At 39.2% G+C, this 284,664-nt stretch overlaps 7 protein-coding genes, 3 long non-coding RNA genes and 1 other non-coding gene across 21 annotated transcripts; 2 read left to right on the top strand and 9 right to left on the bottom strand.

Annotated features, from left to right (window-relative positions):
• Positions 1 to 3,550: 3,550 nt before the first annotated feature.
• Positions 3,551 to 14,482, bottom strand: LOC137038058 (uncharacterized). 2 transcript variants are annotated; one of them, XR_010897363.1, is made up of 4 exons: positions 14,222 to 14,482; positions 9,713 to 9,822; positions 9,217 to 9,374; positions 3,551 to 4,400 (listed from the first exon to the last, which is right to left on the bottom strand). It is a non-coding gene; the product is annotated as an uncharacterized lncRNA (long non-coding RNA). The 2 variants fall into 2 exon arrangements; XR_010897364.1 differs by lacking the exon at positions 14,222 to 14,482 and adding an exon at positions 13,105 to 13,312.
• Positions 14,483 to 15,722: 1,240 nt separating this feature from the next.
• LOC137038475 (uncharacterized) lies at positions 15,723 to 27,966 on the bottom strand. Its single transcript, XM_067413052.1, has 13 exons — positions 27,361 to 27,966; positions 26,811 to 27,089; positions 26,570 to 26,725; positions 26,027 to 26,128; positions 25,665 to 25,934; positions 22,128 to 22,229; positions 21,767 to 22,036; positions 20,826 to 21,008; positions 20,589 to 20,683; positions 18,199 to 18,249; positions 17,564 to 17,945; positions 17,290 to 17,469; positions 15,723 to 16,154 (listed from the first exon to the last, which is right to left on the bottom strand). The coding sequence occupies exons 1-13, from the start codon at positions 27,392 to 27,394 to the stop codon at positions 16,105 to 16,107; spliced, it is 2,154 nt and encodes a 717-aa protein (XP_067269153.1). The 5' UTR covers positions 27,395 to 27,966; the 3' UTR covers positions 15,723 to 16,104.
• Positions 27,967 to 29,699: 1,733 nt separating this feature from the next.
• LOC137038056 (uncharacterized) lies at positions 29,700 to 40,353 on the bottom strand. 2 transcript variants are annotated; one of them, XR_010897361.1, is made up of 3 exons: positions 39,838 to 40,349; positions 35,401 to 35,510; positions 29,700 to 30,089 (listed from the first exon to the last, which is right to left on the bottom strand). It is a non-coding gene; the product is annotated as an uncharacterized lncRNA (long non-coding RNA). The 2 variants fall into 2 exon arrangements; XR_010897362.1 differs by lacking the exon at positions 29,700 to 30,089 and adding an exon at positions 34,700 to 35,062 and having other exon boundaries at positions 39,838 to 40,353.
• Positions 40,354 to 41,762: 1,409 nt separating this feature from the next.
• On the bottom strand, positions 41,763 to 44,379 carry LOC137038055 (serine/threonine-protein kinase pim-3-like). Its single transcript, XM_067412493.1, has 4 exons — positions 44,255 to 44,379; positions 43,620 to 44,001; positions 43,346 to 43,525; positions 41,763 to 42,219 (listed from the first exon to the last, which is right to left on the bottom strand). The coding sequence occupies exons 2-4, from the start codon at positions 43,954 to 43,956 to the stop codon at positions 42,170 to 42,172; spliced, it is 567 nt and encodes a 188-aa protein (XP_067268594.1). The 5' UTR covers positions 43,957 to 44,001; positions 44,255 to 44,379; the 3' UTR covers positions 41,763 to 42,169.
• Positions 44,380 to 52,914: 8,535 nt separating this feature from the next.
• Positions 52,915 to 67,500, bottom strand: LOC137038054 (uncharacterized). Its single transcript, XR_010897360.1, has 4 exons — positions 67,306 to 67,500; positions 62,628 to 62,737; positions 62,132 to 62,289; positions 52,915 to 53,304 (listed from the first exon to the last, which is right to left on the bottom strand). It is a non-coding gene; the product is annotated as an uncharacterized lncRNA (long non-coding RNA).
• Positions 67,501 to 70,345: 2,845 nt separating this feature from the next.
• On the bottom strand, positions 70,346 to 83,638 carry LOC137038474 (serine/threonine-protein kinase pim-2-like). The gene is made up of 6 exons (XM_067413051.1): positions 83,521 to 83,638; positions 83,276 to 83,370; positions 83,149 to 83,199; positions 72,005 to 72,386; positions 71,731 to 71,910; positions 70,346 to 70,580 (listed from the first exon to the last, which is right to left on the bottom strand). The coding sequence occupies exons 1-6, from the start codon at positions 83,636 to 83,638 to the stop codon at positions 70,531 to 70,533; spliced, it is 876 nt and encodes a 291-aa protein (XP_067269152.1). The 3' UTR covers positions 70,346 to 70,530.
• A 13,076-nt stretch (positions 83,639 to 96,714) lies between these two features.
• Positions 96,715 to 134,800, bottom strand: ddx51 (DEAD (Asp-Glu-Ala-Asp) box polypeptide 51). Of its 3 annotated transcripts, XR_010897494.1 has the most exons (17): positions 134,592 to 134,799; positions 133,830 to 134,152; positions 130,387 to 130,577; positions 130,150 to 130,300; positions 129,673 to 129,818; positions 125,804 to 125,875; positions 125,588 to 125,694; positions 124,949 to 125,057; positions 123,150 to 123,292; positions 122,681 to 122,858; positions 122,464 to 122,579; positions 107,039 to 107,155; positions 104,048 to 104,149; positions 103,875 to 103,938; positions 103,570 to 103,704; positions 100,669 to 100,780; positions 96,715 to 97,535 (listed from the first exon to the last, which is right to left on the bottom strand). XR_010897494.1 is itself a non-coding variant. In XM_067413095.1 (16 exons), the coding sequence occupies exons 1-16, from the start codon at positions 134,612 to 134,614 to the stop codon at positions 100,754 to 100,756; spliced, it is 2,004 nt and encodes a 667-aa protein (XP_067269196.1). In that variant the 5' UTR covers positions 134,615 to 134,799; the 3' UTR covers positions 100,625 to 100,753. The 3 variants fall into 3 exon arrangements, 2 of the variants coding, with proteins under 2 accessions (XP_067269196.1, XP_067269198.1); XM_067413095.1 differs by lacking the exon at positions 96,715 to 97,535 and having other exon boundaries at positions 100,625 to 100,780; XM_067413097.1 differs by lacking the exons at positions 96,715 to 97,535; positions 107,039 to 107,155 and having other exon boundaries at positions 100,625 to 100,780; positions 134,592 to 134,800.
• A 2,225-nt stretch (positions 134,801 to 137,025) lies between these two features.
• aak1a (AP2 associated kinase 1a) lies at positions 137,026 to 249,584 on the bottom strand. 4 transcript variants are annotated; one of them, XM_067413091.1, is made up of 20 exons: positions 248,672 to 249,584; positions 208,571 to 208,689; positions 203,853 to 203,961; positions 200,636 to 200,778; positions 198,079 to 198,200; positions 197,921 to 198,002; positions 197,626 to 197,758; positions 196,662 to 196,765; positions 194,739 to 194,818; positions 186,114 to 186,271; positions 179,943 to 180,103; positions 179,297 to 179,650; positions 177,098 to 177,291; positions 175,132 to 175,310; positions 173,648 to 173,725; positions 164,178 to 164,279; positions 163,720 to 163,788; positions 160,147 to 160,302; positions 158,184 to 158,285; positions 137,026 to 139,655 (listed from the first exon to the last, which is right to left on the bottom strand). In XM_067413091.1, exons 1-20 carry the CDS (start codon positions 248,823 to 248,825, stop codon positions 138,886 to 138,888), a joined length of 3,369 nt encoding a protein of 1,122 aa, XP_067269192.1. In that variant the 5' UTR covers positions 248,826 to 249,584; the 3' UTR covers positions 137,026 to 138,885. The 4 variants fall into 4 exon arrangements, with proteins under 4 accessions (XP_067269192.1, XP_067269193.1, XP_067269194.1 ...); XM_067413092.1 differs by lacking the exon at positions 164,178 to 164,279; XM_067413093.1 differs by lacking the exon at positions 179,297 to 179,650 and having other exon boundaries at positions 248,672 to 249,582.
• Positions 173,015 to 173,089, top strand: trnaa-agc (transfer RNA alanine (anticodon AGC)). The gene has a single exon. It is a non-coding gene; the product is annotated as a tRNA-Ala (tRNA).
• A 2,920-nt stretch (positions 249,585 to 252,504) lies between the features above and the next one.
• Positions 252,505 to 275,266, bottom strand: rer1 (retention in endoplasmic reticulum sorting receptor 1). Of its 4 annotated transcripts, none has more exons than XM_067413090.1 (8): positions 275,127 to 275,266; positions 264,683 to 264,768; positions 258,845 to 258,949; positions 258,554 to 258,653; positions 258,380 to 258,458; positions 254,242 to 254,377; positions 254,054 to 254,108; positions 252,505 to 252,992 (listed from the first exon to the last, which is right to left on the bottom strand). In XM_067413090.1, the coding sequence occupies exons 2-8, from the start codon at positions 264,761 to 264,763 to the stop codon at positions 252,982 to 252,984; spliced, it is 567 nt and encodes a 188-aa protein (XP_067269191.1). In that variant the 5' UTR covers positions 264,764 to 264,768; positions 275,127 to 275,266; the 3' UTR covers positions 252,505 to 252,981. The 4 variants fall into 4 exon arrangements, with proteins under 4 accessions (XP_067269191.1, XP_067269190.1, XP_067269189.1 ...); XM_067413089.1 differs by lacking the exons at positions 252,505 to 252,992; positions 275,127 to 275,266 and adding exons at positions 274,348 to 274,470; positions 274,576 to 274,673 and having other exon boundaries at positions 253,002 to 254,108; XM_067413088.1 differs by lacking the exons at positions 252,505 to 252,992; positions 275,127 to 275,266 and adding an exon at positions 274,576 to 274,706 and having other exon boundaries at positions 253,002 to 254,108.
• Positions 275,267 to 275,414: 148 nt separating this feature from the next.
• On the top strand, positions 275,415 to 283,496 carry LOC137038496 (uncharacterized). Its single transcript, XM_067413086.1, has 11 exons — positions 275,415 to 276,189; positions 278,437 to 278,629; positions 280,007 to 280,229; positions 280,335 to 280,608; positions 280,697 to 280,874; positions 281,043 to 281,119; positions 281,216 to 281,396; positions 281,546 to 281,794; positions 281,886 to 282,057; positions 282,836 to 282,981; positions 283,157 to 283,496. The coding sequence occupies exons 1-11, from the start codon at positions 275,917 to 275,919 to the stop codon at positions 283,375 to 283,377; spliced, it is 2,187 nt and encodes a 728-aa protein (XP_067269187.1). The 5' UTR covers positions 275,415 to 275,916; the 3' UTR covers positions 283,378 to 283,496.
• The last annotated feature ends 1,168 nt before the right edge of the window (positions 283,497 to 284,664 follow it).

Below are 284,664 nucleotides of genomic sequence, written 5' to 3'. Positions count from 1 at the left end.
ATTCAGTGTAAAAAAATTCAACGTCTCAAAAGATTCAGTGTAAAATAATTCAACGTCTCAAATTGAGTGTAAAATAATTCAACGTCTCAAAAAATTCAGTGTAAAAATATTCAGAGTCAACATCCGGGTAACCAAGGAGAAGCAATCGATCCCTGTATCAAATCATCCAACATCCAGCCAATCATTTACGCTCCATTGGTCATGTGATGCTGAAACAGGAAGGCGGGGAACAGGGCCGTTTCTAGCCTTTCTGGCACCCTAGGCGAGATTCATATGTTGCACCCCCCCCCCCCCCCCCTTTTTTTTTTTTTTTTTACTTCAACTTATTAAGTAAATATGACTTCCTTATTTCATGGGCATATTGTACATGCATTAATCGAATAATGTAGCTAGGTTTATTATCTCTGAGATCACAGATGTTGGGGGGTTCGGGGGCATGCTCCCCCGAGAAAAAATTGATTTCTATGATCTACATATGTGTATTTTAAGATGTTCTGAAGGCCAAAAAATTAGATAACAATAGCTTGAAAACCATGTCACTCGGCACCGCTGCGGATTGAAGAACACAGTGACACAAAGACTAAAAGACGGGACGAAGCAGTAGCCGAAGCCTTGCGCCAGTTTCATGTTTTAAAGGTTAATCACATATTTTTTTAGGGGGGGCTGATGCATAAGTTCATAAAAAAGGGCCTAGTGACGCCCATGGTTATGACAGTATTAGCCTACTTGATCAATTTACACTAAACAGCTATCTCTGATGTAAAAAAAAAATTATTCAAATTAACTGCTATAATGTTCTGCACCTGAAATGAGCATGGCGTGTGGTCCGTCCAGTACTAATATTCAGTGTAATGTTTTGCTCAACATTATGATAGAGGGACCAGCTTAGTAGAGAACAAGTAACCAATAAGTAGGCTATACCTGTATATTTCGCTTTCTTTTTACGATACTGAGCCCCTGATGGCTTTGACCTTTTCATGATGATGAAACTAAAGCACGCTGTAACGAGTAGAAATATAGTGTGGCCCCTTTAAGAGTTGCGCGCGCTCCCTGCAACGAAGTCTGCATTTTGTGAATGTGCGCACTGAGTCTTGAGCTCCCATGTGTGGGGATTATTTTCTGTTTTCTGTTGCTAACAGTTATTTTGTTTTATTAAGTAATGCTGTGGATGGAAAGGGAGTTTGTGATGAGAGTTCAGCGGGGAATAAAGTGCGATCTGTTTGATGTTAATCGCCTCCGTGTTTGCATCCACTACAGTTACATTAAGTGAGCTATCCGCATTTTTCACTCGGACACAAGCGTTACAATGCCACGGATGACGACGTTCCCTGCCGCCCTCTACATGATCTCATTTCATTACAGCAGCTCCACTATCACCATGGCGACTTCACTCCAATAATCGCAACTAATCATAATGCCTTGAAATAGAAAAAGTACGAAATATTAATAATAAAATATATATGAAATAACTAAAAAATCTTGTTGGGGCGGGGGCTCATTGACGCCCCCCAGCTGTTGGCGCCCTAGGCGACCGCCTAGTTTGCCTATGACCAGAAACGGCACTGGCGGGGAAGTTCACTTCAGGTGAGCTCCAGAGCTCAGCAGCATGGCTCAGAACACACACGATGGCGCTTCAGTGAGTTTACTCATGACCAATGGAGCGTAAATGATTGGCTGGATGTTGGATGATTTGATACAGGGATCGATTGCTTCTCCTTGGTTACCCGGATGTTGACTCTGAATATTTTTACACTGAATTTTTTGAGACATTGAATTATTTTACACTGAATTTTTTGAGACGTTGAATTATTTTACACTGAATCTTTTGAGACGTTGAATTTCTTTTTACACTGAATTTTTTTAAAACATTGAAAAAATGTCATAGTCAAAAAAAAACAGAGCTAGAAATTCGATGGCTTTTAAAATTCAAAGTCTGATTTAGATGCAAAATAAAATTCAGTGTTAAAAATTCGATGTAAAAAAATTCAGTGCTAAAAATTAGAATTCAAAATCCAGTGGCACAGTTTTACTTCCATACCGAATCAAACCAACAGATAGAGATCGGTTCGCGTGTGTATATATTCATTCAGAATTCATAACACGCGTCGCTATAGCAACTAAAATGCACATGCATGTCTATGGTATATATTCATTCAGAATTCATAACACGCATCGCTATAGTAACTAAAATGCACGCAAGCACATCTATCGTACATATGCATTCAGAATTCATAACGCGTCGTTATAGCAACTAAAATGCACGTGCATGGGTAGAGCACGTGATCACACATCCAATCTGAATACTTTATTAAATAGCTACAGATTTAATTTTGACGTTTTTTAAATGAGATTTATGGTTTCTGAACAGTCATTATTATTATTATTATTAGACAATTATTTTCGGTGGAATTATTTTTCCACCGAAAATAATACAAAAATGAGAAATTGCACAAACGCGTCCACTAGGCCTACAGTCTGGATTGAGTCGTTGCTTCTGTCCAAAATGCGCAAAACGGCACAAGGGAGGAAACATGTGGACATAATCTTATTATGGAGTCTATTAATTTAATTCGCCCTTTACTTTGGCAAGCCAGTTTATCTTAAATTGTTCCCAGCGCTATAGTAATTGCATTTTTACGGGTAAGAACAAGAACGGATTCAGAGAGCTCTACAATTGAATTATCACTAGTAAAAATACAATTACGACTAACACTGGGAACAATTTAAGATTGCTAATTTGATATGACAAAAAAGTTGTTTAATACACCAGCTTCCATGACTCATAGCTTTAAAGTTTGAAATTTTAAAAATCACATCAAAGCAAAAAATAAAAGGTTCTTAAAAATCAAACTAATAATCCAGAAACAAACGGAATTCCCCATTAAACTTTTTCAACCAATTTATTTAAAAAAACAAACATTAAACATTTAAACCTCCAGTAGAGAAGACTATGACTGTATTGCAGATTTCCTGCTGATGTGTTCCAATTCTTTTTTCCATATAAATTTAAAATGAAGAGAGTCAATAGATTTAGACTCTTCTATACCTGTGGTTCTTTATAGCTAGCATCCTACATTATGAAAGTAACCCCATTTGGAGCACTGCAAATCCGGATTAGCAGTGCTCCAGCACAAAAATAAGAAAGATTACCTGATTCTGGATAGCAAAACACGGGTTTTCCAAATCTAGACCAAACTTTTGAACAACTGGGTCCTGGACCGGCTTGAGAAGGATTGTTCTCGGGTACTGTGCTCTGTCAAAAGCTTTTCTTGGTGCATTCAGTTCATTTTTCCTCATTGAAATGCAAGTTTTATACTTTTTAAAGTATACTTTATACTTTAAACATGTAAAATCATCATGTGCAGTACATGAGGTAAAATATAATGCCTAATATCTATCTAAAATATAAGTCACTTACTACCGGTATTCACTTTTTTATTGAACTGAAACTCAACATTACATTTTCAATCATGCAGATGTTCAGAAAAAGAGTTTGAACAAGGACATAAATAATATAAAATGTATTTGAATTTTTTTTTCACTGCTAAAATATACCATGTTTAAGTGCCATTTTTTGTTTCTGTTTTGCAATATTTTTACAATAACACGACAGTGGGACAGGTATCTCACTGTAACTCATACAATGGTGAACAATCTGAAGGTATAATGAGTGACAGGACCAGAATGAACAGAAATCAAGAGATTAAAGGCATTCAACATACATTCCTAAGTTCTAGGAGAACATTTATGCAAGAAAGCATTAGACTTTAGGTGAAAATCATAACGCAGAGAAAACGCAGCTTTACAGTTCAAAAGATACTCAGAGAAAGGGCAAAAGATTTACCAATAATCTTCTGAATCTCCATCCAGTAAACTCTGATCATATCACAATCCCAGAATACTTGCATTTGTGCGCCCTTAGATAATGTAAATGGAACATTTTTATTGTTTTTATTGATAAAATGACAAAATAATGAAATCTAATTTAAGACAAATTGACACACTTAAAACACATATTACCATGTCTTTATTTAACAATTTTAAACATTTAACCAATAAACTTTAAAATGATCTGAGAATATAATACAATAAAAGACTTTCACAATAGAAAACACTTCATGGTTTGTGTACAAATGTTTCCAAACATCAGTGAAACCTGAACCAAAAACTGAAAATTCATGATGGAATTTAATAATGGTGCAAAGAGTGATTAATGGTAAAAACCTAAACAACCACGACAAAACCAACACTGTATTAATGGTCTGATTGTCATAAAGAAAATGAACCATTTCTGTTCACTGTGTGAAATGCCAAATACATTACATGAATAAAATGACAAAAAGCTGAACTCCTCCTGCACTCTAATTGAAGGGTTTGACGATTTTCATGGAGATGAAGTTCTGAAAATAAATAAATACAAAATAATTAGCATTGTACATCTTAAGTCTAAACATCACCTTTGTGAAAGGATTGATGAAGTGTGTCTTTACTGGTAATGAATACAACAAGATCCCAATGAATAATAGCACTAAAGGTGCCTTTACACAGCCGAGTTAAGGCGGCTCTAAAGCGGGTCTGTGTCTGCTCAAAATTCTGTGTAAAGACGCAAAGCAGACTTAAAATATGCCGGGTCTGACCCACCTCGGTCCAAAGGCGATGTAGAAACGGTTTTGATTCAGAGTAAATGAACGCGAACTTGTGCCGCCTTAAACTACATCATTGTCGTGACAACCGCCAGTCAGCCAGGGCTGCGTTTCCCAAAAGCATCGTAACTTAAGTAGCACTTGAAAACAGTGTTGCCAACTATTTTCCAAGGAAAGTAGCTAAAGCCTGCCCAAAAAAATCGCTAAATGTCGCTAGATGACGTCATGCGTTAATTAGCACATTAGTGACGTCATCACGCCGTCCTTGCGTTCAGCCTGCCTAACGTTTTTTCATTTAGCCTACTATATTTTACAATAATATAATACAGCCGACTGTCCAATAAATGTTTTCATTTCCTATACCTTTTTGTCATACAATATATGATATCGTGAATTACAAAAAAAAAGATGTGTAAAATCTGAATTGAGAAACTGGATGAACTAAAGCTCTGTGAGAGAGTAATATAAGTGATAAGCACAAGAGATGGAACTCATCATAACTAATTTATTTAAATATAAAACAAAAGAAGCAGATAACATTAAGTGAGAAATCGATGGCAACCTTGTGTGCTCATGTGTACTGTGTCTGTGTGCGCGTGCAGCTCCCCTCAGCCATTCACTGAAGGGCAGACGCAGAGAGAGGTGTGTGTGACGGCAGCATAGGACGGCAGAGGGGAAAAAAGACCTCGCGCTCGCAGGACAGTACTGGCGACATTTGTAAACTAAAGTAGCTGAAGTTTGTCCAAAAAAAACGCTAGATTTGTCGCTAGTCGCTTTTTTGAAAATAAGTCGCTAGAGGGGTCTGAAAAGCCGCTAAATATAGCGACAAAGTCGCCAAGTTGGCAACACTGCTTGAAAATGATCGTAGATCTACGAGTGCTCTGGAGTAATTGTAAAGCTCTAAGAAGAGAGAGTTATGAGGTCACCTACAGCACAACCGGCAGATTACACCTTTAACTTTACTCAAGTGCATTGTGATAATGCTGCAGTGCCCTTTTCCTTTTTGTCAGGCTTGCAAACTCCTGCCATTTCTTGCAGACCTCTTTACCCGATCTTTGAACTAATAATTTAACTTTTAACTTTTAATTTGGTAGCAATGTCCTCCCAGATGTTTTGTTTCTCTTTGTTTGTACGATGCCCTTTAAATCTGTTGAAAATAATATCTTTTCCCGCTCCACCTCCTCTAGTAGGATATTGATTTCGTCTTTTTGAAAGGTATCATTTTTGTTTCAGCCATTTTGTCAGCGCCTCAGCCTGTAGGTAGTTGCTTTATAGACGTGTTTTGATTGCTAATCCACATCAGATGACAATTATTAGGTGAACCGTTCAGAGGAAACGATTCCATAAGGTTACATTACAGCACTTCGCAAATGGACAGCGACTCTTGAGTAGCACTTACGCCTAGTTCACACTGCCCGATTTTTGCCCCGATTTTGAGTCGCCGACAGGTTTTGCGAAATCGCCGACAAATGCCCGAGATCACAGGCAAATCGGTGCTCTAGCACGCGAGTGACAATCACACAGTGACAACGTTTACATGGACAGCAGTAATCTAATTATTGACCTTATTCTAAATAAGACAATATTCTGATTAAGGTGTTTACATGAGTTGCTTTTAGAGTACTCCGTTCATGTTCCCGTTTTACATGTGATAGAACATAGATCGATTATGGCACGTCATTACGTCCCCAATGCCACGCTATGTTCTCCAACATCCAATCATAGCGTGACTTTGGCAGGTGTGTTAATTTTATGGACTCAGGAAACCCGCTGTAAGTTCACCTGCGGGTGTCGCTGTTGGACAGTGTTACTTTACATTAAGAAGTATAACAAAACATGCGTTTTTATAATGTTTTATATCTACATTTACGTTTATTTATTTTTGTAATATTATGTATTGCCTCTTTCTGGTTTTTTTTGAAGAGACACTGCCCCTCTTTCCTCCTTATTGACAGCCAACATTTATAATAATAGCTTTGATTAATGATGAAAAAGGTTTAAAAATCATGACTCTTTGGATTGTTTTTCCTGCCGTCGAGCCACAGGCGTTCATTGAATGACCCATCTGGTTTGCGATTACAGACACAAACTTATTGTATTTTACTTTTACAATGAGCATAATAATTACAACAAAAATAAAAATAGAGAGAGAGGACGCAGTGTTCACAATGAACAGTCAAGTAAAACACACACCGCCCATAGCAACGCGTTATGGCAACGACATTTCAGACAGATACATAAAAGATAAACGCGACTTTTCCGCCATTTGTTACTGTTTTGCACACGTTGTTATATTAATTATAATTCCAATTCTGTTTTATTGCCCACAATATTATCGATGATTGTTGAAAGGGGCACTTTTGATTAATTTTCAAAAAGGGCAGAGGCTCCAACCCCCAAAGCCTCCCCTCTACACTCCCCCATTGTGCGTAACGTTATGTGCCCTGTCACAAAATGCGGTGAAATCTCCGACATGACATTAATAGTTAGATTAAGGTGTGTACATGTCTCCGATAATGCGACTAAAATAGGCATACTCCACATGTCTTAATCCGATTTATGTGTAGTTAGATTATGACTTTAATCAGATTAAGGTAATTAGAAATCGCTGTCTACATGGTAGCCTCTTAATCAGAGTATTGTCTTAATCAGATTAATATCGGAGTATTGTTGTCCATGTAAACGTAGTCAGTGTGCAGAACACAATCCTGGCTCCCTCTGTCTCTTCAACAATTTCTTCCGTCATAATCTTTTTTCTTTTTCTCCACAAATCAGCGCACATAAAATTTGAAGCAAACTTTTTGCAGTTTATCGTTTTTAATAACAATTTTAATAAAAGTTTAATAAAAAAAATAAAAAAATGAATTAAGACAGCGTTTGTAACTTTTGAAGTGCATAAACAATATGTTCCCAGAATCCACGGCCTTTGTTGTTATTGTGACATAAAAGTAGAAAGTTTATAGTCTATAATTAGGTTATGTATTGCACCTAGGCTATCTGTAGCCTATGGCAGAAAATTACAGAGCGAGTTGTTCCCACTGTCCTAAAGGAACAAAATGCGCCGGCGCTTAATTTCGTTGGACAAAGGCTTAAAGAAAACGTAGCCAACAATGTCATAGTTAGGCTATGTTTAAATATTAGCCTATAACATTATTTTTTAATTAAATAGCCTAACTGTCTGTAGGCTATATAGGCCTATTTAATAAATAAGAAGCGAACCAAAATCGTCGGTATGGATTGACGTGTGTAACGTTTTTCTGTTCACAATTAAACAGAATTGTCCAATATTCGGGCTCATGTTATAGGAGCTGAGAACTAAACTTTGTTTTGGGGAAATATTACATTCCTGACCACTTTTACAGTCTATGGGCTCAGAGAGATAGGCTGTGCAGCCTGATGCTATAATGGAGAGTCCGCGCTCTTCTTTGGTCAGAACCACGGAGAACGACCACGGACAGGTCCGTCCTATGCACCGAGACTTTTCACAATGCAACAACATATTTAAAGAGCATTAAGCTATAATCTATATATCTATTATGTAAAGGGAGGGGAAGCAGCCGCAGCGAGCGCAGACACAGAGCGGCCAGAGAAACGGAGGAGCGACTGCAGTATGGCGTTTGTGGAAAACTGCGGAAAAACTGCAGAAAAAGAGCAGGTGTTGAAACCTGTCACCGGAAAGTGTGTGGGTGTATCCCCCACGGAATGCGACACCCCTGAACGTTTGTTGTGACTGCTCTAAAGTGACTTTCTTTAAAAGTCCACTTTTAATCCTGCGGTAATCTACCCGTAATAATGTTAAAAATACTTTATTTATAGCATTGTCAATCAAGCACAATTTTATTAAGAAATATAAAATAACTATAGAATACCGTAGCCTACAATAGAAGAATTGCAGAATTACAGTAGGCTAGGCCTACAGAATTATGACAAACATCAAAAGCGCTATATAGCAAGCAGAACAAAATAATTTAAAACTCTGTATTTTTATTTTAGGCCTATTTTTAGACATTATTTCATTATTTGTTTTAAATTAATTTCTAAAACTTTGTTAAAACTGTAGTTTTAAATAATGTTCAATGCATTGTTACCCGCGATTTTAATTCCTGTGTAAATGCATTTATGCCGCTTCAGAGAAGGATTAAACGGTCTGTGTAAATGCAAATTTTTGTGATTTTATGCCGGTGCAGAATCGGTTTCTGTGCCGCGTTTGCTGTGTAAAGATGCCTTAACTGTCCAATACCCACAACGTATTGTAACGTTAACGTTAGTTCATTTTCCACAGCTGCTTAACGTTGTTACAAAAGTTAATGTTATGCCTAGCTTGGAACAATACTACATAAAGTTTAAACGACACCAACAACAAATATAAGTTGATAATTCAATAAATAAAAAAGGGACAGTAACAAATACATAGAGCATCTTCACAAATATCAGCTAAATTTGAGAACATACAAGACGGTTAACGCGACGGGTCTGACAGACGAGTCAGATAGCACCTAAAATACAATACCAAATTAACGCTCTAAAACAGGTTATGTGACAAAAGAAACAAAATACAATTCTTAATGTTTACCTCAGAAGCGGGAGGTTTATCCTACTCCGAAATCTGACTGAAAGTGATGATGATCCATGCATGTAATGGCGATTAGTGTGTGTAAAGAAATTTGTTTGCCCCGCTGACTGAGGTTCTTGCTCCCACAATGCAACGCAACTAAAAATATGGAAAAAGACCTGTAAAACACAAATACGGAAAATTCCTTCAATGCCGTAAATGCATTTATGCCGCTTCAGAGAAGGATTAAACGGTCTGTGTAAATGCAAATTGTTGTGATTTTATGCTCCTGCAGAATCGGTTTCTGTGTAAAGATGCCTTAAGACTAGCACAACCAGGCCGATGAACAGCCACTTAAATTTGCGCCACACTATGAATTTGCACGTCTTGCATGGACTTGTGAACCAAAAGAACGAGGTTTCAGGTCGCCTGAGAGGTTTAAAAGAGAAACAAATCTTGTAATCATCTTCTGTTAACACACAGAACAATAAACTTATTTAAGTGAGAGTTCGATTACTTGGGAGGATGGAGTTTTGGATTCATATTGGGCTCATCTCTGCCTTTTCCAGCAGGTCTCTCATCCGCTTCCTTCTCATTCACAATTTCCAAAGTCAGCTCCACCTTTCCCTGAAAAAAAAAAAACGATAAAAAAGGCCCAATTAAATCAAGCTCAACATGAAATGACATCCACAACCCATTTGATCAAACCAAGTGAAGCGTATTCAAAGGGGTAATTCACTGCTGGCAAAATGGGATTTAAATAAAAGTTGGCTACATATGCAGTAGAAAGGCTTTTAGGCAAACAAGTCAGAAAACTTCAACACCCATAATGCACTGGGCATGTTGCCGTCCAAAGCCACTCCCGATCTGCTCCTACTAAGTCAAATTCTGCCTTGCTTGAGAAGGAAATACTTTTGAGCAAACTTTTAGTAGCCTCTCGAGGAGAAATCACAACACATGAACACAGCTCATACAAAGAAACTCAGTGACATACACGGTTAAAATTTGTTACAAATTGAAGAGTTTTTATATTTATAATATATATATTTATGAATCTATTAATCTGTACAGTGTATTTTATATTTGATAACTTTATTAGATGTATTTTGTAGGCCATTACCTGAACAGTAATGTTAGACCTTCCTGAGATTTAAGCACTGTATTTCATTTGTTTGTTTTATTGTCTATTTATTGTATGTATTTTACCATTTGTTTGTACTTTGTTCTTCTTCTTATTGTATACATATGAAACACAAAAAAATTGATGTTTTATATTAGTATAGTTCAAACATTGTTGTTTATTTTGCTATAGCCTAGATAGTTTACATTTTCAGATTAACTGTTCTTAATGGTTAACTATGTTCTTAATTTTTCTGTTTATTATAAAAAAGTATAACAAATATAACCGATAAGAATACCGCTAAAGTACCGGATCGATGAGCAGTATTGGTAAGGGTAGTAATACTGTTAAAACCTTAACGATACGCATCCCTACTTACAGGCAAGAAAGCTGTTGCCATAGTATTCCATTTGATCATAATGCTGTATGAAAAGTATTTGAAAAGTGCACATATATGAAAAGTATGATAACATTTTTCAGGGATAAACCTATAGAGTGCTGCAGGTATGACATCACCTCGTAGGCCAAAATAGAAGCGAGTTAGCATTTTAGCACTTCTGGTCCCCTCGTCCCAAATTCAATAGGTTTTTTGAACGGGATTGTGTTTAAATGGCTGAAATAAGGTCTGTGGTGAACAAGCTGTGAAAGACACTTTCAATTTTTACTCTACAACATAAAACACATCAGTATTACCCCGCTCGTGATTTTTTTAAGCTGTTCCGTGTCTGGCGGCTGCTAACAGGTGGCTAAATGGGACTACAGAGGCTGTCGAGGAGATTAAACGTCATCACGCCCAAAAGGTAAAATCAGTTTACAGCCTCATTATGCTCATAATTGTGCTCTAATAAACTATTCTAACTCAAACATTCTGGGAAAATGTTTTTGAATAAAACCTGAAAGAGATGTCAGAAGCTTAGTGATGATGAAGTTGAGCGACCGTGGTGTAGTCCGTTTATAGCCTACTTTTAGCTTTTTACTTCTTCTTTTTTAAACTGTATTTAGGCTTCAAAATTTATAAAAATTGTGTTGATCTGTAATAATTAGCTTGATGGAAAAAAAACCTGTAAGTATCAGACCAAAAGCCTATAGGATAATCCTATTTGGATTGTATAGAGTTTTACAAGTGTAATGCTAGTTCCCTGCAAAGTGACGTCATACCTGCATCACTCTATTCTTACAATAATTTTCTTAAAAAACCTCTGTCAATTCGTCGGTCCGTGGGCGGGGATAAAAAACCCTACAAATTAAGGGTTTCACAAAAGCCCTGGAGCTGTCAAAATTTTAAAGGAACTGTATGTAATAAATGTATTTCAATTAATCATAAAATGGCTCTGATATGTCACTAGACATTAAATTCAAATACTTATATCACTGACAACAGTAGTCCGGCCAGGATATTGTCATTTAAAAGTTGTTGTTGCAGCCCTCAACTGATGTTGATGTCGACATGTTGTGTTTTGGCCTGAAGCTCCGCCCTCCACCTATCTACCAATCACGAAGTCAGTGGTGTTTCGGCATCTGGGTTGCCAGATCTGCTCTAGTTTCCACATCTGCAGCTACAAACGTTCCTGCTGGATCCTGCAGCTTATCTGACAACCTCGAGTCAGGGGGAGGGGGAGAGGGGATACACCGCTCTACAGTCCATTGAAAGTCATTACAGTACCAATTTTGGCTAGCCAAGAAATCTAGACGCACCCTAGCTAGTGGCAGCAAATCTAATCTGCCCGCGAGTGTCGTCTAGCAACTCTCAATACACTTCTGAGCTGTAAACGCCAAACTCTGGTCGGGCCAATCACATTGTGTATAGAGTCGGTGGGCGGGGCTTAACATAGTGACGACGGCCGAGTTGTGCTTGCGTGCTTCTAGTAAACACAGAAACTGCCGAACGGCGGTCTTTCGAATCATCTTTGACCGCGACTCTGGAAGACTTGGATTTAAACTTTTCTCTGAGAAAAGAATAAAGAACAGCACTGAAGTCATTCTTAAAAAGGGAAGATGTGTTCGGAGTTTGGCCGACTGGATATGGTGAATGTTTAATCTATCAACAAGCTCTGTTTCACCTTCGTTGCTCTGGTTGGTTTTAACGCTATCCTATCGCGTGCAGAGGGAGTTTGAAAAACAAGTTGTTTGGATCAAATAAATGCAGCCTAGGTGAGCAGAAGAGCCTTCTTTAAAAACATTTAAAAATGCTACTGGTCTGAAACTTTTGACCGGTAGTGTAGCCTATGTATGTATTTCCTTCACATTCATGTTAAAAATAATACTAGGACATAGTATGACGAGACATAGTATGAGGAGATTTAATGTTAATGGACACAAAAACTGTAGTTTACTATTACTTCAACTATAAAACGTTTTATTATTTAAAAAATATATTAATGAATGTGTAACATGTTGTTAAGTGTTTCCCATTTGACTGTATATTCAGTCATATTATTTCTTTCACGTTCATGTTGTTACACATAATACTTAGACACAAAGAATGTGACATTTAAAATGTTCATTTATTATAAGGTCTTGAACAAGTGAAACATGTTTTTCTGCACGAAAACATATAGGGAAAATAATAGGTTTAAAACATATTTAAATGATGGCTGAACTTGTGACTCTTATGCCCATATCATGGCATTTCTGCAGAAAGACTTGATAGGATTAGTCTTGTCATCCATGAAAACGAAATTAATACGTTTTATTAATTAATAATTGTTTAATATTACGACAAATAATATATTTTGACAAATGCAAAAAAGGTATGTTTAGCTTTCATGATAAAACGTGAATTCACTCACCACATTAGGACAGAAATTGTCTTATTGGCTTAAATGCATGTTTCAAGGATATGAAAAGAAAAGTATGGGGACTTTATTAAAAAGTATTGTTGTTAAATATTGTAGACATCGTTCCGATTAATATCCATGTGAAAACTGCCGTAAAAAGCTTATATTTAACGAAAGAAAATCACGTGTATGGGTAGCGCTGCTCACTTCCGGTTATGTGGACGACGTGGTTCTGAAACTGTTGCGTGCTGGAGCGCGTTCTTCATCGCGTCACTCAGCTCGCTCTAATCCGGTGTCATGACTAATCCTGTCTGCCTATGAAATTGTGTCCGCTGGTAGAGGTTTTAAATCGCTGATCAAAAGTTGTTATACATGGTTCTGGACAAGCGATTGTTTAAAAATAAACTATGAATTCATTGCCATTCTACACACATACACACGCAAAACATTTATTTGAAATATGTAATTGATTGCTAATTATTTTGACTGATAAACTACGTTAGCAGTACAAAATCATGACATAGTAATGTACCTATAATGTAAATAATAAAGAATAAAAAAAAAAAAAACCCAGCAACAGAACAGGTGCACAAAGTAAATAGATTATATACGAGATATGCTTATATATCTTATCATTAAAGACTATTTTAACTCAATTTAAACAGCAAAAATCAAAACGCGATTTTTTTTAAGAATTGTAATCAGGCTCTGAACAGATTACCTATTAAAATTTCTTTCAGCCAATAGAATCGCTCTGCGGGTCCCGTATGTGTAATTTAACCTCTTAAAGGTGAACTATGTAGTATTTTTGCAGTAAAATATCCAAAAACCACTAGGCCGGTGTTATATATTTTGTTCAGTTGAGTACCTACAATATCCCAGATGTTTCCAACTATTTGTAAATTGTGAGAAAATTGCTATTTTAACTAAGGACAGGGACGTTGCAGCATTGCATTTGAGAGAGTCGCCTGTCAATTGCGTCATATCTGCGTTACCCTCGGTTTCGGCTTTTATTTGGCAGGAGCGCTTTATTCTTAGCAGTGTGAACAAGTGAACGCACGGAGTAACGTCATAACATCGTTTTAAACACACTTAAATGTATCTAATATGATAAACAGAGCTCCATTACCTCAAAATCATAACCGGAAGAGCGGATCAGTGCAGGCGCCCGGCAAATGAGTCCCGTCCCGTCATAATAAAAGTCCCGGTATTCGCAAGGCGGGTATTTGTTTAACAATCGCTCCAGCAGCTTTGCTCAGGTCCATAACACTCGGTCCTGCTCTGCTTTAGACTACAGTAACGTTAATAACCGCATGCATGAACGTGATTTCTGCCCGAGTCCTATTTTTCACCGGCTGTGATGAGAAGACCACATCTCCCAAGATGCTACGCTCACACTTTGCGTGATCAAACTACGCATTTGTTTTGCATAGGCTCCCTCTAGTGGACAAAAGCTGCATAGTGCACCTTTAAACTCCGTGGACTATGTACAGGGACGGGAATGACATATATGCTTTCCATTTTAAATGTCTGTGGAAGAGCTATGATGTCAAGATGATTTGAAAGCTTAGAGTCTCTACTTTCTGGAGATATGCATCACTTTGACATTTGTTTTACACAAAGTAATGTACACTAAATTACTCTGGTACCATTTCCGGCTGGATTTGCCCTACCCAAATTGAAAAGCCTCCCATACACACATACAGTGGTCAAGGTTCAAAATGTTGGTGTCATTTTACAGGAAACCCTTTAAAGTTACATAAAACACTGCTAAAAGTCATAAACATGTAAGTATATGTTGAAAGCTGTTATAACCCCCCCCCCCCCCCCCCCCCCAAATTATGTGCTTTTAGAATTTTTTATATAAATACATTTTTGAAAGTGTGTAACTCAAGCCCTGTGTGCTCTAGGACCCTGCAGACAGTTTGGGCTGCTTCCAGCATATATAATTAATTTAATGGCACTGGGATATTGCATTTATATAACTATAGGGTCGGGGGAGGGCGGAAAAGGGGGGTCATCCCTTCAGATCTATTTGAATAAATCTTGCATACAACATGACACAGACAAACTTCTTTTTTCCTCTATTTTCTGGAATTTAGTGGAAATTGCCCAAACTGTCTGCAGGTTCCTAGAGCACACAGGGCCTGAGTTACACACTTTCAAAAATGAATTTATGGGGGAAAAAATCAAAAAGCGCCTACTTTTGGGGGGGGGGGCTTAGACAACATATACTTCCATGTTTATGACTTTTAGCAGTGTTTTATGTAACTTTAAAGGGTTTCCTGTAAAATAACACCAACATTTTGAACCTAGACCACTGTATGTGTGTATGGGAAGCTTTTCAATTTGGGTAGGGCAAATCCAGCCGGAAATCCCAAAAGATGTCCCTGGGTGTAATTTAAACTACAGTGATAAAACACCACTCTGCCTCTTTTAATTTTCATTTCATTTTCATTTAAAACAATCTTAAACATATTAATAGCCACACAAATGTGGTTCAGGTAAAGTGTACCTTTATTATCTTCACTGCATGTATATTTATAACAAAACAAAATATAAAAAACAACGCTGCCGCTTTTTGTTTACTTTTTTTTATTAAAAAATATTTGAAATATTAATATGTGGTTCAGACAATAAGTGTGCATATATCAATGCAATAAATTAAATATGACATAAAAAAGCAACAACTGAGTCTTAAATGTCAGTTTATGTAAGATCAAATAGCCATTATAAAGGTATATGGAGCTATACAAGAAATAAAGCAAACAATCCAGTCAAACGACAAGGTAAAATGACAAGTTTAAATATTCCAGCTGCTGTGAGTAAAGATCGGTCGTATATAAGGCGCTATATAAATAAAGATGACTTGTCTTGACGTTTAAAATCAAAGCAAATGTGGCTGTGATGACGGATGACTTCTTCCCAGTCTTGCAGTCTCTCGTGTTCTTGCTCAGACGTGGACAGGCTCTGAGTTCCCAGTCAGGTTGGGGTTGGACATCAGGCTTCGGCTCAAGTCTCGAGCTCAAGCCCTCCACCAAGGACAGCAAGTATGTTGTTTCCTATTCAATACAAAGATTATATGAACAAATCAACTCATGAATGATTTTTAGAGTTTATTACACTGTATATTTTCCTGTTTATTACAGTAAAGCCGCTTTGAAATGATCTGTATTGTATAAAGCACTTTATAAATGAAGGTGACTTGACTATAACAAGAACGCAACTGTGAAATAAGACAACTTATAATAATCCTACTCTGTCTGTTACACTTCCTCACACCTGCTGAAATCACTGATCGAGTGAATCTCCTGAACTTCTCCAATCTACAGTAGGTCATCTCATCCATTTATGTTGTGACATCTGCTCTAACGTCGGCCGTTTAGTTGGATCCCGGGCTAGGCACTGGCTAATCAGATCCCTGTATTCTGTACACATTTTAATAAGGAGTTAGTCATGCATCTCTGAAAACAGCATCTAAAACATGATTATTATACTGTAAAATGTTCTTTAGCTTTACTTTAAAAGTGAAGTATGTAGTTTCTGTGACACTACAAAATAAATTACAAAATAAATCATATTTTCGTCAAATCATTACGTCTTCCCCAACATCACAAACACAGCTCTTGTTTAAGGTTCAACATATTAGGAATACTTTTAGCTGTGTTGCATTTGTCTTTATTAAAATGTATCTTTCTGAACGGGAGCATGACTATGATATATCATCAGCTCTGTTTTCTGTTCAGTTTTCTGTGTTGGTTGATTGTTTGTATTATTTTATATTTTTACTTGTTATTCGTTTTTTTGTTATTTTTTCCCTTTGTTGCACTTTGAGATTCTTCGGAATGAAAAGTGCATTATAAATAAAATCTATTATTTTTATTATTATTGAAGCGTGCTTTGTATCACAATGCTTTGTTCACTTTGACATGTTCATGACCTGTTTAAGGTATAAATGCAGCGAATTTTGGCTTTCACTTCTTTAGCTAAATTTCTTTTCCCATGGCTCCGCCTGCTACATTAGCCACGCCCCAAACTCTCGCTATACGTTGAGCTATATATAAAAAATCTTACATACTTCATCTTTAACTGTTTCTGTTCAGAGCCTTTGCTTGTGTGTGTGTGTGTGTGTGTGTGTGTGTGTGTGTGTGTGTGTGTGTGTGTGTGTTATCAATGTTGTCAATATGATTCACTCACTTTTGGATAAGTTGTAGTACATAAATGGAATTTTGGCTCGTCTGATATCTTTCGAATTGGCAAAAGGATGAGATACGTGCACCATAGTGTACAACAGCACTCCTAGAGCCCAGACATTTGCTGGTATGGCGTGGAAACGAGGTTCTGTTAAGACTTCAGGTGGATAGTAATACGGCAGTCCTGTAAAGAAGAAATTTGCACATTGATGAGCTTTTTTTTAAGTATTAAATAATAAGTCACTACATTCAGGTTTTCACACTCTCAAAATGCTCACCAATGTATGTTTTGCTCTCGTAGCCATCATTACTAAATAGCTGACCGCAGCCAAAGTCGATCAGCTTGAGCTCCAATGTCCTTTCATTTACGAGGAAATTCTGCGCATGAATGTCATTATGAAAAACACCATGCTCGATGCAGACCTGTACTGCCAGCAGAGCCTGTCGCATGATGAACCGTGCTGTGGGTTCATACAGGACGGGTTTACGAACGATGTAGTCCCGCAAGCTCATGCAAGGCTCGGGGAACTCCATAACAAGAGTGAATTTTCCAGGATGTTCAAACCACTCGTATAGCTGTATGATGAGCGGGCTTATGGGTTTTCGCCTCATCATCAGCAGCAGCGCCACTTCTGTAACCAGAGGTTTGGGATGCCCAGGCTAGAGAAAAATAGTAATCAGAAGGTTAGCTGAGTAAAAATCTGAAGAAAACATATCAAAGTATCTTTGAAAGTCCTTTTTTTAAAAGTATATTTTAAGATCCGTTCAAAAGAGCCTTTTCAGCTCAAAGTTATTTGGTGCCTCTAGGCTTATTTGTCAATCACATTTACACTTAATGCTTTCTACGGGTGTATTAACTACAGTAATCTGCACTGAAACGACTAAATACATATTCAGGTTTTGGCCAACTTACAATATAAAGATAACGATTGTTTTCAATCTTGCTTAACTGCTTGATGGCAACCTGCAACAAAAAAGAAAGTTAGTTTTAAATGTATTGATGCATTCAAGAGCAAAATTATGGAAGTAAAACTGTGCCACTGGATTTTGAATTCTAATTTTTAGCACTGAATTTTTTTACATCGAATTTTTAACACTGAATTTTATTTTGCATCTAAATCAGACTTTGAATTTTAAAAGCCATCGAATTTCTAGCTCTGTTTTTTTTTGACTATGACATTTTTTCAATGTTTTAAAAAAATTCAGTGTAAAAAGAAATTCAACGTCTCAAAAAATTCAGTGTAAAAAAATTCAACGTCTCAAAAGATTCAGTGTAAAATAATTCAACGTCTCAAATTGAGTGTAAAATAATTCAACGTCTCAAAAAATTCAGTGTAAAAATATTCAGAGTCAACATCCGGGTAACCAAGGAGAAGCAATCGATCCCTGTATCAAATCATCCAACATCCAGCCAATCATTTACGCTCCATTGGTCATGTGATGCTGAAACAGGAAGGCGGGGAACAGGGCCGTTTCTAGCCTTTCTGGCACCCTAGGCGAGATTCATATGTTGCACCCCCCCCCCCCCCCCCCTTTTTTTTTTTTTTTTTACTTCAACTTATTAAGTAAATATGACTTCCTTATTTCATGGGCATATTGTACATGCATTAATCGAATAATGTAGCTAGGTTTATTATCTCTGAGATCACAGATGTTGGGGGGTTCGGGGGCATGCTCCCCCGAGAAAAAATTGATTTCTATGATCTACATATGTGTATTTTAAGATGTTCTGAAGGCCAAAAAATTAGATAACAATAGCTTGAAAACCATGTCACTCGGCACCGCTGCGGATTGAAGAACACAGTGACACAAAGACTAAAAGACGGGACGAAGCAGTAGCCGAAGCCTTGCGCCAGTTTCATGTTTTAAAGGTTAATCACATATTTTTTTAGGGGGGGCTGATGCATAAGTTCATAAAAAAGGGCCTAGTGACGCCCATGGTTATGACAGTATTAGCCTACTTGATCAATTTACACTAAACAGCTATCTCTGATGTAAAAAAAAAATTATTCAAATTAACTGCTATAATGTTCTGCACCTGAAATGAGCATGGCGTGTGGTCCGTCCAGTACTAATATTCAGTGTAATGTTTTGCTCAACATTATGATAGAGGGACCAGCTTAGTAGAGAACAAGTAACCAATAAGTAGGCTATACCTGTATATTTCGCTTTCTTTTTACGATACTGAGCCCCTGATGGCTTTGACCTTTTCATGATGATGAAACTAAAGCACGCTGTAACGAGTAGAAATATAGTGTGGCCCCTTTAAGAGTTGCGCGCGCTCCCTGCAACGAAGTCTGCATTTTGTGAATGTGCGCACTGAGTCTTGAGCTCCCATGTGTGGGGATTATTTTCTGTTTTCTGTTGCTAACAGTTATTTTGTTTTATTAAGTAATGCTGTGGATGGAAAGGGAGTTTGTGATGAGAGTTCAGCGGGGAATAAAGTGCGATCTGTTTGATGTTAATCGCCTCCGTGTTTGCATCCACTACAGTTACATTAAGTGAGCTATCCGCATTTTTCACTCGGACACAAGCGTTACAATGCCACGGATGACGACGTTCCCTGCCGCCCTCTACATGATCTCATTTCATTACAGCAGCTCCACTATCACCATGGCGACTTCACTCCAATAATCGCAACTAATCATAATGCCTTGAAATAGAAAAAGTACGAAATATTAATAATAAAATATATATGAAATAACTAAAAAATCTTGTTGGGGCGGGGGCTCATTGACGCCCCCCAGCTGTTGGCGCCCTAGGCGACCGCCTAGTTTGCCTATGACCAGAAACGGCACTGGCGGGGAAGTTCACTTCAGGTGAGCTCCAGAGCTCAGCAGCATGGCTCAGAACACACACGATGGCGCTTCAGTGAGTTTACTCATGACCAATGGAGCGTAAATGATTGGCTGGATGTTGGATGATTTGATACAGGGATCGATTGCTTCTCCTTGGTTACCCGGATGTTGACTCTGAATATTTTTACACTGAATTTTTTGAGACATTGAATTATTTTACACTGAATTTTTTGAGACGTTGAATTATTTTACACTGAATCTTTTGAGACGTTGAATTTCTTTTTACACTGAATTTTTTTAAAACATTGAAAAAATGTCATAGTCAAAAAAAAACAGAGCTAGAAATTCGATGGCTTTTAAAATTCAAAGTCTGATTTAGATGCAAAATAAAATTCAGTGTTAAAAATTCGATGTAAAAAAATTCAGTGCTAAAAATTAGAATTCAAAATCCAGTGGCACAGTTTTACTTCCATACAAAATGTTTGAACAATTCAGTCAGATTTACCTTTTTGCCATCAGATTTGCGTGTTCCCTTGTACACGCTGCCAAATCCTCCGGATCCAAGCATCTCTCCCACATTATAGAGAGACTCAAAAGACTCTGAAAAACAAACAGAAAAATATGAAATTTATGACCTAAAATTTTAATATTTCCTCAAAAGCCATGAGCATTATTTTCAGTGAAAAACAAGATGACAATACTGTTTAAAATGATGTTGGAGAAATAATGATCAGCGATTTACCATCATTTGGCTTGACGGCGGAGTGATCTGACGCAGATGATGATGGCTCAGGATCAGGGGAAAAAGGCTCCACAACATCCACAGCACTACTGAGACAGCAGCAGACAGGACTCTTCATAGCCTTCCAAACCCTCGTGAAGAAAGAACGAATTCTTTTCCATTTCCCACATCCTGGAGGATTTTCTGAAATTAAGATTTTCATTTGAATGACGTCAAATTAAGCAACGATATAATGACATGACTTACATTTTACTTTTAAATTCTCATCTGTAATGTTATAAATCCAAAGTAATGGAAATACTTCCAAGCTATCCTCCTGACTTCTAGATAATGCCTGCATAAATGTCCCAAAATCTTATTTTACAAATATTAGTGGTCACAATATAGTTATTTTTCTTGCTTTATCTCATCTTTTTGGATTCATTTGACCAAATCAGTTCTGGTAATGGCAAATATAATATATTTATGTTATATTAAATACAATATATTTAAATAAACGTTAATTTTTAAATGCATAGCTGTGTGTTATTTATGCCATAACCGACTCTGTAATATGACAGCCAGTTTGACAATGTTCTGTGTATTTGACAATTCAAAAGCAAAAAGTCTTGAAATAGAATTCTACTCTGGATTGTTTGCCGTCTGAGAAGCGGCTTTCTGTGCGCATGTTTCGGGTGTGTGTCAGACAGCACAAGTACCACTGAGTTCATGGCTTATTGAGAATTAGATTTTGAATGTTCTCTGAATTTTCTGAAAATGTTAGACGAATGTCCAATTAAAATATTTCTAAAAAAAATTTTTTTTTAATTTCAGCGAAGTTGTGCTGAGCAACAGTAAATGTGAACGGACATTACCATGATAAAAACTTGAAGCAGTTATGCATGAACTATCAAAATCTCTGTCTGTACACTTTACACTGGCCAGCCTTATTTCAGTCTCACCTGTTGAGGTCTTGTTCAGGGGAGAAGCCTCCATGGCACCCTGAACATTTCGGGCATTAGAAGTCCCCGTTGGCTCGACAGGAACTTGACCTGGCAGCGGAGGGCACGACCAATCAAAGCTGTCAGACCTGCCCTGTTCGCTTCGGCTGTCCAATCCATCGCCACTCCACCTCCAAATGACGTTGAATGAGCCTCTGCTGCTCAGGGACAAGGATGACATGATGCCCAGCGAAGAATCTGTGGAAGCAGTTCTTCTGGATCCGAAATGGCCTGAGTCGGGAAAATTTCAGATATCAAATCAGCCATCGGAAACAGAAATAGAAACTGAGCCATAACGTCTTTATTAAAAGCCTATTCTTACCAATGCAGGAGCATTTAGATGAAGATGAAGATGAGGAGAATGGATGTTCATCATCATCTGAGCTCTGTGTGCTGCCGCTCTGCAGCGTCCTGTCAGCCTGACCTGTGGACACAGAAACAGAAAACTCAGACAGAGACAGAGGTGCTAAATGTCTACAACTGAATTCTCACTGGTAAAAAGGCCATTATGACTAGTAACACTGGGAACAATTTAAGATCGCTAATATTAAAATTGCTAATTTAATCTTAAATACTATCTTTCTTAAAAAAACGTTTAACAGATTGTGGTGTGGCAAGCAGCGGGGCGAGGGACCGCGAGAGCGGGCCGGTGATTAATGTTAACGAGTGCCAGCTGCGTGGCACACCGGTCTCGTCTCGCGGCCATGTGACGGGAGCATAAAAGGAGGAACATGGCAGCGGAAGACGAGAGAGGACCAGGCCTGGAATTTTATGTTATGTTTTGTTTATGTGTTTGTGGGCAGTCGTCCGTGAGGGGCTGCCCACGCTTTATTTTGTGTGTTCGCGGGCAGTCGTCCGTGAGGGGCTGTCCGCGGTTTTACTTTCGTTTTGTTTATTTATTTTGAGTTAATAAATGTTGTTAAACGTTCGCCGGTTCCCGCCTCCTTCCTTCCCATCTACGAACTGTATTACATTGGTGCCAAAACCCGGGAGGAAGGAGGGACGCGCTGTCGGAGAGCCCTCGCTGCTGAGGGGGATCGCGGTGCTGAGGAGTTCGGGCAGCGCGGATGAGGAAAGACCGCGAGGGCTGCCCGAGGCGATGGTGCTGGAGCGGTAAAGGTGGGACAGAGACCTCGCTGCCGTGCCCCTGGGTCGAGGTGGGGTGGCGGCCGTCCGAGAGGGAGCGGAGGAGTCGCCGCGCTTGCCGGGGGCCGGAGCCTGCTGCCATCCGCCTGACAGGGGAGGAGCAGGGAGCGCGGGGCTCGCTGCCGGGTCCCTCGAAAGGAGGAGTCACCGCCGGCCGCCAGGGGGCGGAGGAGGATCGAGCGGCCCACCAGGCGTCCAGTGCCATCGCACAGCATCGCGAGGAAGAGCCTCTCGGCGGGCGGAGGGCCGAACGGCAGTGTGTCTGGGAACCGGACCAGAATTTTTTTTTTTTCCTCTTTCTTTCTTTTTTCCCTCTCTCCCCTCTCTCGTCCGCGGGCTCCTCGTGCTCCCGTCTACATTTCTCTCGCCTCTCTGTCCTTACCCCCAGGTGCCGCGGCCGCCGTGATCGCCCCCCCCGGGAGAGGGGGGGGGGGGAGTAGAGCGCAGTCTCGGGAGTGCCCCCCGGCCTGCGAGGGGCGATGGGGGTATGTGGTGTGACAGGCAGCGGGGCGAGGGACCGCGAGAGCGGGCCGGTGATTAACGTTCACGAGTGCCAGCTGCGTGGCACACCGGTCTCGTCTCGCGGCCATGTGACGGGAGCATATAAGGAGGAGCAGGAGCTGCGGTAGACGAGAGAGGACCAGGCCTGGATTTTAAGTTTAGTTTTGTTTATGTGTTTGTGGGCAGTCGTCCGTGAGGGGCTGCCCACGTTTTATTTTGTGTGTGTTTGCGGGCAGTCGTCCGTGAGGGGCTGTCCGCGGTTTTACTTTCGTTTTGTTTATTTATTTTGAGTTAATAAATGTTTGAAACGTTCGCCGGTTCCCGCCTCCTTCCTTCCCATCTACAAACGGTATTACATTGGTGCCGAAGCCCGGAAGGAAGGAGGGACGCGCTGTCGGAGAGCCCTCGCTGCTGAGGGGGATCGCGGTGCTGAGGAGTTCGGGCAGCGCGGATGATGAAAGACCGCGAGGGCTGCCCGAGGCGATGGTGCTGGAGCGAGGAAGGTGGGACAGAGACCTCGCTGCCGTGCCTCTGGGTCGAGGTGGGGTGGCTGCCGTCCGAGAGGGAGCGGAGGAGTCGCCGCGCTTGCCGTGAGCCGGAGCCTGCTGCCATCCGCCTGAGAGGGGAGGAGCAGGGAGCGCGGGGCTCGCTGCCGGGTCCCTCAGAAGGAGGAGTCACCGCCGGCCGCAAGGGGGCGGAGGTGGACCGAGCTGCCCACCAGGCGTCCAGTGCCATCGCACAGCACCGCGAGGAAGAGCCTCTCGGCGGGCGGAGGGCCGAACGGCAGTGTGTCTGGGAACCGGACCAGAATTTTTTTTTTTTCTCTTTCTTTCTTTTTTTTCCCTCTCTCCCCTCTCTCGTCCGCGGGCTCCGCGGGCTCCTCGTGCTCCCGTCTACATTTCTCTCGCCTCTCTGTCCTTACCCCCAGGTGCCGCGGCCGCCGTGATCTCCCCCCCCGGGCGCAGTAGAGCGCAGTAGAGCGCAGTCTCGGGAGTGCCCCCCGGCCTGCGAGGGGCGATGGGGGTATGTGGTGTGGCAAGCAGCGGGGCGAGGGACCGCGAGAGCGGGCCGGTGATTAATGTTAACGAGTGCCAGCTGCGTGGCACACCGGTCTCGTCTCGCGGCCATGTGACGGGAGCATAAAAGGAGGAACATGGCAGCGGAAGACGAGAGAGGACCAGGCCTGGAATTTTATGTTATGTTTTGTTTATGTGTTTGTGGGCAGTCGTCCGTGAGGGGCTGCCCACGCTTTATTTTGTGTGTTCGCGGGCAGTCGTCCGTGAGGGGCTGTCGGCGGTTTTACTTTCGTTTTGTTTATTTATTTTGAGTTAATAAATGTTGTTAAACGTTCGCCGGTTCCCGCCTCCTTCCTTCCCATCTACGAACTGTATTACACAGATTATTTAAGTTAACAGTTTAACTAATCTGTCATGTGCCGATCCGGACTGAAATATTACGGAGGTAGAAGTGTTAGGAATATTGTATGGTAATAAAACAAAATTATCCAAATAAAATTATCTTTAGGCTATATGAATAAAATAAAACTTCAAAACTTTGCCTTCACTTTTCCGATGGATTCTTTAAAATCAAATCAAAGAAATACATCTGAATTAAACCTTTCTGGATTACAATCCGCCATCAAAATGACAAGTTTAATTATTCCAGCCGCTGTGAGTAAAGGCTATAAATGATCCGTCACCTGCAGCATCCTCACACGCGATACTACTACTAGCCGGACTCCTTCTTTATACAGATGTGACGTAATGACGCAACGACATGCTCGAATTTCCAGCGGAAACCCACCAGTACCACTCAAATTATAAAACATTATTACAAGCTTACCGCTGTGAATCGGACTACGGTAATATTACCATTAAATTAGGAAAGCGTTATTTCTAAATGTTCCCTGAATGTTCAAAACGTCCAGTTTTTTTCAATGTTTCAAAAATGCTTTTCTCTTGGTTAAAGGAACATTCTATTTTATACTTTTGCATTATGGGAACGTTACTTTTGAATTTTTTATCTGAATGTTCTGACGAATGTCCAATAAAAATATTTCTAAAAAAAAAAGAAAATTTCAGCGAAATTGTGCTGAGCAACAGTAAATATGAACGGACATTATTACCATGATAAAAACTTGAAGCAGTTATGCATGAATTATCAAAATCTCTGTCTGTACACTTTACACTGGCCAGCCTTATTTCAGTCTCACCTGTTGAGGTCTTGTTCAGGGGAGAAGCCTCCATGGCACCCTGAACATTTCGGCCATTAGAAGTCCCCGTTGGCTCGACAGGAACTTGACCTGGCAGCGGAGGGCACGACCAATCAAAGCTGTCAGACCTGCCCTGTTCGCTTCGGCTGTCCAATCCATCGCCACTCCACCTCCAAATGACGTTGAATGAGCCTCTGCTGCTCAGGGACAAGGATGACATGATGCCCAGCGAAGAATCTGTGGAAGCAGTTCTTCTGGATCCGAAATGGCCTGAGTCGGGAAAATTTCAAACATCAAATCAGCCATTGAAAGCAGAAAATAGAAACGGAGCCTTAACTTCTTTATTAAAAGCCTATTCTTACCAATGCAAGAGCATTTAGATGAAGATGAAGATGAGGAGAATGGATGTTCATCATCATCTGAGCTCTGTGTGCTGCCGCTCTGCAGCGTCCTGTCAGCCTGACCTGTGGACACAGAAACAGAAAACTCAGACAGAGACAGAGGTGCTAAATGTCTACAACTGAATTCTCACTGGTAAAAAGGCCATTATGACTAGTAACACTGGGAACAATTTAAGATTGGTAATATTAAAATTAAATGTTCCCTGAATGTTTAAAACGTCAATTTTCAAAAATATTTTTTTTCTTGGTTAAAGGAACATTCTAGTTTATACTTTTTCATTATGGGAACTTTACTTTTGAATGTTCTCTAGATGTTTTGAAAATGTTAGACAAATGTCCAATTCAAATCTTTTCTAAAAAAAACTAAGAAAATCAGCAAAATTGTGCTGAGCAACAGTAAATGTGAACGGACATTACCATGATAAAAACTTGAAGCAGTTATGCATGAATTATCAAAATCTCTGTCTGTACACTTTACACTGGCCAGCCTTATTTCAGTCTCACCTGTTGAGGTCTTGTTCAGGGGAGAAGCCTCCATGGCACCCTGAACATTTCGGGCATTAGAAGTCCCCGTTGGCTCGACAGGAACTTGACCTGGCAGCGGAGGGCACGACCAATCAAAGCTGTCCGATCCACTCCTGGATCTGGAGTGACCTGAGTCTGGAAAATTTTAGACATCAAATCAGCCATTGAAATTAGAAATAGAAATGGAGCCATAACTTATTTATTAAAATACTATTCTGACCCATGCAAGAGCATTTAGATGAAGTTGAATTGAGGGGATGTTCATCATCATCTGAGCTCTGCTGGCCTCCGCTCTGCCACGCCATCTTCCTCCTGTCCGCCTGACCTGTGGACACAGAAACAGAAAATTCAGACAGAGACGGAGGTGCTAAATATCTGGAAAGCGCCAGGATCTGGGTCGGGTCTGGCAGCAGATCGCGGTCATCAGAACAGAGTCTCCAAATCTCCCGACCAGCCGTCTGAGAGAAGGCAGCTCTTCTGGATCTAGAGCGGCCTGAGTCTGGAATATTTCACACATCACATAACATTAGTTGGTAATGTTTTGATAATAATCAATAAACAATGTCAGTGATCAATTACAAATATTGTTACTATAGTTACGTTACTCAAATTGAAAAGTTGTATTTCATATGCAAGGAATCAAATACATGTGATCACTAAGCTGAGAACATTGGGGGATTTTTAACCTTACACAATTTTCTTCACATTAATGTAGTCAATCATTGTACAACTTCAAACCATAAACAAGTGAAAACCAAAAGCACACTCACCTCCTCTTTCACCCATCATGTGAGCCATCGACATCCTTTGAGTCCAAACTGCAATAAAAAACACAACGCAATACAAAATACAATACAATATACAATACAATAACCTACAACTCTCCTTAGAAATACTCCTCCCAAAATAAAATAATAATAAAATTAAACAAAAAAAATTAAATAAAACTCCAAACTCCTGCTAAAATAAGAAAAGAACAATAAATTAAAAGTATCCTCAAAGATAATATGAACAAAAAATATAACTTTATAAAGGATATTATCTTCCGATGTTCTTCAAGAATAAAAGTCTCTCTCAGAAATTTCCTTCAAGATCGCAAAATCAGCAGCACAGAAAATATTCTGCAAGTTTGTGAATTGGTGAATCAAACCAACAGATAGAGATCGGTTCGCGTGTGTATATATTCATTCAGAATTCATAACACGCGTCGCTATAGCAACTAAAATGCACATGCATGTCTATGGTATATATTCATTCAGAATTCATAACACGCATCGCTATAGTAACTAAAATGCACGCAAGCACATCTATCGTACATATGCATTCAGAATTCATAACGCGTCGTTATAGCAACTAAAATGCACGTGCATGGGTAGAGCACGTGATCACACCAAATCTGAATACTTTATTAAATAGCTACAGATTTAATTTTGACGTTTTTTAAATGAGATTTATGGTTTCTGAACAGTCATTATTATTATTATTATTATTAGACAATTATTTTCGGTGGAATTATTTTTCCACCGAAAATAATACAAAAATGAGAAATTGCACAAACGCGTCCACTAGGCCTACAGTCTGGATTGAGTCGTTGCTTCTGTCCAAAATGCGCAAAACGGCACAAGGGAGGAAACATGTGGACATAATCTTATTATGGAGTCTATTAATTTAATTCGCCCTTTACTTTGGCAAGCCAGTTTATCTTAAATTGTTCCCAGCGCTATAGTAATTGCATTTTTATGGGTAAGAACGGATTCAGAGAGCTCTACAATTGAATTATCACTAGTAAAAATACAATTACGACTAACACTGGGAACAATTTAAGATTGCTAATTTGATATGACAAAAAAGTTGTTTAATACACCAGCTTCCATGACTCATAGCTTTAAAGTTTGAAATTTTAAAAATCACATCAAAGCAAAAAATAAAAGGTTCTTAAAAATCAAACTAATAATCCAGAAACAAACGGAATTCCCCATTAAACTTTTTCAACCAATTTATTTAAAAAAACAAACATTAAACATTTAAACCTCCTGTAGAGAAGACTATGACTGTGTTGAAGATTTCCTGCTGATGTGTTCCAATTCTTTTTTCCATATAAATTTAAAATGAAGAGAGTCAATAGATTTAGACTCTTCTATACCTGTGGTTCTTTATAGCTAGCATCCTACATTATGAAAGTAACCCCATTTGGAGCACTGCAAATCCGGATTAGCAGTGCTCCAGCACAAAAATAAGAAAGATTACCTGATTCTGGATAGCAAAACACGGGTTTTCCAAATCTAGACCAAACTTTTGAACAACTGGGTCCTGGACCGGCTTGAGAAGGATTGTTCTCGGCTACTGTGCTCTGTCAAAAGCTTTTCTTGGTGCATTCAGTTCATTTTTCCTCATTGAAATGCAAGTTTTATACTTTTTAAAGTATACTTTATACTTTAAACATGTAAAATCATCATGTGCAGTACATGAGGTAAAATATAATGCCTAATATCTATCTAAAATATAAGTCACTTACTACCGGTATTCACTGTTTTATTGAACTGAAACTCAACATTACATTTTCAATCATGCAGATGTTCATAAAAAGAGCTTGAACAAGGACATAAATAATATAAAATGTATTTGAATTTTTTTTTTTCACTGCTAAAATATACCATGTTTAAGTGCCATTTTTTGTTTCTGTTTTGCAATATTTTTACAATAACACGACAGTGGGACAGGTATCTCACTGTAACTCATACAATGGTGAACAATCTGAAGGTATAATGAGCGACAGGACCAGAATGAACAGAAATCAAGAGATTAAAGGCATTCAACATACATTCCTAAGTTCTAGGAGAACATTTATGCAAGAAAGCATTAGACTTTAGGTGAAAATCATAACGCAGAGAAAACGCAGCTTTACAGTTCAAAAGATACTCAGAGAAAGGGCAAAAGATTTACCAATAATCTTCTGAATCTCCATCCAGTAAACTCTGATCATATCACAATCCCAGAATACTTGCATTTGTGTGCCATTAGATAATGTAAATGGAACATTTTTATTGTTTTTATTGATAAAATGACAAAATAATGAAATCTAATTTAAGACAAATTGACACACTTAAAACACATATTACCATGTCTTTATTTAACAATTTTAAACATTTAACCAATAAACTTTAAAATGATCTGAGAATATAATACAATAAAAGACTTTCACAATAGAAAACACTTCATGGTTTGTGTACAAATGTTTCCAAACATCAGTGAAACCTGAACCAAAAACTGAAAATTCATGATGGAATTTAATAATGGTGCAAAGAGTGATTAATGGTAAAAACCTAAACAACCACAACAAAACCAACACTGTATTAATGGTCTGATTGTCATAAAGAAAATGAACCATTTCTGTTCACTGTGTGAAATGCCAAATACATTACATGAATAAAATGACAAAAAGCTGAACTCCTCCTGCACTCTAATTGAAGGGTTTGACGATTTTCATGGAGATGAAGTTCTGAAAATAAATAAATACAAAATAATTAGCATTGTACATCTTAAGTCTAAACATCACCTTTGTGAAAGGATTGATGAAGTGTGTCTTTACTGGTAATGAATACAACAAGATCCCAATGAATAATAGCACTAAAGGTGCCTTTACACAGCCGAGTTAAGGCGGCTCTAAAGCGGGTCTGTGTCTGCTCAAAATTCTGTGTAAAGACGCAAAGCAGACTTAAAATATGCCGGGTCTGACCCACCTCGGTCCAAAGGCGATGTAGAAACGGTTTTGATTCAGAGTAAATGAACGCGAACTTGTGCCGCCTTAAACTACATCATTGTCGTGACAACCGCCAGTCAGCCAGGGCTGCGTTTCCCAAAAGCATCGTAACTTAAGTAGCACTTGAAAACAGTGTTGCCAACTATTTTCCAAGGAAAGTAGCTAAAGCCTGCCCAAAAAAATCGCTAAATGTCGCTAGATGACGTCATGCGTTAATTAGCACATTAGTGACGTCATCACGCCGTCCTTGCGTTCAGCCTGCCTAACGTTTTTTCATTTAGCCTACTATATTTTACAATAATATAATACAGCCGACTGTCCAATAAATGTTTTCATTTCCTATACCTTTTTGTCATACAATATATGATATCGTGAATTACAAAAAAAAAGATGTGTAAAATCTGAATTGAGAAACTGGATGAACTAAAGCTCTGTGAGAGAGTAATATAAGTGATAAGCACAAGAGATGGAACTCATCATAACTAATTTATTTAAATATAAAACAAAAGAAGCAGATAACATTAAGTGAGAAATCGATGGCAACCTTGTGTGCTCATGTGTACTGTGTCTGTGTGCGCGTGCAGCTCCCCTCAGCCATTCACTGAAGGGCAGACGCAGAGAGAGGTGTGTGTGACGGCAGCATAGGACGGCAGAGGGGAAAAAAGACCTCGCGCTCGCAGGACAGTACTGGCGACATTTGTAAACTAAAGTAGCTGAAGTTTGTCCAAAAAAAACGCTAGATTTGTCGCTAGTCGCTTTTTTGAAAATAAGTCGCTAGAGGGGTCTGAAAAGCCGCTAAATATAGCGACAAAGTCGCCAAGTTGGCAACACTGCTTGAAAATGATCGTAGATCTACGAGTGCTCTGGAGTAATTGTAAAGCTCTAAGAAGAGAGAGTTATGAGGTCACCTACAGCACAACCGGCAGATTACACCTTTAACTTTACTCAAGTGCATTGTGATAATGCTGCAGTGCCCTCTTCCTTTTTGTCAGGCTTGCAAACTCCTGCCATTTCTTGCAGACCTCTTTACCCGATCTTTGAACTAATAATTTAACTTTTAACTTTTAATTTGGTAGCAATGTCCTCCCAGATGTTTTGTTTCTCTTTGTTTGTACGATGCCCTTTAAATCTGTTGAAAATAATATCTTTTCCCGCTCCACCTCCTCTAGTAGGATATTGATTTCGTCTTTTTGAAAGGTATCATTTTTGTTTCAGCCATTTTGTCAGCGCCTCAGCCTGTAGGTAGTTGCTTTATAGACGTGTTTTGATTGCTAATCCACATCAGATGACAATTATTAGGTGAACCGTTCAGAGGAAACGATTCCATAAGGTTACATTACAGCACTTCGCAAATGGACAGCGACTCTTGAGTAGCACTTACGCCTAGTTCACACTGCCCGATTTTTGCCCCGATTTTGAGTCGCCGACAGGTTTTGCGAAATCGCCGACAAATGCCCGAGATCACAGGCAAATCGGTGCTCTAGCACGCGAGTGACAATCACACAGTGACTACGTTTACATGGACAGCAGTAATCTAATTATTGACCTTATTCTAAATAAGACAATATTCTGATTAAGGTGTTTACATGAGTTGCTTTTAGAGTACTCCGTTCATGTTCCCGTTTTACATGTGATAGAACATAGATCGATTATGGCACGTCATTACGTCCCCAATGCCACGCTATGTTCTCCAACATCCAATCATAGCGTGACTTTGGCAGGTGTGTTAATTTTATGGACTCAGGAAACCCGCTGTAAGTTCACCTGCGGGTGTCGCTGTTGGACAGTGTTACTTTACATTAAGAAGTATAACAAAACATGCGTTTTTATAATGTTTTATATCTACATTTACGTTTATTTATTTTTGTAATATTATGTATTGCCTCTTTCTGGGTTTTTTTGAAGAGACACTGCCCCTCTTTCCTCCTTATTGACAGCCAACATTTATAATAATAGCTTTGATTAATGATGAAAAAGGTTTAAAAATCATGACTCTTTGGATTGTTTTTCCTGCCGTCGAGCCACAGGCGTTCATTGAATGACCCACCTGGTTTGCGATTACAGACACAAACTTATTGTATTTTACTTTTACAATGAGCATAATAATTACAACAAAAATAAAAATAGAGAGAGAGGACGCAGTGTTCACAATGAACAGTCAAGTAAAACACACACCGCCCATAGCAACGCGTTATGGCAACGACATTTCAGACAGATACATAAAAGATAAACGCGACTTTTCCGCCATTTGTTACTGTTTTGCACACGTTGTTATATTAATTATAATTCCAATTCTGTTTTATTGCCCACAATATTATCGATGATTGTTGAAAGGGGCACTTTTGATTAATTTTCAAAAAGGGCAGAGGCTCCAACCCCCAAAGCCTCCCCTCTGCACTCCCCCATTGTGCGTAACGTTATGTGCCCTGTCACAAAATGCGGTGAAATCTCCGACATGACATTAATAGTTAGATTAAGGTGTGTACATGTCTCCGATAATGCGACTAAAATAGGCATACTCCACATGTCTTAATCCGATTTATGTGTAGTTAGATTATGACTTTAATCAGATTAAGGTAATTAGAAATCGCTGTCTACATGGTAGCCTCTTAATCAGAGTATTGTCTTAATCAGATTAATATCGGAGTATTGTTGTCCATGTAAACGTAGTCAGTGTGCAGAACACAATCCTGGCTCCCTCTGTCTCTTCAACAATTTCTTCCGTCATAATCTTTTTTCTTTTTCTCCACAAATCAGCGCACATAAAATTTGAAGCAAACTTTTTGCAGTTTATCGTTTTTAATAACAATTTTAATAAAAGTTTAATAAAAAAAATAAAAAAATGAATTAAGACAGCGTTTGTAACTTTTGAAGTGCATAAACAATATGTTCCCAGAATCCACGGCCTTTGTTGTTATTGTGACATAAAAGTAGAAAGTTTATAGTCTATAATTAGGTTATGTATTGCACCTAGGCTATCTGTAGCCTATGGCAAAAAATTACAGAGCGAGTTGTTCCCGCTGTCCTAAAGGAACAAAATGCGCCGGCGCTTAATTTCGTTGGACAAAGGCTTAAAGAAAACGTAGCCAACAATGTCATAGTTAGGCTATGTTTAAATATTAGCCTATAACATTATTTTTTAATTAAATAGCCTAACTGTCTGTAGGCTATATAGGCCTATTTAATAAATAAGAAGCGAACCAAAATCGTCGGTATGGATTGACGTGTGTAACGTTTTTCTGTTCACAATTAAACAGAATTGTCCAATATTCGGGCTCATGTTATAGGAGCTGAGAACTAAACTTTGTTTTGGGGAAATATTACATTCCTGACCACTTTTACAGTCTATGGGCTCAGAGAGATAGGCTGTGCAGCCTGATGCTATAATGGAGAGTCCGCGCTCTTCTTTGGTCAGAACCACGGAGAACGACCACGGACAGGTCCGTCCTATGCACCGAGACTTTTCACAATGCAACAACATATTTAAAGAGCATTAAGCTATAATCTATATATCTATTATGTAAAGGGAGGGGAAGCAGCCGCAGCGAGCGCAGACAAAGAGCGGCCAGAGAAACGGAGGAGCGACTGCAGTATGGCGTTTGTGGAAAACTGCGGAAAAACTGCAGAAAAAGAGCAGGTGTTGAAACCTGTCACCGGAAAGTGTGTGGGTGTATCCCCCACGGATGCGACACCCCTGAACGTTTGTTGTGACTGCTCTAAAGTGACTTTCTTTTAAAGTTCACTTTTAATCCTGCGGTAATCTACCCGTAATAATGTTAAAAATACTTTATTTATAGCATTGTCAATCAAGCACAATTTTATTAAGAAATATAAAATAACTATAGAATACCGTAGCCTACAATAGAAGAATTGCAGAATTACAGTAGGCTAGGCCTACAGAATTATGACAAACATCAAAAGCGCTATATAGCAAGCAGAACAAAATAATTTAAAACTCTGTATTTTTATTTTAGGCCTATTTTTAGACATTATTTCATTATTTGTTTTAAATTAATTTCTAAAACTTTGTTAAAACTGTAGTTTTAAATAATGTTCAATGCATTGTTACCCGCGATTTTAATTCCTGTGTAAATGCATTTATGCCGCTTCAGAGAAGGATTAAACGGTCTGTGTAAATGCAAATTTTTGTGATTTTATGCCGGTGCAGAATCGGTTTCTGTGCCGCGTTTGCTGTGTAAAGATGCCTTAACTGTCCAATACCCACAACGTATTGTAACGTTAACGTTAGTTCATTTTCCACAGCTGCTTAACGTTGTTACAAAAGTTAATGTTATGCCTAGCTTGGAACAATACTACATAAAGTTTAAACGACACCAACAACAAATATAAGTTGATAATTCAATAAATAAAAAAGGGACAGTAACAAATACATAGAGCATCTTCACAAATATCAGCTAAATTTGAGAACATACAAGACGGTTAACGCGACGGGTCTGACAGACGAGTCAGATAGCACCTAAAATACAATACCAAATTAACGCTCTAAAACAGGTTATGTGACAAAAGAAACAAAATACAATTCTTAATGTTTACCTCAGAAGCGGAAGGTTTATCCTACTCCGAAATCTGACTGAAAGTGATGATGATCCATGCATGTAATGGCGATTAGTGTGTGTAAAGAAATTTGTTTGCCCCGCTGACTGAGGTTCTTGCTCCCACAATGCAACGCAACTAAAAATATGGAAAAAGACCTGTAAAACACAAATACGGAAAATTCCTTCAATGCCGTAAATGCATTTATGCCGCTTCAGAGAAGGATTAAACGGTCTGTGTAAATGCAAATTGTTGTGATTTTATGCTCCTGCAGAATCGGTTTCTGTGTAAAGATGCCTTAAGACTAGCACAACCAGGCCGATGAACAGCCACTTAAATTTGCGCCACACTATGAATTTGCACGTCTTGCATGGACTTGTGAACCAAAAGAACGAGGTTTCAGGTCGCCTGAGAGGTTTAAAAGAGAAACAAATCTTGTAATCATCTTCTGTTAACACACAGAACAATAAACTTATTTAAGTGAGAGTTCGATTACTTGGGAGGATGGAGTTTTGGATTCATATTGGGCTCATCTCTGCCTTTTCCAGCAGGTCTCTCATCCGCTTCCTTCTCATTCACAATCTCCAAAGTCAGCTCCACCTTTCCCTGAAAAAAAAAAAACGATAAAAAAGGCCCAATTAAATCAAGCTCAACATGAAATGACATCCACAACCCATTTGATCAAACCAAGTGAAGCGTATTCAAAGGGGTAATTCACTGCTGGCAAAATGGGATTTAAATAAAAGTTGGCTGCCTATGCAGTAGAAAGGCTTTTAGGCAAACAAGTCAGAAAACTTCAACACCCATAATGCACTGGGCATGTTGCCGTCCAAAGCCACTCCCGATCTGCTCCTACTAAGTCAAATTCTGCCTTGCTTGAGAAGGAAATACTTTTTTGAGCAAACTTTTAGTAGCCTCTCGAGGAGAAATCACAACACATGAACACAGCTCATACAAAGAAACTCAGTGACATACACGGTTAAAATTTGTTACAAATTGAGGAGTTTTTATATTTATAATATATATATTTATGAATCTATTAATCTGTACAGTGTATTTTATATTTGATAACTTTATTAGATGTATTTTGTAGGCCATTACCTGAACAGTAATGTTAGACCTTCCTGAGATTTAAGCACTGTATTTCATTTGTTTGTTTTATTGTCTATTTATTGTATGTATTTTACCATTTGTTTGTACTTTGTTCTTCTTCTTATTGTATACATATGAAACACAAAAAAATTGATGTTTTATATTAGTATAGTTCAAACATTGTTGTTTATTTTGCTATAGCCTAGATATTTTACATTTTCAGATTAACTGTTCTTAATGGTTAACTATGTTCTTAATTTTTCTGTTTATTATAAAAAAGTATAACAAATATAACCGATAAGAATACCGCTAAAGTACCGGATCGATGAGCAGTATTGGTAAGGGTAGTAATACTGTTAAAACCTTAACGATACCCATCCCTACGTACAGGCAAGAAAGCTGTTGCCATAGTATTCCATTTGATCATAATGCTGTATGAAAAGTATTTGAAAAGTGCACATATATGAAAAGTATGATAACATTTTTCAGGGATAAACCTATAGAGTGCTGCAGGTATGACATCACCTCGTAGGCCAAAATAGAAGCGAGTTAGCATTTTAGCACTTCTGGTCCCCTCGTCCCAAATTCAATAGGTTTTTTGAACGGGATTGTGTTTAAATGGCTGAAATAAGGTCTGTGGTGAACAAGCTGTGAAAGACACTTTCAATTTTTACTCTACAACATAAAATACATCAGTATTACCCCGCTCGTGATTTTTTTAAGCTGTTCCGTGTCTGGCGGCTGCTAACAGGTGGCTAAATGGGACTACAGAGGCTGTCGAGGAGATTAAACGTCATCACGCCCAAAAGGTAAGATCAGTTTACAGCCTCATTATGCTCATAATTGTGCTCTAATAAACTATTCTAGCTCAAACATTCTGGGAAAATGTTTTTGAATAAAACCTGCAAGAGATGTCAGAAGCTTAGTGATGATGAAGTTGAGCGACCGTGGTGTAGTCCGTTTATAGCCTACTTTTAGCTTTTTACTTCTTCTTTTTTAAACTGTATTTAGGCTTCAAAATTTATAAAAATTGTGTTGATCTGTAATAATTAGCTTGATGGAAAAAAACCCTGTAAGTATCAGACCAAAAGCCTATAGGATAATCCTATTTGGATTGTATAGAGTTTTACAAGTGTAATGCTAGTTCCCTGCAAAGTGACGTCATACCTGCATCACTCTATTCTTACAATAATTTTCTTAAAAAAACCTCTGTCAATTTGTCGGTCCGTGGGCGGGGATAAAAAACCCTACAAATTAAGGGTTTCACAAAAGCCCTGGAGCTGTCAAAATTTTAAAGGAACTGTATGTAATAAATAGGGCCGGGACTCGATTAAAAAAATTAATCGAATTAATTAGAGGCTTTGTAATTAATTAATCGAAATTAATCGCATTTTAATTGCATATAAATATTTGACCTGGAACAATGAGAAGTAGCCCAATTTTTCACATGGATTTTTAGTATACCATTGAATAATGACTGAATACATAAGCTTAATCAACAAAATATTGTTTATTTATTTCAGTCCAGCAGACCAGTGCAATGTTTGCCATTAAGTGTAGCATATTTGTGATATTTGAGGCTCGATGTGCTGCGGTGATACGCTAATTCCTTGTTGTATAGCAGGGGTGTCCAATCCTGCTCCTGGAGGGCCACTGTTCTGCCGAGTTTAGCTCTAACCCCAATTAAACACACCTGTACCAGCTCATTAAATCTCTTCTTAAAACATTTTATTTTAGGATTGCTTTTACATGAACTTGATTTTATGTGCTTATTTGCTTGTACTTAAATCGTGTTTATTCATTTGCTGTTATGTTTTTATTTTTTATTTTTATGCTGTCTGTAAAGTGCTTTGAGAAACCTGCTTTTAAAGGCGCTATACAAAATAAATATATTATTATTATTATTAAGGTCTTATTAGGCATACTAGAAACTTTAGCAGTGTATTGAGGCAAGCTGGAGCTAAACTCTGCAGGACGTCAGTGGCCCTCCAGGACCGACTTTGGATACCCCTGTTGTATAGCTTGCACACAACCATGCTCTTGTCGGCGCTTCCATCATTTCGTTTTTTAAAACTAAATTTCCCATCCACGGGGCCAAGCAAAGCGGTCTCATCAGCTTCTTCGTTCATGTTCACTATGGTTTGTTGTTGTCATGGTTGTTGTCGTGACTCATGAGCGCTAGTTGGTGTTCCAGTATAATCGGTCCGTCAAAACTCATTCATTGAAAAACGTTCCGCGGGGCAAAAATAAGTGCGATTAATTTTATTTTATTTTTTTGCGTAATTAATTAACGCGTTAAAGTCCCGTAGTTAATTAATCTTAATTAACGCGTTAAAGTCCCGGCCCTAGTAATAAATGTATTTCAATTAATCATAAAATGGCTCTGATATGTCACTAGACATTAAATTCAAATACTTATATCACTGACAACAGTAGTCCGGCCAGGATATTGTCATTTAAAAGTTGTTGTTGCAGCCCTCAACTGATGTTGATGTCGACATGTTGTGTTTTGGCCTGAAGCTCCGCCCTCCACCTATCTACCAATCACGAAGTCAGTGGTGTTTCGGCATCTGGGTTGCCAGATCTGCTCTAGTTACCACATCTGCAGCTACAAACGTTCCTGCTGGATCCTGCAGCTTATCTGACAACCTCGAGTCAGGGGGAGGGGGAGAGGGGATACACCGCTCTACAGTCCATTGAAAGTCATTACAGTACCAATTTTGGCTAGCCAAGAAATCTAGACGCACCCTAGCTAGTGGCAGCAAATCTAATCTGCCCGCGAGTGTCGTCTAGCAACTCTCAATACACTTCTGAGCTGTAAACGCCAAACTCTGGTCGGGCCAATCACATTGTGTATAGAGTCGGTGGGCGGGGCTTAACATAGTGACGACGGCCGAGTTGTGCTTGCGTGCTTCTAGTAAACACAGAAACTGCCGAACGGCGGTCTTTCGAATCATCTTTGACCGCGACTCTGGAAGACTTGGATTTAAACTTTTCTCTGAGAAAAGAATAAAGAACAGCACTGAAGTCATTCTTAAAAAGGGAAGATGTGTTCGGAGTTTGGCCGACTGGATATGGTGAATGTTTAATCTATCAACAAGCTCTGTTTCACCTTCGTTGCTCTGGTTGGTTTTAACGCTATCCTATCGTGTGCAGAGGGAGTTTGAAAAACAAGTTGTTTGGATCAAATAAATGCAGCCTAGGTGAGCAGAAGAGCCTTCTTTAAAAACATTTAAAAATGCTACTGGTCTGAAACTTTTGACCGGTAGTGTAGCCTATGTATGTATTTCCTTCACATTCATGTTAAAAATAATACCAGGACATAGTATGACGAGACATAGTATGAGGAGATTTAATGTTAATGGACACAAAAACTGTAGTTTACTATTACTTCGACTATACAATTTTTTATTATTTTAAAAATATATTAATGAATGTGTAACATGTTGTTAAGTGTTTCCCATTTGACTGTATATTCAGTCATATTATTTCTTTCACGTTCATGTTGTTACACATAATACTTAGACACAAAGAATGTGACATTTAAAATGTTCATTTATTATAAGGCCTTGAACAAGGGAAACATGTTTTTCTGCACGGAAACATATAGGGAAAATAATAGGTTTAAAACATATTTAAATGATGGCTGAACTTGTGACTCTTATGCCCATATCATGGCATTTCTGCAGAAAGACTTGATAGGATTAGTCTTGTCATCCATGAAAACGAAATTAATACGTTTTATTAATTAATAATTGTTTAATATTACGACAAATAATATATTCTGACAAATGCAAAAAAAGTATGTTTAGCTTTCATGATAAAACGTGAATTCACTCACCACATCAGGACAGAAATTGTCTTATTGGCTTAAATGCATGTTTCAAGGATATGAAAAGAAAAGTATGGGGACTTTATTAAAAAGTATTGTTGTTAAATATTGTAGACATCGTTCCGATTAATATCCATGTGAAAACTGCCGTAAAAAGCTTATATTTAACGAAAGAAAATCCCGTGTATGGGTAGCGCTGCTCACTTCCGGTTATGTGGACGACGTGGTTCTGAAACTGTTGCGTGCTGGAGCGCGTTCTTCATCGCGTCACTCAGCTCGCTCTAATCCGGTGTCATGACTAATCCTGTCTGCCTATGAAATTGTGTCCGCTGGTAGAGGTTTTAAATCGCTGATCAAAAGTTGTTATACATGGTTCTGGACAAGCAATTGTTTAAAAATAAACTATGAATTCATTGCCATTCTACACACATACACACGCAAAACATGTATTTGAAATATGTAATTGATTGCTAATTATTTTGACTGATAAACTACGTTAGCAGTACAAAATCATGACATAGTAATGTACCTATAATGTAAATAATAAAGAATAAAAAAAAAAAAAAACCCAGCAACAGAACAGGTGCACAAAGTAAATAGATTATATACGAGATATGCTTATATATCTTATCATTAAAGACTATTTTAACTCAATTTAAACAGCAAAAATCAAAACGCGATTTTTTAAGAATTGTAATCAGGCTCTGAACAGATTACCTATTAAAATTTCTTTCAGCCAATAGAATCACTCTGCGGGTCCCGTATGTGTAATTTAACCTCTTAAACTCCGTGGACTATGTACAGGGAGGGACGGGAATGACATATATACTTTCCATTTTAAATGTCTGTGGAAGAGCTATGATGTCAAGATGATTTGAAAGCTTAGAGTCTCTACTTTCTGGAGATATGCATCACTTTGACATTTGTTTTACACAAAGTAATGTACACTAAATTACTCTGGTACCATTTCCGGCTGGATTTGCCCTACCCAAATTGAAAAGCCTCCCATACACACATACAGTGGTCAAGGTTCAAAATGTTGGTGTCATTTTACAGGAAACCCTTTAAAGTTACATAAAACACTGCTAAAAGTCATAAACATGTAAGTATATGTTGAAAGCTGTTATAACCCCCCCCCCCCCCCCCCCCCCCAATTATGTGCTTTTAGAATTTTTTATATAAATACATTTTTGAAAGTGTGTAACTCAAGCCCTGTGTGCTCTAGGACCCTGCAGACAGTTTGGGCTGCTTCCAGCATATATAATTAATTTAATGACACTGGGATATTGCATTTATATCACTATAGGGTCGGGGGAGGGCGGAAAAGGGGGGTCATCCCTTCAGATCTATTTGAATAAATCTTGCATACAACATGACACAGACAAACTTCTTTTTTCCTCTATTTTCTGGAATTTAGTGGAAATTGCCCAAACTGTCTGCAGGTTCCTAGAGCACACAGGGCCTGAGTTACACACTTTCAAAAATGAATTTATGGGGGAAAAAATCAAAAAGCGCCTACTTTTGGGGGGGGGGGGGGGGGGGGGGGGGCTTAGACAACATATACTTCCATGTTTATGACTTTTAGCAGTGTTTTATGTAACTTTAAAGGGTTTCCTGTAAAATAACACCAACATTTTGAACCTAGACCACTGTATGTGTGTATGGGAAGCTTTTCAATTTGGGTAGGGCAAATCCAGCCGGAAATCCCAAAAGATGTCCCTGGGTGTAATTTAAACTACAGTGATAAAACACCACTCTGCCTCTTTTAATTTTCATTTCATTTTCATTTAAAACAATCTTAAACATATTAATAGCCACACAAATGTGGTTCAGGTAAAGCGTACCTTTATTATCTTCACTGCATGTATATTTATAACAAAACAAAATATAAAAAACAACGCTGCCGCTTTTTGTTTACTTTTTTTTATTAAAAAATATTTGAAATATTAATATGTGGTTCAGACAATAAGTGTGCATATATCAATGCAATAAATTAAATATGACATAAAAAAGCAACAACTGAGTCTTAAATGTCAGTTTATGTAAGATCAAATAGCCATTATAAAGGTATATGGAGCTATACAAGAAATAAAGCAAACAATCCAGTCAAACGACAAGGTAAAATGACAAGTTCAAATATTCCAGCTGCTGTGAGTAAAGATCGGTCGTATATAAGGCGCTATATAAATAAAGATGACTTGTCTTGACGTTTAAAATCAAAGCAAATGTGGCTGTGATGACGGATGACTTCTCTCCAGTCTTGCAGTCTCTCGTGTTCTTGCTCAGACGTGGACAGGCTCTGAGTTCCCAGTCAGGTTGGGGTTGGACATCAGGCTTCGGCTCAAGTCTCGAGCTCAAGCCCTCCACCAAGGACAGCAAGTATGTTGTTTCCTATTCAATACAAAGATTATATGAACAAATCAACTCATGAATGATTTTTAGAGTTTATTACACTGTATATTTTCCTGTTTATTACAGTAAAGCCGCTTTGAAATGATCTGTATTGTATAAAGCACTTTATAAATGAAGGTGACTTGACTATAACAAGAACGGAACTGTGAAATAAGACAACTTATAATAATCCTACTCTGTCTGTTACACTTCCTCACACCTGCTGAAATCACTGATCGAGTGAATCTCCTGAACTTCTCCAATCTACAGTAGGTCATCTCATCCATTTATGTTGTGACATCTGCTCTAACGTCGGCCGTTTAGTTGGATCCCGGGCTAGGCACTGGCTAATCAGATCCCTGTATTCTGTACAAATTTTAATAAGGAGTTAGTCATGCATCTCTGAAAACAGCATCTAAAACATGATTATTATACTGTAAAATGTTCTTTAGCTTTACTTTAAAAGTGAAGTATGTAGTTTCTGTGACACTACAAAATAAATTACAAAATAAATCATATTTTCGTCAAATCATTACATCTTCCCCAACATCACAAACACAGCTCTCGTTTAAGGTTCAACATATTAGGAATACTTTTAGCTGTGTTGCATTTGTCTTTATTAAAATGTATCTTTCTGAACGGGAGCATGACTATGATATATCATCAGCTCTGTTTTCTGTTCAGTTTTCTGTGTTGGTTGATTGTTTGTATTATTTTATATTTTTACTTGTTATTCGTTTTTTTGTTATTTTTTTTTCCTTTGTTGCACTTTGAGATTCTTCGGAATGAAAAGTGCATTATAAATAAAATCTATTATTTTTATTATTATTGAAGCGTGCTTTGTATCACAATGCTTTGTTCACTTTGACATGTTCGTGACCTGTTTAATGTATAAATGCAGTGAATTTTGGCTTTCACTTCTTTAGCTAAATTTCTTTTCCCATGGCTCCGCCTGCTACATTAGCCACGCCCCAAACTCTCGCTATACGTTGAGCTATATATAAAAAATCTTACATACTTCATCTTTAACTGTTTCTGTTCAGAGCCTTTGCTTTGTGTGTGTGTGTGTGTGTGTGTGTGTGTGTGTGTGTGTGTGTTATCAATGTTGTCAATATGATTCACTCACTTTTGGATAAGTTGTAGTACATAAATGGAATTTTGGCTCGTCTGATATCTTTCGAATTGGCAAAAGGATGAGATACGTGCACCATAGTGTACAACAGCACTCCTAGAGCCCAGACATTTGCTGGTATGGCGTGGAAACGAGGTTCTGTTAAGACTTCAGGTGGATAGTAATACGGCAGTCCTGTAAAGAAGAAATTTGCACATTGATGAGCTTTTTTTTAAGCATTAAATAATAAGTCACTACATTCAGGTTTTCACACTCTCAAAATGCTCACCAATGTATGTTTTGCTCTCGTAGCCATCATTACTAAATAGCTGACCGCAGCCAAAGTCGATCAGCTTGAGCTCCAATGTCCTTTCATTTATGAGGAAATTCTGCGCATGAATGTCATTATGAAAAACACCATGCTCGATGCAGACCTGTACTGCCAGCAGAGCCTGTCTCATGATGAACCGTGCTGTGGGTTCATACAGGACGGGTTTACGAACAATGTAGTCCCGCAAGCTCATGCAAGGCTCGGGGAACTCCATAACAAGAGTGAATTTTCCAGGATGTTCAAACCACTCGTATAGCTGTATGATGAGCGGGCTTATGGGTTTTCGCCTCATCATCAGCAGCAGCGCCACTTCTGTAACCAGAGGTTTGGGATGCCCAGGCTAGAGAAAAAGAGTAATCAGAAGGTTAGCTGAGTAAAAATCTGAAGAAAACATATCAAAGTATCTTTGAAAGTCCTTTTTTTAAAAGTATATTTTAAGATCCGTTCAAAAGAGCCCTTTCAGCTCAAAGTTATTTGGTGCCTCTAGGCTTATTTGTCAATCACATTTACACTTAATGCTTTCTACGGGTTTATTAACTACAGTAATCTGCACTGAAACGACTAAATACATATTCAGGTTTTGGCCAACTTACAATATAAAGATAACGATTGTTTTCAATCTTGCTTAACTGCTTGATGGCAACCTGCAACAAAAAAGAAAGTTAGTTTTAAATGTTTTGATGCATTCAAGAGCAAAATGAACAATTCAGTCAGATTTACCTTTTTGCCATCAGATTTGCGTGTTCCCTTGTACACGCTGCCAAATCCTCCGGATCCAAGCATCTCTCCCACATTATAGAGAGACTCAAAAGACTCTGAAAAACAAACAGAAAAATATGAAATGTATGACCTAAAAATTTTTTTTTAAAATATTTCCTCAAAAGCCATGAGCATTATTTTCAGTGAAAAACAAGATGACAATACTGTTTAAAACGATGTTGGAGAAATAATGATCAGCGATTTACCATCATTTGGCTTGACGGCGGAGTGATCTGACGCAGATGATGATGGCTCAGGATCAGGGGAAAAAGGCTCCACAACATCCACAGCACTACTGAGACAGCAGCAGACAGGACTCTTCAGAGCCTTCCATACCCTCTTGAAGAAAGAACGAATTCTTTTCCATTTCCCACATCCTGGAGGATTTTCTGAAATTAAGATTTTCATTTGAATGACGTCAAATTAAGCAACGATATAATGACATGACTTACATTTTACTTTTAAATTCTCATCTGTAATGTTATAAATCCAAAGTAATGGAAATACTTCCAAGCTATCCTCCTGACTTCTAGATAATGCCTGCATAAATGTCCCAAAATCTTATTTTGCAAATATTAGTGGTCACAATATAGTTATTTTTCTTGCTTTATCTGATCTTTTTGGATTCATTTGACCAAATCAGTTCTGGTAATGGCAAATATAATATATTTATGTTATATTAAATACAATATATTTAAATAAACGTTAATTTTTAAATGCACAGCTGTGTGTTATTTATGCATTAACCGACTCTGTAATATGACAGCCAGTTTGACAATGTTCTGTGTATTTGACAATTCAAAAGCAAAAAGTCTTGAAATAGAATTCTACTCTGGATTGTTTGCCGTCTGAGAAGCGGCTTTCTGTGCGCATGTTTCGGGTGTGTGTCAGACAGCACAAGTACCACTGAGTTCATGGCTTACTGAGAATTCGATTTTGAATGTTCTCTGAATTTTCTGAAAATGTTAGACGAATGTCCAATTAAAATATTTCTAAAAAAAAATTTTTTTTAATTCAGCGAAGTTGTGCTGAGCAACAGTAAATGTGAACAGACATTACCATGATAAAAACTTGAAGCAGTTATGCATGAATTATCAAAATCTCTGTCTGTACACTTTACACTGGCCAGCCTTATTTTAGTCTCACCTGTTGAGGTCTTGTTCAGGGGAGAAGCCTCCATGGCACCCTGAACATTTCGGGCATTAGAAGTCCCCGTTGGCTCGACAGGAACTGGACTTGGCAGCGGAGGGCACGACCAATCAAAGCTGTCAGACCTGCCCTGTTCGCTTCGGCTGTCCAATCCATCGCCACTCCACCTCCAAATGACGTTGAATGAGCCTCTGCTGCTCAGGGACAAGGATGACATGATGCCCAGCGAAGAATCTGTGGAAGCAGTTCTTCTGGATCCGAAATGGCCTGAGTCGGGAAAATTTCAGACATCAAATCAGCCATTGAAAGCAGAAAATAGAAACAGAGCCATAACTTCTTTATTAAAAGCCTATTCTTACCAATGCAGGAGCATTTAGATGAAGATGAAGATGAGGAGAATGGATGTTCATCATCATCTGAGCTCTGTTGGCTGCCGCTCTGCAGCGTCCTGTCAGCCTGACCTGTGGACACAGAAACAGAAAACTCAGACAGAGACAGAGGTGCTAAATGTCTACAACTGAATTCTCACTGGTAAAAAGGCCATTATGACTAGTAACACTGAGAACAATTTAAGATTGCTAATATTAAAATTGCTAATTTAATCTTAAATACTATCTTTCTTAAAAAAACGTTTAACAGATTATTTAAATTATTAACAGTTTAACTAATCTGTCATGTGCCGATCCGGACTGAAATATTACGGAGGTAGAAGTGTTAGGAATATTGCATGGTAATAAAACAAAATTATCCAAATAAAATTATCTTTAGGCTATATGAATGAAATAAAACTTCAAAACTTTGCCTTCACTTTTCCGATGGATTCTTTAAAATCAAATCAAAGAAATACATCTGAATTAAACCTTTCTGGATTACAATCCGCCATCAAAATGACAAGTTGAATTATTCCAGCTGCTGTGAGTAAAGGCTATAAATGATCCGTCACCTGCAGCATCCTCACACGCGATACTACTACTAGCCGGACTCCTTCTTTATACAGATGTGACGTAATGACGCAACGACATGCTCGAATTTCCAGCGGAAACCCACCAGTACCACTCAAATTATAAAACATTATTACAAGCTTACCGCTGTGAATCGGACTACGGTAATATTACCATTAAATTAGGAAAGCGTTATTTCTAAATGTTCCCTGAATGTTCAAAACGTCCAGTATTTTTCAATGTTTTAAAAATGCTTTTCTCTTGGTTAAAGGAACATTCTATTTTATACTTTTGCATTATGGGAACGTTACTTTTGAATTTTTTATCTGAATGTTCTGACGAATGTCCAATAAAAATATTTCTAAAAAAAAAAGAAAATTTCAGCGAAATTGTGCTGAGCAACAGTAAATGTGAACGGACATTACCATGATAAAAACTTGAAGCAGTTATGCATGAATTATCAAAATCTCTGTCTGTACACTTTACACTGGCCAGCCTTATTTCAGTCTCACCTGTTGAGGTCTTGTTCAGGGGAGAAGCCTCCATGGCACCCTGAACATTCCGGCCATTAGAAGTCCCCGTTGGCTCGACAGGAACTTGACCTGGCAGCGGAGGGCACGACCAATCAAAGCTGTCAGACCTGCCCTGTTCGCTTCGGCTGTCCAATCCATCGCCACTCCACCTCCAAATGACGTTGAATGAGCCTCTGCTGCTCAGGGACAAGGATGACATGATGCCCGGCGAAGAATCTGTGGAAGCAGTTCTTCTGGATCCGAAATGGCCTGAGTCGGGAAAATTTCAGACATCAAAACAGCCATTGAAAGCAGAAAATAGAAACGGAGCCATAACTTTTTTATTAAAAGCCTATTCTTACCAATGCAGGAGCATTTAGATGAAGATGAAGATGAGGAGAATGGATGTTCATCATCATCTGAGCTCTGTTGGCTGCCGCTCTGCAGCATCCTGTCAGCCTGACCTGTGGACACAGAAACAGAAAACTCAGACAGAGACAGAGGTGCTAAATGTCTACAACTGAATTCTCACTGGTAAAAAGGCCATTATGACTAGTAACACTGAGAACAATTTAAGATCGCTAATATTAAAATTGCTAATTTAATCATAAGTACTATCTTTCTTAAAAAATGTTTAACAGATTATTTAAATTATTAACAGTTTAACTAATCTGTCATGTGCCGATCCGGACTGAAATATTACGGAGGTAGAAGTATTAGGAATATTTTATGGTAATAAAACAAAATTATCCAAATAAAATTATCTTTAGGCTATATGAATAAAATAAAACTTCAAAACTTTACCTTCACTTTTCCGATGGATTCTTTAAAATCAAATCAAAGAAATACATCTGAATTAAACGCCTATATTTTTGGACTGAAGGGGTGTCGATAAACTGAATGAATTGATTGTCGCTACTCAGTTAGCTTAGGGGCTATGATGAATAATTAAAGCTTTGCAAATTAACAATTCCACAAATTATAAAAACGTGAATTTAAAGGTGAAGTATCTAAAAACAATTCCATTAAATTTATGACAAAATAAATAAATTTCCCCCGCAAAACTTTGTTCTCAAATTGTTCATGCTAAAAACATCAGTATTGCGTGACTCCGTGTATTTAGCGTGTATTAGCGTTTCCTGCAGGTTTTAATTTCTGTACAGACGAATCTTTTACTTTAGACTACGGGTGAATCTCCAGTTGTCACTGATGATTGTCGTTTGGACCTTTCTGGATTACAATCTGCCATCAAAATGACAAGTTTAATTATTCCAGCCGCTGTTAGTAAAGGCTATAAATGATCCGCCACCTGCAGCATCCTCACACGCGATACTACTACTAGCCGGACTCCTTCTTTATACAGATGTGACGTAATGACGCAACGACATGCTCGAATTTCCAGCGGAAACCCACCAGTACCACTCAAATTATAAAACATTATTACAAGCTCACTGCTGTGAATCGGACTACGGTAAGAAGATCATTTTGAACACTGGCTGGTTATGAACTTGCTCAAAAAATTATTTTGTTCTATTGAGAAAATTTTGCTAACATTACCATTAAATTAGGAAAGCGTTATTTCTAAATGTTCCCTGAATGCTCAAAACGTCCAGTTTCAAAAAACAAATTTTGTTAAAGGAACATTCTATTTTATAATTTTGCCTTATGGAACATTATATTTGAATGTTCTGACAAATGTCCAATTAAAGTAATTCTAACAAAAATAATAATAATAATTTTAGCAAAAAATTTCTGAGCAACAGTAAATGTGAACGGACATTACCATGATAAAAACTTGAAGCAGTTATGCATGAATTATCAAAATCTCTGTCTGTATACTTTACACTGGCCAGCCTTATTTCAGTCTCACCTGTTGAGCTCTTGTTCAGGGGAGAAGCCTCCATGGCACCCTGAACATTTCGGGCATTAGAAGTCCTCGTTGGCTCGACAGGAACTTGACCTGGCAGCGGAGGGCACGACCAATCAAAGCTGTCAGACCTGCCCTGTTCGCTTCGGCTGTCCAATCCATCGCCACTCCACCTCCAAATGACGTTGAATGAGCCTCTGCTGCTCAGGGACAAGGATGACATGATGCCCGGCGAAGAATCTGTGGAAGCAGTTCTTCTGGATCCGAAATGGCCTGAGTCGGGAAAATTTCAGATATCAAATCAGCCATCGAAAACAGAAAATAGAAACGGAGCCATAACTTCTTTATTAAAAGCCTATTCTTACCAATGCAGGAGCATTTAGATGAAGATGAAGATGAGGAGAATGGATGTTCATCATCATCTGAGCTCTGTTGGCTGCCGCTCTGCAGCGTCCTGTCAGCCTGACCTGTGGACACAGAAACAGAAAACTCAGACAGAGACAGAGGTGCTAAATGTCTACAACTGAATTCTCACTGGTAAAAAGGCCATTATGACTAGTAACACTGGGAACAATTTAAGATTGCTAATATTAAAATTAAATGTTCCCTGAATGTTTAAAATGTCAATTTTCAAAAATATTTTTTTTCAAGGAACATTCTAGTTTATACTTTTTCATTATGGGAACTTTACTTTTGAATGTTCTCTAGATGTTTTGAAAATGTTAGACTAAGAAACTAAGACTAAAACTAGACTAAGACTAAAACTAAGAAAATCAGCAAAATTGTGCTGAGCAACAGTAAATGTGAACGGACATTACCATGATAAAAACTTGAAGCAGTTATGCATGAATTATCAAAATCTCTGTCTGTACACTTTACACTGGCCAGCCTTATTTCAGTCTCACCTGTTGAGCTCTTGTTCAGGGGAGAAGCCTCCATGGCACCCTGAACATTTCGGGCATTAGAAGTCCCCGTTGGCTCGACAGGAACTTGACCTGGCAGCGGAGGGCACGACCAATCAAAGCTGTCCGATCCACTCCTGGATCTGGAGTGACCTGAGTCTGGAAAATTTTAGACATCAAATCAGCCATTGAAATTAGAAATAGAAATGGAGCCATAACTTATTTATTAAAATACTATTCTGACCCATGCAAGAGCATTTAGATGAAGTTGAATTGAGGGGATGTTCATCATCATCTGAGCTCTGCTGGCCTCTGCTCTGCCACGCCATCTTCCTCCTGTCCGCCTGACCTGTGGACACAGAAACAGAAAATTCAGACAGAGACGGAGGTGCTAAATATCTGGAAAGCGCCAGGATCTGGGTCGGGTCTGGCAGCAGATCGCGGTCATCAGAACAGAGTCTCCAAATCTCCCGACCAGCCGTCTGAGAGAAAGCAGCTCTTCTGGATCTAGAGCGGCCTGAGTCTGGAATATTTCACACATCACATAACGTTAGCTGTTAATGTTTTGATAATAATCAATAAACAATGTCAGTGATCAATTACAAATATTGTTACTATAGTTACGTTACTCAAATTGAAAAGTTGTATTTCATATGCAAGGAATCAAATACATGTGATCACTAAGCTGAGAACATTGGGGGATTTTTAACCTTACACAATTTTCTTCACATTAATGTAGTCAATCATTGTACAACTTCAAACCATAAACAAGTGAAGACCAAAAGCACACTCACCTCCTCTTTCACCCATCATGTGAGCCATCGACATCCTTCGAGTCCAAACTGCAATAAAAAACACAACACAATACAAAATACAATACAATATACAATACAATAACCTACAACTCTCCTTAGAAATACTCCTCCCAAAATAAAATAATAATAAAATAAAACAAAAAAATTAAATAAAACTCCAAACTCCTTCTAAAATAAGAAAAGAACAATAAATTAAAAGTATCCTCAAAGATAATATGAACAAAAAATATAACTTTATAAAGGATATTATCTTCCGATGTTCTTCAAGAATAAAAGTCTCTCTCAGAAATTTCCTTCAAGATCGCAAAATCAGCAGCACAGAAAATATTCTGCAAGTTTGTGAATTGGTGAATCAAACCAACAGATAGAGATCGGTTCGCGTGTATATATTCATTCAGAATTCATAACACGCGTCGCTATAGCAACTAAAATGCACATGCATGTCTATGGTATATATTCATTCAGAATTCATAACACGCATCGCTATAGTAACTAAAATGCACGCAAGCACATCTATCGTACATATGCATTCAGAATTCATAACGCGTCGTTATAGCAACTAAAATGCACGTGCATGGGTAGAGCACGTGATCACACATCCAATCTGAATACTTTATTAAATAGCTACAGATTTAATTTTGACGTTTTTTAAATGAGATTTATGGTTTCTGAACAGTCATTATTATTATTATTATTAGACAATTATTTTCGGTGGAATTATTTTTCCACCGAAAATAATACAAAAATGAGAAATTGCACAAACGCGTCCACTAGGCCTACAGTCTGGATTGAGTCGTTGCTTCTGTCCAAAATGCGCAAAACGGCACAAGGGAGGAAACATGTGGACATAATCTTATTATGGAGTCTATTAATTTAATTCGCCCTTTACTTTGGCAAGCCAGTTTTAAATTGTTCCCAGCGCTATAGTAATTGCATTTTTACGGGTAAGAACGGATTCAGAGAGCTCTACAATTGAATTATCACTAGTAAAAATACAATTACGACTAACGCTGGAACAATTTAAGATTGCTAATTTGATATGACAAAAAAGTTGTTTAATACACCAGCTTCCATGACTCATAGCTTTAAAGTTTGAAATTTTAAAAATCACATCAAAGCAAAAAATAAAAGGTTCTTAAAAATCAAACTAATAATCCAGAAACAAACGGAATTCCCCATTAAACTTTTTCAACCAATTTATTTAAAAAAACAAACATTAAACATTTAAACCTCCTGTAGAGAAGACTATGACTGTATTGAAGATTTCCTGCTGATGTGTTCCAATTCTTTTTTCCATATAAATTTAAAATGAAGAGAGTCAATAGATTTAGACTCTTCTATACCTGTGGTTCTTTATAGCTAGCATCCTACATTATGAAGGTAATCCCATTTGGAGCACTGCAAATCCGGATTAGCAGTGCTCCAGCACAAAAATAAGAAAGATTACCTGATTCTGGATAGCAAAACACGGGTTTTCCAAATCTAGACCAAACTTTTGAACAACTGGGTCCTGGACCGGCTTGAGAAGGATTGTTCTCGGGTACTGTGCTCTGTCAAAAGCTTTTCTTGGTGCATTCAGTTCATTTTTCCTCATTGAAATGCAAGTTTTATACTTTTTAAAGTATACTTTATACTTTAAACATGTAAAATCATCATGTGCAGTACATGAGGTAAAATATAATGCCTAATATCTATCTAAAATATAAGTCACTTACTACCGGTATTCACTTTTTTATTGAACTGAAACTCAACATTACATTTTCAATCATGCAGATGTTCAGAAAAAGAGCTTGAACAAGGACATAAATAATATAAAATGTATTTGAATTTTTTTTTTCACTGCTAAAATATACCATGTTTAAGTGCCATTTTTTGTTTCTGTTTTGCAATAGTTTTACAATAACACGACAGTGGGACAGGTATCTTACTGTAACTCATACAATGGTGAACAATCTGAAGGTATAATGAGCGACAGGACCAGAATGAACAGAAATCAAGAGATTAAAGGCATTCAACATACATTCCTAAGTTCTAGGAGAACATTTATGCAAGAAAGCATTAGACTTTAGGTGAAAATCATAACGCAGAGAAAACGCAGCTTTACAGTTCAAAAGATACTCAGAGAAAGGGCAAAAGATTTACCAATAATCTTCTGAATCTCCATCCAGTAAACTCTGATCATATCACAATCCCAGAATACTTGCATTTGTGTGCCCTTAGATAATGTAAATGGAACATTTTTATTGTTTTTATTGATAAAATGACAAAATAATGAAATCTAATTTAAGACAAATTGACACACTTAAAACACATATTACCATGTCTTTATTTAACAATTTTAAACATTTAACCAATAAACTTTAAAATGATCTGAGAATATAATACAATAAAAGACTTTCACAATAGAAAACACTTCATGGTTTGTGTACAAATGTTTCCAAACATCAGTGAAACCTGAACCAAAAACTGAAAATTCATGATGGAATTTAATAATGGTGCAAAGAGTGATTAATGGTAAAAACCTAAACAACCACAACAAAACCAACACTGTATTAATGGTCTGATTGTCATAAAGAAAATGAACCATTTCTGTTCACTGTGTGAAATGCCAAATACATTACATGAATAAAATGACAAAAAGCTGAACTCCTCCTGCACTCTAATTGAAGGGTTTGACGATTTTCATGGAGATGAAGTTCTGAAAATAAATAAATACAAAATAATTAGCATTGTACATCTTAAGTCTAAACATCACCTTTGTGAAAGGATTGATGAAGTGTGTCTTTACTGGTAATGAATACAACAAGATCCCAATGAATAATAGCACTAAAGGTGCCTTTACACAGCCGAGTTAAGGCGGCTCTAAAGCGGGTCTGTGTCTGCTCAAAATTCTGTGTAAAGACGCAAAGCAGACTTAAAATATGCCGGGTCTGACCCACCTCGGCCCAAAGGCGATGTAGAAACGGTTTTGATTCAGAGTAAATGAACGCGAACTTGTGCCGCCTTAAACTACATCATTGTCGTGACAACCGCCAGTCAGCCAGGGCTGCGTTTCCCAAAAGCATCGTAAGCCTAAGTTGATCGTAAAAACAATCGTACGAGTGACCTTAATATTAAGGTCTGTTTCCCAAAAGCATCGTAACTTAAGTAGCACTTGAAAACAGTGTTGCCAACTATTTTCCAAGGAAAGTAGCTAAAGCCTGCCCAAAAAAATCGCTAAATGTCGCTAGATGACGTCATGCGTTAATTAGCATATTAGTGACGTCATCACGCCGTCCTTGCGTTCAGCCTGCCTAACGTTTTTTCATTTAGCCTACTATATTTTACAATAATATAATACAGCCGACTGTCCAATAAATGTTTTCATTTCCTATACCTTTTTGTCATACAATATATGATATAGTGAATTACAAAAAAAAAGATGTGTAAAATCTGAATTGAGAAACTGGATGAACTAAAGCTCTGCGAGAGAGTAATATAAGTGATAAGCACAAGAGATGGAACTCATCATAACTAATTTATTTAAATATAAAACAAAAGAAGCAGATAACATTAAGTGAGAAATCGATGGCAACCTTGTGTGCTCATGTGTACTGTGTCTGTGTGCGCGTGCAGCTCCCCTCAGCCATTCACTGAAGGGCAGACGCAGAGAGAGGTGTGTGTGACGGCAGCATAGGACGGCAGAGGGGAAAAAAGACCTCGCGCTCGCAGGACAGTACTGGCGACATTTGTAAACTAAAGTAGCTGAAGTTTGTCCAAAAAAATCGCTAGATTTGTCGCTAGTCGCTTTTTTGAAAATAAGTCGCTAGAGGGGTCTGAAAAGCCGCTAAATATAGCGACAAAGTCGCCAAGTTGGCAACACTGCTTGAAAATGATCGTAGATCTACGAGTGCTCTGGAGTAATTGTAAAGCTCTAAGAAGAGAGAGTTATGAGGTCACCTACAGCACAACCGGCAGATTACACCTTTAACTTTACTCAAGTGCATTGTGATAATGCTGCAGTGCCCTCTTCCTTTTTGTCAGGCTTGCAAACTCCTGCCATTTCTTGCAGACCTCTTTACCCGATCTTTGAACTAATAATTTGACTTTTAACTTTTAATTTGGTAGCAATGTCCTCCCAGATGTTTTGTTTCTCTTTGTTTGTACGATGCCCTTTAAATCTGTTGAAAATAATATCTTTTCCCGCTCCACCTCCTCTAGTAGGATATTGATTTCGTCTTTTTGAAAGGTATCATTTTTGTTTCAGCCATTTTGTCAGCGCCTCAGCCTGTAGGTAGTTGCTTTATAGACGTGTTTTGATTGCTAATCCACATCAGATGACAATTATTAGGTGAACCGTTCAGAGGAAACGATTCCATAAGGTTACATTACAGCACTTCGCAAATGGACAGCGACTCTTGAGTAGCACTTACGCCTAGTTCACACTGCCCGATTTTTGCCCCGATTTTGAGTCGCCGACAGGTTTTGCGAAATCGCCGACAAATGCCCGAGATCACAGGCAAATCGGTGCTCTAGCACGCGAGTGACAATCACACAGTGTGCAGAACACAATCCTGGCTCCCTCTGTCTCTTCAACAATTTCTTCCGTCATAATCTTTTTTCTTTTTCTCCACAAATCAGCGCACATAAAATTTGAAGCAAACTTTTTGCAGTTTATCGTTTTTAATAACAATTTTAATAAAAGTTTAATAAAAAAAATAAAAAAATGAATTAAGACAGCGTTTGTAACTTTTGAAGTGCATAAACAATATGTTCCCAGAATCCACGGCCTTTGTTGTTATTGTGACATAAAAGTAGAAAGTTTATAGTCTATAATTAGGTTATGTATTGCACCTAGGCTATCTGTAGCCTATGGCAAAAAATTACAGAGCGAGTTGTTCCCACTGTCCTAAAGGAACAAAATGCGCCGGCGATTAATTTCGTTGGACAAAGGCTTAAAGAAAACGTAGCCAACAATGTCATAGTTAGGCTATGTTTAAATATTAGCCTATAACATTATTTTTTAATTAAATAGCCTAACTGTCTGTAGGCTATATAGGCCTATTTAATAAATAAGAAGCGAACCAAAATCGTCGGTATGGATTGACGTGTGTAACGTTTTTCTGTTCACAATTAAACAGAATTGTCCAATATTCGGGCTCATGTTATAGGAGCTGAGAACTAAACTTTGTTTTGGGGAAATATTACATTCCTGACCACTTTTACAGTCTATGGGCTCAGAGAGAGGCTATGCAGCCTGATGCTATAATGGAGAGTCCGCGCTCTTCTTTGGTCAGAACCACGGAGAACGACCACGGACAGGTCCGTCCTATGCACCGAGACTTTTCACAATGCAACAACATATTTAAAGAGCATTAAGCTATAATCTATATATCTATTATGTAAAGGGAGGGGAAGCAGCCGCAGCGAGCACAGACACAGAGCGGCCAGAGAAACGGAGGAGCGACTGCAGTATGGCGTTTGTGGAAAACTGCGGAAAAACTGCAGAAAAAGAGCGGGTGTTGAAACCTGTCACCGGAAAAACTGTGGGTGTATCCCCCACGGATGCGACACCCCTGAAGGTTTGTTGTGACTGCTCTAAAGTGACTTTCTTTTAAAGTCCCCTTTTAATCCTGCGGTAATCTACCCGTAATAATGTTAAAAATACTTTATTTATAGCATTGTCAATCAAGCACAATTTTATTAAGAAATATAAAATAACTATAGAATACCGTAGCCTACAATAGAAGAATTGCAGAATTACAGTAGGCTAGGCCTACAGAATTATGACAAACATCAAAAGCGCTATATAGCAAGCAGAACAAAATTATTTAAAACTCTGTATTTTTATTTTAGGCCTATTTTTAGACATTATTTCATTATTTGTTTTAAATTAATTTCTAAAACTTTGTTAAAACTGTAGTTTTAAATAATGTTCAACGCATTGTTACCCGCGATTTTAATTCCTGTGTAAATGCATTTATGCCGCTTCAGAGAAGGATTAAACGGTCTGTGTAAATGCAAATTTTTGTGATTTTATGCCGCTGCAGAATCGGTTTCTGTGCCGCGTTTGCTGTGTAAAGATGCCTTAACTGTCCAATACCCACAACGTATTGTAACGTTAACGTTAGTTTATTTTCCACAGCTGCTTAACGTTGTTACAAAAGTTAATGTTATGCCTAGCTTGGAACAATACTACATAAAGTTTAAACGACACCAACAACAAATATAAGTTGATAATTCAATAAATAAAACAGGAACAGTAACAAATACATAGAGCATCTTCACAAATATCAGCTAAATTTGAGAACATACAAGACGGTTAACGCGACGGGTCTGACAGACGAGTCAGATAGCACCTAAAATACAATACCAAATTAACGCTCTAAAACAGGTTATGTGACTGTGGCAAGGGGGGCGTGGTTCAGCGAGGTCTGCAGCGGGAGAGAGAGCCGCGGGACAAGCGGTACGTGAGTGGGTTGGAAGCAGATTAATAACACCTGTCTCTTGTTCTAGTAATGAGCGCGGAGAGGGGATAAAACCTCGGTGGAACCGGAGATCAGAGAGAGAGAGAGATCGGACGGTTGATACGAACGCACAGAGACTGAGATACCGGAAGCCGGAAGTGCCGACCCGGAAGTGATTGAGTGTCTATGAGAATCCACACCGGAGTGTGTGTTGTTGAAGTTTATTACAAGTTTTGAGTTAAAATAAAGAAAGTATCAACCGTCCAGCCGACCCCCGTGTCCTCTTCCTTCCTACCATTATCGAACTTTGCTACAGTGGTGCCGAAACCCGGGAAGGAAGTAGGACCGCGCCGCCGCCATGACGACACCAACACCCTCCGCCACGCCGTTTGCGGACATCATCACCTCTCTCGCGGCCCTCCACCAGGAACAACATCAGTCCATGCTGGACCTGCGGGCGGACCAGGAGCGCCGCTTCGAGGCCATCGTCCGCGGCCAGCAAGAGGACCGCGAGAGGTTCCGGAGCTGGATAGACCGGGAGGTTCGCACCGAAGCCGCCGTGCTCGCCAGCGCACCGGTCCACGTGCCCCTACATAAGATGGGGCCACAGGACGATCCCGAGGCCTTCATCGAACTGTTCCAGAAGGCAGCGGAGGCCTGCGGGTGGCCCCGGGCACAGTGGCCGGTGCGCCTCATACCACTGCTCACGGGAGAAGCCCAGGCGGCCGCCCAACAACTGCCGGTGGCGAACCTCCTGGATTATGAAGACCTAAAGAGGGCCATCATCCAGCGGGTCGGCCGGACCCCCGAGCAGCATCGACAGCGGTTCCGCTCGCTGGAGTGGGGGGAGGCCGGGCGGCCCTTCGCGATGGCCCAACAGCTCCGGGACGCGTGCCGCAAATGGCTATTGGCCGGTGGAAGCGACGTGGACCACATCGTCGATCTGGTGGTACTGGAGCAGTTTATCGCTCGGCTCCCCAAGAAGACCGCCGAGTGGGTCCAGTGCCACCGGCCCACGTCGCTGACGACGGCCATCAACCTGGCGGAGGACCATCTGGTGGCGTGCCCGGGGGTCGGCGAGCCCCTACTAACCTCTCCCTCTCTCTCTCACCCCTCTGTCTCTCCTTCTCGCCCTGTCCCTCTCCCTAGGTCCCGCCCTCCAGGGCCCCCTCGTATTCCCCCCAGAGGCCGGGGTGGAATGGGCCCAGGGCAATACGGGAGTTTGAGGGCCCCGCCCAGGGGGGCGGGGCTGCTGGGGTCGGGCGGGGATAACGGCTCCGGTTCCACCCCCCTTCCGCGCTCATTTTCCAACCCACTCCCTGGGCTGGCCTGCTGGCGGTGCGGCGACCCGGACCATTTTGTGGACCGATGTCCGATGATGGACATCGGGACAATGATCCGGGTCCCGGACTTCCAGCGGACCACCCCTGATCAAGCAGGAGAGTACCAAATTCCTGTGAGTATCAAGGGGGGTACATATCAGGCCTTGGTGGATTCAGGCTGTAACCAAACCTCGATCCATCAAAGCCTGATGCAACCGGGGGCATTGGATACAAGCCGCATGGTTAAGGTGCGGTGTGTGCATGGGGATGTGGTGGAATATCCGGTTGTCCCAGTCACGATACAGTTTAGGGGAGAAAATCATAGTGTTGAGGTGGCGGTTAGTCCCCACCTCCGGCATCCGCTAATTCTGGGGACAAATTGGCCTGCCTTTCCGGCGTTATTGGGGTCGTTATGCGCGGATGCCGCTTGGGAGAACAAGGCTAGGAACGGGGCGGTGCGAGTGCAGGTTGGCGAGACTGATACGGGGCCCTTGGGAACCGCTTCAGAGGAACCGAGCGGGGTCGAGAGACTGATTCTCTCGGACCGCGATGACTTCCCTCTGGAGCAGTCCCAAGATGAGACTCTAAAACATGCTTTCCAACAGGTCCACACTATCGACGGTCAGTCCCTCCAACCCGCCTTGCCCGTCACGTATCCTTATTTTGCCATAATTAAGGATAGGTTGTATCGAGTGACCCAAGACGCTCAGACAAAAGTGGATACAACCCAGTTGTTAGTACCGAAGAGCCGCCGGGAAATGCTTTTCCAGGCGGCTCACTCTAACCCGATGGCGGGCCACCTGGGACAGGCGGCCACACTGAATCGTTTAATGACCCGATTTTTTTGGCCAGGCATTCATGACAATGTGCGCAGGTGGTGCGCGTCTTGTCCGGAATGTCAGTTGGTAAACCCACTGGCCGCTCCAAAAGCACCATTGTGCCCCCTACCATTAATGCAGGTCCCCTTCGAAAGAATTGCGATGGACCTCATCGGGCCATTAGAGCGATCCGCACGCGGACATCGTTTTGCGCTAGTTATCGTGGACTACGCAACACGATATCCGGAAGCAGTGGCTCTCCGCAACATCTCGGCGAAGAGTGTTGCGGACGCACTGTTTCGTTTAATCTCCCGAGTGGGGATTCCGAAGGAAATCCTCACTGATCAAGGCACGGCGTTTATGTCACGCACGTTAAGCGAATTGTACGGATTATTGGGCATTAAATCCATTCGAACAAGCGTCTATCACCCACAAACAGACGGCTTGGTCGAACGGTTTAATCGCACTCTTAAATCCATGATCCGTAAATTCGTACAGGAAGACGCCAAAAATTGGGATCGGTGGTTAGAACCCCTCTTATTCGCTGTGCGAGAGGTCCTGCAAGCCTCCACGGGGTTTTCCCCCTTCGAGCTTCTCTACGGACGACAGCCCCGGGGGGTGCTGGATGTCCTACGAGAAACTTGGGAGGAGGGACCTTCTTTGGCCAAGAACGAAATTCAATATGTGCTGGACTTGCGAACAAAACTCCACACCTTGGGGCGGCTATCTAGGGAGAATTTGTTGCAAGCCCAGGACCGCCAAAGCCGGTCGTATAACAGGGGTACGAGACTACGCAAATTCACACCGGGAGAGAAAGTGCTCGTATTACTCCCTACCTCGAGCTCTAAATTAATGTCGAAGTGGCAGGGGCCGTTTGAGGTCGCACGACAGGTTGGAGACCTCGATTATGAAGTGATACGATCCGATAGGAACGGAGCACGTCAAATATACCACCTCAATCTCTTTAAGAAATGGAATGAGGTGGAATCAGTGTTGTTGGCGACGGTGATCGGGGGAGAGGATGATCTCGGGCCAGAGGCGAGCATCAAAGCACAATCGGTCGCACTGGCCCCTGGGGGAGATCACCTCTCACCGTCCCAACTCACTGATCTCTCAAAATTACAGGCGGAGTTCGCCGACGTGTTTTCGCCCCTACCGGGACATACCAACTTAATTCAGCACCATATCGAGACTGAGCCGGGCGTGGTAGTTCCCAGCCGGCCGTATCGCTTACCTGAACACAAGAAAAAGGTAGTTCAGGAGGAATTAGGGGCAATGCTCGATATGGGAGTAATAGAGGAGTCCAACAGTGACTGGGCGAGCCCGATCGTTTTGGTCCCTAAAACCGACGGCTCGGTCAGGTTCTGTGTGGACTACCGCAAGGTGAACGCAGTGTCGAAGTTCGACGCGTATCCAATGCCGCGGGTTGACGAGTTGCTTGATCGGCTGGGCACGGCTCGATTTTATTCGACATTGGACTTAACGAAGGGCTATTGGCAGATCCCCTTGTCTCCATTGTCCAAAGAAAAGACAGCTTTCACCACGCCGTTTGGATTGCACCAATTCGTCACGCTTCCCTTCGGCTTGTTCGGGGCACCCGCTACCTTTCAGCGCCTCATGGACCGGATTCTGCGTCCCCATGCCGCATATGCTGCTGCCTACCTGGACGATATCGTGATTTACAGTCACGATTGGCAGCGGCATATGCAGCATGTCAGGGCGGTCCTGAGGTCGCTGAGGGGAGCGGGGCTCACGGCCAATCCGAAGAAGTGTGCAATTGGGCGGGTGGAGGTAAGGTATCTGGGCTTCCACTTGGGTCATGGGCAGGTGCGTCCCCAAATTGATAAGACCGCCGCAATTGCAACCTGTCCGAGGCCCAAGACCAAAAAGGAGGTAAGGCAGTTCTTGGGGCTGGCGGGATATTATAGACGGTTTATACCAAATTATTCGGACCTCACCAGCCCTCTGACTGACCTTACTAAAAAGGGGCTACCAGATACGGTCCAATGGACGGAGCCGTGCCAGCAGGCCTTCACCCGAGTTAAGGCTGCTCTATGTGGCGGGCCGCTTTTACACTCCCCTGACTTTTCTCTCCCTTTTCTGTTGCAGACTGACGCGTCGGACAGGGGGCTGGGCGCAGTCCTGGCCCAGGAGGTGGAGGGGGGAGAGCGGCCGGTGCTGTACATTAGCCGTAAGCTCTCGAAGAGAGAGGCTAAGTACAGCACCATCGAAAAGGAGTGCCTTGCCATCAGGTGGGCCGTTCTCACCCTCCGCTACTACCTTCTGGGGCGGGAGTTCACCCTCTGTTCGGACCACGCTCCTCTCCAATGGCTCCACCGCATGAAGGATACCAACGCGCGGATCACCCGTTGGTATCTAGCTCTTCAGCCTTTTAAGTTCCAGGTGGTCCACAGGCCGGGTGCTCAGATGGCTGTGGCCGATTTCCTCTCCAGAAATGGGGGGGGGGGGGGGGGGGGGCCTGCAGGCCGGACGGCTCCCCGGCCTGAGTCGGGCGGTGGGGGTATGTGGCAAGGGGGGCGTGGTTCAGCGAGGTCTGCAGCGGGAGAGAGAGCCGCGGGACAAGCGGTACGTGAGTGGGTTGGAAGCAGATTAATAACACCTGTCTCTTGTTCTAGTAATGAGCGCGGAGAGGGGATAAAACCTCGGTGGAACCGGAGATCAGAGAGAGAGAGAGATCGGACGGTTGATACGAACGCACAGAGACTGAGATACCGGAAGCCGGAAGTGCCGACCCGGAAGTGATTGAGTGTCTATGAGAATCCACACCGGAGTGTGTGTTGTTGAAGTTTATTACAAGTTTTGAGTTAAAATAAAGAAAGTATCAACCGTCCAGCCGACCCCCGTGTCCTCTTCCTTCCTACCATTATCGAACTTTGCTACAGTGACAAAAGAAACGAAATACAATTCTTAATGTTTACCTCAGAAGCGGGAGGTTTATCCTACTCCGAAATCTGACTGAAAGTGATGATGATCCATGCATGTAATGGCGATTAGTGTGTGTAAAGAAATTTGTTTGCCCCGCTGACTGAGGTTCTTGCTCCCACAATGCAACGCAACTAAAAATATGGAAAAAGACCTGTAAAACACAAATACGGAAAATTCCTTCAATGCCGTAAATGCATTTATGCCGCTTCAGAGAAGGATTAAACGGTCTGTGTAAATGCAAATTGTTGTGATTTTATGCTCCTGCAGAATCGGTTTCTGTGTAAAGATGCCTTAAGACTAGCACAACCAGGCCGATGAACAGCCACTTAAATTTGCGCCACACTATGAATTTGCACGTCTTGCATGGACTTGTGAACCAAAAGAACGAGGTTTCAGGTCGCCTGAGAGGTTTAAAAGAGAAACAAATCTTGTAATCATCTTCTGTTAACACACAGAACAATAAACTTATTTAAGTGAGAGTTCGATTACTTGGGAGGATGGAGTTTTGGATTCATATTGGGCTCATCTCTGCCTTTTCCAGCAGGTCTCTCATCCGCTTCCTTCTCATTCACAATCTCCAAAGTCAGCTCCACCTTTCCCTGAAAAAAAAAAAACGATAAAAAAGGCCCAATTAAATCAAGCTCAACATGAAATGACATCCACAACCCATTTGATCAAACCAAGTGAAGCGTATTCAAAGGGGTAATTCACTGCTGGCAAAATGGGATTTAAATAAAAGTTGGCTGCCTATGCAGTAGAAAGGCTTTTAGGCAAACAAGTCAGAAAACTTCAACACCCATAATGCACTGGGCATGTTGCCGTCCAAAGCCACTCCCGATCTGCTCCTACTAAGTCAAATTCTGCCTTGCTTGAGAAGGAAATACTTTTGAGCAAACTTTTAGTAGCCTCTCGAGGAGAAATCACAACACATGAACACAGCTCATACAAAGAAACTCAGTGACATACACGGTTAAAATTTGTTACAAATTGAGGAGTTTTTATATTTATAATATATATATATATATATATATATATATATTTATGAATCTATTAATCTGTACAGTGTATTTTATATTTGATAACTTTATTAGATGTATTTTGTAGGCCATTACCTGAACAGTAATGTTAGACCTTCCTGAGATTTAAGCACTGTATTTCATTTGTTTGTTTTATTGTCTATTTATTGTATGTATTTTACCATTTGTTTGTACTTTGTTCTTCTTCTTATTGTATACATATGAAACACAAAAAAATTGATGTTTTATATTAGTATAGTTCAAACATTGTTGTTTATTTTGCTATAGCCTAGATATTTTACATTTTCAGATTAACTGTTCTTAATGGTTAACTATGTTCTTAATTTTTCTGTTTATTATAAAAAAGTATAACAAATATAACCGATAAGAATACCGCTAAAGTACCGGATCGATGAGCAGTATTGGTAAGGGTAGTAATACTGTTAAAACCTTAACGATACCCATCCCTACGTACAGGCAAGAAAGCTGTTGCCATAGTATTCCATTTGATCATAATGCTGTATGAAAAGTATTTGAAAAGTGCACATATATGAAAAGTATGATAACATTTTTCAGGGATAAACCTATAGAGTGCTGCAGGTATGACATCACCTCGTAGACCAAAATAGAAGCGAGTTAGCATTTTAGCACTTCTGGTCCCCTCGTCCCAAATTCAATAGGTTTTTTGAACGGGATTGTGTTTAAATGGCTGAAATAAGGTCTGTGGTGAACAAGCTGTGAAAGACACTTTCAATTTTTACTCTACAACATAAAGTACATCAGTATTACCCCGCTCGTGATTTTTTTAAGCTGTTCCGTGTCTGGCGGCTGCTAACAGGTGGCTAAATGGGACTACAGAGGCTGTCGAGGAGATTAAACGTCATCACGCCCAAAAGGTAAAATCAGCTTACAGCCTCATTATGCTCATAATTTTCTAACTCAAACATTCTGGGAAAATGTTTTTGAATAAAACCTGAAAGAGATGTCAGAAGCTTAGTGATGATGATGCTGAAGTTGAGCGACCGTGGTGTAGTCCGTTTATAGCCTACTTTTAGCTTTTTACTTCTTCTTTTTTAAACTGTATTTAGGCTTCAAAATTTATAAAAATTGTGTTCATCTGTAATAATTAGCTTGATGGAAAAAAACCTGTAAGTATCAGACCAAAAGCCTATAGGATAATCCTATTTGGATTGTATAGAGTTTTACAAGTGTAATGCTAGTTCCCTGCAAAGTGACGTCATACCTGCATCACTCTATTCTTACAATAATTTTCTTAAAAAACCTCTGTCAATTCGTCGGTCCGTGGGCGGGGATAAAAAACCCTACAAATTAAGGGTTTCACAAAAGCCCTGGAGCTGTCAAAATTTTAAAGGAACTGTATGTAATAAATGTATTTCAATTAATCATAAAATGGCTCTGATATGTCACTAGACATTAAATTCAAATACTTATATCACTGACAACAGTAGTCCGGGCAGGATATTGTCATTTAAAAGTTGTTGTTGCAGCCCTCAACTGATGTTGATGTCGACATGTTGTGTTTTGGCCTGAAGCTCCGCCCTCCACCTATCTACCAATCACGAAGTCAGTGGTGTTTCGGCATCTGGGTTGCCAGATCTGCTCTAGTTACCACATCTGCAGCTACAAACGTTCCTGCTGGATCCTGCAGCTTATCTGACAACCTCGAGTCAGGGGGAGGGGGAGAGGGGATACACCGCTCTACAGTCCATTGAAAGTCATTACAGTACCAATTTTGGCTAGCCAAGAAATCTAGACGCACCCTAGTGGCAGCAAATCTAATCTGCCGCGAGTGTCGTCTAGCAACTCTCTATACACTTCTGAGCTGTAAACGCCAAACTCTGGTCGGGCCAATCACATTGTGTATAGAGTCGGTGGGCAGGGCTTAACATAGTGACGACGGCCGAGTTGTGCTTGCGTGCTTCTAGTAAACACAGAAACTGCCGAACGGCGGTCTTTCGAATCATCTTTGACCGCGACTCTGGAAGACTTGGATTTAAACTTTTCTCTGAGAAAAGAATAAAGAACAGCACTGAAGTCATTCTTAAAAAGGGAAGATTGTGTTCGGAGTTTGGCCGACTGGATATGGTGAATGTTTAATCTATCAACAAGCTCTGTTTCACCTTCGTTGCTCTGGTTGGTTTTAACGCTATCCTATCGCGTGCAGAGGGAGTTTGAAAAACAAGTTGTTTGGATCAAATAAATGCAGCCTAGGTGAGCAGAAGAGCCTTCTTTAAAAACATTTAAAAATGCTACTGGTCTGAAACTTTTGACCGGTAGTGTAGCCTATGTATGTATTTCCTTCACATTCATGTTAAAAATAATACTAGGACATAGTATGACGAGACATATTGGCCCTCATTTATCAATCTTGCGCAGAAACTGGTGTATATGTTGGCGTAAGATTATGCTTACACTCCTCTCACCGCCTGATTTATGAAGCTGTGCGCACCTCTGCAATCCAGGTGTACGCAATACTTGCCCTTGATAAATGCGGCGGCTGAAAACGATCGTCATTAGAATAACACGCCCCTATATATTCAAGTCTCCGCCTCCCGCACGCCCTCATTTTACGCCATGGACACACGGAAGACGGCAAAGAAGCGAAACTTCTCCGACGTGGAGATCGGGCGCGCTCAATCATCTCACTAGTCCACTAGTCAGGGCACTGATCAGGACATAAGTCAATGGGCTGACTCCCTGATCAGTGCTCTGACTACTGAACTAGTGAGATGATTGAGACGCGCCCATCGAGCCGATCACCAGGGAAGTGGGGAAAAAAAACGAAATTGTTTTATTTGGGAGTTTAAAGAGTGGAATTAAAGGCACCTACAAAAACAAAATATGGACCCAAATTACGAGTACTCTTAATAGTGTGGAGGTTGAGAAGCGCACTCCAGCAGTTTAAAGCTGTTTGGATGATAAATTACCATCACAATGCATTATTTTACAGCACGTTTTGAAACAATTAGCATTTAATTTCGTATCACGGCACATATATTGGGGTGTACAATAGTGATGATGATGTGATGTGGAGTAAGATTCATTCACATTAATAATTACATGACGATTTGTAAGATTCTTATTCTTATTATTATGATTATTATTCTTAATGACGCTTGTTATTCAGAAGAAGAGTGTCGTTTTTATTGATTTTATTATTATTTAAAAAAAGATGGTCATTTTTATTATTTTGTCAGTCTGAATTATTTTAGTCCCAGTCCGTCCGCAGTGCAGCAGCCGGGCCAGCGGGCCTGAAACGTCAGATAAAGCGCACAGGCTCGCGACTGGAGGATTACATATTCCTACAAATCAAACGCTTTGGTAAAGTCACACAAATTAAACATTGACGTTCATGTTGCACAAAAATAAACACTGATGGTTGTTGTTGTGGTTTTTAACAGTGGGTCATATAGCATATCTTGTCAGTGCGTTTTGTGGTGTTAGGAATTGTTTTTCTGCGCATTTTCACACTAACTCAAATGTGCGTACACCACCTCCTGAGCTGGTGGAGGATTTGAGCGTGCCGTACGCCAACGTCCATATTGATAAATCTCAAAGTCACCGTGGGTTTGGGTGTACGCAAGGTGTACGCTGGAAATTTGGTGTACGCACTTTTGATAAATGAGGGCCAGTATGAGGAGATTTAATGTTAATGGACACAAAAACTGTAGTTTACTATTACTTCGACTATACAATTTTTTATTATTTTAAAAATATATTAATGAATGTGTAACATGTTGTTAAGTGTTTCCCATTTGACTGTATATTCAGTCATATTATTTCTTTCACGTTCATGTTGTTACACATAATACTTAGACACAAAGAATGTGACATTTAAAATGTTCATTTATTATAAGGTCTTGAACAAGTGAAACATGTTTTTCTGCACGAAAACATATAGGGAAAATAATAGGTTTAAAACATATTTAAATGATGGCTGAACTTGTGACTCTTATGCCCATATCATGGCATTTCTGCAGAAAGACTTGATAGGATTAGTGTTGTCATCCATGAAAACGAAATTAATACGTTTTATTAATTAATAATTGTTTAATATTACGACAAATAATATATTTTGACAAATGCAAAAAGTATGTTTAGCTTTCATGATAAAACGTGAATTCACTCACCACATCAGGACAGAAATTGTCTTATTGGCTTAAATGCATGTTTCAAGGATATGAAAAGAAAAGTATGGGGACTTTATTAAAAAGTATTGTTGTTAAATATTGTAGACATCGTTCCGATTAATATCCATGTGGAAACTGCCGTAAAAAGCTTATATTTAACGAAAGAAAATCACGTGTATGGGTAGCGCTGCTCACTTCCGGTTATGTGGACGACGTGGTTCTGAAACTGTTGCGTGCTGGAGCGCGTTCTTCATCGCGTCACTCAGCTCGCTCTAATCCGGTGTCATGACTAATCCTGTCTGCCTATGAAATTGTGTCCGCTGGTAGAGGTTTTAAATCGCTGATCAAAAGTTGTTATACATGGTTCTGGACAAGCAATTGTTTAAAAATAAACTATGAATTCATTGCCATTCTACACACATACACACGCAAAACATGTATTTGAAATATGTAATTGATTGCTAATTATTTTGACTGATAAACTACGTTAGCAGTACAAAATCATGCCATAGTAATGTACCTATAATGTAAATAATAAAGAATATAAAAAAAACCCAGCAACAGAACAGGTGCACAAAATAAATAGATTATATACGAGATATGCTTATATATCTTATCATTAAAGACTATTTTAACTCAATTTAAACAGCAAAAATCAAAACGCGATTTTTTAAGAATTGTAATCAGGCTCTGAACAGATTACCTATTAAAATTTCTTTCAGCCAATAGAATCACTCTGCGGGTCCCGTATGTGTAATTTAACCTCTTAAACTCCGTGGACTATGTACAGGGACGGGAATGACATATATACTTTCCATTTTAAATGTCTGTGGAAGAGCTATGATGTCAAGATGATTTGAAAGCTTAGAGTCTCTACTTTCTGGAGATATGCATCACTTTGACATTTGTTTTACACAAAGTAATGTACACTAAATTACTCTGGTACCATTTCCGGCTGGATTTAGCCTACCCAAATTGAAAAGCCTCCCATACACACATACAGTGGTCAAGGTTCAAAATGTTGGTGTCATTTTACAGAAAACCCTTTAAAGTTACATAAAACACTGCTAAAAGTAATAATAATAATAATAATAGATTTTATTTATAATGCACTTTTCATTCCGAAGAATCTCAAAGTGCAACAAAGGGGGGGGGGGGGGGGGGGGGGGAATAACAACAAAAATGAATAACAAGTAAAAATATAGAATACTACAAACAATCAACCAACACAGAAAACAGAACAGAAACAGAGCTGATGGTGAACAGAAACAGAGCTGATGGTGGAAGTCTCTGTTAGCTCCGCAGCACACTGTGGTCCACTCCATGTTTCAGATTTCTCCCAGCGGCAGTGTCCCGATGACATCGCCGAGGCACGACAGCTGAAGACCAGATTATGGGTCTTCTTCATGATGATTCAAACGATGGGGATCGCTGCAGCACCATGCAGGAGGCAGAACATTCCTCCGGGCACTTCTGTGGACACACCGGGCCGGCGCAGATGTCCAAGCCGCTCCACGGTCGCAATGCAGGACGGAACAGCTGCAGAACATCCCAACATCATGCCGGACGCCGACGACGAGAGCCCGGATGACGCTAGCCCGGTGCAAACTTCAGCCACCATGCAGCCCAAGCCCAAGGGAGACCACCAGTGAGCAGCCGCGGCGAGAAACATCAAATGTCCTCCAAACCAGAACCAACCGCAGCAATTCAAACATAAACATTAGAGAAGCGGTGGAAAACGGCGAAACGACGAACAACGACCTCTCAGTGGCTGCCAGTAATCAGCAACAGTCCCAATTGTAGCTCTGACTGTTAGATTAGTCACAAACATAAGGAAATAAAATAAAATCTAAATCTAATAGTACATTAACATGATTTGTTGTGGGTGGAGAAGCGGCGAACAGACAACGCCAGCGTCCTATCCCCCACGTTGAAAAAAACAAAAAAAAAGTCATAAACATGTAAGTATATGTTGAAAGCTGTTATAACCCCCCCCCCCCCCCCCCAAATTATGTGCTTTTAGAATTTTTTATATAAATACATTTTTAAAAGTGTGTAACTCAAGCCCTGTGTGCTCTAGGACCCTGCAGACAGTTTGGGCTGCTTCCAGCATATATAATTAATTTAATGACACTGGGATATTGCATTTATATCACTATATATGGTGGTGGAGGGGGGTAGCAGGGTCGGGGGAGGGCGGAAAAGGGGGGTCATCCCTTCAGATCTATTTGAATAAATCTTGCATACAACATGACACAGACAAACTTATTTTTTCCTCTATTTTCTGGAATTTAGTGGAAATTGCCCAAACTGTCTGCAGGGTCCTAGAGCACACAGGGCCTGAGTTACACACTTTCAAAAATGAATTTATGGGGGAAAAAATCAAAAAGCGCCTACTTTTTTTTTTGGGGGGGGGGGGGGGGGGTATTACAGCTTAGACAACATATACTTCCATGTTTATGACTTTTAGCAGTGTTTTATGTAACTTTAAAGGGTTTCCTGTAAAATAACACCAACATTTTGAACCTAGACCACTGTATGTGTGTATGGGAAGCTTTTCAATTTGGGTAGGGCAAATCCAGCCGGAAATCCCAAAAGATGTCCCTGGGTGTAATTTAAACTACAGTGATAAAACACCACTCTGCCTCTTTTAATTTTCATTTCATTTTCATTTAAAACAATCTTAAACATATTAATAGCCACACAAATGTGGTTCAGGTAAAGCGTACCTTTATTATCTTCACTGCATGTATATTTATAACAAAACAAAATATAAAAAACAACGCTGCCGCTTTTTGTTTACTTTTTTTTATTAAAAAATATTTGAAATATTAATATGTGGTTCAGACAATAAGTGTGCATATATCAATGCAATAAATTAAATATGACATAAAAAAGCAACAACTGAGTCTTAAATGTCAGTTTATGTAAGATCAAATAGCCATTATAAAGGTATATGGAGCTATACAAGAAATAAAGCAAACAATCCAGTCAAACGACAAGTAAAATGACAAGTTCAAATATTCCAGCTGCTGTGAGTAAAGATCGGTCGTATATAAGGCGCTATATAAATAAAGATGACTTGTCTTGACGTTTAAAATCAAAGCAAATGTGGCTGTGATGACGGATGACTTCTTCCCAGTCTTGCAGTCTCTCGTGTTCTTGCTCAGACGTGGACAGGCTCTGAGTTCCCAGTCAGGTTGGGGTTGGACATCAGGCTTCGGCTCAAGTCTCGAGCTCAAGCCCTCCACCAAGGACAGCAAGTATGTTGTTTCCTATTCAATACAAAGATTATATGAACAAATCAACTCATGAATGATTTTTAGAGTTTATTACACTGTATATTTTCCTGTTTATTACAGTAAAGCCGCTTTGAAATGATCTGTATTGTATAAAGCACTTTATAAATGAAGGTGACTTGACTATAACAAGAACGCAACTGTGAAATAAGACAACTTATAATAATCCTACTCTGTCTGTTACACTTCCTCACACCTGCTGAAATCACTGATCGAGTGAATCTCCTGAACTTCTCCAATCTACAGTAGGTCATCTCATCCATTTATGTTGTGACATCTGCTCTAACGTCGGCCGTTTAGTTGGATCCCGGGCTAGGCACTGGCTAATCAGATCCCTGTATTCTGTACACATTTTAATAAGGAGTTAGTCATGCATCTCTGAAAACAGCATCTAAAACATGATTATTATACTGTAAAATGTTCTTTAGCTTTACTTTAAAAGTGAAGTATGTAGTTTCTGTGACACTACAAAATAAATTACAAAATAAATCATATTTTCGTCAAATCATTACATCTTCCCCAACATCACAAACACAGCTCTCGTTTAAGGTTCAACATATTAGGAATACTTTTAGCTGTGTTGCATTTGTCTTTATTAAAATGTATCTTTCTGAACGGGAGCATGACTATGATATATCATCAGCTCTGTTTTCTGTTCAGTTTTCTGTGTTGGTTGATTGTTTGTATTATTTTATATTTTTACTTGTTATTCGTTTTTTTGTTATTTTTTCCCTTTGTTGCACTTTGAGATTCTTCGGAATGAAAAGTGCATTATAAATAAAATCTATTATTTTTATTATTATTGAAGCGTGCTTTGTATCACAATGCTTTGTTCACTTTGACATGTTCGTGACCTGTTTAAGGTATAAATGCAGTGAATTTTGGCTTTCACTTCTTTAGCTAAATTTCTTTTCCCATGGCTCCGCCTGCTACATTAGCCACGCCCCAAACTCTCGCTATACGTTGAGCTATATATAAAAAATCTTACATACTTCATCTTTAACTGTTTCTGTTCAGAGCCTTTGCTTTGTGTGTGTGTGTGTGTGTGTGTGTGTGTGTGTGTGTGTGTGTGTGTGTGTGTGTGTGTGTGTGTGTGTTATCAATGTTGTCAATATGATTCACTCACTTTTGGATAAGTTGTAGTACATAAATGGAATTTTGGCTCGTCTGATATCTTTCGAATTGGCAAAAGGATGAGATACGTGCACCATAGTGTACAACAGCACTCCTAGAGCCCAGACATTTGCTGGTATGGCGTGGAAACGAGGTTCTGTTAAGACTTCAGGTGGATAGTAATACGGCAGTCCTGTAAAGAAGAAATTTGCACATTGATGAGCTTTTTTTTAAGCATTAAATAATAAGTCACTACATTCAGGTTTTCACACTCTCAAAATGCTCACCAATGTATGTTTTGCTCTCGTAGCCATCATTACTAAATAGCTGACCGCAGCCAAAGTCGATCAGCTTGAGCTCCAATGTCCTTTCATTTATGAGGAAATTCTGCGCATGAATGTCATTATGAAAAACACCATGCTCGATGCAGACCTGTACTGCCAGCAGAGCCTGTCTCATGATGAACCGTGCTGTGGGTTCATACAGGACGGGTTTACGAACAATGTAGTCCCGCAAGCTCATGCAAGGCTCGGGGAACTCCATAACAAGAGTGAATTTTCCAGGATGTTCAAACCACTCGTATAGCTGTATGATGAGCGGGCTTATGGGTTTTCGCCTCATCATCAGCAGCAGCGCCACTTCTGTAACCAGAGGTTTGGGATGCCCAGGCTAGAGAAAAATAGTAATCAGAAGGTTAGCTGAGTAAAAATCTGAAGAAAACATATCAAAGTGTAACAACAACGACTAATGAGTTTAATGTCTCGGGGAATAATTAACTCAAAAGGGATTTAATATTTAATATTCATGAATTTATGAATATGATTTGCCAGTTGTTCATTACGTATTAAAATTTTCCGATAGGGAAAATTGTTTAATTAAATACAAGTAACCCTTTATGGAATTGCTTGAAATTATCCTACTAAGTTTGTCCTGCAAATTAGTTAGACTTTTCAAATCAATTCTCAATAAGGGATTACTGCTTTACGAGCGCATAAGAAACATTAACTTTACTGATCAGGATAAGTTCAATATTTCAAATGGTCATACAGTTTACTTTACTAACATAGTAGCATAAGCAGTTAGGTAACGTTTAGATCGCAAGTTTCATTGACTTTGTGTATGTGGCAGAATAACAGATTCAACTCATTAAATGTCTTTTGAAGGTTTAATAAACACAGACTAAAAATAACATTACAATTCACACAGAAAGTACATACTAAATATGCATCAAGAGAGTAGAAGTATAGATATTAACGAAAGAATACATAAAAGAGAATAATGAATAGACTGAAGTTAGAGAGAGATAAAAGAGAGAGAGAGAGACAAAGAGAGAGGGCGAGAGAGAGACAAAGAGAGTGGGGGAGGGTAAGAAACAGCTTTCCTTCAGTTCAACCAAATACGACCTTCACGGAGTTAATTTATCCCAACGGGACAATAACACACCCTCTTTACAGCAGTAAGAAATAGAATACTTGCATTCTTTTTGGTTTCGTTTTGGCTTCTCGCTTGTGTGCATGTGTGTCTGCGTGTCCGGCGGTCCGGCGGTCCGGCGGTCCTTTCCGAGGTTGGGAGGGAAGCGGCTGTTTGCTTTAGCGATGCTTCGTGTTCTTGAAGATCGGATTGTAGAAGAGAAGATTTTTGGAAGAGATGAGGCCTGCTTGGAGGGCCTGCATTGGTGGCCTGGCTCAAGGGCCAGCCACAAAGACGTGTTGGTTCAGCCAGAGAGAGAAGAGAGAGAGGGGAGTGTAAGAGAGAAGGAGGGCATCCGAGGTCCTCCTTTTATGGTCTGGCCGTAGTCCCACCCTCCAGGGTTAGACTTAACCAATGAGAGTGTTGGGATTTCCCGGCGGGAAATTCCTCAGCAGACTTTATTGCTCTTTGTTTGAAGGTTCGACTCAGTGGGTCTCTGAGTCTTCATACTATAATTAATGCAACAAACACACACTGCATTTTCTGAATAAGTGATATACCTGGAAGTGTAAGTCGTGAAGTGAGCATTAATTTGATAGGAGACATGACATATATGAGGTTATCTGAACTAGTACTTTGTTAAGACACAGACAAAAAGATGCAAAATACCATACAGAAGAAACATTTTACAAAACAATTATGTGTTTACATATACTGTCCTGGGGTGCATGTTCATTTATAGATGGTTTGTCTATAATTTGAGGCAAAAGCTCTGTGTCTCTGTGTCAAAAGCTCTGTGGCCACATTCTTTCCGGCCATAAAAAGATCTTATCAGATGGTTTCCAGGGTGACTGAAGAATCTCCCTCTGTTGTGTTGGGGGGGAAGGTATGCTAGTGAGCACAACTTTCAAAACATATTTGTTAAATGTAACTGGCGATTGTGTGTTTGATTCGCCTGAGTCGCTACATAATCCCCCCTTTCGCTAGTTGTTGTCCCTCCTATGGACAACAACGAGCGATATCAAAGATTCAGGAAGATCAGACACACCATAGCCATGTTAGGCTCCAGTTGTTTGTGTCTCCGGAAGTTATGGTCGTTCCACGGCAGATAAGGCAGACAGTAGCCCAGTTCAGGTCTCTGTGCTTGTGCAGCAGGTGTCGAGGCAGCAGGTGCCCTGACGGTGCGTCACCTGTCATCCAGAAGTCTGTTTGTGTGGTGCAGGTGTGCTGTGGGCTTTCTGCAGCCCTGGGTGGAACCATGTTCCTCGCAATGGCCAGTCAGTCCTTTAGGTCTCCTGCCTAGGAAGATGGACTGCATCTTGACACTTTTATGTCCTATGCTGACTAGGAACTTTTCAGAGGGTGCCTCGCATTGTGGCCAGGCTGGGTGCCTTCTGGTGATCCACTTTGGTTTCTCTGTTTCAAAGTTCAAAGTCATTGGGGTTTTGAGAATCCCTTCAGAGGCGGCCTTGTGTTCGTTAAAGGCCTTCTTTCTCAAATCACATGCATGACATAGTGTGGGGCTTGGCAGTATTGCCTACAAGGTGACTAACTGGTGTTGGAGGAGAAGGTTCTTGAAGCTGGTGTAAGGTTAGGCAGAGGGCTTGGGCTCCTCCCCCCCTTTGCGTTTGTGTGCAGGGCTGGAGGAGCTTGCGCTGCTGATGTGAAGTTCAGGAGAGTACGTCTTTCTTTTGAGGTTTCATTTGCAGTTGGTGATCAGCAGTCCAGGTTGCTCTCTCAGTGCGATGCCCGAGGTTGGACCCGGTGTGATGATGTCTGGTGGTGGCTGGCCTCTGATTGTCTGGAGGCACAGGAGCATGATCACGGCCGCGTTTCTTAGGCATTTCCAGATCTGTTGCATGGCCTCAGTAGTGAAGTGGATGCCTCTGTCTGAGTTGATTCTCAGTGGCAATCTTGACAGGAAAAAGATGTGATTCATCAGGTGGTATGCCGTGGTCTGGGCGGTGTCGTTGGGTGCTGGTTGACACTCCACCCACTTGGTAAACTGGCACACCACTGTGAGAAAGTACTTTTTGCCTTTTGTGGACCTGGGCAGGGGTTCTACCCGGTCGATTTGTAGGTTTGACCATGGGAACGTGGTTCCTCTGTGTTGCAGTGGGGCTCTGTGGTTCGGGTTTGCTGGTTGGAACCGGCAGCGAACTAGCCATTCTCTAACATACTCTGCCGCATCTTGATGCATCCCAGGCCCATATGCCACCTGTTTCAGTGTGTCATACGTGGCTCTGGTGCCGTGGTGTCCAGCACATGGTGTGTTGTGGGCGTACATTAGCATCACCCCCCTTTGCGACCGTGGCACTACAAGCTGTGGCGCTGTGTTGCCATCGGGTGCACACCAGAGAATTTTGTCCATAATACGCATCATGTGTCTGGAGTTATGTAGATGCTTGTGGCTAGAGTCATCAATGAGCTCAGAGTCAGTGATAGGGTGGTTGGAGGGGTCTGAGAGGTGGTCAAGAATTGTCTTTATTGCAGTGTCAGAGGTTTGCATATCCGCAATATCGTTGTTGGAAATTTGCGGAGTTAGCGATAGCAGCTGCAAGGCCGGCATTGTAGCCGGTGTCGATCGCTTGCTGTGGGTTAGTACTGCAACAATGGGGCTGGATGTGGGGTTCGGGGGTGCCCACATGTCGCCGTGTGTTGTGTTTTTACTGATTGCATTGCACAGTGGTAGACTTTTGGTTGAGTTGTCTGCCCACAGTGCAGGGATACTGTTCGTTGTGATAATGTCATTCAGCTGTAGGTCATTCATGACCTGGGGGCAGACGGCATCAGAGTCTTTGGATAGCTGAAATGTGCAAAGTAGCGAACTTGAACTTGGCTTTGGGGCTGAGGCTGTGTTGTCACAGTGTGCTGCAGGGGGTCCCGTGGCCTTTGTGACCTGACAGTCTTGCTCAGACGGTGTGTGTGTCTGAAGGGGCAGAGGGTCACGCACCTGAGCCCAGACTTTCAGCTGTTTGAAGTCCAGTACGGGTTCGAAGCGGTCCAGCAGGTCTTTTCCGATGAGAAACGGATAAGTGTTCATAGGGGAGATATAGACTGGGTGTATCAGCCTCATAGGTCCAATTGTCAGGTGGATGGAAGCTACGTGTTTGAGCTGGATGTCGTTTTGGCTATACGACTGCACATTTAGCTTACAAGTGTGAAGGTTAAGGGTGCGATTTTTCCTCTGTGCTTCAAATCTGAGTCTTTCAAACAGTTGGGCGGATATAAGCGTGAGGTCGGAGCCAGTGTCCACTAGGGCTTCGAGCTTAAATGCCCTTTCCATAGTGATAGTCAGATAGAGTTTTCGAGCCATCCCCTTCTCGATTAGGTTTCCCAGGAGTCTTGGTGTGGGGACCTGTGTGTTGCTTGATAAGCCGTCTGGATATGTGTCAAGTGTCTCATTATGCGTGCAAACAATCAAAACAGCGCTTTTTGGTACATTGGGCTGCGCCATGATACTGTCTTGATTAGAGGCTGTTGCTGTCAGCTGTCGTGTGGGTGTGCTGCTGACATGTGGGGGTGCAACAGTTAGTACACTAGTCCGTGGTTGGGGAACAGTGTTCAGGATGGATGATTCAGTTGCAGGAAGGGCGGGAAGGTTGATTTCAGGTATCATGTCTAGTCGTGCTGTACCTGGTCCGTCCTTCTTGTCTTCCTTGTGAGGTTTCTGTCGGAGGAGCTCTTTTAGGATCTTTATGAGCTCTGTAACTTCAGAAGCAGCTACACTTTCTTTGCCAGACGTGGGTTCAGGTCTGGGCCTACCATTGTCCCGTCGAGAGTGGCCTCTTCGCTGGCTTTTTGGGCGAGGCGGGTCCCAGGATCCTTCAGAGCGATCGCTCTGGTACCGTGGACGGTCGCCATTATGACCACGCTGCCCTCTGCTGGCTTGGAGTGGTGTGGACTCTCTGTTGACGGGTCGGTAACTGTGGTTCTGTTTGGCGCCCTCTAGGGTTAGCTCTGGGTGGTGCACAGAGACAGGGCAGATGGTGGGCTGTTTTACAGTCTTTTCAGAAATGGTTTTCTGTTTGACGTAAGCTTTGTGAGCCAAGTCTCTTAACTGTTGTGTGCCCATGCTGCGCGGGCACGCCAGCACCCCCAGGTGGTAACTGATGGTAGGGTGCAGGTTTCGGAGGAAAAGAGTTTTGAAGTTGATGTCCTCCTCCATGCCTGGGTCGTTACGTGCCCCGAAGTAGGCACGTCGCAGTCTGTTATAAAAGTTCTGTGAGGTCTCACGTCGAGCTTGCTTGAGGTCCATGGCAGTGATGAACCCCTGGTCTGACTCGGGGTCGGAGTACTCACGAATTAGAGCTTGTCGTAGATGCCAGTAGTCCGCTTTGATGGCCTCTGGTTGTCGATCCAGAAAGCTGCGTACGTCACGATTAGACGTGGCCCTGAGCAGGTACAGTCTGTCCCAGTTGTTCGCGTGAGCGACAGTTTGCAAATAAAAGTCTATGTCTTTTAAGTATGCGTGGACGTCGTGTCCTCCTGCCGGGTCTGGGCTGAAGGTAGGAATATTTCTGGCCAGCTTGTCAAGGTTCTTTGAAGCTTCGTGGCTGTTGACCTTGACTTCCTGGAAGGGCGTCCTTTCCTTTGCTGCTGACGGGGATTCGTGGAGACTGGCGGGTGCTCTTTTAAACAGGGGGCTGTCGCCCCCCCTCGTAGCTCTTGCTTCGTGGCTAAAATGTGCGGAGTAACTGGTCAGGGGAAACTGTGTGTTGTGTGTTTCCCCCTTCCGGTAACGTTGCACTATATATGATTGTCTCAGTTCTCTTTGCACCATGTCAAGTTCATCTTTGAGCTCGTGTCTTTGCTGGATGAGCTCGTCGATCTCGGCTTGTGCCGACTGCAAATGTTTTGCATAGACTTTAGCTTTAATGTCTCTGTCTTTAAGTTCATCATGGGCTCTTTCCAGGAGGGATTCGCCACGCCGAAGCTTTTCGTCGAGGTGTTTCCTGGCGTCTTTCTCTGACTGTATTCGTCGGTCGGTGTCACGACGGAGCTCCTTCAGGGTCTTTTGAAGTCTTTCTATTTCTTTTCTTTGTTCTTTGTCTGTTTCGTCGTCTTTCTCTGTGTCTAGAAGCTGATCTAGACGAAGCTGGGTGAGGGCTTGGTCTCTCCGGGCCTCCTTGGCTTGAAGCTTTAGCGTTGCTGCCTCCTGTTCCAGGTTGTCGTAGCTCCCTTCGCTTAGACGTGCCTGTGCGATGAGGACGTGGGCGAGGCTTCCGAGGATCTTGGCCACTTCCTTGTTGGAGTAGCTGTGCGTGGGGTCGTGTGTCATCAGCTGGTCTAGCTCGGTGTCCAGTTGCTCCTCGCTCGGCTGCCCCAGACTTCCTTGACTGGTGGCCGTTAGCGCTTCCAGCCATGTCGTTAGGCGATCCCACGGGACGGCGGAACTGGGTGCACGGAACATTACTGCGGACGAAAGAAACACAGCACACACACACACACAGAGAGAGAGCCAATGCAAGCTTGTTCTAAGCTAACGAGCTATCGTACGGATAGCTGGGAATTTTGGCTAACTGATCTAGACAGTTAGATAATTAGACAATTCAGACAATTAGGTGGGCGGTAGCCCTGGGGGGTCACTTGGTGAACTGCTGCTCGGTCGTCCCGGGACTATTTAATTCTCCTTGGGGTCTCTTGGTGAACTGAAAGAAACACAATCGTGATAGTCCAACAGTGAGGATAGGAAAGAGCACAGTGGAAACAAACACAAGATGAATTGGTCTGTAATGAAAGGAATGTCAGCGTGCGCGCCGGGAGTGTTAGGGAAAACTAATAGGCTTAATGCTCAAGATATACTAAAATTCGGCTTGTACTATGGGTTATCCCATTTAGCTCATCCGGGGTGAATTGAGGTCGCTCAAGTGGAAACCCAGCGGTGTGGTTGGCCTTTCAAACGCTTCCAAACACCCACTGCCGTGTCCCCGGTCCCCTGCCACTCTGTGTCGCGTTGCGCCCACTCAAACAGCTTATGACTTTAAACACAACCCGACACACCAGTCCATCAACCGCCAGCCCGCGCAGCAAAATCGGAACGTCCCCAGAACCCTCTTTTTCAAGAGTGGCCCCGCTCAGGCCCCGGTTTAGGGATTAGTCCCAGAGATTGCCTTGCGTGCGTGAGCTGAACTGGTTGACTTCTTTGGAGTGTCGAATTGCTGATGTCGCCACTGCGTGCCACAGCCGCGGACAGAGATACAAGAAACCGAGACTCACACACAGCCGGTGCCGGTTACGTCGGTCAGGCCACCCCCCCTCCGGAGACCAGCCTGTGACGATTCTCAATGCACCTCGGACGCGTGAGCCCTACAATGGATACACAAAGAGGGTAAACAGGTGGAATTAAAATGAATTAAAAGCTCCCCTGTTCACCGGACCAAAGGCCTTTTGATTGTAGGTGAGAAGGAAGTGGAAGTTTAAATATCAAGAGCAATTTAGCAAAAAGGCAAAAGTTTCTGTCAAGTAGTGATAAAACAAAAAGCCCCTTTTGATACTGTTTGTAATTACCAGACTGAGCTTTATTCCCACTGGTAGGGGAAAAGAAAAACTTTTGCAGAGAGGAAAAAAAAATAAAAAAAAAAATAATAATAATAATAATTAAAAAAAAATAAAATAAATAATAATAATAATTTTTAATAAAAAAATTAATTAAAATTAAAAATTAAAATTGAAAATTGAAAATTAAAAATAAAAATAAAATTATAAATAAAAATAAAAAAAAAAAAAAAAAAAATTAGAAGCTCAACTTAATTCAAATTAAATTCAAAGCAAGTTTAAATGAAATTTAAATAAGCCTGTAAGGAAAAATCAAATAAAAGAAAGCCAATCAAAAATCTTATCCTATAACGATTAATCTCTAAGTGGGAGTTATCCAAATAACAGAATTAATCAGACAGGGAGTAGGGATTTAGTGTTGTGCTGACTTAACAGGGTATAACCACACGGTGGCGTCCTTCCTTCCAATTGGACTGTGTGACTTAAACCTAATTTCACTTTGAGTTAGAGGAAGTTATGTTTCTTTTTAAACTTCAAATTCGAATAAGGGTGTTTAATCAGCGAGAAAGGAGATTTGGTTGTTGCTAGAAAAATTGTATAAATGAAACTGTGTACAACAGTAAGCAATAAACAATTTATAGGCTCAAACTTATTTTGTTAAGGCAGAATCACATAACGGAGAGTGAAACTATCCGAATTTATCCACACGATGGCGCTATTGCGCCCGCCCTAGACTAGAGTTAGTTAGGCGGAAATGCTCACCAGATGGCTTTGTCTGGTTCTAGAGTCGCCCTCTGGCGGTTTGCAAGCGGCGTTGCAATTCTTGAGTCGCCCTCTGGCGGTTTGCAAGCGGCGTTGCAATTTCTTGAGTCGCCCTCTGGCGGTTTGCAAGCGGCGTTGCAATTTCTGAGTCGCCCTGGCGTTTTGCACTTTACTGGCTTTTGCAGATCATTTAAAAATGACTGCACTTTATGTGCACGAGCAACGAAACGGGTGACAAACAGGAATTTATCTTCTGCCTATTCACGCATTTTACATGGACTCCAATAGACATTTATCAATATGGCTGACGGTTTTCAGCATCTCTGATTCAAATGTTTTAGGTCTCAGGTCTTTGGTTAGCTAAGCCAGACTTAAACCAGGAGTTATCGTTTATCTTAACGATATAATAATTATTCTGAGGCCCCTTATATTGTACAGGAGAGTCTCGTCCTGTCCCAATCTTCCGCACAGATAGAAACTTTTTGTAGTTCAGATCAAGCGGGATAACGCAACGTACGTGTCTACAGACATCATCAAAATCTCATTATTTTGATGGAACACATAATATATTGCTCGAGTCAAATGTATGGGTTTCCTACAATACATTTGTTTGGAAATCACGCGGATAAAACCTATTGCGCCTACGGCTGCAGGGGGTTTCGGAGATCACGCGGATTTTCGTACCGTTCATATTTTTATTAATATAATCCGGCTACTTCAACATTTCTCAGCATCTGTTTATGCTTGGGTTCGCCTTGCGCGTACCGTTCAATTCACAAAACAACACCAAAACAAAACGAAACAAAAACGCGCGTGCAGGTTATTAATACCTCAAAAATACACAATGAATAGAATATGAATATCATTCACACATACACAAACGTTTGAAACTTGCCCGCATTCTCCACCATATAATATGTAACAACAACGACTAATGAGTTTAATGTCTCGGGGAATAATTAACTCAAAAGGGATTTAATATTTAATATTCATGAATTTATGAATATGATTTGCCAGTTGTTCATTACGTATTAAAATTTTCCGATAGGGAAAATTGTTTAATTAAATACAAGTAACCCTTTATGGAATTGCTTGAAATTATCCTACTAAGTTTGTCCTGCAAATTAGTTAGACTTTTCAAATCAATTCTCAATAAGGGATTACTGCTTTACGAGCGCATAAGAAACATTAACTTTACTGATCAGGATAAGTTCAATATTTCAAATGGTCATACAGTTTACTTTACTAACATAGTAGCATAAGCAGTTAGGTAACGTTTAGATCGCAAGTTTCATTGACTTTGTGTATGTGGCAGAATAACAGATTCAACTCATTAAATGTCTTTTGAAGGTTTAATAAACACAGACTAAAAATAACATTACAATTCACACAGAAAGTACATACTAAATATGCATCAAGAGAGTAGAAGTATAGATATTAACGAAAGAATACATAAAAGAGAATAATGAATAGACTGAAGTTAGAGAGAGATAAAAGAGAGAGAGAGAGACAAAGAGAGAGGGCGAGAGAGAGACAAAGAGAGTGGGGGAGGGTAAGAAACAGCTTTCCTTCAGTTCAACCAAATACGACCTTCACGGAGTTAATTTATCCCAACGGGAGAATAACACACCCTCTTTACAGCAGTAAGAAATAGAATACTTGCATTCTTTTTGGTTTCGTTTTGGCTTCTCGCTTGTGTGCATGTGTGTCTGCGTGTCCGGCGGTCCGGCGGTCCGGCGGTCCTTTCCGAGGTTGGGAGGGAAGCGGCTGTTTGCTTTAGCGATGCTTCGTGTTCTTGAAGATCGGATTGTAGAAGAGAAGATTTTTGGAAGAGATGAGGCCTGCTTGGAGGGCCTGCATTGGTGGCCTGGCTCAAGGGCCAGCCACAAAGACGTGTTGGTTCAGCCAGAGAGAGAAGAGAGAGAGGGGAGTGTAAGAGAGAAGGAGGGCATCCGAGGTCCTCCTTTTATGGTCTGGCCGTAGTCCCACCCTCCAGGGTTAGACTTAACCAATGAGAGTGTTGGGATTTCCCGGCGGGAAATTCCTCAGCAGACTTTATTGCTCTTTGTTTGAAGGTTCGACTCAGTGGGTCTCTGAGTCTTCATACTATAATTAATGCAACAAACACACACTGCATTTTCTGAATAAGTGATATACCTGGAAGTGTAAGTCGTGAAGTGAGCATTAATTTGATAGGAGACATGACATATATGAGGTTATCTGAACTAGTACTTTGTTAAGACACAGACAAAAAGATGCAAAATACCATACAGAAGAAACATTTTACAAAACAATTATGTGTTTACATATACTGTCCTGGGGTGCATGTTCATTTATAGATGGTTTGTCTATAATTTGAGGCAAAAGCTCTGTGTCTCTGTGTCAAAAGCTCTGTGGCCACATTCTTTCCGGCCATAAAAAGATCTTATCAGATGGTTTCCAGGGTGACTGAAGAATCTCCCTCTGTTGTGTTGGGGGGGAAGGTATGCTAGTGAGCACAACTTTCAAAACATATTTGTTAAATGTAACTGGCGATTGTGTGTTTGATTCGCCTGAGTCGCTACAAAAGTATCTTTGAAAGTCCTTTTTTTAAAAGTATATTTTAAGATCCGTTCAAAAGAGCCCTTTCAGCTCAAAGTTATTTGGTGCCTCTAGGCTTATTTGTCAATCACATTTACACTTAATGCTTTCTACGGGTTTATTAACTACAGTAATCTGCACTGAAACGACTAAATACATATTCAGGTTTTGGCCAACTTACAATATAAAGATAACGATTGTTTTCAATCTTGCTTAACTGCTTGATGGCAACCTGCAACAAAAAAGAAAGTTAGTTTTAAATGTTTTGATGCATTCAAGAGCAAAATGAACAATTCAGTCAGATTTACCTTTTTGCCATCAGATTTGCGTGTTCCCTTGTACACGCTGCCAAATCCTCCGGATCCAAGCATCTCTCCCACATTATAGAGAGACTCAAAAGACTCTGAAAAACAAACAGAAAAATATGAAATGTATGACCTAAAAATTTTTTTTAAAAATATTTCCTCAAAAGCCATGAGCATTATTTTCAGTGAAAAACAAGATGACAATACTGTTTAAAATGATGTTGGAGAAATAATGATCAGCGATTTACCATCATTTGGCTTGACGGCGGAGTGATCTGACGCAGATGATGATGGCTCAGGATCAGGGGAAAAAGGCTCCACAACATCCACAGCACTACTGAGACAGCAGCAGACAGGACTCTTCATAGCCTTCCATACCCTCTTGAAGAAAGAACGAATTCTTTTCCATTTCCCACATCCTGGAGGATTTTCTGAAATTAAGATTTTCATTTGAATGACGTCAAATTAAGCAACGATATAATGACATGACTTACATTTTACTTTTAAATTCTCATCTGTAATGTTATAAATCCAAAGTAATGGAAATACTTCCAAGCTATCCTCCTGACTTCTAGATAATGCCTGCATAAATGTCCCAAAATCTTATTTTGCAAATATTAGTGGTCACAATATAGTTATTTTTCTTGCTTTATCTGATCTTTTTGGATTCATTTGACCAAATCAGTTCTGGTAATGGCAAATATAATATATTTATGTTATATTAAATACAATATATTTAAATAAACGTTAATTTTTAAATGCATAGCTGTGTGTTATTTATGCCATAACCGACTCTGTAATATGACAGCCAGTTTGACAATGTTCTGTGTATTTGACAATTCAAAAGCAAAAAGTCTTGAAATAGAATTCTACTCTGGATTGTTTGCCGTCTGAGAAGCGGCTTTCTGTGCGCATGTTTCGGGTGTGTGTCAGACAGCACAAGTACCACTGAGTTCATGGCTTACTGAGAATTCGATTTTGAATGTTCTCTGAATTTTCTGAAAATGTTAGACGAATGTCCAATTAAAATATTTCTAAAAAAAAATTTTTTTTAATTCAGCGAAGTTGTGCTGAGCAACAGTAAATGTGAACAGACATTACCATGATAAAAACTTGAAGCAGTTATGCATGAATTATCAAAATCTCTGTCTGTACACTTTACACTGGCCAGCCTTATTTTAGTCTCACCTGTTGAGGTCTTGTTCAGGGGAGAAGCCTCCATGGCACCCTGAACATTTCGGGCATTAGAAGTCCCCGTTGGCTCGACAGGAACTGGACTTGGCAGCGGAGGGCACGACCAATCAAAGCTGTCAGACCTGCCCTGTTCGCTTCGGCTGTCCAATCCATCGCCACTCCACCTCCAAATGACGTTGAATGAGCCTCTGCTGCTCAGGGACAAGGATGACATGATGCCCAGCGAAGAATCTGTGGAAGCAGTTCTTCTGGATCCGAAATGGCCTGAGTCGGGAAAATTTCAGACATCAAATCAGCCATTGAAAGCAGAAAATAGAAACGGAGCCATAACTTCTTTATTAAAAGCCTATTCTTACCAATGCAGGAGCATTTAGATGAAGATGAAGATGAGGAGAATGGATGTTCATCATCATCTGAGCTCTGTTGGCTGCCGCTCTGCAGCGTCCTGTCAGCCTGACCTGTGGACACAGAAACAGAAAACTCAGACAGAGACAGAGGTGCTAAATGTCTACAACTGAATTCTCACTGGTAAAAAGGCCATTATGACTAGTAACACTGAGAACAATTTAAGATTGCTAATATTAAAATTGCTAATTTAATCTTAAATACTATCTTTCTTAAAAAAACGTTTAACAGATTATTTAAGTTAACAGTTTAACTAATCTGTCATGTGCCGATCCGGACTGAAATATTACGGAGGTAGAAGTGTTAGGAATATTGCATGGTAATAAAACAAAATTATCCAAATAAAATTATCTTTAGGCTATATGAATGAAATAAAACTTCAAAACTTTGCCTTCACTTTTCCGATGGATTCTTTAAAATCAAATCAAAGAAATACATCTGAATTAAACCTTTCTGGATTACAATCCGCCATCAAAATGACAAGTTGAATTATTCCAGCTGCTGTGAGTAAAGGCTATAAATGATCCGCCACCTGCAGCATCCTCACACGCGATACTACTACTAGCCGGACTCCTTCTTTATACAGATGTGACGTAATGACGCAACGACATGCTCAAATTTCCAGCGGAAACCCACCAGTACCACTCAAATTATAAAACATTATTACAAGCTTACCGCTGTGAATCGGACTACGGTAATATTACCATTAAATTAGGAAAGCGTTATTTCTAAATGTTCCCTGAATGTTCAAAACGTCCAGTATTTTTCAATGTTTTAAAAATGCTTTTCTCTTGGTTAAAGGAACATTCTATTTTATACTTTTGCATTATGGGAACGTTACTTTTGAATTTTTTATCTGAATGTTCTGACGAATGTCCAATAAAAATATTTCTAAAAAAAAAAGAAAATTTCAGCGAAATTGTGCTGAGCCACAGTAAATTTTTAACGGACATTACCATGATAAAAACTTGAAGCAGTTATGCATGAATTATCAAAATCTCTGTCTGTACACTTTACACTGGCCAGCCTTATTTCAGTCTCACCTGTTGAGGTCTTGTTCAGGGGAGAAGCCTCCATGGCACCCTGAACATTCCGGCCATTAGAAGTCCCCGTTGGCTCGACAGGAACTTGACCTGGCAGCGGAGGGCACGACCAATCAAAGCTGTCAGACCTGCCCTGTTCGCTTCGGCTGTCCAATCCATCGCCACTCCACCTCCAAATGACGTTGAATGAGCCTCTGCTGCTCAGGGACAAGGATGACATGATGCCCGGCGAAGAATCTGTGGAAGCAGTTCTTCTGGATCCGAAATGGCCTGAGTCGGGAAAATTTCAGACATCAAAACAGCCATTGAAAGCAGAAAATAGAAACGGAGCCATAACTTCTTTATTAAAAGCCTATTCTTACCAATGCAGGAGCATTTAGATGAAGATGAAGATGAGGAGAATGGATGTTCATCATCATCTGAGCTCTGTTGGCTGCCGCTCTGCAGCGTCCTGTCAGCCTGACCTGTGGACACAGAAACAGAAAACTCAGACAGAGACAGAGGTGCTAAATGTCTTCAACTGAATTCTCACTGGTAAAAAGGCCATTATGACTAGTAACACTGAGAACAATTTAAGATTGGTAATATTAAAATTGCTAATTTAATCATAAGTACTATCTTTCTTAAAAAATGTTTAACAGATTATTTAAATTATTAACAGTTTAACTAATCTGTCATGTGCCGATCCGGACTGAAATATTACGGAGGTAGAAGTATTAGGAATATTTTATGGTAATAAAACAAAATTATCCAAATAAAATTATCTTTAGGCTATATGAATAAAATAAAACTTCAAAACTTTACCTTCACTTTTCCGATGGATTCTTTAAAATCAAATCAAAGAAATACATCTGAATTAAACGCCTATATTTTTTGACTGAAGGGGTGTCGATAAACTGAATGAATTGATTGTCGCTACTCAGTTAGCTTAGGGGCTATGATGAATAATTAAAGCTTTGCAAATTAACAATTCCACAAATTATAAAAACGTGAATTTAAAGGTGAAGTATCTAAAAACAATTCCATTAAATTTATGACAAAATAAATACATTTCCCCCGCAAAACTTTCTTTTCAAATTGTTCATGCTAAAAACATCAGTATTGCGTGACTCCGTGTATTTAGCGTGTATTAGCGTTTCCTGCAGGTTTTAATTTCTGTACAGACGAATCTTTTACTTTAGACTACGGGTGAATCTCCAGTTGTCACTGATGATTGTCGTTTGGACCTTTCTGGATTACAATCTGCCATCAAAATGACAAGTTTAATTATTCCAGCTGCTGTGAGTAAAGGCTATAAATGATCCGCCACCTGCAGCATCCTCACATGCGATACTACTACTAGCCGGACTCCTTCTTTATACAGATGTGACGTAATGACGCAACGACATGCTCGAATTTCCAGCGGAAACCCACCAGTACCACTCAAATTATAAAACATTATTACAAGCTGACTGCTGTGAATCGGACTACGGTAAGAAGATCATTTTGAACACTGGCTGGTTATGAACTTGCTCAAAAAATGATTTTGTTCTATTGAGAAAATTTTGCTAACATTACCATTAAATTAGGAAAGCGTTATTTCTAAATGTTCCCTGAATGTTTAAAACGTCCAGTTTCAAAAAACACATTTTGTTAAAGGAACATTCTATTTTATAATTTTGCCTTATGGAACATTATATTTGAATGTTCTGACAAATGTCCAATTAAAGTATTTCTAACAAAAATAATAATAATAATTTTAGCAAAAAATTTCTGAGCAACAGTAACTGTGAACGGACATTACCATGATAAAAACTTGAAGCAGTTATGCATGAATTATCAAAATCTCTGTCTGTACACTTTACACTGGCCAGCCTTATTTCAGTCTCACCTGTTGAGGTCTTGTTCAGGGGAGAAGCCTCCATGGCACCCTGAACATTTCGGCCATTAGAAGTCCCCGTTGGCTCGACAGGAACTTGACCTGGCAGCGGAGGGCACGACCAATCAAAGCTGTCAGACCTGCCCTGTTCGCTTCGGCTGTCCAATCCATCGCCACTCCACCTCCAAATGACGTTGAATGAGCCTCTGCTGCTCAGGGACAAAGATGACATGATGCCCAGCGAAGAATCTGTGGAAGCAGTTCTTCTGGATCCGAAATGGCCTGAGTCGGGAAAATTTCAGACATCAAATCAGCCATTGAAAGCAGAAAATAGAAACGGAGCCATAACTTCTTTATTAAAAGCCTATTCTTACCAATGCAGGAGCATTTAGATGAAGATGAAGATGAGGAGAATGGATGTTCATCATCATCTGAGCTCTGTTGGCTGCCGCTCTGCAGCGTCCTGTCAGCCTGACCTGTGGACACAGAAACAGAAAACTCAGACAGAGACAGAGGTGCTAAATGTCTTCAACTGAATTCTCACTGGTAAAAAGGCCATTATGACTAGTAACACTGAGAACAATTTAAGATTGCTAATATTAAAATTGCTAATTTAATCTTAAATACTATCTTTCTTAAAAAAACGTTTAACAGATTATTTAAGTTAACAGTTTAACTAATCTGTCATGTGCCGATCCGGACTGAAATATTACGGAGGTAGAAGTGTTAGGAATATTGCATGGTAATAAAACAAAATTATCCAAATAAAATTATCTTTAGGCTATATGAATGAAATAAAACTTCAAAACTTTGCCTTCACTTTTCCGATGGATTCTTTAAAATCAAATCAAAGAAATACATCTGAATTAAACCTTTCTGGATTACAATCCGCCATCAAAATGACAAGTTGAATTATTCCAGCTGCTGTGAGTAAAGGCTATAAATGATCCGCCACCTGCAGCATCCTCACACGCGATACTACTACTAGCCGGACTCCTTCTTTATACAGATGTGACGTAATGACGCAACGACATGCTCGAATTTCCAGCGGAAACCCACCAGTACCACTCAAATTATAAAACATTATTACAAGCTTACCGCTGTGAATCGGACTACGGTAATATTACCATTAAATTAGGAAAGCGTTATTTCTAAATGTTCCCTGAATGTTCAAAACGTCCAGTATTTTTCAATGTTTTAAAAATGCTTTTCTCTTGGTTAAAGGAACATTCTATTTTATACTTTTGCATTATGGGAACGTTACTTTTGAATTTTTTATCTGAATGTTCTGACGAATGTCCAATAAAAATATTTCTAAAAAAAAAAGAAAATTTCAGCGAAATTGTGCTGAGCCACAGTAAATTTTTAACGGACATTACCATGATAAAAACTTGAAGCAGTTATGCATGAATTATCAAAATCTCTGTCTGTACACTTTACACTGGCCAGCCTTATTTCAGTCTCACCTGTTGAGGTCTTGTTCAGGGGAGAAGCCTCCATGGCACCCTGAACATTCCGGCCATTAGAAGTCCCCGTTGGCTCGACAGGAACTTGACCTGGCAGCGGAGGGCACGACCAATCAAAGCTGTCAGACCTGCCCTGTTCGCTTCGGCTGTCCAATCCATCGCCACTCCACCTCCAAATGACGTTGAATGAGCCTCTGCTGCTCAGGGACAAGGATGACATGATGCCCGGCGAAGAATCTGTGGAAGCAGTTCTTCTGGATCCGAAATGGCCTGAGTCGGGAAAATTTCAGACATCAAAACAGCCATTGAAAGCAGAAAATAGAAACGGAGCCATAACTTCTTTATTAAAAGCCTATTCTTACCAATGCAGGAGCATTTAGATGAAGATGAAGATGAGGAGAATGGATGTTCATCATCATCTGAGCTCTGTTGGCTGCCGCTCTGCAGCGTCCTGTCAGCCTGACCTGTGGACACAGAAACAGAAAACTCAGACAGAGACAGAGGTGCTAAATGTCTACAACTGAATTCTCACTGGTAAAAAGGCCATTATGACTAGTAACACTGAGAACAATTTAAGATTGGTAATATTAAAATTGCTAATTTAATCATAAGTACTATCTTTCTTAAAAAATGTTTAACAGATTATTTAAATTATTAACAGTTTAACTAATCTGTCATGTGCCGATCCGGACTGAAATATTACGGAGGTAGAAGTATTAGGAATATTTTATGGTAATAAAACAAAATTATCCAAATAAAATTATCTTTAGGCTATATGAATAAAATAAAACTTCAAAACTTTACCTTCACTTTTCCGATGGATTCTTTAAAATCAAATCAAAGAAATACATCTGAATTAAACGCCAATATTTTTTGACTGAAGGGGTGTCGATAAACTGAATGAATTGATTGTCGCTACTCAGTTAGCTTAGGGGCTATGATGAATAATTAAAGCTTTGCAAATTAACAATTCCACAAATTATAAAAACGTGAATTTAAAGGTGAAGTATCTAAAAACAATTCCATTAAATTTATGACAAAATAAATACATTTCCCCCGCAAAACTTTCTTTTCAAATTGTTCATGCTAAAAACATCAGTATTGCGTGACTCCATGTATTTAGCGTGTATTAGCGTTTCCTGCAGGTTTTAATTTCTGTACAGACGAATCTTTTACTTTAGACTACGGGTGAATCTCCAGTTGTCACTGATGATTGTCGTTTGGACCTTTCTGGATTACAATCTGCCATCAAAATGACAAGTTTAATTATTCCAGCTGCTGTGAGTAAAGGCTATAAATGATCCGCCACCTGCAGCATCCTCACACGCGATACTACTACTAGCCGGACTCCTTCTTTATACAGATGTGACGTAATGACGCAACGACATGCTCGAATTTCCAGCGGAAACCCACCAGTACCACTCAAATTATAAAACATTATTACAAGCTCACTGCTGTGAATCGGACTACGGTAAGAAGATCATTTTGAACACTGGCTGGTTATGAACTTGCTCAAAAAATGATTTTGTTCTATTGAGAAAATTTTGCTAACATTACCATTAAATTAGGAAAGCGTTATTTCTAAATGTTCCCTGAATGTTTAAAACGTCCAGTTTCAAAAAACACATTTTGTTAAAGGAACATTCTATTTTATAATTTTGCCTTATGGAACATTATATTTGAATGTTCTGACAAATGTCCAATTAAAGTATTTCTAACAAAAATAATAATAATAATTTTAGCAAAAAATTTCTGAGCAACAGTAACTGTGAACGGACATTACCATGATAAAAACTTGAAGCAGTTATGCATGAATTATCAAAATCTCTGTCTGTACACTTTACACTGGCCAGCCTTATTTCAGTCTCACCTGTTGAGGTCTTGTTCAGGGGAGAAGCCTCCATGGCACCCTGAACATTTCGGCCATTAGAAGTCCCCGTTGGCTCGACAGGAACTTGACCTGGCAGCGGAGGGCACGACCAATCAAAGCTGTCAGACCTGCCCTGTTCGCTTCGGCTGTCCAATCCATCGCCACTCCACCTCCAAATGACGTTGAATGAGCCTCTGCTGCTCAGGGACAAAGATGACATGATGCCCAGCGAAGAATCTGTGGAAGCAGTTCTTCTGGATCCGAAATGGCCTGAGTCGGGAAAATTTCAGACATCAAATCAGCCATCGAAAACAGAAATAGAAACGGAGCCATAACTTCTTTATAAAAAGCCTATTCTTACCAATGCAAGAGCATTTAGATGAAGATGAAGATGAGGAGAATGGATGTTCATCATCATCTGAGCTCTGTTGGCTGCCGCTCTGCAGCGTCCTGTCAGCCTGACCTGTGGACACAGAAACAGAAAACTCAGACAGAGACAGAGGTGCTAAATGTCTACAACTGAATTCTCACTGGTAAAAAGGCCATTATGACTAGTAACACTGAGAACAATTTAAGATTGGTAATATTAAAATTAAATGTTCCCTGAATGTTTAAAACGTCAATTTTCAAAAATATTTTTTTTCTTGGTTAAAGGAACATTCTAGTTTATACTTTTTCATTATGGGAACTTTACTTTTGAATGTTCTCTAGATGTTTTGAAAATGTTAGACAAATGTCCAATTCAAATCTTTTCTAAAAAAAACTAAGAAAATCAGCAAAATTGTGCTGAGCAACAGTGAATGTGAACGGACATTACCATGATAAAAACTTGAAGCAGTTATGCATGAATTATCAAAATCTCTGTCTGTACACTTTACACTGGCCAGCCTTATTTCAGTCTCACCTGTTGAGGTCTTGTTCAGGGGAGAAGCCTCCATGGCACCCTGAACATTTCGGGCATTAGAAGTCCCCGTTGGCTCGACAGGAACTTGACCTGGCAGCGGAGGGCACGACCAATCAAAGCTGTCCGATCCACTCCTGGATCTGGAGTGACCTGAGTCTGGAAAATTTTAGACATCAAATCAGCCATTGAAATTAGAAATAGAAATGGAGCCATAACTTATTTATTAAAATACTATTCTGACCCATGCAAGAGCATTTAGATGAAGTTGAATTGAGGGGATGTTCATCATCATCTGAGCTCTGCTGGCCTCCGCTCTGCCACGCCATCTTCCTCCTGTCCGCCTGACCTGTGGACACAGAAACAGAAAATTCAGACAGAGACGGAGGTGCTAAATATCTGGAAAGCGCCTGGATCTGGGTCGGGTCTGGCAGCAGATCGCGGTCATCAGAACAGAGTCTCCAAATCTCCCGACCAGCCGTCTGAGAGAAAGCAGCTCTTCTGGATCTAGAGCGGCCTGAGTCTGGAATATTTCACACATCACATAACATTAGTTGGTAATGTTTTGATAATAATCAATAAACAATGTCAGTGATCAATTACAAATATTGTTACTATAGTTAAGTTACTCAAATTGAAAAGTTGTATTTCATATGCAAGGAATCAAATACATGTGATCACTAAGCTGAGAACATTGGGGGATTTTTAACCTTACACAATTTTCTTCACATTAATGTAGTCAATCATTGTACAACTTTAAACCATAAACAAGTGAAGACCAAAAGCACACTCACCTCCTCTTTCACCCATCATGTGAGCCATCGACATCCTTTGAGTCCAAACTGCAATAAAAAACACAACACAATACAAAATACAATACAATATACAATACAATAACCTACAACTCTCCTTAGAAATACTCCTCCCAAAATAAAATAATAATAAAATAAAACAAAAAAATTAAATAAAACTCCAAACTCCTGCTAAAATAAGAAAAAAAAAAAAATTAAAAGTATCCTCAAAGATAATATGAACAAAAAATATAACTTTATAAAGGATATTATCTTCCGATGTTCTTCAAGAATAAAAGTCTCTCTCAGAAATTTCCTTCAAGATCGCAAAATCAGCAGCACAGAAAATATTCTGCAAGTTTGTGAATTGGTGAATCAAACCAACAGATAGAGATCGGTTCGCGTTTGTATATATTCATTCAGAATTCATAACACGCGTCGCTATAGCAACTAAAATGCACATGCATGTCTATGGTATATATTCATTCAGAATTCATAACACGCATCGCTATAGTAACTAAAATGCACGCAAGCACATCTATCGTACATGCATTCAGAATTCATAACGCGTCGTTATAGCAACTAAAATGCACGTGCATGGGTAGAGCACGTGATCACACATCCAATCTGAATACTTTATTAAATAGCTACAGATTTAATTTTGACGTTTTTTAAATGAGATTTATGGTTTCTGAACAGTCATTATTATTATTATTATTATTAGACAATTATTTTCGGTGGAATTATTTTTCCACCGAAAATAATACAAAAATGAGAAATTGCACAAACGCGTCCACTAGGCCTACAGTCTGGATTGAGTCGTTGCTTCTGTCCAAAATGCGCAAAACGGCACAAGGGAGGAAACATGTGGACATAATCTTATTATGGAGTCTATTAATTTAATTCGCCCTTTACTTTGGCAAGCCAGTTTATCTTAAATTGTTCCCAGCGCTATAGTAATTGCATTTTTACGGGTAAGAACGGATTCAGCTCTACAATTGAATTATCACTAGTAAAAATACAATTACGACTAACACTGGGAACAATTTAAGATTGCTAATTTGATATGACAAAAAAGTTGTTTAATAGACGGTTTCAACGGTAACAACATAAACAAACGCTACTGCGCATGCGCGCTTTTGTGGCCCAAACTTAACTTCCGGTAGACATCAATAACACCAGAGGATGCGTTATCTTTCTTATGCGTTAGCATCTTTAATTTTGATTGTGCACCATTATCATAATGTATAGATTTTTTTTTTGTTTCAGCATGTTTATTATAAATAATCTCCCATTTATGTCTTTAATATAGAGTGGGAAAACGCCCCACTTAAAGGGTAGGTCACCCAAAACTGAAAATCCTGTCATTACTCACCGTCACGTTGATCCCAGAGTTTCCGCTAGAAAAAAATGGAGCCGGTCAAAGTGACCGGCAGAGGTTTCGTTTTCCGGACATTTTGATTATATATGCCGGTCAAAAACTCCTGAAAGCAGTTTATGTAACTTATTAAAAAATGACCATGTTTATTAGCCGAACTTTCAAATAGACGGAAAAAAAAACATGAACGTCCGATTGGCGTCAATCAACCAATTTTTTTAACTTATAGGCGTAATTTAAGGGTGGGACATGTCCCTACCACTTTTTTAAAACATCTTGCTTCACGGATTAACCTAACTAATACAAACAATGCAGTTCAATGCAGCAAACGCGGCATGCAGTCTTCACACAGACGAGCGCTTTAATCTAACGCTTAACGCCGTTGCAGAGACTTTCTGTTTGTTCCGGTCAGATCGCGAAACAAAATGCACAAAAACTGTTCCTGCTCTTGATGTACAACCACTGATGGTATTCGGTTTTGATGAGAGAAAAAATAGACCACGAGGGCAGATTAGAAACGAGAACTTCTGACAAGTTTAACAGACTAGACCAGTGATTAAGCAAAGTGTGCAAATCTATTTGCCTTTATTCACGTGAAAAATCTTTAGATGCAATAATTAAACGCAATTAATAAATTTAATTATAAACTCAGTATGTCTCATTTAGTTGGTAACATTTAAATTGGCCACAGTGTGAAATGACAAAATCATATAATAGAATATAACTGATAACTACAAGCGCACTACAAGATGTTTTTGAAATCATTAGAGAAAACGACAAAATTACTTATTCACAAAATTACGTGTGAATAAGTGCCACGTGTTTAAAATGTGCTTGCACCCGATCATATTCAGTAGAAGGTAAAAAAAAAAAAAAAAAAATCCCTTAAACTTTAACATCCCGCTCATGCCCATCGCCGTGATCATCTGTATAACGCTGGTTGTTTACCATGTGAGTTCTGAACAATGCACTATGTGCTTATTTAAATCTTTTCGTTTCTACACATATTAGGCTACATATTCCTCATGTCTGTGAGGCAAGCCTGCCGAGTTTCAGTTTGAGACGCGCTTCAGTTCATGATGAAAGCGATGGCTTCCGCGACCTAGTCTACTTATTTATTTCTTATTAATTAAATACATGAAATTAACCGAAGAACCCTTTATTAAAATTAAGAGACAATTTGTACAAAACGAAAGAAAGGCTTTTTACAAAACAAAACTTAATATTAAACTAAATATAACCACCAAAATCATTTCTGACCCACTCGCATCTTTGCACTTATAGCCTATCATAATCAGATGAGATCTAAAAATAATATTATAATATTTAAACATAAATATGAAGAAGAAAAAAAACATTGTTTAATGGCTACAACAAGTATAGTAAGCTACAGATTTATGTCATGCCTGAGCTGGATTTGAACGAACATCATTTTACCGGTGGGTTCACAGTAGCCTATGCATGCGCACTCGCCTTTCAATTATGCAATGCGTCGGCATAACATGTTTCTTTGTTTCATAATATAAGAATAATGTTGGGAAACTTGTGTCATGTGCTCTCTGCTTGATTTTTAATATTTATATCATGTTAACCAAGAATAGTACTTTAAAATGTATTTCTACTGAGTAGTGCGCCATACAAACAGACACAGACCGGAAGTTAACTTCGGGCCAGGCGCGTAACCGTAGCAACGCGCGTGCGTTCGATGAAACCGTCTATACACCAGCTTCCATGACTCATAGCTTTAAAGTTTGAAATTTTAAAAATCACATCAAAGCAAAAAATAAAAGGTTCTTAAAAATCAAACTAATAATCCAGAAACAAACGGAATTCCCCATTAAACTTTTTCAACCAATTTATTTAAAAAAACAAACATTAAACATTTAAACCTCCTGTAGAGAAGACTATGACTGTGTTGAAGATTTCCTGCTGATGTGTTCCAATTCTTTTTTCCATATAAATTTAAAATGAAGAGAGTCAATAGATTTAGACTCTTCTATACCTGTGGTTCTTTATAGCTAGCATCCTACATTATGAAAGTAACCCCATTTGGAGCACTGCAAATCCGGATTAGCAGTGCTCCAGCACAAAAATAAGAAAGATTACCTGATTCTGGATAGCAAAACACGGGTTTTCCAAATCTAGACCAAACTTTTGAACAACTGGGTCCTGGACCGGCTTGAGAAGGATTGTTCTCGGGTACTGTGCTCTGTCAAAAGCTTTTCTTGGTGCATTCAGTTCATTTTTCCTCATTGAAATGCAAGTTTTATACTTTTTAAAGTATACTTTATACTTTAAACATGTAAAATCATCATGTGCAGTACATGAGGTAAAATATAATGCCTAATATCTATCTAAAATATAAGTCACTTACTACCGGTATTCACTTTTTTATTGAACTGAAACTCAACATTACATTTTCAATCATGCAGATGTTCAGAAAAAGAGCTTGAACAAGGACATAAATAATATAAAATGTATTTGAATTTTTTTTTTCACTGCTAAAATATACCATGTTTAAGTGCCATTTTTTGTTTCTGTTTTGCAATATTTTTACAATAACACGACAGTGGGACAGGTATCTTACTGTAACTCATACAATGGTGAACAATCTGAAGGTATAATGAGCGACAGGACCAGAATGAACAGAAATCAAGAGATTAAAGGCATTCAACATACATTCCTAAGTTCTAGGAGAACATTTATGCAAGAAAGCATTAGACTTTAGGTGAAAATCATAACGCAGAGAAAACGCAGCTTTACAGTTCAAAAGATACTCAGAGAAAGGGCAAAAGATTTACCAATAATCTTCTGAATCTCCATCCAGTAAACTCTGATCATATCACAATCCCAGAATACTTGCATTTGTGTGCCCTTAGATAATGTAAATGGAACATTTTTATTGTTTTTATTGATAAAATGACAAAATAATGAAATCTAATTTAAGACAAATTGACACACTTAAAACACATATTACCATGTCTTTATTTAACAATTTTAAACATTTAACCAATAAACTTTAAAATGATCTGAGAATATAATACAATAAAAGACTTTCACAATAGAAAACACTTCATGGTTTGTGTACAAATGTTTCCAAACATCAGTGAAACCTGAACCAAAAACTGAAAATTCATGATGGAATTTAATAATGGTGCAAAGAGTGATTAATGGTAAAAACCTAAACAACCACGACAAAACCAACACTGTATTAATGGTCTGATTGTCATAAAGAAAATGAACCATTTCTGTTCACTGTGTGAAATGCCAAATACATTACATGAATAAAATGACAAAAAGCTGAACTCCTCCTGCACTCTAATTGAAGGGTTTGACGATTTTCATGGAGATGAAGTTCTGAAAATAAATAAATACAAAATAATTAGCATTGTACATCTTAAGTCTAAACATCACCTTTGTGAAAGGATTGATGAAGTGTGTCTTTACTGGTAATGAATACAACAAGATCCCAATGAATAATAGCACTAAAGGTGCCTTTACACAGCCGAGTTAAGGCGGCTTTAAAGCGGGTCTGTGTCTGCTCAAAATTCTGTGTAAAGACGCAAAGCAGACTTAAAATATGCCGGGTCTGACCCACCTCGGCCCAAAGGCGATGTAGAAACGGTTTTGATTCAGAGTAAATGAACGCGAACTTGTGCCGCCTTAAACTACATCATTGTCGTGACAACCGCCAGTCAGCCAGGGCTGCGTTTCCCAAAAGCATCGTAACTTAAGTAGGCTTGTACTTGAAAATGATCGTAGATCTACGAGTGCTCTGGAGTAATCGTAAAGTGTATCAAGAAGAGAGAGTTATGAGATCGCCTACAGGACAACCGGCAGATTACACCTTTAACTTTATTCAAGTGCATTGTGATAATACTATAAGGTTTTTATTTTTATGAGGGCAGATAACAAAATAAATAAAAAAAATAAATACAAATGCACATATGAATTAAATGACAGCAAAAACAAAAGAAAGAAAAGCTTTGTTGTTATTGTGACATAAAAGTAGAACGTTTATAGTTTATAATGAGGCTATGTATTGCACCTATATCTGTATAGCCTATGGCAAAAAATTACAGAGCGAAATTTAATTAATTTAATTTCGTTGGAAAAAGGGTTAAAGAAAACGTAACCAATAATGTCACAGGTATGCTATGTTTAAATATTAGCCTATAACATTCTTTTTTAATTAAATAGCCTAACTGTCTGTAGGCTATAGGCCTATTTAATAAATAGCGAAAATCGTCGGTATGGATTGACGTGTGTAACGTTTTTCTGTTCACAACTAAACAGAATTGTCAAATATTCGGGCTCATGTTATACGAGCTGAGAACTAAACTTTGTTTTGGGGAAATATTACATTCCTGACCACTTTTACAGTCTATGGGCTCAGAGAGAGGCTATGCAGCCTGATGCTATAATGGAGAGTCCGCGCTCTTCTTTGGTCAGACGAAGAACGACCGCGGACAGGTCCTTCCTATGCACCGAAACTTTTCACAATGCAAAAACATTTAAAGAGCATTAAAGGGGTACTTCAGCGCTGGGAAGATGAATCTGTATTTAAACTGGGTCATCAATGTAGTAGAAATGTGAAATTATTTTTGAATTTGGTGCTTTCTAGACTGAGAAAAGACAGAAAATGTATTTTTTGTCTCATGGGGATGAAAGACTACAATTCACAGAATGCTTCGCTGCCCTGTTAGGCCATTCCCAAAGCCACCTAAGTTACTGGATTACTGTGACTGAGTTGAAGACACTACAATTAAAACCTGAACGTGTCTGTTCAATATAATGAGTGAGTCACCGCGCGAGTATCACAGCACTGAGCACTGACTGCAGGAGTGAGAGAAATGAGCTTGTGATGAGAGCTGAGGTAATCGCGACTACACTCGCGGCATACATTCACAACGCGAGTTCAGTCTGGGACGCGTTTCAGTTTATGCCTTTGCAAGCTTAACTTTCATAGAAATTAATTTGAGAAGTTAAAACACTTACATTGCTCACCATAGCTACGTTTAAATGAGTGCCTACAGCTGCCTGCTGAGCTCTCCCTGCGAGTTGAGTGTAACCCATGAGTGTAACCCATCCCCCATGCGCGAGTTCAAAACATCCGGAAATGGCTCCCTCTGCTGGCTGTAGTCTTTAGCCTTATTCCAAACATTCCTCCTATGATGCAAATATAGTCAATTTGCATCATAGGAGGATTTTTTCCAGAAATAAAATGCATAAATCTCTTGTCTCAGGGGGATATAAGGGGGGAAAGCACAATAATTTGATTATACTTCAGGGTTTCTACTGATACAAAGCCATATGCTAATCGCTGAAGTAACCCTTTAAGCATAAAGGGAGGGGAAGCAGCAGCAGCCAGCAGACAGAGTGGCCAGAGAAACGGAGGAGCGACTGCAGTATGGCATTTGTGGAAAACTGCGGAAAAACAGCAGAAAAAGAGCGGGTGTTGAAACCTGTCACCGGAAAGTGTGTGGGTGTATCCCCCACGAATGCGACACCTCTGAACATTTGTTGTGACTGCTCTAAAGTGACTTTCTGTTTCTTTGAAAAAAACTTTGGAAGAACTACAGAATTACAGTCGGCTAGGCCTACAGAATTATGACAAACATCAAAAGCGCTATATAGCAAGCACAACAAAATAATTTAAAATTCTGTATTTTTATTTTAGGCCTATTTATTTATTTATACAGTATTTCATTATTTGTGTTTAATTAATTTATAACACTTTTTAAAAAGTTTTAAATAATCAACGCATTGTTACCCGCAATTTTAATTCCTGTGTAAATGCATTTATGCCGCTTCAGAGAAGGATTAAACGGTCTGTGTAAATGCACCTTTTTGTGATTTTATGCCGCTGCAGAATCGGTTTCTGTGCCGCGTTTGCTGTGTAAAGATGCCTTAAAGTTAATTAAAATCGCTTGAAGCATCGAAAATAAATATTTGGTCCAAAAATAGCAAAAACTAGGACTCTATTCAGCATTGTCGTCTCTTCCACGTTTGTTTTCAAACCTCAAATAAAGATTCAAACGGTCTTGTCAATGTCATGTGATTTCAGCAGTTTGACACACAATCCAAATCATGAATCAATCCGCTGACTGATGTCACATATGGACTACTTTGATGATCTTTTTATTCCCTTTCTGGACATGGACAGTATAGTGTGCATACACTTAGATACGCTGTCGGACTAAATATAAAATATCTTAAACTGTGTTCCAAAGATGAATGGAGGTTTAACAACATTAGAGGGAGTCATTAATGACTCACCCTAATGACTCAGTAAATTTCATTTTTGGGTGAACTAACCCTTTAATTTCTTTCCCAGTTCTGTCTATATGATTTTATTTTACTTGAAAATGCACTAATTAAGAGTCTCTTACCGTTCTTCGGGCACAAAATGTAGCAATTTAATTTCAAAGCATTAAGAAACAAGCTTGAGCCTTTTCACATTTTATTAAAAACTTTTGTAGCTCATTACATCATAGTTCAGATATTGCTTTCTTTGAGAAACAAGGCATGAAGTCATCATTCAAAGGCAGATGTACAGCTCAGTCAAATGGTGCTCAGAAACGTTTCCTCGCATTTTCCTCCTTAAAAACAAAGAAATAGCAACATTAGCCCCAAAGTATAAAGTACAGTTAAAGCTTTTGTAATTGCATTTAAGATAAGTCTGTGTAACAAGAACAAACACTATAAAAAAATCATTACAAGTTTATGGCAATAACACTGCAGATATTGTGGTTGCCAAAAATATGGTGACACTATTTCTTGTTGTACATACTGGTGCCTGTATATAGTTTACATCTTAAAATGTTTATCTACTTGAAGTACCATAATTATTATTATTTATTTTTTTACATTCAACCTAAAATTTACTAATAACTACCATGATATTAAAGATGAAACAAATATCAGAAAATGTAACACAAAACACTCATACATATACTGATAGCAAACATGAGAAGAAATAAAATTATTGAAAATATGTTGTTTTACTGTTTTTCACCCTAAATTATACCCAAATTCATAGTTTTTAATTCCAGAAACCATAAAATGACATATGATGTATGAATGAATGTTGTGAAGGTAAAGCATTTACAGTTTTTAACCATACAGGTCCTTCTAAAAAAATTAGCATATTGCGATAAAGTTCATTATTTTCCATAATGTAATGATACAAATTAAACTTTCATATATTTTAGATTCATTGCACACCAACAGAAATATTTCAGGTCTTTTATTGTTTTAATACTGATGATTTTGGCATACAGCTCATGAAAACCCAAAAAAATTAGCATATCATGAAAAGGTTCTCTAAACGAGCTATTAACCTAATCATCTGAATCAACTAATAAACTCTAAACACCTGCAAAAGATTCCTGAGGCTTTTAAAAACTCACAGCCTGGTTCATTACTCAAAACCGCAATCATGGGTAAGACTGCCGACCTGACTGCTGTCCAGAAGGCCATCATTGACACCCTCAAGCGAGAGGGGAAGACACAGAAAGAAATCTCTGAACGGATAGGCTGTTCCCAGAGTGCTGTATCAAGGCACCTCAGAGGGAAGTCTGTGGGAAGGAAAAAGTGTGGCAAAAAACGCTGCACAACGAGAAGAGGTGACCGGACCCTGAGGAAGATTGTGGAGAAGGACCGATTCCAGACCTTGGGGGACCTGCGGAGGCAGTGGACTGAGTCTGGAGTAGAAACATCCAGAGCCACCGTGCACAGGCGTGTGCAGGAAATGGGCTACAGGTGCCGCATTCCCCAGGTCAAGACACTTTGGGCTACAGAGAAGCAGCACTGAACTGTTGCGCAGTGGTCCAAAGTACTTTTTTCGGATGAAAGCAAATTTTGCATGTCATTCGGAAATCAAGGTGCCAGAGTCTGGAGGAAGACTGGGGAGAAGGAAATGCCAAAATGCCTGAAGTTCAGTGTCAAGTACCCACAGTCAGTGATGGTCTGGGGTGCCATGTCAGCTGCTGGTGTTGGTCCACTGTGTTTTATCAAGGGCAGGGTCGCAGCTAGCTATCAGGAGATTTTGGAGCACTTCATGCTTCCATCTGCTGAAAAGTTTTATGGAGATGAAGATTTGTTTTTTCAGCACAATCTGGCACCTGCTCACAGTGCCAAAACCACTGGCAAATGGTTTACTGACCATGGTATTACTGTGCTCAATTGGCCTGCCAACTCTCCTGACCTGAACCCCAAAGAGAATCTGTGGGATATTGTGAAGAGAAAGTTGAGAGACGCAAGACCCAACACTCTGGATGAGCTTAAGGCCGCTATCGAAGCATCCTGGGCCTCCATAACACCTCAGCAGTGCCACAGGCTGATCGCCTCCATGCCACGCCGTATTGAAGCAGTCATTTCTGTAAAAGGATTCCCGACCAAGTATTGAGTGCATAACGGAACATAATTATTTGAAGGTTGACTTTTTTGTATTAAAAACACTTTTCTTTTATTGGTCGGATGAAATATGCTAATTTTTTTAGGTTTTCATGAGCTGTATGCCAAAATCATCAGTATTAAAACAATAAAAGACCTGAAATATTTCAGTTGGTGTGCAATGAATCTAAAATATATGAAAGTTTAATTTTTATCATTACATTATGGAAAATAATGAACTTTATCCCAATATGCAAATTTATTGAGAAGGACCTGTATATGGTAAGGTAATTTACAGTTAACAGGATTTTACTGTAGCATGTTCAGTCTTTTTCTGTAGAATTTGAGGGAGAAAAAAACCTGATGCATAATTGTAATTCAATTTTTGAATTTAGAATTTTTAGGAAAAAAAATTCACGTAGCTGCTATGCTAAAGTGTAGCTTAATACATTTTATCAGTATTATTTAACCACATCATAAAAATCAGATACTAATAACAAACAATGGCAGCAATGCCATCTATAGAAATTTGTTTAATATAAATTTCAATTTAACTAGAGAATTAACTTTAATTTTATGGACAATCATTTCCCAGAATTTACCTTATAATAAGCCTTTAAAATGTGTCTAAAAAAATTAATTAGCAAAATCAATTAACATTACATATTTATAATAAAAAATTGAAATAAATTAACTTTTAATGAATTAAATAAATTAGATATAATGAATAACTTTCGTTATTCCAAAAATAAGCCCCAAGTGGCTTCATTTACTGCAATTTAGAAAAATGTATATTCCTGTCAATTCAATTCATAATCATATTCATGAATTTGGCAGATTGAAAAATTCTTAAATTCTGCAAAAACCTACTGTGTAAATTTGCATAATTCAGGTTCCCCAGACAAAAGCATGTCTTTAATCCAGGAACAGGTTTAATCCATGACGGGAACACCTGCCAATAAGGTCTCAGACAGCTCTGCAGCTTTGCTTTTACCTTCACAGCTTTGCCCAGCTCCGCCAGCGTTTGCTCATAGCGAGCCTCCATTCCTTTAAGACTTCCTGGCTGCACGAGCTGCCTCTTTATGCCAGGACTGCCAGCGTCTGACACCATCTGCAAAAACCTTGTTTCCTGAAACATGAACAAAGACTAAAGGTATTCAAGCACAATTTTTGTGACATAATCAGTTAGAGCAACTTATCACATGTAAATTGCTCATAAAAAAATGTAATTGTTTGGAAGAACAAACACAACTAAATCACAACTGTTAAATTGAATTCCAGTCATGACAAAAACCTGACCTGGACTTTTAAAAGGAAGGTGAACGCCAACCCAGCTTTCCCTGCTCTCGCTGTTCTGCCCACCCTGCAGATGAAAACGCAGTAAAGATACACCGAATCATATAAAAATAATAATAATTTTCAAATCAAATCAATGGATTTATTGATTTTTTACCAGAATATTTTTGACTTGCCTGTGAATGTATGTTCGGATGTATTGAGGAGCATCGTAATTAATGACACATTTCACGCCGTTGATATCAATGCCCCTGGCAGCAGCATCTGTGCATATCAACCTGAAATGACAAACATCACCAATATTTCATCATTACAGACACAAAATACATATATACACAGTTAAAAAAGTAATTCATTACTAGCTACTAGTAATATCTTCAACAGTGTAATTAGATTACTATAATAATTACAATCACTAAAATTAGAATGTAATGGTTTTACACCTTCGTCTCTGTCATGGATGGCGAGTTACCTATCCAATAGGAAGCAGCGGGTGTTCTTTAATGGTCAATATTCATCTACTAAGACAATACATTGTGGTAAAAGCTGCCTTGGGCCTTTGCTATACTTGATCTTTACAAATGATTTACCAGCAGCCATATCACCCTGTAGCCCAAGACTGGTTTCCCACTGAAGCTAAGCAGGGCTAAGCCTGGCCAGTACCTGGATGGGAGACCAACTGGGAAAACCAGGTAGCTGCTGGAGGAGGTGTTAGTGAGGCCAGCAGGGGGCGATCACCCTGTGGTCTGTGTGGGTCCTAACGCCCCAGTATAGTGATGGGGACACTATACTGACAAAGAGCACCGTCTTTCGGAAGAGACGTTAAACCGAGGTCCTGACTCTCTGTGGTCGTTAAAAATCCCAGGATGTTCTTCGATAAAGAGTAGGGGTGTAACCCTGGCATCCTGGCCAAATTTGCCCACTGGCCCCTGTCCATCATGGCCTCCTAATCTTCCCCCTCTCCTGATTGGCTTCATCACTCAGTCTCCTCTCCACCAATCAGCTGGTGTGTGTGGTGAGCTTTCTGGCGCAATATGGCTGCCGTCGCATCATCCAGGTGGGTGCTGCACATTGGTGGTGGCTGAGGAGATTCCCCCCTTCAATGTAAAGCGCTTTGAGTCCCTTGAAAAGCGCTATATAAATCGAACGCATTATTATTATTCTTTTATTGTAAAATATTCCACTGTTGTTATGTATGCAGATGATTCCACACTGTACTGTTCTGCAAAAAATCCTCATGATGTTTCAAATCTATTAAATCATGTTTTGCAGAATATAAGCAAGTGGGTAAAAGATAACAAATTAGTTTTAAATGTTGACAAATCAACATCTATGTTTTTCTGGAATAGATTGAAATCAACTACCCAGCCATCTCTGAACTTGTCAGTCAATGGGCTGCAGCTAAGACAAGTGACGCAAGCCAGGTTACTGGGCGTCACCTTGGATTCTTACTTGTCTTTTTCAGCTCATATTGATGGAATGATAGCTAAAATGGGGAAGGGTATTGCAATGTCCAGAAAATGTATGTCATATATTCCTATGTCCATTGCTAGACAGGTGGTCCAGTCTCGTTTTGTGCCATTTAGAAAACTGTCCAATTATATGGTTGTCTACATCACTAAAACATCTTCGTAAGCTTCAAGTGGCACAAAATAGGGCAGCAAGGACTGTCCTCCAGTGCTCTTTAAAGACTAACGTGGCCCTGATGCATAAACGTCTTTCTTGGCTCACAGTTGACGACAAAATTAAATTACGATTACTTTTAAAGTTGTGGAATGCAGTATTTATGAAACAGCCACAGTTTCTCTCTGAGCAGTTTGTTTTTGTAGGAAGTGGACACCTATACGCCACCAGGCAGGCACTAGGTGGTGATATAAAACTTCCACTTCCCAGGACAAATTTTTTGAAACGCACATCACTTTACAGAGCAATATCTATTTGGATTAGACTTTCTATCTCATCATGCAGAATTCAGAACAAATACAAATTTAAGAGGACAGTAACCAAGGAACTGCTGCAAGTAATCTAGTGCCAGCTGTAAATTGTCTTTTTTTTCTCTTCTCTCTGAATGTAAGTGCAATGTTTGAATTATTTTGATTGTAATTTGTGTGATTTTATGTTGTGAATAATTTTAAAAGAGGACCCCAGGAAGATAAGTTGCCATTAAATGGGCCGCTAATGGGGATCCTAATAAAACAATAAAACAAAAAACAATAAAACACTAAAAAGTATCACATTATTTATTACTAACTACTTTCTAAATCCCACCTAATTAAACAGGGTATATACAGCAATCCTTAAGTTAAATTTACTACTTTTTAATACCTTTTTTACTACCTTCAGAATATTTTTTAAAACCATCACGACACTGAATTGCAAGTGTAAATCAGCGACCTTTCTATTATTTACACAGATTTTGACATATATAACATACAAAAAAGAATAGATTTAGAATCGACAGCAGGAGGAAATCTGTTATAAGTTATCATTCAGACACAGTAAAACATCTCAACATTCACAAAGGTTGGTTAAGGAGAAGCATTACTGCATACACATTTGATTTCCATTAATAATTGGTAATTCAGCAATTAATTAATAATCAAACCCTGTTAAAGGGAGAAGATTAAATTAAAAACATATTTTAACATCAATGGTTTGCGTTTTGATAATAATTAACATTGATGATGATAAGAAATTATTAGAACTCTTTCTGATATTGACTGGATTAATGATGCTGAAAATTCAGCTTTGCATCACAGGAATAAATTACATTTACAATTAAAATTATTACAACAGAAACTAGTTAAATTAATTAATTAATTACTATATTAAATGATAATAATTTTTACTAAAAGTATTACTGTTTTTACTGTATTTTTAATCAAATAAATGCTTGGCGAGAATAAGAGACTAGTTTCAAAAACCTGAACATTTCCAAACTTACTGTACTGAAACTGTAATTACATTTCCGAAAAAGTAATCCCTTTCTTTACTTTTTTGGGGGAAAATAAATTAAATGACAGTAATTCACTTAATTCACTCAAATACAAATTATATATATATATATATATATATATATATATATATATATATATACACACACACACACATTTTTTGGGCTTTAACATTTTGCATATTATTTTGGCACATAATTAAGGCATACGTACATTGGGATCTTCCCTTGCTCAAAATCTTTCAGTGTTTTTTTCCGTTCACTTGGGCTCAGACGAGAGGAAAACTCAGCCACTTCCACGCCGCCAAACAGCTTCACCAGCAAATAAAGTCTAGTTAGACAAAAACACAGTAGTTGTACAGGCAGCTGATCACAGCTTAAACTCAAGCAACTGCACGTATTTGTTACTTCCTGTGTAAATTTTGTTTTGTACTCCATCTTTATCAGTGTGGTTATTTTTATTTGATGTGGATGACATCACATCCTTGTGAATTTATGATCATTAATTCACATTGTTGATATTAAAGGAATTATCTCAGGGCTCCTGCAGACTATAAAAATGACTAGGGCAGGGCTTTTCAAAATGTCATGGACCCCCAAATATGAACAGCCTCGTGTGAGGGACCCACATCCCGAAAATGAAATATATCTGTCTTTTCTAAACACCAAATTAAACACAAAAAAATACTATTATATATCTAACATTAGTCTCTATTAAGTTACTTTATTATTTATATATTTTCTACTCACTATAGAAAAATGTACTGTTAATTGCATCATTTATTTATATATTTAAAGGTGCACTATGCAACTTTCCGTCCACTGGAGGGCGCCTATTCTTAACAAAGGCGTAGTTTGATGACGCCAGGTGTGAGCTCAGTATCTTGGGACATGTGGTCTTCACCTCACAGCCGGTGGAAAAAAGGACTCGGGCAGAAATCATGTTCATGGATGCGGTTATTAACGTTAGTGTGGTGTGAAGCAGAGCAAGACCGAGTGTTGTGGGGCTGATCAGGGCTGCTGGAGCGATTGTTGTACAAAAACACGGCTCACGAGCACCGGGACTTTTATTACGACGGGATACAGTCGCCGGGTGTTCGCACTTCCGCTTTTTCCGGTCAGGTAAAGCAGCTCTTTTTATCATATCAGATACATTTAAGTGTGTTTAAAATTATGTTATGACGTTCCTCTGTGCGTTCGCTCGGCGCTGCTGTGACACTGCCAAGAGAAAAGCGCTTCTGCAGAATAAAACGCAGGGTAACGCAGAAATGACGCGATTGACAGGCGACTCCCTCAAACCCTATGCTGACACGTCCCGGTCCTTAGTTAAAATAGCCCTTTTCTCACAATTTACAAATAGTTTGTATTTACATTATTACATAAATAAACATTTGGGATATTGTAAGTACTCAACTGAACAAAATATATAACACTGGCCTAGTGGTTTTTGGATATTTTACTGCAAAAATACTACATAGTGCACCTTTAAGTCCAATTTCTATTAATTTCTATTGATAATTCATTTAAAAGAATCATTAAAAAAATATTTTATTTTAATCTTATTTATTTATTTTTAAGCAGCAGCATTTAAGTATGAAATTGAATGAATACATGTAGGCTAAAATTAAAACTACATAGTCTTCAATATACAATATACACCGATTAAAAGCTACTGTATTAAAGTTTTTTTGACTACTTAGTCCAGGAATCACGTGTGTTTGACAGGCTTTTAGTGCGCACGCTCAACGCATGTAAAACAGTGGATAAGCACGCAAATGAAATGTTTAACCGGCAAGGCTTTAAAACGCATGCAAATAATGAACTTTTGTGATTGTAAATAACTATAGTGTACCGTGAGCGTAACTCTCTGAACACCAGCATTTCAAGCGTGGCTAAACACCCTGTAACTTTAGTGGATATGATTAGATATTTGCCCGTATCAGCATGTAGACTCACAGGCACACTCAAACAGAGCCGAAATAAACTGAGAGAAATACTTCAATTGGAGAGAAATATAAAGAACTAATTTAATGCACAACCAGAAAAAAGAAGAAGAAAAAAAACGCAATTCACAAGCGCGTATTGAACCATGAATGCCGTACCGAATGGTTCAATGTATATATTGAGAATTGTGGCATCCCTATTATATATATATATATATATTAGGGATGCCACAATGATACATATATTTATATCAAAATACAACTGACATACACTACCAGTCAAAAGTTTGGAAACTATTTTGATTGTTTTTGACACTTCTTTTCATCAAGCCTGCATTTATTTGATCCAAAATACAGCAAAAAGAGTGTTGTTGTGTCTATTTTTCTATTTTAAAATGCAATTTATTTCTGTGATTCAAAGTTGAATGTTCAGCATCATTACTCCAGTCTTTGGTCATATGGTCCTTCAGAAATCATTCTAATATGGCGATTTGCTGCTCAACAAACTTTTATTATTAACAAAGTTGAAAACAGTTGTGTCAATTTTTTTTCAGGATTATTTAATGAATAGAAAGTTCAAATGAACCGCGTTTATCTGAAATATAAAGCTTTTGCAACATTATACAAATCTATACTGTAACTTTTTATATCATTTAATTTTAATGTATTGTATCCTTGCTGAATAAATGAATAAAAAAATGTCTTACAGACTCAAAACTTTTGAACGGTAGTACAATGTTACAAAAGCTTTCCATTTCAGATAAATACTGTTCTTTTGAACTTTCTATTCATCTGTAGCGACTCAGGCGAATCAAACACACAATCGCCAGTTACATTTAACAAATATGTTTTGAAAGTTGTGCTCACTAGCATACCTTCCCCCCCAACACAACAGAGGGAGATTCTTCAGTCACCCTGGAAACCATCTGATAAGATCTTTTTATGGCCGGAAAGAATGTGGCCACAGAGCTTTTGACACAGAGACACAGAGCTTTTGCCTCAAATTATAGACAAACCATCTATAAATGAACATGCACCCCAGGACATTATATGTAAACACATAATTGTTTTGTAAAATGTTTCTTCTGTATGGTATTTTGCATCTTTTTGTCTGTGTCTTAACAAAGTACTAGTTCAGATAACCTCATATATGTCATGTCTCCTATCAAATTAATGCTCACTTCACGACTTACACTTCCAGGTATATCACTTATTCAGAAAATGCAGTGTGTGTTTGTTGCATTAATTATAGTATGAAGACTCAGAGACCCACTGAGTCGAACCTTCAAACAAAGAGCAATAAAGTCTGCTGAGGAATTTCCCGCCGGGAAATCCCAACACTCTCATTGGTTAAGTCTAACCCTGGAGGGTGGGACTACGGCCAGACCATAAAAGGAGGACCTCGGATGCCCTCCTTCTCTCTTACACTCTCCTCTCTCTTCTCTCTCTGGCTGAACCAACACGTCATCGGGGGCTGGCACTCAAGCCATGCCACCAATGCAGGCCCTCCAAACAGGCCTCATCTCTTCCAAAAATCTTCTCTTCTACAATCCGATCTTCAAGAACACGAAGCATCGCTAAAGCAAACAGCCGCTTCCCTCCCAACCTCGGAAAGGACCGCCGGACATTTGAACACGCAGAGACACATACGCACACAAGCGAGAAGCCAAAACGAAACCAAAAAGAATGCAAGTATTCTATTTCTTACTGCTGTAAAGAGGGTGTGTTATTCTCCCGTTGGGATAAATTAACTCCGTGAAGGTCGTATTTGGTTGAACTGAAGGAAAGTTGTGTTTCTTACCCTCCCCCACTCTCTTTGTCTCTCTCTCTCACTCTCTTTGTCTCTCTCTCTCTCTCTTTTATCTCTCTCTAACTTCAATCTATTCATTATTCTCTTTTATGTATTCTTTCGTTAATATCTATACTTCTACTCTCTTGTTGCATATTTAGTATGTACTTTCAGTGTGAATTGTAGTGTTATTTTTAGTCTGTGTTTATTAAACCTCCGAAAGACATTTAATGAGTTGAATCTGTTATTCTGCCACATACACAAAGTCAATGAAACTTGCGATCTAAACGTTACCTAACTGCTTATGCTACTATGTTAGTAAAGTAAACTGTATGACCATTTGAAATATTGAACTTATCCTGATCAGTAAGGTTAATGTTTCTTATGCGCTCGTAAAGCAGTAATCCATTATTGAGAATTGATTTGAAAAGTCTATAACTAATTTGCAGGACAAACTTAGTAGGATAATTTCAAGCAATTTCATAAAGGGTTACTTGTATTTAATTAAACAATTTTCCCTATCGGAAAATTTTAATACGTAATGAACAACTCACGCCGCAGATTTCACACAACGACATCGCGGACATGCAAGCCTCTGACACGGCAATTAAGACAATTTTCGACCACCTCTCTTGACTCCCCTCTTCTTCCCTTCTTGACTTCCCTCTTCTCTTCTGGAAACTCCTCTTCAAGAAACTCCGTTTCTACAATCCGGTCTTCAACAATCCTTTGTTCCTCGTTCCATCAACTTACTAGCCACGGGCTACTTCAGGAGGTAGACCCGAAACGCCGCTAAAGGAAAACTACGTCACCTCCCGACCTCGGAGAGAACTACCTAAGACGCAGACATATAGCCTACACACACACACAAGCGAGAAGCCAAAACGAAACCAAAAGAAATGCAAGTATTCTTCTTCTTATAAAATTCATACTGCTGTAAAGAAGGTGTGTATTGTCCCGTTGGGACAAGCTCCGTGAAGGTCGTAGTTGCGGAACTGAAGGAAAGTTGTGTTTTTACCTCTAAATGCTTTGTCTCATCTCTCATCTCTCTCTCTCCCCCATCTCTCTCTTTTATCTCTCTCTAATCTCAGTCTATTCATTATTCTCTTTTATGTATTCTTTCGTTAATATCTACATGTCTACTTTCTTGATGCATATTTAGTGTGTACTCTCTGTGTGAATCGTAGTGTTATTTTTAGTCTATGTTTATTAAACCTCCAGAAAGACATTTAATGAGTTGGGTCTGTTGTTCTCCCACATACACAAAGTCAATGAAACTTGCGATCTAAGTTACCTAACTGCTTATGCTACTATGTTAGTAAAGTAAACTGTATGACCATTTGAAATATTGAACTTGTCCTGATCAGTAAAGTTAATGTTTCTTATGCGCTCGTAAAGCAGTGATCCCTTATGGAGAATGGGTGAATGATATTCATATTCTATTCATTGTGTATTTTTGGAGTATTAATAACCTGCACGCGCGTTTTGTTTCGTTTTTGTTTTGTTGTTGTTGGTGAATTATGAACGGTACGCGGAAAGCGAACACAAGCATAAACAGATGCTGAGAAATGTTGAAGTAGCCGGATTATATTAATAAAAATATGAACGGTACGAAAATCCGCGTGATCTCCGAAACCCCCTGCAGCCGTAGGCGCAATAGGTTTTATCCGCGTGATTTCCAAACAAATGTATTGTAGGAAACCCATACATTTGACTCGAGCAATATATTATGTGTTCCATCAAAATAATGAGATTTTGATGATGTCTGTAGACACGTACGTTGCGTTATCCCGCTTGATCTGAACTACAAAAAGTTTCTATCTGTGCGGAAGATTGGGACAGGACGAGACTCTCCTGTACAATATAAGGGGCCTCAGAATAATTATTATATCGTTAAGATAAACGATAACTCCTGGTTTAAGTCTGGCTTAGCTAACCAAAGACTTGAGACCTAAAACATTTGAATCAGAGATGCTGAAAACCGTCAGCCATATTGATAAATGTCTATTGGAGTCCATGTAAAATGCGTGAATAGGCAGAAGATAAATTCCTGTTTTTCACCCGTTTCGTTGAGTCATTTGTAAATGATTTGCAAGAGCCAGTAAAGCGCAGAACGCCAGGGCGACCCAGAAATTGCAACGCCGCTTGCAAACCGCCAGAGGGCGACTCAAGAATTGCAACGCCGCTTGCAAAACGCGAAGGCGACTCAGAAATTGCAACGCCGCTTGCAAACCGCCAGAGGGCGACTCAAGAATTGCAACGCCGTTTGCAACCCGCCAGAGGGCGACTCTAGAACCAGACAAAGCCATCTGGTGAGCATTTCCGCCTAACTAACTCTAGTCTAGGGCGGGCGCAATAGCGCCATCGTGTGGATAAATTCAGATAGTTTCACTCTCCGTCATTTGATTCGGCCTTAACAAAATAAGTTTGAGCCTATAAATTGTTTATTGCTTACTGTTGTACACAGTTTCATTTATACAATTTTTCTAGCAACAACCAAATCTCCTTTCTCGCTGATTAAACACCCTTATTCGAATTTGAAGTTTAAAAAGAAACATAACTTCCTCTAACCCAAAGTGAAATTAGGTTTAAGTCACAGACAGTCCAATTGGAAGGAAGGACGCCACCGTGTGGCTATACCCTGTTAAGTCAGCGCAACACTAAATCCCTACGCCCTTCCTGATTAATTATTTTATTCGGATAACTCCCATTTAGAGATCAATCGTTATAGGGTAGGATTTTTGATTGGCTTTCTTTTATTTGATTTTCCTTACAGGCTTAGTTAAATTTCATTTAAACTTGCTTTGAATTTAATTTGAATTAAGTTGAGCTTCTAATTTTTATTTTTATCTCATTTTTTTTATTTTATTTAATTTATCATTTTATTTTAATTTTTAATTTTTAATCTTAATTTTTAATTTTAATTAAATTTTTAATTAAAAATTATTATTATTAATTTTTTTTTTTTATTATTATTATTAATAATTTTTTTTTTTTTCTCTCGCTGCAAAAGTTCTTTTCCCCTCCCATCGGGAACAAAGCTCAGTCTGGTAATTACAAACAGTATCAAAGGTGCTTTTTGTTTTATCACTACTTGACAGAAACTTTTGCCTTTTTGCTAAATTGCTCTTGATATTTAAACTTCCACTTCCTTCTCACCTACAATCAAAAGGCCTTTGATCCGGTGAACAGGGGAGCTTTTAATTCATTTTAATTCCACCTGTTTACCCTCTTTGTGTATCCATTGTAGGGCTCACGCGTCCGAGGTGCATTGAGAATCGTCACAGGCTGGTCTCCGGAGGGGGGGTGGCCCGACCGACGCAACCGGCACCGGCTGTGTGTGAGTCTCGGTTTCTTGTATCTCTGTCCGCGGCTGTGGCACGCAGTGGCGACATCAGCAATTCGACACTCCAAAGAAGTCAACCAGTTCAGCTCACGCACGCAAGGCAATCTCTGGGACTAATCCCTAAACCGGGGCCTGAGCGGGGCCACTCTTGAAAAAGAGGGTTCTGGGGACGTTCCGATTTTGCTGCGCGGGCTGGCGGTTGATGGACTGGTGTGTCGGGTTGTGTTTAAAGTCATAAGCTGTTTGAGTGGGCGCAACGCGACACAGAGTGGCAGGGGACCGGGGACACGGCAGTGGGTGTTTGGAAGCGTTTGAAAGGCCAACCACACCGCTGGGTTTCCACTTGAGCGACCTCAATTCACCCCGGATGAGCTAAATGGGACAACCCATAGTACAAGCCGAATTTTTGTATATCTTGAGCATTTAGCCTGTTAATTTCCCTAACACTCCCGGCGCGCACGCTGACATTCCTTTCATTACAGACCAATTCATCTTGTGTTTGTTTCCACTGTGCTCTTTCCTATCCTCACTGTTGGACTATCACGTTTGTGTTTCTTTCAGTTCACCAAGAGACCCCAAGGAGAATTAGATAGTCCCGGGACGACCGAGCAGCAGTTCACCAAGTGACAACCAGGGCTACCGCCCACCTAATTGTCTGAATTGTCTAATTATCTAACTGTCAACATCAGTTAGCCAAAATTCCCAGCTATCCGTACGATAGCTCGTTAGCTTAGAACAAGCTTGCATTGGCTCTCTCTCTCTGTGTGTGTGTGTGTGTGTGCTGTGTTTCTCTCGTTCGCAGTAATGTCCCGTGCCCCCAGCCCTGCCGTCCCGTGGGACCGCCTAACGACATGGCTGGAAGCGCTAACGGCCACCAGTCAAGGAAGTCTGGGGCAGCTGAACCAGGGACAACTGGACACAGAGCTAGACCAGCTGATGACACACGACCCCACGCAGAGCTACTCCAACAAGGAAGTGGCCAAGATCCTCGGAAGCCTCGCCCACGTCCTCATCGCACAGGCACGTCTAAGCGAAGGGAGCTACGACAACCTGGAACAGGAGGCAGCAACGCTAAAGCTTCAAGCCAAGGAGGCCCGGAGAGACCAAGCCCTCACCCAGCTTCGTCTAGATCAGCTTCTAGACACAGAGAAAGACGACGAAACAGACAAAGAACAAAGAAAAGAAATAGAAAGACTTCAAAAGACCCTGAAGGAGCTCCGTCGTGACACCGACCGACGAATACAGTCAGAGAAAGACGCCAGGAAACACCTCGACGAAAAGCTTCGGCATGGCGAATCCCTCCTGGAGAGAGCCACTGATGAACTTAAAGACAGAGACATTAAAGCTAAAGTCTATGCAAAACATTTGCAGTCGGCACAAGCCGAGATCGATGAGCTCGTCCAGCAAAGACACGAGCTCAAAAATGAACTTGACATGGTGCAAAGAGAACTGAGACAATCATATATAGTGCAACGTTACCGGAAGGGGGAAACACACAACACACAGTTTCCCCTGACCAGTTACTCCGCACATTTTAGCCACGAAGCAAGAGCTACGAAGGGGAATGACAGCCCCCTGTTTAAAAGAGCACCCGCCAGTCTCCACGAATCCCCGTCAGCAGCAAAGGAAAGGACGCCCTTCCAGGAAGTCAAGGTCAACAGCCACGAAGCTTCAAAGAACCTTGACAAGCTGGCCAGAAATATTCCTACCTTCAGCCCAGACCCGGCAGGAGGACACGACGTCCACGCATACTTAAAAGACATAGACTTTTATTTGCAAACTGTCGCTCACGCAAACAACTGGGACAGACTGTACCTGCTCAGGGCCACGTCTAATCGTGACGTACGCAGCTTTCTGGATCGACAACCAGAGGCCATCAAAGCGGACTACTGGCATCTACGACAAGCTCTAATTCGTGAGTACTCCGACCCCGAGTCAGACCAGGGGTTCATCACTGCCATGGACCTCAAGCAAGCTCGACGTGAGACCTCACAGAACTTTTATAACAGACTGCGACGTGCCTACTTCGGGGCACGTAACGACCCAGGCATGGAGGAGGACATCAACTTCAAAACTCTTTTCCTCCGAAACCTGCACCCTACCATCAGTTACCACCTGGGGGTGCTGGCGTGCCCGCGCAGCATGGGCACGCAACAGTTAAGAGACTTGGCTCACAAAGCTTACGTCAAACAGAAAACCATTTCTGAAAAGACTGTAAAACAGCCCACCATCTGCCCTGTCTCTGTGCACCACCCAGAGCTAACCCTAGAGGGCGCCAAACAGAACCACAGTTACCGACCCGTCAACAGAGAGTCCAAACCACTCCAAGCCAGCAGAGGGCAGCGTGGTCATAATGGCAACCGTCCACGGTACCAGAGCGATCGCTCTGAAGGATCCTGGGACCCGCCTCGCCCAAAAAGCCAGCGAAGAGGCCACTCTCGACGGGACAATGGTAGGCCCAGACCTGAACCCACGTCTGGCAAAGAAAGTGTAGCTGCTTCTGAAGTTACAGAGCTCATAAAGATCCTGAAAGAGCTCCTCCGACAGAAACCTCACAAGGAAGACAAGAAGGACGGACCAGGTACAGCACGACTAGACATGATACCTGAAATCAACCTTCCCGCCCTTCCTGCAACTGAATCATCCATCCTGAACACTGTTCCCCAACCACGGACTAGTGTACTAACTGTTGCACCCCCACATGTCAGCAGCACACCCACACGACAGCTGACAGCAACAGCCTCTAATCAAGACAGTATCATGGTGCAGCCCAATGTACCAAAAAGCGCTGTTTTGATTGTTTGCACGCATAATGAGACACTTGACACATATCCAGACGGCTTATCAAGCAACACACAGGTCCCCACACCAAGACTCCTGGGAAACCTAATCGAGAAGGGGATGGCTCGAAAACTCTATCTGACTATCACTATGGAAAGGGCATTTAAGCTCGAAGCCCTAGTGGACACTGGCTCCGACCTCACGCTTATATCCGCCCAACTGTTTGAAAGACTCAGATTTGAAGCACAGAGGAAAAATCGCACCCTTAACCTTCACACTTGTAAGCTAAATGTGCAGTCGTATAGCCAAAACGACATCCAGCTCAAGCACGTAGCTTCCATCCACCTGACAATTGGACCTATGAGGCTGATACACCCAGTCTATATCTCCCCTATGAACACTTATCCGTTTCTCATCGGAAAAGACCTGCTGGACCGCTTCGAACCCGTACTGGACTTCAAACAGCTGAAAGTCTGGGCTCAAGTGCGTGACCCTCTGCCCCTTCAGACACACACACCGTCTGAGCAAGACTGTCAAGTCACAGAGGTCACGGGAACTCCCACAGAGCCAAACTGCCAGGCCTTAAAGGCCACGGGACCCCCTGCAGCACACTGTGACAACACAGCCTCAGCCCCAAAGCCAAGTTCAAGTTCGCTACTTTGCACATTTCAGCTATCCAAAGACTCTGATGCCTTCTGCCCCCAGGTCATGAATGACCTACAGCTGAATGACATTATCACAACAAACAGTATCCCTGCACTGTGGGCAGACAACTCAACCAAAAGTCTACCACTGTGCAATGCAATCAGTAAAAACACAACACACGGCGACATGTGGGCACCCCCGAACCCCACATCCAGCCCCATTGTTGCAGTGCTAACCCACAGCAAGCGATCGACACCGGCTACAATGCCGGCCTTGCAGCTGCTATCGCTAACTCCGCAAATTTCCAACAACGATATTGCGGATATGCAAACCTCTGACACTGCAATAAAGACAATTCTTGACCACCTCTCAGACCCCTCCAACCACCCTATCACTGACTCTGAGCTCATTGATGACTCTAGCCACAAGCATCTACATAACTCCAGACACATGATGCGTATTATGGACAACATTCTCTGGTGTGCACCCGATGGCAACACAGCGCCACAGCTTGTAATGCCACGGTCGCAAAGGGGGGTGATGCTAATGTACGCCCACAACACACCATGTGCTGGACACCACGGCACCAGAGCCACGTATGACACACTGAAACAGGTGGCATATGGGCCTGGGATGCATCAAGATGCGGCAGAGTATGTTAGAGAATGGCTAGTTCGCTGCCGGTTCCAACCAGCAAACCCGAAGCACAGAGCCCCACTACAACACAGAGGGACCACGTTCCCATGGTCAAACCTACAAATCGACCGGGTAGAACCCCTGCCCAGGTCCACAAAAGGCAAAAAGTACTTTCTCACAGTGGTGTGCCAGTTTACCAAGTGGGTGGAGTGTCAACCAGCACCCAACGACACCGCCCAGACCACGGCATACCCCCTGATGAATCACAGCTTTTTCCTGTCAAGATTGCCACTGAGAATCAACTCAGACAGAGGCATCCACTTCACTACCGAGGCCATGCAACAGATCTGGAAATGCCTAAGAAACGCGGCCGTGATCATGCTCCTGTGCCTCCAGACAATCAGAGGCCAGCCACCACCAGACATCATCACACCGGGTCCAACCTCGGGCATCGCACTGAGAGAGCAACCTGGACTGCTGATCACCAACTGCAAATGAATCCTCAAAAGAAAGACGTACTCTCCTGAACTTCACATCAGCAGCGCAAGCTCCTCCAGCCCTGCACACAAACGCAAAGGGGGGGAGGAGCCCAAGCCCTCTGCCTAACCTTACACCAGCTTCAAGAACCTTCTCCTCCAACACCAGTTAGTCATCTTGTAGGCAATACTGCCAAGCCCCACACTATGTCATGCATGTGATTTGAGAAAGAAGGCCTTAAACGAACACAAGGCCGCCTCTGAAGGGATTCTCAAAACCCCAATGACTTTGAACTTTGAAACAGAGAAACCAAAGTGGATCACCAGAAGGCACCCAGCCTGGCCACAATGCGAGGCACCCTCTAAAAAGTTCCTAGTCAGCATAGGACATAAAAGTGTCAAGATGCACAGTCCATCTTCCTAGGCAGGAGACCTAAAGGACTGACTGGCCATTGCGAGGAACATGGTTCCACCCAGGGCTGCAGAAAGCCCACAGCACACCTGCACCACACAAACGGACTTCTGGATGACAGGTGACGCACCGTCAGGGCACCTGCTGCCTCGACACCTGCTGCACAAGCACAGAGACCTGAACTGGGCTACTGTCTGCCTTATCTGCCGTGGAACGACCATCACTTCAGGAGACACAAACAACTGGAGCCTAACATGGCTATGGTGTGTCTGATCTTCCTGAATCTTTGATATCGCTCGTTGTTGTCCATAGGAGGGACAACAACTAGCGAAAGGGGGGATTATGTAGCGACTCAGGCGAATCAAACACACAATCGCCAGTTACATTTAACAAATATGTTTTGAAAGTTGTGCTCACTAGCATACCTTCCCCCCCAACACAACAGAGGGAGATTCTTCAGTCACCCTGGAAACCATCTGATAAGATCTTTTTATGGCCGGAAAGAATGTGGCCACAGAGCTTTTGACACAGAGACACAGAGCTTTTGCCTCAAATTATAGACAAACCATCTATAAATGAACATGCACCCCAGGACATTATATGTAAACACATAATTGTTTTGTAAAATGTTTCTTCTGTATGGTATTTTGCATCTTTTTGTCTGTGTCTTAACAAAGTACTAGTTCAGATAACCTCATATATGTCATGTCTCCTATCAAATTAATGCTCACTTCACGACTTACACTTCCAGGTATATCACTTATTCAGAAAATGCAGTGTGTGTTTGTTGCATTAATTATAGTATGAAGACTCAGAGACCCACTGAGTCGAACCTTCAAACAAAGAGCAATAAAGTCTGCTGAGGAATTTCCCGCCGGGAAATCCCAACACTCTCATTGGTTAAGTCTAACCCTGGAGGGTGGGACTACGGCCAGACCATAAAAGGAGGACCTCGGATGCCCTCCTTCTCTCTTACACTCTCCTCTCTCTTCTCTCTCTGGCTGAACCAACACGTCATCGGGGGCTGGCACTCAAGCCATGCCACCAATGCAGGCCCTCCAAACAGGCCTCATCTCTTCCAAAAATCTTCTCTTCTACAATCCGATCTTCAAGAACACGAAGCATCGCTAAAGCAAACAGCCGCTTCCCTCCCAACCTCGGAAAGGACCGCCGGACATTTGAACACGCAGAGACACATACGCACACAAGCGAGAAGCCAAAACGAAACCAAAAAGAATGCAAGTATTCTATTTCTTACTGCTGTAAAGAGGGTGTGTTATTCTCCCGTTGGGATAAATTAACTCCGTGAAGGTCGTATTTGGTTGAACTGAAGGAAAGTTGTGTTTCTTACCCTCCCCCACTCTCTTTGTCTCTCTCTCTCACTCTCTTTGTCTCTCTCTCTCTCTCTTTTATCTCTCTCTAACTTCAATCTATTCATTATTCTCTTTTATGTATTCTTTCGTTAATATCTATACTTCTACTCTCTTGTTGCATATTTAGTATGTACTTTCAGTGTGAATTGTAGTGTTATTTTTAGTCTGTGTTTATTAAACCTCCGAAAGACATTTAATGAGTTGAATCTGTTATTCTGCCACATACACAAAGTCAATGAAACTTGCGATCTAAACGTTACCTAACTGCTTATGCTACTATGTTAGTAAAGTAAACTGTATGACCATTTGAAATATTGAACTTATCCTGATCAGTAAGGTTAATGTTTCTTATGCGCTCGTAAAGCAGTAATCCATTATTGAGAATTGATTTGAAAAGTCTATAACTAATTTGCAGGACAAACTTAGTAGGATAATTTCAAGCAATTTCATAAAGGGTTACTTGTATTTAATTAAACAATTTTCCCTATCGGAAAATTTTAATACGTAATGAACAACTGGCAAATCATATTCATAAATTCATGAATATTGAATATTAAATCCCTTTTGAGTTAATTATTCCCCGAGACATTAAACTCATGAGTCGTTGTTGTTACACATCAAAGAATCATAAAAAAATGTTTTACACAACTGTTTTCAACATTGATAATAATCCTCAATGTTTCTTGAGCAGTGATCATGATATTAGAAAGTGATTAGAATTACATTGTGAAGACTGCACTAGTGATGCTCAAAATTCAGATTTGCATCACAGGAATAAATTACATTTTAAAACATTTAAATAGAAAACAGTTATTATTTTACATTTAAATATATTTCACAATATTACAGTTTTTTTTAACAAATGCAGGCTTGGTGAGCAGAAGAGACTTCTTTTAAAAACAATCAAAATAGTAGTTTCCAAACTTTTAACTGGTAGCGTGTACTTTATGGCATATTCCTGAATAAGCAATTATATGCAGGGCTTGACATTAACACCCGCCAACCGCGGGTAGATTTCAGCTGTGGCGGGTACGGCAGCCACTCCCACTAGCCACTTTGTCGGGTTGAATATAATTTACAGCTAAATGAAATGCCAAGACCGTCGTATCACAAAATTGGCTACCATTCAACTACAATTCTTTATTCTTAGTGAAGGCGAGATAGGCGGAATCGCGCTGAATGACACAACAAAAGCGCTCTCTCGCGTGCGCGCTCTCTCTCGTGCGCACTCTGTCGCACGCGTGATCAGTTCTCAAATACATGCGCACACTGATGTCAAAATGTCCATCGCATGAACACTGTCGGTTATGGCTTAAGTGTTCGTAAACAGGTGGGTAATAACTTGTCACAAATATTACATCCATGCATTCAGCAGCCCAATTAAATACCTGTCTGTCATTAATGTTAATCAAACAACTACAGATGTTAAATAAATGTCTACATATTAAATAAATATGTATTAGTATCTGAATTTTTATTTTATTTTTATTAACTATTGTTTTTGTAATTTGCTTAAGGTATATATATATATATATATATATATATATATATATATATATATATATATATATATATATATATATATATATCCTAACTAAAATAACTCATAGCCTTTCATATTACATTTCTCATATTAGCCTATTATATTCTATTATAATCTATTATATTGCCCACCCCTTGCCCACCTGCACATCCCAGCTGATATACAATGTAGTCTTGATTTGGGGGGTCACTGCATTTGAAAGTTTGAAAGGGTTTTAAATCTTCTAAATCACGTAAAATTATTCAAAATCAAGTAATTTACGCATGCCAAAGTCAACTTTAAACATATAGAATGTAATTTCCAAACAGCCAAATTGTGGCCAGTGAAAATGCTGAGTGGCTAGTAACTTTGGAAAACCACTAGCCATGGTGGCTGGTGAGCAAAAAAGTTAATGTCAACCCCTGTATATATGTATCAACAAATTACACTAAAATAATTAATGCAATGTAATGAATGTCATGTAGGGACATCAATAAACACTTTTAACTAATGAAGTAAACAAATTGCTAAATTGATTCAGTTAAATGGACTGATTGAAAAGATAGATTTGTATAGATGAATCAGATTTTCAATTCTATTGCCAGTGGTGACTACATTTTTACTTATTGTTGCAACTATTTTAGTAATGGCCTGGAGCCCTGTTTACAGCACAGTCCTATATCTGCATCATGCTGGAGCTTAAAATCCATAATTACCGGTGAGCGCCTTCTCTGGAGTTTGTGAAGCACAAAGCAGGACTGAACTTGAGCCGAAGCAGGAAGTGAAGGATGATGAGCGGCTTGTTGCTTAGGGTGCAGGAGACGTAATACTCCTGCATAAGATATTACTGTATGTTAAAGGTGTGCAAAGGAGAATTGTACCAGTGTAGATCATTGTTGTCTGATTATAAAGGTCAGGAAATGTTTAACTCACAGAGAGGCCCTGAGGGAAGTTAAACGTGTCCTGGCTTTGTGTGGGTGTCTCTGAAAAGGTGTGTGTGGAACTGAAGAGTCGAGGCTGGTGCAGATCCAGCAGTTGTAGTTTCTCAGGGTTTTGTGTGAGGGTGGCGGAAAACAGCAACTTCTGCAGAGGAATCTGTGGCGGAGACAAACTGACATACATACAAACAAACAAACAGACATAAATATTGAGCTTTACACTGTGTGTTTTAGACTATTAGCTTAACAATCACAGCAGTGGCATGAGATCTGGTCAGACCCCTACTAAACACAGGTCCTAGTTGGGGCAGGTGTATTAGTCTTTGAGCAAGACCCAGGTTACTCGAACTTTAACGTTGAGGAATGCACAGACATTGTCGAACTGAGAGTGCGTTGGCACCTAGTGTTGGCTATTAGTTTGTATAATCTTTGTTCTAAATAATGAAAAGCAGATGACATCCTACCTTGCCACTGTGATTGGTCCAGGCACTGTTCTCCTGAAGAAAGACGTCTGTGTGTCACCTGGGCTTTTGTACACTGCTTTAGTCATCTGACTGAGCCAGGACTGATGCATGCTGTCAATCATCCTGTCTGCCTCGTCAATAATCTACAACATACACATTATAAACAGAAAATAGAAGAATACCGTGATTGAGAAAAGGGCTATATCTAAATCTGGTGCTTCTATTTAGCCTATGCTGTCTTTATATAAAAAGCGGTTGGCAAATAAATTCCTCCAACTTAATGACAAAACCGAGGCAATGATCGGATCGTGTTTCAAACAGCCGAACTGCTGAAATCACGAGACATTGGCGACTCCTGAATCGATACGCTGATTCATAAGCTTTTTAATCTTTGTTTTGAAATCGGCCCATCACTATACAAGTCGTTATTTAGTTGGGGGGGTTTTTGCACACAAAACTATTGTCGTCGCTTCATGAAATGATTGTAGAGCCGCTGTAGTGAGATGGACTTTGTATCGACGTCTTTAGTGCCTTTATGGGTCTTGAGAGAGGAAATGTCATTGGTGTCAATGAAGGCCTTTCTGAGCCATCGGATTTCAACACTAGTATTTTCAGTTGTGTTCTGAAGATGAACGAAGGTCTTACGGGTGTCGAACGACATTAGGGTAAGTACTTATTGACAGAATTTTCATTTTTGGGCGAACTAACCCTTTAATCTAGAATCTAATTTTCCATTTATTAAAGGAGTAGTTCACTTCAGAATTAAAATTTCCTGATAATTTACTCACCCCTACACAAATGTTTGACTTTCGCTGCGATGAGCCACGTGTTACGTAATCACGTCGGAACGGTCACTCGTGATGTATGCTAAAGTACCGATCGAGTGTTTACAAAGCAAACGTGTAAAGACTAAGTTACAAAAAAGGTAAATGTTGGGTGAATTTGAAGCTGGAGGAGTTTTCCGCGGGACCTTTTCAATGTGATCACATAATACGTAGCGCATAGCACAACAACCTTTAGTGGTCAAAAAGTATATATATATATATATATTTTTTTTTTAAATAACAGTTTTGCTAGATAAAAACCTGTATTTCACGGCTGGGATTGTGACGAGCCCTTTGAAGCTGCATTGAAGCTTGCAATTTTTGACCTTCAACCTGCTGTACCCCACTTAAGTCCATTTATGGAGAAAAATCCTGGAATGTTTTCCTCAAAAACCTCAATTTCTTTTTTAATGAAGACAGAAAGACACGAACATCTTGGGTGACGTGGGGATGAGTAAATTATCAGGGAATGTTAATTCTGAAGTGAACTGCTCCTTTAAGTCTCAATTAACTAATCTGGGCGTTATTCTTGACATTGATCTTTGATTAGTTAAACAAACCGACTCTGAAAAAAAAGTAGTAGTAGTTTGTATCAGTTGTAAATTTCCAAACTCCATTCTTACACATAGTTTTTGTCCTTTTAGGATATGGAGAAAGTTATTCGCGCCTTCATTACTTTGCAATTTGACTGTAATTCCCTGTAATTTCCAGTTTTTGCTCAATAAAAATATTAAAATATTCAAAAATTAAAAGTATATCAGCAAAAAGTCAATTTAGTCAACTTTTAGGAGTATACTAGCATTCAGATGACCTCAAAGTTAAGAGAAATGAATTAAACTATACAAGACTCTCATTTGGATTCATTGGGGTCTTTAAACATTAATATAATTGTTTATCTTGCTTCAGTTTTCTGTTCATGAAAGTTCACTGAACACATTGTTCCAGATTTAGATAAAGATTTGTACTGATGCTCACCAGGAATCGTAGGTGCTGTAGACTGAAGTTGTTGTTCTTGTTGATGTGATCCACCAGTCGGCCCGGTGTGGCCACAACGATATCTGCTAAACTGTGGCTAACACCCCCCCTAAAAAAAGACGGAAAGGTTAAACTCTTAGAGATGACTGAAGTTATTACTCAGAGCCCGTTTAACGATTCGACCATGTCTATTAAACATTTGACCAAATCACACCGGAATATTAACGTTGAGATAGTAACATTGAAGCCTACGGAAGGAATCAAGAGAACAAATCACCCTTTGAAAGTAACTTGGCTCTTTAAATAATGATTGTATCGATTACATCATTATGCAACCAGGTGGGGAGTTGACATGTGACTTAATGTGACGAAATGTGACGTTTTCATGTGACGAAAAAAAATTATTGAATTGTTCAGTCAAGAGATTTGTTCAGAAACACTGATTTATCCAGTAATGAAACAAATGAAGTATTTATAATGAGCCAAAAAATGTTTTAAATAGATTGAAGCATTAACATTTGGTCAGAACCTCCTGTCTGTTCAGAATTGTGATCTCTATTTGAAACACACACAAGATTTGTTATTCTCAGTTTATCCAGAATCATGCAGCTCTACCCATGAGCCTACAAACACACTCACCTGTTTTCAGAGAGCACTGCTTGCTCTGCAGCAAATGACTTCTGGCCTGCGATCATGACCACCTTCAGACTGCTGCCCTTAGTGTATGAGCTAAACACTTTTGACACCTGTGGGGTTCAATTCAAGGATAAACAATGAATATAGGCAAGTATGCAGATAATTGGATATGTATATAATTAATTGATAAATAATTAATGCTTCATAAATAATCATTACCTGTTGTGCTAACTCCTTGGTGGGTAGTACAGCGAGTGCACGGACCTCACGCACCAAACGCTTTGATAACGCCTGCATTAGCAAACAAACACACACTAATATATATATCTCAAAACATCTATACTATCTAATAAATGAATCAGTTTACTTATAAATCTTTGGCCTTTTGCCATGTTTACTTTTAGTCTGTGTCATATAGAAAATATACTACCGGTCTAAAATCAGGAATAATTTAAGTCTCTTATGCTCAAATAGGCTGCATATATGATCAAAAGTGTTGAACTTTATTATTTTACAATACGTGCACTTTAAATGTACTCACAGTGTACCTAACCTACCCACAAAAGTACTGAGTTATGTAAAGAAACTACATGGGCTAAGGTTTAGAGGAAGGTTCAGGGTTAGTTAGTTATTACCCAGTTAAAAAGAAAAATTGAAAATAGAAAGCGAAATATATCCAGCCCTTTTAGACACTTATGTTTCAAATAAATATTGTTCATTGTACTTTCTTTTCATCAAAGAACCCTAAAAAAATGCATCACATTTTCCACAAAAATACTTAAGCATTCATGAATTGAGAAATCAACTTTCCCTTGAGCTTTTGATATATAAAAGGTCATGGTAAGATAATCCTGTAGGTTTCAGAGCTGAAAACTTCCTTATTAGTCAAAGAAAAGCTTTTATTGATACCAGGCCCAGCAAACGATCAGTCTCAGAATATGCCCCACCTTGACATCATTGTGTGGTGAAACGCCACCTTAACATAAGAAGAACAGCGCCTGAGTCTGTAGCCCCGCCCGCCGTCTAATACCACTGAGATTACATAGGCCTTCATAGAGCTAAACCGGATCGAACTTCTAAGCAATGAACATACCGCATAAGCTTTATTCAGATTCCAATATTATGAATGCATGGAAGAACTTTATTTTTAATGAAGATCCAGCTCACGTCGGGAAGACATTGCACATTTGTTCATTTCTAATGACGGATTTGTTTGTAAACAAGTGACTGGATTTGCAGACAGGATGAGATTGCATGAATGATTGAAGCAACACACTAATGTAAGTAAAAAATGTTTTTTATATGTGATAGTATTGCATTGTTACAGATTGTTGGATATAGATCTATTGATTATATGTGTACGTGTCTTACAGAACATACCTTAACACACAGTCACAGGCTGGATATTTGAAGAAAAATTCAGTTGTGTGTGTGTGTGTGTAAGATACACAGTTTGCGCTTATATCCACCGATTGGTCGGGCCAAGTAATACGAAAATAACATTCCAATTAATCGCGGGTGGATGAGATGTAACTCATTGTGTTTGTTTGATAAAGACATTTTCCGAGCCCTGTGTGACGAATTATTCCGGTTGCCGTTTCCCCACACGCTTCAAAACAAATCCTCATGTACTGACGGGAGCTGGAGTTCATTAAATATGCAAAGCTTAAGCATCCAATCCTAGTAGTGGGTGTTTACTTCCAAGTCTTCAGTGCGGCACGGCCATAAAATCTGAGCGTGCATGAAAGAGCCTCAAAACCAGGGTTGAAAATAGCCGATTACTTATTCATTAGGATGTTTTTGAATGTAAAATCCACGCAAATGTCATAAGTTGACCTCAGACAACAGTATAATTTTTTTTATACTGCAAACCATCATATTATAATGATTTCTGAATGATCATGTGACACTGAAGCCTGGATTAATGATGCTGAAAAATTCACAATATTAAAGGGGGGGGTGAAACACTCAGTTTCAGTCAGTGTCATGTCAATCTTGAGTACCTATAGAGTAGCATTGCATCCTGCATATCTCCGAAAAGTCTTTATTTTTTTTAATAATTATATAAGAAAGATGCGCTGTTCCGAGTCTTTCCGGAAAAAGCAGAGCGGGTGGGGGCGTGTCGTGTGAGCGGAGCTAAATAATGACGTGTGCGCGCCGCTGTTGAGTGCGTCGTAAAGCTGTGTCATCCCTAACAGCGGGAAAAACTTTATTCAAAATAAAAATATGGCTTTTAATCAGATACAGCCATACATCTATGATCCGGAATCAGACCCAGAGGCTGCAGTTGAACAGGAGCAGCAGCAAAAACGACTAGAGCAGGACGTCTCTATGTGGTACAAGTTATACACTAACTATATAATATGCTGAGCGGCTTTTGTTATTTACATATTTATACTTGAATTATATCGTCGTATTTTTGTCTTTGAAGGTGTACATGTGGGAAGTGCAGTTGTGCACGTGTGTGTGTGTGTTTACGCGTGGTTTGTGTAGACAATTGTAACGTTATTAAGCGGACTGGTTTTGCACGGCAGGTTAAGTTAGTGTTTACATAGAAAGACACGGAATAGTAGCGCATTTGAATGAAGAAGCGTGCTTATTTAGTTCAACATATTTCCCCACTCTTTGTGTATTGTTGTTTGGAGTGCTTTTACAATACACAAACATAAAGTTACACATATAGTGACCAGCTAAACAAATGTACACGCACTACACATCGCATGCTCCATTGATCAATTAACTATACGTGATCATGTTTGGGCTACTCGATGAGCATAGGCAAAAACACAGACATTTGAAGCAGTCTAACTCACCGCCTGCGGTTCTAACGTTGGGACCTTTATCGTTGGGACTGCTTCATCCTTCAGCATTAGGCGATTAGGAAAATCCGGCGTCGAGCTGGGCCTTGTTTATGAAACAGTCGGCACCGAAATGCAGCGAACAGACATAAACATTCGCGCAACTCAGTTGCTGATCCGGAAAAGCAAATTACATCCACTGTTGCCTTAACGCGGGGGTTTGGGGGAATCTGTGCAGGACTGTCTTGGTCTGGCAACCAAAAACGCACTTTTTTGGTGACATTGTTATGTGCACATCACCTGTGCAGCGCAGCCTACAAGCCAGCGCTTTGATGGGCGTAGCCTGTTACTTTCGCTCTCTCCCTCGCTCTCTCTCACGCGCTTCCGGTAGAATTGTCCGTAAGGCCCATACAAGGAAATTCCGCCCCCATTAACGTCAAAGGGGACGCATGATCGCAAAAAACTTGCCGAAACTTATGACTAACCGGAAGTAGTATTTTTGACAAAGAAATACTCCCATCAAACGTCCACCTTAACTTTTGTAACTTTGTCTATGTTTAGTATGGGATTCCAAGTCTTTAACAGTGTAAAAAGATCAGTATGCATGAAACAGCATTTCACCCCCCCTTTAATGTTTTACTGTTTTTTTAAATCAAATAAATGCAGGCTTGATGAGCATAAGAGACATAATATAAATTATAGAAAATGTATGCTTATATTTATATTTAAGCATGAATAATAATAATTATTCATATTCTGTTATCAAAAGAAACTTTTTACAGAATTTTATAATTTAACAGATGCTTTTACCCAAAGAGACTGATGAGAATGAGGAGAGCAATAGAAGCAGTTAAACCAACAAAAGGGAAACAATATGTCCTGTGACACGTCCCAATTAGTCTAGTATAGTACACATAGCATGGTTGTTTTGTTTGTTATTAAATATAGCTAGAACAGAAATAGAATAGAAGTTTTAGTATTAATAGGTCAAGTGTTGACAAAAAAATATGCATCTTTAGTTGTTTCTTGAAAATGCTTGAGTTGAGTTTAGCACAGGGGTGGGCAATTCCAGTCCTGTTGGGCTGCACTGTCACTGTCCTGCAGAGTTTAGCTCCAACCCTGACTTGAATTGCCCATTCCTGGTTTAGCAGGTTATTCCACTAGCAAGGAACAGAATCTACGGCTAAATTTGTCAGAGAACATGTGCTAACCACTCAGTCACAGGTTCAATGCCAACATTTTAGAGAGAGAAATACAATTTCTTATTCAAATGTAATTCATTTTTTGTACCTGTACAACAGGTATGACAAACGCCAATGTCTTTCCGCTTCCTGTAGGTGCAGAAACACAGATGTCTCTGGGCCTGTAGCCTCCAGGACCCAGCAGCAGCCCTGAGCCCACGCTGTCTAGAATGGCAGGGATGACCTCAGCTTGAACTGAAAAACACAAACACAAACACAGCACAGCGCTAACAATGTCAAGGTCATGGGTTCTTGATGAAATGTGAACAGATGAAGTCACTAGATAAACGACGATGCTAAATTCATAAACAGATTTAAATAGTTCTTGTCCGTCCGTGCTGATGTACACAAGGAGCCAGATTCATGGAAATCGATTTAACAAAGAATTTTTTTCTCACCCTGCTGTCTTCTCACCTACTAATAATGTTTTGTTAATCCGGCCCATACTAATAAGGGTCAAGATTTCGTTGGTTAGATGGCTGCACTGTATTTAATACAATGTCAGTGAATTAGCATCCCCTTTTACCTGGAAAGAAGCTCTGTATCCCATTAGCTTCTAATTTCTTCAGCAGAATGGGACAGATGCCTGGCACCTGACTGATGGGAATGAGGTTGTTCTTCATATCCCTCTGAATGACGTCCGGCTGTGCCAACCACTGAGGCAATACTCTTCTGACCTGACATTGCACAAAAACAGTTCTTTACGAAGACACAGCCGTCAATACGGTTTCCTTCAGAACTTTCACAAATTTTCCCACGCTACCTTTTGCACTGCCTTCTCTTTGAAGCCACCCAGGATGTGGAAGCTGGTCTGCGAGGTGCTGTTTTCTTCCTCGGCTTGGAACTGATCGATCTGAGGGTCCACAGCTTTTTCTGTCTTCTTACTTTCCTCTGGGTCACTTTCACTCGTTTCTGTGATTTCCACCGCCTGCTCATGATCCGATCCATTATCTCCTAAAATGAATGATCATTTTCTGCATGAAGTAATTTCCATAAATACAGTACAGGATAGAGTTCAAAACTCTTAAAAGTGTTATATATTCAAAAGTTAACACATTTTGAACTTTATTAACGAAGAAGTTTAAATTAAATGTCATGAGCTATTTTTTTCTAGTAATTTTATATAAGGTTTGCAACTTTTGTAACCCTGCTACAAAAATTAAAGTTTAGAACAGATGACCTGATTTTTAGACCGTTTTTCATGATTTTATTTTATTTATAGCAATAAATGTAAGAAAAAATGCCATTGACAAATAAATAATACGCAAAACAACAGGAAAAAACAATATGGTAGAATTGGTAAGGGGGTTGCAAATGCTGATTTTTAATCACTAAAATATGTTTATTTTATTTAAATAATGGAGACCAGATTAAATGCCTGAACTTGATTAATGCAGCCAACACTAAATTTTTGTATAAATGTAGAAAATGTTATATTATTATTTCCCTGGTCTTATTGTTATGCTGCATACAAATGATCCAAATGATTTCACTTCTTGAGTACCACAATTCCATATATGTTTAATTTGTTAATGGGGGAAAGTCAATGCAGTAACAATGTTGCACAAAAATGTGGTAAGCTAAATACAGTATTTTGGCATAATTATATTTTGAAATGTAATATTAATACCAACTTTTCAATGTTCATTATAATGTAACACTTTGATAATAGTTTATATAACATATTTAATCGTTCTCTATTCAAGCAACAAGATTTATGCCTTTGGGTCATCGCATGTGAATTTTTTTGATTTAGTTAATTTTTTTCTGAAGAAAGACAAACATAAATTGTGACGAAAGCCAAAACATTAAATATAAAGGATGTATATTTACTGAGTAATCCACTATTTTATAGAGGGGGGTCAAAATGAATATGTTCACCTGAGATTTTGAGCCAAATAACAGAGGGTAATGAGGACTTTAAAAAGATGGCAGCATAATTATTTTAAGGTAGGTCTATTAGTTAAATATTTGTTCCATTATCAGGCAAAACATTATGTCCTACTGATGTGTTGGTCTCACTTTTGCTGCCAAAACAGTCGGGTCTGCGGCTATACAGCCCCATACGCAACAAACTGTGATGCACTGTGTATTCTGACACCTTCCTATCAGAACCAGCATTAACTTCTTGAGCACTTTGAGCTACAGTAGCTCATCTGTTTGATCAGACCACATGGACCTGCCTACGCTCTCCATGTGCATCAATGAGCGTACCCATTATGGCATAAAAAAAAATTATATTCACTCCATCTCTATGACCCTGTCGCCGGTTTACCACTTTTCCTTCCTTGGACCACTTTTGATAGAAACCGATCACTGCAGACCGGGAACAGCCCACAAGAGCTGCAGTTTTGGAGATGTTCCGACCCAGTCGTCTAGCCATCACAATTTAGCCCTTGTCAAACTCGCTCAAATCCTTACGCTTGCCCATTTTTCCTGCTTCTAACACATCAACTATAAGGACAAAATGTTCACTTGCTGCCTAATATATCACACCCACTAACAGGTGGTGATGAAGAGATCATCAGAAAATTTTAGATTTTGTTTTTTAACAAAAAATTATTTGGTATCTTAATTTTAAAGGCCCTCGATGGTTCAATCCCAGAGACACTGAGATCTTAATGCAGCTCCATGAGTAAAAAAAGCCAAAAACCAAATGTGGGTCACTTTGCATACAGCTGATGTTCTTTTCTGAGTGCCATAAATATTGTTTTTCCAAAGTTTACTTTGCCTGTAACTCTAAAATTGGTAAAGATCTCTTAATATTTTAAAAAATCTGGTTCTTAAGGGGGGGGGCTGTTTCATGCATACTGATCTTTTTACACTGTTACAGACTTGGATTCCCATCCTAAACATAAACAAAGTTTCAAAAACTAATGTTGGACGTTTGATGGAGTATTTCTGAGTTAAAAATACTCCTTCCGGTTTCTCACAAGTTTCGGAGAGTTTTTTTCGAGTATGGCTCGACTTGACGTTAATAGAACGGAAGGTCCTTGTATGGGCCGTACGGGCTCTTCTCCCGGTAGGGTGCGCGCGCGTGACTAGAGCGAGAGAGGAAATGCACGCCCATAGACACTCGCTCAGCTGCAGATCCAGTCGTCCGTGAACACTTATGTCGGTTATAGTCCGCACCGCGCTCCACTTCATTCCTCCACTTTGACATTAAGCGACTTCAACGCTTCAGCACAGCATTCCGGGAAGGCAGCGCTGCATTTGAACCGATTTGAACGCAGAAATGACGGGAAGCTTCACAACATCGCTTCAGTCGCATCGCAAAGTGGATCTCCACACTCCAAGAAGTGTGTTTTTGACGGAGCGGTCCCAGCGATAAAGTTCGGTCCTGCTTTGGAAGCACCCGGTGAGTAAAACTGCTTCAAATGTCTGTGCTGTTGGCTATCGTCGCGTGAGTAAACATCAGTAAACGACACGATCGCGTGCTTCATCATTCAAATGCGCTAACGGACTCTATTGTTGTTCTATGTATAACGTTACACTAGTCTGACGTGCAAAACCGTTTTGCTTGCTACTGCTAGGTTTAGTCGCATACAATAGTCCATAAACCGAATCATGTCCTCATAAACTGCGAGTAAACACACACAAATGTTGACAGGCCACTAAATACAGTACATATCACAGAGACGGACGTCCTGCTGTTGCTGTTTCTATTTCAGCCTCCGAATTAGATTCTGGATCATATATCTATTAGCTGAGATCGATAGCCATGAGTTTCTCCATGCTTGAGGACGTCACCGCTTTGCGCTCGTCATTCTCTAGCTCCGCCCACTCGATACGCCTCCAGGCGCTCGTTTTTTTCCGGAAAGACTCGGTACAGCCCATATTCTTTTATAAATATGATAAAACTAAAGACTTTTCGGACATATGAAGGATGCAATACTACTCTATAGGTACTCAAGATTGACATGAGATTGACTGAAACTGAGTGTTTCACCCCCCCTTTACAAAACGGAATTACTCAGTAAAAATGCATTTGTGATATTTAATATTTAGGCTTTCTTCTTCATTTATGTATTTCTGTCACCAGAAAAAAAAGCCGGGGACCACTGGGTGAGTTGACATGGAATGACCCTTTTATTGTTTTAAGAAATGTAATGGAATACCACCCTATTTGTGCTAAAGAGTGCAGAGTTTTAAGGTCACCAAATCAACAAGCTCGACTAGTTTCATTTAAAACCATTCAAACTTTACCTGTAGTCACGCTCTCATTTTCACTGGTCAATGCTTTGCGTTTTTTCTTCTTTTTAGTTGAACTGGCAGCTTCATCATCAGGATCTGTTTTTTTAACATCTTTACTCTTCTTTGTTTTACGCTGCGCTCCCTCAGTCTCTTGCCGTTCACGTTTTCTTTTCTTTTGTTCTTTTACATCACCCTGACGGTCATCCTCTTCATCAGCCGTGTTAGAGACGCTCTGCTGTTCTCTGGCTTTGACCTGCTCCTGAAGTTTAGCCAGCAAAGCTTTGGACCGAGACTCTCTGCTAGATTCACTGTCCTCCTCCTCCTCCCCTAAATACCTGATCACATGCAACGCATCAACAGACACGGGTCATATAGGATGATGGGTTGTTATCAAAACATGGACATTTTTCAACATGTAGGATTAGGTTAAATTATATCAATATCAAGTGTAATAGCATATGTCCTTGGTTTATTTTAATGTATTTTAATCACTAAAATGTACTTTGAATACTTGTAAAAATGTATTTACTTGAATAGCTCTGCAATGAGATCATTTAAAAATAGAAAATACTTCATGAAGTCAAACATTTATACAATAATTATACTTATTGTCATTTCAGGTGAAGTGTAAGAAAAACAGAGAAACGTATGCCAGACTATACAACTCAACAAAGTAAGAGTGAGAGCCATTACTTATGATTAAACTGGTCAAATAATTTACTCTAAGAAGTTCTGTCAGTGCACTAAATGTGCAGCGAACAACATAATACATACCTGTTCATCATAAATAACGCCATTATAGTGACTCCTGGCTCGCGTCAGCGTCACGTAAACCTTTATTTCACTCACTTAAAAATTATTGAACTGTATGTATTCATGGACAGCTTTCATAAATGATAAAAATAAACGGTACAGTGACCATGTGGGTGCCACTCGGGTACTGTTTTTGAAGTCGCGAAGTGATGACGTGGCGAACGCTCACAGAAATTACAGGGAGAATAGAATGGCAATCGTTATCCCATCTCTTATGGTTGCTAGTTACCATAATATGTTGGTGGTAAAAACACATACAACATTTATTTGGTCGTCTAGACGTTGTTTTTAATTGGTCAAAAGGCCTGTGTGTCAATAATTGCCGTTTATCTTTTTTACACATCTAAATCTAGGTGTTGTCATGTAAAACTAAAGACTACAGATATCCAAATCACATTTGTTTGTGATAACTGAATACGTTTTTTTCAGTCATTTTTTTAAATTGTTAATGGATAAACAAATCATTTGAAAACTGGATGCGGCCGAAGAACGAGGCTTTGTGTCGGCTCCTGGGCCGCCAAGCGCCCCCTGGAGGAAGGAGCACACACAAAACACTAGGAAGTCATATTTTTCGAACGCAAGATGGCAGTGTTTATTCTTTTTTTTAGGATTAATGTTTTGTCAAATGCACCAAAGGAATTTACGAACATAACACTTGAGTAATAAATAAAGACGTAGGGACTACTGGGAATTGTGATATAGAAGGAAAAAAAAGTATTTTTACGAGTAGCCTAACCTATTAAATGTAGCCACTTAGTTCTACTACTAATAATTACTAAATATAAAGCAGAACTGTTTCCAACCATTATAATATCTGAGTGTCAAATCAGCACATTATAATGATTTCAGAAGGTTCATGACACTGAAAACTGGAGTAAAAATGGCTGATGGAAATTCATCTTCGCATTAGCTACAGAATTATTTGTTAAAATAATACTAAAATAGAAAACCATTATTTTAAATTAAAATATCTCAATTTTCTGTATTTTTGATCAAATAAATGCAGGCTTGATGATCTGAAAATAATCGTATATATTCTGGGTGCATCAAAATCATCTCCCTAGTTCAATAATCAAGGCTCTGATCAGGGAATTAGTCAATGGACTGTTACAAATAAAATGTATTATAATTATTATTATTATATTTCCAAATCAGTGAATTCAGGTGTTTCAATCACTTCCATGGTCACAGGTAACAACTAGCACCAAGGCATGCAGATGCTTCTACAAACGTTTGTGAAAGTAAATCGCTCTCAGGAGCTCAGTGAATTCAAGCATGGTACCGTGATAGGTTGCAACCTGTGCTATAAGTCCATTCGAGAAATTTCCTCACTACTTAATATTCCACGCTCAACTGTGGCTCAACCACACTCAACTGTTAGTGGTATTATAACAAAGCGGAATAAATTGGGAACACGAAGTGGTAGGCCAACAAAAAATTACAGAGTGGGGTCAGCGCATGCTGAGGTGCAGAGTGAGAAGAAGTCACCAACTTTCTCCAGAGGCAATAACTACAGACCGCCAAACTTTGTGTGGCCTTCAGATTAGCTCAATAACATGGAATGGGTTTCCATGGCCGGGCAGCTGCATCCAAGCCTTACATCACCAAGTGCATTGCAAAGCATCAGATGCAGTGGTGTACAGCACGCCGCCACTGGACTCTAGAGTGGAGACGAGTTCTCTGGAGTGACCAATAATGCTTCTGTCTGGCAATCTGATTGACAAGTCTGGGTTTGGCGGTTACCAGGAGAACGGTACTTGCCACTAAATGGACTGGTAAATGGACTGCATTTATATAGCGCTTTTATCCAAAGCGCTTTACATTTTGCCTCACATTCACTACATTGTGCCAAGTGTAAAGTTTGGTGGGATTAAAAAGGTGGGATTATGGCATGGGGTTGTTTTCCAGGGGTTGGTTTAGGCTCCTTAGTTCCAGTGAAATTAACTCTTAAAGCTTTAGCATACCAAGACATTTTGGACAATTTCATGCTCCCAACTTTGTGGGAACAGTTTGGGAAAGGCATTCTTCTGTTCCAACATGACTGCACACCAGTGTACAAAGACAGGTCCATAAAGACATGGATGAGATGTGGAGGAACTTGACTGGCCTGCACGGAGTCCTGATCTCAACCCGATAGATCAGTTTTGGGATGAATTAGAGCGGCGGCTGCGAGCCAGTCAGTGTCTGACCTCACAAATGTGCTTCTAGAAGAATGGTCAAAAACCTTTTGGAAAACCTTCTCAGAAGAGTTGAAGCTGTTACAGCTGCAAAGGGTGGCTCACCTCCTTATTAAACCTTACGGATCAAGAATAGGATGTCATTAAAGTTCATGTGTGTGTAAAGACATAAATCCCAAACCTTTTGCACATAATACAATAATAAATCAATACAATGACACAGTTTAAACATATTTAATTTATTATAGAGATTCTACACCAGTGAGTGTTTTGCTCAAGTATTTCCAAAAGACAAGTGCTTCCAAAATTCATTCAAGGCCACCAAGCAATCATGGCTTTTTCAACATCAAACATAAAAAATATGAATAATCCCCCAGTCTCTCATATAAAACACCTTTCCACAAAGAGCAACGTGGACACACACCTAAAATTCACCCCATATAATATAAACTACACCTTATAACTGTATCATAGTGAAAAAGTGTATGATGCACCAGTGTATATTAACAACAGCCTTAATGCCTCAATTTACAAATTTGCATTATTGGGATGCAATGCTGAGGAGGGAAACGGAGGATGACGGATGCATTGAGAATCTATGCAGCAAAAGTTAAGTGTTTCATGGGTTGGGACTGAATTTGACCATATATTGCATTTAATAAGAGATTGAATGGATATTGTGATCAGCAGAGAGAACAGCATCTTGGTACTTGAGCTGCCTGTTACTAATAAAGGGAATGTGCGGCGTTCATTGAGAGCTAGAAAACGTATTACATTCAATAGTGACATTCTATTACAGTTGTGTGCAATAAAGGCTAATCCAGCATCAACTGGATTTAATGTCCTGCTGTAAGCCCAACACTAATGTGTTAAATTATAAACGTAATAAGATTGTATTAAATACTGTACACTAGCACTGCTCTTCCATAAACACTGCGCACAAGATCAGGTGTTGCTTATACAATATTTAAAGTCTGCTTGCTTTTCATTGGCTTTCATGCTAAACACAATTATTCGGTAAATACTCAATTGGAGCAAACTCTTATTAAGGGTCGAAATGAAAAAAAGTAATTCAACATATGGAGTTTAAAAGGTTATTGAAAAATTGATTTTAAAACTATTAGGCCTATATATAATTTCAAAATTGCAATACATTCAGGTTTTCACATATCATTTCCAGTGAAAATTTGATGCTTTCCCCATTCAATTGTGCAACTGTAAAATACATACAGCTTTAAAGATGAATCTGACAGAAATAACTTGTCCAGGTCACATTTTAGAACCATTATGATTTTTTGAAAATTAAGCATTTTTACAGTAACAAGATTGCAAAATAAATCTATAATCTATTATTTAAAATATTAAGTACATTTGTAAAGTATATGAAGTAGTATTGAATGTATGCTGATTTTAAATTAAAATAAAAAAACAATAAAAGCACATTTAAAAAATGATTGTTACTGTATTATATTTTACATTGCAGTTATAAGAATTTAGATGGAATTGTCATGATAAGTTGCAGTTTGGGATATTTCTTCATGAAGAGAAAGAATATGTGAAAGTATTTTCACAGCCCAATGAAATGTTGGCTGATAACCTTTTTTGAGACACAAAATCAAATAATTAAATATGTTTTATTTATTAATTGTTGGGACAAATGCTTCCTGTTTTTTTATGATGACGTGTAACTCTGCCAGATCGGAGCTAGACAAAACTGCCTGGTATACCATGATAGTAGAAGTACCATTGGTAAGCGCATAATACAAACATTTGATAATGGTGGAAATAGTTCTTTAAGCTCATGCTCATAATAGAAAACGATCCAACATTTTTACCAAGCAACACCCCAATTCAGTTTTCTGTGGACGTTGTACATACACAGGACAGAAATGAAGTTTGACAGCATTAGAATGATCTGAGGTAGCAAAAGATATCACAAATCAAACTTTTACCCAGAGATAGACAGCCAGAGGCCATAAATGTGCTTCATTCTTGAATATATTACAGCATTTTATTATGTTGAGCTCAAATCTTTTAGGAGGCGAAAGTACTATGGTGTGGTTTTAGATGCCATCCTCTCAGCGTTTATCATGACGGCCTTTAAGGTGGAAGGGCGCCGAGACAAACGGGTCACCAGAAGACACATCAGACGTCAGATTGTGATGCTGCTCACCGCTCGGTTCAGGGTCTGTGTTCACTTCGTAGTGTCTGGAATACTTCGAAAGTTCCTGGGGTCGAAAGGGTAGAGACGTCACTTGGCCTAGGATGCTCTGGTCAAGGGAAGAACCTGGATTGGGGTGTAAATTTCTCGGCTGGGCCACCGGATTGGTGTAAACCTTTCCGGAAGTCTCCTTCTTCCTACCAAAGGGGGCCTGGAGAAAAATATCTTGCTGTTGAGGCCAAGCTGCAGGACGAGCGAAAGGCGCATTGGCGAACACATCTCCATCACTGTCACTGTCCTGTCCGATCGGAAATGGAGCTTTGGAGAAGACATCAACGCCTGGATCTCCACCTGAATGTTGGGCTTGTGACACCAGCTGTGGCGAGTGGTCCCGAGCATGGATAGAAACCACAGAGGGCTGGTTTTCAACTGGTACCTCGGATTCGGAAGACATCTGGAGGATCCTCGAGGATGCAGGGCTTTGGTCGTCATCGTCATCCGAGTCTTGAAGTAACGGTCTGGAGCCACTGCAGTCCAGACTCGGAGTTTCTTCGCCGCTCACCTGTGACCTCCCCCCTTCTTTTTCTTCATCGTCTTCATCACTGGAATGAAAACAGACCTCCGTGGTGTTCTCAACACCCCCTCCCTCAAACAGCGCTCCATATCCATCACTCTTCCTTCTGGCTTCTGCAAAACAGAAAACCGCAAAAATAAAATTGATAGTTAGTGGAATTTTCTCCTATGCTAGTCTACAGTATGAATACAACTGAAAGAGAACCATCATGAAAAATCAATGATTGTGACAAAAAGTATTGTTGCCGCCTGTATAGCACAATGACATTAATGTGCCTCCTCTACTGGATAGGTCACCGCAAAATTTAAATTCTGTATCATTTACTCACCCTCATGTAATTCCAAGCCCATATGATTTTCTTAGACCCGCTGACCACAAAAGGAGACATTTTAAAATTCTTTAAAAAAAATGTTGTTGTTGAATGAATAAATGAACGAGTGTGGACTGGAGAGTTCAAGTCTACTGAAGTCTACATACAGTGAATTTCTGTGAGCAACAGATTCCATTCAAATCTGGACATCCATTATATACTAGTATATACAAGTGCATGAGAGAAGTACAGACGTCAATCATTCGTTTAAGTCTGATCTTCTCAATTGGCTGATCCAGTTAACAAACCCTCTACAATGCGAGTAAATCACTCGTGCATGCGACTAAATCTTCACTCACACAAACATTATAAAAGATAATTGTGACTTTTTTTCTCAGCATTGTGAGATATACACTCACCTAAAGGATTAATAGGAACACCTGTTCAATTTCTCATTAATGCAATTATCTAATCAACCAATCACAGGGCAGTTGCTTCAGTGCATTTAGGGGTGTGGTCCTGGTCAAGACAATCTCCTGAACTCCAAACTGAATGTCAGATTGGGAAAGAAAGGCGATTTAAGCAATTTTGAGCGTGGCATGGTTGTTTGTGCCAGACGGGCCGGTCTGAGTATTTCACAATCTGCTCAGTTACTGGGATTTTCACGAACAACCATTTCTAGGGTTTACAAAGAATGGTGTGAAAAGGGAAAAACATCCAGTATGCGGCAGTCCTGTGGACGGAAATGCCTTGTTAATGCTAGAGGTCAGAGGAGAATGGGCCGACTGATTCAAGCTGATAGAAGAGCAACTTTGACTGTAATAACCACTCGTTTCAACCGAGATATGCAGCAAAGCATTTGTGAAGCCACAACATGCACAACCTTGAGGCGGATGGGCTACAACAGCAGAAGACCCCACCGGGTACCACTCATCTCCACTACAAATAGAAAAAAGAGGCGACAATTTGCACAAGCTCACCAAAATTGGACAGTTGAAGACTGGTCTGATGAGTCTCAATTTCTGTTGAGACATTCAGATGGTAGAGTCAGAATTTGGCGTAACCAGAATGAGAGCATGGATCCATCATGCCTTGTTACCACTGTGCAGGCTGGTGGTGGTGGTGTAATGGTGTGGGGGATGTTTTCTTGGCACACTTTAGGCCCCTTAGTGCCAATTGGGCATTGTTTAAATGCCGCATCCTACCCAAGCATTGTTTGACTATGTCCATCCCTTTATGACCACCATGTACCCATCCTTTGATGGCTACTTCCAGCAGGATAATGCACCATGTCATTGTTTTCTTGAACATGACAAAGTGTTCACTGTACTAAAATGATCCCCACAGTCACCAGATCTCAACCCAATAGAGCATCTTTGGGATGTGGTGGAACGGGAGCTTCGTGCCCTGGATGTGCATCCCACAAATCTCCATCAACTGCAACATGCTATCCTATCAATATGGGCCAACATTTCTAAAGAATGCTTTCACCTTGCTAAATCAATGCCATGTAGAATTAAGGCAGTTCTGAAGGCAAAAGGGGGTCAAACACAGCATTAGTATGGTGTTCCTAACAATCCTTTAGGTGAGTGTAAATTTGCAATTGCATGTTATAAAGTCAGAATTGCAAGATATAAACTCGCAAATCTGAAAAATCAGAATTGAGAGATATAAACTCACAATTGCGACTTTATATCATGGAATTGTGAGAGAAAAAAGTCAGAACTGTGTGATAAAAAGTCACAATTACCTTTTTTATATTGTATTCTGTGGCTCTTTTTAGTCTAGCATATTTATATTTTCACTCACTGAACACTCTCGTCATGCAATCTTATCTATACTACTTCAATTAAACTCGACGGATGAAAGAGTCTTGCATATCCCGCAGAATTGACGCGCCACATGTAAACAATATTCTTTGTTGTATTCACCTGTCAAAATAATCGTTTATTTGGAATTATTAAGCTTTTATGAACAAGCAGAAGATATGCCGGTTTCTCCGGTAGTCGGCAGAACTAATACGTAATTGGCAATCTTATTGAACCAAGCAGCTCATCAATCCTTGATGCGTTGCATACATTCTTAGAAGAAAAGGTTCTATATAGAACCTTAAAAGGTTCTATCGAAGCTACGCATTTGGAACCCCCGAAAAGTTGTATATAGAACGCTTTTTAAGTGCCAAAAGGGTTCTTTCTTGTCATTATAGAACCTTTTTAGCATAAAAGGTTCTTAGGAGTTGACTCTAAATTCTTTCTTTTTTTTTTTTTTACCTTTTTAGCATAAAGATACCTTTTTGCATCTTCTAAGAGTGTATTGTTATCAGTAGTAGAATAAGTAGTCAAACAAATGACCAAGGATTTAGTTATTTTTACTTTGAGAATGATAGTAATTAGAACTAAAACTTGGTAACTTGTTTGAATGCATATGTCATTTTTAACTGCACATAGGACTTGTGGTGCTTAAGATATCATTAAATAGTGTTTTATTAGCATAATATCATAATGTAATGCTTGACTGACTTATGATGTTAAGAGTGTATGTCCATTTTAGCTGATTTGGTGGAATCATAGTTAATCAGTTTGGCAAGTAAACTAAAAAATGTACTAGCCAATGGCGATTCTGTTGCCACAGTGAGCGTAGAGGGTTGAGTCTGAATTATTTTTTCACAAGTCAGACTGATTCTTGAGTTCATTTCACAGTTCAAGAGTTAACAGCCTACTGAAGAGGAAGAATATTTTTAGTTTTCTTTGTCACAAAAAGCTATCATATGACGTCAGAAGACACAGAATCTAGCCATGAGTCATACTGATACTTTTATGCGTTGTGAAGCTTGAAGCTCCAGTCCAAAATTACTGTAATTCAATAAATAAATAAAAACTGTATTGCTCAAAAAAATTCTCCTTTTGTGTTTTACCGAAAGAAGAACATCATACAGGTTTGGAACAACATGATGCCATGGAATGATGATGATAGAATGAAAATGTTTGGGTGAACCATCACTAAAGACTATAGGATCTGTGCATTCAAAAGCGTTTAAAGTTCACCCCAAAAATGAAAAGTATGTGATCATCTACTCGTCCTCAAGTCATTCCAAACCTGTATGATGTTCTTCTGCGGAACACAAAATATTTTTTTGAAGAATGTTGGTGACCACTCACTTGTACTGAATGGACAAAAACAAGCACTGAGACATTTCTCAATAAGTTCTACAGATGACAAATAGTCATACAGATTTGGAAAAACTTGAGTGGGTAAATGAGATTATTTATTTTTTTTGGGAGAACAAGTGAATAAAATAGGGGAAAACATGATTAAGGAGCACTCCATAACTACTACACAATGAAGCAAAATAAAGCAATACAGGACAAATAAAACAAATTCTACCACTGTATAAACCACTGAAATACTACTGACTAATACCACAGAAAACACCACGAACATCTACAACAGACAAACAGCAGCCTTGTTTCCAAAAACTGTCACTATTAGCCTTTCATTGTAACACATTTCTGAGAAATGCCAAGAAGGAATGTCTGAATTCACAAGTTCATAAACTAACAAGAACAGCTACTACTTTTTTCTAGGGCTGTCAATAAAACAGACAGGTTTAGTGTGACAGTCCTTCATTTGATTTTTGAAAGTTGTGACGAGGCTAATTCACTCACCAGTGCTGAAGTTAGAAAATGAATCAACAAAATACCCTAAAACTGAGCACTGAGAGCCATGGAAACAAGGATGTTGGACACAATGACTGAACTGAGATCACAGCAGAGACGTGATGCAAGTCTTACCTTCAGGATGAAGTAAATGGACGGCATTACATTCAGGATTAAGTTTAAGATTTAGTTAAAATATTAGTGCTTACTAGGATGTATAACACACTGCAGAGGCATTAACTGTGTTGATTATCTGTGTATGATGTGCTTTTGTTAGCATGTATACTACAGGCCAAAAGTTTGGACACATTACTATTTGTAATGTTTTTGAAAGAAGTTTCTTCTGCTCATCAAGCTTGCATTTATTTGATCAAAAATACAGAAAAAATGTAATATTGTGATATATTACAATTTAAAATAATTGGTTTTCAATTTATTATACTTTAAATTATAATTTATTTCTGTGATGCAAAGCGGATTCATTTTCAAAGTTGGAAACAGTTCTGCTGCTTAATATTTTAACCTGTGATAACCTGTGATAGTTTTTTACAATACTTTGATGAAAAAAAAGAAAAAAAAAGAAAAAAAAAGTTTAAAAAATAGAAATCTTTTGTAACAACAATATACACCAGCTACTGGTCAGTAATTTGGGGTCAGTATTTTGTTTTTTTGAAATAAATCAATAATTTTATTCAGCAAGGATGTGTTAAATTGATAAACATTGATAGTAAAGGAGATTTATATTAGTTACAATGTTTTAATTTGAATGAATGCAGTTCTTTTGAACCTTTTATTCATTAAATATATTAGGCAGCAGAACTGTTTCCAACACTGATAATAAATCAGAATATGAGAATGATTTCTGAAGGATCATGATCACTGAAGACTGGAGGAACCATCCTGAAAATTCAGCATTGCATCACAGAAATAAATGATCATTTAAAGTATAATACATTGAAAACCAAATATTTTAAATTGTAATATATTATATATATAATATATATATATATATATATATATATATATATATATATATATATATATATATATATATATATATATATATATATATTAATATATATATATTAATATATATATATATATATATATATATATATATATATATATATATATATATATATATAAATCTGCATTTTTGATCAAATAAATGCAAGCTTGATGAGCAGAAGAAACTTCTTTCAAAAATATTACAAATAGTAATGTGTCCAAACTTTTGGCCTGTACGTATATGTGTACTATATTGTATATTGTATACTATACAGTATTTACTAATACTTATTAGTAAACAACTTAAACAACCATGTAGGAAGACATATCATGGCCATATTTCAGGTGGAGACTTTACAGAGTGCTGGAAAATCAACGCAGTTTCAAAGGGCTTCAGTGGCTCTGCGCGATCCCAGACGAGGAATAGGGTCTTATCTAGCGAAACGATCAGACATTCAAAAATAAAAATGAATATACTTTTGAACCTAAATTGCTCATCTTGCACTTCTCTGCGGCGTGCAATTCTAATCTAATTACTCAGAAAATGGCCGATCGTTGGCAAGATAAGACCCTATTCCTCATCTGGGATCGTGCAGAGCCCCTGAAGCCATTCGAAGCGCTTTGAAACTGCATTGTTTTGGACCTTCAACATTTTAGTTGCAACTTAAAACCTTTATGTGGAGAAAAATCCTAGAATGTTTTCCTCAAACTTAAAGGGTTAGTTCACCCAAAAATTAAATTTGTCATTAATGACTCACCCTAATGTCGTTCCACACCCGTAAGACCTCCGTTCATCTTCAGAACACAGTTTAAGATATTTTATATTTAGTCAGACAGCGTATCTATGCACACTATACTGTCCATGTCCAGAAAGTTAATAAAAACATCATCAAAGTAGTCCATATGTAACATCAGTTAGTTTATTGATGATGAACGGAGGTCTTACGGGTGTGGAACGACATTAGGGGGAGTCATTAATGACATCATTTTCATTTTTTGGGTGAACTAACCCTTTAATTTATTTGGGACTGAAGAAAGAAAGACATGAACATCTTGGATGAGATGGGGGTGAGTAAATTATCAAGGAAATGTCCATTTTGAAGTAAACTTATCCTTTAAAGTGCTCTGCTACTGTCATGTTTGATACATTTGATTCATGCTTGCTAAACAAAAGTATTCATTTCTAAAAACCAAAAATATTTTTTAAATAAATTAAAATTACTGACCCCAAAGTAACTTTAAAACAGTAGTGTAATGGAAGTTAGACAAAAAGCTTCTCTGTGAAAGCAAAAACCAGCCTTCATGATGTTTAGCCCTGCTTTTAAATGTGGCCTGATATCCATTAACAAAGACGGAGACACAACAGTATTCCCATTGACATTTTATTTAATATCCTCCTTTTCAGAATGTTCATTGTCGCATAAAAACAGAAGGGATACGGCGCTAGATAACATGAAGAAAAAAAGGATGAAACGATGGCATTCCAGTATAGATAAGACATTTTTGTTGTCGTTATTTTTTTCTGACATGGTCTGTGATACACGCGACAACACAATAAAGACTTCAACATCAGACTATTTAGCCACACAGCTGGGTTCATATCTAAGATCTAATATGAGCACTACAGCCAGATTGCATAGGGCAGCCACATTAAAACAAGCAACGGGAGGAAAAAAGAAAAGAGAATCTAAGGGGTGACAACAAAGAAAACTTTCACATAAACACAATATTGCCACACACTCTCATGGTAGTTTGTGACCATTTTACATTTTGGCTAATTCGAAAGAATTCATACAATTTTATTCGTAGGTTTTCGTACGATATGCTTGCGTCCCAATGATGGTTAGGTTTAAAGGTGGGCCTTCATGCTTGTTTTTTTGTTTCCATATAAATCCCACCGTTCAAATTCATACGAAATCGCCACCTCGTAAAACAGTTACGTATAATCTTGAGATCGGGTTGAATATTACACAACAATGTTCTACCGATGCAACATCTGCACAAGCTTCGGACAAAACAAAGACTTAAAATAAAACAGTGCTCTTAGCATTTAATAAAAAACATTGACGTACACTACAAGCAGTTACATTTCAAAAATAAATAAATGTGTATTGTTACTGCTTCTGCACATCTAAGTATGAAAATTTGAACATCATACATATACATAAAGACATGTTTTCTTATATTGAGCTCTGTTTTATGTTTGATATGTAAAATGTGACTGGAGATTTGTCTAGAGTCAGTGTCCACATGTCTGATACGTGCTGCCTAGACACCGGTGTGACGTCAGCTTTAGGATTGTGATAGATCGATATTTATGAGATATTGGCATTTGCTGAAAAATGAAACCCTAAGGATAAGAAGCTATTTCTGTTGTCAACTTTTTAGGGAATTTTGCATATATCTGGAGGTAAATAGGTGTTTAATTCAGTAACTCTGAGAAATTTCATTGTCTAAATTTGTATTAGTATCAGCTTTACAGAATATCACTCCGAAAAATAAAGGTTCCACAAGGGGGGTTTCACAGCGATGCCATGGAAGAACCATTTAGGATTCCTCAAAGGGGCTCATTAGGGGCTTCTGCACCGGATGAAACATTTCATAGTTCCTAGAACTAATGGCGGAAGTACCCACTTTTTGGCGTGTTTGCACCGCAGAAACTGGGAGCGATTTTCGTTCTAGGAATGCGTTTTGGGGAACTAAATTCACTCCTACTTCAAAGTAGGGTCTAATCCAGAACAATAGGAACCACCAGTGACGCAAGTGTACGCTGATTGGCATGTAGGCCTTTCGCGACAGTCAATAAATCAATTAATCGCACAATAAAAACAAATGACCTTGATCATTTATCCAGCTACGATAATTTCCATTTGCATGCTTGTTTGTTTTCCTCGTCTCTCTCCCGCTGACTGCGCGCACCTCGTTTGAGGTGTTTATACTCAACGCGCAGACCGGGTGCCGGCGTGATGAGATGAGATTCGCCTGGAACTCGTGCTTCTTCGGTTGCGGAGTCGCATGCAAAGTTACAAAATTTGATGTGCACACCGCCAAGCGAAATGGGGTCTCACGCACTCCTCATTGATGCCATTTTTGCCGCGTGCACACTCGCGCTCGTCCGGACGCGTCCAGTAGTCTATAAACAAGGCCTAAAGCTACACTGAAGTTGGCAGTTTGATAAAAGCAAGTTAATTCTTCAGTTCAATCTTTATGTGCTAAAAGGCACACACGTTCCTGTAGAGATAGTAATACACAATCTCCTTTTTTTTGCCAAATAAATGAAAAGCATGTAATCAATGTCTTCTCTCCTGCTGTATCAAAATCTCATCTAGTTTTCCTCAGAGATGGTCAAGTCAAGTTCAGTTTGTGCATGATTACATGATATAACATTTTTTCTTTAATACCGTATCCTAAATTGTGGATAATTAAGCTAAAGAAAAAAAACAAAAAAACAACGAGAACCATACAGAACCTAAAACCGTGATACGAACCGAACCGGGGGTTTTGCAATCATCCATTGCAGTTTTTATCTGTCACAATATCACAATCATTTCTTAGTCAATTTATCGTCCAGCAAAATTTGTTATCGTGTCAGGCCTATGGGCATGTGAAACACCAGCCCCCGCCATTTAAAAAAAGACGCTAACTCGCACAGATTATAGCCTATATTTACTCCACGAACTAACACAACAAACATGGAAACCCTCTCACCCTTTAAGCTAATGAGAAAATCCAGGCAACTTTGAGGGGACCAAGCAAAACATGATTATGTATTTCTGCACAGCTTCAACAATGGACATCAACAACACGGCAAACCCTAATACTTTTTCATATACCGTCTACTTTCTTGGTATAACAGTTCTATCTAATAACATAATATACAGCACTGTTAAACAGATCACAAACGAATACAGATGGAGAATGTGAGCGCTGTGTGCGCAGGCTTTGCGGTTCTCGGTGGCGTAAAAATAAATGTCCGCCTCGCCGTCAAAATAAAACCGCAAGCACGGCTTACGTCACTTCAGAGTTCCTAATGGCGTGCGAATGCAACCAGGGAAATGGCTCTAGGGAGACATTAAGTTCTCGGGGAACCATCCTGGTGGCCAGACTAGAACTAACCGGTGTGAAAAAGGCTATTGAGCCAATCTAAAATTGGTGTGAAGACACTTTAAGGGTGTGTTCACACTCGTAGTTTAGTTCGCTTGGTCCAGACTAAAAATAAATAAAATAAACATCATGTCCTGGTCCGGTTAGCATTCACACTGGCATTTTTAGACTGAACCTAAAGATACCAAACCTAAAGGCATAGGGATATGTTCACAACCTGATTGGTCGGCTTTTATTACGTATATTTCACGACGGAACCGACATCCAAAACAATGTTGTGTTCTGGGCTAAATGCGCTCATTGACCAGCTGAGACCTCATGAGGAGCTTATAAAATGTGTTAAGGAGTCAAAACAGCGTTAGGAATTCCAGTCAGACACACAAACCGAAACTGAACTGTGATGGGCAACATCACGACTATGACGAGAGAAAAAAAGGTGCTGAGCATTCTGCTCTTTTTAGGGTCACATCTTGTGACGTCTTGTCCCGTTTTTGATTCGTTTACATGTCTTTGGTTCGTGTTGCTTTCGGATTTCAGTCGAACCGCACCAGAGTTCGCTTGGAAGCGGGCCGAGACCCATCTTTTCAGGGTTCGGATGGCAAGTGTGAACACCCCCTAAAAATCGAATGAGTGCTATTCCACCATAAAGAACCTTTTGTGCAATAGATGCTAAAGGTTCTTCATGGAACCATAAATGCCAATAAAAACTTTTATTTTTAAGAGTGAAAGACCTGCTTGGCCTTAGATGAAGGGTTCCCACACTTTTTGTCCAATGTATTTCCATAACATTTCCAAGACATTTCAAATAGTTTGTGATTAGGATTGTTAAAAACGAGTTTGATTCTAGTTTGAACCCTGTATTTGGACAATAAGTCTACAGAAGAGCAATATCTAGCTGATGAAGGACTAGTTAGGCGTATCTTTTTTGTTCCATGCCCAGAAAACACAAATTTCCAGGTTTTTCATGACTTTAACCCTGTCAGTTTCAGCACTGCCTGTTGAAAAGCACATCGTTTTCCGGATGTAACGGAATGAATCACTGTGTGTTTTATTTGAATTTCTGGTAAATGGCAGATGGCAGACGAGACCTCAGGAGGAGCAGACCGTCATAGGCTCAGTCCAAACACATTTACCCACAGTTAACTCAGAAAATAAACATATCTGACTTATTGAAATTTTAAGAGATTAAGATTCAAAATAGAGGTTATTTGAGAAGGTAATGGATACAAATAAATGCTGCCCACAGGCACAGCTCATAAGGTTTTGGAACAGCTTATATTTACATTTATCATTTAGAGCTTGATGGATGAAATGTTACTGAACACGGAGTTTCTTCAAAACTCTGATAGTCGCTATATGCATGTTCAAGTTTATCCAAAATAGCCTTCGCATGACAGGCTCGGAGGAGAAACAGGCAAAATGTGACAAAAGAGAATCCAACTGACAGAAAAGCAAAGTTTACAACTTTGTGCTCTAACATACAGATAAATAATCTTTATCGTATAATATTTATCTCGAGAATAATACACATTTATACAGATTCTCAGTTTTTACATTCATCTTATACCATCACGGCCCAATGTACCCTCAATATGATGCATATTTCCATTTACCCTTTATGTGTCTTAAAGGGGACAATGCATAACTGGATTGAAATTTAAAATATTCAAATTTGCACTATTGGTAATAATAAGCGTCCCATGTCAGATACAGCAAAACGCAAAGTAAAAGCAGAACGGGGTTTAAATGAACAAGAAAAGAAACAAAGGAAGGAAGAAGGAGATGAGACAGGATGATAGACAAAATAAATGTTGGGATCAAAGAACGATCACAGAGGAATGAAATTCAAGATGGTTAATACTGTGACAGATAACTGCAAAGGGAAAAGCCTCTGTTTAAATAAAACGAGTGCTCATTTACAGCAGTTTATACATTTATCTGTGATGCTGCATGTCTAGAACTTGGCAGGACAAGCTAAATCTAATGCAAATGAGCATTGGAAAACTTTATAATGCAACTTCTAAGGGCCAAAACATACTCTGCATAAGTGTGTGAACGCTAACAGTTCTAGCTACTCAAACTCAATTTATGTTTTTAATAATATAGACATTTTAAAGTAACTATCACCTTTTTAAGGACTATTGTTTGTTACCATCAGAACACTTGCAAGGTTAGACTTTAACATGTTAGGCATTGCTAGAACTACCATTCAGTAGTAAAAAATAATAATAATAAAAAAATGATATATATATATATATATATATATATATATATTTTTTTTTTTTAAAGAAATCAATACTTTCATTCAGTAAAGATACATGATCAAAAGTGTCAGTAAAGACATTTAAATTACAAATGATTTCCATTTTAAGTAAATGCTGTTCTTTTGAAGTTTCCATTTACCAAAGAATCCACTTATATTAGTAATTCTTATTTTGTTCTGTATGTTTATATAAATATCATATAATAGGGCTGTCGATTTAACACATTAATTTAAATTATTATTAAATTATTAACACTATTTAACGCACGTGCCCCAGTAGTTCACCTTACATTTCATACAGTTGATTGGTGATGAACATGAAGCCTGTAGAATGCAGTCAGAAACCCCTAAGATTTGAGATATCACGGGCAAAATGCTCTTTTTGCCTCATATTTATATAGTTAAGCAATATCACATGAGTAACAAGTGCAATATCACACAAGTGATGAGGTTGCCCTGAACAGCACGTGTAAAATGTGACAATGATTTTATACATCATTGATATTGATTTTATACAATATTAAGAAGTAAAATTGTGACAATATTGTCTGCTTTTTCTAAATTTTGCCAACGAAAAAATTACCTATAAAGCCAAAGCAGAACTGCTGTGCATCTCAGAGAGAAACACGGTGGCGCTTCGTTTCTGAATGAATCCAAATCAATCGGGTGAACCAATGATTCAATGGGACAGCTATTTAGTTTATTCCTGAATAAATCATCCGTTTGAATGAATCAAATGAATGAATGACTCAATAACTTACCCATTTAGACATATGAAACCACCTACTGGTTTCTTATTTAGAGGATCAGTTCATTAATTTTTTCCATATTAATTAAAAACTAGGTATAGTTCAGCCAAAAATGAATAATTTACTCTCCCTAATGGCTGTTGAAGCTTAAAAGTTTATGTGTAATAAACAATGTTAAATCAAATAACATATTTTTTTCTAAAGCTACTTGTTGATGCTCTCTCATTTAACACAATAATGACTTTAAATTATCTTTTGGGTGCAATTTCTCAGCCAAATTAGATGTGTAATTAATTACATTAAACATTTTAATCACTTGACAGACCTAACATATAATGATATGTTAAAATAAAACTTCTCAAATAATAATAAACCAATACAATTTTTTTTTTTGCTGTAGTTCATAATTTGAAATTTCAAAGAATGTCTATTTTTGTATTAACAAAATGAATGTAAGTTGGAGGATAATGTAGTAATAACAAAAGTACATTTAAAAACATTTAACCCTTTACACATATGTTGCTAAATAAACATGGTAATAGGTTTTAGTTGAAAATGTATCTTTTTTTTATTTTATAAGTTGCACCAGGTTAAAGCGGAGCTGGAAATGCAAAGGTGAATGTTGATTATGAAAGCATTAGGAGGGCTTTCAACATTGATGATAATAAGAAATATTTCTTGAGTAGCGTTCTGGGATTGCTAGCATGCTGTAGCTGGTTGCTAGAGTGTATAAGTTGGCCAAGCATTCTGTATATGTTTCTATACTTTATGTAGAGTATGCTTCTGCCCTTAATGGCTCAATTTCTTGTAATTTGCTTTAGTCTTTGCTTTAGTTAAGTCTAATTATTTATGCAACACCATCCTTTTAAGAACCCTAACCCCTTACTTGCTCTCATTTCTTTTGTATTGTCTGTCTGAAACTGTATAACCAACATCCCAAGAATAATCAGTGGGCTGACCACATGAATAATCAGAGGAATCTAAAAGCTCCTGGTGTAGTTGTGCATGATTCAACTGTCCACATTATTCTAAAGATATATATATATATATATATATATATATATATATATATATATATATATATATATATATTATAATCCTTTAATAAAAATGTATAAAATAAAATAAAAACTTTTCTCAGGATAAAAAAAAAAAAGTTTTTTTATCGTTACAGTTGGGTGGAAACCGTCTCTCCATATTCCGTCATCATTTTTTAAATTTATAACCTTTATGGCTGTCTGTGAGTTTTGCAAATATTTATCCAATGAAAAGTTTTAAAAACAGCTTGTGACTAAACCTCGTAAGGCAGCATTGGATCCTCAAACTCATAACTCCACCCGCCTCAATCGTAAAAGACAAGCCACACACATTTTAGACCGTTTATGCTTGTTTGCAATGCAAGGGTAAATAAAGAACTGGGTGTTTGAATATGTGCAGTATTATCTATATGTATAAAGGCAAATGTTTTATATATTTGAGGAGTGGAGAAGTTTCTTAGTCTAGTATTTGTTGTCCAGTCAAAGCCAATACTGTCTAAAATCGCCTGTGTGTAACACCATCTTTTATAACGTGATTTTGGCCAAATGAAAGAATAAACTGAGTGGACACATAGCTACAATAAACTTTATAACCTGTTAAGTTTATGAAAATGCAATAGGACACACTTACTGCCTCAGACGCGGCTGCTCTACTGATGGACTAATGTCTGACAATCGCTCATCATCAGTCCTTTAAAAAGACATCTAAAATAATAGACAAAGTGCAATGTAGTGTTGTCAAAAATATTGATTTTCCGACATATTGATACGCAGAACAGATACACAATACCCGCTGCTCTCTCCCCTCACTCACTCCTTTCATTTGCTCCAGATGAATATTGTTGGTGTTACAAGGCTTGAATTTTGGCATGGGATTGCGTGTACTGTGCATAATTTACTCATTCCTGCAGATTCGGTGCTCACACCCAAAGTGCGCGCACATAAAGTGTCTCTTTTTCTCCATTCCTTTCAACCGAAACAACCAGAGGGAGAGAGACGGCGCGTCGTGCGCGTGAGAGAAAAAAAAAAGTGTGTGTGTACGCTGTATGGTCACAGCCACTATAGCCTAATACTCATAGATCAAGCCTATGTGACGTGATTGTGCATGATTTGGCAATACTGTAGGTGATAGCCATACGCTGGTGAAAATCGGGCTGACTCCCCAAATTTTTTAAACATGCTTAAAAATTATCGAAAGGTCGGGAGGTGCTCCTAACGTGCTCGCATTTCCTCTCACACGGTGCGAGCCACGACCATACGAGCATCCACGATGTCCACGCGATTTCTCCTCAAAGAAAAAAAAAAACGTCTGCGAGTTCGTACGACAGCAAAAATCGCACCGTGTACGCCCACCTTAATGGATCTGTGCTTCAGGTCTTAAAGTGACAGCAGCCTAATATACCTGATGACAAATTATGAGATAATATTAAATCTTTTATATATATATATATAATATATCTACATGGCAGTTTTTTCCCCCGCTGTATCAATGTCAACATTTTGGCTAGTGAAAATGTTGAGTGGCTGATAACTTTGGAAAATTACAAGCCACATTTTCTGAAAAGTAGAGTTTTTGGAAAAAGATGAATAAGAGGTTTCCACCCGACAGCAACGAAAATCTAGAGGTCAGTGGTTTACAGGGTGTCAAAGTGCTGACATACGGCTGTTGGTGTTTTGAGAGGTTTAACAAGTTACTAAGCAGGCGTTTGTTGGGGTTTTCTGGGAGGTTGCTAGGTAGATGACTGGCTTTTTAAATGTTAGCCTATTCAAGCCTAAATCAAAATCTGTCACGTTTCCTCCCATTAAATCTTTTTTACGTCACATGCATGACAGAGGGGCATCGCATGATGTCTTTAATGACCCATAACCAAATAGCATTTAGCAAATTGTAAACAAAATGTTCAAATGTTGACTTTTGGTTTGCTATAATAGAGATATATGTTTTGGGAGTTGACATAAATCATTATTGGTTGCCGTTGGTTTTGACATCCTGAAGAATGAAGCATAAATCAATGATAGAGTCATGAGAATGTTTATGGATCAGCAGAAGAGAGACAAAGAGCAAATGTGAAAAGAATGCCAAAGGAAAATGTGCACAAGGTTTATGGGACTACTTATTGTTGAGGTTTCTAATCTCTCGCTATATTTTTAAGAACTGCACACTGCCCTCTCTCTCTCTGTCTCTCTATTCTTCTGCCTCTCTTTCTGTTTCCTCTATAAGTCGATGAGTTGGTCCACCAGCAGAAGAGAGCGTGCCAGCGAGGGCAGACTGGTCTCAGAACTGCCACTGTTGCTGCGAGAATGACCACCTAGAACATGCCGGAGAGAGAGAGAGAGAGAGAGAGAGAGAGAGAGAGAGAGAGAGAGAGAGAGAGAGAGAGAGAGAGAGAGAGAGAGAGAGAGAGAGAGAGAGAGAGAGAGAGAGAGAGAGAGAGAGAGAGAGAGAGAGAGAGAGAGAGAGAGAGAGAGAGAGAGAGATGTGGGAATGAGAAGTGTGAGAAAGAATGAAGATGAAAAGAAGATAAGACGTTGTCGGAGGGGGAGTGAAGAATGAGGGGTGAGAAAAGAAAGGAGGAAAGAGAAAAAGCAAAAACCAGATGAATAGCAGGAAAGAGAAAGCATAAAACGCTAAAAGATAACAGATTGGAATCAAAGTGAAGTATTTTCAAGAGGATGGCTAAGAAGAAAAAGAAAAAAAAAAGCTGCGCCTAGGTAACGCTTTATTTTGATGGTCCCCTTTAGAGATTCTACTAACGTAACGTCGCACCTACATGTTAACTCACTCTCATTGGAGCATTATTACACGGTCTGATTTATATCTGCTAACACATTATTTTGATGCTTTCTAACAGATATTCTACTGACTATAAGTAACTTTGCAAGCACATCAACTTATTCTGCTAACCCTAACAGTTTACTAATTACTAATACTCTGATGAGTTAGCTGACATGTAGGTGCAACGTTACTGATAGTGAACAGAATGTCTAAAGGGGACCATCAATATAAAGTCTCGGTGGAATTAAAGAATGTTCTCTGTAATGCTAATTTAAGGACATACATAGTTGAGATGTAATATATTATTTATGTAGTACATGACAACCACGTACTTGAATATCATAAAAGCAAAGTCATATTTTACCCCCAAATTAAAAGAAAAATATTATTTTTGTTATATTTTGCACAAAGAAAATGAAGGCAATTTTAGGAACCATTTTAAGCCCATTTTAATTCAAACTCCCTGTAAAATGGGGTCAATATGATTTTTTCGTTTGTTTTTGAAATTCTTAAATTTTTAGTTTTATTTGAAATATTAAAAATGTATTCTTATTAATATTTTTTAAAGTCTTTTAAAAATGTAAAGTTATTCCTGCACTCTAAAAACACATAACAATAGTGCACAATGTACTGCATTAATTACATTTTTTACAGGTATTTTACCTGCATTTTGAATAGTGAAATATGTTTTAGGGTTAGCTTAAATGTCTGTAAAATTACTGGATAATGTCCGGTTAATAAACTGCCAGTACCTTTTCTGTTATTTATTTAATTTTTTATGTATACCATTTTATTTATTTTTTACATTGTGCGATCAAAGCTGAATTTTCAGAAATCATTCTAATATGCTGATTTGCTGCTCAAGAAACATTTCTGATTATTATTAATTTTGAAAACAGCTTAATGTTTTTGTGGAAACCTATGGTATATATTTTTTTCAGGATTCTTTAAAGCAGCACTGGGTAACTTTTGCTCTCGGGGTCCCCCTACAGTTGGGAAAAAATTATGTCCTCAACTACTGTCGTAAGCTCTGTCATCCTACAACAGGGGATGCCATCGCACGTGCATTTGTTGATATGACAACCCTGATAGCCGTGAGCTAGTGATGCGCGGGTCGTCTCATAACCCGCGGACCCCATATGTCTATTTACTGGTCGCGGGTGCGGGGCGGGTTGTAAAAATATATACAGTGGTGCGGGGCGGGCCAAATAACTTCATAAAAGCGGCGCCACGGTTTAGTGCAGCACTAACAGTTCCCCTGAACACTGCAGGAGGAGTTCACATGCAGGTGTTCTTCTGGCGGCGCGTGTGAAATGTCTTCATCCCAGGTACAGTCAGTGGCATATGTTTCAGCATCTCATATGAATATAATTTCATGGGTTTTATTTTTTTCAAACGCCAAATAATCACGATTCTCACGTTTACAAGCCAGCGTCATTATAGTAGTCTATTGGTTAGCGTTTTACAGAATCTATATGATACTTCAGTTCAATGTTTGAGTGGAAGGTAATCACCAAAACAAGCCTGACAGCATCAGTCGGGCACGCCTCCTTCAGCTCACGCCAACGAGCAAACGCTGGTCCAATGCTGATCCTCGTCCTGCCTTTAATCCCATCACTTTTTCGTTTCCTCTGATTGCTTTCCTCCAACAAAACCTTTTCTTTCTTATTTGTCTGTGCTGCTTCGGACATGACAATATTATCCGACGAACAAAGTTGGGCTCGCACGTCCGAATGTAAGGAAGTGTGGGTGTTGGTGGAAGTGACGTATATGCCGTAAAGCAGTCGAATTTTGTAGTTCTTTTTGTTCTCGGGTTACTACCCGAAACCCGAAAGTTTAAAAGTACGATTAAAAACGATACAGACCCCATCAGGCTATGGCAGACGTGTCATTCAACCTATTGTAAGTCGATGTATCATCACAAGAGTCTTGAAAATATATTATGATGGTTGAAAAGTCACCTTGGGTCTGCTTTAATGAATAAAAAGCTCAACTAGAACTAGAAATCATTAGAAATGTCTTTACTGTCATTTTAATGAAATTGAATGCATCCTTGCTAAACAAAAGTATAACTATTTCTTAAAAAAAAATATTGACCCCAAAAGTTTTGAATGGTGTAAACACAGAGTAATTATATATAAAAAATATATAATACATAAATATATATTAAATATAATGTATTAATTTGTTTTTAAAATGACTGTCTGTATTACAGTAATAATAATTAATAAAATTTTATTAAAGTAATTAATAAAATCAGTCTGTATTACGGTATGTTAGGGTGATTATTTATTTTTATTTTTTTAATGAATAACCACTGACAATAATGTGACAAATCTCAATCTAAAGATATTAAGGAGTCACAATGCAAACATAACTGCATTTTCTTTTGTTTTTGGATTTTTTGGTGAAATGTGACAAACGTTGTAGAATCACTCATTTAACAATGACTGCGACAGGGCGAGGACAGTTTGTGATGGACAAATTTAAGCATGCATCAAAAGAGTAATCCTAATCTTTTCCGTTACTCAAAGCCAGGTCAACCAGCTTCAACTTAAAAAAATTGTTCAACAATGTGAAAAACACCAGCGTCTCGGAGCTATCTTACTGTACACCACTTTACCTTTGATCAGTCAAAAAGTTTGCAACCGTATGCTTATGCTTCAGTGAGAACAGATGCAGTAAATAAAGCATGTGCCCTTTTCCAAAAACTTTTGCGGTTATCCAAATTCCCTTACCTTGGCTGGAGCCTTTGGAGATAAGCACTGGAATTGGGTCAAACTGGTTATCAGAGCTTTGGTCCCCAGTCTCAGAGGACTGGAAGCCTGAGAGGGGAGAGGCTGCAGGAAGAGGTTAGTGCCGCAGCAGAACGGCGGAGGAAAGAAAAAAAGACAGAGATTAGGAAGAGTGTTAGAGAGGGGGAAAGAGAGCGATGATAAGCAAGAACAGGTCGAAAATGCAAGAGATGGTCCTCATTACGCGTAAGTAGACTTATAGACATTTATATAAAAATATAGTGCCTAAAATGGCTGTCCTTATTGGGTCTTCTGGATCATTGTATCCTTCCCTGATTCAAGCCCCTTTTATATGATCATTACGCTACCAGATAACAAAAATTACCGTCCAGAGACGTCTCTCTCAATGGCTCTGTAACAAACCAGCATCAATGATATTGTAATTATGGAGACGGAACTGCAAGCTTTGTTGACTTTGTTGTCATTTTTAGCAGCCATTGTGCAGTTAAAATTCTGGGTAACACTTTGTTTTAAGTTATTAACTATTAACTAGTTGCTTAGAAGCATGCACATTACTAGAATATTGGCTGTTTATTAGCCCATATTAATGCCTTATTCTGCATGACCTTATGACCTAAACTTAAATGCTACAAAAACTACCTTACTAACTGTTAATAATCAGTAAATTAGGATTTTATTGAGGCAAAAGTCGTAGTTGATAGTGAATATGTGTTCCCCATTCTAAAGTGTTACCAAATGCTGCATTATAAAATTCTACATGCACAAGTGGCATAATTAGAGCATTATTAGATATAATTAGAGCAATCAGCAACAATCAGTCACTTTTTACACTTGTATGCACATGTGCCCAGTGTGCACAAATGGTCATGTGACATGGAGTGTGGATGGAGATTGTTTTTGAAACGCAGTGGAAACGCCAGCATGGACAAGGATCATTTTTATTCTAAAACGCTGTTAAAACGAAAATGCACTAGTGTAAAGAGGGCCTCAATGTCACAATCCTTCTGACATCGTTATAATATGATGCATTTTTGTTTATTTGTTTATTATTATCAATGTTGAAAACAGTTGTGCTGCTTGATATTTTGTGGGTGGATAAGATCTAATTTACTTTAAACTGTTGCTCCGTCATGACAGTAGCTAGCCTAGAAATCTAGACGCACCCTAGCGGCAGCAAATCTAATCTGCCTGGGAGTGTCGTCTAACAACTTTTAATACACGTCTGAGCTGTAAACGCCAAACTCTGATCGGGCCAATCACATCGTGTATACAGTCGGTGGGCGGGGCTTAACATAATGACGGCTGAGTTGCGCTTGCGTGCTTAGTAAACACAGAAACTGGTGAACGGCGGTCTTTCGAATCAGCTCTGACCGCGACTCTGGAAGACTTGGAGTTAAGCTTTTCTCTGAGAAAAGAACGGCACTGAAGTCATTCTTAAAAAGGGAAGGTGTGTTCGGGGTTTTGCTGACCGGATACGGCGAAAGTTTAATCTATCAACTAGCTCTGGTTGGTTGTAGCGCTATCCTATCGCGTGCAGAGGGAGTTTGAAAGACAAACATTTATCCTGCCCCTCGGATTGAGCTGTCAATGGTGAGTTTCCGGACCAAACATCTTGATGTGGGTCTGGCTTGTCAGGCAAGACAGTAGCTAAACTGACAATGAAAACTGACCATAGTAGAAGAGCAATTTATATTTTATGTAATCCCTGGGAACTGAACCCATTGAATCGAACCTTTAACTCTAAGCATGATATTTGGGTTGGGACACAATTTGGAGTGCAGCAATGTGTGAAATCGAACTTGCATGGCTATTAGTATTAACCCCAGATTAGCGGATAAGCCAAACGACATTTTGAAAATGTTTTCATAAACAATCAACAATCAAACTTTACAAGCTCGTTACTTATACGGCATGCAACTGAGGCGAGTATGCATATGGTTCTTACCCTGGGGAGATTGTCCACTGCTCAAAGCAGTAGTAGTAAACTGGTCCATAGTTGGTGTAAGGAGAGATGAGGGGGATGAAGCCAGTATTAGACCCCCAGTGGAGGGGAGGGAGAGAAGCGGCCCATCCAAAAGAGAATCCCGTCCAACCAAAGATTCTGGAGGACATAGGGCAAGCATGAAGAATAAAGAATGACAGGTAACAGAAATATGAGTGACGAGAAATAAAATATTGAGAATATAGAGAGAGAGAGACAAAACACAAAGTTCAGTTGGGACAGATAAAACAAAGAGAGCAAAGGAAGTATGAAAAGCATGGGTAGAAGGTGGCAGTGAGAAATCACAGAGAAGCTCTGCAGCAGAAGTGATTGGGACCATACTCCATGAAAGCTTGACTTCGCATGATTTTCCAAAATGTGTCAGAACACACACAAGTGCGTGCAGTCTTAGTATTCTCTTTCAGGTCAACAACTTTCATGGTAGAGTGATAGTTCAGTAAAAAGAAATAAGTAAAAAGCACACTCTCCCAAACTGTCGCCGTGTTTATAGCAACACATCTGGTTTCATGGCACAGACGTCTGAGAGAACAAGTCACCCTCTTGATTTAGGGACCTATAAAGTTTTATTTTCCCACAAATTCCAAGTTTTATGATTTAATACAAATGTAAGATCAAAAACAGCGGTTATCAAATGAATGCATAAAACTTTAACTATTCATTTCATCTTTTAAAATATAACTAAGCTTGGTTTTACATTTTTGTAAAACAAAGTTCAACATAAGAGGTTTAATTTTTAAATCAAAACAAGGACAAAATTGTGACATTCCTTATAATATAATGTTTTAATGACTGTATTGTATTATTGTAAACTTTAAATGCATTTTACTGAACAATAATAATATATTTCTGAAAAAAGTCTTATTAATAACATTCATTTCGAGCATGTGTACAGTAGACGAAACCGTGCCATTCATTCACACAAAGACAAGTTTCAAATTCACAGAAACTAATCCATATAGCGATTTGAAGCATTCAGCCCTACTTATTTATTCATCCAAATTTGAATTCTGAATTCTCACAAGTGGCCAAAAACCAATTGAAAGAGTAAAACAACATTCCTGTCAAAAATAATGACTATTGAAGATATGCTATCAAGCTTCATGATAGTTTTTGGGGGCCACAACAATAATAACTACTGGTGCTACAGCATATGCTCAAGGACAACTACAGCCATACGACACACTGGGAATAACCAATGAAGTTATGTGATACGCAGTGGGATGTAGTTAGCCATTTGGTCACCAGGTGGCTGTGCTCACAATAAAAACAGACACCAACACAATCCAACCTGGACTGCAATATCAAGAAATGTGACACAGCACTTTGAGGCTTTTAAAGACACAGGTCATCGCCATAGTATAAACAACAATGTGCCATTGGTTTATTCTCTTTGCTGCCAAAATAATTAAGAACTTATCATTCAACCAAACCATCCACGTTCTCATCAACAAGCGATGACAAGTTATTTCACTGCTAATAAGGACAGATGGGGTTATGTGGTTATTGTGCAGAAAGTGTCAGCATGTTTTAATCAGTGAAACTGAACTGTTATTGATTCCTTTTTTTTATGAACACCACAGCGAATAAAGGGTTTTAATGGACCACAGAAAGATCCTGCTCTATTTCAGAGTACATAGAAAACACTGGGCTGTAAATTTAATAACTTTAAAGACCTGAAACAGAGCAGAAAATATGCCAAACCAATGGTATGCCTTATACAGTAAACACAAACCTGTGGTCCAGCCAGTGAGAAAAGTAACCTTTCCAAAAAGTAAAGAACCATGCGACAACAGTATCCATGTGCTGCTTTAGTAGCTGTTTTGACTCAAAAGTAATACTTAAGCCGGGTGCACACTGTGCGATTTTGCCCACGATTTGTGATGATTAATGACCACTGCAATCAAATTTTACTTCAGACGAAATTCTGGCAGAAGATTTTGTGCACAATCCTGCAGTGTGACTTCTCCTACAACGATTGCCAATTATCTCGGTTTTTCAAGACAAACTATGACCAAAACGAGAGCTAGAGATTTCTTTGTAGCCACGAATTCAGTCCTGCGTGTAATGAAGCTCACCGTCACCGAACGCGTCATTCATTGATGATATAAAACTCCGGACGAGTTTTCTTGCGTGCGTCCGTTTTTAGTAGGGGTGTGCATTGGCACTTCCTTCACGATTCGATTCGATTACGATTCACCAGGTAACGATTCGATTCGATTCGATTCTACGATGCATTGTGATGCATCAAAATTCTACTGCACACAAAGCAAATTTTTCATCAGTCATAAGGCAATACAAGCAGATATTAAACAACAGATTGTATTGCCTGCTATGTGTCTCCTGTATCTTTGACATAAAAGTTATTAAATAAAATAAAATGTAATTAAATAAAATTAAATAAAATGCAATTAACCCTTAAATGCATGACTGTTTCACCAAACATTCTTACATATTTAGGTCATTAGCGACCCAGATCTATATTTAACATGGATAGACCTCTACCTGTCGTGATAATATATAAAACTCCTGATTTTAGAGTAACAGCTACAGAAGAATAAAATAAAACCTATTTCGTTACCTCTTGGAGCTTGGAAGGATTCAGTTTGAGCAGATGTTTAATACCATCATCATATGACCTCGTCAGAGCTCGTTTACCAGCATCTGACTCATATTCGCGATCTCCAGCATATTCTCCAAACTCATTTTCAATGTCTTCAAAATCAATATTTTGATCACTGACAGCTTCTTGACCACATCCATCATCAAGAGACAATGACACTAATATTTGATTGTGTTTAGTACTTGCTCTCTGAAGTAAATCACTGAGCCATTTCAAGTTTTGCAGATTATAATTATTGTTTCGTTTTCTGTCAGAGGTAACTATGAGTGAAACGTCACTTCATCATTGCGTATCAGACATTGCCACCTTGTGGAATAAAGGTGAATTGCGGCGTTTTTCGTCATTATAGATTCATTGATTATTGTGCAAAAAAAATATACGTACAATCCTACACACCTCGGGTCGTTAGCGCGTTTTTAATAACCCGTCTATCGTGGTCATCTCCCTCCGCCTCAGCCATCTTCCTTGTCGTTGTTGTTATTCTCTCGGAACCGGAAGTATTTGAAACTTCACAACTTTATCGTCCGCCAGAAAATAAACAGTGACATAATCGATTATGGCACTTTGCCGCATCGATGCTGAATCGTTCATGCCCCGCATCGCGATGCATCGCCGAATCGATTATTGTTGACACCCCTAGTTTTTAGCCTTGACTAGCGTACAGTCTGACATTAATGACAACTGAGATCTTACAGTGTGACATGGCTTACAGCGGCGATCATGCTCGTACAGTCTGACAAGCAACATTCGCAAAGGATTTTGAAAAATCGTACAGTGTGCAGGACCCATTAGAGTGTGATAATGTCATCCGTTTTTCCCCCAGCCAAATGTCAGCAGATTCAGTGCTTCAGTGAGCCGCTGTATAAAACATAGGAGAATATTTAAGAATTGCTGACCTGGTAGTGCAACTACAGACTGATCCTGGGTCAGAGGATCCAGACCAGGGATCAGAGAATCCGTCCCAACTGCAGAAAGAAGAAAAGAGAAGAGATTAATGTGACGTTTTATGTAGCAAAAGAAAAGGAGAGATGGTCATGGCGATGTCAATTCACTCCATGCATGAAGCAGCACTCTTTGAACCAGATTATTCAAAGATATACAGATGTCTGACAAAGACAACCTTAACAACAACAACAGACATGAGAGATTAAACTGCATTGGGGTTATAAGTACAGACAGAAAGGAGTGAGTCAGAAACGGGGACAATTAGGGACATCCATGAGTTTCAGGTGTTACTCTGAGCTGAACTGAGAAAACAATCCCCATTAAAAGACAAATGAAGGCCAATGAGGCAATGTATCGGTTGTGGGGCAAAAACAAAACAACAACAATAAACAGACAAGCGGCTGGTTACCATGACTACAGTCTGCAGGGCTGAAGGGGTCATTCAAGGGAAGGTCAGGGAGGATCAGGGAGGAAGAGGGCTCTGGAGACTTCAAACCCTCAATCAACTTATCTACTCCATGAGAGAAGACGAGACCGTGAGGAGAAGGGAGAAGGGAAGAGAGAGGAAACAGTGAGGAGAGGAGAGAGCAAGAAGAAGAGAGGAGAAGAGACAAGAAAGAGAAAGGAAAGAAAAGATAGTGTCAGTGAGGTAGAGAGAAGATTGATAGAAGAAAGAGAGGAGAACAAGACAGAGAGTTGAAAAGGAGAGAGCGATGAAGGAGACAACGAGGGGACCATGGGAAGAGACAGTAAGGGGAAAAGAAAGGAGATGAGACAGTAAAGAGATGAGGAGAAGAGAAACAACGAGGAGGAGAGACAGGGAGACCATGAGGAGAGGAGAGGAGAGGAGAGGAGAGGAGAGGAGAGGAGAGGAGAGGAGAGGAGAGGAGAGGAGAGGAGAGGAGAGGAGAGGAGAGGAGAGGAGAGGAGAGGAGAGGAGAGGAGAGGAGAGGAGAGGAGAGGAGAGGAGAGGAGAGGAGAGGAGAGGAGAGGAGAGGAGAGGAGAGGAGAGGAGAGGAGAGAATCATGAGGGGAGGAGAAAGAAAACAGTGAGGAGAGAGAGAGCGAGAAGAGACAATGGAAAAGAAGAGAGGTGAGTCTTACGAGCAGAGAGAGAAAACCGTAAGGACAGGAGAGTTACACCAGGGGTGTCCAATCCTGCTCCTGGAGGACAAATGTCTTGCAGAGTTGAGCTCTGACCTGCTCCAAAACACCTGCCTGGAAGTTTTAGAAGGGGTCCTGAAGACCTTGATGAGCTGTTTCAAGTGTTTAATTAATTAAACTCTGGAGGTCAGTGTCCCTCCAGGAGCAGGATTGAGTTAAGTCAGTTTAAGCATTAATCATACAAAATCCTGTAGAAAAAAACAAAAAACAATGCAAAAGCACAAACTAACTGAAAAATCCAACAAAATCCAGACTAAAGAGAGTGAGAGTAGTTGTGTTCATATCATACGACCAAACTACTTGAACCCAAATTTCTTCAGTATCCAGCAGGCATACAGTGCAAAGCATGTTCTGTATGCTTGGAATCATAGATATCCATAATAAAGGCTAGATATCTTACGGCGGAGTCACCATCGTCATCACCGGCGGCCATCTTGTCACAGGCAGGCTTTCTGTCGGGCTCTGTGGAACCTGATGTAAGATGAGCGATCTGTACGAACATAAATACTCTTATCTCGCTGAAATCTTGACAGATTTATAAATGGTTTGTTTTTTTACAAACGTTATTAACATGGCTACAAATCTGGATGCTTTAACACGTCGAAATTGCAGCTTTTCGTTTCGATAAACGACTTAATCGTGCAGCTTGTGTATCACGGCTAACTTACGTGCACGTTATCAAGGCTGAGACCACAATCGAGCTGTTCAATTATATAGGTTTATTGACACCAATAACGATTTTATATATATATATATATTATATATATAGCTCTGGGAAAAAATTCAGAGCTGTGTGTGTGTGTGTGTGTGTGTGTGTGTGTGTGTGTGTGTGTGTGTGTGTGTGTGTGCATGTGTGTGCGTGTGTGTGCGTGCGTGCGCATGTATATATATATATATATAATTAATACATTTCTCATGTTGCCATTCGGAACACAGTTTTAGTAGCCTATATATTGATTTAACATAAATACCTTTTTTTATTGCACCTATCTGTTCTGTTCAATGTTACTTTCATATTGAAGTCCATGGTTATAATTATTCATAAGTATGTAGTGTCATAACTACATCTCTGACGTTTATAACAAACAAAACAGTTTGGAAATCGGTTGAAAATTAAGCAAGTTATGGCTATTTAAAAGTACATGCACCATTAAAACACACTGTTACGAGTGAGCGAGCTGCCTGTGACAAGATGGCCGCCAGTTGCGGACGGCGACCTCCATTGGAACGAGACATCTAGCCTTTATTATGGATATCTATGCTTGGAATAGCCAATGGACCTACCGCATTTGGTAGAACATGCAGTACACAACAGAGCACACTGTGTGAAATACTGTACTTGGGTTGTGTAGCAAAACGCATCTCAACCCTGTTCCTGGAACACCCTAGCACTGCACATTTTAAATATCTTATTTGATTAGGGATACATTAAAAACGTGCAGTTTTGTGGAGCAGGATTCCAGTAACAGGATTGAGAACCACTGGTGTAGCATACTTCAGTTTGAAACAAACCTATTATTCATGTTAGACAGACAATCCATACTTCACAGGGTTATAACTCAAGTAGAGGGAAGGTCCAGTACTCGACTACCAGACAAGCTATTAGTTAAACTGGCAAATGTTCGGAATGGTGTCACGGTTTCATTCAATCAGATGCATGCGGATCAGTTTAGAATCGGACTCTTTGTTGGTAACTCCAATGCTGGAGTCTTACTCACAGTCTTTGTGTTCGAAAGGAGGACTTTGGGATGAGGGTATGGGGAGAGGAGGGGGGTACTCAGGACTCAGGACACAGAACAGCAGAACGCTCGCTTCCCCCCTTTCACTGAGGCAAAGAGCAAACCATCAATCTTTAAGCAAAAAAGAATCAAGATAGGTCTTCAAATCTTAGAGGACACCACTCCTACTTTGAGTAAACAAACTAGGGCGTTGTGAGCAGCTGCCCGGGCATAGCTACATAGTTTCTCAGGCGTTCTGAGAGGGTTTTAACCCTCTGGGGTTCTTCGGTCATTTCTGACCCGAATTTTTTTTTGAAAGAAATGTTAAAAATCGTAGCTTCATCTGAATGGTACGAAACTTGGTGAGGGTATTGGTACTTGGTATATGGACAGAAAAAAAAATTGGGGACAGGATTGGAAAAGTCTAAGTGGTCGTAAAAAAAATAGTCACACTCGGGGCCTTCGGGTCAAAAAAGACCCCCATAGGAAATGAATGGGAAATTGGCAAAAATATGAAAATACAGAGTTTTTTGTGCATATAATCTACAAATCAGCCAGGATGCAGAAAAAAAGGACTCAACAGTGAAGGGGTGAATCTCTAAAACATCAAGAGTGCAAAACAGACAAACAAAAACTCACACACACACACACACACACACACACACACAGGTTCTGTAATGCACTCTAGTGGTAAAAATGTGCTATTGCGTGATAAAAATGCTCTCTGTGTCCACCAGATGGCACCAATCAAATAAAAAAAATGCTTTCATGAGGCCTAGGCTTGACTCTAAAATGAAATACAGCTTTAATAAAAAAAGGGAAAATAAAATAAAATAAAATTCTATTATATTCAATGGGAAAAAATGGGTCATAATTATTGCATAAATATTATTTATAAATCATAAAATTATCTCAAAACACCAAAAAAGAAAAGAAAAAATATTATTGAACAAAAATATATTTCATTGATTTTACTCAAATTTTTTTTTTTTTTATTCCCGACCTCCGGGTCCTTTTAGACCCGAAGGTCCTGAGTGTGACCCATAAATGAAGAACCCCAGAGGGTTAATAATATTGTTATGCAGTTGTTCCAAGAAAATTGCGTACTGGTCTAAATTGGTCCCTAGATATGGCTACTAACTAACGCTGGGAAAAGTGTGTGTCGTAGATCTCCATGGAGCTTCGCTACACATGACTGACAATTTCATGACCTTGTATCTTGCGGCTCTCAAAAGGTTTACCTGTGCCTTAATTTTACCCAGCATGATCTGGTGTGTCATCAGATTCAGAGAGGATTACCAGACTGCGCTTACATAAGACTTACAGGCGTTAATCCACTCTTTGTGCTTTCTGCTGAGAATCATCACACATGCGTCTCTTTTACATATACAAATTCAGACACTAAAAATCAAAAAGACAAAACAACATTTAAAAGAATATAAACCATCCATAATTTGCCATTATTTACAGTGTACAGAATGTGTTGCCTAAATCTAATTGGGTTTTTTTTGGTTAAATGGCGAATGTGAGATGACTTTTCACAAATACAAAAGAGGACCTGTAATTCTTACAGACCAAATAAATCAATAGCCCCGTTTCCACCACAGGAACTTTACCCAGGAACCAGGAACTTTGGGTGGTACTCGGTGTGTTTAGACCGCAGGAACCAGGGTCTAAATGAAGTTCCGGGTAAATATTTCCCCCTCCGAACGGCCCTGCTCACGAGGTAGTACTTTTTCAAAGTTCAGGAACTTTCGAGGGCGGGACTTGGGCGCTGAACATGCTGATTGGTTGAGCTCACGCAGCCTTTTATTTCAACCGGCATTTTTAAAAGTCTTTTGCGAGGTTCGGTCTACGTTCAGTAAATATCAGTCTCTCTGTCTGATGGCGCGCGTTCGTCTCAGCCATCTCACGTGCAATGTCCGTAATAGCTTATAATAATATATATTGTCATTTTAAATCTAGCTTTACAAGCTTTCTGAATTTGCTGCATTCTGCTGAATCTCCATATTAGTGCTCTTTTCTGTCGTTGTTAATTACCTCTTTAGTAAACCTGTACATAACCAGCAAAAGCAGCACAGCTTGAATCTCTTCCATACTCGTTATTAATTTTTTTACATTCTATATTTTTCACCATGTAAACGACCTGACCGATTACTATAAGTGTGTGTCCTTACATGATGTGACAGGGCACGCCGCGCTCAGAGGAAAGTTAATTTTTCTGAGGGGTAAACTTTTTTATTTCGTAAGTTATGAAGATAATGTTGGAGTAATGACACAGCGTATATTGCCCCAGGCAGTTTTTAGATTTTTTTTCCTGAGATGATTATTACACTTAACAACAAATAAATAGCTTATTATATAATACTGTATTAGTCCTGGTGGCCGTTAAGAGTTGCTATGGCTACAGTAAACACACTCCAGCTGCTGAAGAAAACAGCGTTGACATTTTTGATGCGGCAGACAAACTGCACGTGACAAAATGATTGCGTTTGAAAGTCATCACATGTAAACACCAGATCGGTTTAGATAACGTCTCATGTAAACAGTCCACTAAATCTTTCAATCGGTACACACAAAAATGATTACTGTCCGTCACTGACTTGGAGGAGCAGTCGCGCAGTCCTACATTGCCGGACTAATCTGCCAAATCTTCTCGGAACTTTATCGCGGTGGAAACGCAGACAGTTGTAGGTCTGGGGGGGAGAAAAGTTCCTGTAAAAAAGTTCCTGGTACAAATTGTTTCAGGTAATTTTGGTGGAAACGGGGCTATAGATAAATTCATACCAAATAATAGTAACACCCGAACGCTTCACACAAGGGTGAAAGAGTGAACTATATTTGTGAAATATGGTAAACAGGGCCCAATTGTTAAAAAAGTTTAATTTGGAGAATCAGAATGATCTGAATCTATAATCACTTAATCCATTTGTACTTTTGTGCCATTTTTTAAATTATTATTTTGTTTATTTATTTTAAGAAAAAATTAATTTGATTACCCTGATTCAGATACCTTTTCAGATGACCAATCTGGATTACCAGTGTCTAAATTAGGTTAGATTTCACAACCTAGACTGACAGCTATTTAAAAAACAAAAGGTAGAAGAGTCGATGTGGGTTACTTTCATTTTCAAATTCCTTTAAACAATCAGATCCTTACAGATGATAGTAAATAAAATAAAAAGTAGATGGTAGCAAATCTCTTCTTTTTATTTTACTTTACTGTACTGAAAGGCTTAATAGGTAGCCTAATAAATAACTAATAATAGGTAACTTCTAATTCATTGCTTGACAGTTAAACTAATCAAGAGCAAAATAAAAATATGAGTGTATATTACTTGATACAAAAATGGTTTTAAAAGATTAAATTTGCGTTCCTGAAATCCACTATTCTACTGAGATCAAGACAATCCAGATTTTTTGGATTAAATGTATCCCAATCTTGCTAAAAAGTTTTGGACAACACAAACTGACGATGACGATTTGATCCAATCCTGTAGCCGAAATCCAGCCAGATTACTTTTGAACAACTGGGCCCAGAAGACCGACTGTATTATCTTGATGCGTGAGAACAAACCTCACTGATTCTTGTGAAATCTCAAATGTGCTTGCCTGATCCGAGAACAATCCTTATTGGATCTCTTCTCACGCCTCAAGCAAGCCCGTCTGAGGCTCCATTTACCATATTTGATGAGTTATGCATGTGTGTTGATCAATGTTTATATATTAGAATAAAAGCTTAAATTAAATCTGTTTATCATATAAAATTATTGTGTGTCTTCGGAAGACTTGGATTAAAGGTGCACTGTGTAAATTTTAGTGACATCTAATGGTAAAGTTGCGTATTTCAAATGCCCACCACTCACCCCTACCTTTCGAAGCATGTAGAGAAGCTACAGTAGCAGAGACAGGACAAAATGATGTTGCCTGAGACAGCAGAGAGTGACTAGCGCTGTGTAGAGCTGTGTAGAGAGTTTGTCTGTTTAAGGCTACCGTAGAAACATGGGTGTCGCTAGCTAACTTATAGCTAACTTAGCTAACGTCACTAAATTATGCCTTAGCCCCCCTAAAAAATATGTGATTAACCTTTAAAACATATGAAACTGGCGGGAGGCTTCGACTTCGTCCTGTTTTTTAGTCAGTTTCTCCAATCCGCAGCGGCTCTGACTGAGCAGAGCGCAGTGCACGTCAGAAGCAGAGGTGTGTGTGTGTGTGTGTGTGTGTGTGTGTGTGTGTGTGTGAGAGTGTGTGTGTGTGTGTAAATCTGAGCGTCATTGGTGCACCGCTCGTCAATGTCAAAATATTTGATAGAACCAATCAAATCAGAGTAGGCGGGCTTTATAGTCGCACAGAAACTGCTGAGGCTGAGCGTAAATCTTAGCAGCGCAACTCGACGTCAAGTAGGCCTAAGATAGGCTATATGCTGCTAAACTAAACATTCATGTTTGACAGCTGCTGCTCAAATTCAGAAATGTTAAACAAAAGAAAAACAATTTTAGGCAAATGAATAAACTTTTGTTTAATTTCGCCATTTTTAACTGAAAATATGCCTATGTGATTCATAATGTCAAAGCCATTTTCATCAGATTAGGCATAAGATTAATAATGAATGTGTATATATTGTAAATTAATATCATTCTTTTTGTAATATTCAGTAAATAAAAAAAACTCAGCTTTTTCAGCCTGTATTGGGCATTAGTAATGAATGTGTTCATATTGTGAATTTAATAAACTTAAAACTTTAATAAACAGTAAATTAATGTTTCTAAGAAAATTATTCATGAAACATATAAATATCAGTATGTTAATATGTTTACTTTATTCACTGACAAAAACGGAACAAAATATCAAGTCAAAGCTCAGCGTTATGAGGGGAAGAGACAGGGCAAGATAAAACAGAGAAAAAGAGAGATGTGGACATAAGAAAGACAAATAATCTACTGGCCAGTGATATGGTTTTCAAGCTATTGTTATCTAATTTTTTGGCCTTCAGAACATCTTAAAATGCACATATGTAGATCATAGAAATCAACATTTTTTGGGGGAGCATGCCCCCGAACCACCCTAACATTTGGGATCTATAAACCTGCCTACATTATTGGGTATGATTAATGCATGTACAGTATGGCCATGCAGTAAGGTGTTAATATTTGCTTTATAAGTAATAATAAACAGCCAATATCTTCTGGGTATGCATGTTTGTAAGCTATTAGTTAATAGCGCAATTTGGACCCTAAACTAAATAGTGTTACCATTTTTTCTACAGGCCTATCCTCACTGGGGGCTGAGCCCCCCTAAAATGAAAATCCTAGAAACGTCCCTGCGTAGAAACATGATGGCGCAAAATGGCGATTGTACTGTCGGGGGACCTGAGGTGTATATAGATAGAAATAGCTCATTATAAAAATATAAAAATGTAATAAAAACATAACAGTTCATTGTGTAAGGTCTCTATACTCCACTGAAAACATAGTTATGTATATTATATTGAATTTCTGCTAATAGATCCTCATAAATACTACACACTGCACCTTTAAACCATTCAGTTCATATGGGCTTACTTCTACAGAGTTTTTACCATTTTTTTAAAATCTGAGAATGAGAATGACGACTCCATACTATTTTGGGGCCTTTAAAAGGATGGTTCACCCAAAAGTGAAAACATGGATATTTTTACACATACACATTGTTTTGCATCAAAAGGCCATTATACCGCGAGTAACGGGACTTTTATTATGACGGGACGGAACATAGTCGCCAGGTGCGCGCACGCTTCCGCTTTTTCCGGTCAGGTAAAAACAGCTATTTTTATCATATCAGATACATTAAAGGGGCCAAGGGCTTCGGCCATCCGTCCACTCTCTTCCCTGAACTGATATGAAGTAGTGGGCTGTACTTTCCACACGATTGACATCAGGTTCAGGTACGCCAGGTTGGCTGGAGGTTATGTTGCCCGCATACCGCCTCCCATTTTGATAGTTTTATCACCAACCAGGTGAAAGTTGAAAGGCTGATCACTGTAGTAAAGCAATAGCACACCTCTCCTCAAAAAGCCGTAATCTTTCAGATATCATTCATGTCTGTTCAGGATGAGTTACAGTACTCACCAAAGTTTGTCTAAATCCCTAACCGCAAATTGGCCTCAACAAAGTTTCACATTCTCCTTTTGACACAAATCACTACAAAGAGAAACTATACCTTTTAAAAGGTCTTCATCAAGACACCCAATAATAATCTTGATCAGAATTTACTATCTAACTGATTGCTGACACAGCTCAACAACGTTACAGAGAATCCAGGTGGAACGAGTGCTGTATCTGTCTTTATCTATAGGAAGAGGAAAGGCTTATAATGCTATTATATGGCTTTCCTGTAGCTCAACCAGTAGAGCGTGGCGCTAGCAACGCCAAGGTCATGGGTTCGATTCCCAGGGAAAGCAAGAACTGACAATAATGTAAAATGTGTACCTTGAATGCAATGTAAGTCGCTTTGGATAAACGCGTCTGCCAAATGCATAAATGTAAATGTAAATGTAAATGCTGCTAGCAGGTGAGATGCACATTACTTTATATCTGGAAGGTTAGAAGAGGTCAAGTACATTTACTGCTTTTTGAAGTCCCTCAAAAACTTTGAAAGTGAATCAACATTCTCAACCCATTTTTTTTCTGCAACGTGGCATGTTTCTGGGTGAAACAGGATATTCAAGACAAAAAAATAGGGTGGGACTTGATCCATTGGGAATTACATGGATTGTGAAAAACTGCCATCTCATTTCAGAGTTTGCAGAAAATTGTGGAGGACTGTCCCCCATCCTGAAAATCCAGCAGCACCCATTGGTTGAATCTGTTCCAGTATCAGTAAAAGTTAGCAGCATGTGCCATCACATTGCTTTGAAAGTGGAAAAACAAAATAATTTTGCAGTGCAGCTCTGTCTTAAGAATTAACAGAATCCCATCAGGCATGGGGAAAGACAGAGAGAGTGATAAATAGACTGTACCTCCTCCCTGAAGAAAGCCTTTATTGGAAGACAACCCAGATATCACAGTTTCAGGACAGGACCTCTCTGCCGTTTTAGCTGGAAACACACAACACACACACACAATACAAACACACAACACACACACGGTTATTAAGTAAGTAAGTAAAATTGCATTTATAAAGCATTTTTAAAGTGCTTTACTCAATATAAAAACACAATCTTTAAAAGGGGGGTTCCATGTTTTTTTTCTAGGCTTGGTTGTGCTTATGGGGCGCAGTATAACATGTCTTAATACTTCTTTTTTTTTTTTTTTAAGCGCCATATTTTTCTTATATTTGACCTTTATTCTACATCGCTGCCTCCACTGTCCTTTGAACGGCTCGTCTGCTTCCTGTTTCTATGAAGCCCATCCCTTCGAAAAACGCAATAGTCTTAGATTGGTTAGATGGCCAAATGTAGGTTCCTGTATTTTTATTGGCTGAAGTGCCAAGAACAGGTTGTCCGGAAATGCCTCGCCCCTTACCATTACGGTCAGAAAGAAGTCACATCTGCGGAGACTAGCAAGGGTTTATGATGTCACTAACCCAGGAAGAAGCTCATTGTAGTCCAAACCGGCCGTTTTTGTAGGCAATAAACTGCCATAACTTTAAAAGACAATATCTCCGTTTGCATTGAACTTTCAGCTCTGTAACTTTGCAGATACTGTTTATGCTCAAGCAGCAACATTACACACTAACTAAAGTTAAAAAAGTGGAATCGCATGCAACCACCCCTTTAAGACCAACACACAAAAAGACATCACATAATACTAAGACCACAATGTTTTTAAACAACGTTTCAGACACACATTCAACAGATCAAATATCCACAGGCAAACTATTCCAACTTTGGAGCCCTTACTACTCTCTTTTAGTTTTATATTTGGTTCTTGAAACAACCAGCCATGTGTTAAAGGAAGATCTAAGACATCTCACTGTTTCATAAGGTCTCAAAAGCTTCTCTGTATCATTAAAACTCAAAAACTTCACAACATGATATTCATGATATTCAAAATTAAGATTGGTGTCAAAATAAACACCCACATTAATACCTGCTCAATATTCAGAAAACTAGCTCAATCTGATTGTTACTCAAGCTCTGACCAATTATCACAACTTCAGTACGATCAGTGTTTAACTGCAGAAAGTTTGAGGCCATCCAATTTTTTTATTTCTATTATGCTTGAAGGACATCCAGACTAGTCAGATCCTTGGAACTCAATGATAAATATAAGTGTAGGTCATCTGCATAGCAGTGAAAATTCATATTATACTTTCAGAATTACAGAACCAAGAGGAAGCATGTCAGTTGAAAACAGAATTGGTCCTAAAAGTGAACCCTGTGGAACACCAGTACATTTCTCTGTAGAGGTTTGTTTAAATAAAGTGTGCAGGATAACTAAAATACATATCATACTAAAATGACTTGAAGTACTTGAGTTCATATGAAAACATTGCTTTTACCATCCAATTTGGCAAAATCCTTGTTTAGCAGCTCTTCTGCTGTGAGTTTGGAGAAATTGTCATCGCCAAAAGGGTTCCAGGATGCTGAGGCTCCAGCTGAGGGTCCCGGAGTCTCCCCTGACTGATAAACACTCTGCTGGGATGAACATGGAGAACCAGACGGAGTGGTACTAGCTGACCTACATCCGCGAGAAGAAAAAACAACAATGTAAACGTCAAAAAGTTTTTTGCGCCAAATAATTTGGTTTGGTTTTCTCTCTTTTAACCTTATAACTAAACATGTTGCTTTTGCTACTGTATCTTTAAGGTGGTTATGCCATGACTATGACAAATTCGAAGACATTTGCTTTTCTGGGGAGCATCACAATAAATATATAAAACAGCAGTATGATACATAGTTCTCACATGATCTCAGCATGTTGGATGAGAGGGGTATCAAGCCTTGAAAATAAAAACAATTTGCATTTTCAACTCAATATGGTGTAAAAACATCTAAGACCATCACACATCAAGCCGATGGTCGGCCAACGTTGGGCCGTTGTTGAGCGTCTGTTGGTCCAGTTTTTTTGCGGTTTGTTCTGGCACTAGTCGCACTCCATCTGAGCCTTTCTGGCCAACTGAGCATGTCGAATGGTGGTCAAAGCCATGGGTGAGAGAAATCAGTCTGATTGGCTGTTCAGTCTTAGCGAACAAGTGCACATAAAAGTGACGAAAGCAAGCAAATAATCTCAGCATGTTGCATGCTTAAGGCATCAAGCTATGATTTGAAAAGGTTAAATGGTCCAGAAATAATTATAATAATCACACTTCATCTACTGTAAAATTTTGGATCTGTGCCAAAACTAGTTATTACTGAAAGCTTTAAGATATTAACCTCAAATTTGGAACACAGCTTATTTAGATATATGGCTTCGATTTTTTTTTTTGCAGCTTTAGATTAAAACGTATTTTGTAAAATACACATAAATATTTTAAAATTGTATTTTTGTGCATTTTTCACAAACATTACAAATAAAATTGTATAACTTTTTTCAAGTTTACTTTAAGCTTTTTTTTTTCACTTAAAGCAATAATCTGCCAAAAGCCGTCTTTAAAAAGAAACCAAACTTAAGTCTGTGCTTAAGTCAAACTTAAGATTTATGACAGTGTAAGTTGGAAATTTAATTTTCAGGTCCATGTTCAAAAGTTGAAATAATGGATTATAACTACAGCATGATTATGATTTAGTATTATAAAATCCGCTAAAAATACAAAATATTAACTTAGAAACATTATTGTACTAAAAAAATATAGTACAATATATAATTGTACTATATTTCCATTGAATTTCATTGGAAAAAAAACAAGCACAAATCTGTCATTTTTGACCGATACGCGAACAGGATCGTTTGTGTATCCTGACCTGGGAGCTGGGAGCTGGGAGCTGGGAGCTGGGAGCTGGGAGCTGGGAGCTGGGAGCTGGGAGCTGGGAGCTGGGATACAAGCAAAGACCAGAAAGCCATCTTAACCATCTGATGGTTGAGATGGCTTTCTGGTCTTTGCTTGTCTCCCAGCTTGGTCAGGCTGAGATGTTTGCTGGTCTAAGAAGGGTTTTGGGCACTTTTTTGGGGGTAAACTTATTGACTTTTTTTTTTTTTTTAGATAAAACTAGCTAGACAATCTGAGAGCAGGAAAGTTCCAGATGTTAAAAAAGTTGCTTGAATAACTTCCTGTTTATTAGTAGAACTGGAAATAACACAGCATCAAGCAGAACTTTGAACATACTTTATCCAATGTCTGCATATAGCAATAGAGATATATCTTGACCGCTTTAAACTGCCCTAATGTCTTCACTTTGGTCTTTGCTACATTGTAGTGCCAATCTACTGTCAATGTAGTGCTTACTCCAATACAATCTTCATCTTTACTCAATACTGGATAATGTAATGATTAAAACTTCACTTAAGAACTTTTTTTCTTGATTTACTTGGATTTATTAAGGCTGGCCTCTGCAGCAGCAGCTTGAAGCAGTTGAGTGGACTTGCTCACAGGAACTCCAAATATGGTGCTGTGTGTGACATCACTCAGAATTCGTCTGTGGCCTCCCTTGGGGGCGGTCTTAGGAGAAGAGGGTGGAGTCAAAGAGCCAACTTTATGCACCCCACGACTTCCAGCGGATGACTTTTACAGAAAGAAAGACAAAGCAACATTAAAGCCTGTGGAATCTGTAGAAACGATTTGGAAGGAAAACAAAGAGAGCTTCAGATATATAGAAAAGAGAAAACTCTGATATCTCTCTGATTTGTTGAAGAAAGTTGATCTGTGAAAAGAGAAAATGCCAAAGGTTCACCTTTGAAAGGTTAAATGTCCGTTGTTAGACATTAACCTTTCATTAAATGTTAAAGATTTAATGTATTCACTCTCATATCATTCCAAATCTGTATAATATTCTTTTTACATTTCATCCTGGGTACCTTTTTTTCCCCATACAATGGAAGTGGATAAGCATGCTGTTGTGCTCCAAATCGTGTTGTGAGCTTTTGGAGGCAATATGATTTGTGTGAATAACAGACCGAAATGTGAGTCGTTATTCATTAGGAAACTTAAGAGTGTATAAAATAATATAATGCTAAACGTCTCCTTTTTGTTTTTACAAAAGAGCAACAAATGAGATGTGTTTGGAACAACATGAGAGTTGACGAATAAAAAGTTCAGATGCGTCATGACAAAATGATCGATTTTAGTCAGGGTAGCACCATGAAAACGAGGCTGTCAGAGATAGACATTTGCTGTGTTCAGGGGAATGTACTGTTGCACAGTGCCAATTGCATGTGGTTTGTGCAATATTTAATGAAATAAATATATTAAAAGGGATAATTCACACAAAAATTTAAATTCTGTCTTCATTTAATTACCCTCATGTTGTTCCAAAGCTGTATGAGTTTCTTTGTTCTGCTGAACACAAAATAAGGCATTTGGAAGCCAAGCAGATAGGACAACCATTGACTACCAAAGTAGGGAAAAAATACTATGGTAGTGAATGGTTGCTCTATCTGCTTGGTTACAAACATTCTTCCAAATATCTTATTTTGTGTTCAGCTGAACAAAGAAACTCATATATGTTTGAAACAACAAGAGGGTGAATGATTGTAAATGATTTTCAGTTTTGGGCAAACTATCCCTTTAATATGCTAAAGTGTTTCAGAGCATTTTAAACTTAAGATTCGAGTAGTTCATTATACACAAGTGTTTGCAGTGTCTCAGAACTAATCCGTTCACGGTAAATACTGATCAACATGATCATCATTTGTCATAAATTTGGGTCATTTTAACATAATTTAGGAACAGAACACACACCAACCACCTTGCCATACATGTAGTGCTTATAAAAAAAAGAATTTTTTTTCGTGTTCCCTCCAATTTCATCAAAATAAAAGCTTGATGATATAATGTTTGAACATTAAGACAGGCATACAAAATATTATTGTAATTTGACAAATTATTGTAATTTTTACAATATTTTATACTTATTTTACATTGAAATATTACAATAGTACTATTTATTATTTGTTTTTATTTAGTATTTATTTAATTTAGTAGTAGTAAAATTAATTGCAACTTTTTATCTAACAATTTTGAATTTTGATCTTGCAATTGCGAGTTCACCACTTTACCATCTCGCGATTCTGACTATTGCAAAAAAATAAGTCAGAATTTCGTGATATAAAGTTGCAATTACCTTTTTTAATTTTTCTGTTGCGGAAACAAGCTTCCATAAGTAGTAGTAGTGGTAATAATAATAATAATATTAAAATATTTTTAAAAAAATCAATCCTGCAGCCCTAGTTGAGTTTACAAATTACATTTGATTTAGGGCCTTTATACAGTGTATGGCCATTGTAAAGACTATACGTCTTACTCTAACAGCCTCATTTTCCTCAATATGACGACAACCCTGACTAAAATCTATTATACAGAACAACTCCACTTGTGTTGTACATGACACCTTGCCCTGCAGGTATAATCATGCAGTAACTGTCAACACCTACTGATTTTATGAAAATGTAAATCTAAGAAGCAAGAAAATCCCCGATGAGCAAGCTAAGGTGCACGGCAAGTCAACAAGAGTTGGATAAAGCAAAGAGAATCACTCTAACAGAGCAGACACAGATGTTCGGAGGGTTACCCTCGGCTCTGGGTCCACTTCAGAGTCAGCTGATGGCGCTGAGGTGGTTTTAGGTGGAGGAAGGGTGGAGGTATGTGCAGTAGGGGGTGGAGGTGCCATAGCTTTGGTTTTAGGTTGGGCAGACAAAGTCGCAGAGATATCACCATCTACGTTATTACTAGGTGAACACTCTGCAGGCGGAGCTGGGGCTGTTGCTTTGTTTTTTGTCTGTGCGGTTGCTGATAATGTCAGGAGGTTGGTTTGAGGGTGGTGTATGGGTGGAGGGGGTGCCCTATTCTTAGGTTTAGAGTGTGTGGAAACAGGGGTGGACGATGAAGCAACCGTTATGGCGCCGGTCTGCGTTGAGAGATGCTGCTAAAATAGGAGGTAGGTGCAACAATTGACATCACATGGTACAACATATTTTCTTCTCTTTGCAAATGTAAAAACTCAAATCCACTACGTAGAATTTCCCCGATGATTTATTTTAAGTTCACATGAAATCACAATCACAACCCATTTTACTTCCATAACGTAACCTATTTATGAGGAAAATAGTAGAAGGGAGTAGTAAATAGTCTTTTTAGAGGAAATTATGATTTCACGTTTACTTAAAATTATCATTTTATTTTTACGATTCAATCCAGAATGTTTTAGTAGCAGTTACCTGTTGTTGAGCAGTGAAGAAGGCTGCATTTTGCTGCTGTACAAAAAGTTGTGCGTGCTGGGGTGTGGTCTGGGATGGAGAGGGAGTGGCCTGTATTGGAATAGGAGCGGCAGGAACCTGTGATTGGGCAAGAGAAACAGGCTGGGAAGCCATGTTAACACCTGTAAACAAATAGAAAAACACAATAAAACACTAATTTAAAAAATAAATAAATTTAAATTAACCTAAAACCCATTCTCATACTTGCATACATAATAGCAAGATATATATATTAAATCATACATTAAAAAAATCATTCTCTACTAGAATTCCTCAAGATGAAAGCATGGCACTGCCTTTTTTTGTTTGACGGTTTTTTAATTTAGAAAAGAGCAGTGCGCCGCGTTTTTTTAATGTTGCTAGTCAACCCCCGAATCAGCCGTCCTGTCATTATAATCAATGTAACGATTACCACAACGGAAGGCCCGCCTCTCCATTCATTCAATTGGACAATGGGGGAAAAACACAATGACGTCGGGGCACTTTTCTGCTCAGAGTAGATGATTTTTCTTCATGCGCTCAGAGCGCTCCTTCAAAAACGAGAGCTGCAGCAGGTGGCTAAAATGCGAGGTGCTCGGGGCGCATAAACAGCGCGCAAAACGCTCACAGCCAATAGAAAACTATTTTAAAAAGGTGCCTCTTAAAGGGTTAGTTCACCCAGAAATGAAAATGATGTCATTAATGATTCACCCTAATGTCGTTCCACTCCCGTAAGACCTCCGTTCATCTTCAGAACACAGTTTAAGATATTTTAGATTTAGTCCGAAAGCTTTCTGTTCCTCCATTGAAAAAATATGCACACTATACTGTCCATTTCCAGAAAGGTAATAAAAACATCATCAAAGTAGTCCATATGTGACATCAGTTGGATAGTTTGAATATTTTGAAGCATCGAAAATACATTTTGGTCCAAAAACTACGTGTTTGTTTTCAATCCGCGTTTACGACTGCGCAGTTATCTTGTGGCGCAAGCTTCATTTATAGTCTGAGGAAGACTGCGCAGTCGCGAACGCAGATTGAAAACAAACAGGGAAGAGAAGACAATGCTGAATAAAGTCGGAGTTTTTGTTATTTTGGGACGAAAATGTATTTTCGATGCTTCAAGAAATTCTAACTAAACCAACAGATGTCACATATGGACTACTCTTATGATGTTTTTATTCCCTTTCTGGACATGGACAGTATAGTGTGCATACGTTTTCTATGGAGAGACAGATGAACGGAGGTCTTACGGGTGTCAAACGACATTAGGGTGAGTCATTGATGGCATAAAAATCATTTTTGGGTCAACTAACCTAAAAAATGCAAAAAAAAATGTATTCTGTCTGATCTGGGCCTTACTCTGCCTTCTCCGGTGTTTATGTGATAAGGAATTACAATTAATACAAGTATAAGACACCTGTTTTATTCAGATTTTTAGAAACCAGGCAATCACTTACATTATTATTCTAAAGTTTGGGGTTGGTAAAACAAATTTGTATTTATTTATTTTTTAATAAGTGTCTTGTGGCCGCCAAGGTGCCATGAATTTGATGAAAAATACAGTAAAAACTTAGAAATATTAAAAATAATTGTTTTCTATTTTAATATATTTATTGATGATGATTTCCAATGTAATTGATGATGATTTGCTGCTCAAAAAACATGTCTTATTATTATCAACAGTGTTGGGGAAACACATTAGTTATGTAATAAGATTATTTTTCCGAGTAACTTAAAGTATGCATTACTTTTAAAATGGCAAGTTACTTTACTTTACAAGTTATTTTCACATGTATTGCCTGACAGCTCTCCTGTCCCCATGTTGAGAGAAATCACGAGTAAGTGTAGAGGAGTTGTGTGAATTTGATGGTTATTGTAGTTCAAGATTTCTCAAAATGAATAAAAAAAGGTAAAATGCAAAGTCAGAATATTACACAAACCTGCAATAATTAAATATTGTAAATAATGTAAAATAACAAAATGTACGTATTACCCAGTCTTTGCTGTTGATCTTCAATGTTCCTATTCGACCATACTTATAAGCAAAAATGACTTTAGATCAACGTCACATTTATGTTTCATTTTGTTTTTATTGCCGAAGAAAGAGCGTTGAACTTTCTTTTCTTGCATCCCATTTCCAAATGGTAGCAAAGCTTAAGGTTTTGTTTGAGCTGCGCCCTCTACTGTACAGGTTTGAAAGGGCTTTTTTATTATTATTAAAAAACAAAAAAGCCCAGCCCAGGTAAGAAAAAATAATGCACAAGTAATGTAACCCATTACTTTCCAAAAAAAGTAACACAATTGGTTATGTTTTTATAAAGTAACACAATATTGTAACATTACTTTTAAAATTAACTTTCCCCAACCCTGATAATCAATGTTGAAAACAGTTGTGGTGCAGTTTTTATGAAAACTGATATCATTTTTTAGGATTGTTTGATAAATCAAATTTATAGCATTTATTTGAAACTGATATTTTTGGGAATATTATCAATGACTTTACTGTTTTGGTATATTAAATTGTATGTCAATATCAGTGTTGGGGTAGTTACTCAAAAAAAGTAATTAGTTACTAGTTACTTCTGTAAATTGTAATGAGATTACTAAACTTCACTACTTATTACTTTACTTTCCCGTTTTTTTTATTAGAGTAGGCCTACATGGACAGACATCATAGCCCTATCATCCCTTAGCCTGTCAGCATAGTGTTCATTGTATAAATGTTTACAAAATGGCACGTGAAACCATATGAAAGAACAATATCCCCGTCTGCACAAAGAAATATGCCTCATGCAAAATCCACAAACAACAGGATAAAGGAGGCTATAATGGGGTCATTTTAAAATGACAACACACAAGTTTCAAAACACAGGCTTTAGGAAACATGAGAACTAAACTCTTCTCCTGAGAACAAAACCAGCTCTTTATTCGATTCATGGCACACACACACACACACACACACACACACACACACACACACACACACACACACACACACACACACACACACACACACACACACACACACACACACACACACACACACACACACACACACACACACACACACACACACACACACACACACACACACCCACACAAAGTTCAATGAAAAATATAAAAAGGTCACTGTGTTTAAGAGAGAGAATACATGTGATTTAATTATTTAAGATAAAGTTGAACACTCGCTAATTTAAAGGTGCACTATGCAACTTTCCGTCCACTGGAGGGCGCCTATTCAAAACGAAAAGTGTGAGCGCAGCATCTTGGGAGATGTGGTCTTCACCTCACAGCTGGTGGAAAATAGGACTCGGGCAGAAATCACATTCATGCATGCGGTTATTAACGTTACTGTAGTCTAAAGCAGAGCAGGACCGAGTGTTCTGGACCTGAGCACAGCTGCTGGAGCAAATACCGGGACTTTTATTATGACGGGACGGGACACAGTCGCCGGGCACCTGCACTGATCCGCTCTTCCGGTTATGATTTTGAGGTAATGCAGCTCTGTTTATCATATTAGATACATTTAAGTGTGTTGAAAATGATGTTATGACGTTACTCTGTGCGTTTACTTGTTCACACTGCTAAGAGTAAAGCGCTCCTGCCAAATAAAAGCCGAAACCGAGGGTAACGCAGATATGACGCAATTGACAGGCGACTCCCTCAAACGCAATGCTGAAACGTCCCTGTCCTTAGTTAAAATAGCAATTTTCTCACAATTTACAAATAGTTGGAAACATCTGGGATATTGTAGGAACTCAACTGAACAAAATATAACACCGGCCAAGTGGTTTCTGGATATTTTACTGCAAAAATACTACATAGTGCACCTTTAAGAATGTGTATTTACTACGTGGACAGAGCTAGAAAACAACGTAGAAGTGTTTAAAATGCAACGCCTAGTTCAGTTGAAACGCCCTCTTTGGCTTGTTGTTGATGCTGTAAACTGAATGTATGAGGCAAGCTGACTGTTTACAAAAAAAGCACTGAAATTAAAATGCGCTGTTTATCTCTTAATCAGTGTAGGGCCATTCACAGGTCACGGTTTTGCGGTTAAAATGCGTTAGGCAGGTCTAGAGATTAGATTTTTTCATCTTGAGTGCCTAAGCCGCGTCATGCACGATACTATGCAAACGTATGGAAGAGATGCAAGCGCAACAGTCAAACGGTCTGGTAATGTTTACATTAAAAACGAAAGAAAAGTAGCTCAATGGAATAAAAAAAACATCCTGCATTGTCGCATTTAATTGCCCCTCTCCACGCCATTAAGGTTGCAATCATTGCTATATTAACATGTAAGCTTCCATTCTGTTTTCTTTCCAAATTACCACTGGACCATAGAAAAGTGAAAATGTTTATCTAAAGTGAAAGTAATGTGAAGATCGCCACTGTCCCCATCTCCCCACAACAGGAGCTACGTCACTCAAATCCATCTCCATGGCAACGTTGCCCAGGCAAGCACACACGCAGCGCATGCAAAAAGCACGTAAACCGATCAAGACTTCACACACAGGGAAACACGACTTGGGTAACGCACGAAAGCGTGTTCCTATAGTCTAGTAAAGTAGTGTAGTTACCGATATTTTTAGTGTAATTCTTTCCTTTACTTCGTTACTCAAAAAAGTAATATCGTTACTGTAATTTGTTACTTTGTAACTCGTTACCCCCAACACTGGTCAATATATTGTAGATTAAAAATGAATTATAGTTTGTGTGGTTTTGTTGCTTTGTGTAGCATTTGCATTTTCAGTGATAAACTTGTGTAAGGCCGCCCAAACCGTCCCAATGGAGGCTAACGATCGGCGGGCGAAGTACGCTGCGCATTCGTCTTTTCAGCGGGGAAAAGGGGATTTTATTCCAATTCCTCGTTATCGGACTCCATTTAATGATAATTTAGAATTTAGGTTTAGAATGCCAATTGGTTATTTGGTCATTATATTTAATAGTTTAAATACACATTTAATTATTCCGTTTAACCCTTTGTTGAAATTATACCCAACCTGAATAATTCCAGAGCAAGTCAGAATCAATCAAAGTGTAACAATTTATTTACAGTCAGGTAAATGTATAAAGCCAATTACATAATCAATTCAAAGGTAATCCATATATAACATCAAATACTCTGAAGTAAAGAATGAAATATATACCTGACTTCTGAAAACTACATAATGCTGGCTATCTTGAGACATCCAACATTACGGGCTGACCGGTTTAAAGTGTCAAGCCCTGAGCTCTTTGCAACATTTCCTTAAATACCCAGAACCAGATACATACCCAGAACCATTTGAAACTCTTTCAAATGGAAACACCAGTTCACAATAGGAATTTGCATTGATCAAGTCCTGTAGACTTGATTAGAAGAGAGGCCAAATGGCTGAAAGCCACACCCACCATACACCAAGGAAAGATATCTTTAAACCCTTAAAACATTGGTTATCTTTTGGTTAACTTCTGTGAGGATGAGATATTTGTACCAGTCGCACTGAGACATTTCAAACGATATCAAACACATATAATACTCTATCGTGTGGATTGACATTGTAATATAGAGATTCTGGATGCATTTTCAGTGATCTCAGCATGAGAGAGGGAATGAATTGGGGGAGAGGGAGTCAATAGGGAAAGATGTAGATTAGCTGATAGTGAGGTGAGACTTGCGTCTCCATTGGTGTGTGAGGGACAGTTCAGATGTTAATTTCCTTTATTTTCTCAGAGAGTCCTTGTTCTTCATTCAGACATTTCGGCATATACTAGTTTTTTATACTAGTCTTACAGTTGATATAAATGAAATTTCATCCTAAATTAAGACATGGTGTATTAAGCATATTCAATGAAACGTGTAAGAAGTGAAATGACAGCTCAGTAGAATTCAGTATGTCAGGGGCTCAATAGCTCAGGCTCATTAGGTTTTAAAAGCTCTCTCTGATAACACACTGATTGAACCAGTGGGAATACTAGAGCCGTGTGTGTCAGCCAAAGACACGTCGGTCAATATAACTGGTGAAGTGTCGTCAGGGGAAGGTTGTAAAAGTGAGGGAGCGAACATGAAGAGGGCATGTAGAGGATTTAAGCTACATGAACAGGTTTGTTCAGAGGATGACGCCTAGATAGGGTTTGAATTTGGAAGAAGGAGAATAAATGAACACTCACTGATTGGCTGGCTGGGTCCTGCAGGTGCATTGGCTCTTTTGCGAGGAGTGAGTGCTGGTTGGATGGGCAGGATGCCTGCAATTGCTTGAGCTTGGCCAGCCTTGGGACGTTGCCGTGGCGCTATGGATGTCTCAAGAGTGGGGACTGGATCAGTGAGCCTGAATGACAAAAAAATGTTCAAGTCAAGAACTACCACAATATAACAGAGTTCTGCAATCAAAACCTGGAAAATTAATATGCCAAAGGTTCCCTTAAGATTTTCCTAAGGGATTTTATAATGGGATTTTCAGTTTATGAGCAAGTTTATTGGTAAACATACCTTGATGATACGTGAACATTTTGTTCTATAACATAAACTGCACACACCCATATTGAAAACAATTTTATTTAAAAAAAACATGCACTATATTGCCAAAAGTATTGGGACACCCCTCCAAATTATTGAATTCGGGTGTTCCAATTTCATTCATGGTCACAGGTATATAAAAATCAAGCACTAGGCATGCAGACACTTCTACAAACATTTGTGAAAGAATGGGTCCCTCTCCGGAGCTCAGTGAATTCAAAGTGGTACTGAGATAGGTTGCCATAAGGTTGCGAAAAGTCCATTTGTGAAATTTCCTCACTACTAAATACTAAATATTCCACGGTCAACTGTTAGTGGTATTATAACAAAGTGGAAGCAATTGAGAACAACAGCAACTCAGCCACAAATTGGTACGCCACGTAAAATCAGAGCAAGGGCATACAGGCACACAGTAGGCAGAAGTCGCCAACAACTTTAATGCCAAGTCAACAGCTACAGACCTCCTGTGTGCCCTTCAGTGCGTAGAGAGCTTCATGAAATGGGTTTCCATGGCCGAGCAGCTGCATCCAAGCCTAACATTACCAAATGCAATGCAAAGCGTTGGATGCAGTGGTGTAAAGCAGCCGCCACTGGACTCTAGAGCAGTGCAGAAGTGTTCTCTGGAGTTACGAATAACGCTTCTCTGTCTGGCAATCCAATGGACGAGTCTGTGTTTGACGGTTGCCAGGAGAACGGTACTTGCCTGACTGCATTGTGCCATGTGTAATGTTTGGTGGAGGGGGGATTGGATTGTGGGGTTGTTTTTCAGGGGTTGGGATTGGCTCCTTAGTACCAGTGAAAGGAACTTTTATTGCTTCAGCATACCAAGACATTTTGGACAATTTCATACTCCCAACTTTGTGGGGAAAGTTTGGGGATGGCCCCTTCCTGTTCCAACATGACTGCGCACCAGGGCACAAAGCGTCGGTCCATAAAGACATGGATGAGTGAGTTTGGTGTGGAGGAACTTGACTAGCCTGCACAGAGTCCTGACCTCAACCCCGATAGATCAGCTTTGGGATGAATTAGAGCAGAGACTGCGAGCCAGGCCCTCATATCCAACATCAGTGCCTGACCTCACAAATGCGCTTCTAGAAGAATGGTCAAAAATTACCATAAACACACTCCTAAACCTGGTGGAAAGCCTTCCCAGAAGAGCTGAAGCTGTTATAGCTGCAAAGGGTCAGCAAACTCAATATTAAACCCTACAGATTAAAAATGGGATGTCATTTAAATTCATTTGCATGTAAAGACAGGCGTCCCAAAACTTTTGGCAATATAGGGTGCTTTCACACCTGCCTCATTTAGTTCGGTTGAATCGTACTAGAGTTCGTTTCCCTCTTTGGTGCGGTTCGTTTGGTCAGGTCTGAAAGCAGCAATCGCACTCGGGTGCGCACCAAAAGCGGACCAAACAAGAGTACCGAGACCTCCTTGAAGAGGTGGTCTCGGTACGCTTTCAAACGAACTCTGGAGCGGTTCGTTTGTGGTGAGAACGTGATCCGACCTCGAACTGAACCAACGGCAAAAGTACTGATCATTTTTGGACTACACCAGCTACCGTAGTTAGCTGCGCTGACATTGTGTGCATGACATTATTACCTGAAAGATCGTTGGAAATATTTTCGGGAAGATGAGCATGTCAGTTAAGAATAATTAATGCACACCGCTTGAAGTGACGAGTGATGCGCACTCGCCGTCTGCAGTGCATTAGAATGTTGTTTTCACGTCGCATCCACGCTTCATTAGGCCTGTAGAAATCTATTGTTTGCATACTGTGGTAAATACACACAGCGTAGTAGATAATGGCCAGGGACAAAACTGCCTGCGTTTTGGTTCGTTTCAACTGGTTCGGACCAAAGCAATCAGTGTGGTGTGAAAAGGAACTAAAAAAGCTAAAAAATGCAACAATGTATAATTATTTGCCCTTGGTTTCGGACCAAATGAACCGAACTAGAGATGTGAAAGCACCCATAGTGTATGTGGCAAGCTGGACGAGCGAGAGACGAAAGAGCGTCACCTGCGAGGCACACCGGTCTTCTCGTGAGGGAGCTCGCCGGCATATAAGGATAAGCGACACCAGTGTAGGACGAGAGAGGACCAGGCCTGGACTTTATGTTATGTTTTGTTTATGTTTTATTATATGTGTGTGTGGCAGTCGTCCGTGAGGGGCCTGCCACACACAATAAGGGTTGTTTATTTATTTATTTGGTTAAAGTCTTTAAACATTTGCCGGTTCCCGCCTCCTTCTTCCCCTATGAACAAACTACATTACAGTGTATGTTTCTAATAAGTGACTAAATAAGATTGTTTGGGGTGTGAGTGCATGCAGTTTATATTGTAGAACAAAACTTTCAAGTATCGTCAAGTTATGTTTACCACAGAACGTCTCTGGTTACTCAACGTAACCTTAGTTCCCTGAGAGGAGGGAACGAGACATTACGTATGGGGAAACCCTTTTCCTCGAAATGCTGAAGCCTGATTGAATCACTCTATTGCTTTGCAATAGCCAATGGCGTCCTGGCAATCGCCTGATTGGCTGGCCCAGCCACTATAAAAGCGATGTCAGGCGCCAAAAAACCTCAGAATCTTTCGACTGAACGAGAGCTATTGAGGCAATGAGGAGGCGTTTCACACGGCAGTTTACGTAATGTCTCGTTCCCTCCTCTCAGGGAACTAAGGTTACGTTGAGTAACCAGAGACGTTCCCTTATCGAGTCGGTTCCTCGACATTACGTATGGGGAACGTATAAAACCCCGCCGTGTGAAAAGAAAATAGAGTCGGCCCGGTACAACAGAGCCAATGGCGCTTTCGGCTGTAACCACTGGTATCAGCGCGTTCGCCCCTCCCCCTTCAGGTCAGGTATCGGACCTGGTTGAAAACCCTGGCAGAGAGCCAACTCTGCGTTGACACTGTCAGCGTCTCCCTTGTATACAGTCGAACTACGTTGGACTAGTGAATTACAGGGGGTGAATAAGGCAACAAGATGTTGGTGCTCGAATATATAGCCGGCGTGGATAAGCGGGCATAGATAATGGGGATAACACTGAAAATGTGGTTATGACTTAAAGGCGCTATAGAGTTAACTTGACTCTGTATTGTCCCGTGCTGCTTAGACGACCTAGTTGAAACCACGTCTGAAACACGCGCTGGGTTGGGGCGTGTCTTCAGGTGACTCAGTCGTCCAATGGCTGTTCAGCCTTCTCCTCCTGCACTGACAGAACGTGTGGTGCAAACGAGGGAATATCTAAGTTATAAAATTTCGCAAAAGTGTTGTGAGATGACCAGCCTGCCGCAAGGCAAATGTCTTGAATAGACATACCTTTAGCCCAGGCCCATGAAGATGCCAGACTCCTAGTAGAGTGGGCATGCACTCCTATCGGGCAGTCAAGTCCCTGGGAATGATAAGCTAGGCGCACAGCCTCCACAATCCAGTGCGACAGTCTCTGCTTCGACAGCGGGCCACCTTTCCTGGCGCCAGCGTAGCAGACGAAGAGCTGTTCTGAACTTCGAATCTGACTAGTTCTGTCTACATAAGCACGCAGCGCACGCACGGGGCACAAGGCGCACTTCTGTGACGCTGAATCTGAGGTTGGCTCTGTGGAACAAAAAGCTTGTATCGTGACAACCTGGGCCCTGAACGGGGTTGAGAGCACTTTAGGCGTGTAGCCGTGTCTGGGCGTGAGTCTGACCATACAATCGTCTGGACCAAACTGCATACAAGCATTACTAACTGAGAGGGCATGTAGATCACCTACCCGCTTCCCACACGCCAGCGCGAGCAGCAGCGCCGTCTTAAATGAGAGCACTTTCAGTTTGATAGACTCAGCTGGTTCGAACGGTGTGTCAGATAGCGCTCTGAGCACTAAGGCTAGGTCCCATACTGGCATTTGGCGAGGGCGGGGGGGATTCAGTCGCCTCGCTCCCCGAAGAAAGCTCGTTATTAAGGGGTGTTTACCCACTGAACGGCCATCCAGTATACTATGAGAGGCTGCGATAGCGGCCACATAGACCTTCAACGTAGAGGGAGAGCTGCCATTATCCAGACGTTCCTGTAGGAAGGTTAAAACTACGGGAATAGCACAAACCACAGGGTCTTCATTTTTGCTATCACACCAGTGCGCAAACACTCCCCATTTCAGTGCGTATAAGCGCCTCGTTGGCGGTGCTCTGGACTCTGCTAGCGTGAGCCAGACTCGGTGTGAAGCATCCAACTGGTTCACTCCACACTGATTTTCCACACGTGTAGGTCCCACAATTCCGGCCTGGGGTGCCATATGGAGCCCCTCGCCTGGGACAACAGATCCCTCCTCAGTGGAATTCGCCACGGAGGAGTTGACGACATGTTCATCAGCTCCGGGAACCACGGTTGGTTGGGCCACTTTGGCGCTACCAAAAGCAGAGCGTCCCTCTCCTCCCTGATCTTTTGCAGCACTAGCGGCATTATTTTGACTGGGGGGAACGCGTATTTCTGACCCGTGGGCCAACGGCTCGACAGCGCGTCCCCTTTCAGGGGAGCGGTCGTCAGCGAGAAGTATAGAGGGCAGTGAGTGTTCTCTTCCGACGCAAAGAGGTCTATTTCCGCTTCGCCAAAGATGCTCCAGATCATCTTTACTGTTTGGGGATGCAGTCTCCACTCCCCATGAACAATGCCCTCCCTGGACAGCATGTCGGCTCCGCGGTTCAAGCTGCCCGGTATATGTACTGCCCGGATCGAGAGAAGTGCCCGATCCGTCCACAACAGCAGGCGTCTCGCCAAGCCGTGTAGGGCGCGGGAGCGCATTCCTCCCTGGCGATTGATATACGCGATCACCGCCGTGTTGTCTGTTCTGATCAGAACATGACGGTCCTTCAGAAACGGAAGAAAAACCTGCAGCGCCAGACGAACAGCCTCCATCTCCAAGCAGTTTATATGCCAGCGCTTTTGGTCTCCCGTCCACGTACCGAACGCTGGTCTGCCATCGCAGAGGGCTCCCCAGCCTGACAGCAATGCGTCTGTGGTCACCACTATCCTCCTGACCACCCTGCCCATAGCAGCACCCTGTTCGAACATAGCTGTGCCGAACCAGGGCGTCAAGGTCTCGAGACATGCTCGCGTTATGACAAGGCGTTCTGTCCCTGCCCTCCACGCGTGTGATGGGGCTCTGTTCTGTAGCCAGAGCTGCAGCGGTCTCATATGCAGTAAGCCCAGCCGACAGACGGAGGCTGCAGCCGCCATTAGACCCAGTAGTCTCTGGAACGTTTTTAAAGTGACTGCCCTGTCTCGCACAAACGAGGCCAGTGTATTGTGAATGGACTGGATTCTCTGTGTCGATAAGCGCGCGATCATCGTGCGCGAGTCCAAAACCATACCCAGAAAGGTAATGGATTGGCAGGGCTGAAGCGTGCTCTTCTGCATGTTCACAGACAAACCTAGGCGCGCTAAATGAGCGAGGAGCATCTGTTTGTGTTCCTCGAGCACACTTTTCGATTGAGCAAGGATCAGCCAGTCGTCGAGATAGTTTAGCACGCGCATTCCACTGAGTCTCAGGGGAGAAAGCGCCGCATTCATGCACATCGTAAATGTACGGGGGGCCAGTGCTAGGCCGAAGGGTAACACTTTGAACTGGAATGCAACACCTTCGAACGCAAATCGCAGAAAACGCCTGTGATGAGGGGCTACCTGGATGTGAAAATAAGCGTCTTTCAGATCCACCGCAATGAAATGATCCCCGGGCTGAATGTGCGCCAGGATTTGCTTCACTGTAATCATTTTGAACGATCGTTTCGCGAGCGCTTTGTTCAGCGGTCTTAGATCTAAAATGGGGCGCATGCCCCCGTCCTTTTTCGGAACAAGGAAGTAGCGGCTGTACAGCCCGCACTCCCTCTGTTCCTCGGGTACCATCTCTATCGCTTGCTTCGCTATGAGGGAGGAGATTTCTGCCCGTAACAGTGGGGCGCTCTCTTCCGACACTTCTGTCATAATCACACCGTTGAAGCGGGGTGGTCTGCGAGCGAACTGTAGCGTGTAGCCGCGCTTTACAGTGTTGATCACCCACTCTGACGCCGCCGGTAGCTGTGCCCACGCGCTTAGGTGGTTCGACAATAGTGACGGCGGTGTTCGCTGCGGCGAGGGCGTCGTGCCAGTCGCCGGCAGAGCATCGCTGCTTACAATGACGGCAGGTGATGTGTCTGTGGTCTGACCCACGGAGACATTTAAAAACTCGGGTTGCGCCGAGCTTCCGCTCCGCCAAACATCTCCCGAGGGAGAGGTTTCGCTTATGTCGCGGACAGTAGTTAATGGAGGAAAAGAGCTCTTTTGGTGAGTCATGTAACGTTTTATTGCAACACAATACATTGTATTTGACACAACATTTGAATGCACATTGGGATTCTTTGTTGGCTGCTGAAAGAACTCTGAGCGGGAACGCGCTCTTTTGGCCGCCGGTCCGCTGTCGTGCGCGGGCCGCGCTCTTTTCCTCCTCACAGGAACATCAGGAGCGCTGCTCCTTTTTCTCCGCCTGCCGACCCTGATGATGAGGGGCCGACTTCGCCCCGAAACGGGGTTTCCTGAACTGCCTCTGACGGAGTGGCGGTTCCGGCTCGCGGCGCGGATTCCCGCCCTGGACAGGCGCGCGCCCAGCGTAACCTGCCTGACGTTGAGCCGATGACGATCTGGACCTCGCTCTGGGAAGCGCATTCGATCGTTTGGGGAGAAGATGCGGCAGCATCTTAGATTGCTTCAATGCCTCCGTGTACTTCTCTGAAAACGCCTCCACCGCGACGCCAAAGAGGCCCTGCGGGCTTACCGGCGCGTCGAGGAGTTGCTTCTTCTCCGCGTCCCGCATCTCCGTGAGTGTCAGCCACAGATGTCGATGCAGGACAACGAGGCTGCCCATGTTGCGGCCGATTCCCTGGGCCACCTTCTTAGAAGCGGCCAATCCGAGGTCCGCTGCTATGCGCAGCTTACGGACTGATTCTGGGTCCGGGCCTTCCTCGTCCAGGGACCGCAGGAGTCGCGTTTGGAAGACCTGCAGGATTGCCATCGTGTGGAGGGCAGATGCTGCATGTCCTGCTGAAATATATGCCTTTTCAGCGATGTGAGCAGTGGCTCGGCATGGCTTAGAAGGCAGTGAGGCGGCTTTCCAACCGCGGGACGGGCATAAGTGAGCCGCGACGGCGTCCTCGACGGGAGGCGGTCTGGCGTATCCTTTTTTCTCCGCCCCTTCCACTGTCGTGAGCAGTTGAGTCCCTTGAGCATGGGCCCGAGCTGAGTGAGGGGAGCGCCATGAACGAGTGAGCTCCTCGTGGAGCTCGGGAAAGAAGGGGGCGGGCCTCTGCGCGACGTCCGCCTGGTGGCTAGCGCCGAGGAAGGACCCGTCCATCCAGCGTTTGGACGGCTGTTCAGGTGCCGCCCAGTCCAGCTCCATAACCGCCACTGCCTCTGAAAGAATATTCATCAGTTCCGTATCCAGAGAGGTTGAGGTACAGCCAGCCTCTGAAGGAACTTCCGACCAGGCACCCGGATCGGAAGCACTCGTGGACATGGCGTCGTCCTCTCCGTATCCGAATGAGACCATTTCCCGCGCTTCGGCCGGAGGGCGGGAACTATCCTCAACATAGGTGAGTGGGGGTTCTGACACGCGAGGGCAACGTGGGGGATGGGCCGACGTCAAACCCCCCGCAGAGCCCCTTGAAGGGGTTACCTGCGATCTGCCGGCCCGCGGCTCGACGGCGGCGGGCTGAGGAGATGCAGGAGGCAGCGGGTCGTCGCCGCGAACGACGGCTAGCCGCGCACGAAGGATCCTGATTGGCAATTCTTCACAGGCTCGGCAATCTGATCCTTCCAATGCCGCCTCAGCATGGGCTAGGCCCAGACACAGCACACAATCCTCGTGTGCGTCCGGAAAATCGACGGGCCCGCCACACTCGCGACAAAGAGACATCTTGAAGTTAGTAATCCGCCGGAACGCAAGAGGGGATTCGCAATCCGCGTGGTCCACTCTCGTAGCGTAAATCAACGACGAAACCAGGCTCCAGGTGAAGAAGAAAGATTCTGAGGTTTTTTGGCGCCTGACATCGCTTTTATAGTGGCTGGTCCAGCCAATCAGGCGATTGCCAGGACGCCATTGGCTATTGCAAAGCAATAGAGTGATTCAATCAGGCTTCAGCATTTCGAGGAAAAGGGTTTCCCCATACGTAATGTCGAGGAACCGACTCGATAAGGGAACTTATTTCACATCATCTATATGCATCGAAAGTCTAAAAATGTACAAAAAAATCGAAATAAATGAAAGTCTCGCCTGGCTTTGTTTTGACTCTTCTTGACCACGGCTTCGCTGGCTCTGATTGGCTCTGGGAGTTTTGCTGGAATGGGTGAATTCTATTGGAATGAGAAGAATATTATTACCATCACTGTTATATTTTGTATTTGGTTTGGTTTAGTCAACATGACATGCAACTTGTTTTTTTACTTGCAAAATGCTATTTCTTAGATTTCTGTAATTCAACACAAAAACACACTGAGTGGTATTTAGGACTTTACCATATTGTGAAAAGTGGGCATCTACTAATAAACCAATAGTAAGTGACAGCAGAATGTGAATTTGGAGTTAGCCGAAAAGGAAAGGTGTTTCCGATGTGGAGAAACCTTTCCAAAGAATTCCAAATGTCAAAGATTTTTGGAATAACACAAATGTAGTTATTTTTAATTAAAACCAAAACTAAAACTACTGTTATAAGGCTGAAATGAAATATTAACATTAAATGAAAAACTTAAACTAAAACCAGAATTGTGTTAATTTATAATAAAAATGAGAAATGTTGCCTTGGTAAATAAACTGAAATAAAATCAGTTTAAAATGACTACATTTACTGAAGCTGAAAAATAAAAATAAAAATAAAGCTAAATAAAATGGCTCATTCAAATTATTATTAAATACTATAATAACTTACAATAAAACACAGATTAAATAAATAAGTTAATTAATTTACCTCAATTTAATTTGAGTTTATATTTAATTTAAGCTATATGATTATTTAATATAGTTTCCCAAGTGTTATAATTTTATTAAAGAGTTTGTGAAAATAAGTGAAGATGACATCACCAATCAAAGACAGGCATGTTGTTGGCACAAACACAAGTTAAATCAATTCACCTTTTTTTATATAGCGATTTTTACAATGCAGATTGTTTCAAAGCAGCTTCACAGTGTTAACAGTAAAATAATGCAACAGAATTCGATTCGGCTGTACAGTCGTGTTATCCAGCTCATTCTGTCTCCAACTGAACAAGCCAAAAGGTGACAAAACTCCTTCAGGGCCAGAATGGTGAAAAAAACCTTGGGAGAAACCAGGCTCAGTCGGGGTGCCAGTTCTCCTCTGGCCGACAAACAAACAGTGCAACAAATGTTTGAACATTGTATAAGTGAACATTGAACATAATGTATAAGTGTGTAATAAAGGCATGTTCATTAGCTGTGTTATTTATTTGCAGACACAGTGAGCCAAAAATCCCCATGCTGCAGAAACCTCTTTAACCGTGGTTCCCAAACCTGTCCTGGAGGACCACCAGCCCTGCACATTTTGTATGTCTCCCTCATCACACACACCCACTTCAGGTCCTGCCATCTCTACTAATGAGCTGATGAGTTGGATCAGGTGTGTCTGATGAGGAAAACATGCAAAATGTGCAATGCTAGGGGTTCTACAGGACAGGTTTGGGAACCACTGCTCTATAAAATTGGACAGGCAATCATGGTAACTTTCTTATTCTAAAATAGCTGTTTACTTTACAAGATTCTCCATGTGATTAAGAACAAAAAAGTGCTTTTTATGATCTTTTTTTAAAGCTCTTCTTATAGAGGCAACACTTTAAAATAAAACAGTTTGATAGCGGTTATTCCTATTTAACTCTAAAAAGCACTTTGCTGTGCCAATGCTAATATGTCTTTGATCATGACTAAATGCTTCCATTATGCTATCAATACTACTCAGAGTGGGAGGGACCACTGGATATGGGCCAAATGGCAGCCATGAGCGACATTCCACTTCCTCTGCTGTTACGTGCAAGCACTTACTATATCTACTGAAAGGGATGGCCATGAATTAAACATTGAATAAGTATATGCTGGAATAAAGAACAAAAAACCCTGAATGTGGCAGGAAAATAGGTGAGAAGATCAGACCAGATCATTAGGTCATTTGTCAAAATGAGCAGGTCTTACGTCAATATTCTGTACTGGGCATTCTCTCCGTGCCAGTTTAAAGGCGAAATATGACACCTGGTAGATATCTGGCCTTTCATCGGGGTCTGGCTCCAGCATGTAACCTGAGATGGGACAAATAAAACAAATTAAAACAAAAGTCTACAGATGTTACATTATGTTTCTCTTTTGTGTTCAATTTGAAGGTCACATTAAACTCGCCTTTTTTTTTTTATACTTTTAACAAAAGTTTTTTCAAAAGAACAGCATTTAGAAATCTTTTGTAACATTGTAAAGGTTTTTAATGTACATTTTAGAGAATTAAAGTATTAATTTATTTAGTGACTATGATTTTGAGATTCTTCTTTTCATACTGAGGATGATTGAGTGACTCAAACACAACTATTAAAAAAGTTTTAAACATTCACTGAAGTGCAACAAGGAGAAACAATGCATTCAGAGCTGGGGGTTAAAACTTTTTGGATTTGAAGAGCAAGGTAAATTGTAAGTGATTTGTCTTCCGAGAAACATGTAAGTATTTTCTATATATATATATATTCTACAAGCAGTTCAAGTACTTTTTCTTGCAACTGTATATTATATACAACATTTTAAAAACTATGATAATCTACACAAAGAGTGAAATAAACAAACTCCTTTAATATTTATTGTATGAAAAGTATTTACAGTCTTTCAAAAATTATGACTGACCTCAGTTGTGGTGTCTTTTCCACCAACAGTTCTGTCCCTAATAATGTTTTTATTAAAACATAAATCGTTTGTGACAGAAGATTTTTTTGACATTATTTCCAATATAAGCTGTAAATTTGCCAAACTACGCATGAAAGGAAATATTTAATTGTGTGCATTTAGGACACGCACATAAAATATTAGCTATGAAACTAGCATGGACTGTCAAAATGTTCAAATTAATCTTTCATTTAAAAAAATGAAATCATTTAACCAAATCAACAGCTGAACTTACGGATGAGACAGTGCATGTCGTGCGAGTAGCGAGAGTTATCTGGGATGGTGAAGCTGCCGTCACAGATGGCCACCTGACTCTCTCCAAACGGCAATGTAAAATAACACAACTTGTACAACAAGCAACCCAAAGCCTGAAGAAACAAACATACAAAAGTCATTGTGTTTCTGAACACTGTAAAAAAAAAAAAAAAAACATGTTTAAAAACACTATCAAAATCTTTGGTTGCTACTGAAATACACTGTATTTGTAGATACCAAAATGATTCTCTAACATTCTACACATCTTAACTTACCCATATATCTGCTTTAGTAGTGATAACCTTGCCCCCATAAAGATTCACCATTTCTGGGGCCCGGTATGAAAGAGTAGTGTACCTTTAAACACACACAGAAGTTGATGTAAATAATTAAAGCTGTGGTGTGCAATATAAACAAAGAAACTGATGCTCACTTTTTGATTTCTTCTTCTACAGCTGCCACACCTTCTGTTTGTGGATTCTGGGCGCGGTTAATGGCACTGCCAAAATCACACAACACATAATGACCTCTGTCATGCAGCAAGATGTTCTCCACCTAAAAAACACACACACACACACACACACACACACACACACACACACACACACACACACACACACACACACACACACACACACACACACACACACACACACACACACACACACACACACACACACACACACACACACACACACAAAGAGGAGACATATGCTAAGTTGTGGCTTTTTTTTTGTAAAGCTAAAAATGTAAAAGGGTACAGACATAAAAGTAAAGTTAGATATTAATTTCTAATAATAATAATAATAATAATTATTATTATTATAAATTATTATCATCCCTAAAAAGCCTAATTCTAAATTTCTAAAGGCCTCTATATTATCAAAATGATACAATCTTTTCTGAAAAACCTGTTGCATAAAATATAATTAAATAAAGTCATAAATTCATCATTGTATCACAATGAATTATATGTTTTGCCCCTGACAAAAAATATCATCTTACGAAGACATTAATTGGAGATAGTGATAACTGATACAAACCCAATTCCAAAAAAGTTGGGACACTGTACAAATTGTGAATTAAAAAGGAATGCAATCATTTACAAATCTCATAAACTTATATTTTATTCACAATTGTATATAGAAATGTATCAAATGTTGAAAGTGAGACATTTTGAAATGTCATGCCAAATATTGGCTCTTTTTGGATTTCATGAGCTACACATTCCAAAAAAGTTGGGACAGGTAGCAATAAGAGACCAAAAAAGTTAAATGTACATATGAGGAACAGCTGGAGGACAAATTTGCAACTTATTGGGTCAATTGGCAACATGATTGGATATAAAAAGAGCCTCTCGGAGTTTCAGTGTCTCTCAGAAGTCAAGATGGGCAGAGGATCACCAATTCCCCCAATGCTGCGGCGAAAAATAGTGGAGCAATATCAGAAAGGAGTTTCTCAGAGAAACATTGCAAAGAGTTTGAAGTTATCATCTACAGTGCATAATATCATCCAAAGATTCAGAGAATCTGGAACAATCTTGTCGATGAACACAATCCACCGTGCCATTCGCCGTTGCCAGCTAAAACTCTATAGGTAAAAAAGGAAGCCATATCTAAACATGATCCAGAAGTGCAGGCATTTTCTCTGGGCCAAGGCTCATTTAAAATTGACTGTGGCAAAGTGGAAAACTGTTCTGTGGTCAGACATATACAAATTTGACGTACTTTTTGAAAAACTGAGACGCCATCTCTCTGGACTAAAGACGAAAAGGCAAACCCAAGTTGTTATCAGCGCTCGGTTCAGAAGCCTGCATCTCTGATAGTATGGGGTTGCATGAGCGCGTGTGGCATTGGCAGCTTACACATCTGAAAAGGCACCAATGCTGAAAGGTATATCCAAGATCTAGAACAACATATGCTCCCATCCAGATGTCGTCTCCTTCAGGGAAGACCTTGCATTTTCCAACATGACAATGCCAGACCACATACTGAATAGAACCCATAGAAAACATTTGGCGCATCATAAAGAGGAAGATGCAACAAAGAAGACATAAGATAGTTGAGCAACTAGAAGCCTGTTTTAGACAAGAATGGGACAACATTCCTATTCCTAAAATTGAACAACTTGTCTCCTCAGTCCTCAGTCGTTTGCAGACTGTTATAAAAAGAAGAGATGATGCCACACAGTGGTAAACATGACCTTGTCCCAACATTTTTAATATATGTTGATACCATGAAATTTAAAATCAACTTATTTTTCCAGCTTAAACATTTGATATGTCATCTATGTTGTATTCTTTCTGAATAAAATATTGAAATGTAAAAACTTCCACATCACTGCATTCTGTTTTATTCACAATTTGTACAGTGTCCCAATTATTTTGGGATCGGGTTTGTATGTATATGCATTTCATCAAAGTAGTCTGTTATAAAGATCTCACTGATTTCAATTACAAGCTATAAGAAAGCTTACTTTTTGGCAATATAAATATCAGCAACTGCACCAAATTACATATGTTTGCTTAGTTTGGGCCTCTGAATAAATCTGATTTTTCTCCTTGAGTATGAACTCCATATTCTCACTATATTATATGAGCCATAAAAGCCTGTTGTATCAAATATTATACTCCTCAAAAATCACATAAGCAAATTGTATTTTATTTGAATACTTTGTCTAAAGGTTTAATAAACTGGTCCATGTAAAATAATAATAAATAAATAAATAAATAAAATCCTCACTTTTTCAAAACAATCAAATTTGAGGATTTAAAACTTCCCATCAGGTTGAAAGCAATAGCCATATATTTCTAAAATTAAACACTAGTTTCTGTATAAAAAAGAAGAGCAAAAAATACTGAAAACTTCCATAAGAAAGTCATAGGTTTGGAACAAAATGGAGGTGATTAAATAATGGCAGAATTTGAATTTTATTTGAACTATTTCTTTAAGAAGGGAATTTAATAAGAAATGTCTGGAGAGGGTTCATACTTTGAGGTCCCGGTGGATGATGGGAGATTTGCACTGATGTAGTCGAGCCACAGCTTCGCATGTGTCACAGAAGATCTGCAGCACCTCTGGCTCACTGAATCCAGTCTGTAAGCGCTGGTTCATCAGGTTCACGACCTGCCCACCTGGATTATCACACGCAGAAAAGTGTTGCATAGTCGGTCCAGAGGCCGTATTCACAAAACATCTTAAGGCTGAAAAAGTAGCTCCTAACTTACAGGTTTAAGAGAAACTCTTACAAATAATCGATGTGTCAGTCCTAACTGTAGAACTCTTAAAGAGTATTTCCCAAAGCATTTTAGCACTTAAACCAGCTCCTAAATCTATGACAAGTTATGGGTAGTTAAGAGGACATTTAAACCCAAATCACAAACAATCCTATAATGGCTGTTGCGGGCAATCCGTCTCAGTAATTTGCCCAAAAACACTGTAGGCCTACACCATTGAGGCACAGGTGATATTGCATTTCTTCATAAATGCAATAATTTATTTAAAAGATTTATAAAGTTAATTTATGTACAGGCAAAATGCATTGAATGATGGTGAATAAAACATTGCAGTCAGTTTAAAGTAATGTCATATTGTCTGCATGGATAGCTTTGTGGGCAGTTTGGGTGAGTTTGAGTTTATGTCTACTCTTCCCTGTCCCTCTCTTACGCCATTCAAGTTGTTGGGCTATTCACACAGTGCAGCATGTCCGGGGTTTACGGCAGAATGCCAGCTCACTATTGGCTGAGCACCACATGCATACGTTGTGGTGCTTGCGTGAAATGCATAGGAGAGTGGCATGAAAGAGATTGTTAAATAAAGTTGTTATTTTTGCACACAAAAAAATACTCATTTCTAATCATTTCAAGATGCTAAACCACTGGTCACAAGGACTATTTTAACAACGTCTTTACAACCTGTCTTGCTGTGTATGTAGTTTCAGAAAGCTCTGGGGGGTGAAATGCTGTTTCATGCATACTGAGCTTTTTACACTGTTAAAAACTGTGTAAAATGACTTGGATTCCCATCCTAAACAGACAAAGTTTCAAAAACTAAGTTGGACGTTTGATGGAGTATTTCTGTGTTAAAAATACTCCTTCCGGTTTCTCACAAGTTTCGGAGAGTTTTTTTCGAGTATGGCTCGACTTGGCGTTAATAGATCGGAAGGTCCTTGTATGGGCCGTACGGGCTCTTCTCCCGGAAGGGTGCGCGCGCGTGACTAGAACGAGAGAGGAAATGCACGCCCATAAACACTCAGGTGCAGATCCAGTCGATCCAGGCACCGCGCTCCACTTTATTCCTATGGGTGACTTCAACGCTTCAGCACAGCATTCCGGGAAGGCAGCGCTGCATTTGAACCGATTTGAACACAGAAATGACGGGAAGCTTCACAACATCGCTTCAGTCGCGTCGCAAAAGTGGATCTCCACCGTTCACTGCTGTCAGGACTTCACCAAATCATACCAAAAGAAGTGTGTTTTTGACGGAGCGGTCCCAGCGATAAAGGTTCGGTCCTGCTTTGGAAGCAGCCGGTGAGTAAAACTGCTTCAAATGTCTGTGCTGTTGGCTATCGTCGCGTGAGTAAACATCAGTAAACGACACGATCGCGTGCTTCGTCATTCAAATGCGCTAACGGACTCCATTGCTGTTCTATGTAAGTTATAACGTTACACTAGTCTGACGTGCAAAACCGTTTTGCTTGCTACTGCTAAGGTTTATTCGCATACAATAGTCCATAAACCGAATCATGTCCTCATAAACTGCGAGTAAAGACACACAAATGTTGACAGGCCACTAAATACAGTACATACCACAGAGACGGACGCCCTGCTGTTGCTGTTTCTCCTGTTCAATTTATTTCAGCCTCCGAATGATTATGGATCATGTATCTATTAGCTGAGCTCGATAGCCATGAGTTTCTCCACGCTTGAGGACGTCACCGCTTTGCGCGCTTGTCATTCTTTAGCTCCGCCCACTCGATACGCCTCCAGGCACTCGGTTTTTTCCGGAAAGACTCAGTACAGCCCATATTTCTTTTATAAATATAATAAAACTAAAGACTTCTCGGAGATATGAAGGATGCAATACTACTCTATAGGTACTCAAGATTGACATGAGATTGACTGAAGTGTTTCACCCCCCCTTTAAATTTCATCAAAAATATCTTCATTGATGATCTGAAGATGAAGAAGTCACTAAATTAAGCACATTTGAATTTGACAGATTTTTTTTTTTTTGTACAAGTACTCTTTACCAAGAAATGCTATTAAAAGCAGCCGAACTTAGCTTTCTGGACATGGACAGTGAAGTGGGCATTGACTGATTATGCTCTGGGACTAAATATAAAATATCTTAAACTGTGTTCCGAAGATGAACGGAGGTCTTACGGAACGACATTAGTGTGGAACGACATTAGGGTCATTAATGACATCAATTTCATTTTTAGGTGAACTAACCCTTTAATGCAGCGTCAGTTTGTATAAGAATAAAGAATCAACATATATGTATATGATATATACATCAATGAAGTGGGTTCTGTTTTTTTTTTTTTTCAGTTTTAGTTTCATACACATGACAATATAACATCGCGACTACATGGTTTTATCGTTATAAAAAAAAATGTTTTGTGAGCATTATTGGAACAGAAGGTTTTAGAATAAACATGAAACACACATGATCGCTGTCATGCGGTGAATCGGGCCAATCGTGGAACAGCTATGACTTCATCAGAGCTTGTGCAGCTGCTCTTGAGAATCTGCAACGGCTGCATCAGCCGGCTGCTCTCGAATCGCTCTCGCGGCACTTTGTTGATTTACAGCTTTAAGTCAGCTGCCGATCGGTCTGAGCATCACTGTATGAAGTCAAACAAGCCTCGCTCTACAATATTTCAGATTAAATCACTGACAGAGACCCTTCCTCATCAGCCAATCACTGTGTGCACTGTGAATAAATGTGTTGACATCATCCATAGCAACAAGGTCAAACCACTCTTTCTTTTAGCCTAAGACTTCTCTCTATTCCTTAGCAAATTTGGTCTAAGTACTAAATGGTCTCATCAGCTTTGTGAATTGGTTTAAGAGGAAACTGTTACCTAAGAACTTTTACTGCTATTTAAGGTTTTCTGAATACGGCCCAGAACACTAAAAATAGTGGGGAAAAGGGATCTGGATCTCAATGTCAAAACCATCTTGAGAGAGGAACACACACTGACCTCTACAGAAGTCCATCAGTATGAGAACTTCCCAAACATCTCCCGATCCCACTGCTGTGATGCTGGAGTCCAGGAAACCAACAATGTTTTTGTTACCCACAAGGTCCCTCTGGTCAAGAAAAGCAACACATTTAGAGGCAAAAAAATGTAAGCAGGAAAAATCTCAAAGAAATATCAGGCTATACGTTAGATATAAAAAGTCTCTGTTAAAATAGCAGGTTTTTGTGATGTAGAAAATAAAACAAAGATAAGCCATAACAGACCCTTTGCACCTTTTATGTAAAAAATACAACCAAGCAATGCCACTGAATTCTAAAGTTGATGCTGATGCTTCATTAAGTCTTTGTGGCCCATTGATCTTGTAGTAGCGTGCAACCAAAAAAACTTACAAGAAAAGCTGAGATGTATTTGGAGTTAATCAGAATTATTTTAGGTGAAGACAGGTGTGTACTTTTTTAAATGAGCTTGAGGATTAGTTTATTCTGAACACAGTCAAAAGGCTAACCTAGAAATCTAGACGTACCCTAGCGGCAGCAAATTTAATCTGCCCTCGAGAGTCGTCTAGCAACTCTCAATACCCTTCTGAGTTGTATTCCCCTAACTCTTGCCGGGCCAATCACATCGTGTATAGAGTCGGTGGGCGGGGCCATAATGACGACGGCCGAGTTGCGTTTGCGTGATTCTAGTAAACACAGAAGCTGGCGAACGACGGTCTTTCGAATCAGCTTTGACCGCGACTCTGGAAGACTTGGAGTTAAAGCTACACTGTGTGATATTTTCCCCCATCTAGTGGTGAAATGGTATATGACCATCCAGTGAATAATAGTTTCTGTTCCTCTTAATTTCGATTTCGTTTCAACTCCTACGGTGGCCGATTTAGTCACGGCTTCCAGTTCGACCTCTTCGGTGAGTGTTGCAAGTGATGAGGTTACTTTTGAAAACTATTATAATTTGCAGTTATTTAATTTGCCAAATGATCTATGATCAAATTAATCTATGTAAAATGAATAATAGTTTTACGTTTTCGTTATTTTTTACCATTTCATTGCTAACATCAGCTATCAGGTTCCAGACGAATGCAAGCTAACCTTAGTAAAGGAACTTTTTTTATCAGTGCTATCGTTATTCTGTATATTGTACAACATCACTAGCGTAAGGCAAACAAATTATAATGCAATTAAAATATTAATCTCATGTTATCCGTCATAGAACACGGATTTATGTTATAAGGTAAACAATACTTTTTCATCACTGACTCGAGGAAAACTATCCTAGACGTCGTTCTAGTGTTATGCTCAGCACACCATGATATAATTAGCCAAGCAACAATAAAACTTACAAAATACACAAATAGGCTGAATTAATATTACCTGTCGAGAAGAAAGCAGGCAACGTCAGCGTTCTTTTTAAAATCGTTGCTCCTCTTTCCATCTTGGAAAGGCCACTCCAATATTTACTTTTGTCTTGTTGATTTGCCTGTTGCGTTGCCGTCTTAATTCTCTTTTCCGCTTCCTTGGCGACTCTGATACATATCCCGCAATGTTACTAGGTCCCCGACCCGGGTCGATTCGGTAATCAATGCCGGGACGTGGTTGCTTTCACACAGAAGGCGACCCGGCAATGTTCCGGGAATATTGCGGGTCCGACGTGCAGAGGGAAAGGGGCTTAAGAGTGATCCTCCATCATCATAAAGCAGCCTCAAGCAATCCTCCTCTTCACATTCGACACAGTGCCATCGAGTATAAAAACGCCAAAAGCGAAGTTTGAATTTACGGGTATGTCCCTCTTTGGCAAATGTACTTTCAAGATGGAGTAGCAACATGGCGACCGCCATCCGAACCCCTAACACTTATGCATTTTCAATGGTATATTATAAAATTATGAGAATACATTATTACTTGAAAGAAGTAAATATACATTAATGAGCACATATATTTTTGAAAGAACTAAGTGATTTTAGCTAAGAATAAACTAAAAAAGTTACACAGTGTAGCTTTAAGCTTTTCTCTGAGAAAAGAACAAAGAACGGCACTTAAGTCATTCTTAAAACGGGAAGATGTGTTCGAAGTTTTGCTGACCGGATATGGTGAATGTTTAATCTGTCAACTAGCTCTGTTTCACCTTCGTTGCTCTGGTTGGTTGTAGCGCTATCCTATCGCGTGCAGAGGGAGTTTGAAAAACAATCATTTATCCCGCCCCTCAGATTGAGCTGTCAATGGTGAGTTTCCAGACCAAACATCTTGATGTGGGTCTGGCTTGTCAGGCTATCAAAAGGCCATAAACACCATAAAAAAGTGTGCACACTTATGCATTTAGGTTATTGCAGGTTTTTTTGTATTTTTTTTTTTCTCTGAAATGGGTTACTTTGGTTCTCAGTGACATTGCACATATTGCAATTTTTACAATAACTGTCCAAAAGTTCTGATATTGTTTATTTATGGTTTCATTTTTATACATTAAAAACAGCTATGTATATACTGTATGTGTGTACACACATATAGCTGTTTTTTAATGTAAAATATTTACTTAACAGGATAGTGTGCCCTTCCACTAAGCAAAACATGGTTCAGGAATGATTTAAAGGAGCACAACGAGTTTGAGGTGTTGACTTGGCCTCCAAATTCCTCAAATACAATCCAAATGAGCATCTGTGGGATGTGCTGAACAAACAAGTCCGATCCATGGAGGGCCCACCTTGCAACTTACAGGGGTTAAAGGATCTGCTGCTAAAATATAGTTGTGTCAGATACCATAGTACACCTTCAGAGGTCTAGTGGAGTCCATGACTGGATGGGTCAATGAAAAGTGGGACTGACACAATATTAGGTCAAGGGGCAGGGGCAGCGTAAGGGGATAGAATGTGTGTGTGTGTGTGTGTGTGTGTGTGTGTGTGTGTGTGTGTGTGTGTGTGTGTGTGTGTGTGTGTGTGTGTGTGTGTAAACTCTTTCACTAACAAATGTTATTTTCTCTGTGTATAAAAGCAGTTTATTTGGTGTACAAATAAATACTTTGTATTTATATAAATATTCCCAAAATGTATATCAGAGGTTTGTCAGATTTACTGAACAGTGTCTGAATTGTGAAAGCTCACTTTGTTTTCCGACCATTTGCTAAAAGCTCAGACAAAGGGCCTTTGAGGCGACTAAGTCAATGCTAGTTTTTAAATGAAATAGCTTAGCTGGTCAATGTCCTTTCAAATCGACTCATTCATTCACAAATTTGAAATGCCCTCAGTTAGTCGCCCATTTAGGAGTGCACTGTGAGCAGCTGCTCATTTTGAAACAGCAAGACACTTTGTGAAGCTCAAACAGTGCTGACATTTTCCCCCGTGTCTGTTTAGTAGGGCTCACAACGAAGTACACTGGATTTCCATTCGGAACTCAGTCCCAGAGGACACGGATGACCTTTACCGGCACTGTACTGTCCTCAGGACTGTATTTATTGAGCTACATCCAAACTGAGAAACAGTAGACCTCAAATCCTTTTAAGATGTGCATGGCACAGTTTTGAAGGTCTATCCGTAATGGTATTAAGAGGATAAATCATGAAGGGAATCTACAGAAAACATGTTTAGTTTTAAGGAATAGTGTAATAGCAAATCAGTGGTGTGATATACGAGATATAAATATACAGATATTTTAGTTATGCTTTTACCTGTTGGTGGATTTTGACAAAAAAAATAAATAATGATATGCGTGAATAACCTGTTATAGATGCCTACCAAAAGTTCATTGAGATTTTGTGTTCAGTAGGTCTGTAGGCCAAGTCAGTAGGGGCAATGGCTTAAAATTTAATTAGCATTTGTTTGTTAACAAATTGACAAACTATCTTTTATTTATTTGTGTGTGTGTGTGTGTGTGTGTGTGTGTGTGTGTGTGTGTGTGTGTGTGTGTGTGTGTGTGTGTGTGTGTGTGTGTGTGTGTGTGTGTGTGTGTAATATCAGGACAAACATTTGTATAATGATATGGGTATGCCACAGGTATTACAGGAGAGGGTGAAATATGAGGACATTCCCCATGTCCCCACTTTACAAAAGGCTTATAAATCATACAGGATGAATTTTTTTTTACAGTAAAAATGCAGAATGTTTCCTGTGATGGGTAGGTTTAGGGGCAGGGGCAGTGTAGGGGGATAGAAAATATGGTTTGTACAGTATGGGCGTTGATGTGTGAACCGTTTAGCGGGTTCTGGACATGCTGACACATAAGAATAATTTTGGCTTTTTAAATGGTCTATTGAAATGGTCTTTTGTGGTATCATCTACATGCTAAGCTGGTTGATAACGTCAATAAAGCAATAGCCTAGTAGTAGTTAACAATTTTGATTTGTCAGTTTCCATTTACCAAAAAGATTAGTATTTTTTATTTTTAGCCGTGACCCATACTGACTTGGCCTATATATACCCACTGAACACAGTCACATCTGTATGAAATCTAGTAGGCATCAACAACAGGACATTTTGTAGACGCACATTATTGACTGTCAAATTCCACCAATAACTATAATATCTATAAATAAAAATTCACAACCATAACTATTCTTTAATTGCAAATTATCTCCCCTTTTTAAAGAGCTTTGCGCCTGATAATTGCTGTCAGTGGTGATATGCAATTGACATTCATTCATTTGGCAGATATCTTTTCCCAAAAAAGCAATTTGGGGTATAAAATGCAAGATTATGCATATGTGTAAAGGCATTTTTTAAAGGAATGTCTCACCATTATCTGAATCTCCATCTTGCATACTTGAAGGTCATATTCATTGTTCACATACATTCTCTTCAGCGCACAACGGACGCCCTGATGAGTCCTCACCAGGAATACGATAGCAAAACCACCTGTGGGAAGAAAACCAACAGCCTGAACATCTTTAAACAGTCGAGCTACTGAGAGCTCACACGCACGGAAAGGCAAATCGATCTCATTTGTGATTCAACAAATGTAACGCAGCATTACAAGGAACACTGGCAGCCTTTGTCCAGGGAAATAAGGAGGTATTGAACACTGGTTCCCTTTTGCTATCAGAGCAACTGTCAGTGCACAGTGTATTATCATAGATAGGTTAACCTTACAGGCAAATACAACCCTCTGGAACAAACGAAAAAGAGTTGGTGGTGCAACACATTAACTAATGATTTTAAAAGTTCAACAAATAACTCATCATGGACCGTTTGTGCTAGGAATCAAATTGTATGAGACGTAGCTATATGGAGGTGTGTTATTACTTTGAATAGCATATCTCTATTTTCTCATATTCTCTTCCACAGTTCACTTCAATGTTGTTTCAATGTTTCAGAGTTAGTTATTTGGGGGACATTTATACAACACCATTTTCAACTAAAACCAGGAAACTTTAACTTGTTTTGGCCACTCATTTACCTGACAATGGCGTTTTAGGGTGAACATTTTTGAAAACGATATAATTGCGATCACCATCTAAAATACAAAAATGTGAATTTGTGAAAACGGTGACGTCATGGGCATGTGTATTACGTGTTCAGTCAATATGTGCACTGCATAGTGTTTCTTTACAAAGTGACATTGGCAACAACTGGCCTGGCATGAATAATACAGTTTTTTTAATCGTTGTCACTGAAAAACTTGCGTTTTAGACTCTAAATCATGACCAGTGTTTTGTTTTACTCCATCCTCTGCGCTTCTGCGTTCATCAATAAGCATGCATAAAGGGTCAAGGGTTACTCTTTCTCTGTAAATCGATGTGTACGGCAATCCGCCTGAAGCTAGATATTTTAGTCTATAAAGTTTTAAATATATTTGGACGTGGGGGAGAGGACGCTGGCGTTGTCTGTTCGCCGCTTCTCCACCCACAAATCATGTTAATGTACTATTAGATTTAGATTTTATTTTATTTCCTTATGTTTGTGGCTAGTCTAACAGTCAGAGCTACAATTGGGGCTGTTGCTGATTGCTGGCAGCCACTGAGAGGACGTTGTTCGTCGTTTCCAACCGCTTCTCTGATGTTTACGTTTGAATTGCTGCGGTTGGTTCTGGTTTGGAGGACATTTGATGTTTCTCGCCGCGGCTGCTCACTGGTGGTCTCCCTTGGGCTTAAGCTGCATGGTGGCTGAAGTTCGCACCGGGCTAGCGTGATCCGGGCCATCGTCATCGGCGTCCGGCATGATGTTGGGATGTTCCGCTTCTCGGCTGCGCCGCTGTTCCGTCCTGCATTGCGGCCGTGGAGCGGCTTGGACTTCTGCGCCGACCCCGGTGTGTCCACAGAAGCTGTTTTCTGTTCACCATCAGCTCTGTTTCTGTTCACCATCAGCTCTGTTTCTGTTCACCATCAGCTCTGTTTCTGTTCACCATCAGCTCTGTTTCTGTTCACCATCAGCTCTGTTTCTGTTCAACATCAGCTCTGTTTCTGTTCACCATCAGCTCTGTTTCTGTTCACCATCAGCTCTGTTTCTGTTCACCATCAGCTCTGTTTCTGTTCACCATCAGCTCTGTTTCTGTTCAACATCAGCTCTGTTTCTGTTCACCATCAGCTCTGTTTCTGTTCACCATCAGCTCTGTTTCTGTTCACCATCAGCTCTGTTTCTGTTCACCATCAGCTCTGTTTCTGTTCACCATCAGCTCTGTTTCTGTTCACCATCAGCTCTGTTTCTGTTCACCATCAGCTCTGTTTCTGTTCACCATCAGCTCTGTTTCTGTTCACCATCAGCTCTGTTTCTGTTCACCATCAGCTCTGTTTCTGTTCACCATCAGCTCTGTTTCTGTTCACCATCAGCTCTGTTTCTGTTCAACATCAGCTCTGTTTCTGTTCAACATCAGCTCTGTTTCTGTTCACCATCAGCTCTGTTTCTGTTCACCATCAGCTCTGTTTCTGTTCACCATCAGCTCTGTTTCTGTTCTGTTTTCTGTGTTGGTTGATTGTTTGTAGTATTCTATATTTTTACTTGTTATTCATTTTTTTGTTATTTTTTCCCCCCCTTTGTTGCACTTTGAGATTCTTCGGAATGAAAAGTGCATTATAAATAAAATCTATTATTATCATTATTATTATTATTATTATTATTATTATATATGATGGATAGATGCACTTTTATGTACTTCAAAAATGAAACAACAATTCACTCCCATTATAAAGCTTGGATTAGCCCATACTTTTTAAAAATAACTCTGATTGTATTCGTCTAAAAGAAGAATGTGGTATTTAGACCTAGGACTGAGGTGAGTAAATCACAGGCTTTATTTTTGGGTGAATAACCCTTTAACACACGCCAACCCAACAAATGCGGGTAAAAATCAACTGTGGCTGATAGCACTGTCAAATCACTAACTAAACACTACAGGGAGTGCAGAATTATTAGGCAAGTTGTATTTTTGAGGACTAATTTTATTATTGAACAACAACCATGTTCTCAATGAACACAAAAAACTCATTCATTTCAAAGCTGAATATTTTTGGAAGTTTTAGTTTTAGCTATTTTAGGGGGATATCTGTGTGTGCAGGGGACTATTACTGTGCATAATTATTAGGCAACTTAACAAAAAACAAGTTTATACCCATTTCAATTATTTATTTTTACCAGTGAAACCAATATAACATCTCAACATTCACAAATATACATTTCTGACATTCAAAAACCAAACAAAAACAAATCAGTGACCAATATAGCCACCTTTCTTTGCAAGGACACTCAAAAGCCTGCCATCCATGGATTCTGTCAGTGTTTTGATCTGTTCACCATCAACATTGCGTGAAGCAGCAACCACAGCCTCCCAGACACTGTTCAGAGAGGTGTACTGTTTTCCCTCCTTGTTTTGATCCCATTTGATCCCATTTGATGATGGACCACAGGTTCTCAATGGGGTTCAGATCAGGTGAACAAGGAGGCCATATCATTAGATTTTCTTCTTTTATACCCTTTCTTGCCAGCCACGCTGTGGAGTACTTGGACGCGTGTGATGGAGCATTGTCCTGCATGTTTTTCTTGAAGGATGCAGACTTCTTCCTGTACCACTGCTTGAAGAAGGTGTCTTCCAGAAACTGGCAGTAGGACTGGGAGTTGAGCTTGACTCCATCCTCAACCCGAAAAGGCCCCACAAGCTCATCTTTGATGATACCAGCCCAAACCAGTACTCCACCTCCACCTTGCTGAGTCGGACTGGAGCTCTCTGCCCTTTACCAATCCAGCCACGGGCCCATCCATCTGGCCCATCAAGACTCACTCTCATTTCATCAGTCCATAAAACCTTAGAAAAATCAGTCTTGAGATATTTCTTGGCCCAGTCTTGACGTTTCAGCTTGTGTGTCTTGTTCAGTGGTGGTCGACTTTCTGCCTTTCTTACCTTGGCCATGTCTCTGAGTATTGCACACCTTGTGCTTTTGGGCACTCCAGTGATGTTGCAGCTCTGAAATATGGCCATACTGGTGGCAAGTGGCATCTTGGCAGCTGCACGCTTGACTTTTCTCAGTTCACGGGCAGTTATTTTGCGCCTTGGTTTTTCCACACGCTTCTTGCGACCCTGTAGACTATTTTGAATGAAACACTTGATTGTTCGATGATCACGCTTCAGAAGCTTGGCTATTTTAAGACTGCTGCATCCCTCTGCAATATATCTCACTATTTTTGACTTTTCTGAGCCTGTCAAGTCCTTCTTTTGACCCATTTTGCCAAAGGAAAGGAAGTTGCCTAATAATTATGCACACCTGATATAGGGTGTTGATATCATTAGACCACACCCCTTCTCATTACAGAGATGCACATCACCTAATATGCTTAATTGATGGTAGGCTTTCCAGCCTATACAGCTTGGAGTAAGACAACATGCATAACAAGGATGATGTGGTCAAAATACTCATTTGCCTAATAATTCTGCACTCCCTGTATTTGGCAATTTACTTAAATTATATTTGGTACTTCAGCGCTGGAAAGATGAATCTGTATTTAAACTGGGTCATTAATGTAGTAGAAATGTGAAATTATTTTTGATTTTGGTGCCTTCTAGATGAGAAAAGACAGAACATTTATTTTTGTCTCATGGGAATGAAAGACTACAATTCCCAGAATGCTTCGCTGCCCTGTGAGGCCATTCCCAAAGCCACTGCTACTGGATTACTGTGACTGAGTTAGAGAACAGACACTACAATTAAATACTGAACGTGGCTGTTCAATATAATGACCGAGTCGCCGTGCGAGTGTCACAGCACTAAAGCTGCAGGAGTCAGGTTACATTTAACGTCATAAATGAGCTGATGAGCTCAAGGTAAGCTGAGGTAATCGCGACCACACTCGCGGCATACATTCATAACGCATGTTCAGTCTGGCGCATTTCAGTCCATGCCTTTGGAAGATTAACTTTCATAGGAATTCATTTGAGAAGTTAAAACACTTACATTGCTCAATATTTTTTTACAGGGATCATAAAAAATGCTTGTTATTTTTTAGTACTGTCCTGAAAAAGCAAAATAACTGAATTGAGACAAATGAACTAGTTTAAAGTTTACATAACCTTGCATCTTTATACTGTTTGTTGTTTTCTGGATGATCATTGACTTTTTTATGCTTTGTGATAGTTGGTCATGAGTCCCTTGTTCAACTGAGCACAATTCTTCAGAGAAATCCTCCAGGTCCAGCATCTTCTGCATATTTGAACCCTTCCCCAACTCTGATCATTTGAGATACATCTTTTCACCCTGACGACAACTGAGGGATTCATACACAACTGTTAAAAAAGTTCAAACATTCACTGATGTTCAAGACGCCAACATGATGGATTTCTTATTGTGTTCAGATCAGATTATTTTTAATTCAGCACTATCCTTGAGAATCTACCCAAGATGTTTCATTTTCTTTGAGACGCTGGATTTCCGACCTTTTAGAGAAATGTGAGTGGAAATGTATTTGATATCAACCAGATGATGTCGCCTAAAACCTGAGGTCTTAGGTTACAAAATGACAAAACCTTTTCCCAAATATATATATTTTGCTTCTATTTTTAGCTGTGCATGTAGATGTGCAGACAGTGAATATGGAAACAATACGGCTGACTTTGTGAGGTTTCTCATTGAAATTGAAGTTTCTCATTAATTCATTCATAAGAAATTAAAGTTGTACAAAAATAAATAAAATAAAAAGACTAGCATATCCTTTGAACTAAGGTTGAACTGGTTGGTCTACTGCATGCATGCCTGCAGGCTAATCTGTGTCAAGTAAAATATTACCTACAGATTAGCAATACAACAACGTCATTTTTAACATCTGACACCGAAGTTACATTGTGGCAGCAAATCCAGGAATCTCACTATCTTGACTGTCGCAGCATAAATAATTACGCTGACAAAGCAAAAGTATAGTCATCCGATTACACTGTTAGCACCATGAGGTCCAAAAAATAGACCTGGAAATAAAATGTCACAAATGTCTGTCCAACTGAGCAACTGGACACGATGAGGTGTGTCCAGAAACCTGTCAGGAACACAAAACTGTCAAAGGCCTAGTCAGAGAAACAATGAACTTTATTCTGAGAATTTGATATGGCATAATGCACATAAAAGTTGTATGATTTCAGAATGTTCAGCTGGTCCACGAATAGTCTGTGTGCATGACTGTACCCACCATTCAAATTACTGAGGTCTGGACCTCAATTTTTTTTATATAAAAGTCATGAAATTGGCAAATGAAAACTGTACCGTACTTTAGTTCTGCAAAAATAAGATTATGACGGTCTCATCTGAGCTGATCAGTTGACGGAGCAGTTTTTACAGCATTAGTCATCAGTGTTGCGGAAAGTTACTTTCTGAGTAATAATCAAGGAACTTTGCTGTCGTACCATGGATGCAGCAGCGCAATGATATTACCATAGACAAAAAAATATGTAATGTAAAAATAATGTAAAAATATGTATATGTAAAAAAAAATATGGACATGGTGTCTGTGACGTCACCCATAGGAATCTGAAGTGCAATTTTGAAGTGTAAAGTAGAGCTGATCGTTGCGATTTGGCGCGCGTCATTGCGCGTCACACCGAGATAACTAAAAATGGGCAAAGAGGCGGGATGTGGGCGGAGCTAAGGTGACCCAATCACTAACAGACAACAGATAAATGGCTATCCACCTGTCAATCAAAGTGGTCATGCCCTTAATTATGCAGAACTTTAAGGCTTTATATAATGTAAACGAATGAGTTATAAAAAAATTCTTCCCCCTCACAGTTGTCATGAAGGGAAAAATTAGCCGTAAAGGCCTAAGCCGTATAGGCTCCCTTCTGATGAATTGCAGTTTAAGTTACTTCCGTATTGGCTTCAAGAGAAACTGCGGGAAGATGTCACTTGGATATTACGCAGCGCCTAAAAATAGGCTAACTTCCATCAACATAAACAATGTGACCACCTGCTTGCACAGGGAGCGTGCTGGGGACTATTTTCAGGCACTGCGTAATTTCATTGCGCAGCTGCACCCATGGTATGTCAGCAACGTGTCTTGATTATTACACAGGAGTGAGAGTGTATTCCTTGCCATATCAGTCTAGAAAAACTAATCACTCATCATGGACCGTTTGTGCTAGGAATCAAATTGTATGAGACGTAGCTATATGGAGGTGTGTTATTACTTTGAATAGCATATCTCTATTTTCTCATATTCTCTTCCACAGTTCACTTCAATGTTGTTTCAATGTTTCAGAGTTAGTTATTTGGGGGACATTTATACAACACCATTTTCAACTAAAACCAGGAAACTTTTCTTTTTCCGCAACTATTCATTTTCTATTGGTCTTAGTGCATGATTTAACTATACACATCACAATGTTATTTTGTAGACTACATAGAGCCGTTTACCTCCAGTCTTTGTGCTAAGCTAGCAGTGGATGCGTAAGACAGATTTATGACACGCACGGAGATGAGAATTGTATGTATGAACTTATCGCACTCTGGGGGATATGGTGATTAAGCTAAAGTCCCAAGAAGTTGCAGTGTTCCTTTAATTCACGTTACTTGTAATGTGATCCCCTAATACTTTTAGTCATTAGATGGTGACGACTTTCACAATGGGCACACGTGTGCTGTGGTCTGAGACTCCGAGTGCGATTGTTCCCAATGCCCCCGCAGCGCTGGTCTGGTTTCACACTCACTTGATTCTATCAAACCCTGGTGCACTTGGGTATGTGTGTGTGTATATATATATATATATATACATTGTAAAAAATTATTTAGAAAAAAAGTTACCTGGTTGCCTTAAAAATTTGAGTTTATTGAAATAAAATTTTTGAGTTAATACAATGAACATTTTTTGAGATTCGACAACCTTTATTAAAATATTATTAAAAGATTTTGTAAGCATATTGGGTAATTATGTGTGTGTGTGTTTTATTTCTGATGATGCAGTGAAACATGCCAAATTGTGCTATTTTCATGATTTGACAATGTTTTTATGTGGTTCAGATACAACAATATTTTGAGTTTCTATTTATTAAACAAATTTCCTTCATTGTATCAACTAAAATTTTTAATTTCAATAAAATCAAAATTTTAGGGCAACCAGGTTACTTTTTTAAGTTAAACCAACAAAAACCAACAAAAGTTTTTACAGTATATATATATAATATCTTTCTTGGGCAGCAAATAATTTAACATTGTATTAAAATAGAAAAGTTATTTTAAATAAATACTATTTTACAATTTTTACTGCATTTTATTTTTATCAAATTAATGCAGCCTTTAAAACTTTACAAATCTTAATTATTCCAAACTTTTACAGATATATTTTAAGTAAACTAAAAGCAGAGTAACTGTAAAGAAAGTTCTCCTTTGTTATTAGTTAATGTATTATTAAATTAATAAAACATAAGTAAATATTGAAATTAAAAATAACAATGATTAACAAATGCTGCAGAAGTATTCATTCTTAATACATATTAACTAAAGTAGTTAAATGTATAGTTTAGCCATGAAACTCTAAGTTCGGACTGGTTTATCAAACATACATTTCTCAGCCAATCAAAATTAAAGTATTTATTATCTCATCCATATATAGTCTTGATGCACTATCAGTGTGCGCCTTGCGAGTTTTATTTCTAGCCCTCCGTATCCCCAGCACCACCTGCCTATCTGCTGGGGGTTTCCCTCTCTCTTAACAGCAGCAGCGTTTCCTTTCATTTATATTCAGAGTATTTAGCAGAAGCAAGTCATACTTGCTCTGCAGCAGCAGCATAGAAGATCTAGTCCACCAAGACTAAACTTATGTACACTTCGTTCTATAAAAATTATCTACAGTTGTCATGACTGAACTAATGTTAGCTAATGAATCCTTTTTGTGTTACACAGTAAAAGTAATACATCTCTTTTATTTCAATTTTCAGAGTAGAGCCACATCGACTATGCACACATTATTAATTTAGGCTTACAAATAAAACAAATTATTAATGTTTACTATAGTTTGAGGTAAATGAGCGGTGTAATGGAGGGACATGATCAAAATGCATACAGAGCATTTCAAGCACTATAATAATCACAAATCATCGCAAATGTACATTTTTCATAGAATGAGTTTATAATTAATTTAAATATAATATTAGCAAAACTTGTGTTAAAGTACTTGTGTTCAGCATACTTAAAAAAAAAACATTATTGTGGAAATGCTTGTGTGTGCCACCAGTAGTTTTCATAGCCAGTCTTAAGGGAGCGCACACAGTTTCATATAAACCGGGACATATAAATCAGGACACAGGTTGTTCAGCCTGCTGCCAAAAGCTGATCAAATGCTCTGTGAAATAGTATATGCATTATGCACACATACAGTACACAGCGCTGCACACACTGGAATCCCTGCATTCATGTTTTTTTTTATTTTATTTATAGGAGATTATAGGAGATATAGGAGGTTTTAGTCTGCGTTCAGATAAACACACGGAAAATAGCAATTAGTTGAAAAAATAACAAACCACGCCTGTGTCCGTACTGCAAAACACACAAGCCACACACACACACACACACACACACACACACACACAGCCTTCGGATGAGGTGTGGTGTAGCCGTAAGTAAACTGAGAATGTGATTATGTAAGAGTCTATAAATATCATCCCACTATCTTGTTTATGCCGCTTACAAAGAATCTCTAATAGGCTGGACTGAGAAGCTTACTGAACTCAAAACTGCAGCATCTTAAAGGAATACTCCACGTTAGACTCTTAAACAATACACGTGCTGCATGAGACTGCTAATTTATAACCAATCTTTTGACTTCTGCAATGCTCAGCTAAATAAGTAAATCCGGTTACTTTTTTAACTTTCTTTTGGTTTATGTGTGAGAAAGGGACACATTCTGGGAATGGATGTACCTCAGAATGTCAAGATAGCAGTACTTTACAGTAAATGCTGCCTAATAGATCCTTCGCTGCATTTTATTCTATCAATATTAATGAAACAACAATGACAAGAAAAAAGAGAAGTACTTTCTTCACCTAATGAATTTCTAGTGCTTTCTTGAAAAGGAAAAGTTTGATGTTTACTTTATTGACAAACATTATTGCCATATTCTATTGTTTCATTTGTTAATATATTTATATTGAATAAAAGTAATAGGGTTTATTCAAAAGTATATTGGTTTATGATGTGGTAACAACACTGGTAAAAATAATTTATAAAATAAAACTCTGAATCTATTACTTTTTCTTTCTTTTTTTTTCAAAAATGCATTACACAAATGTAATTAATACATAATTAAACACACCATGAAGAGCATGTCAAATTTGAGGATTTAAATTCGTATTTTTAGTGGAACAATATCAAAAACTGTACTGAAAATGGTCTGGGAGAACACAATACCAAATAAAACAAACAAATGCAGTTTAGTAGTAAATAAAGCAAGAAATTTGACATATTGGGATATGTCACTCCCAAAACAGTTCATTATACTTTTTTTGTTGAAAATAGTGATTAAGATGTGCACACATTCATATATTTAACTTGTCAGGACATTGCTATTACCTTTAACATGTTATGGTTTTATTACAAGACATTTTTTGAGTAATTAAACTGAAAAGTTTGTTAAAGATGGTATGAAACCAACTTAAGAATTTAAAGTACACGCACCGCAATTATGTCAATAACCTAAAAAGACATTAATCGACTTATAAAAGTAGCCTGACATCTAAAAGATGACAATTTACAAATAACTACAGTGGTGGCCTCAATCCATTATCAGACAGAGATAATCAAAAGACTGAGAAAACAGCCCATATCCTTGAAACTGCGGTTTCTGTGCCATCTCTATTGTGATGTGAACCCTGTGCTCCAGCATGCACTACTCAGGTTTCTTCACAGTGTGTCTCGCATGTCATTTCTGTATTGTGCTGTTTTACAGAGGTACAAATATAAAATTACAGCTATATTTCCAATCCTCAAGGGCAAATGATGAAACTGAACAAACAACTGAACAAAAACTTAATCCGGTTTATTGTTTATTGCCTTCTGTTAGTATGCCATTCATGGGTTTCTCTCCACCACAATGGTAAACATTGAGATATGGTGTTTTCTTTCCAGCTCAACCTATAGCGAGAGTTTGGGGTGTGGCTACTGTAGCAGGCGTAGCCGGGGATGTTTAGCCAGTGTCGCACCATGGCTGATGCGCTTCATGGAAAAAAATGTTTAGCTTCGTTTGCAGAAAGAAGTGAAAGCCAAAAATCACGGTATTTAAAACTTCAAAGATAAAACGGGTCATGAATATGTCAAGCAAATGGGAAAAAACTGACGTTGCAATGCCTGCAATCACATTTGCACATGTTCAGAAAGACAAATGTACCAGTTTATAATATTTACTTTGATGTGTCTAGTGTAGACAGCCTCAGACTGTTGTGACATGTCATGTCAAAAAATACACATGGTGCAGATACTGTACACTATATTGCCAAAAGTATTGGGACACTCCTACAAATCATTGAATTCAGGTGTTCAATCACTTCCATGGTCACAGGTATATAAGCACTAGGCATGCAGACGCTTCTACAAACATTTGTGAAAGAATGGGTCGCTCTCAGGGGCTCAGTGAATTTAAGCGTGGTACCGTGATAGGTTGCCATCTGTGCAATAAGTCCATTCGTGAAATTTCCTCACTACTAAATATTCCACGGTCAACTGTTAGAGGTATTATAAAAAAGTGGAAGCAGTTGGAAACCACAGCATTTCAGTCACGAAGGGGTAGGCCACGTAAAAATCAGAGCGGGGTCAGTGCATACTGGGTTGCCAAGTTTTCACAACAGAACTTGAGGGCAAAAAAAAAAGACATTTGGGGGGTAACGTGTTATGCTTAACGTTGCCTGCTAAAATTCGCATTCCTGGGTCTATATATTACATAATTGAGGTTTCTTCAAACCGCGGATATGGAAAACAACCCGCGAAAAAAAAACGTGGACTTGGCAACACAGTGCAGTTGAGTTCTGTTGACATTTGACAACTAACATTATGCGTCGCTCTGTTGCTCTGATTGGTTGTAGGTCTTTCCAATTGAGCTCTTTTCTGGTCCGGTTGAAACCAAGCAGCAACCTCCCGCGATCTCTCTTGAAGCCAATACGGAAGTAACTTAAACTGCAGTTCATCTACTGGCCACTAGAGGCAGGCTCCAGAAGGGAGCAGAATCTCATTGATCTCATGTTAAAATGTCACGTTTATTTATATAGCACTTTATACAATAGACTGCTGTGTTAAACATTAAAGGTCCCGTTCTCCGCGTGTTTTCGAAGCTTTGATTATGTTTACAGTGTGCAATATAACGAGTTCATGTTTAGGGCTGTTTCGAATGCCATTTTTTGAGCTTCGAAGCTTAGGTGGCAATCAATATCGAATATTCGAAGCTTCGGTGGGTGGGGCTAAATATATAATAATAGTGTCGGTTTGCATTTGTATCATCTTTCATGACTTCACTGTTCACTCTTCGGCATCGTAAATGTGTTGCAGCAGACCCAGTGGAGTGCAGTGTTGCATTTGGTGCAATATGATCAGGTGGCAACCATTCTTTAAATATTAATAAACATTTAATAATCTTTTAAATAGAACAGTTTTCGGTACGCATTACACGGGCAGGTTTATGCTCCAAAAACAGACAGTGCACAAGTGATAAAAAACACAGTGTAGTGTAGTCTGGCTCCATTATCTTCATTCATTTTCTGAAGCCTTCGCCTTCAACTACATTAACGGGCCTCATATCCATAGCGACAAACTCTACTATGGCATCTGTAATCTCTCTCTTTCTTTTCTCTGTTAACGGTTTTCGGATCTGCTGTGAAGGTTTGGGTTTTGTTGAGCATGTTGATGGCTGCGATACCTGTGGATGTACCTATAAACAAATTATTATTAGCCTGTGCTGCTGTATGTTTTTAAATAGTGTCGTATTTGCAATTAGCCTATTTATCATAGCAAATTAAGCGCATAAAAGCAGTTTTTTTTTTGTTGGCGCATGCTACTTACTTGGGATTTTTCAAACTTGTGGTGCTGTTGTGGTAGGCCAGTTTCAAATCGCATATTTGACACACTACCTTTGTCTTGTCATCCTCACTTAATTTAAAGTGCTACCAAACAGCTGAGGTCTTGGGCAATTTGTAACTATTCAGTATGAGATGAAATAAATCACTACGTTCGCCAACGGGTGGTTCAAGCATGAGTGAGAATGAGTCCGCGACGGAAGTCACGTGTAAAAAAAAACAAAACGAATATTCGAATCTCAAAACTGAAAATCGAATGCCACCTCACTGAACGAATATTCGATTATTCTAGTACAGCCCTATTCATGTTTCACGTGTAAAAAACAGTATTTTTTACACAATTTACTTATCTGTACAGCGCTGTTTCCTCTGTCCTAAAAACGGCCTGATGATTTCCTTGTTCTATGAAGTCCCTCCTTCAGAAACACATAACGAGTTCTGATTGGGCCAGAGCTTCCCGTGTTGTGATTGGACAGCAGCTTAGCGCACTTTGCCCGGAAAAGTCCCGCCTCTTACCATAACAGGGAAATGCAAGCGCTGAATGCGCGCTCTTCTCCACGTGGGAGAGCAACAAGACCACGCCCCCTATTTTGCGTGTTCTTGTGGGCGGAGGGTTAGTCAACAAACGGTTCTAGTGACGTCATTCCATCCCTGCACTTCCTGCTGTAGTCCAAACCGGCCGTTCGCTGTAGGCTTTGAAAGGGAACTTCTGTTAAATAAAATATCTCGCTTGGCATTGAACTTTGAACTTTATAAATTTATTATTTATGCTCTTACAGCAACATTACACACTAACTAAAGTTTGAAAGAAGGAATCGCGAAGAACGGGACCTTTAAAAACAGTGCCAGTGTCTCATTTCATCAGAAGTACAACTTCATTTTCTACTGTTTAGAACTACAAAACAGACTCCAAATGAAGTTAATTTTGAACTGATTTTGATCTAAATGACTTTACAGCAGAATGCTCTTTGATTTTGCCTGAAGTATATCATTAGTTCTTTATGTTTGAAATATGGATATTTTTCTTACACAAATGCATCAATTCTTTTCCGAAGGCCTTTATTATCCCCCGGAGCCGTTCAGATATCTTTTATGATGGATTGATGCATGTTTTTGGGCTTCAAAATCTAATCCTCGACTCAATGCCATCATAAACCTTGGAAGAGCCAGGACATTATTTGGTACTCTGACTGCATTCGTCTGAAAGCAGAAAGTCACATACACCTAGGATAGCTTGAGGGTGAGTCATTTTAATTCAAGGGGTCATTTTAATTTTGGGGTGAACTATCCCTTTAAGAGCTGTTTTTGTGATGTTTGAGTTGCGAGAGGTGCGGCGCGTGAATGGGGCGATTGCAAGGTTTGGACGTTTTAAAATATGCTTTATTTTTGCAACTCTGCAAGGTGCCATTAGTGTCGCAGAAACTACATAGGCCTACTTCACCTTTAACTTAATGGAAGTAAATCAAGCACAACAAAAACAATACAAACAGAAATGCACATAAAAACACACACAGACTACAGTGACTCAGGACTATGCTAAATTTAAACAGCTTTGTTGGAGAGGAGGTATCGTTTCCTTTCACCCTCCATCTCTCATTTCCTGTGGTCCCTCGTGTGTGTTAGAGATCTCCTCGCAGGAGGTTGAAGCAGGCAGAGCTGGCAGCATAACTATGACTCATCCATCCAGCATCGACTCGCACACACCCACCAAAACACTGTAGACCTGCATGTGTAGCACTGAATCAACCATTATAAAAACCTAGTGTAGATTCTACTGATTCATGAGTACTCTGAAGTCCTCAAACATACAACTATGAGAAAGCAAAAGCTTCTAGCTACACTAGCTTGATTCCACGTTGCTTTGGTTAGCTTACAACTCAATTTATTACACAAAAGTGTTGCATTGTTAGCGTTGACACCAAGCGGCAACCTCCCGCGATTTCTCTTGAAGCCAATACGGAAGTAATGTAAATTGCAATTCCTCAACTGGCCACTAGGGACAGGCTCCAGAAGGGAGCAGAATCTCATTGAGCCCCATGTTAAAATTCTCAACTTTAAAGCAGAAAAAAACATGTTTACAGCCTGGTACAAATTGTGGTTTTGGTTTATAAGGCTAATGTTGATCTTCATGACAACTCTGAGGGGGGTGAATTTTTTTATAACTCATTCGTTTACGTTTTATAAAGCCTTAAGGTTCTGCATAATTAAGGGCGTGGTTACAAGTGGATAGCCATTTATCCGCCGTCTATAGTTATTGCGTCACCTCAGCTCCGCGCACATCCCGCCTTTTTGCCCATTTTCTGTTATCCAGGAGTGACACGCGATGACTCGCTCACAAGATGGCAACGCCCAGCTCGCCCATACTTTCAGCTTCAGAACGGCTTATCAGAATCCTATGGGTGACGTCACGGACGCTACGTCCATATTTTTTTACAGTCTATGGTTGACACTTGGGGCACTTTATCTTGCTTTAGGCCGTGTATCTACCAAAGATGTATCACACTGCTGCCGTTTTTAAAACGCAGCACTCCTGTTCTATTGCAGTTAACCTTTATCACACTTCATATATCCAGTAAGTGAAGCTGTGTATTGTTACTTTCAGGGCTATCGCAACGCAATCAAAACGAATGTCTGAATCCTCTCTCCGGTGTAACTGCAGCGATCCGGCTCTACTTCTGAAGACCACCACCCTTACCTCAGTTTTTACGATTTCCAGACACAAAAGAATAGAGGAAAGCATGGGTGAGACTGATATGGCGGGATGAAGATCCTTCTAAAATGATACACGGGAGTATGTTCGTGTGTAGTAGCTGTGCATTTCCAAACTGAGGATGTTTACAGCTCATTTCTTGCTGAAACGTTCCTATACATTTATTTCCGGTCCAAATGTGCACTAACAGGGCTCTACATAACGCCCATTTTGGGCGCATTTACGCCTAAAAATTACTGCGTGCGACTGTGAAAAAATATTTAGGCGCACAGGTGCGAGTGACATGATCGATTATTGTCATGAGTGGATGTGTAATACAATCGGAATAAAAACTACAACACTGAGTGAATCATCACTGAGAAACTGTTAGGCTATGTTTCCTACTGAAATCAACTGCTTTTCATGCCTTCAGTCAGCAGAAGAAGTGCAAAAACGTGTGCGGCGGACTACACTTCAAACAACGATTGAAGTAAAACATGTGTGACGACGCAGCCATGCGCACTTTACCAGACGCCTCGCGCTGTTTATTTACAGCCAAATCAAAATGAACTGGAAATTCCACATTTGGATTATCATAAACAAGCACAGAAATTAGCGGATGCTTGGGGAATAAATGCCATCAAACAATAATGTATTAATAATACATTTAAAAAGCCCTTGAGTTAATCTTTATCACACATGCTGTTTAAAAAAAATACTAAATGTATATAATGAGCAAGTATATCATGAAGATTTTTTCCAAACCGGGTTTTTGTCTTATTCTGAATCACTGTACACACAAAATAAGTTATTCCCACTGCGGATTAGCACAATATCTGCGTGACTCACCACAAATAGAGAGAAGTAGATCCGGCTGCAATGTTCTCCCGCGAGACGCATGCGGTTCTGTTTATGAAGCGCCAGAGCGCCAAAAGTTACAGCTTGCTATAGCTCTGAGTATTGGCATGATTGCATGTGTGATACTGATCTCGTACAAAAATCTAATAGACAAGTTGATATTAAGTAACAACGTTTTAGCCACAACACTGTCTATTTGTGAAAAACAAAGCCGTACCAGAACTGATTCGCATCTCCAAGCGATTCGATTCAAATGAATCTTGTGTTTTGAACTATTGACTGAATGACTTGCCGCCACCTACTGGCGGTTTTTATTTTCATATTTATACTTTGCATGGACTTTTTTATTTAAAATATTAAACTTTTAAAGTTTAATTTGTACATATTTCTAAATTCAAAAACTTATATGTAAAACATTCATACAACATTAACCCATGCATTAATGCATAGGTGTTTGATAGTATGAAGTCCAGTTCTGCTTTTTGTGTGTGTATTTGTGCTGTACTCTCAGAAGTTAATGATAATATTATGTCAGAATTATGTTGAATTTAAGAAATTGACAGATGATGCATACATTTAATAAGATTAGAAAACATTGCTCTTATAATGGTAAAAATGACCCTGGACATTAAAGGACAAATATCGTCCTGTAATGGGAAAGTTTTAATTGGAATGTGTTTGATGGATTAGATTGTGCTCCTAAATTTTTGACTGTGCTCCTAAATTTTTTTAATTAGGAGCACGAGTGCTCCTCAAGAAAAAAGTTAGCGTAGAGCCCTGACTAACCTGCAGCAGTCCAGTAGCCTAGAAATCTAGACGCACCCTAGCGTCAGCAAATCTAATCTGCCGCGAGTGCCTTCTAGCAACTCTCAATACACTTCTGAGCTGTAAAAGCCAAACTCTGGTCGGGCCAATCACATCGTGTATAGAGCCGGTGGGCGGGCTTAACATAATGACGGCTGAGTTGCGCTTGCGTGCTACTAATAAACACAGAAACTGGCGAACGGCAGCCTTTCGAATCAGCTTTGACCACGTTTCAGTTAAGCTTTTCTCTGAGAAAAGAACAAAGAACGGCACTGCAGTTACTCTTAAGAAGGGAAGATGTGTTCGGAGTTTTGCAGACCGAAAACGGAGAAATGTAATTTTTCAACTAGCTCCGCTTCACCTTCGTTGCTCTGGTTGGTGTAGCGCTTGATGTGGGTCTGGCTTGTCAGGCTAGCAATCCAGAGCTCATCTTCTCATAAACTGTTTCTCTCTTATTAATTATATTCCATACCTGTTGAATGTACATTTTTTTAATGAATTGACTGATAAACATCGTACAAAAATTAACCAATGTTTTATTATTGTAAAAATGTAGTAACCATGTTTTGTTTTCCGGGAGTGATTACCATTTGTATTACAGTTTTACTGCAAATATCTTGGTTAAACTATCGTAACCATAGTTGATTTGTGGTTTAACAACAATAACCATGTTTTTAGTTTTGTTTTATTTCTATTAAAACCATGATTCATTTTCATGAGAGCATTTTTAAAATAGATGAATGAATGCACGGTAACTGCTTTAAAGAAATGTAATTATGTTAAACATTGAATTAATCTTAAACAGTAACGCGGTGGCAGCATGACTGCTTTGAATATTTAGAATTTGCCAAAAATGTGTGAATTGCATTCAGTGAAATGATCATCAATGAAAACATGACAGATTGACTAAAATATTTAATATAAATAAATATGTTAAATCTGATCTCATTCATCAGGTCTCACACACACTGCATGGCTGCAGACCGCGGTCGCTATTTAGACTAGCACTGACACCGTGTTTGTTTACAAGCCTCAGCTTATGCTGGATTAAAAAACTACAAGTTCCTGTACACAGTTATCATCAGAATATCTCTTTTTCTGTCTCTGATAATGTCCGGATTTTAAAATCATCCGACGAGCACTTCTGTTAATCAATTATGCTGTGATAAAGGTCTATTGGAAAAAGATGCTATTGGGAAAAAATGCTTTGGTGGACACACATTGGGCACTATTTTAATGATCTAAGCCCATGCTCTAAAGCCCATGGCACAGGTTCACTTAGGCCATATCTGAATCCACTTTTGCTAGTTTACCTGCGGGAAAAAATTATTTGTCGGCGTAACCGGTGCATGGTCCATAACGCCAAAATGACTGTCCCTAGTCTCATAATGTGTCATGGCCATGTTTTGGACATAACATGCAATAAATCAAAGCCTCATCTTCCATTCTCTTTAAAAGGCACTTTTGCCATTTACTAGGCGGAATTTGCAGGAAAAACTGAACACGAGGAAATTAATCTGCTCGTCCAACGACACCTGCTTCCTCGTCATCACTGCAAATAGTTAGACTATCTGATACATGCAATGACATGTAGGCATTTTATATGGACTGCATTTGGACTGCATTTTATATAGCGCTTTTATCCAAAGCGCTTTACATTTTTGCCTCACATTCACCCATTCATACACCGACGGCGATGTCAGCCATGTAAGGCGCCATCCAGCTCGTCGGAAGCAGCTGGGGTTAGGTGTCTTGCTCATGGACACTTCGACACTTGGTCAAGTGGAACCGGGGATTGAACCACCAACCTTCTGGTTTGTAGACAACCTACATGAACCACTGAGCCACTGCCGCCCCAGGTTTTATATTTATGTACACAATAATAATCTTTAACATCTGTAATCATTTAATTTTTATCATATTTAAAAATGTTTGTGTGCTGCTGCGGTTAATATTGCGTTTTGACTAGGTTTGTGTTGGCCAATGGCACAACCATTTTCAGTTCCTCAAAATAGCAAGTCGCCAACAACATGCCTGAACACACCTCGTTTTTAGACCATTGCTGCGTTCCACTCCACTTTAAGACACGCACTTGCAAACTTCCCTAAGCACTTCCCCTTGGGGGAATCCCTGCCACCATTTTGAAGTGCGTTCCACTTCGTGAAGTGGACAAGGGAAGTTTGTATGGACAGACCCTTGCTCCCTCGATTTTGACCGAGTGAGCGAGTCTACTTCATATGTACACTTCAGGCAGCTTCATATACCAAATTGCGATTGTGACGTCACCACATATCACGTTTAATTTACCCCACCACAAACAACTATAACTATTTTTAAAAACATTTAAAACAACCCAAACACATCCATATACATATAGAATGCTGCATTAAACAATTTCGTAAAGGTAAAAAATAAATAATATATCAACTCCATATGTGGATTCCAAGTGATCAAGGGCTTAGGGCGTTCCAGTTCAGTCCATTGCAAAGTTTCCGCCAGTAGTGGGCACTCATGCAACGTAGGCATGACGCACATCCGAGTGAACGAGACGGAGGGAAGTTTGCGAGTGAAGGGCATGATAAAAACGAACTGGAAGTTGAACGCAGCACAGCACACCCGTGGGTGTGGGTCTGGCTTGTCAGGCTACTGTGGGCACATAAATGGGCCCAAATTCAACGGATGTGAACGGATGTTGGATGTGGAAATCGCATCAGGATGAAAAAAAACCCCACTTGCGTCGCACCTGGCATTACATTGCGCCTGGTGTATGATAGTGCCCACAGCCTTAGCATAACAGTCTGCTACAGTTCTCTTTCAACTGATTTTAGCAGCAACTAAACATTCTAAAGAGAATCGTTCTGAGAAAGTTAGTTAAGGTTCATACTTCATAAAAAAAAGCTGTGTTTTAAAATAAATCTAGGTTTGCTGTGCTTGTTTGTATGGCTGCACAAATGTGTGATTATATATCAACATGGCTGTAAAATAATAATAATAATAATATATTGTTAACGTTAACTTTTGATGACTGAAAGCACAAGAGTTTACTGGTGTTTTGGTGCTGGTGTGTGAATGGTATCTAAACTGCTAAAAAGATAGAACACTGTTGCTTATGCAAATAGCATATATAGTAGGGATGTCCCGATCCGATCACGTGATCGGAAATCGGGCCCGATCACGTGATTTTAGACTCGATCGGAATCGGACGTTACATCCCGATCAGGACTCGGATATATATGTATATTCTGGGGTGAGAGACAAAGTGAGCACTTGCACCGCGGTTCATCTCACATCTGATGACGCAATAATATAGGTTGTAACTTGAAAATAATGCTTTATGTAGGCGGCTATGTTTCTGTAGATGGATTCACGTGCTGGCTCCTCAGTGATACAACAGCGCTAATAAAAGAAAACAGTGGGCAAAACGGTCTATCTGTGTAAACTTTGTTCAATTAATGCGAGTGCTGCCGTATTGTCATTGAATATGAGCAGTCATTTTCACTGTCATGTGTAGAGAAGACGCGAATGAGAGCGCGCGCGCTGATCTGTCTGCATCATCCGAAAGCGCGCACTCGTCTCACAGCGCGCACATATTGAGTTCTCTTTCAAGTCTTGTGGTTAAACGGACCAACTCACACAAGAAGTATGTCAACATGTCCATCTTGATGAGTATCCAAGCAGACATAGTCTGAATATGCTTTAAGAGGACTTTATGCAGCCGAGAAAGACGACGCAGAGCCTTCCATTGGGTCTTAAAGGGGCAGTAGCCGTGCTGTCTGTTCAATGTCAAAGAAAAGATAAGGAATCAAATCACCCACTGCTCTTGATTGAATAGCTTTTGTAAGGATTAGTCTTTAATTTAAACAGTTAAATATGCATTTTACATTTGATTAGCCTACTTTATTCAATTTCTCTACCTAAAAACTAATGTTACGCCTATAAAAACCTGAAAAGCATTGTTAATTACACTTCAGTCAAATTACACTTCAAATATTTTCCCCCAAAGTTAGTTTATGTCATTGTAGGCAGTTATCATCACGATGATTTCATTTCAAGTTTTCGTTTTTTAAATAAGTTTAGTTTTAGTTAGTTATTTGATGCTATAAAAACGGCTGTGTGATGTCATAATTGACAGCTGTGATCGACATCATCTCTGAGTGAAGAAATTGTCACTAAGGCACTAACAGACTTTTTTTCGGGATTATTGGGAGCAGATTATTTAATTTAATTTCCATAACTGTTTATTTCACACCAACATTATTAATTGTTCTGCATCTGCAACTGCAACAGGAATTTTTTAATTTTAATGTTGCACTAAAATCCAAAAGTGAAGAATTTATGTTATTTATTACTTGATTGTTCAAGCTACCTCACAGAAGTGCTCTGTTTGTTAGAGTTGTTGAGTGTTAAAATAAGGTGAATAAAATAAAAAATAAGGAACATTCTGGTTTGTTTTTTCGCTCTTCTTTATTCTTTTTTATGTATTATAGAAGTATCGGATCGGGACTCGGTATCGGCAGATACTCAAAATCAAATGACTCGGACTCGAAGGCAAAAAACCTGATCGGGACATCCCTAATATATAGCCCCGTTTCCACCACAGGAACTTTACCCAGGAACCTGGAACTTTGGGTGGTACTCGGTGTGTTTAGACCGTAGGAACCAGGGTCTAAATGAAGTTCCGAGTAAATATTTCCTCCTCCAAACGGCCCTGCTCACGAGGGAGTACTTCTTCAAAGTTTAGGAACTTTCGAGGGCGGGACTTGGGCGCTGAACATGCTGATTGGTTGAGCTCACCCAGCATTTTATTTCAACCGGCATTTTTAAAAGTCTTTTGCGAGGTTCGGTCTACGTTCAGTAAATATCAGTCTCTCTGTCTGATGGCGCGCGTTCGTCTCAGCCATCTCACGTGCAATGTCCGTAATAGCTGATAATAATATTCATTGTCATTTTAAATCTAGCTTTACAAGCTTTCTGAATTTGCTGCATGCTGCTGAATCAGCATATAGTGCTCTTTTCTGTCGTTGTTAATTACCTCTTTAGTAAACCAATACATAACCAGCAAAAGCAGCACAGCTTGAATCTCTTCCATACTCGTTATTAATTTTTTTTCACCATGTAAACGACCTGACCGATTAGCCTACTTTTAAGTGTGCTTCCTTACATGACGGCGCGCGCCGCGCTCATGTTGACAAGAGAGGAAAGTTAATTTTTCTGAGGGGTAAACTTTTTTATTTCGTAAGTTATGAAGATAATGTTGGAGTAATGACACAGCGTATATTGCCCCAGGCAGTTTTTAGAATTTTTTTTCTGAGATGATTATTACACTTTACAACAAATAAATAGCTTATTATATAATACTGTATTAGTCCTGGTGGCCGTTAAGAGTTGCTATGGCTACAGTAAACACATTCCAGCTGCTGGAGAAAACAGCGTTGACATTTTTGATGCGGCAGACAAACTGCATGTGACAAAATGATTGCGATTGAAAGTCATCACATGTAAACACCAGATCGGTTTAGATAACGTCTCATGTAAACAGTCCACTAAATCTTTCAATCGGTACACACAAAAATGATTACTGTCCGTCACTGACTTGGAGGAGCAGTCGCGCAGTCCTACATCACCGGACTAATCTGCCTAATCTTCTCGGAGCTTTAGATCGCGGTCGAAACGCAGACAGTTGCAGGTCTGAGGGGGAAAGTTCCTGTAAAAAAGTTCCTGGTACAAATTGTTCCGGGTAATTTTGGTGGAAACGGGGCTTATGGTGTATTTACCGGAAAATGTGTTTATAATTTACCAGTACAATGTGTGAAATGGGCTACTGATTCATCCAGTGGACTATTCCTTTAAGAAAGACCAAACCAACCAATTAAAACCAACACAACCCACTAACACAGTCCAAAAGAAACTCAGAAACAAACACACCAGAGCACGCTCAGCATGACAGCTGAGGGGCGACAGATGGCGGCCATTAGAAACATTAATGAATAAATCAGTTGCTGACCATCTATTATTCACACACACACACACACACACACACACACACACACACACACACACACACACACACACACACACACACACACACAGTCCCACTGAACTATCAGAATGAGGTAAAGATGCTCTCCAAGGGCAGTCTGATGTCTACTCAAAGACAAAAACATTCAACGATGACCATAGAGCTTCCCAATTTGCCTACTTATTCTATGCCATAAAAGTATGGAGGTACATACTTTTTGATTAGAAAAGTTGGGACATGCTAACATTCATAATTGTCTTTAACATAGTCAAGTCAAATGTATTTATTTTCACAACATGATGCAAAGCAGCTTTACAGAAAATCATGATGTTTATGATATCTTAAAAGGTTAGTTCACCCAAAAATGAAATTTCTGTCATTAATGACCCTAATGTCGTTCCACACCCGTAAGACCTCCGTTCATCATCTTCAGACACAGTTTAAGATTTTATATTTAGTCCGAGAGCGTATCTAAGTGTATGCACACTATACTGTCCATGTCCAGAAAGGGAATAAAAACATCATCAAAGTAGTCCATATGAGACATCAGTTGGTTAATTAGAATCTCTTGAAGCATCGAAAATACATTTTGGTCCAAAAATAACAAAAACTACGACTTTATTCAGCATTGTCTTCTCTTTCTGATTTGTTTTCAATCCTCAAATAAAGATTCAAATGGTCATGAATCAGCAGATTGATCATGAATCAATCCGAAACATGAATCAATCCGCTGATTCATGACCGTACTTCATGCTTCCATCTACTGAAAAGCTTTATGGAGATGAAGATTTGGTTTTTCAGCACGACCTGGCACCTGCTCACAGTGCCAAAACCACTGGTAAATGGTTTACTGACCATGGTATTACTGTGCTCAATTGGCCTGCCAACTCTCCTGACCTGAACCCCATAGAGAATCTGTGGGATATTGTGAAGAGAAAGTTGAGAGACGCAAGACCCAACACTCTGGATGAGCTTAAGGCCGCTATCGAAGCATCCTGGGCCTCCATAACACCTCAGCAGTGCCACAGGCTGATCGCCTCCACGCCACGCCGCATTGAAGCAGTCATTTCTGCAAAAGGATTCCCAACCAAGTATTGAGTGCATAACGGAACATAATTATTTGAAGGTCGACTCTTTTTTTGTATTAAAGCCCCACTTGGCTACTTTTGCTCTCGGGGTCCCCCTACAGTTTGGAAAAAATAATGTCCTCAACTACTGTCGTAAGCTCTGTCATCCTACAGCAGGGGATGCCATCGCGCGTGCATTTGTTGACATGACAACCCTGATAGCCCTGAACTAGTGATGCGCGGGTCGTCTCATAACCCGCGGACCCCGTATGTCTATTTAATGGTCGCGGGTGCGCGGCGTGTTGTAAAAATATATCCAGTGGTGCGGGCGGGCCAAATAACTTCATAAAAGCGTCCCGCGGGTCGGTGCAGCACTAACAGTTCCCCTGAAAACTGCAAGAGGAGTTCTTCTGGCGTCGCGTGTGAAATGTCTTCATCCCAGGTACAGTCAGTGGCATATGCTTCAGCATGTCATATGAATATAATTTCATGGGTTTTATTTTTTTCAAACGCCAAATAATCACGATGCTCACGTTTACAAGCCAGCGTCATTATAGTAGTCTATTGGTTACCGTTTTACAGAATCTATATGATACTTCAGTTCAATGTTTGAGTGGTAGCTCACCGCAACAAGCATGACAGCATCGATCGGGCACGCCTCCTTCAGCTCACGCCAACGAGCAAACGCTGGTCACATTTTGATCCTCGTCCTGCCTTTAATCCCATCATTTTTTCATTTCCTCTTATTGCTTTCCTCCAACAAAACCTTTTCTTTCTTATTTGTCTGTGCTGCTTCGGACATGACTATATTATCCGACGAACAAAGTTGGGCTCGCACGTCCGAATGTAAAGAAGTGTGTGTGTTGGTGGAAGTGACGTAAAGCAGTCGAATTTTGTAGTTCTTTTTGTTCTCGGGTTACTACCCGAAACCCGAAGTTTAAAAGTACGATTAAAAACGATACAGACCCCATCAGGCTATGGCAGACGTGTCATTCAACCTATTGTAAGTCGATTTATCATCACAAGAGTCTTAAAAAATATATTATGAAGGTTGAAAAGTTACCTAGTGCTGCTTTAAAAACACTTTTCTTTTATTGGTCGGATGAAATATGCAAATGTTTTTAATTTGAATTTTGGGCTTTCATGTGCTGTATGCCAAAATCATCAGTATTAAAACAATAAAAGACCTGAAATATTTCAGTTGGTGTGCAATGAATCTAAAATATACGAAAGTTTAATTTTTATCATTACATTATGGAAAATAATGAACTTATTACATATGCTAATTTTTTGAGAAGGACCTGTAGATCTGGGTGATAATACAGATTTACTTTTTGCGACGATACACGCAATCTTGCCATTGAGGTATGCTACATTTGCAACATTTGGCATTTTAATGTGACATGGTATAACAAGAATATCTATGGCAAGAGCTCTTTTCAGTCGCTTCATTCTTCTCCTGATTATTTCTTTTCTCCTTATTTGTATTCCACTGAAACAGTTTAAAAAAGGGCAATGTATATTGAGCATTTGTGGTCTGCACTCAAGATAATTTACGATGTTTCCAATAAATAATTCACTGGAATGCACCAAGAATCTCTTGCTTTTCTTCCCAAATCCCCACATCTCTTTGCAGGTTTGTTTTCACACGTATGCTTTCAAAATGTAAAATTGTCTTTCCTTTTCACTCCCAATCTCTTTAAACAGTGTTTACTATGTTTCTAAAGCAGGAAAATATTGTATTTATTGTCTGTCACAATGACGGATATCATTTTGAATTATCACTCAATATTCCAGTTAATAAAAAAATGTATAAAGGCAGCGTGTTACACAATACAGGCATATTACTGCAGTGATATTTTACACGTCTGTAATAATGCTGTGGAAATATGCAATTTCTTAATGCTTTTACTTTTCTGTGGTGGAAGCGTTGATAATGTCCTCTCATTGTGCATTGTATTTTTATTGTAAGTAGTATGCATACAAAGATTGTATAAAATACACTAAAACAAAACACAATAGACAAACAACGATAATATAAAGGGCCCCGTTTTTGAAGATGCTTATTGTGTTCATAGAGCCAACATTTCACCTGATTGTTTACAGTTTAGCAAACTCCTATAATTCACTTCTATAATTTGCACAAACCATCATTGGGTGTAGGAAAAAAGTGGACAGCACTTTTTTTGCAGATATAACAATCAAGCAGTTGAGATTTGCTATATAGTAGGATACAAAAGGGCTAAAGGCACACCAAAAGAAAAATGTGCTTTTCTCATATTGTAAGATTGTAGAAAATATATCATTACATGTTTATTGAACATTGATGAAGCAACATATTTTGTGAAAATAAATCTTAAAAGTAGTTTTTCTGTTTAAAGTTCTTTTTTTAAACAAAAAAAAGTTTTAAAAAAATTTAAACTTTAAAAATGTTTAAAGTTTAAAAGTTTAAAAAGGCCTTTTATTGGTGGGCCACAGTATTGACACAAATACTTTGGCTAAAATGTCTAAGGTTAGGTTAAACTACAGTCGGCTCGATTGAGGGGCGATGCCAAAATCAAAAGTGCATAATGGGTGCTGAGGTTTTTGGCAAAAGGGAATAGCACAGCCCTTTTCCCTCTGTTTTCTCCAGACATTCTTACACATCCATGTTTTATTTAAAGCCTATTATATCTTAATAAATGTAATTATATCTTAATAAATGTAAAACTTGTGTTTTTTCTTCTTTTTTCCCCATAATGATGCATTTGATTCGATTAATGGAAAAATATCAAATATAAAAAAAATATCAAATTTGACAATGTTGTTGCAGATGAAATATAACGGATAACGTTTTACCAAAAGCCTTCATCTAAAACTCTCTACCTAACCACTGGTCTCGCACATTCGCTATAGTTTTAACGCTTTTTATTCATGTTTGTAGTTCAGAACCAAATCCTCCTCCAATAGATTGTGGGCGATATTAGCTTTTATAGTGTCCATGGATCTTCATTACAAATTTTCTCTGGAAATAGCAGACCATCCGGGTAACTGGGATCCCCAGTTCATCATACTAGTACAATGTGACAAACTGATTCTAATATTGAATACTAGTCAGGACAAATTGTATTTCAATTGGGATGATGCCATGGAAATCGCTACAAATTATAGATCCCAATAGAATCAATAGACACGTGTAAATAAGCAGTGTTTAGATATAAAGATGTCAATGTTGCCTGTTTATTCCGTTTTATTTGTTATTTTGCAACTTGTGGCATATGGATCAAATAACGAAATGGACATTTGCAAAAAAATATGGCTTCTGGTTTGTTCTTCTCAGTTGATCAGCTTAATATAAACAGAAGATCGAGCACACTGAGCTGTGTAATTTGCATAGTGTGCACACACAGTATAAATATAAGTATAATAGGTTGTATACTAGCCTATGCACATGTATGCCCTCAAGTTATTAGTGTATCAAATAACCTCTTTACATTTAGGCCAGACATATTCCTAAAGCCACAAAAATGCAAATCCATCAAACAACTGTCTCTGATCCAGCCCATGTGTCATGGGTGACACTCACAGCTGTTGACATTCAGCCATCCTGTTTAAATTAAGACCTGCCTGCAGTAAAGATCATGTAACACATGAAGCATGCGCTGCAGTCCACACACAACCTCTCAGTGTTGTGTAATTAAATGCGCCAGGCTTTCCTTTCAATGTCTTCAGTGTGTTAATCCAATTTGCTTCAATCCACTTTTATTGTTCATAGACACTTAACCGCCGAGCTTCCCATAATGAAGCTGTTGGAGTCATGCATCATTGCAGAGTTTACTGCTTTGTGGGTAATGACTCTAAAATGAGCCCGCAGTCACATCTGCTGACTGGACAGTTATCTCCTAAATACTATATTTAGCCAATTCACGTTTTTAATTTTTAGTTTATGCTAGTTTTGACTGCAAGGGCGAATGTATGACGACGAATTGTTATTTTGGGTTCAACCAGCCAATGTTTAGACAGCACCACAGAATCATACTGTCCTTAACTTACAATGGATTATTATTCAACATGCTCTCAATTCTGAACTATTATTGCACTTTGGTGAATTTGTGTCCAAGTCATGAATTCGTACATCCGTTTGAATGTTTTCGTACGATCTGTATGTGCCCCACTGATGGTTGGACACATATTTTCAGGCTGCATATGGTTTTTCAAAATAATTTCAGTTTAATATCTAAGAAATGTCAGTAACACTTTACAATACGGTTTCATTTGTTAAACTTATGCCCCGTCCACACGGAGACGCGTTTAGCTGTATACGTATACATTTTGTACCGTATCAGCGTTTCGTCCACACGGATCCGGCGTTTTAGAAGCATGAATCCGATATTTTTCGAAACCGGGTCCCAAGTTGGGTAAATCTGAAAACGATCATGTTCCGTCTTCGTGTGTACAGCGAATCCGTATATTTTCTGAAACGGTGATGTCATCACACTACGTCCAGCACGGTGAAAGAGTTGAGGGATACAACTACGGGTACTGGGCATGCGCACATCAATATCGCGTCATTTAATGACCGTATCTGCATTATTGTAAGGGTATGTTTAGGGTTGGGGTAGGTGTAGGCATTAATAAAACACATCTGTTAAGTAGCAAATGTATTTATTGTTATTTTATTGTGAGATTTTGGCTCACCTCCAATCCACTGCTATACCCCTTCTAGCCACAACTCTTCTTCTCCGTTTTTAGTGTATTTCTGTGGCAGAATTACAGCGCCACACACTGGCCTGGCATACAAACTACATCGCTTTTAGTCCGTTTTCTTAATCCCGTGTGGACGCAGATATTTCTTGAAACGAGGAAAAAAAAGATCAGATTAGGAAAGCACTGGCTTCGTGTGGACGAGGCCTTAGTTAAAGGACAACTCCGGGGAATTGTTAAGTTTATCTTGATTGTTATACCTTTGTGAGTATAGTCTATAGAAAAAAAACGAATCGGATTGGTGCTTGCAACACGGAGTTATTACAGTTAATGCCGAGAGCCCCCCTCAGCTAAAACGGCAGCATTGGGGGCATAGATGTAAAGGGTGTCTTTGTGCCTCTTAACAGACACAAAATCCAATTAAAATGTCTGTCCAACATGAACAGGTCCCTCACACGACAACGAGATTTAGCCACTTAGCCATTGTTTAAATTCACCTGTGTTAGACGGTTAGCTGTGTCTCGCGCTGAAGTCCCGTGGGAACTCAGCAGTAGCCGGGAAAAATAGTCCAGTTGGGAAGAGCGTTGTGTGTGTAAAGCATTATTATTTTATTACTGCACATCTTTCCTCAAGCCGTGTGTGCCCAAATGGAAGGATAAATAAAGTTCACATTACCTCCACAGTGCATCCGTCTTTAAACACGGAATGGCATTTTTCTTCAACCGGCCCACTGTGTTGTGTCTGTATAAGTGTGTTGTGTCATCCTTGTGAAAGTGTTCGCTGCAAATTTTCACATTCTGTTGCCACAATTCGGAAAGGCACAAACGGGAACTATTTCTTCTTCACTTGAGAGCCCGATCGGATCATCACTCTAGTGATGTCCGTTCACGAACGAATCGTTCTTTTTAACCGGTTCTTTTTAGTGAACCGGGCAAACCAGTTCACCAAATCGGACTGAATCGTTCTAAACGAATCGCATCTCAAATCAGCGCTGATCCCACAAGTTATAGTTACTCACTTTTTATGACATGAGTGACAGTCCCTCCGAATAGAAATACACTAATGTCTTGAGGTACATGTTGTAACTCCGACCATTCAAACTGAACTGAGACATGTTTTGCTGAGAGAACTGATGAACTCCCGAGCCGCTGATACCGAGCATGCGCGTGTAACGGAACGGGCAGCGGTCCTCGGATCAGCAAGACAGAATCGAAAACTGTTTCTCTCGGACATGTTCAATACTGAGAACCGTCGAGCCGATGAGCAGAGCCGATGAGCAGAGCCTCTTTACACACACGACGCTCTTCTCGACTGGACTATTTCCCGTTTCTGGCTACAACGGAGTTCCCGCGTGACTTCAGCGCAAGATACAGCTAGCCGTCTAAAACAGTTGATTTTAAACAATGGCTAAGTGGCTAAACACATCTCTTTGTCATGTAAGGGCCCTGTTCATGTTGGACAGACATTTTAAATGCATTTTGTGTCTGTTAAGAGGGACAAAGACACCCTTAGCGTCTATGCCCCCAAAGCTGCCGTTTTAGCTGAGGGGGGGCTCTGGGCATTAAAGGAAAATGGCCCTTATATCTCACTAGACATTAAGAAATCATGTTAATTTCAAATACTTCTATCACTGACAACAGTAGTCCAGCCAGGATATTGTCATTTAAAAGTTGTTGTTGCAGCCCTCAACTGATGTTGACATGTTGTGTTTTGGCCTGAAGCTCCACCCTCCACCTATCGACCAATCATGAAGTCAGTAGTGTTTCTGCATCCGGGTTGCCAGATCTGCTCTAGTTACCACAGCTGCAGCTACAAACGCTCCTGCTTGGCCTGCAGCCTATCTGGCAACCTCGAAGTCAGAGGGAGGGGGCGGGGGAGAGGGTATAGTGATTGCAGTACCAGTTTTGGCCACAATCTTACATGCACTTCCTTTAACTGTAATAACTCCATGTTGCAAGGACCAATCCGGTTCGTTTTTTTCTTCTTCTATAGACTACACTCACAAAGATATAACGATAAAGATAATTTTAAAAATTCGCCAGAGCTGTTTAATGCATTGTTACAGTATTTACTAATCTTTGTTAAAGGGAAAGTTCATCCAAAAATTAAGTTTATTGTTAATAAAAATCCAGCTGGTTATTGTTTGTTTGTGTGCATTAACAGTGCATTAACTACTATCAACAAATACAACATTTCATTTTAATGTATTAGAAGTTGAAAATAGAAGTTTGAAAAAAATTGAAAATAGAATTAGTAAGTCTCAAATTGTAGTATGTTGCAATGATTATTCCAAAGATACCCGTAATGTCTACCATTTCCGATAACATTTAATTTGGCCCACAACCCATTGCGCGTTGGGCGAGGACTCTATTAGAACTACAAACATGGATAAAGCGTATTTTTAAAGGGGTCATATAATGGTACATGCACTTTTACAAGGTGATTGTATGAAAATGTGTGTTGGCAGTGCCTGTACACAACCATCCTATAATGATAAAAATCAATCAAGTGTTTTTTTTTAAATCTTCTTATATGTTTTCCCGTCTCAGATCGAGCCGTTCGATGTGTGACATCACACGATCAGACACCCTTCCCACGACTGTTGATTGACAGCAGCGTTTCATCTCAGACCCGCCCTGAGCGAGCTCAAGCTGTCGTTGTTACTAGGGATGCACGATATTATCGGCACGACATCGGAATCGGCCGATAAACGCTTAAAATATAAAAATCGGCACCGGCCGATATGAAAACATTATGCCGATATGTCTTGCCGATATGATTACGTGTTGATATGCGCCTTCAATAACTCACGTGTGCAAGGAGTGCTACAGCGATAAGACCATGTCAGCACTGCGGTCATTCTTCAAGTGAAAACAAGAAAATACATTGCATGTACAGTGATTTATATTGACTGTTTTTAAATGCTGCCTTGAATTTCTGAATGCACGTACAGAAGGACGTGACCGTCAGCAGCAGATTTGCCACGTTTTCACAACAAAACTAGCCCAAAACAAGCCCAATCGCGTCTTCCCACTCTAGCGCGTGCGGCAGCCTCCACAGCAGCAGAAGCTCCTCCAGGTCCTAGTGCCCTCCAGCTAGACCGCTATATATTTATACATGTAGTGGGGGCGCTGTTGTTACAGTAATACAATGAAAAGTAGAATACACAAATAAATTGAAGTTACTTCTTGTTCTGAATAAAAAAAAATCAGTAATGATGTCATAAATCACAAGCATGACACTTGTAAATTAAATACTTTTATATACAGTGTATTAATCTGTAATAAAATTTTACGAAATGGATGATGAAAAATAATCCAAGGAGCTCTACAATAATTGTAGAATTAAAAGACAGCATCAATGGATGTCATGCCACCCCCACTTCATGTGCACAAACGTTTAATCCAAAAATACAATATTTAGGTTACAGCTGCATCTGGGGTGAAAAATTACTGACTTTATTATTGTTATTTTCAGAGCTTTTAATATACTCTTATCATAAAAAGAACTTTATTAACATTTATTTATCTTCAACAAGAATCCTTTTAGTAAGGATACCTCAGAAATCTGAAACCAGAATGAAAAAAAAATAGTTTTTGCTCAAAATGGTGTTGTTTCCAAACAAAGGGAAAAAATAAACATATATCGGCATCGGCCAAAATGAGCTGAAAAATATCGACATATCCGATATCGGCAAAAATCCAATATCGTGCATCCCTAGTTGTTACCATAGACATCATATAGGTTTCAAATCTATATGATGTCTATGGTCGCTATAGTCCGCCATTGTATAAGTAGAGACGCTGTGCGATTGTGGGGTTCTGTTCTTGGGCGTAATAATGAACACAGCAGGTCATTCTGATGTTCCTAAATCCGAACATTTAATTCAGCTGCTCCTGGATAAAGACCTGTGCCAGCTCTTCGTGTTTATGCTGCCCATCCACAAGAAGTTGAAACGCTTCACGACAAACTAAAGTTTCACGGCAGCTAAAGTTTACAGGCTAACGTTAAATTACGGCATGCTTTCTATCAATCAATCAATCAATCAACTTTATTTATATAGCGCTTTTACAATCACGATCGTGTCAAAGCATCTTCACAGTGTCAAACAGGACAATACTGCAACAAAATTAGATTTGGCTGTACAGTCGTTCTGGAGAAAACAGTGATGTTATCAGCTTATTTTAATTTTTCATATAGCGACAATGTTGGCAGATCAATATTATAGTTTACAGAATTAAATAAAAACTAATTCATACATTTTATTTGTATATTTAGTATGTTTTAGGGCTGTTTCGAATGCCATTTTTTGAGCTTCGAAGCTTAGGTGGCAATCAATATCGAATATTCGAAGCTTCGGTGGGTGGGGCTAAATATATAATAATAGTGTCGGTTTGCATTTGTATCATGAGTGAAAAACGACTTCCCGTTTCACTCTTCGGCATCGTAAATGTGTTGCGGCAGACCCAGTGGAGTGCAGTGTTGCATTTTAGTGCAATATGATCAGGTGGCACACATTCTTTAAATTTTAATAATCTTTTAAATAGAACAGTTTCCGGTACGCATTACACGGGCAGGTTTATGCTCCAAAAACAGACAGTGCACAAGTGATACAAAACACAGTGTAGTGTAGTCTGGCTCCATTATCCTTATTAATTCAACTACATTAACGGGCCTCATATCCATAGTGACAAACTCTACTATGGCATCTGTTATCTCTCTCTTTCTCTTCTCTGTTAACGGTTTTCGGATCTGCTGTGAAGGTTTGGGTTTTGTTGAGCATGTTGATGGCTGCGATACCTGTGGATGTACCTATAAAAAAATTAGGCTGTACTGCTGTATGTTTTTAAATAGTGTCGTATTTGCAATTAGCCTATTTATCATAGCAAATTAAGCGCATAAAAGCAGTTTTGTTTTTTTTGCCGCGTGCTACTTACAGAACTCAGGTGATTTTTTCAAACTTGTGGTAGGCCAGTTTCAAATCGCATATTTGACACACTACCTTTGTCTTGTCATCCTCACTTAATTTAAAGTGCTCCCAAACAGCTGAGGTGTTGGGCATTTTGTACCTATTCAGTATGAGATTAAATAAATCACTAAGTTCGCCAACGGGTGGTTCAAGCATGAGTGAGAATGAGTCTGCGACGGAAGTCATGTGTAAAAAAAAAAAAAACGAATATTCGAATCTCAAAACTGAAAATCGAATGCCACCTCACCGAACGAATATTCGAATATTCGATTATTCTAGTACAGCCCTAGTATGTTTTTCTATGTTTCTATGTATGATGTTCTCAATATAATTCATAATCCCATGTTTATAATGAACAACACGTTTCTACTGTCATGTGTAAACATCTTACATTTTTTAACAAATCACATTAGGCAAAATAATTACGATTTCTCATTGGATTGGAATGGATTATTTATTATGATTCATCCCGAAGCTGGGGATATCTTGAGAATCTTGCCAAGCAAGTTAAAGTTTGACTGTTGATCTGTATATTTCTGGCATCCTGAATACAAGGAATGTGCAACATAACCACACACTTCCAAATAGGCCAAACATTTGTCTACTTGCATTGAGTGTTCTTGTAAGAACCTCCAAATGTTCCTGTCCGTCTTTTAGAGTGTGAAATGACAGCAAGACTGAATCATGAATGATGTAATGGTTTAACAACATTGAGATATCGCCTGAAGGTCTTATGAACTCATTCGGATGACTAGGCAGAAGCCAAACATCTACTGAACTCTGTTCTAGGTCAAAGCCTCTAGAGTAGACCTTGACAGTTTTTCCTTGACAAAATGGCTTAGACAGCATAACTGGCCACTATACTATGGTGGCCGACTGCCATGAGCACAGGGTTGGATGGCGTTTTTCAGAGGAGCCAGCTGAAATCATTCACAGTTCAGCTGTTGTGGTCGCTTGGCCACATCCACATCACAACTATAATGATAACAGCACAAAGAAACTATCTTTCAGATCACTTTCGGAGTGATTTTTTTCTAGCTGATTACAAATAAAAATTCTGACATCCAATCAGAATCCATCCTTATTTAAAGGGATACTTCACCCAAAAATGAAAATTCTGTCATTAATTACTCACCCTCATGTCATTCGAAACCTTGCAAGACTGTTGTTCATCTTTGGAACACAAATGAAGATCTTTTTGGTGAAATCTGAGAGTTTTCTGTCCCTCCATTGACAGCTGCACAGCTACCACTTTGACGCTTTAACCCTCCGGTGCTCTTCGTTTAGGGGTTGCATTGGTTGTCTTCCCAGTCATGTTACCGGACACCTAAAAATTAAACTTCCTCCACCCCACCAATGCAATTTTTCTTCAATAATATTTTTTCTTTTTAATTTTGTATTTTGAGATGATTTGATGGTATTTTTGAATATTTATGCAATAATTATTGTCTATTTTTAACATTTAAAATTATAAAATATATTTTTTTAATTTTTTATTTATTGCAGTATTTTAGGTTAAAATAGAGACTAGGCCTTCAAAAAAATAATAATTTGAAAACAGATTAGCGCCCTCTTTTGGAATTATTTAAGTAATTATGCAATCATTGGTGTAATCCACTAGAGGTCTCTGGGGCTTGTGAATTCCCAAGTTCACTTTTAAAAAACATTTAATAATTTTTTTTTAGCTGGATTTAAATAAATATTACAAAAATATCAAATACTATTTTTATATTTAAAAAAATGTTAGAAATTTTGATTTTTTTTTTCTCTGTGAATTTGTGTTTTTGTAGATTTCCCATTAATTTCCTATGGTGGTCATTTTTGACCGAAGAGCACAAGTGGGAGTAATTTTTTTACAACCACTTAGCATGCTTGAATCATGCCCTCCTTTTATGGTGTGTTTACATACCTAATGTTAGAAAAGTCACCAAGTTTCATATCATTCTGACGAAGATGTGATTTTTAATAATTCAAAATGTGGTTCATAGGTTCAGTTTTTCATGGGTGTGTGTGTGTATAAGTGTGCGTGTCTGCATGTGTGTGTCAATATCACACTCCTGATGTTTTAGAGTATCACCCCTTTACTGCTGTGCACTTTTTTTCCGCATTGTGGCCGATTTGTAGATTGTACACACAAATATTCTGAAAATTTTGGTGTTTTTGCTGATTTCCTATTAATTTCCTATGGGGGTCATTTTTGGACCGAAGAGCACAAGTGGAAGTAATTTTTTTATGACCACTTAGCTTGTCCGAATCATGCCCTCATTTTTTTGTGTGTTTACATACCTAATGCTATAAAAGTCACCAAGTTTTATAATTTTCAGATGAAGCTGTGATTTTTAAAAATTCAAAATGTGGTTCATAGGTTAAATTTTTCATAGGTGTGTGTGTGTGTGTGTGAGTGGATGTGTCAGTATCACACGATTGATGTTTTAGAGTGTCACCCATTTACTGCTGTGTACTTTTTTTCAGCATTGTGGCCGATTTGTAGATTGTACACACATATATTCAGAGAATTTTTGTATTTTTGCCGATTTCCCATTCATTTCCTATGGTCGGTCATTTATGACCGGAGACCATGAACGCTGCTGCTTTTTTACGACCAATTAGCATGCTTGAATCATGACCCCAATTTTTCTGTGTTAACATACCTAATACAAAAAAATTCACCAAGTTTCATATCATTCTGATGAAGCTGTGATTTTAAAAATAGAAAATTTTTCAGTCAGAAATGACCGAAGAGCACCAGAGGGTTCAAATGTACATTAAGGGATCGTAAAACAAATCCATATGAATTGAGCAGTTTAGTCCACATTTTCTGAAGAGACATGACCAGTTTATATGATGAACAGATTCAATTTAGGCTTTTATTAGGCTTTTATTATTTCATGTTAGTCAGCACGTTTGAGCTTCAACAACACAAATGAGGTTTGTTCTTGTGCATCAAGCAGGCTCGGTTGAGCTTCTGTTTATGTTTGCTGATCAATGTTTAAATGTGAATAAAAGCCTAAATTAAATATGTTCATCATATAAAGTGATCGAGAATATATGGATTCGTTTGACGATCACTTTAGGAACCTTTCAAAGCATCAAGGTGGTAGTAATGTAGCTGTCAAGGGAGGGACAGAATTCTCGCAGATTTCATCAAAAACATCTTCATTTGTGCTCTGAAGATGAACTAAAGCCTTACAGGTTTGGAATGACATGAGGGTGAGTAATTATTGACATAATTTTCATTTTGGGTGAACTATCCCTTTAAGAGCAGAGAGTACTTCGACTCGGCGCAGATGTGAAGGAGGATAGCCTGGATGCCAGCCGAACTTAGCCCCGCCCACAACATTTTTAGGTCGGGCATTTCGGTCTGGCCTCGCTCCATAGAGGAGTAATTATCTCCGAACAGAGACTGTTCAGACCAATGAAATCATCAGGGCGGGCTTTAGAAGACGATGGACAGATGATCAACAGTAACGTAATCATGCACATCATCAAAGGGGCTTGGATTATATTTACTCGAATCCTAAATGGAGAGCTTGTTTGTATGCATTCACCTTCACAATTTCTCTCAGAAAGGATGATCATGTTGAGTAAGTACTCTGTGTATCAATAAATTCTTTAATTTTTTTACAACACAACACCGGCTAAAATAGTTTATTCCAGCGCACGTGCAGACAGGGTTGCCAAGTTTTTACAACAAAATCCGCCAACTACTAGCCCTAAACAAAAGCTTCTCGGGGGGTTCTCCAGAAAAAAATGGTGTTTGGGGGGTAAAATGTGTGTTATTTTGGCAAGGTTAACTGCTAAAATTCGCACACATGGGTCTATATATCACATCACAGTCGCTTCAACCTGCGGACATAGAAAACAACCACGGAAAAAAAACGCAGACTTGGCAACACGGTGCAGTTGAGCTCTGTCTGTTGACATTTGACAAATAACGTTATGCGTCGCTTCGTTGCTCTGATTGGTTGTAGGTCTGTCCAATTGAGGTCTTTCCTGGTTCGGTTGAAACACGCCTCATAATAACAGCCCAATGGAGCAGTATCAGACTCATAATCTGACTAGAATTGAGTATGACCACGTCAGGCTAGAGGGAGGATGTTTCGGCCGGGACTTTTTACTGCGCCGAGTCGAAGTACTCTCAGTAGTGCTATTCCGCCATACATTCTAGTTCTCCTTTTATTCACTTAGAAGCGTCCCGTTTTATTTTATGTCATCATACTTGATCGTTCAACTATTCGTGTAACTGTATTTAAATAGGGAAAACGTGGATGTGTTTGGTCGCTTCTAACTTGATCTCTGTTTGGTACCATAGTGAATGAACTGGGCTTAGTGGGCTAAGCTAAATGCTATCAGATCGTCACCGCGTGTCAGAGCGATTAAGTGCACGGACTGAGACGAGAGAGGTATGTATCAACTAGTTTTATTTAAGGGAATAACAGTTTAATAATAAAAAGCAGTGAAGTATCCTTTTAAACTTTTAAGAATTGTTCAATGAAAGGTTCTTTGGGGAACCAAAAATTGTTCTTCTAGGGCATCACTGTGAAAATCCCCTTTAGGAACCTTTAATTTTATGAGTGCGTAGTCTCTTCATGGACAAAACATCATCTAATGCTGAATTATCAAATACAAAATTCTCACTAGCAGATTGAAGACTTTTTTTTGAATGGCAGATCGCCTCTGATCTCCCATGAGACGCAGTGACTCCAAATGTGCTTACAGGCAAAAGCAGAAATGACTTGTGTAAGGCGTTCAGAATTCTCAATGCACTGAGGTCATGACATGAACATATGACAGCCGTTTCTCTCTCTCAGCCTCGGTAATATCTTCTGCATTTACATGGCGAGTTAAGGGACAGCTCATTGTGATTTCTCTCAAACCATAACCAGTTTTGAGTTCCTGATACGCTGATTACAACACCCTATTAGTACTCGTCTGCTAACATCTCAGTGCATCATCAAGAGGAATGCCTTTAAATCTGCTTAAGAGACTAAAGCTGATGACTCATCGGATGGGACTAACCTCTCCGTGTTTATTACAGAGGAGTGAGTGTTTACTAGATCCGGCCATTACAGAGGGTCATGTGCTATGCTTGCGTGCATCATGTATGACGTATATGTCATTTATTATAAAAACACTATTTTAATATTTAAAATTAGCCGTATAGAACAAATCCACAATTTGTACCAGGCTGTTTTTTTTCTGCTGTAAAGTTAGGAATTTTAACATGGGGGTCAATGAGATTCTGCTCCCTTCTGGAGATTGTCCCTAGCGGCTATTTGAGGAATTGCAGTCTGCATTACTTCCACATTGGCTTCAAGAGAGATTGCGGGAGGATGCGCTTGGTACTGATGAACGCGGAAGCGCAGAGGATAAAGTTAAAAAAAAACTCTGGTCATTAATTAGAAGTCTAAAACAATATTTTTAAAAGAAAAATGTGGCAGGAGCTTAAGTTTGTTGCCTGTAAACGAGAAAGGCGTCAACTTACGCTACGCCTACATCCTACATCGGGTCAGAGGTCACTTCTGCCAGAACTTGACTCGCGTACAACCATTTGTTACCCGAAGACAGTGATTCAGAGTATATAGTTAAGAAAGTCAAATACACCCTGGCTTGAGGGTAGTAAATCATGGGATATCTATACTGTATATATTGATTTTTAGGTGAACTAACTAACCCTTTAAAGCCCAATTTATACTTCTACGAGTGTATGCCATAGGTACGTTGCGTAGCCTACGACCGCAAGTGTCTGTGTGATTGGTCTGTGATTGGTCTGCCAGAACCCATCCCTCAGGAACGGACAAGGATGCAGAAGTAAAAGAAATCAACGCGTAGCCCACGGCGTAAAAGCAACGGCGCAGGTTTGATGCAGAAGTATAAATCTGCCTTTGGATGCTTCTTGTCACGTTTGGAGCATGGCATCTCCAGTCCCCATCCATTTTCATTATTTGGAAAAGGCAGCATCAACATTCTGCCAACCTTCTCCTTTTGACTTCCAGGTAGAAAATAAGCCTTACGGGGGGGTTGCAACAACAAAAGGAAGTAAATGATCATCAGATGTTAATTTTGGTGCTGACTATTGAATTGAAGCTCCTCTGCTGAGGCAGCACGCCTCACTACATGCAGTCAGCAAATATTTAGATGACGCATGAGTGAGACGAGTGACGACAGAGGCTCGGAGTCATTCATAAGGCATCGTTATTTATTTATATAGACACGGAGCGTGAAAGCATCGTCAGTGCAGACACAGTACATGTATTATATGTCCTTATGAAAGCATAAAGTCGCTTACCCTCCGCTACAGTCTCCTCCACGGTCACTTGATATCTTCCAATGGAGAAAACGCGTCCGATGAACGCGCCGGACCCCGCGCCGCCTCCCGCACCGGCTCCAGACGCGGGCCCAGAGCTCACCATCTCCCGTCGGGTGTCGAAGAACTTCTTCATTGTCCAACCAGCAACACTTTTTCATTAAACCATGAAAAACACAGACTCTCTCGCGTTACGTGTCGTTCTCCAGATCCAAACACAAAGCTTGACAGTCGGTGAGATGCACAAGTGATAGAAAAGCGCGATAATCTCTTAATATAATACAGTCCAGTGAGTGACTCCGAGGACTCAGCGGACCCTCATCACAATATCAACACAGACTGCGTTAAACTAAACCAAGTGTTAGGACAACTCAACTGCATAAGAAGGACTCGGTTATCAGACTAGTAGGATGAGTCACCGTTGACATATTTTCATACTTATGAACCCATAACACTAGCTTATAATAACATATCTGTTAAGTGCCAACGTATTCCTTCCAGCGACATAAACATACAGCAGGGAAGCAGCTTATTCCAAGAGCCCTCTTCTCTTTTTTTAGTGCACTTGGTATCCAGCAACGATTATCGGCAGCACAGCATTCAGGAGTCGCTGTCCTCTCCGTTTGCTCATTCAATCATCACAGCTGATCCTCAGAAAGACGCTTGTCCGAAAACCCGGAAGTGCAATGTATCAGGAAAACAGTCGGTTCGATGGGGGTTTTCCCCGGTTTCCCCTAGGCGAAGTGAATAGTAGTGTGTGATTATTGTCTGCTGACGAGGTTAAATTAAAGAAACGGCCACATACATGGTAAGAACCACAGTAAATCGAGCGTTAGGGTGGACTTAGTCGTGTCGTCTGCTGTCAGTGGCGCTCTGGTAGATGTAGTTTAACGCAGCGCGGTGACGTCATTGGGGACGCGCACATGCGTGTCCAATAAAAGCCACTAGAGGGCCACACACACACACACCACAAAAAACATTGTGAATGTTTAATCAATACATTGTTTGGCGCATAAGAAACAAATGGAGAGTTGTTTGTTTGTTTGTTTTAAATATATGTTATGTCTATTTAATGCTATGTCCTCTTTAGAGGAGACCAGGATAAATAAAATGGCAAGAACACACATTTATAAGCAGAAACAGTGTTGTTGTTTTTTTAGGTTTCAGGCTAATTTTAACCAGACTTTGTATAAAGATTATTCTCGAATATGTTATGATACATTTGATATACGATTTTACTCTATGCAATATTTGTGTAAAATGGCCATAAATGTGTAGTCCCATTCTATACAATGTACAGGTGCTGGTCATATAATTTGTAAAAAGTTGATTTATTTCACTAATTCCATTCAAAAAGTGAAACTTGTATATTATTTTAAGTCATTACACACAAACTGTATGCTTTTAATGTTGATGATTATAACTGACAACTAAAGAAAATCCCAAATTCAGTATCTCAGAAAATTGAATATTACTTAAGACCAATACAAAGAAAGGATTTTTAGAAATTGTGGCCAATTGAAAAGTATGAAGATGAAAAGTATGAGCATGTACAGCGCTCAATACTTAGTTGTGGTTCCTTTTGCCTGAATAACTGCAGCAATGCGGCGTGGCATGGAGTCGATCAGTCTGTGGCACTGCTCAGGTGTTATGAGAGCCCAGGTTGCTCTGATAGTGGCCTTCAGCTCTTCAGCATTGTTGGGACTGGCATATCGCATCTTCCTTTTCACAATACCCCATAGATTTTCTATGGGGTTAAGGTCAGGAGAGGTTGCTGGCCAATAAAGAACAGGGATACCATGGTCCTTAAACCAGGTACTGGTTGCTTTGGCACTGTGTGCAGGTGCCAAGTCCTGTTGGAAAATGAAATCTGCATCTCCATAAAGTTGGTCAGCAGCAGGAAGCATAAAGTGCTCCAAAACTTCCTGGTATACGGCTGTGTTGACCTTGGACCTCAGAAAACACAGTGGACCAACACCAGCAGATGACATGGCACCCCAAACCATCACTGACTGAGGAAACTTTACACTGGACCTCAAGAAAAGTGGATTGTGTGCCTCTCCTCGATTTCTCCAAACTCTGGGATCCTGATTTACAAAGGAAATGCAAAATTAACTATTTTTAGATAACATAACTTTGGACCACTCAGCAGTCCTTTTTGTCTTTAGCCCAGGCGAGATGCTTCTGACTCTGTCTGTTGTTCAAAGGTGGTTTGACCCAAGGAATGCGACAGCTGAAACACGTCTTGCATACGTCTGTGCGTAGTGGTTCTTGAAGCACTGACTCCAACTGCAGTCCACTCTTTGTGAATCTCCCCCACATTTTTTAATGGGTTTTGTTTCACAATCCTCTCCAGGGTGAGGATATCCCTATTGCTTGTACACTTTTTTTCTACCACATATTTTCTTTCCCGTCACCTCTCTATTGCAGTCACTACTCTACTAATGTGCTTGGACACAGAGCTCTGTGAACAGCCAGCCTCTTTTGCAATGACCTTTTGTGTCTTGCCCTCCTTGTGCAAGGTGTCAATGGTCATCTTTTGGCCAACTGTCAAGTCAGCAGTCTTCCTCATGATTGTGTAGCTTACAGAACTAGACTGAGAGATCATTTAAAGGCCTTTGCAGGGTTTTTGAGTGAATTAGCTGATTAGAGTGTGGCACCAGGTGTCTTTAAACCTTTTCACAATATTCTAATTTTCTGAGATACTGAATTTGGGATTTTCCTTATTTGTCAGTTATAATCATCACGATTAAAATAAATAAACTTTTGAAATATATCAGTCTCTGTGTAATGAAAGAATATAATATACAAGTTTCACTTTTTGAATGGAATTTGTGAAATAAATCTTTGTAAAAATTTATTAATCACGATATTTGTGACATTGCTGCCCCCTAGAGGAGAATGTCTTTATCTACATTACCACCAAACTAGTCAGGAAATGAGTGCATTCGGTGCAAGGGAGGAAGATTATCAAGATAAGTGGTTAATTAATAAAAGTGGATAAGTGGAGTATATTTTATATACTCACATTTATGTTATTCGCTGTCAAATTACACACGTCAAATATTTGACAAGCCAACGTTTTTAGCATTAAAAATAACTAACACGTGCTACTCCGTCAGCTGAGCTTGTAAACTGGAGTATATAATTTCATGATAATAACGACCGAGACATTATCTCACACTCCCTTCCTGTTCCAAACATAGATAAATAACACTAGTTCTGAGAAAAGAGCTCACATCATATGTTTGCAGTTGACGACTGGTTTGAAGTCTTATCTGACTAATGCAATGACATTCATGCATTTCGAGGCGAAACCCAAGTGTCTTTTGCGGGCTTCTGTACTGTAAATGGAAATGCAAAATGTTGTAAGATCGTCTTTATCAAATGTTCACAGTACATACAGAATTGTAACCTATTACAATTACACTTTATCTTGGATTCAGAGTCACCCAAACATTCTTGCATGTAGAATACAGAATATGGATAACACTTTATTTTACAGTGTACTTGTTAAACATGCTACATGTAGTTAATGTAGTAATACATATAAATTATGCATAATAACTTGAAACTAACCCTAAACCAACCCCTATTTCTAACCCTATAGTAAGTACACGTAGTTCATTATTATTACTTAGTATTAAAATGTAAACACAGACACAAACTTAAAATATGCATAATTTACTGTTATTACTTTAGTATGTATCATGTGTAACAAGGACACTAAAATAAAGAATTACCAGAATTATCAAAACACTTCAATTGATTTATTCACTAAGCTTAAAAACAGAAGAAAAAAAAGTAATAATCAGTGAAGGGACACAGCCTTTTAATAGCATTTGAAGTGAAAAATTTACACTTAGTTATTAAAATCATCTTGTTTTCTCTTAACCAGCAGCACAAGAAAACCTAAAACATGCAATGTCTTTAATCAGGAATTAACAAACCTATTTTGTTTTGATGAAGATTAATTTAATACAGTAAAAATGGCATTTTCAAAACAAAAAAAAAACATGCTAACCATTAAAAAAATTATACATTATACATTTTTATATTTATATATATATCTCCCCTCAAAAAAAAAAAAAAAAAAAAAAAAACTGCACTCTAATAGGAAAATGTATCCTCATCTCAAATGCTTATTGAAGTTCTCCATTTGCCCATAAAAAAAAAACTATACTAGTTATGGCCCATCTCAAAAAAAAAAAAAAAAAAAAAAAAAAAGGAAAAACAAAAAAGAACAACCTTCAACCCTCTCCATCCATTTGTAATAGTTAAAGCACTCAACTTTATGTTTCCTCTGTAAAAGAAAAAAGAGAGACAGTTTTAATTGGGAATGCTTAAACGACAAAAACATACAGCCAGTATTTTTGTATCAACATTTTAATGGAATGCACGCTTGCTTTTAAAATCCTGACGTACAAAGTGAGGGGGTTTGAAACGGTTAACCTACTGAAGAATAACTTACAAAAAGCACGAATGGATGTGATTAACGTGGACAGCTATGTACAAAAAATTAAATACAATGCTACAGCACATTAAGAGATCTATAAATGTTCATAAAAGGCAAATATTAACATGTGGCAAGATGGAACTCCACCAAGTCCCTACGATCAATAATGTCTCCTCTCTCTTCATGGAAGCTTCTTTCATTGGTCTGAATACTGAATCTAATGTTATTATTTATGCGAGACATTAAATGTAATGTTTTGAATATTAAACTTCCCACTATTTTATATTACATTCCCATGTTTGTAAATAATCAGGAAATGGTTCATTCAAAGCTCATTTCTCAACCTGATTTAGTTCCAAATCAGTATGACTACTTTAATCAGTTGAACGCACACACACACGCACGCATTTCCATGCTGCCATTTCCCATAAAATAGGTAAACGGAAAAGAGCAGCAGGGACATTCTGTTAAATTTCTCCTTCTGTGTTCCACTGAGAAAAAGTCATACGGGTTTGAAATGACACAAGGACGAATGAAAGATGATTTCCTTTTAAAATCCATACTGGATAAGATATCAGATCCTCTAGGTTTGAAGAAGAATGGGAACCACTGAGCAAAAAAAAAAAAAAAAGTCAAATCTCATACTAGTTGTCCAAATATATTAAAATTTGCCAGTGTAGAAACTCTCAAACAGCATTCCTCAAACGCTTAAAGGCATCATTACAGTTTCAATGTCGATCAAAAGTTTCAACAGGATTGGCTTTTTCTTACTCAGAAAAAGAAAGCAAAAGAGAAAAAAAAGAAAAGAAAAAAACCTCAACCCCCGTTACGCAGCATTCTTCATCAATAACTTTAATTTCAGGAAAGGGGATTTTAACTAGCAAAGGTTTTCCCTGTGTCTTCCTTGCCTCTGTAAGTCCTCTTCCCATGTGTGAAGGGCAGGTATCTATACTTGATCATGTGCTGTAGAGGAAACACAAACAGAGTCAAAACCTCAACATTACGTCACTGGAACTCTATTTTTAGACAACACTGCTAATAACAGCTCAGCTATATGAACCGGAAATATCTTATAGGAAATCTTCCACTGCCGAACCTTGATCTGCCGTTTCATGGTGATGCAGAACAGCATGATGAAATACATTACGAGGATGGGCCAGAACACCGGCACGTCAAAGGCGTCGAAGAATGTGCAAATCATAGCGATGACGATGCCCTTCGTCGCAGAATGCCTGAAACATCAAACAAAAAACAACATGAGCACATCATAAACTGAAGCACTTTTGAAGGAATATTAACACATGCATTTTTTATAAATTAAAGAATGGTTTCACAGACAAAGCATTGGCCTTAGATCAATAGTAAGGTTTTTATAAACGTGCCTTAAAAAGAACATTACTGCTGTGCATCTTGAGACAAAACAATGGTGCTGACATATTTTAAGATATATCAGTGCAAGTTGCTTTCAGTTAAAACAGCTCAGGCATGCATTTTAGTCTGGGACTATTCTTAAAGCAACTCTATGTCACTTTTCCGTCCGCTAGAGGGCGCCTATTTAAAACAAAGGCGTAGTTTAATGACCCCAAGTTTGAGCTCAGAATCTTGGGACATGTGGTCTTCGCCTCACAGCCAGTGGGAAAGAACCGGGATAGGACTCCATCACGTTCATGGATGTGGTGATTCACGTTACTGTGGTGTGAAGCAGAGCAGGACCGTGTGTTGAAGGAGCTGAACAAGGCCGTTGGAGCAATTGTTGACCAAATGCACGCCTCGTGAGCAGCGGGACATTTATTATGACGAGACACAGTTGCCGGCGGCCCGGCGCCATTTCCGCTTCTCCGGTCGTGAGTATGAGGTAACGCAGCTCTGTTCATCATATTAGATACTAGGGGTGTGCATTGGCACTGCCTTCACGATTCGATTACGATTCACCAGGTAACGATTCGATTCAATTCGATTCTACGATGCATTGTGATGCATCAAAATTCTACTGCACACAAAGCAAATTTTTCATCAGTCATGAGGCAATACAAGCAGATATTAAACAACAGATTGTATTGGCTGTTATGTGTCTCCTGTATCTTTGACATAAAAGTTATTAAATAAAATAAAATAAAATGCAATTAGCCCTTAAATGCATGACTGTTTCACCAAACATTCTTACATATTCAGGTCGTTAGCGACCCAGATCTATATTTAACATGGATAGACCTCTACCTGTCGTGATAATATATAAAACTCCTGATTTTAGAGTAACAGCTACAGAAGAATAAAATAAAACCTATTTCGTTACCTTTTGGAGCTTGGAAGGATTCAGTTTGAGCAGATGTTTAATACCATCATCATATGACCTCGTCAGAGCTCGTTTACCAGTATATTCAGCATCTGACTCATATTCGCGATCTCCAGCATATTCTTCAAACTCATTTTCAACGTCTTCAAAATCAATATTTTGATCACTGACAGCTTCTTGACCACATCCATCATCAAGAGACAATGACACTAACATATGATTGTGTCTAGTACTTGCTCTCTGAAGTAAATCACTGAGTCATTTCAAGTTTTGCAGATTATAATTATTGTTTCGTTTTCTGTCAGAGGTAACCATGAGTGAAACGTCACTTCATCATTGGGTATCAGACATTGCCACCCTGTGGAATAAAGGTGAATTGCGCCGTATTTCGTCATTATAGATTAATTTTTTATTATTGTGCAAAAATATATATACGTACAATCCTAAACACCTCGGGTCGTTAGCGCGTTTTTAATAACCCGTCTATCGCGGTCATCTCCCTCCGCCTCAGCCATCTTCCTTGTTGTTGTTGTTATTCTCCCGGAACCGGAAGTATTTGAAACTTCACAACTTTATCGTCCGCCAGAAAATAAACAGTGACATAATCGATTATGGCACTTTGCCGCATCGATGCTGAATCGTTCATGTCCCGCATCGCCGAATCGATTATTGTTGACACCCCTATTAGATACATTTAAGTGTTTAAAATGATGTTATGACATTACTCTGTGCATTCACTCAGCCGCTGCTGTGACACTTGTTCACACTGCTAAGAGTAAAGCATTTCTGCCAAATAAAACCGGGGGGAAAAAAAATGGTGTTTGGGGGGTAAAATGTGTATTATTTTGGCAAGGTTGCCTGCTAAAATTCGCACTCATGGGACTATATATCACATAATAGTCGCTTCAACCCGCGGACATAGAAAACAACTGCGGAAAAAAACGTGGACTTGGCAGCACAGTGCAGTTGAGCTCTGTTGACATTTGACAACTAACATTGTCTGTTGCTTCGTGGCTCTGATTGGTTGTAGGTCTGTCCAATTGAGGTCTTTCCTGGTTCGGTTGAAACACACCCCATATTCACAGCCCAATGGCTGTTTTAGACTAATAGTCTGACTAGAATTGAGTATGACCACATCAGGCTAAGTACTCAACTGAACAAAATGTATATAACAGTGGCCTGGTGGTTTTGACTGGTGGCAAAAATCCTATATAGTGCACCTTTAAATGGGACCTATTGTGCAAAATGTATTTAACACAAATGTGTCAGCATTGTGTGTACACAACCATCATATAATGGTAAAATCCCCTATTTTTAAAAATGAAATAAGCCATTTGCAGTTTCTATGCAACATGACGACATTGTGTAAACATACACACCACTTTCTAAAGCAAAGTAGCTTGTTATCTGTACGCATTTTGAGCTATCCGCGTGTATGTCTACGCCGAAACAAACCATTATGGGGATAATATTCGGAATATTCATTATTACTGCTTTGGGAAGAGCATTCTATACAACGCAAGATAATTTCTGTCATAACTTCACATTCAACCAAACTTTCATTTAGGTGGGTAATAGTCAAGACCTTTGCATTTCTATGGTACGATACGGCTGTGTGCATTGGGCGGATTAATAGGGATGCGTTAAATTGAACAAAGAGATTTAATAAAGGGTGTTTGATCTTGATCTTACTGTACCAATATTTTTTTAGGCTGGGTATTGACACAAATTTCACAATTTGATTCAGAAGCTTGCAGTTTGATTCAATTTTGATTACAATTTGATTCAATGTGGATTATTTTGGATATATATCAGGTACAATACATGCCAAATTGTCTCATGGAAAAATGTATCTCTTAAATAATGCTATAAACTATGGGAGTCAGTTGTAGCCTACTATAGTATTGAAGGTAAAAAATAACTGATTTGTATTCAAGCACTTAAATTACACTTAATTTTTTAAAAATAATAATAAAGTACAATTACATAATCATATTTATACTCCCAATTCATTTTTTGAAATAGAAACATTTAAATGGTGGCTGCCATAAAAACATATGGCATTTATTCATACATGCATGAAATATTGAAAAGCATAAAAAAAAGATTATAATGAATATGAAATATTGTGCAAATATTTATCAATTTGCAAATTACTAGAGTTCCTTTTTTCTAGATAACTAGCGATTTTATGGACACTGGATGGTTTTTCTGAGGTAAATGTGACGTTACTTGACAATTCCTTCGCAGCTTCTCATGAGTTGAGCTGCGCCAGAGCGATCTCACACCAAAGCGGTATTTATGTTTTTGAATTTTGTAATAAAATGGATGTAATTTGTAATCTGAGACTTTGTTTCATATCAATAGTAACAAAGCACAAAGATTATTGCGTTGCTAACAAAATGGAGGCAGATTTGAATGCCCTCAGCAACCGGTGTCTGAGAGGCGGTGCAGAAACGAGACAGAGCGCCATAGCCCCGCCCTCACGCAATAGCGCATGACCGGGAGAGAAGAGAAGTCGTTTCGAGGGGGGAGGGGAGGTTAATGTAAATTAATTAAAGATTATAAGGGTAAAACCATTTTTTTTTAATTAATGAAGTGCACAGATAAATCATTTATAGTAAACACTACAATATTACATATAAAAATATGAATTGTAAAATTTGATTTCATGCCGTCTTTAAATGTACAGCCCTACTTTTTATTCATCCACATTTTGCCAAATTATGTGACAATACGTATTGTACAGTAAATGTAAATTTTTTCACTGGGTTCTGCCTACATTTTGCACATGGTGGAAATCATTGGGCTCTATTTCTGCTTAGTTCTGCACATCACTAAATCAAGTAAATCCACTCATTTTCTGAAGAAAACTGCACTCGTTAAACGATTTCACGATTTCATGCGATCTTAAAATGTCACAGATGACGTGACAACTTACCAGAATTTGAATTCTGGCAACCTCCTAATGAACGGCCGGAACTCTTCATTCTGTTTTGTGGGTAGTGCTGGACCCTCATCTAGTGAAAGGAGACATCGATTAGGGAAGAAGAAGAAGAAAAAAAAAACTAAAGAAAATCACCTCAGCAAAGATCATTTCAGACGCTGATTATACCTGGATCATCAAGCAATGAGGGATCCACTTTTGGTGAGAGGAACGCAATGAAGAGGTTAAGGTGGTAGATCCCAAGAGCATATGTGACTATGTACCAGCCCTAATAAGAGAAACAAATGTTTCATTGCATTTGATTAATGTTTTGTGATCAAAAATGCAACTTTCTAGACCTGCAAGATGCTATTACACAACGAGAACTGCAAGATAACTCTACCCATATTGTCAAAGCATAAATCAAAGAGATAAAATTGAAGCATTTTGCAATCTTTCCTAAACAGATGGTGTTTTTACCTGTAGAATATATACTCTGATCATATATATGGCCGTTAGAAGAAGAGTGGCTGCCCATCGGACCGCTGAGAACGGTGTTGACTTGTCCAACCATGACTGATAAATCTGCAAAAGAGAAACAGTAGGTCTCATTATCCAACAGCACTCACTATGGGGTGGGGGATATACCAGTAGACACGATTAACTAGTAGAAATTGGTCAACTGGTACAAATCCTTGGCCTATTGCGCTCACGTGACATTGCTGTGCTGCATTGTCACTAGGGCTGCACGTTTTCAAGTTTTTCATTAACCGTTAACCGAGGCCCTTAGCGGTTAATACTCGGTTAACCATAGTGTGTGTCAGGGTTATTATTTTTAGTTTATTAATTTGACGACCGCCATCTCCGTAGTGAACGCGCCTATAGAGAGAAATGCACGTCATGGATTACATAATCAGAGAGTAGCCTATGAGGCTCTGGCGCTCTCTAGTGGTGCAAAAATATATTACAACTAAATTCAATGCACGTCATTGACGCCACTTCACCGAGCAAAATGTTTCACTCGGTTATGCAATTTTTAACGGTTAATCGGTTAACCATGGACACCCCTAATTGTCACAAAAGCTCATCGTTTAAATGCATTTTAAATGCAAGTGATTATAAACCATATATACCATTGAGCACTTCAGCTCAAAACATTATTACGCTGGAACTTTTTGTTTTGAAGAAAACAGGGAGAAAAAAAAACTAACTTAAAGGGTTAGTTCACCCAAAAATGAAAATTCTCCCATTAATAACTTACCCTAATGTCGTTCGACACCCGTAAGACCTCCGTTCATGTTCGGAACACAAATGAAGATATTTTTGTTGAAATCCGATGGCTCAGAAAGGCCTTCATTGACACCAATGTCATTTCCTCTCTCAAGACCCATAAAGGCACTAAAGACGTCAATACAAAGCCCATCTCACTACAGCGGCTCTACGATCATTTTATGAAGTGACGAGAATAGTTTGTGCGCAAAAAAACGAAACAATGACTTATATAATGATGGCTGAGTTCAAAACAGTGTCTAACCGTTATGAATTACATTGATTCATGATTCGGATCTCGTGTCAAACTGCTGAAAACACGTGACATTGGCGACCCGAATCCTGAATTGATACGCTGATTCATAACCGTTCAAAACATTGAACGTTTTGAATTCGGCCCATCACTACACAAGTCGTTATTTCGTTGGTTTTTCGTTCGTCACTTCATACAATGATTGTAGAGCCGCTGTAGTGAGATGGGCTTTGTATTGACGTCTTTAGTGCCTTTATGGGTCTTGAGAGAGGAAATGACATTGGTGTCAATGAAGGCTTTTCTGAGCCATCGGATTTCAACAAAAATATCTTCGTGTCTGAAGATGAACGGAGGTCTGACGGGTGTCGAACGACATAAGAGTGAATCATTAATGAGAGAATTTTCATTTTTGGGTGAACTAACCCTTTAATAGACTGTCTTATAGATTGCTTATGCAGCGCAGCGCTTTTCACTTGAACTGCATGCATCAAAAGATTATTATGGAGGTAGCTGACCTTGTTTTACTCGCAAACTACAATTCATGTTCATCAACAGGGCTTGACATTAACTTTTTTGCTCACCATTCATTGCAGCAAATGGTTTTCCAAAGTTACTAGCCACTCAGCTTTTTCACTAGCCACAATTTTGACTTCGATACCATGGGGAAAAACTGCCATATAGATATTTTGGTAACACTTTATTTTAAGTTTCAGTTATTAACTATGAACTAGTTGTTTATTTGCATGAATATTACTAGGATATTGTCTGTTTATTAGTACTTCTAAAGCACATATTAATGCATAATTCTGCACGACCTTATTCTACATCCCTTAATCCAACCCAATACCTAAACTTAAATGCTACAAAAACTAACTAACTATTAATAATCAGTAAATTAGGAGTTTTTTTAGGCAAAAGTCATAGTTAATAGTGAATATGTGTTCCCCATACTAAAGTGTTACCTATATTTTTTAATATTCCCTCTTAATTTGTCAGCAGGTATAATAGGCTGCTGTCATTAAGACCTGACACACAGATCCATTATACTGTCTCACATGCGTTTTCTTTCTCAACTGTTTATGTTCACTTAAAACAGAAATGACGTTTATGTGAATTAGGGCTGGGCAATATGGGCAAAAAAATTATATCTCTGTATTTTTCAGTTGAATGGCGATACACAGTATATATCCTGGTATTTTCTACGTTTTTCTATTTGGATTTTAAAAAATGGTGACAGATTATCAACATTTCAATAGTAATCACATATTTTGATATCATAAAAAAACGTATTTAAAGCAAAAATAACTATACTGTGATCTATATATCGTTATTGTATGATGCAATACGCTTTGTGAAACAAAGATTTGGATCATGTCGCCTACCCCTACATTTATGCATTTGGCAGACGCTTTTATCCAAAGCGACTTGCATTGCATTGCATTGCATTGCATTGCATTGCATATACTGTGATCTATATATCGTTATTGTATGATGCAATACGCTTTGTGAAACAAAGATTTGGATCATGTCGCCTACCCCTACATTTATGCATTTGGCAGACGCTTTTATCCAAAGCGACTTGCATTGCATTCAATGTACACGTTCTCCCCATTATTGTCAGTTCTTGCTTTCCCTGGGAATCGAACCCTTGACATTGCTAGCGCCACGTGTAGTTCACTGGTTGAACTACAGGAAAGCCATGAGTGTTAGAATACCCCTAACACTCATACAACCTTAAGCCCCGTTTCCACCAAAATTACCCGAAACAATTTGTACCAGGAACTTTTTTACAGGAACTTTTCTCCCCCCCAGACCTGCAGCTGTCTGCGTTTCGACTGCGATAAAGTTCTGTGAAGATTAGGCAAATTAAAAGTCCGGTGATGTAGGACTGCGCGCGACTGTTCCTCCAAGCCAGTGACGGACAAGGGCTGTCACTTTTCGATATGCATTCGAAGATGACGTGAAATATCCGTAATCGAACTATAAATAAACTATCCGGTTTTTAAAGTGCCATGTAGCGCAATTTTTTTTTTATTGTCGGTGCGTTTACATGGAGCACTGTAATCAGTTTAAAAGTCCAATCTGAAGGAAAATGCTCCATATAAACACCTGATCAATCGTAATAAAAATGCCTAAACTGAATGAAATTGTAATCGTTTTGAGATGGGTGGATAAACCTTTTCATGAATCGATCAAACGAAACATTTCACCATGTAAATGACCTGACCGGATTACTTTTGAGTGTGCGTCCTTGTTATGTGATGTTACACAGCGCGCGCATTCACCACTGAAGAGCACACGTCGCGCTCATGCACCAAGCATGACAAGAGAGGAAATTACATTTTTCTGAGGGATAAACTTTTTATTTCATAAGACGTTATGAAGATAATGTTGGCATAATGACACTGTCCCTATGCCTATGTAAGCAAACAATCATTAACTACTTCAACTGCGCCTGACATTAGAATGTATTTTTTCTGAGATGATTATTACACTTTACAACAAATGAATAGCTTTTATAAAACCGTATTAGTCCTGGTGGCCGTTGAGAGTTGCTATGGCATCCGTAAACACATTCCAGCTGCTGGAGATGACGGCGTTGTAGATAATTGAATATATTCGAATGCATTGCTTGATATTTTAATTCCGTTCGAATTAGATTTCTTTTCAAAAATGACAGCCCGGACAGTAGTCATTTTTGTGTGTACCGATTGAAATATTTAGTGGACTGTTTACATGAGACGTTATCTAAACCGATCTGGTGTTTACATGTGATGACTTTCAATCGCAATCATTTTGTCACATATGCAGTTTGTCTGCCGCATCAAAAATGTCGCCGCTGTTTTCTCCAGCAGCTGGAATGTGTTTACTGAAGCCATAGCAACTCTTAACGGCCACCAGGACTAATACAGTATTATATAATAAGCTATTTATTTGTTTAAATAATCATCTGAGAAAAAAAAAAATCTTCTGTCAGGCGCAGTTAAAGTAAAAACTGCCTTATCTTCATAACTTACGAAATAAAAAGTTAACCCCTCAGAAAAATTAACTTTCCTCTCTTGTCAACATGAGCGCGGCGTGTAAGACTGATTATTACTGAACGTAGACCGAACCTCGCAAAAGACTTTTAAAAATGCCGAGTTGAAATAAAATGCTGCGTCAGCTCAACCAATCAGCATGTTCAGCGCCCAAGTCCCGCCCTCGAAAGTTCCTGAACTTTGAAAAAAGTACTCCCTCGTGAGCAGGGCCGTTTGGAGGAGGAAATATTTACCCGGAACTTCATTTAGACCCTGGTTCCTGCGGTCTAAACACACTGAGTACCACCCAAAGTTCCTGGTTCCTGGGTAAAGTTCCTGTGGTGGAAACGGGGCTTTAAAGGGTCATGAAACCCCCCTGCTGCAGCGGTGTTTTTTCACACCTTCGATTTGAAAAAGCTTGTTAAAAGGGGAGTGGTCGACTGAGGCTTGGGAGTGGTCGACTGTGAAAAGGTGGGATGGTATTGTGTGGAAAGAGGGAATGTTTGCATAAATAGGGGAGTGTCAGTAGGTGCATTAAGATTAGCGATACCAACAGCAGCAGTTACAGCGCTTCTGAGACATGTTCTTGGTTCACGTTGGCATTGTTTACCACAGTGAGATTAAATGAGCGATGAGTACAGCGAATGAGAGAGCTGTGAGTGGCGTGCAGCAGAGATCGCAAATCATTCAGCTCTTCAAAGTTCAAACCAGCATAATTCAGTGAGAAATGAAAATAAATGTTATTCTGCATGACGAAATATTTTGCAAACGTGATAAAACTATATTTGTCCAAATATGCACGCTGTTTGGCAAGAAGAACAACGCGCCGACGTGATAAGAGAACATGAACCACCCAACATGCGATGAGATAGAGATGTGTAATTCTAGATCGGGGTAAAAGCGAAGGGGTTTGAGGCTGACCGCGCATCTGAAGCAGAGCGACGCGCGCTGGGTTGCCGTGACGATCCGCGCTGTCTATCACTCGGCAGCTAAATCTATATTTGTCCAAATATGCAGCACACTGTTTCACTAAGAGCCCGAACACATGCGGTTTAGTGCATGGCTGTGACCACAAATAAAACGGAGAGAACGTGGCTTTTGTTCATTAGCCTACAGATTACAGATTGGTTATTTTGCCCTCCTGACATAGACAGTCAACGCTTGCAGGTTCGGCGTGCGATTCCTCAGGTGAATTTTACTTTACCGAGCCTTTGTAGCAAAGGCTTCCACAGACGGCGCCGGTTACAGCTCGCTCGGCGCCCTTTACGTTACTTCGTATCAGCACAACGCCTAGCTTTCCTCCGTGACTTTTCCGCACGCTGCTTCCAAAACTTCCCCACCATATCTCTACAATAATGATGTAAGACGAGCCTGACAGAAGTGACTGTCTCATGCATATTAACTAAATTATCTTGTATGCATACTACAGCGCAGGGATTGGACTGAATGAGCTTTATGTCATGAATATATATCGAGAATCGCTCAGAGCGGTCGACGTCAGCATGTGCCCAGCAGCCCATACTTGGGCCGAAAAGGCCGCGCCGACGTCAGCATTTGTGACGTTGCTCCGACGAAGCTTTTCAAACTGGAAGACAGAAATCGCTCTGAAAAATGCAAAAATAACTATTTTCACATATGAATACCATTAATGAGTACCCTTAGTGTTTTCAATGATGTGCAGCCTATACATATCTGTTTACATCTCAAAAAAAAGTGTTTTGGGGTTTCATGACCCTTTAAAATCAATTGAACAGTCAGTGGCATTTACAAGAGCCTCACCTGCCCGAGTCTTTTAAAGAAGTTTCCGATCGCTGATGGTTTCCCATGGATGGATTCACCAGCACTGTCTCCTTCTGGCATTCTGTCTGTGAACGTAGAGGAACATAATGAGGGTACAGTGAAAAGGGGACTATTTTTGCATACTATTATATTTACAGTGCAATAGAAATGTAAATTCCCCTGCTACCTAACTACACTGGAATACAACAGTATAAATCTCTTCATTGAGCTCACTGTCTATCCAAACTCATGCTCAATTCAAAACTGCATGCAAATCATTCTACCATTCATGAATGAATGAACTTCATGAATGTAGAACTAACTACCTTTCCATCCTACCGTCTCCTATGTAAGCATGCTTTCCTGTACATTATAACTGTTCATATAGCTTATTATGGTGTTGAACAGCTACACTGATGCAACATTTCTAAAATTAAATATAGGCCTAAATACATATTTTATATAAATGTATATATGTTTTTCTATATATCCAATTCAGACAATATAAACACCTACCAAAAATTATCCTACTGAAAAATCTGCCATTCATTTAGGAGGTTGAACTTATTGGATTTATTTAGCAGACAGCCCTATTGCATTCGATATCTCTTCTGATTTTAAACAGAACCACATAAAAAGATGCAACCGAGACATAAACTGAACACATTTTCTGAACCAGAAATGTAACGAGTCACTGAACAATATCAAAATTAGCAGCTGTATCTTATGAGATCAGCATCTGCTTTAAAATCTACAGTACATCTCATCCATGGACTGAGCCAGATTTGCCAGTTCTTGCTATGAGATGTTACTCCACTCTTCTACCAAAACACTTGCAAGTATGTAAAACAGGTCTGTGGGGACACGTAGTTAGGCACTGTGAGGACAGTCCGCTGTCCATCCTGTCTCCCTGTAACAGTAGCCTGGTTTCCATTACAGATTTACACAAAACTTTTTGCAATATTTAATAAATATTGATTAAAAACCACTGTGAAATGTCGGTGTTTCCATTAACCGATGTTATGTGGCTAAAAAGTCTAAAACCGCACCAGAAATTCATTTTTAATCAAAGGAGACGTAGGCGTGTTATCCAAGCATTAAAACTCTTAGACATGGGAATGGCCACATTGTAAAAAAAATAAAAATATTTCAGGCCCTAATTGAAAATTTTCTAGTGACTGATCCTATCTAAAAAAAAAAATGTTGGCCAAACTGAATTTCTGAGTTAAATTGCATTAATTCACAGAAATTAAATTTGGCCAACTGAAAAATTTAGATGTGATAAGTCACTAGAAAATGTTCAATTGGGGCCTGAATTATTATTTTTTTTACTGTGCACGTATCACGTTTTCCTGTTCTACCTGCTTCAAGGTCTTCATAAATTGTGGCATTTCTTTGTTGTTTAGAATCCAGTATTTTTTCTTTTGTCTTTTATGAGTTTAATAAAGAACTGTCTCGTCTTGTCTAAACCCACCGCATCTTCTTTAAAGAATTATCGCCTTTTACGAACAGCAGGTGACCTGCAGATGTAAAAAAAAAAAAATGCCGTTGAGTGAAATATTTCGTTTTCCAATGGTCTGAAAAACCACCTCATGAGAGCATAAACATTGTGATATAAGAGTTTTTGCCAAATTGACGTTTCCACTGTCAATTTCAAATTGCGCAATTTGAAGGATAATGGAAACGCAGCAACTATCTTAAAGGGATAGTTCACCCAAAAATGAAAATGTCGTTTCAAACACATAAGATCCATGTTCATCTTCAAAACACAAATAAAGATATTTTGAAACAGTCCATGTGACTCCAGTGGGCCAACCTTAATATCATGAAGCAACAAGTTGTGGTGCGCAAAAGCAACAACTTTATTCAACAAGTTAACACTTTAGTTCTAGCCTGTGTCTCGTACGCAGTTCATTCTTGTGTTGTACTTACAACGTAAACGGTGTAGGAGACTGACACAGGCTAGAACTAAATTGTTGAAAATTGTTAAATTCATTATTTTCGTGGTTTTGCCCACAAAAAATATTCTAATCGCTGCATAATATTACACTCTTAAAAATAAAGGTTCTTGAATGGTTCTTTTGCAGGGTGTATGGTTCCATGAAGAACCTTTAATATCCAAAGAATCTTTCCATTGCACAAAAGGTTCTTTGTAGTGCAAAAAGGTACTTTAGACTATAAAATAACTAGAAAAAAATGGTTCTTTAAAGAACCTTTAACAAAATGGTTCTTTGGAGAACCAAAAATGGTTCTTCTATGGCATCACTGTGAAAACCCATTTTTGGTTCTTCCTGGCACCTTTATTCTTAAGGATGTAAGGTTGAACCACTGCAGTCACATGGACTATTGTAACCTTTCTGAGCCTTGAAAGTGTTAAATTGTTGTCTATGGAGGGACAGAAAGCTCTCAGATTTCATCAAAAATATGTTAATTTAGGTCTTACGGGTTTGGAATGACACAAGGGTGAGTAACTAACTAATGGCAGAATGTAAATTTTTGGGTCAACTTACCCTTTAAACCCTATTCTGACAGGATTAGTTTAACATGGATAGGTGGGGTAAAGTAATTTATTACCAGAACTTCTCAGAGATTTTAGTCCCCTCCGAATGTGCCATCTCAATAATCAATACAACTTAACCTTTTGTAAATCTGGTAAATTGAAAAATTGACCTCAGGTAATACTAATCCCACGCGAATGTACCCGCTTTTTTAAACATCGAGGCGCTTGGAAAAAGTTTGGCAAACCTTAACCTCAAGTGTTTTCTGCTTACAATTTAGAAAAAGATGACGGTTTAAACCACTCGTCAGAGGCACAAAACTTATTTTAGCTTTAGGTAAGTGCTAGGGCCATGCAATATATCAAAACTATCAAAATATCACAAATGTACATATCGCAATATGCATATCGCAACAGCACGCAATATCTGAATGATCTTAATAAGCTACTTCAACATTGTGAAAAGTGAAGGTTTTAGGCCGACGCATATAGCAGAGAATAGACTGGGCACACGACTGTTACTAATGTGACTTCCTTGATGTTAAAAAGAGTTATTAAAGGCAATAACTTGTGAAAAACAACTCCTTGCAGTCTTGTACTGTCTGACACACACACACACACCGAAGCTTGTGCACAAGCCATCTCTCTAAAAGTGTGTGATCCATTCAGTTCCGTTTCGTTTCTTTTTACACACTCAAAACTGTCACACACACAGTTATGTCAAAACGGCTGTCTTGACGAATACTCATGCAAAAACAGTCGGTTTTGCTTTAATTAAAGGATATCAGTTGAGGAAAGAAACCGAATGCGTGTCAATAAGATCTGTGCATTAGGTCTTAAAGTGACAGTAAACTTGCCGCTGTCTGTCAAACAACAGAAGAACAAAAGGAAATCACTCAGTGCTCTCGGCTGAATAACCTTTGTAGCTGTATCAGTGTATATTTAATTCATGTGATGACTACTGCTTTTAGTTCTTATTTTTAATGAGAAAGATAAATTAAAATAACTAAAATAATCATCCACCCCTAGTTCAGGAGTCTTTGTTTACCTGGATATTGTTGCTGTTCAGTTTTAAGTTTATATAACTATATATTACCAAAGTCAAGCAAAGAGTTTATGGTATTTAAATATTTCCATTACATTTTTTGTTTGTTTACATTGATGTTAAAATTATATCGTCAGATTTATGGCATCATTTTTTGCTAAAACACTGCTGGTCACTTTCAGAAGTTGTAGCAATGCTTTCTTTTCCCAGAAAGACTGTAAAACACATTAATATCACTTTAAATATATATATAATTTCAATTTTACACACTAACAGCAATATCATACCGCAAAAATCGCATTATTTGACAAGATATCGCATTTTTCTTCAATATCGCACAGCCCTAGTAAGTGCTTATTACCAACTAATCAGAATTCAATTAATAAATTGATCCACCGGACCTATAGATTATGTGTATTCTATCAGTTACACCTCCCACTACTGCTAGTTTTACTGAGATTTCTTATCCCGTGGCTAAAAACTGGTCTTTGTGAAATGACATTACTGCAGTCCTCCTATGGTGAAATTACATTACTCCATCATCTACCCTTGTAAAACGAATCCCGTCCGAACAGGGATTTAGGAATCTTGCATTACGAACATTGCAGTTTATTGCTCTGGTCACATCTGCATTCCTCATGCCTTCAGCAACAGGGCTATGGCATGTTCACAGGTGATCAGGGACCCTGCCATCTTTCTCTGGTGTTTTTCCCAGTCAGGCTCTTTTGTCCTAAGTTATTGGACATGTGACTCTCTCACAAGAACCAAGTTTTGTTTCCTCTGCGCTTCTGCGTTCGACACCGTAACTTACGCTGGAACACCAGTGTTTTGTGAATGTGTGTGTGCGACAGTTAGCACAAGTTAGCGATTAAAGTTTGTAAAGTTTAAAACATGGACATTTAGGCCTGTCACGATAAATTTTGCTGGACGATAAATTGGCCAAGAAATGATTGTGATAAACGATAATATTGTCGTTCTAAGACCATTTTCATCTAAAATAATGATAATGGCATAATAATGTAGGTACATTTTTTCTAAGAACAATAAACTTTTATTTCTAAACACTATTTAACACTGAAAACATTTAAAATATCTACAAAAAATGAACAAAAGACCAAAAACAATAAATAAAAAGGATGAAAAGTGCAACAGATGAGGTGCAGATTAGGGGTGGCACGGTTCACAAAACCCATAGTTCAGTTTTGTGTGGTTTTTGTTTTTTTCTTTTAATTGTTAAAACTCCAGAATTTTACTTTTCATCAGGATATATAACTTAATTATCAACAATTTAGGCTTCAGCATTAAAAAAAAAAGTTATGTAATCATGCTCAAACAACTTGACCATCTCTGAGGAAAGCTAGGTGACATTTTGATACAGAAAGAGAGAAGACATTGATGACATGCTTTTCATTTATTTGGCAAAAAAAGGAGAATGTGTATTGCTATCTCTACAGGAACTTATGTGCCTTTTTTAGCACACACAGATTGAACTGAAGAATTAACTTGCATTTACAAAACTGCCAACTTCAGTGTAGCTTTAATCCTCTTTTATACTCAGCGCGTCTGCACGAGCGCGAGGGTGCGCGCGGCAAAAATAACATCAACGCGGAGAGCGCAAGACCCCATTTCGCATGGCGCTATACACATCAAATTTTGTAACTTTGCCAGCGGCTCCACAACCGAAGAAGCACGAGCTCCAGACGAATCTGGCCGAGCTTGAGGCTCATAAAACTGGCACCCGGTCTTCGCGTCGAGTTTAAACATCTCCCCAAACGAGACGCGCGCGCGCAGTCAACGAGAAAAACAAACAAGCATACAAATGGAAATTATCGCACCCGGAAAAATTATCGAGCTCATTTTATTTATCGTGCGATTAATTGACTATCGCGACAGGCCTATTTTTCTTACACAAACGCATCGTTTGGTTTCAGAAGGCCTTTGTTAACCCCCTGGAGCCAAGTGGAGCATGTTTATGATGGATAGATGCACTTTTAAGGACTTCAAAACAGAAACAGCCATTCACTGCCATTAAAAAGCTTGGAAGAGCCAGGAATTATTTTAAAATTTATCTGATTGTATTTATCTGAAAAAAGGAGAAATGTCATGCATACACCTAGTAGTGTTGTCAAAAATATTGATATTTCGATATGTATCGATACTGGAATATCTGAAACGGTACGATTCTCAGTTTTTACAGTATCGATACCAGCTGTGCTCTCCTTCTCCGACCGAAAGCGAGTTGACACACACCGGCATATTCTCACTCAGCCCGGTTAACCTCTGAGCACGGCGACCGCACGTTCTGCTGGACTTTTTCCTCATGACAGTGTGTTAGTGTAAGTGTGTGATCGGTCCGAATTTCGTGCGGGATTGCACATAAATTAATTCTACTAATCCCCGCAGATTTCGTGCTCACATCTGAAGCGCACACACATAGCCTACCGTAATAAAGCCGCCTCTGACATGATACAAGTGCAAACATTTGCTTCTTTTTCCAGCTTATTATTGGTCAAATACACTCAAAGAAATATCAGTGCACATCTGGAAGAGTATTAACGTAACACAGTCGCAAACAGTTCAGGAAGAACGAGTAACAGGAACAGTGTTTAGGATCCATGCGTCCGTTAGTCTTAAAGGGACCGCAGTCATTTGTTATTCAAACTACAAAAAGACAAACGATCAACTGCTCTTGACTGATCAACTTGTGTAACTTTAATAGTTTCATCTGTACGCTATTGAATTTTTTTACAAAGAACACTATCCAATGTTGTTTTAAATGTAATTACTATGCATTTTTTTAATTCAGTTTCTTATCTGAATGTTAGACCTACCTGAAAAAATAAAGCAGTCTATTTAATTTGTATCTTCTATTCTATTGCATTTATTTGTGCTATTGTTTGTAATCTGTTTATTTGTTCTTATTGTATTACTGTTTACTCGTCTTTTAAAATTCAATTTATGAAAATATTCATTTGAAATCAAGCTTTCTTGTGCTGTGTGTAAGCTATTGCAACACAATTACCCCATTCTAAAAAATACATTGAGATAGCAAAAATTTGTGAGAATTTTAATAGTAATTGATCAATAATTGTTCAAATCAAAATGATGCCCAACCCTAAGGAACATGCTGGCCACATGATTTTTTAGTAAAAAATAACAATGAATAATAACAAGTTCTGTTGTCATTAAGCATCTTATCTTTTTTTTTTTTTTTTTTTACTGTAGTATCGATATTTTAGTCTGGTATTGTATCAAAGTCATAATTTTGGTATCGTGACAACACTAACACCTAGGATGATAGGGGTGTAAGAAAATATCGATACACGTGAATATCGCGATATTATGTTTGGCGATATTGTATCGATTCTCAAAAACGCTGTATCGATATTTATATATTTATTTATTTACATCCAAGATTCGTGGCTTTGTGTTCGGTTTAAACCACAGACTGTATAACACCCAACCGCTAGATGGCAGTGTTATCTCAGAACGTATAACTGATGCAGAGCTGGAGAAGCGCAAGGTAAAAGTGAGCGCATCACTCATAGACAGTAAAAGAAATGGACACAGCGACCCCATTGACGTCTACGGCGAAATAATGAAGTCAACCTAGGGGCACTCACTTCCTGATGGCTGAGCGAACTGCGCAGGCTCAGACTGAGCTTGACGACGTAGATGTGACGTGAGCCTCCTGTCTGACAGCTGTGAGTCTTCTAGTAGATGTGGAAAGCGAAAGCTGAATCACGTTGTTTAAATATTTTCTCCCGTTGCTTTTGGCTCACTATGGGCTTCTACCCATTCTTCCCCCTTGACTTTATCAGACTAGTCTCCAGGACATGTCTCCACGTCCCCCCGACTGTCTCATAGACAGTAAAAGATTGCCTGCGAGCGTCTCCTCAGGTCTATACGGTAATTTCTCAACTGTGCGACAGGGTCGCGTTGGTTATGACGCAATCGTTAGCCTATTTTTACAAAAACAGCTTCTGCGGGGCGATAGTGTAAGATACAAGGTAATGGAGCCTTTTATACATTGTCGTGTTTCTTTAGAAATATACAATGGACAAATGGAGTCTTTAAACGCCTCTGATGTAAAGTTATTCACTGTCAAAGTGACTCAAAAATGAATGGGAGTCAATGGGATGCTAACAGCAGGTGATGGCTTGGTTAGCAATGGCAGCCCCTAGGGGTGGAACGCTTTCCGAGCGCTAGATTACCCCCTTGGCATCACTAGTGTTTACATTAGCAAACCCAGCTCTTAAAACGATAGCATTATTCCGCTCCTGCAGTATACAGAGCTGAAGTGTGGACTCATGTTGGCTTCAGCTAAAAAGAAGCCACTAAGGAAATCGACAAGAATCATTTTGTTTGCAAAATAGGCCAAGTTATAATCTAATACTCGGGAAACACATTGAAACAGAGAGCTCGCTTAACATCCTGACGTCACCCGCGCTGCTGAGAAGCGTTTCGATAGAATGTACTGCACGTTTTCCTCTCAGTAACAAAATAAACACACAACAAAACTGACAGCGGTGGCAGGAGAACGAAAGATAATAGCGATGTGGATATGGTTGCACCAGCTCTGCAGTTCAGTAACGATACTTGAAATAGCACTTTATACAATAGACTGCTTTATAGAAAACAGCTTTAGGGTCCGATCACACAGAACGCGTTTTTCAGGTTCGAAAACGCGAGGCGCACTGCACTCCCTTTTTTGGTCGGCGTTTTCTCATTCAAAAATGAGCAGTGCGCTTTAATGTTTCTAGGCAAGCCCCGAATCACCTGTACTGTCAGTCAAATCAATGTAACGGTCAACACAACGGAAGGCCTGCCGGTTCATTCTTTCGATTGGACAACAGAACATAAGCGCGATGATGTTGCACGCTTTTCCGCTCAGAGTTGACTTTTTTTCAACTTCATGCGCTCGGAGCGCTCCTTCACAAACGCGAGGCGCCCAGGGCGCATAAGCAGCGCGCATAACGCTCTCTGCCAACCGAAATCCATTCAAAAAAGGCGCCTCTCGCTACAAAAACTTGTTCTGTGTGATCGGGGCTACCGTGTTAAATATAAAACAAACAGTCATTCAGTCATGAAATGGACTGCACTTTCTGTTGTTAAATAGCCACTGCTATACTGTGAACCTTTAAAACATTTACACATAAAAAACCCTGCAGTCACTTTACATTTCCCTTAACTTAGATTGCACATTGCATATGATTAGTAATATAAATTATACTGTATTAATTAAATAAAATACTTTGTCTCGTGTTTTAGGCTTTTGGTTGTGTTCTTTATTCTTTTAAAATATAAAAAACAAAAACACACAAAAAAGAAATATCGCAATATATTGCCTCTCTTACAATATCGCAATATATTGCAATATATCGTATCGTAACCCCTGTATCGTGATACGTATTGTATCGCCAGAGTCTTGGCAATACACAGCCCTATAGGATGAGGGTGTGTAAATCTTGGGATAATTTTTTTTTTTTTTTTTAGTGAACTATCACTTTAAGGACTGTTCCTGCAATAATTGTTTATGGTTCATTGAACAATGAAAAATAATAGTTTAAACACTTTAAACACTTTCCAATAAAGATCTCTAAAGCTTAATTGGAATTTACAAAATTATTATTAAAAAATAAAAATTACCACTAAAGATTCCAGAAATTCCAATAGGAGAGGAGTACACATTCCTTAAAGACTTGTTCCACTTTGAATCACCTGATTTGCTCAGTACTGACTGAATGACATTTCACAGGCGGGTTTAAATGTGGTGTTATATTACGTTTAGGTTTGTAGGCTTAAAATCCAAATTACTGTTGAATAAGTTATCTACCTTGCAGATCAGTGCATTTCCCCCATTTCAGTCAGATAATATATGATTCACTTATGAGTGCATTTATTTCCTGATCGTAAAACAGCCAGAGGAAGCCTCCGTGTGATAACCTACAGATGTAATCTGAGGCAAAGTCCACACAAAAAAAGTAAACGAAACACGTCAATGTATAAGAGGTCGTCCGAGTAAATTAATCAAGATCACCTTCAATATTAACGGCACATAAAACGAATGGACAGGAGTCTCAAAGCAGCTCATCAGCCTAATTCCCCTCATCTTTCACTTACGTCTGTCGGCTACAGAGGAATAAAATGCCTCATTGTGGTCAATACCAACATATTTATTTATATGCCAACTATCCCAGCGCAGAACCTGCCATTCTTGATCCAGATCCGTCCATTTCCTGACATCTAAACCAAACGGGACAGAGCATGCAAATGAACACTAGCAATAGTTCCGGTACAGATCTGCTATCAGTCTGTTATCATTAGTATACTAGTACGACACACACTTACCTCAGTGTTTATTTCATAAACTCGCTGTTTTTGTAACCACCTAACTAGTAGAAGGGTAGTGGTCAGACCGTGTATGCTAATTTGCTATTTAGCATCGGTTTGTTAGCCGTAGCTGATTCCTTTAAGGCGTCAAGCATGCTGGTTAATGTAGTTTCTAGAACAGGTCTTCTGCGTTGACAGTAAACACGGAGGACTACCTATAAACTACACTTCCCATTTTACTAGACAAAAGAGCGGAAACGCAAGGGTTGTAGTTTTCATTTGCGAATGTGTAAATGAAACAACCCTAGGGAGGCATCGAGAAGTAACTACAAAGACCAGCAGACACGCAGAAAAGTGGACAACTCACTTCCGGGGAAATCCGAACGCAGGCGAGTGGTAAACTTTGCTAGCACTATCTTTTTACTGCACCTTACAGAAACCCTTATTTTACAATCGTCACGCCACTGGGGGAAATAAATTCAAGTGGACAATTAACATTCTCGAGGAGTCGGAGCGACTGTGAGATGTTCATAACAGGAGTGAGATGATAAGAAAACAGTTTCTCTTACCCGGTTGTGCCGCTGTGTCACTCTCGGCTGCCGATCCGCGCGTCGCGCTGCTGCTCTGAACACGTCAGTGCTTCTGTAACCGCAGCCGCATCAGACCACAGCAGCCGAGCGCAGACAACATCGCTCGAAACTGAGCGAGAATTATACCACATTGTTTTTAATTCCATACCTGTACTTTTTGTTACATTTTTAACGATACGGATTTAAATACTGATTGTATTAATTGTACTAATTGTATTTTGAATGGGTATGTTATTTAAAAAGAAGAAAGTGTTAAGGATTATTTATGTGCCCGTTATCATCAACACAAATTCATAGTACATGTTAAAACATTAATGTAGTCTCCTTAAAATGTCCTGGCTAATCCAAGCTTTATAAGTGAAAGCAGATCAAAATTTGAAGCTCAAAAAGGTGTATCCATTTTTAAAGTAATCCACACAGCTCCAGGGGGTTAATAAGGCCTTATGAAGCGAATCAATGGGTTTGTGTAAGAAAAACATCCATATGGGGTGGTAAAACACGATTTAACTTTTCTAACTTTAGCTAGTGTGTAATGTTGCTGTTTGAGCATAAACAACATCTGCAAAGTTACAACGTGCTTTTAAAGAAATACATTTCTAAGGACTACAGCAAACGGCCGGTAGTGAACCACAGCCTTTTCCTCCAGTCTAGCTGACATCAGCGGGTTGAATATTTACATTAACCCCTCCTCCGAGAATATTAAATAAGGGGGGAGGCCATTGTTTATTGCTGCAGTAAAGAGTTAGTAGGCTGGAGCGTTGTTGCCGTGATGCCGAGGAAACGCTGTTATTTTCATCCGGATTGCAGGTCCACTTTGTTCCGCCTTCCTAGGGACGTGGGAGTTAGGGATCATTGGTTACATTTTATTTTTAACTCGGTCCCTCATGATTATCATCCAAATCTCGCTCTCTGTGCTGCTCATTTCACCGAGGAAAGCTTCCACAATCTTCGCGAGTTCAATGCAGGATTCGCACACCGGCTTGTCCTGAAAGATGGAGCGGTTCCAACTTTAAAAACAGAAGCTGCTTGCGGTCCACAACCTGTAAGTATGATTTTTTTTTTCGTCTATGTTTTTTTTTTGCTGTAATAGTTCGTATTGTTAATTGTACGTTGTAGCGAGGAAATAAACTAATGCTGTTTGACTTACGCTGTTTGGCTCTGCAAACCAGTTAAATGTTCATTCATACTTAACTTAACGTTATCCGACAAACACCTAATGTTACAAAAATTTTAAAATCTCAACAGCGAACTTGGAATTATTGTAAATTATTCTTTGATTCAAGCTTTTATGTACAGTATTGTTCAAAATAATAGCAGTACAATGTGACTAACCAGAATAATCAAGGTTTTTCGTATATTTTTTTATTGCTACGTGGCAAACAAGTTACCAGTAGGTTCAGTAGATTCTCAGAAAACAAATGAGACCCAGCATTCATGATATGCACGCTCTTAAGGCTGTGCAATTGGGCAATTAGTTGAATTAGTTGAAAGGGGTGTGTTCAAAAAAATAGCAGTGTGGCATTCAATCACTGAGGTCATCAATTTTGTGAAGAAACAGGTGTGAATCAGGTGGCCCCTATTTAAGGATGAAGCCAACACTTGTTGAACATGCATTTGAAAGCTGAGGAAAATGGGTCGTTCAAGACATTGTTCAGAAGAACAGCGTTCTTTGATTAAAAAGTTGATTAGAGAGGGGAAAACCTATAAAGAGGTGCAAAAAATGATAGGCTGTTCAGCTAAAATGATCTCCAATGCCTTAAAATGGAGAGCAAAACCAGAGAGACGTGGAAGAAAACGGAAGACAACCATCAAAATGGATAGAAGAATAACCAGAATGGCAAAGGCTCAGCCAATGATCACCTCCAGGATGATCAAAGACAGTCTGGAGTTACCTGTAAGTACTGTGACAGTTAGAAGACGTCTGTGTGAAGCTAATCTATTTTCAAGAATCCCCCGCAAAGTCCCTCTGTTAAAAAAAAGGCATGTGCAGAAGAGGTTACAATTTGCCAAAGAACACATCCACTGGCCTAAAGAGAAATGGAGGAACATTTTGTGGACTGATGAGAGTAAAATTGTTCTTTTTGGGTCCAAGGGCCACAGGCAGTTTGTGAGACGACCCCCAAACTCTGAATTCAAGCCACAGTACACAGTGAAGACAGTGAAGCATGGAGGTGCAAGCATCATGATATGGGCATGTTTCTCCTACTATGGTGTTGGGCCTATTTATCGCATACCAGGGATCATGGATCAGTTTGCATATGTTAAAATACTTGAAGAGGTCATGTTGCCCTATGCTGAAGAGGACATGCCCTTAAAACGGTTGTTTCAACAAGACAATGACCCAAAACACACTAGTAAACGGGCAAAGTCTTGGTTCCAAACCAACAAAATTAATGTTATGTAGTGGGCAGCCCAATCTCCAGACCTTAATCCAATTGAGAACTTGTGGGGTGATATCAAAAATGCTGTTTCTGAAGCAAAACCAAGAAATGTGAATGAATTGTGGAATGTTGTTAAAGAATCATGGAGTGGAATAACAGCTGAGAGGTGCCACAAGTTGGTTGACTCCATGCCACACAGATGTCAAGCAGTTTTAAAAAACTGTGGTCATACAACTAAATATTAGTTTAGTGATTCACAGGATTGCTAAATCCCAGAAAAAAAAATGTTTGTACAAAATAGTTTTGAGTTTTCACAGTCAAAGGTAGACACTGCTATTTTTTTGAACACACCCCTTTCAACTAATTGCCCAATTGCACAGCCTTAAGAGCGTGCATATCATGAATGCTGGGTCTCATTTGTTTTCTGAGAATCTACTGAACCTACTGGTAACTTGTTTGCCACGTAGCAATAAAAAATATACTAAAAACCTTGATTATTCTGGTTAGTCACATTGTACTGCTATTATTTTGAACAATACTGTACTCTTTATCTACAGGCATGCTAATCATGGTTCCGTGTTTGATTTGGCTACTATAGTAAAGACAATGTTTAGTGTTCGTTTTGGGTTAATAGTTCTTGTGACAGATATTTGGCTATAATCGTTCTAAAAATACAAAAGTATCTGTGCCATTTAGTAGCGACCCCTGCACATCCACAGTCTTTACTAAAAAAAATCACTTTGAGGACTTTAGTAGGCTATAACTTGTTTGAGTGATTATATTAAATTATTGTTTATGAAGCTTTTTTTGTGGTCTAATTATTATACAGTCATTCATTTTTTACATGTCAAATGTATGTTTTTTCTCTTATTTGATCATTGATTACATATTGTCATTATTTCTTACAGACAACATCTCAGCAGGGATCGAGTTCTCAAGAGTTCCCCACCACATCTACACTTGTGACTACACATGAATTTGGCTGTCAGTCAGACCCTATAGAGACTAAAACTGTAGCCACAGCGATGAAGCCAAACATCCGATCAGTGGGCACACAACTTTCAATGGGTACATTGCGCAATTGCCACTTCAGGAGCAAAGGTATGAAATACTGACATGAAATGTGTTTGTGTTTGCTTATCATATGCAGTACTAGTAGTACATATTGTTTTTTTATTAGGGCCCAAGCCCTGAAAGGGCGCAGAGCCCTATTGCTCTTCTAAGAATTATTAGGGGCCAAGCACCGAAGGTGCTTAGGCACCTATTGTAATTGATGGCGTTCTTCTTATTATTATTCTTCCGCTCTTGAGTCTATGGCAGCCCATAGAACCGTATGGTAAAAAGTTGTAAAAAATTGGCACACAGATAGAAGATCATCCCAACTGTTACTATAGCAAATTTTGAGTCTCTAACTCAATCCCTCTAGCGCCACTATCTGTCCAAAATTGCACTCACGTTTATGCTAATAACTTTTGAACCATGAGGGATTCCGTTAAAATCTTCCCGCCATTTTGAATTTTCCAAAAAAATACTACTTTTACGAAATTTGTACCAGATCATCTTCAGACCGTGCCAACAAAAATGTATTAAATTCAAGTTGATTCGTATAATTTTTTTTGATAAATGCGCAAACGCATTTTATGTAGCGGTTGCAAAAATATACTTAAGGCTGTATCGCTGCAATGCTTTATTATATTGAAACCAGCGTTTCGGCGCAGTGCCACCTACTGGTCCCGAGATACAAAAAATGGCTATTTTAGCTTATAACTGCTGAAGAGTTTGTCCAAAAATCATAAAAGTACTCTTGTTAGATTCGGAATGTCATTCCGAGTCCACAGATATCCAATTGTTCCATATCAGCCATTTTGGGTGTCGGTCATTTTTTTATTTTATCTAAAAATGCGGTATTTTACAAATGCATTAACATATCGTTATGAAACTTATTATGCTTCTTTTGCACCACACCCTGAAGGTACTCAAAGTTTCGGGGCAGCGTCACCTTGTGGTCAAAATGTATAACACAATTTTTAAAAAGTCTAATAACTTTTGAATAAATTATCCTATTATAATGAAACTGGTCATAATACATTCCTTGGCTACTGCTGAGAACATAGATGTCAATTTTGCCATATTTGGTAAAACTTCCTCTTCTCCGGCTTGTTATTAGTTAAAAACGTACTTTTTCAAACTCCTCCTAGGCCGTTTGTCCGATTTTCACCAAAATTGAATCGTATCATCTTCAGACCATCCCAACAAAAAGTTATAGATTTCAACATCAACATCGCCCCCTTGAAAAACTGGGTCTACATATCAAACACACGTTGCATGTACATGTATGAAACTCGGTACACGTACAGATCTCATCTGGCCAAGCAACTTCCATACTCATTACAATTGTTATACTGGCTACTGAAAATTGTAACAGCATGAAAGATGGTTTTGAGTAATTGTATTGTTTATTTTTTTGGGGACTTGTAGGCATTCAGACAACATTTTATGGTCATGATGTGGGCACTCAAACAACTGAGATGTTTCCTGATGTGCAGCTGTCTTCAACAGCAGTAAGGGGCTCAGTCTTCAGGCCCAGCAAGAGACCTCGACTGGTGTTAGATGATGAGGAGGAAGAACCAGAATTACATGTCGAACCCAATGATTCCACATATAACCCAGATTCTGTTGTCACTGAAGAATCTGAATTGACGTAAGATATAAATAGATATAACACATTTTTTCTATTACATTTGTTTTTAAAAATATAAAACATGAAAGCACCTTCCTAATATTTCTTCTTTTTATATTGCCTTAGGATAGAACCACAGCCCGAACACAGCGAAAACAAGTACATTGTTTTTGAAAGTTGTCTTCGAGAGCTGTTTGTGTCCTGTCCAGTTTGTAAGACGAAGTGTGTTGTCCAGAGCAGACGAAGGGGGACTTTTGTTGCATTCACCCAGCTTTGTGAAAAGTGTAACTACCACAGACAGTGGCAGAGCCAGCCCATGTTAGGGAGTACCCCACTTGGAAACCTGCTATTGTCTGCTGCAACATATTTTACTGGGGGATCTTTTAAACAACTAGAGAAGGTATTACAATTATTATAAAGTTCACAAAAAAAGTACTGTGTTGTTTCAGTAAGTATGAACTTTACAAATGTTATTTCTATGTTCATAGATTTTCAAGGCCATGAAGCTCCAGATTATGCAGTTTGTAACTTTTAGGATTCACGCCAGGAATTTCATTGAGCCAACCATAATACACAAGTGGAACCGCGATCAACTGAATCTTATAAGGCAGCTGCAACAGAGAGGAAATATAGCTGTGGCTGGAGATATGCGTGCTGACACACCAGGTACGTTTAGAGTATAAAAAAAAATCACTGTTTATATATATATATATATATATATATATATATATATATATATATATATATATATATATATATATATATATTCTTTGAGTTTTCCCAAAATGTTATGATACTGTAATGTTCTACATATATTTATGATATTTACAATAGGACACTCAGCCAAATTTGGCAGCTACACCATTATGCACATGGAAACCAACAAAATTCTGGATCTTCAACTAGTTCAGGTTATTAATTCCTAAGCATTTAATAAAATGTTATACTTTCTTTAATCTGTTGTTGTTTATAGTCCTACATTTGAAATGTTGTGTACCCAATAACAGAGCAACGAGGTTGGTGGCAGTTATCATATTGAAAAGGAGGGATTAAAGCGTTGTCTCGATAAGCTGGAGTCTAACGGTTTAGCTGTTGACTACATAGTCACCGATCGCCATCCGCAGATTCAGAAGTACCTGAGGGACCGTAATATCACTCAGTTCTATAATGTGTGGCACTTTGAGAAAGGTAATTATTTATCTTTGTGTTTTTAATCAAACGCAAAGTTGATTCTTGTTCAATTAATTGTGTTTAACTGTTCAACCTAACTTTTATTTTTGGTGTTATTTGATTATCTTGAAATAATGATTGTACAACCAAGCTTTTACTTTGTACAGGTTTATCTAAGAAACTTGACAAACTTTCAAAAATGAAGGACTGCGAGGTGCTGAAAAAGTGGTTGCACGGCATCAAAAACCATGTTTACTGGAGTGCGAGTTCCTCTGAGTCTGGGCCAGAAAAGGTGGCGAAGTGGACTTCACTGCAGAACCACATACAAAATGTACATGTTCATGATAACCACCTCTTCCCCAAGTGTGAACACCCAGACAAAGTTTCCAGGGATCCAACAAAATGGTTCCAACCGGGTATGAAAATATAGAGAGACTAAGTAAAATGACAGTACACTGGTAAAAATTTCAGAATTTCTTCATATTTTTTAAATCTGTTTGGTTATAGGATCAATAGCACTCCACAGAGTGGAAAAGCTATTATACAACAAGAGAGTGCTCAAGGATATAGAAAAGCTCAGCCACCACTTTCAGAAATCGTCGCCGGAGGCATTCCACAGTCTGATTTTGCGTTTTGCCCCAAAGAACGTGATTTTCCCTTTCATAGGAATGTTGTGCAGGTAATAATCTTTGACATATTCATTAATATTTATAATCATTGTTTCTTATTCAATGTTTTTTATTTATTATTTTATTCATATTATATTAATGATCTTTCCCTATAATAAATAATGTACTTTCCTAATAAGTCAAAAAAGGTTCAATTGGCTAGGAGCCTTGCCTTTGGCCATATGTCATGAGTAGCAGACAGAGGTGGACAAAGTACACAACTTCATTACTTGAGTAAATGTAAAAGTACTACTGGTCAAATATTACTCCATTACAAGTGAAAGTTGTAAAAACAGATTTTTACTTGAGTGAAAGTACAGAAGTATTTGTTTTCAAAAGTACTTAAGTATAAAAGTAAATTTCCTTTTTTATGCCAATGCATTATTTTATTATTGTTGTATAAATGCACACTGTCTTCATGGTTTAAGCCAGTCAGTGATGCTCCATCTGACAATACTAGCATACAACTAACTTAAACTCATATAAACTTGTATAAAAGTTACAAAGCTCTTTACTCAAAAAGTGTACTTAAGTAACAGTACTCACGTAAACATGCTTAGTTACTGTCCACCTCTGGTAGCAGAGATATAAAGAGGTAGAGAGCCTTCCATCTTTGCACGCACTCTCTCATTCTCTTGACTAACTGTGTGACTGTGAGCCTTTCATGCAAGAAAGAAAGCATTATAATAATTGATTGAATATTTGTCTCTTATTCAGAATTGTTTGTTTATTTGCCACAATACAGTCTACTAATGTTTGCATATTTTATGGACTGTGCAATGGTTACAGGCTGTATCTTGCAGCAATGCACTATAATGAAAATGCTAACCGTGAGCAGGCAACAACTGAAGGACAGGCTGTGTATAAGTTCATTTTTCCAAAGTCCAAAAAAGGGGAATGCACAGCAAAGCCAGTGAAAATAGAGCCAACATACAGTAAGTTGTAAAATATATTTATTAAAAATAATATATTTAAAAAAAACAGCTATAATAAAATAAATATAAGCTTAAGAATATTTAAAAATATAACATCTAAATAATAAAACAAAGGTAGATTGTTTATCAGTAATTATGTAAAACCATTGAGTGACTGTATTCTGTCTTATTACAGTCTATGTTGATGACCTTATGAGTCTTCTGCTACATAAAGTATTTGTGGACCCCACGCCATATGCGGAAGAGCTGCACACAATCCCCATTCCACCTCCTCTTTCATCACAGTTTGAAAACCCCTCCAAAGAAGAGGTGACTGCCCACCGTGTGTCACAATTCAGTCGAGGGGTGGCCGCAACCCAACACACTGTCCAGCTGGATCCGGCCAACAACACATGAAGGGATGACAACCCTCACACTACCTCCTAGAGAGCCCCAGCACCAGCTGACAAAGCTGCGATAGTTCAGATAATGGAAACGCCTATGGCAGGAATAGAAAACCTCAATATTGTATATAAAACCAGTGGTATATTGGAAACATGTATATGTGATGTGTAAATATGTTTGATAAAACTTGATATTTTGATAGATTTTGTATCTGCTACAGATGTTGCATGTCTTTCCTTGTATATATATTTTCATAAAATGTAATAAATACTTACTCTTCTTCATTTCTACGCCTTACTAGTCGATAGTTGTCTCTGTAAATATTATTGATATTTTGTAAAGTATATGGATTTAAGCAGTTTGGTTTGAAACCTGGATGATCAACTATACGTGTTGGAGGGTCTGGAACCGCCATCATTCGTTTTACAACCTAAACATTAAACAGGTTCTATGAAGCCTATTCCTCAAGATTATACATAACTATGAACAAATTATGCATCATGTTGGTGCTAGCTTATTAAACTACCTATTGTATTTCTTTACAGCTGATGTTTTCCACTTCAGTTGGCATTTTTGCAGTTATTACATGTACACCTAATAAATAATATATTATTTAAAAAGTTATTTAATACACTTTTGTTAATAGACAAACACTTAATGTTATAAATTAAACATCAACTATGATAATTAGTACAATTCAATAACAATGTATCTAAAAAGTATGAGACAAAAAACAAACAAAATAAAAATAAAATCTGAAATATCGTTTAAAGGGTTACTTCAGCGATTAGCATATGGCTTTGTATCAGTAGAAACCCTGGAGTATATTCAAATTATTCTGAGAATTATTATTCTCCGATGACGCAAATATTGTCAATTTGCGTCATCGGAGGAATGTTTGGCCAGAGGCTAAAGACTACAGCCAGCAGAGGGAGCCATTTCCACATGTTTTCAATCCGCGTGTGGGGGATGGGAGATCGCACTCACGGCTCAGCTCGCAACTGCAGCCTCAGGCATTCATGGAAACGGAGCGGCCAGCGGAGCAATGTAAGTGTTTTAACTTCTCAAATGAATTCCTATGAAAGTTAATCTTCCAAGGGCATGAACTTTAAATGCCCCAGACTGAACACGCATTGTGAATCCATGCCGCGAGTGCGGACACGTTTACCTCAGCTCTCATCATGAGAGCTCATTCAGCTCATCACAAATGCATGTAATTTGACTCCTGCAACGTTTATGCTGTGTGACACTCCCTCAGCGGCGAGAACACATATTGAACAGACACTTGTAGTACATTGT

Source organism: Pseudorasbora parva, chromosome 13 (assembly GCF_024679245.1).
Source record: "Pseudorasbora parva isolate DD20220531a chromosome 13, ASM2467924v1, whole genome shotgun sequence".
NCBI classification, from domain to species: domain Eukaryota; kingdom Metazoa; phylum Chordata; class Actinopteri; order Cypriniformes; family Gobionidae; genus Pseudorasbora; species Pseudorasbora parva.
Note: the sequence above shows the minus strand (reverse complement) of the source record. Positions and strands in the feature narration are given on the sequence as shown.

Bases quoted from the DNA above. Each gene is read 5' to 3' on its own strand.
- LOC137038474 (XM_067413051.1), bottom strand. From the start codon at position 83,638: ATGAAGAGTCCTGTCTGCTGCTGTCTCAGTAGTGCTGTGGATGTTGTG. The intron at 83,200-83,275 runs GTAAATCTGACT...TTTTTGTTGCAG, and splicing joins GCAAATCTGATGGCAAAAAG to GTTGCCATCAAGCAGTTAAG. The intron at 71,911-72,004 runs GTGAGCATTTTG...TCTTCTTTACAG, and splicing joins CGAGAGCAAAACATACATTG to GACTGCCGTATTACTATCCA.
- rer1 (XM_067413087.1), bottom strand. From the start codon at position 264,763: ATGCCAGAAGGAGACAGTGCTGGTGAATCCATCCATGGGAAACCATCA. The intron at 258,654-258,844 runs GTAAAAACACCA...TTCTCTTATTAG, and splicing joins TCAGAGTATATATTCTACAG to GGCTGGTACATAGTCACATA. The intron at 254,109-254,241 runs GTTCGGCAGTGG...TTTCCTCTACAG, and splicing joins CCATGAAACGGCAGATCAAG to CACATGATCAAGTATAGATA.
- aak1a (XM_067413091.1), bottom strand. From the start codon at position 248,825: ATGAAGAAGTTCTTCGACACCCGACGGGAGATGGTGAGCTCTGGGCCC. The intron at 198,003-198,078 runs GTGAGCATCAGT...GTGTGTTTAAAG, and splicing joins GTAGAAGAAGAAATCAAAAA to GTACACTACTCTTTCATACC. The intron at 177,292-179,296 runs GTAACCCTCCGA...TTTCTGTAAAAG, and splicing joins AAGTGGACCCAGAGCCGAGG to TCATCCGCTGGAAGTCGTGG.
- ddx51 (XM_067413095.1), bottom strand. From the start codon at position 134,614: ATGGCGTTATTTATGATGAACAG. The intron at 134,153-134,591 runs GTATGTATTATG...GCATGTGATCAG, and splicing joins GCGTTATTTATGATGAACAG to GTATTTAGGGGAGGAGGAGG. The intron at 125,876-129,672 runs GTACAAAAAATG...TTGCTAATGCAG, and splicing joins TTGTCATACCTGTTGTACAG to GCGTTATCAAAGCGTTTGGT.
- LOC137038496 (XM_067413086.1), top strand. From the start codon at position 275,917: ATGCCGAGGAAACGCTGTTATTTTCATCCGGATTGCAGGTCCACTTTG. The intron at 280,609-280,696 runs GTATTACAATTA...CTATGTTCATAG, and splicing joins CTTTTAAACAACTAGAGAAG to ATTTTCAAGGCCATGAAGCT. The intron at 282,058-282,835 runs GTAATAATCTTT...CAATGGTTACAG, and splicing joins TTCATAGGAATGTTGTGCAG to GCTGTATCTTGCAGCAATGC.
- LOC137038475 (XM_067413052.1), bottom strand. From the start codon at position 27,394: ATGTCGATGGCTCACATGATGGGTGAAAGAGGAG. The intron at 21,009-21,766 runs GTGAGACTGAAA...TCTTAATTTCAG, and splicing joins CCTGAACAAGACCTCAACAG to AAAATCCTCCAGGATGTGGG. The intron at 17,470-17,563 runs GTGAGCATTTTG...TCTTCTTTACAG, and splicing joins CGAGAGCAAAACATACATTG to GACTGCCGTATTACTATCCA.
- LOC137038055 (XM_067412493.1), bottom strand. From the start codon at position 43,956: ATGATGAGGCGAAAACCCATAAGCCCGCTCATCATACAGCTATACGAG. The intron at 43,526-43,619 runs GTGAGCATTTTG...TCTTCTTTACAG, and splicing joins CGAGAGCAAAACATACATTG to GACTGCCGTATTACTATCCA. The intron at 42,220-43,345 runs GTGAGTGAATCA...TGTATTGAATAG, and splicing joins GTACTACAACTTATCCAAAA to GAAACAACATACTTGCTGTC.